Raw genomic sequence first — 288,358 nt, 5'->3', positions numbered from 1 at the left:
TGCCCCTCAAAATGAAAGCTCTCACTGTTGCTATATAGACATGTCTGTGCAAGGTAGAAATCAGGCTAGAGACAAAATCTTGAAGGTATTATATTTCAGTGAAGTCCCACATTAATATTACTGTACTGTAATACATGCCCTCCTATCTATTATTTATCACCATATTCATAACCGCAAACAATGAATAGTTAATGATAGAGACAGAGACCATTTGCATGGCAGATTATGCTATGCAGTAGCTAACGATACCATGATCAGGCATGACTCTGACTTGATTACATCTGAAACCAAGCACATGTATTTATCCAAATCTCTAGATATAAGAGGGTAAGGGGAGGATTTCCCTGCTAATAGAATAAGCAGCTTAATGAATGAGTAAAGTAGGTCAAGCTGTCTACAGGCTTTTCACCAAGCCCTGGTCACTGCATAGTGATTCATAATAGACAGAATGAGAGCAGGTGCGGAATCCTAGGAATGAATTACACAAATAGCTACTTTCACTGTTTACATGTAAAAGCTGATTCAATTGCACAAGCACTCTGCTGGGAAGAAGGTGAACCCAGCAATCTCTAAAATAATTTATATAGCTTTATTGATCCCTGGAGTGTCTATAGTTGACCTGCTTTATTTACAATTGTGATAACCTTCTCATATATAATTCAATACTACTATAGTGTCTGTAATTTATGGGGAGAACAAACATATGTATATTTTATGAGCTCGTGTCCTTATACATGTAAAAATTATGTTACATTATAGATGCAACAGAAGGGGTTTGAACATGTCCCTGGTGAACTCCCGAGCATCAGCCTGTAAAGCTTTATGTCAGAATGCAGTGGGTCAGGAGTTTGTTAGTACTTCCTGCACATAGATACAAGCACCTGGGTCTTCTGGGTGCTTAGCATTGTCTTATGGCAAGTGTGAATGCTGGTGCTATTTAGCTTTGGGGCATCCACTCAGCTGAAGTTTAATATCAGCTAATATCAAGACTATTGTGCTTGATATGAATGACATGAGGCTGAGAGAGTGTTCACAAAGAAACAGTCGCCATTTTGTGTCTGCATTACCTTCACAAAGATGCATATCAAAAAATAAATGCAAAACAATGACTCTGCAGGTGAAACTGTTACAAAGGTGCTGCCTATGTTTTGTTCAGGTTTCAGAAAATGCCCTCATACATGTATAATTCACACAAGAGCCTTCTGAGGCCTATGTAGGGTTGAACACAGTTGCCCCCAAAACACAAGCAGGAAAAGGCATATGCATGAAAAAGCGCATTTACATGAATATGTTCATTTGGACGCATCTCATGATACATCCAGCTCTACAACACTAGCATTTACATCAGGAGAAAAAGTGGTTATAGTTTCGCACAACAATAGCGTAGGCATAGCGTAGAGAAAGAGTAGAGATCTGGCTTGCAAGTAGTAACAGTACATAATAAAGTTGCATTACCCTGTTTGTACACAATATAACAATGTAATGAAGTGTCACATAGACAAGAGGGAATAGTTTAGACAATGATATTAATACATACAAAAGTAATATTTTCCATATAAAATAGAAATTTCCCAATTAAAAATAATTATTTAATAATTAAATATAAACATAAATTTCAAATATACATTTGTAGCACCTCATTTCCTGTAGATCAGGTGGGTGTCTATGTAAAGTGTATTGTGACCTGTTGTGTTTCCTTTACTTCCATTCTCAGCGCAGTGCCTCCTTGGTCTGAGTACAGTAGACTCTTCGTTGTGTAGTGTTCTTGACAAGCAACACCAGAGGGAGACCAAGGAACCCTCTGCCCCCTAATAACAAAACCACAGGCACACAGAAAAAGAGACAGCAATAGGCAAATTGGTCTTTGAAAGCCACGCTAGCACTTTTATTGATTGGGCTCATGCTCTTAAAGGATTTTCATGTCTAATTAGACTTTACATATACCAAAATAGAATATCTCTTATATAAACTGTATTTTTAAAAGTATCCCTTTAAAACAGATGAAATATAGTGAATGTACAAGAATGCAATGCAATACCTTAAACTTTTTTACCCTAGCCATTTAAGGTAGGTACTTCTACTTTAAATGCTTGTTTGCAATTATTCTCCAACTGTAATAATATCTAGCAATAGTACATTCTAAACTCAACACATATCCACTAACTTAACATGTTATACATTAACATATGCATATTTAGCAATAAAAAGTAATTAAGTAGTCTTATGAGGAAATTAATGACCAGCTAATGTCTCTCCAATCTATACCAGAAACAGTAGACTATGGTAGAAATGGCTCCAGAATTTGCTGGTATCAGTTTTCCTTAGCCTTATCAAACATAAATCTCTTTTAATGGTGACACTCTGTAGTATCCATCACTTTTCTAATAAACACAATCTCTGTTTTTATTCCGGCAGAATATGACTTGAAGAAGTTAGGCGTGTACACACTTTCCTCCTTGTCTTGTCCTATTACACAGGCCCAGTCCTGCAGTAAGCCATCGTTCCTCTGTACTTCACTGTAATAAATGCCATTGTCTGAGGTAAATTTTGTTGTTTAGTGCAATCTTCACAATCTTAGTCTCTGATCCCTAACTGCCTTTCCCTATCACTACCCCTGATAGTTTATCACAGTCCTGCAAAGGGGTGTACAAATTATCTTCAGGAGTTCTCACAGAGTCCCTATCTACCTAATATCAAGATTCACAATACACAGTCTCATCAAATAATAAGTAAACAGGGGTTACTTATCCATTTAGATTAGGTTTTCTCTTTGGACATCTCACAGGAAATTTCAGCTGTTTCTCCCACAGGACAGGGTTGACAAGTCTGACAGGGCTCCCCCCCCTGTCAGAGCTGATACTCTTCTGCCCATCCTGGCTGTTTCCTCTTGAGCTGATTTTCTTCAGAGACTCACAGGGCTTCTTCTGCTGACAATATGACAGGGTTCCTCCCTGACAGACTCACAGGTTTCACCGCTGACAGGGACAAACTGCCACACTACAACTGCCAGTTTAAAGTCATTCCCCTCACCTGTCACTTTTCACTTACTCCATTGATATCTGTGATGTCACTGTGAGCTGAGCTTTATCAGTCCCTGACTTTAGTGCACATATGCTAAATATTTTGAAGTATGGATTTATAAAACATCTCAATTTGGTCTGTTAAATATCACTCCATCTGGAACTAAATTTAAATAAAAGATAATAAAGTGGTCTTCCCTTTCCTTGGAGCAATAAGTACAATTAAAAAAATGTAACTGCTGTACCTCCCATATTCCTTTATTTGTACAGAGCCCTCATGATCTTCCTAATGTTGTCCCATATTGCACAGGATATTTCCAAGCCTCCTTTCTGCAAGCAGTAAATAAATAATAAACACTAGGGTGTAAGGTTTCATAAAAACATCAGTTTGGTAGTCAGCACTACCTTCACAAAGCAAACATCTTTATAGCAATAGATAAGCACAAACAAAAATACAGTAATTGTATTTTCCTTCCCTTGCTAGTGGTAGAATTATTTGTTTTATTTTTTTTTTAAAGTTATTTCTACATGAATTCCCTTATTCGCACAGAGGGCCTGAGCCATTAAGTAGAGCAAAACAAAAAAAAGGAGTAACTTTGCACCTTGGCAAATCCATATTGAATTGGAGGGGGAGATACATTTAAAATGGTATGGTAGATTTATAGTTGGGGTAGGGCATTTCCTAGATAAACTTTAAATTTCAGTGTAGAAATAAAGCTATCAAGTATTTGTGTGCTACATGAAAATGCAGCCAATATTTTCCTTAGATGCAAAATAATAAACTAATTTACACCCCTTGAATTGTAACATGGTGTGTCCAGGAGAAAATGTAGTCCTTTTTTTGCCTTACTCTCTTTAATGACTTGGGCCCGGAGATTCCCCAACATTCCCTAACATTGTCTCATATTAGATTAGTAGATATCATTCTGTCTTCTTTTATTTTGGGTTTCTTAACTATGAATATTAGGAGTAGAGGCCGTTTGGCACATTACCATGTAAAATGCTTTCTCTTTAGTGATCCACCTTGTAAATGGTCATGGTGATTTTAACTTGATAGAGATAGGCTCCTTTGAAGCTATTGATGGCTCGAGCAGCTGTAAGTAACCAAGATCCAGCTTTAGTAAAATCTGTTTTGTCTTTTGCTAGGGGTGATAACTGGGGGGACATGTATTGGTTCTGTCCTGCTTGGAAGAATAGCAAACTGCCTGAACTTTTTAACCCTTTGTCCCTAAATGCAGTTGGGACAATTCATTCCTAATGCTTCCTTTTTCAGGTACTTACAATTACGACTTGCAATGTCTGCACATATAGGTCTAGTAAGCATTGTATTAAAAGCCTACATAATTGAAGATATCCTGAAAAAAAAACCAACTTAAAAACCCATAATGCTTTATGCAATGCTTCTGAGCACCTTAGCATTGCCAATGGACAACACACTTACTAAATGAAGTTTAGACATCCCAGACCTTGCTGAAGATGACTGCACATAATATTTGTTAACCACTGTCGCCTGCACAAGAAACTGACTCAAACAAATAAAATGGGTTTATGGAATCTTTTACACACCAGTTAGATATAAGATATATAGATCAATGTCATAGATGTAATGTTGTTCTGGGATCTCTGGGCTATATGGTATGGGAGTGTTCTTACCAATGAGAGAATTCTGGATAGATGCATGACCTTCACAAGTGAGACAGTGAGACTCTTGGAGCCCCTGTCACCATTCTTGTGACTTTTTGAAGTTGTTGAGCTGGTTGTTACCACAGTCATTAACTAACTCTTTTAAGCTGGGGTAATGAGTTTAATACCTCTCTATGTGACGTATGTATGTTCTCTCTGTGTTTCCACCACGTGCTTCAGTTTCCTCTCACATTCCAAAAACATGCTGGTAGATTAATTGGCTGCTTACTAAAGTGGACCCTAAAGTTTGTGTGTTGTAAGCTCCATAGGGACAGGAACTACCATGAATGACTTGGGCACCATGGTGGCTTTGTGGTTAGCACTTCTGCCTCGCAGAACTTGGGTCATGGGTTCAATTCCCAACCTTGGCCTTATCTATGTGGAGTTTGTATGTTCTCCCCGTGTTTGCGTGGGTTTTCTCTAGGTGCTTCGGTTTCCTCCCACACTCCAAAACCATACTAGTAGGTTAATTGGCTGCTATCAAATTAAGCCTAGTCTGTCTGTGTGTGTATGTTAGGAATTAAGACTGTAAGCTCCAATGGGGTTGATGTGAGTGAGTTCTCTGTACAGCGCGGCGGAATAAGTGCAGCTATATAAATAGATGATGATAATGTTGACTAAGTATCCTCTGTACAGCGCTGCAGAATATGATTGATGCTATATAAAAAAGCAATAATAAATAAATAAAATAATAAGGTAATTTTTGGAAAAGGGCAGAAAATTCTCTCTCTAGTATTATTATTATTATCGTTTATTTGTTAGGCGCCACAAGGTATCCGCAGCGCCGTACATGGTACAAACAGTAGACTATACAGGGTAGAACAATACAGAACAATAAACACAAAGTACCAGAACTTCAGAAACTCCATGCAGGCAAATACTGTAAAGACGGAGCGGAAGAACAGGTGTGGAGACAGGAGGGGAGAGGGGCCCTGCTCATACGAGCTTACATCCTAAGGGAGGGTAGACAAAATCAGGCACAAGAGGGAGCCAGTGAAGCAAAGGGGAGAGTAAAAAGGAGCCAGGGGAGAAACAGAAGGGTGAGAGGTTAAGTGGATGGTTGGTAGGCCTTAAGGAACAGGTGAGTTTTAAGAGCCCGCTTGAAGGAGCACAGATTGGGTGAGAGACGGATGGAGCGAGGGAGGTCGTTCCAGTGAAGGAGGGCAGCTCGGGAGAAGTCTTGTACTCTAGAGTGGGAAGAGGTAATCAGAGTAGAGGAGAGGCGGTGATCATTGGCTGAGCGCAGGGAGCGGGCGGGAGTGTGAATGGAGAGGAGGTTAGAGATATAAGGGGCAGTAGACTGGGAGAGAGCCTTGTAAGTGGTGGTGAGGAGTTTGAAAAGGATTCTGTAGGGGAAGGGGAGCCAGTGTAGGGCAAGACAGAGAGGGGAGGCAGAGGAGGAGCGGCGTGAGAGGAAGATGAGTCTCGCAGCCGCATTGAGTATAGAGCGGAGGGGGGTGAGGTGGGAGCAGGGGAGGCCAGTAAGGAGGAGGTTGCAGTAGTCGAGGCGGGAGATGATGAGAGCATGGATCACAGTTTTGGTGGCATCTTGAGAGAGGAAAGGACGGATGCGGGCAATGTTACGGAGTTGGAAGCGACAGGCTTGGGCAAGGGATTGAATGTGGGGGCAAAAGAGAGAGAGGAGTCAAGAGTGACTCCTAGGCAGCGGAGTTGGGTGACAGAGGAGATAGTGGAGTTGTTAACAATTATAGAGAGGTCATGGTGGAAAAGGAGTCTGGGTGGGGGAAAGACAATGAATTCAGTTTTGGAGATGTTAATTTTAAGAAAACGTGAAGACATCCAGGAGGAGATGGCTGAGAGGCAGTCAGTTACACGAGAGAGGAGGGAGGAGGAAAGATCAGGAGAAGAGATGTAGAGTTGAATATCATCAGCATATAGGTGATACTGAAGACCGAACGAAGAGATGAGAGCTCCAAGGGAGGAAGTATAGAGAGAAAAGAGTAAAGGGCCAAGAACAGAGCCCTGAGGGACTCCAACAGGGAGAGGGGAGAGGGTGGAGGAAGAACCAGACATGGATACAGAGAAGGAGCGGTTAGCAAGGTATGAGGTGAACCAGGCATGAACAGGGCCAGAGAGGCCGAGAGAGAGAAGAGTATGCAGCAGGAGGGGGTGGTCCACGGTGTCGAAGGCCGCGGAGAGGTCGAGGAGGATGAGTATGGAGTAGTGACCCTTGGATTTGGCTGATAGGAGATCATTAGTAACTTTAGCCAGGGCTGTTTCGGTGGAGTGGAGGGGGCGGTAGCCGGATTGGAGAGGGTCAAGGAGGGAGTTGTCAGAGAGGTGTCTGGTGAGGCGGCTGCAGACAATCCGCTCAAGTAATTTGGAGGCATAAGGGAGAAGAGAGATAGGGTGGTAGTTAGCAAGAGAGGTGGGGTCAAGATTGGGTTTCTTGAGGATAGGGGAGATAAGAGCGTGTTTGAATGAGGATGGGACAACGCCTGAGGAGAGTGAAAGGTTGAAGAGGTGAGCGAGGTAAGAGCAGGCAGTAGGAGAGAGAGAGCGAAGGAGGTGGGAGGGGATGGGATCAAGAGGACAGGTAGAGGGTGGAGAGGAGAGAATAAGGGAGCGAACTTCTTCACCTGAAGTGGGGATGAAGGATGACCACAGCTGGTTAATGGCGGGAGGTGACGTGGTGAGGGGGGCGGGAGAGCAGTGGGAGGAGGAGATATTCCGTCTGATGGCTTCAGTTTTGGAAGAGAAAAAGGAGGCAAAGTCAGAAGCAGAGAGGTAGGGTGGAACAGTGGGAGGGGGGGAGAGGAGTGAGTTGAATGTGGCAAAGAGGCGGCAGGGATTAGAGGACTGAGAAGAGATAAGAGACTTAAAGAAGGATTGTTTAGCGTGGGACAAGGCAGAGCAGAAAGAGGAGATGATGAATTTGAAGTGAAGGAAGTCAGCCAGGAAGCGAGATTTCCTCCAGAGGCGTTCAGCTGTGCGAGAGCACTTCTGGAGGGAACGGGTGAGTTTGGAGTGCCAGGGTTGGGGAATAAGGTGACAACGGCGGATAGAAGAGGCCGGGGCAACGGTGTCCAGGGCAGTAGTGAGAGATAGGTTGTAGAGAGAGGACGCCTGATCAGGGCAGGCCAGAGAGAGAAGGGGTGATAGGAGAGTATCCGGAGAGGAGTAGAAGGAGATGGGGTCGATGGCGTCAAGGTTGCGCCTGGTGAGGGTGGCTATAGGCGGGGTGGGAGTAGGGGCGGAGGATAGAGTGAAGGAGAGGAGATGGTGGTCAGAGAGTGGGAAGGGAGAGTTGGAGAAGTCAGAGAAATCACAGGGGTGAGAGAAGACGAGGTCGAGGAAGTGACCAAGACAGTGGGTGGGGGAGGAGGTCCACTGAGTGAGGCCAAGGGAGGAGGAAAGAGTGAGAAGTTTGATGGTGGTGGGGTCAGAACGGTTGTCAATAGGGATGTTAAAGTCACCCAGTATGATGGAGGGCAGGTCAGAGGAAAGATAGTGGGGGAGCCAGGCGGCGAAGTTGTCAAGAAAAAGAGAGGTAGGGCCAGGGGGACGGTAGATGACGGAGACACGGAGGTGGATGGGGGAGAAGAGCCGAATGGAGTGGACTTCAAAGGAGGAGAAGGAGAGGGAAGGTAAAGTGGGTATGACCCGAAAGGTGCAGTTAGGGGATAGGAGGAGGCCCACTCCCCCACCTGGCCGCTCGTCTGGCCTGGTGGAGTGGGTGAAAGAGAGGCCGCCATAGGAGAGAACGGCAGGGGAGGCAGTATCAGAAGAAGTGAGCCAGGTTTCGGTTAAGGCAAGAAGATTAAGAGAGTTAGAGATGAAGAGGTCATGAATGGAGGACAGTTTGTTACGGACAGACCTGGAGTTCCAGAGAGCACACGAAAAAGGGAGAGATGGAGAAGGGGAGATATGAATGAGATTGTCAGGGTTGACGGAGCGAGGGGGGGTGAGAGATGGGACTGAGAGATTTGGGCCCTTGGTGGGTGCAAATCTCTCAGTACAGTAGTATTTAAAAAGGGTGTTTATGTATGAGGGTCAACGCAGTTGCACACCCCAAAAAACGCTGTAAATTATAATTTTTTCTATTTTTCAATAGTTGTCAGTTTGTAAAGGGACTTTCAGTGAAATCTGTATTTAAAAAAGGGTGATTGCGTGTGAGGGTCAACGCAGTTGCACACCACAAAAAAACACTATATATATTCTAATCTTCTATTTATCAATACTTGTCAATTTTGAAAGGGTCTTTCAGTGAAATCTATATTTAAAAAAGGGTGTTTACTGAAGGAAGCCCATTAGATAAATTAAACAACAATAAAAATTTAGTGTAAGCTGCAAGAGATAAAAATGTTGAAACGTTATGCACCCTCTAAATTTGGAACATTACTGTCAGGCGCTGTCCCTCCGCTCCTTTGTGATGGCCGCCTTTCGCCTCCTCTGCCACGTCTGGTTGCCAGGCAACCAGACACGTCACTTCCAGCTCTAGTGCCGGCTCCACTGTAAGGATGCATTCCGTTGCTAGGCAACGGGACCCCACTCGGATCACCAGTGGCGGCAGATGACATCACGTCGCCGGCATTCATTGGCTGACAGCTGCATTTAGGGCAGACTCTGGCACCACGCTGGTGCCAGAGTATTAGGTCCACCTCTGTGTTCCTTGACCTGGCTTGTCTGACCACTCTTCTTGGATTGCCCTGCACTACCATTTCCGACCTGGCTTGCCTGACTATTCTATTGGATCCTCCCATGTACCATTCTCTCCTGCATTCCTGAACCAGCTAGATTGATCATTCTTCTGGATCTCCCTAGCTGCATCCGCTGCCAGCATGTTGCCGAACCTGCTTACCTGACTACACTATGTACATTGCTATACGGCTCCGTAAGGGACCACGACCTGTGCGTCTTCAGCAGTGAAACCGATACCTGCTTGAGAGGGTTTCTGGAGAAGACCAGGTGTTAGACTCTGCACCCTCTACCTGAGCTGCGTCAACATTAGCAGGTACTCCTCATCCAGAATTGTAACAATTACACAGCATGCATCATGGAGAATGAAGAAGCAGTATCAATTAAATTGATAGAGGCATCAGTAGACATTTAGACAAGCAGATAAACAATTTAAAAAGCTATGTAATTTGCTATTGCTATATATATAAATGATGATGCTGATAGATGAATGTGGCCTGCACCCATACAAAAAAACTTCAAAGACTGCGTACACAATACATTGCCAGATCATTAATTGGTAGCCAAGAGCAACGCTTTCCTTACCTTTCTGCTATATAAATAAATGATGATGCTGATAGACGAAGGTGGCCTGCACCCATACTAAAAATTTTCAAAGAATACGCAGACAATATATTTCGAATGTTACAGGACATCCATCATAGACAATGAAGCTAAATTAAGAGACAGAGGTCATTGGGTGGACAGTGATATGAATTAATAGAGTTAGAGATTTATAAAAGTAATTATTCGAAGGTGGTCTGCATCCATAATAAAAAAATTCAAAGACTATGCACACAATACATTTTTCGATGGGAAGAACATTTATCAGTATCCAAGAGCAGATGTTTCATACCTTCTTTTACTTATAAGCTCTGTGCCATAATGCTGCCCTTCTGAATCAAACTAGGGTACGGGTATATTTATATTTATGGGGAGAGGGGCTGAAGAATCCTTCCCCTGGAGGGAGTTTCATCAAATCTCTGGGTAAAGGGAACTGCCCAAGACTTGCAGTGGAGGTGGTTCCCAAGACATATGTATATAAATATGGAATGTATATAAAATTTATATGTTCTGTTAGTGACGTGTAAGAATTATGTAAAACAGACAGTTCAGATAGGCCAATAGTTGCCCTTCCTACACAGTGTGTATAACTAACATTGATGCAAATTGGGTTGCCAAAAACATCTGTCTGGACAAGACAATGCAATAGAAAGTCTACATTCTGAGAAATTAAGAGGACAGAATTTAGCACTGGCAAAGAATATATGTATAAATGGAGATATGATGGCTGATAATTTACACTATGTGATGGAGTTAGAGAACCATATAGACTGCTTAACTAATTTTTTTCATTGAATCAGAGAAAACAAATGCACACATGGTAGATTACCAAAATCCTTCATTAAGATGACAGTGGACAACTATAGACAGTAGCATTAGTAGACATTAAAAAGATGATAAAAGGGCACAATGTTAAATGAAGCAAGTCAAGATGGCATTAAAGTGGAATAGATCCCTGCCGTAATGCTGCCCTTCTGAATCAAACCAGGCAATTTGCAAATTTTTATGGGGAAGGCTGAAGAATTTGTCCCCCAAGGGAAGCTTTGTCCAAACCCGACTTGCACAGAGGTGGTCCCCATGAAGTCACTCTCATGCCACCTTTTGGATTAACCAATCATATGTCATGAGCTGCCATACTAGCCGCGATGGCTTGAGTGTATCAACATTGTGACCACGTCCCAGCCATTGCCCTGGCAGCCAAGACATCATTGACGGTCCTTCACATCCCGGCCATTGCCAGAGCAATGGGGGCATATCTCACAGTGCCGCTGCATCCCAGCTAGTAACAGGCAGCCGAGGCACATGGCTGGTATTAAATTAACAAGCAGAGAGCATTGAATGGGCAGTGGTATGAATATATAGAGTTAGAAATTTATGGAAGTAAATAGACGAAGGTGGCCTGCACACATACCACAAAATTTCAAAGACTACATACACAATACATTTTACTTTCATACCTTGTTTTGCTTATATGCTCTGTGCCATAATGCTGCCCTTCTGAATCATTGGTATATCTTTATTTATATCTCATAAATATTTACATCTGATAGGCAGCTGAAATCTTTATATACCTTTCTCAACAGTATTATTATGTCTTTTATATAAAGTAACCTATATTTTAAGTTATGTTGTACTTTAGCATGCTCAAAACACATTCTGCAAGGATCCTTTGTGTAAGCCATTTAAGTTTTGGGTATCTTGGTTCTTAGCATATGGTAAACCCACTAATCCAATTACTGTTTAAAAGCCTGTTAACTAAAACGATTGTAAAACACAAAGTTTGTTCTTATTTATAATATTCTGTTTTAATTTGTTCTAAAGCACATTAAGATTGATTTGCGTGAGTATATATGTTCAAATTATGAAATTTGTCCTATTGTCAAATTTGTATGTTACCTATTTTTATTTACTGGAACAAGGCTCCTGAATATCCTTTTCTGTGAGGTACTTGCCAGAAGACCACAACAGCATGCGTATGTCTGCAAAATTCTGTTGTAAAGGGACACTAACGAAAAAATCCAGAACTCTTACACTGATTTAACTGCTTATACATGCAATAAGTGTATGATTTTTTGGAAAAATAAAAGCATTAAAAATATTCCTTTACCTATGATGAGTGAAACTGGCCACCCACACACATATATAATTATATTACAGTACTAAGCAATCAGAATGATTACATTTCTGAACAGTTTTATGGATTACATTGTATTGTTTTAGGTCGTCTGTGTGCCACACAAATAGTGTAGAGCTTACATAATAAGATTGCATCACAAATAAAGTCATGCCATGTCTTACCACCTTTATAGTTGTATATTTAGGGGGGACACGTCACCTTTTTATTGTCTACCTACAATTGACACTGATTATCACCAAACTGTTTACACATACTTCCCAGAAACCCTTAACACACAAAGCTGAAAAGAAAATGAATCCATGAAGGTCTGACAATAGCCATGCAACTATATGCTATGTTATGTATATACATTGCAGATGTTTTTGCAATGCCCTATAAGAAAAGATCCACACAGATACCCTACATGGTTTATGGAGGATCCCCGATCATCCACGCAGACCCACCCAAGTTTCTCAAGTTTCTCTCCTCTCTCACATAGTCCTTGTCGAGGGGCGGATGACTGGGTCCTACAGGAAGAGATGCTGAATGGAACAGACAGATGGCATAGAAAATAAAACAAACAGCAACAGCATAGAGTGCGGTATCCTACCTGCCATGGCCATCTCACTAATGATCACCAATGTCCACCACCTTAGCTGCATCGCCCATCCTGGGCCATTCGTGTCCGCCGATAGTCAGCTGCTCAGCAGGCCTCCACTCGCTGCCTGAACCTTAGCTGTTAAGCCCGCTTGTCTTGGAGCTCGGGACTTTAGGTGCCCTTCCGGACAGATAGAGGGGCCTTATATGCCACTCTCAGCAACCTAAACACTTACCTACACAGGGCCTAATGCCCTTCTAAACTACCCAGAGTCTAGCTCCCTGCTATACAACTATAAGGGCCTACTGCCCTCTTAGCACCCTGCTATACAACTATAAGGGCCTACTGCCCTGCTATCAACAGGGACCAAATGCCCCCCTAAACACTAGGGCCTAATGCCCTTTAAACATCTGTGAGGTGCCTAGCACCCCACTACACAATGGGTCTAGCGCCCTGCTACTTTATAGATCTGGTGCCCTCTAAAGAACTAATGGCTTTGCGCCCTCTAAGCTAACTAAGGGCCTTGCGCCCACCTATTAAGGGCCTCTAAATAAAGGTCCTTGTGCCCAAACTACCTATGGCCCTTGCACCTACTAACTATCCTAGGGGCCTTGTGACCCAACTAGCTACAGGGGCCTGGTACCCCTACTAAACTACAGGGTCTGTATGGCCCAAGAAGCCTACTTACTTACCGTGATGGTGCCGGGCCTTATGTCCCCTATGTGCTTACTGTGGCAGAGCCTTGTGCTTTTTGGTGGGAAAGGAAGGGGAAAGAGGTGCGGGTGAGCATCTGGGAGAGTGGGGTGTCAACAAGCGCCCTACCCGTCTTCAAAGTTTTCGGGGATCTTATCTAAGGGTTCCACAGTCTGCCACCGCCTCAACGAGCTGCCGCCGCCTTCAGGTTTTGATCCCGCTGGTTCTTCAGGAGGCAGAGAAACTCTTAGCACTGACAAGGGCTCTCTGCCTCCGCTCTCTCTTCTTGTCAGTCTGCCACCTTCTTGCTTCTTTTTATGACCTCGACATCTTGCTCTCTTTCCGTCGTTTTTCTTCTTCTCCTGTTGCTCACGGCGTCTTCTTCTCTTTCTTTTGCGCCGTCTGTCCCCCGATGTCTGTCCCGTCCATTGTCGCAGCCAAATGAACAAGATGGCGGTGCACACGCTAGCTTAAATAGCCGGTGGCAGGCCAACGTCACTTGGCGTTGACATGAAACAGCGTGGTGACGCGGCAGCAGCGTGACGCTGTGTGGTGACGCAGTGAGCCCTGATTAGTTTTCCGCAGTGCCAACTGTCCCAACAGCCAGGAGGTGAGTTCTGAATGGCTCACCGCCCCAACCAATAGCGGCACAGCAGCACCAGACTGTAGGGGCCCACTGGACCTCCAACCACCCAGTAAGCCCCCCATGCTTTCAATGTGAGGTGGTTTTGCCCCGTAGCCCGTGAAGAATTATAGGATTAGCCTGCAGGCACAGTTAGGAGGTAGCTTATCATTGTGAGACCACGAATGTCTGTAAATGTATTGTGTTAAGGCATCCATTGTGTGGTGGCTCCTTTCACTGTACTTTATTGCATCACACTGTATTCAGGTGATCACTGTAGTGTTTTGTGTGTATTTGTTTTACGTATTTTCCTTTCCAGAATTCAGAAGTCAGGCCTATATTAAAGGTAGGCTTTTGGTATTCGTATTCCCTGTGTCTGTATTTTGTGATTTGTGTTTGTGAACTGTGGGCTTTGACTTAGGGCAGTACACGACACCTTGTGGTAGGAGTTTATAGTAGTGAAGCATCTAGTCACATAGTTTGGTTGTTACTACTAGGGCGCTGTTCTGTTGTTATTGTAGCAAACACTAGTGAGACAAGTACATATTAGCCTGGTAGAAAGCATTGTAGGTGGGCTGTCTTGTGTCGAATATCTGTAGTCTCACACCCAGACCCAGATCAAATTGAGGTGGTGGCGATAAGGGTAGAGTGCAGGGTCTCTACTTCTGGCCGTCACTTTGTACACTCCCTTCTTTCCACTATGTGTCAATAACCTTCAGTAATTTTTTGTTGTTTCTTCCTAGACTGAAGAGGTGTGCTGAGGAGTCCATACAAATGGTAGGTGGATCAGTCGTGATGACGGTAAATACTTTGTGTGTCTGTCTATCGCCGCAGGCACTACATTAGAAGCAAACCTGCAGATAGATAATAATGTCCTGTTTTGTTTGGTCCAGAAAGAACAAATGGCCTAATTATTATCACAACCACGATTGCAGTAATAAGTCAGATTGTGTTTGTTGCTGTCAGTTTTTATGAAAAATATATCATCCAGAATTTAGTCGATACTCAGTCACCCAGGAAATAGAGTGGTAAGACTCAATTTATCGTTTTTTCCTGGGGCAGTCTTTGCAGATGTGCATTTGATTATTTAATATATGTAATTCAAATTATTTAGACGTAAAAAATTCACTTATTAAAACATGCTCTATTCTAGGATTTGGTTATGATTTTATTCTGTTATTGTCACCTTTAAATACTCTCTCTCTCTCTCTATGTATATATATATATATATATATATATATATATATATATATATATATATATATATATGGTAGTTCTGGAACTCACTCAACCTACAAATTTCAAATCTGTGTAACAATCAGTACAGGGCTTAGCCTGCAAATCTCAAGAATTTGTAATATGAAACCCCTGCTGGGGTTCATAACCTTGTCTACGCTTCTCAGTCTCCCACTTCGGCAGGGTTACACCTAGTGTCAGGCCAGAGGTCCACGTGTTCTGGGCAGTTAAGCCCATCCTGCCTAGCGGAAGTTCTTGGTGAACACCAGGGAACTCATTAGACACTGCACCCCTGGTCAGCCAGAGCGAATCTAGAGTAGCACTTGGAGTCTGAATAGCTGTGGTCTGTTACAGTTTGCTCTGACCGACAGATTCCGATAATCCCTTACCTCTCCTACAACATCACGTGGGAAGAATAGAGAAACAAGATGAAATTTCTTCAGGGCCTCTCCACCCACATAGACACCCTCCAGAATACTCTGGCTGCATCTGGTCAGTCTGTCACACTATCAGAGCCACATCAGTTGGGAAGAATAGAGAAACAAGATGAAATTTCTTCAGGGCCTCTCCACCCACATAGACACCCTCCAGAACACTCTGGCTGCATCTGGTCAGTCTGTCACAATATCAGAGCCAGCAGCTCCACCACCAGACGCTTCACAGTTGTGCATTCCTAATACCTCTAAATTCGATGGGGATCCCAAATTGTGTAGGGGGTTTCTGAACCAATACGCTATTCAATTCAAATTTCTCCTCCGAGCAAGCTACAGTCGGTTATATTATCTTTCTCCTATCTGAACAAGCTCTTACGTGGGCCTTTCCCTTATGGGAACGGAACGACCCATTACTAAACAATTGTAATACATTCCTGAACTCATTTAAGAAAATGTTCTATTAAAATGGAAGAGCGTCTAATTCTGCCTCCGGAATTCTGCACCTTTGCCAGGGCACTCAATCTGTGGGCCAATATGCAATTCGATTCAGGACTATGGCCACTGAACTTCATGATGAATGATGAAGCACTAGTAGCAACATTCTGGCAATTGCTATCCGATCAGATTAAGGACGAGTTAGTCTCACAAAAAGTTCCCTCTTCGCTAGATGAGTTCCTGTGTAACAAGGTCGATCTTCATTTTAAAGAACAGACACAAGAAAAGGAACAGACCTGTGGCTCTACCTTCCAGACTCCTACTGTCTCCCCTGAGGTTCCCATGCAATTAGTTTGTTCCCGCCTCTCTTGTGAAGAAAGAGAGTGCAGACTCAAAATTAAGTTATACCTTTATTGCGGTGACATTGGTCATCTTCTTGGAAACTGCCCCAAACGCCAAGGAAACTACAAAGCCTAACAGGTTCTGGAGAGGTCAAAGCAATATTGCCGGTGGTTTCATCCAAGTTCTTACTGCTTCCTTGACCCTACAGATTGGGTACCTGCATAAGGAAACCATTCATTTTCCTGTAATTCCCATGGCAATTAATCCTGTCGTATTGGAACTTCCGTGGATCCAACTTTATTCCCCCACTCCTCATTGGAAAACTGCTAAGGTTGTCTCTTTCGAGTTTCACTGCCACTCTTATTGCCTATAGAGAGTGGTCCCTCCGGTTCAGTAACTTAGCTCTAGTCTAGCACCTGACCAGTCTCTCCCTTTCCAGTATCATGACTTCTCCGATATCTTCAGCATACAAAAAGCCAATAAGCTTCCTCCTCAGCAGATTTGGGCTTGTGGAATTGATCTACTTCCCAGTAAATCACTTCCTCGGACTCCCTTATCCATTCCAGAGTACAAACATAAAAATATGAAGCTGGGCTTCATCCTAAAATTGTCATCTTCTACTGGAGCAAGATTCTTCTTCATTAAAATAAGGACAGCGGCCTTCATCCCTGCACAGTATATCCCTGTATCACAGTAAAGAACAGATTCTCGCTGCCCTTAGATACTAAGCTCTGCGACTGTATCAAGGCTGGCCACTATCTTTTCTAGGTTGAATCTTCAGGGAGCATACAACCTTATCCATATCAAGGAGGGGATGAATAGAAAACAGCCGCGACACTCATTACCTTCTTCCGACGTCCCGGCCGTCGCCATGACGACCGGGGGGCGTCACTTCCGGATCCTGGCCGACCGTTGCCAAGGCAACGGTCGGAAGCTCTGTGCCCTGCGCTGCGTCCCGGCAACGGAGGAAGCCGGGCGCGCATGCGGAGAAGGTAAAACTTCCTGTGGCTTGATTTAACAAGCCTGTGGGCTGATTAATGCCTGATACATTAATCAGGCAGGGGGCTGTGTGTGATTCAGAGCTAGGCTCTGATTGGTGGTCACTAGTATTTAAGGCAGTGAGGTCTGCAGCCTCACTGTCGGATATAGTTTCTGTTCCAGTCTGCTGACCTGCTCTGTGTGTTGTTCCTGTCTCCTGGAAATCCTATTGACTACCCGTGTATGACTCCTTGCCTGGATTTGGACCCTGCCTGTGTTTCTCGTGACCTTGACCTCTGGCTTGTATACCGACCATCCTGTCTGCTCGTGACCCCTGACCCCGGCTTGTTTATCGGATCTGCTATCTGCTGCCGGCCCTTGACCTCTGCTTGGACTCCACTCCGCTTGCCTGTGTTCTCCCCAGCCGGTACACACTTCACGACCCTCTGTCAGTCTGCGGCCCAGTCTGTCCCCACCATCAGGGGCTCCAGTGAACACCTGATTGGCAGAGTAGATTCCGGGTTGTGTTGTGCTGGCTGGAGGGGTTCTTAACATTATAACCGGCCTAACGTTTCGGAGACGAAGTTGGTATGGAAGAAAGCGGAACTAAATTGTCTCCTCTTCAAGCCCTGGCGTGTCATATTGAGACTCTCTACCAGATGATCCGGGAACTGTCCCAGCGTTTGTCCTCCCCAGACGGGGTCCCCCGGACTACATTGCTCAGTTCTGGTTCAGTTGATGAACCCAAGTTAAATTTGCCGGACCGGTTCTCCGGAAATAGAGCCCTGTTCCAGAATTTTAAAGAAAGCTGCAAACTCTACTTTCGGCTGAAACCTCGGTCTTCTGGTTCAGATCAGCAGAGAGTGGGAATTGTCATTTCCCTCCTGCAGGGTGACCCCCAGTCCTGGGCCTTCATCCTACCACAGTCGAGCCCTATCATGCAATCGTTGGAAGCCTTCTTTAATGCACTAGGCCTCCTTTATGATGATCCAGATCGAGTTGCTTTTGCTGAGGCTCATCTACGGGTCTTAAAGCAAGCTCAACGTTCTGCAGAAGAATACTGCGCTGAATTCCGCAGATGGTTACCTGACTGTGATTGGAACGACCCAGCATTACGCAGTCAGTTTCGCCTAGGACTATCAGAGGAGGTTAAGGATTCACTTGTGCAGTATCCTTCCCCTGCCTCGTTGGAGAGCCTTATGCAACTTGCTATTAAAATTGACAGAAGAATCAAGGAGAGGAGAACAGAGAAGGAGGCATCTTCTTGCTCATCTGCAATTGTTCCCGCTCTTACGGATGTTGAGAAGCCTATGCCCTCAGGGCCGCTTCACCTATCTCATGACGAAAGAAACAGGAGACGGTCACAAGGACTATGCCTTTATTGTGGGAAGAAAGGCCACTTCTCCTGCTCTTGCCCTTACAAACCTGAGAAAGGAGCATCTCTGGGAAAGATACACTTAGGCCTGCAAGTTGTTTCCCAAAAGAATGCTGTCCTGATTCCCGCACAAGTCACTTTTGGTGCCAGTTCCGTGGCCTTATCGGCCTTCATTGATAGTGGAGCTGCAGGCAATTTCCTTGATATCGGGTTCGCCCGCACCGCTGGGATTCCGCCTGTAAAACTCAAATCCGCTATTACAGTCTGTGGCTTAGATGGGAATCCATTGCCTGGAGGTAAGGTTGAATGGGAGACTCCGCCTTTATACTTAACATCGGAGCACTTCATTCGGAGTCCATAACGTTTCTCCTTATTGATTGCTCATCGATTCCGTTGGTCCTGGGCCATCCCTGGCTTTCTCGTCACAACCCTGTTGTGGATTGGGAGAAAGGAGAAATCGTTCAGTGGAGCTCGTATTGTTCACAGTCTTGCTTGACCCTGCCTCTGCGAATCGTCCAGTCTATTCCGGAGCAACTTCCCTCACAATACCACGACTTCTGGGACGTGTTTTCCAAGAGAGCTGCGGATACTTTGCCACCTCACCGTGACTTCGACTGTGCCATCGAGCTCATACCTGGCTCCAAGTTACCCAAGGGACGCTTGTATTCTCTCTCGGGCCCCGAGACCAAGTCCATGCAGGATTATATTGAGGAGAACTTGGAGAAAGGCTTCATCAGGCCATCCAAATCTCCGGTAGGAGCTGGATGTTTTTTTGTGTCTAAAAAAGACGGAGGACTAAGACCCTGTATTGACTACAGAGGATTGAACCTCATCACAGTCAAAAACACCTACCCACTTCCTCTCATCTCCGTATTATTCGACCAATTAAGAGGTGCAACTGTTTTCACCAAAATCGATCTTCGAGGTGCATATAACCTCATCCGGATCAGAGAAGGAGATGAGTGGAAGACGGCATTCAATACACTTTCGGGCCACTATGAATATCTGGTCATGCCGTTTGGTCTTAGTAACGCGCCTGCGGTGTTCCAAGATCTGATTAATGAGGTGCTACGTGAGTTCCTGGGTCATTTCGTGGTCGTCTATTTGGACGACATCCTCATATACTCCAAATCCTTAACTGTACATCAGGGCCATGTCAGACAAGTTCTTCAGAAATTGTGAGAGCACCACCTCTACGCTAAAATAGAAAAATGTGAATTCGAGGTGCAGAAAGTATCCTTCTTAGGTTATGTATTCTCCTCTGAGGGATTCTCCATGGACCCAACCAAGGTCCAAGCTATCCTGGATTGGGTACAACCGAATAATCTCAAGGCGGTGCAGAGGTTCCTGGGCATCGCCAATTACTATAGAAGATTCATTTGCGATTTTGCTGAGATTGTGGCTCCTATTGTCACCTTGACTCGCAAAGGAATGGATCCAACGAACTGGCCACCCCAGGCAATAACCGCGTTTGAGACTTTAAAGAAAGCGTTTGTATCAGCTCAGGTCCTTAGACATCCAGATTCTGAATTACCGTTTGTTCTTGAAGTTGATGCCTCCGACGTCGGTGCTGGTGCCATCTTGTCTCAAAAAGATTCCCATACTCACCGCCTACATCCGTGTGCCTACTTCTCCCGTCAGTTTAACTCAGCAGAAGCCAACTATGATGTGGGTAACCGGGAGCTTTTGGCAATCAAATGGGCCTTTGAGGAGTGGCGACATTGGCTAGAAGGCGCTACACATCAAATCTCTGTTATAACTGATCACAAGAATCTACAATACATACAGTCGGCCAAGCGCCTGAACCCCAGACAGGCTCGTTGGTCGCTGTTCTTCACCCGTTTTAACTTTGTGATCACCTACCGTCCAGGTTCTAAGAATGTCCGAGCAGATGCTCTGTCCAGAAGCTTCCTGGCACATCATGTTCCGGTTACTAGTCCTGAACCCATCATTCCCACTTCCATGATCCATGCTGGGTTAACCCAAGACCTGAGCTGCACCCTGCAAAGATTTCAAAGGTTAGCTCCTGATAACACTCCGGTAGGATGCTTATTCATTCCTGTTCATTTAAGGAAGGCAGTCCTGGCTGAGGCACATGATAGTAAAACTGCTGGACATCCTGGAATACAGAAGACTTTTGAGATCCTCTCTCGTACTGTCTGGTGGCAGTCCTTAGAACAGTTCCTACGATGTTACACCTCGGAATTTCATGATAACTGGTCTTCTCTGTTACCCTGGGCAGAATTTGCGTATAATAATTCATGTCACTCATCTACCAAAACCTCTCCATTTTACTGCAATTTTGGTTTTCACCCCAGATCTAATTCCTTATACTCTCTCAAGTCCGCTGGTATTCCGGAAATTCGTTCCACGGCCAGGGATCTCAAAGTTATCTGGAAAAAAGTACAGTCATCATTGAGACAAGCATCATTTTTTGCAAAAAAAAATTCGGACCGCCACCGTACCACCTGCTCCCTCAAAGTGGGCCAGAAAGTGTGGCTGTCTACACGCAATATCAGGCTCAGACAGCCTTGCAAAAAACTAGGGCCTAAATTCATCGGTCCTTTCCTCATTATCAAGAAGATTAATGCTGTAGCATTCAGATTGAAAATCCCTGGTTCCTTGAGGATCCCCAACACCTTCCATTGTTCTCTGCTTAAACCTGTGTTATACCCGAATCAGTTCCAGTCTTCGAATTCTTCTGTACGGAACATGAACAAATACATCATTCATAAGATCCTCGATTCTAAGAGAGTGCAGGGGCAGGTGCACTTTCTAGTTCAATGGAGGAATCGTGGGTTGGAAGAGCGGTCGTGGATTCCACAAAGACGGCTTCATGCTGCTAAACATTTAAAGGAATTTTTCAAAAAATTCCCTAAGAAACCTGGGTGTCGGGGCTCTTTGACCCCTCCTCAAGGGGGGGGGGGGTACTGTTAGACAGTCGCGGCGGCCGCGGGCACCGCCGCGACACTCATTACCTTCTTCCGACGTCCCGGCCGTCACCATGACGACCGGGGCGTCACTTCCGGATCCTGGCCGACCGGCAACGGTCGGAAGCTCTGTGCCCTGCGCTGCGTCCCGGCAACGGAGGAAGCCGGGCGCGCATGCGCAGAAGGTAAAACTTCCTGTGGCTTGATTTAACAAGCCTGTGGGCTGATTAATGCCTGATACATTAATCAGGCAGGGGGCTGTGTGTGATTCAGAGTTAGGCTCTGATTGGTGGCCACTAGTATTTAAGGCAGTGAGGTCTGCAGCCTCACTGCCGGTTATAGTTTCTGTTCCAGTCTGCTGACCTGCTCTGTGTCTTGTTCCTGTCTCTTGGAAATCCTATTGACTACCCGTGTATGACCCCTTGCCTGGATTTTGACCCTGCCTGTGTTTCTCGTGACCTTGACCTCTGGCTTGTATACCGACCATCCTGTCTGCTCGTGACCCCTGACCCCGGCTTGTTTTTCGGATCTGCTATCTGCTGCCGGCCCTTGACCTCTGCTTGGATTCCACTCCGCTTGCCTGGGTTCTCCCCAGCCGGTAAACACTTCACGACCCTCTGTCAGTCTGCGGCCCAGTCTGTCCCCACCATCAGGGGCTCCAGTGAACACCTGATTGGCAGAGTAGATTCCGGGTTGTGTTGTGCCGGCTGGAGGGGTTCCTAACATTAACACCCATGTTGGCTACTTGGAATATTTAGTCATTCCGTGCGGTCTAGTAATCCAGCAGTTTCATCAAAGAGATTTTCCGAGACCTTCTTTCTATGTAAACTCCAGTCGGCAGTGAAAAACTATGGGATTGGAGATGAAAAGCTCTTGGCCATCAAATTAACACTCGCAGAATGCAAGCATTTCCTGGAGGAAGCCTAACAATCTCCATTTACACAGACCACAAAAATCTTTTGTATTTACAATCTGCACAATGCTTAAACCCTCACCAGGTATGTTGGTCACTAATTTTGATGCATTTTAATCTCATACTTACCTACTGTCCAGGCTCTAAGAACAATAAGGCTGATGTCCTCTCCCAGTCCTTTGATCTGTCTGACATGGAATCTTCGGAGGAGAACGAATTTGTTTAGGATCCCAAATGTATTATGGCTACAACTCCTTTGGTGGCCACCAATTGTCCCCCAGACAAGACCTTCATCCTTCCCAAAATATGTATCAAATTGTTGCTTAGGGCCCATGCTTCTCATTTGCTGGTCATGCTAGCATCAGAAAAACATGGGAGCTGCTCACTCGGAGTTATCAGTGGCCATCTCTGCGCTGTGATGTTAAGAAGTTCACTACTGCATACTCCTTATGTGCTCAACATAAGGTGCCTCGGCCAAGACCCTATGGGCGACTCATTCCATTACCTGTTCCTGGTTGTCATTGGGCCCATCTGCCGATGGACTTATCACCGACCTGTCTCATTGGTCATCACCAATGGCTTCTCCTGAGCTGCTCATTTCGTGCCTCTTAAAGGCCTTCCCTCGGTTTCAACATTAGCTGATCTCTTCATCAAGGAAGTCTTCCAGTTACATGGATGTTCTCAGGAGACTGTATCCGATCGAGGTTCCCAGTCTATGTACAAATTCTGGAGAGCCTTTGTAGAAATATTGGTATCAAACTCAGCTTTTCATCTGCATATCAATCCCCACAGGCTAACTGAGAGAACCAACCAGGACTTGAAAAATGTATATGGATTTATGTCTCAGCCAACCAAAGTAATTGAGGTGAATTATTCGATTTGGCAGAGTTCACTCACAATAATCACTTTCATGAAACAATTTCCAATTCTTCCTTCTTTGTACTTTATGGCTGTCATCCCAGACTAGCTACTTTCCCTTAAGTTCCATTCTCTGCAGTGCCAGCAGTGAATTCTCTCTTTTACAACTTTTCTATTATTTGAGCTCTAGTAAAGGAGAGCTTGAATAAGACGTCTGCTCATTTTATGGAAACTTCTGATATAAGGAGAAGTGCTGTACCTAATTTGATTTCCGGAGACAGAGTCTGGTTGTCTACCCTGAATCTTCAGCTTTGGGCCCCCAGTATGAAATTAGCACTTAGATTTATTGGTCCATTTAAAATTGCAGAGGTTATCAATCCTGTAGCTTGTAGATTGGACCTGCCTTCCTCTTTATGAATACCTAATGTATTCCATGTTTCCACTTTGAAACCAGTTGTTTCAATACCAGTTGTATTGGTCCAAAATCAGCAGTAGTACAAAGTTAGACAAATTCTGGACTCACGCATCTCCACAGGTGCCTTGCAGTTTTTGGTAGATTGGAAAGGTTATGGTCCCGAGGAACATTTTTTGATTAGAGCCATTGATGTTCACGCTCCTTGGCTTCCCAAACGGTTCCACAAGAGGTTTCTTGATAGATCTTTCTAAGGTTTTCTGGCTCCATCCTAATGGCAGGGAGTACAGTTACTATCAATTACCCTTCCTTGCTCCAGCATTGTCTGCCCCACTGTCAATGCGGGAAACTGGCACTTCTAGGTATCGGTACATCACATGAAAGTAATCCAGCAGTAGCCAATTTAAATGTGCTGCACTACTTAACTGGAGCCTTTATCCCCTTCACTGGGGTAAACTTGTGCCTCACAGCAGCTGCATCCTCCTTCCCGGGTCTCAGGTTCTAAAATGGCTGCCAACTCCTCAAGGGTAGGAAACCAGAGTATTTATATACTCCAGATGCTATCTTACCCACCCCCCATCTTTGGCGCTGTGTTGCTAAGCCCCCTTTGCAATGTGACTGCTTGTGACAATGTGCTCAAACTAGCAAGGACCACACCTGACTTCCTACTACAGTCCACCCGATGACCTCATATGCCATCACCAGCTTTCATTAAAGGGCTGTTTACCATATTTATATCCTTTATTGTTATGACCGAAGGGGATGCTAACCCCCTCAGTTTGTCCTTCTGAAGTACATCAGCATTTGAGTAGTTAATATTAGCCTTTATCTCTGGTCCAGTTCCTCTGGTTTATTTCCTTAAGCCTTGGAGGTTTGGGCTAAAACTCTTCTGTACCAGTACTCAGAAAATCCTAGGAGATTGAGTACCTGTGCATTCTTCTCTAGAAATTAAAGGTCAATTACGATATTTTAAAAGGAGAAATACTAGCTGCCAAGTGGTTGCTGCTGCCTTTCTTAAAAGAAAAGCATGCTAAACGTTAAGTACAACCCTGTAAAATATGTCCAATCACACTGAACTATGGACCCACTTATCTATCTGTTTCATTGTTAATCTATCCCCTCAAATGATTATACAGTAAGTTGTGAGACAGTAGACCATTTTCCAAAATTAGCTATTTTGAACCACTGATTTATTCACATTCTCTTTTCATACCTCCTAGGCTTTTTTTTTTTTTATAATTCTTTATTTTAAATGGTCAAGCAAAACAAGGCATACAAAGTACGAAATCTGAAAGTTACAGTGGGTACATAAAAAGACATTTGCATTGTGACGATATCAAGGAGAGACGTCCACAGGGTACTTAAGATGTAAGCTGACCAGTTTTTTAAATTATTTCTTGCTTTACTTTATGTAGAACCAACAATATAAACGTAGTTTGGGGGGGAGGGTGAAGGGGGGATGAAAGGGGGGAGGGGAGAAGGAAGACCACAAAAGCTAGGCAGCAGTGCGGTCAGAAAGAAGATAATGAGAATGTGTTAGAAGGTCAAGGGCTGGTAGAGCAGGGACAGGGTCCCGCTCGCCACACATGGGTCGCCACAAGGGTATTAAGTGTCAGAGGGGAACGCGCTCGCCGCCATTTGCCATGGAGCCCAAACTTGGCTGAAAGCGTGACCTCTGTCATGTAGGTGGTAAGTAATCTCTTCCATTGCTGCCACATGCCAGATTTGTTTTTTAAGGGCTGAGAAAGATGGAGAGGAACTACGTTTTCCAGTTGAGGGCAATAAGGGATTTGGCGGCTGTGAGGATGTGTGCTGTCAGTTTTTTGGAGAATTTATCAAGATCAGGGGGAGGGTAGCAAAGGAGAAAGATCCAAGGGTCGTTTGCAACGGGAGTCTCAAATAAGGTATTGATAAAGCCGTGGATTGCATCCCAGAAGGGAGCGATAATTGGACAGGTCCACCAGATATGTGTCATAGATCCCCTGTGGCCACATCCCCGCCAGCAGTCAGGCGACGAGGAGGGGAACATTGCATGAAGTCAGGTGGGGGTATAGTACCAGCGATAGTAAATTTTATAGGATGTTTCTTTTAGTCTGGTCGATATGGAGCTTTTGGCTATCCCCAGTCTCATGTCCTCCCAGGCCTCTTCATCCGGCGGAGGGCCAAGATCTCTCTCCCATTCAACCTCATGTGGGAGCTGAGGGTGAAGGGTGGAATCAAGAAAGATACCATAGAGCTGTGATATCATACCTTTAGACATGGGGTGAGATTTGCATAGACTTTCAAATGGAGTGAGGGGGCGCAGTATAAATTTGGGTGGAAGGGATCGCAAAAAATGGCTGATTAGGAAAAACTCGAAGGGGCTAAGCGTCCGGACCTGGGGAGTGAGACTGAAGTTCAGCCAGTGGAAGCCATTGACCTCGTTTCGAGAAGTCTGATGGGAATTTGAGGCCAGCCTGAGTCCAGAGACGGTGCCTCAATCTAGAGAGGCCAGGAGGAAATATAGGATTAAACCAGATGAGGGTCAGGTGAGAGAGGGCAGATGTGAGTTTTAATTTAAAAGAGTAGGAGTCCCAAATCTTAATGTCAAATTTAATGGTGGGAAGGAGTTTAGAGGGCGAGGGGCGATGTAAAGGGGGTAGGCCCCAAAGTGGAGTCAGGTCAGGGAGGGCAGTATGTGCCGCCTCCAGGTCCAGCCATGACATGGAACCTGAAGGGGCATAGGATGCAACAATTTGGGAGAAGTGGGAAGCCAGGTAGTAAATCTTAATATCGGGTAGACCCCTACCGCCGCTGGGGATAGGTTTCTTCAGGACAGCAACCGAAACCCTTGGAGGCCTATGATTCCAGATAAACCGGGTAAGGGCCTTCTGGATATTTGATAGGAAAGTAGCAGGGACAGCAACTGTTAGGGTTTGGAAGAGGTACAGCCACTTGGGTATGATATTCATCTTCACCGCAATGATCCTACCCAGCCACGAGATAATATGGCGGTTCCAAGAAGTCAAATCAGACTGAGTTTTGGAGAAGAGAGGTGGGAAGTTCTCTTGGTAGAGGATATCGTAGCGGGATGTGAGATAGACCCCCAGATATTTTATTTTCTTAGTCTGCCACTTAAATTTGAAAGAGGACCGTAACACATCGGCTTCCTGGGGGGAGACATGGAGCAACAGGGCCTCTGATTTTGTATAATTTATTTTATAGCTAGAAACGTCCCCATAGGCCTGGAGAACATTGTACAGGTTGGGGAGGGAGATCACAGGTTGGGAAAGTGAAAGCAGGACATCGTCCGCAAAGAGCGAAATTTTAGAGTCGATGTCCCCCACCTGTACGCCACAAATATTAGAGTTGTAACGGATTTGAGAGGCCAATGGCTCAATCACCAAAGCAAAAATAAGGGGAGAGAGGGGGCATCCCTGCCTCGTGCGGTTTTGGATGGCTAGCGAGTTTGAGGGTACCCCGTTGATCAAGACTTTAGCTGAAGGCGAGGAGTACAATGCTAGGACGCCAGTGAGAAAGTCGCCAGCGAAGCCAAAGGCCTCAAGAGTGGCTTTCATAAAACCCCAAGAGATCCTATCAAACACTTTTTCAGCGTCCAGAGAGAGGATTATAGTGGGAGATCTCCTGGCGTTTGCAATATGTATAATATCAATGGCCCTTCTGGTGTTGTCTCTCGCCTGGCGCCCCGGAATGAATCCCACCTGGTCGTAATGGATCAATGAGGGAAGGAATGCGTTTAGACGATTTGCCAGAATCTTAGCAAAAATCTTCAGATCCAGATTAAGAAGGGAGATGGGTCTGTAGCTGGCACAGTGAAGTGGGTCCTTCCCTTCTTTTGGGATCACTACTAATTCTAGCTTCGAGCATTTCGGGCGGGAAGGGGGTTCCCTGGAGGACACCATTGTACAGGGAGAGCAGGAGGGGGGAAAGGACACTCGAAAACTTTTTATAATAAGCTGCCGTAAAACCATCTGGGCCCGGAGATTTTCCACTTTTTTGTGATTTAATAGTAAGCAGAATTTCATCTAGTGTAATTGCTTCATTGAGGGATTGGAGGGCCTGCGGGGACAATTTAGGAAGTTTAGATTTAGCAAGGAAGTCTGAGATCAACGAAGGGTTAGATTGCTGCAGGATAGAGATTGGGGGAGATGGGAGATTATAAAGGGCGGAGTAATGTTGCTGGAAAGCCTCTCTGATGGTAGCAGGGTCATGGAGGAGCTGGTTATTAGAATCACGAATCGATATAATGTTTTTGTGGGCCCTTTCTGAGCGAAGCCGCGCAGCGAGGATTTTGTCCGCCTTATCCCCCTTTTCGTAAAAAGATTGTCGGAGCCACTTAAGGCGTTTGGCTACTTGTTTGGAGAGAAGAAGATCTAATTGGGCCTTAGTCTCGCGGAGGGCTAGCAGGATGGAGGGGTCCGGAGTAGCCTTTTGTTGGGCTTCTAGAGATTGTGGTTTAAGAGATAATTCGTTAGTCGTGGTCAGAGTTTATTTTTTCCTCCTGGAAGCAATGTTAAGCAGATGTCCCCTCAGGACCGCCTTGTGTGCGGTCCATAGAGTGGCCCTAGAAATATCTGGGTGGTCGTTAAGCTCGAAATAGTTTTCGAGGCGAGCCCCGAGCTGGGAAATTATATCCGCATTATGGAGCAACGAGTCATTAAGACGCCAGGTCATGGGGCGGGGGTGGTCTGAGAGGCCAGAGAGGTCTATAGATATAGGGGAGTGATCAGACCAAATCATCGGGTGAATTTGGGCCGCCTGGAGGTTTAACGCAAAGTTGTGGCTGAGCAGGATCATATCAATACGTGAGTATGAATGGTGTGGTGGGGAGTAATATGTATAGTCCCGAGAGGTCGGTTCTTTCACTCGCCAGGAATCGTAGAGGAGCTGGGATTTCATGAGACTGAGGAGCGACTTAAAGGATAATGAGTCAGAAGGAGTAGGGGGCGCGGCCACAGGGGGGAACGATCCAAAGCCCGGTTCAAGACAGTATTGAAATCTCCCGCTACTATAAGGTCTCCCTGACGACAACGGGACAACAAAACATCTATTTTTGAAAAAAAAGCGATTCTGATGTTGGTTGGGAGCATAAAGATTAACCAGCGTGCAGAGTTTGTTATTTAGTTTACCTATCAAGATGAGGTATCGGCCCTCTTTGTCTGCAAGGGAGTCAATGAGTTCGAAAGACAAATGGCGGGCAAATAAAATCGCTACCCCTCGTTTTTTGGTTGAGAGATCGCAAGCATGGCATGAAACGGGGTATGCTTTGGAGCGGAGCTCTGGGTGGGAGTTATGTAGAAAATGTGTCTCTTGTAGAAAAATCAAATCGCCCTTATGAAGTTTTAGGGTAGCGAAAAGCTTACCTTTTTTCTGGGGCTATTTAGCCCTTTAACATTAAAAGAAAGTACTCTAAGACGCATGTGCAGCGAGGGGGAGAGATATCAGGAGAAGACCTAACACAGGGTGGTCAAATAAGGAGGGGGGGGGGTTTAGGGGGGAGGTGAGGGAGTTAGGGGGGGAAGTGGTCACTCGGCGAAATAGGCCGGGACCTGTTGTGCCGACAATGGGAAAGAAAACTATGCGCTGGAAAAGCACATAGGTCAGCAAAAGAGCCATGGGCTCTAGGGAGGCGCGGCGAGGCCGCGAGAGGGTACATCACTGGAGGGCAAAGAGCTAGGCTCCAAGTGTGCGCCCCTCTGGGTCACCTGAGACATTGTAAGTATAGCGAAAGCAGCAGAGATACAGGAGTGAAAAAAAACCAAAAACCAAAAAACCGGGTGGGCGAGTATGGGGGGGGGGGGTTTAGGGAGAGTGAGGTAGTCCCAAGGGAGAGTAAAAGGTAGGAGATACGATTCTGAGGACGGGAAGGTATGGCGTCAGGGAGTGGGGGAAGGCCATTGAGAGGCGTATATGAGAGGGGAAAAAGTAGGATGAGTACTTAGTACAACAATAGAGATACCAAATTGGGTGGTGGGAGGTAAACATAGAAAATAATAAAAAAACTAAAATAAAATAAGATAAAAAAATATCAGAACTCAACAATTACCTAGAACAACAAACTCTCAGCTTAAGTGGGGTATCTCCGGTTGCAGTTCCACTGTCACCCCAACGTGGGCATGAAAGGAGTAATGGTCCGGCTAAAACCGGAGGAGTGGCCTAGATGGCCACTGGAGGTGGTGTCCACGAACCAGGGATAGCCAGGAGGAGAGTGAGATAAGTAAAAAAAATATATAAGTTAATATGCAAAGAATGAATAAAGAAATAGTAAAAAATAAGTAAGTAGAAAGGCTTAACATTGTGTATTATAGCCTAACATGGTGTAAACTGGGGATCCCAGACGCCAGATGATGCGCCCCCTAGTAGGGGGAGCCGCCAAAAGGAGCCGGGATCCAACAATACAGTTAAAAAGGAACTCCAAACATCAGGAACAGAACAACAGGTAAGTAATACACACATGATAACCTGTAAAACAGTGCAACTAGGCTCAGTAGGGCTTTCGGGTGACACACCCAAGCAGCGTTAGCATACGGGAGTTTGGAGACAACAACCAATAGGAACTGACAGAAGTTTCACTGGGAGCATGGTCGAGGACCAACTCTCAGCAAAAGAACCATATGGGGGGAGTAATAAAAGTGGAAAAAGATCACCAAATGTAAACCTGGTGTAGCAAGTCAAGTCCCAGAAGGTTCAGTGGATCGCGGAGAGGATGATGACCTCGATGGGATTGTATTCCACTCGGTCCTGGGGGCGTGATGCGTCGACTGTGTAGACGGCCTCTGAGGAAGGGGGGAGGGTTCAGGGAGAACGGGAAAACCTGTAGTAATGCCAAATTTGGGAAGCAGAGTCTGTGCCTCAGAGATGGTTCTGGCAATGATCATAGAGCCTTGGTGCCAGATTAGGAGACGAAAAGGAAAACCCCAGCGATACTTAATTTCCTTTTGGCGGAGAAGTGTAGTAATCGGCTTGAAGTCTCTTCTTTTGGCTAGGGTGAGTGGGGAGAGGTCTTGGAAAATCTGCAGGGTGGCGTTATCGTAGGTGATCGAAGGAAGTCGACGTGCCTCCTGCATGACGGCTTCCTTTGCTGTAAAATAGTGCATTCTAAGGATAATGTCCCTGGGTTGAGTTGGGTCCTGAGAGCGAGGACTGAGTGCACGATGGGCACGATCCAATAAGAGTTGATCCTCCGGGGTCTGGGGGGAAAGCTGGGTGAAAAGCTTCTTAAGGTAGAGTTCCAAGTGGGCAGACTCGACATGTTCCGGTACTCCCCGAATTCTCATGTTGTTGCGTCTGGCTCTATTGTCTTGGTCCTCTTGGCCTTCTTGTAGTTGAAGAATATCCTGGCGGATTTGGTCCAGATCTGTATTATGTGCTTGCTGGTACGTCACCACCTCTTCGACACGTTGCTCGAGATGGTCTGTTCTGTTCCCAATGGTCGCGATATCCGTCTTTAGTGAGTGGAGGGCCTGCACAGAGGCTTTGACGTCTTTCACCTCTTTGAGGAGGGATAGGAAGTCTCGGTGGGTGATGGGGGAGCAGTCCTCTTCCTCAGACCCCGAATCAGAGTGTTCACCGGATCTAGCTTGGTTCTTTTGTTTGGAAAGATAGGGGAGGAGGTCCCCTCCTGTAGATTTTTTTCCCCCTTTAGGCATTTTGGAGTTGTAAGGCAAAAAGGGAACGGGTGGGGAGGCAGGGGATATGGAGAAAACCCGGTTGTTCCACAGGGCACAGCTCAGGGACCAGAGGGGCACAGAGGCATAATTAGAACCCAGTCATTTCAGCCCAGCTCCAAACCTGGTATGCAGGCGGAAAGACAACTTGATGAGAAGGAGCTGTAGTCAGAGCCTGTAGCTATTGAAGAAACACTGTATGATAGGAGCTATATCTTGTAATCAAGCTCAAGATTCTAGTGGAGCGAGCTCAGCACTAGGGAAACGAGACTTTATACACACTTGCAAATGTGATACAGGTTTACTGCTGGCTGGTGCCTCTTACCCTACTCCAGGGTGCGTGTAGCAGGCTTCACTTAAGAGAGAGATGCAGGGGTGTGGAGAAGCGTAGCCGCTGCTTGCGTCTTAGAAATATTGGGAAATTTTGTAGTTAATTCTGCTGGGTAGTACAAGCGGGCACAAGTCTCATGGTAGGAGGTGTAGGGTTAGCCATGTGCCTCTTACAGTGTATGGGCCAGGGAGGCAGAGCTCCAGCCCCACAGGGAATCGAGACAAATCTGCTGGCAGAGTAGACAGCTTCAGACTGGGTGAGAGGAGATGGGGAAGTTTTGCAGTGCTGGTGGTCTGAGGTCTTTGCCCACAACTCCACTAGAAGTCCTAACAGTGAGACAGGGGTGCCCTCCAGGCAGATTTCACGTGTGGCAAGCGGAGGTGGGGAAGGTGCAGCGGGTTCAGCTCTCACCTGGGTCAGAAGTTCTGGCCACCTTCGCCGGAAGCGCCGCGGCGATACCGGAAGTGAGGGGTCCGCGGGCAGGCTGAAACTTTAGTCCGGGGCCTCAACCGGAAGTAGGCCGCCGAGTTCAGCCGATCGAGCCAGCGGGTAGACACAGGAGGCTGGGGGGTCTGGATGCAGAACTGCCAGTGAGAGGGCAGCGGATCCAGCTCTGAAAGGGCCCCCCGGGTCAGGATGTCCAGCTGTCGACAGGAGGGCTCAAAGTTGGTCTCCCGAGGTCCCAGCCGGTATGTCGGGTGTCGGGTGGAAGCTGGCAGGCACCGCAAACAGGGGGCTATGTGGAGAGGGGGTATATGACCTGTGTAGCCCAAAGATTAGCGGGATTAGGGTCTCGGTGAGAGAGGAGCTCGGAGATGTGCGTCCGGTCAGTATGGCGTCCTAGCCACGCCCCAGGCTTTATTTTTTTAAGCAGTATAATGTTAAGAGCATGTACACCATTAATATTATACCCAGTGGTCAAAGAGAAATTTAGAAGTGGCGATATGGAAAATATAAGTGAATGGATTTGATTGCTTTACAATCAAAATAGTAGGAGAAGTGAGGGTATGGCATACCAGCCCACTTCAACCACTGATTGTACCAGATGGAAATCCGATTTTATTTCCACATTTGTAAAAGCCATCTGTCATATGTTAGGAGTTTATTTATCTTTTCCTCTTTATATTGGCGTAGAATAATGATTAAAATGAACATACCAACCAGTAATACTTTCTAAGAGGTTTCAAAGTTTGAGACCTCCAAACAGACTGAGCTCTCTACTTAACTAGGAGGGAATTCACTCACTAGAACACTGACCATTCTTCTATGAGCAGTCAATCCAGATCCTTTTCTTTTAGTATATCTTAATCTTTAGGTGTATCTAAATGATTACTAAATCAACCATTACACGTTTGGAGGAAATCTGGGAAGAAATTTAATCTTCGAGTGTTCAGTTTTGAAACAAATATGTTTTGTAGAACTCACTCATTTGAAATTGGAGAAAAGATGGCTCATTCACAACTTGCAGAACTTTTGCACCACACTTCACAACTCTTGGAACTGCACCCAAAAAATGAATCAGCTCCTAGTTTTGCAGGTTTGCAGATCTACCTGTACATGCAAATGATGGAAATGTCATTCAAACTTCAACCTACTTCTAGTTTAAGACTACTCCCCTTCATTCAATTCACATTTTCTAATTTTCTCTTAAACTTTCCGTTTTACTCTTAGATATTCGGTTTAATTTTTATATTTTAATGAATTATAACAGGGAAATACATTGGGACTCTCTTTATTACATATGCCACTTTTAATTATTATAGTGTTTGTATTACATTGGTTAAGATGCACATAGAAATGCATCCTATGAAACTATAGGAAAAGATCCCATCACTGCCACATCAGTGAAAAACTCATTTATGTTTATGTTTAGAAAAAAGCTGTGTGCGCTCCGTCAACAGCAGGGAATTCGCTTAAATTCTCAACCTTCTTATTTCATTTCAATAATTTTGATTTTGCATATGGAGTATGCACAGTCAGCTAGCTATGCTCCCAATGTGCTTAGGTCCTTCTACAAGATAGTAGAAACTTTTGAATCCCCCAGAGATGTCAACATTTTGTCCTACAAATCCATGCACATACTCTTAATATTGGTGCATTTGTGTAAAAATAGTTGCATCACACTACATTTGCATTGCGGTTTTGCACTTTTATAAATAAGTGCTAATGCCCAGTTATCAAATAAAAATATAAAAGTTCTTCCTTCAGATAAACTTAGTCAAACATTTTTATATAATATACCATATGAAATCATAGAAATTGTCATTCCACTATCATTCACCTTTTTTGTTTAACATCATCACTCAAAATTCCAAATGTTTTTCACATCTTTTTATTAAACATGATATGTCTATGATCTATATGATATGACCAGGGCTAACTAGGCTACAGCCCAGGGGCCTCGGGCATCCAGGGGGCCCTTGAAAGTACTCAGCAGCAGTATTGATCGGTCGGGGGCGCCCCCGGCGTGATCAATGCTGCTGAGCAAGGTGGGGGGGGCCCTCACAGGGGAATAGAGGCCCCCTTAGCCCAGGGGCCTCCATTCCATTAATCTGGCCCTGAATATGACATATATCTATGTGATCGTCAACTTCTCTTTATTGTCCTCTTCCTGTCATGATTGACAGTGAACATAAGTCCATAGTTTCTAATTCTTAGATTACTGCAATGGGTATGAGAAGAGAAGTCTTCTGTTCCTGACACGGTTGTACAAACAAAGTAACTCAAAAATATTTATAAGAAAAGCCCTAAAAACCTTACAGAAAAGGTCCTGGAGCTCTTTTCAAGTTGGAGAAGAGGTATTATAATATTGTTACCTGTTCACCAACTTCTTGGGCTTATACCTAAGAACAGTTCTCAAATTGTTCAAAAAATGTTTTAGCAAGTCTAAAACATAAGGAATAGACTTGTGAGGTTCATTTTGTTGAGAAAAGGAATGAGGAAAGAATCAAAGGCTTCTTCCCTTGTGGCGAATGTAAAGCCTGTTCATATATGTACAAATTACAGGAGATTACCTTACCGATAGATATGGCAACAAACATCAGATTAATGAATGCATCAATTGTGATACCAAAGAGGTAATTTACTCCCTTATCTGCCTGTGTGGAAAGATTTATATCGGTAAGATAGGGAGAACTTTAAAACAACATGTATTGGAACATGTGGGGCGTATCATGAACACACCAAAAGATAGGGAAAGATTTAGGATCTTATCACCAGTTGCCAAACATTACTTAGGAATCCACAAGGGAGATTCCCGAAGCTTGAGAGCCTCTGGCATAGAACTTGTCAGAATAGGACGTTGAAACCCGGAAGTGGGAGCTCCGGCGGCGGCTGGGCCATGTTTGCCGGCTGTCACGTTGTGGGTTTATGTACAAACTTAGGAGGGTGGTGATCCTATATATAATATTAATATTATAACCGCTGAATCACACACATAAGGGGATTCTAATTGCAGTTTCATATCATCATGCCATCAATGTGCTTGCAATAACACCACTCCGGTGCCAGCTGCCTGTCTGTGTAAGATATTATATGTGTACTGAATAATTTGATCAAAAGCAAATAGAGCATTAGAGAGATCTATGCTCGGATTGCTGGATAAGCAAATTAGATATAAGAGTGTGGGGTAGTGAGATGAACCCCGCGGTTAATATATGATGTGATCATGAAGTGACCAAGCAGGCAGGCAACATAGTATGGTGTATCAGACATAAAACAGACATAAAACAGTGGGACTATATATGAGCTATACACTTGTTAAATGATTGAGGTTTTAGGGTGTGAATTTATTATATCTGATTCTGAGAAACCTATCTCTACCAATAAACTATAATTGGTGAACATAATAATTATTATACAGCCATATAAACCTCGGATATACTATCATATTTTTTATATGTCCCTTTACTACCTCTTAAATCCATCTATGTTTACCTCCTACCCATGATGGGATAGACAGCCGTGCTTATACAATTATTATATGGAGTCCTACAGACACTTTAATAATAGTCCCAGATGTGAATTAATCTGGTACATACGATATATAATTCTCGAAGCTTCCACCAAAGTGTATAATCAATTTTTATTCACACATGCCCTTGTGTAAAGGTGATTTTTCACTAAATATGTTTATGTTTATGGTTTTTATATTTCACCTACTTTATGACCTGGAGAATATTTTACTTTTGAGATATAAATAAAAGTTAAGTTTTATAACTGTTATGCATTTGTGGACTGGAGTGGTCTAAAACTTTTCTCTTTGAACCTTGTTCAAAAATTTATTTTCCTAATATACCTATTAGAATAGAGCACACCCTCAAACGATTAATGATATTATCCATACTATATAGATATGAGGATAGTCCGAGTCATTTAGTGTGGAACCAACCTCCAAACACATATTTATCAAGTCTATGCAATTATTTTTTTTTTTTAAATGTTTAAAATTCTCAAATTTCTGCAAGATTGAATGATTCAGCCGTGCTTCCATTATGTTTCAAAATCTTCAAAAAGTCTTAACCTGTTCAACATTTGTTAAAACCACATTGAACATATGTGTACTACATTTGTCGAATGTGTTGGCCCCATGTTTAGCATGTTTGACGCACATTAAAGTTTAAGTTCCCATTTTAAATTACTTTCCAAGAGACAGGGAGATTGACATGGATAGAATAGGTCTGCCAGCAGACACCAAATATATTAAGGGTGTGCACCGGGCACTTTTAGTGTTTTGGGTTTTGGGTTCTGATTAGCTTGAGGTTTTGGGTTCTGATTTGTTTTGCCAAAACACCTGACGAAAGGTTTTGGTTCTGATTTCGGGTTTTGGGTTCTGATTTATATTTAAAAAAGCATAAAAAGCACTAAAATCCAGTTTTTTTGTTTTTTTCCACTCCTACGCTATTATTAACCTCAATAACATTCAATAACAATCATTTCCACTAATTTCCAGTCTATTCTGAACACCTCACACCTCACAATATTGTTTTTAGTCCAAAACGTTGCACCGAGGTAGCTTTCTGGACTGCGTAGTGGAGTGGGCCCGGTACCCAATTTGGTACCAGGGCCACAATACCTCCTCCAACCATGGTACAGAGCATTCATCATTGAGATCCCATCAAGTATGTAAAAGACAGACAGGGTCGAAGTGTTTTTTGTTGACTTTGTGAACAAAAAAACTGTCCCTGTTGCAAATCTTCGTGCAATGAAGAGTGACTTTTTCATTTAAAGGCTCAAGATTTCAAGTGTAGTGTTTATAAGTTATATTATACTTTTGGTTTAATTTGTTTAATTTGTTTTAATTTTGTTTTACTTTGTGCTCATGGCAAACGACTGTTGAACGGTCACATAATGCCAAAAAAAGAGTTGCAAGATGGAATTGTCCTTGGGCCCTCCCACCCACCCTGATGTTGTTGAAATAGGACACTTTAACAAACCAATCATTTCAGCGACAGGGCCTACCAAACAACTGTGGCTAAAATGATTGGTTTGTTTGGGCCCCTACACCAAAAAAGCTATTCATCTCTCCCTGTACAAACTAAACAGGCTTTACTAAGGCAAGATGTCGTCCTCATCCTCATCCTCTGATTCCTCTCCCCCTTCAGTGTGTACTTCCTCCTCCTCACACATTATCAATTCGTCCCCGCTGGACTCCACAACCACATGTCCCTCTGTAGTATCTGGAGGCCAGTGCTGTACTTGATTGAGGAATTGATAATTCATTTTTATGAACATCATTTTTTCAACGTTCTGCAGAAGCAACCTCCTTCGCTGCTCACTGACCAGGTTCCCCGCTGCACTAAAAACTCTTTCCGAGTACACACTGGAGGGGGGACAACTCAGGTAAAATAGAGCTAGTTTGTACAGGGGCTTCCAAACTGCCTTTTTTTCCTGCCAGTAACAATATGGACTGTCTGACATGTCTATTTGGATGGTGTCAGAAAAATAATCCTCCACCATTTTTTCTATTGTGACAGCATCCAATGCAGCGACAGTAGACATGTCTGCAATGGTTGGCAGGTCCTTCAGTCCGGACCAGATGTTGTCTGCATCCCCGCTAGCGGGTCTTTTAGGAAAACTGAGTTTTTTCCTCGCTGCCACAGGTGCGGAAGAATATGAAGGTGGAGCTGTTGACATGTCACGGTCCTCTTCAGAGGACAATTTCCTGACCAGCAGGTCTTTGCACCTCTGTAGACTTGTGTCCGCCGGAAACAGAGACACAATATACGCTTTAAACCGAGGATCGAGCACGGTGGCCAGAATATATTCCTCTGACTTTAAAAGAGTGACCACCCTCGGATCCAGGCAAAGTGTACGAAGGGCTTCATCCACAAGAGCTACATGCTTGGCTGAATCACAATGGTTTACCAGCTCCTCCCTCACTTTCTCTTGTGATATAGATTGCAGTACCTATACTCTGGAACTGCTTAAAGAATGAACGTAGTAAATGTAATATAGATTGCAGTACCTATTCTCTTGCACTGCTTAAAAATTTAACGTATTAAATGTAATATAGATTGCAGTACCTATTTTCTTGCACTGCTTTAAAATTGAATGTATTAAATGTAATATAGATTGCAGTACCTATTCTCTTGCACTGCTTTAAAATTGAACGTAATAAATGTAATATAGATTGCAGTACCTATTCTCTTGCACTGCTTAAAAATTGAACGTATTAAATGTAATATAGATTGCAGTACCTATTCTCTGGAACTGCTTAAAGAATGAACGTAGTAAATGTAATATAGATTGCAGTACCTATTCTCTTGCACTGCTTTAAAATTGAACGTATTAAATGTAATATAGATTGCAGTACCTATTCTCTTGCACTGCTTAAAAATTGAACGTATTAAATGTAATATAGATTGCAGTACCTATTCTCTGGAACTGCTTAAAGAATGAACGTAGTAAATGTAATATAGATTGCAGTACCTATTTTCCTGCACTGCTTTAAAATTGAACATATTAAATGTAATATAGATTGCAGTACCTATTCTCTGGAACTGCTTAAAGAATGAACGTAGTAAATGTAATATAGATTGTAGTTCCTATTTTTTGGACTGCTGAAACAGTGAACGTAGTAATATAGATTGCAGTTCCTATTGTTTGGACTGCTTAAACAGTGAACGTAGAAATATAGATTGCAGTTCCTATTTTTTGGACTGCTGAAACAGTGAACGTAGTAATATAGATTGCAGTTCCTATTTTTTGGACTGCAGAAACAGTGAATGTAGGTATTGCAGTACTAATATTTCAGGACTGCAATAATATATTGCTCTAGAATTTTTTTATGCTTTTTAAATTATTTTTTAATATTTTTTTTTTCCTTTTTTTTGTATATTTTTTTTTTTTTTTGGGAGTTTTTAATAATTAGACAATTACTATGGACTTAGCCCAAAAATGCACAGGACTAAAGCACCACTGGACTCAGCAGGACAGACACTGGCCAAAGCACCACTGGACTCAGCAGGACAGAACACAGGACAAAAGGACCACTGGACTCAGCAAGGACAGAGCACTGGACACAAGCATAAGGCACCACTGGACTCAGCAAGGACAGAGTACTGGACACAAGCATAAAGCACAACTGGACTGATCACGCAGGATTACCACTACCCTACAACCTCCCTCTACCCTGATCACAGCCCAAATGAAAATGTCGGCCGCTAGCGGGGAATTTATGCAATCTGAGTCTCGCGAGATCCGACGCGAGACTTGGCCGTCAGAGCCTCAGTTTCATTTTTTTTGCCGCCGGAAATACTCGAACAGTGCTCGGATCCCGTCGGATCCGCACTGTTCAGGTGGGCTCGGATTAGCGGAATCCGAGCCCGCTCATCCTTAAAATATATGCAAACAAAAAAGAACATACCAAAAGGATTCATATATATTTATTCAGACACATATTGATATATTTGTATTTTTACAGAGAATTTTAAACTATAATTTTCGATTAGATTTGTTTTTTTCTAAACAGGGACTTAGGTGAGAGTGTCACTGTATTGAGGTATATCAAGTTTATTTGCCTACATGGACCATTAGAGAGTATATCCGGATTTAACCATCAGCAACTTTTGCACTCACCAGGTTTTCCTTCAGCCTACCACCCGCCTCCAGTACCATAGACGTAGGTACATATCATCACACTAAGGCAAATATGTTGAATTCTATTGGAATTTATTAGTCCACTAGTTCAGAGCAGAGCTATAGCTATTTTAAAGAACAGTTAACCATCACACAACATTCAGGTAACAGAATACTACAATACATACAACATGTGGCCAGTCCCTATGCCAGAATCCTGGTATTCATCAGACTTCATTTTATTCTCTGCCAATCAGACAGGGTCTAGCCTCACGTCATCCCACTTTTGGTTGGCAAACACTGCAGACAAACATATTTCTACCAGGTGAAGAAGATCCTGCTCGAAATTCCCATTGTCATTCTCTGGAAGTCTGGCACACGATAGTCCAGTGGGAACTGTTATCCCCAGCCAGCTCTGCCATCTGAATCACACTAGGAACTTCAGAAGTCATCTTTTATCCCCTTTTTATTCCCAGATAGGGGGGATTTGAATTTTCTGATGTTCATTTGGTGTCACTTATCTTGCAGGGCTGGGTCAGCACTTGTCCCTCTGTCCCTACACTCCCTAGGACCCACTCTTGGCTGTGACATCAGGCTGTCTGGAGGTAAAGTAACCTGACAATTGTTCCCGAACATTTTGAACAACAGTTACTTAATAACTCCCAAATACATCTTGACACAGTGCCAGCCCTGAATTAACCCCTTGGTGTATTTTAGAGGCTTCATCCATTTCCAGCGTGCCTGTGCTTCTGGTGGTGAATGCCCAACAATCTTAGCTTACAATGCCAGTTACTTGAATTCAAGTATAATGGGGTGCACTCTGATCAGCTTTGGCTGTAACAACATACCCAAGGGACAGCAAGCTCTTTCCATGAGAATGTGTACAGTTTTAATATTTACAATACCTGAGCCACATGGCTCCATTTAAGAAACAGAGAGACCTGCCATTGGCTTACTTCCCATCAAGCGAATCCCAGCAAGGCTTTATCCTTTATTAAAATTGGCTAGTAACCTATTCTAGCCACAGGAAAGGTCACACTTTAATGTAAAGGAAAACACAAGAAACAGTGAAAACAGCTGTGCCACTAGCTGAGTTAACTCCTAAGAACAGCCTTGACCCCCTGGGGTGTCATTTGCTACTCTAAGTGGACTTCCAGATTGTGATGATACCGGGTTTAATGTAACCCTCTGCGCCGCTCAGCTGGCCTACCCGGTGCCTATCCAAGGTTCAAAATCACTCAGGCAAATATCCGAAATAAAATAAATAGATTTAACAAAATGGTAGCACCAAACAGCAATAAATATATTTAAATAATAACCTGCAACAAATAACACTACAGTCTGACACAGACAACATACAGGATATAATGAAAACAGCTCACCAGTATCCTAGCCACTCTCAGGGACTGCTGACTATCCATTCAAGCTCCTCCCCCTCTCCTTCAACGGCTACCAGCAAGGTAGTGGTCCTGAGTCACTGGCACTCCGCTTTTGGCAGACACACAGCTCCCCAAGACCTGGAGAGGTAGATCAGAGTATAGACAGTACTCCAGGGACCAATTGTCCCTTTCCTGTCAGGACAGAGATCTGGATGTCAACGCCAGCCTGACTTCTGCAATCACTGGGTAGTGAATGCCAATTTGCTGTTCTCTGGAGTTGGTATTTAAAGGCAGAAATGACCTTCCTTGGAGTTCCAGGTCCTACCTGATTGGTCCGTTTCTGATTTGCTCTTGATACAATTAGAGACAGCTATTGTTCTGTGGCTATACAGCAGAAGTAAATTAAACAATTAAGGTTACAATCCAGAGATATTCCATTTAAATATATAATGTAGATATCTACACGTATAAATATGACTGACAAATATGGGGAATCAGAGGGCTAGAAAAAGTATATGTTTTTATAGTCCACAGTTTGTGAGAAACAAGGTGCAGACTGGTTGAGGTGATATTAATACCTCGTTTCACCACACACAGACTTAGCGGGAGAAATGTGGGCACAGGTTGATTTTGTGGATAGGTATTGCCTCCTTGAACCTCAGCTCATAGATGTAGTGCTGTCTTAGAGGAAGTACTGCTGAGTAAGGATTTAGCAGAGACTATTGCAGCTCTGATAGAAGATGGTAATGGTCTCCTTTCAGAGTTGGTATAGATTGTGTTACCGCTTTTAGGGACAATGGAGCTGATGTGGAGACTATACAAGCTTGTTGTGGCTTGACTTCTACAATTGAATCTGATGCTAGCATTTCTGCTTCCTTGAGTAGTGAGGCACTTAATGTAGTGAGTGCCCTGCTTTTGGGAATAGTGAAGCACCTAATGTTGTGAATGCCCAAAGAAATGGACTTGTTGATGGTCATTCAGTTCCCATTGACTCTAGCATATGCTCAGGCAATGTACAAGTGGAAGAATTTCATCATGACCATACATGCCTCTTACAGTTGGATGCCAGTGGTTCTCAGGCTGTGCTTTCAGCTTATGTCCTTGATTAATAACATGCAGCTCAACAGTGCAGATGGCGGTCCGACAAGCAGCCAGCTCAGTTACAACTACTGCCATAATGTATCATTTACAAGGAAAGCATCTGAATATTCTAAGAAGGCATTGCAAATGTGCTGCAGAAATTGCTACACCATCCGACTGAGCACTGTCAAGTTAGCAGAATCACCTCCTCCAGCGCCATGCCTCAGTCATAGTAGGACTTGGAGGAAGACAACCCCATTGCCAGGGCTCTAGACTAGTCTCAGGCATAGTTTTGAGACAAGTAAAGCTGTGCTGTCAAGTGGTGACCCTGTATATTCCTCACTTCACACATCACTTCCACCACCCCCAAAACAGCAGTGACAGGGAAGCAGAAGAGCAAAAAAGAGAAGCCAGATGGAGTCAGTTACTACAGATAAAATAATAGATTATGTACTTTCAGCATGTGCATCACCTATTGTGGACCTGATCCTGTTCAGTGGTGAGTGGGATCAGAACATTTGCACCCTAGCTCTCTGCATGCACTTTCACAAGGTACACTTCATCTGTTTCCACAGTTTAGAACAGGGGGTGGCACACCCAAGGCATGTAGGAACTGTTGAGGCACCCTTCCTTGTGCCTCATTTTCCCATATGTTACGATTCATCTGATTTGACTACATCCAAAAATATTGGTTTTGTTGCCATTTGCACGTTTTATTTAATGTCTTGGGCCTACATCCCTCCCTTTACATCCTTGTCTCTGATTGTTAATAGCAGCAGCAGATGCTGCCACCTGCTCAGCTAGATGTATAGCAACGGCAAGCAATGCCCTACACCCCATAGGAGTTGGAAGACTTTGCCTCGTTCTCAGCTGGTTGCCAGGCAACAGCAAATAGCATGTTCTATTCCTGCTGTTGGTGTCTCATTTGTTCAGGTGTTTTATGTTATGGTTCTTTAGGAATCTCCCTCTCATTTGTTCTACAGCCTTTATAATCACTTTCCTGTCAATCACCTGTGCTGGTGATAGTTCAATCTTTGCTAATGTGCTGTGTTTTTCTGAATAGACCTACTGTTGTAACTGCTACTGACCTCTTCCTGCCCTGACCTCAGCCTGATTCCGGATTTTGCTTTGAACTCTGACATCACTAACTGCAGCATGATCAGTATTGCTGTTGAATTCTACCAGCATTGATCTTAGCCTAAATATATAGGCCACTATTGATCCCTGTCTGTCCTGACTAGTGGCCTTGTATTGGATTTCATTTTACTGTTCCTCCTACCTGATGACTTTACCCTGTTTATTTTTATTATCTATTGCCTCCTTCTGTGTCCTGTCCACCCCATTTATCGCTGTTGTGATTTAATTAGTCCCTACTTCCACGAGTTACTATGAGTTAAGGCTTGGGGCAACCGAGTACTCTGGAACATATCGTATTCTTTAGAACGTTAGATGCTATATGGGAAGACCTTGTGAAGAGGTTCTAGGGATTTTATTATGTTGTGTGATATTGCCATAACACCGATTGTCAGTGGTGGAATGTGATAATATAAAAAGGAGTTTACTGTTCTTATCTATAGATGCAGTAGTACCATTAATTTTATTATCCAGTATAGAATAAAAAAAAATGTAATCCACATTGTGTCAGATCCATGATCTCATTACAATCAAAAGGCTGTTAAATGACATTAGATGTGTGTATTTGCCTTTTTTACAACCCCACTGATCTTTCCTTCACAAGTAAACACTAGTCTTTCTTTTTTTTCTTCCTTTTGAGTACTTCTCACTAGAATCATTTTTGAAATTTTACTAATATCTGAAAGGTACAACACCTGCAACAATTTGCAACACCTTTATTAGGTGAGTCCCCTAAATACAACATATTATATGGTAAAATTTGAATAATATACACCTTATTGATTTTATTTTACTTCTGGGGGTCCACATCACTGGATTATCCCAACTCTTGATGTAGTTAAAGTAAAGTTTATCATGATTCCTCTAATTTTATTCATGATAGCATGAAACATATTTTTAGAACAACTGAATTATTGTCAGTTAATTATTTGCATTATGTTCCTGTTCATATAATCATTAACGAACCAAAATGCCATGTCATTTTTATTTCTGAAATGTTTACACTATTCTGCTCAACATACACATATATAATATATAGACTCCACAAACAGGATGTCACACAATTTCTCTGTCACCTCTCATTGTCATCATTGAAGTACTGTCTTTCATATCATCAATGATTCACATAAATGATTATGAAATCCAAATCAGTGTCGTACTGAAGAAAAAGTGCAATAAAAGTAGTGACAAGCCTACAATTTACAATTTACTAGATCATTATGATGCAGTTGCCCATCCTATCATGAATGATTCACATGAATGAGCTGTGAATAAGCTATTCAGGAAGTGGAGAAATGGGACCTCTGAAGCTAGCTGCCCATAAATTGCAGAGGTCTTTCCCACTCTCCCTACTATACTTGCCTTGTCCTAATTCAGGGGAAATTGGTCACAGAGGTGGTATACATTGTTGTAGCTTTTATCCTGGTTTTAGAGCGTTTTCTGCCTTCTAAAACAGTGTCCCCTTACTATATGGGGAAAATCATTGTACTGAGGGTGAGTGTATGTCCTTACATGCTGGCTTCTATATTGATAGAAAGTTGTTACTTCGTGAGAGATAAAGCCATTTTTGGATGTCTAGGGTTAATACTGAGTTGGCTAGATTTTGTACTTGGTGACTATCCAGTGACACAACCCAAACAACAGTCTCCAGTCAGTCTTCTTCCCCTTCCTATGATTGGGGTTATTTTTGGAAAAATATGAGTAGATTTAGTGGTCCTGCTAGAACCCTCTTCTAAAGACTATAAATTCATATATTGGTAGTTGTTGGTTACACAACTAGATACCCGGAGGCATGTCATTGGATCCTGAATGTCAGTTTGGTTAAGACAGCAAACCACTTTTCACAGACTAATGGCCCAGGTTAGCAGTTTAATCATACATTACGGGCAATATTAAGAAACTATTTAAACCAAGCAGAACTAGGAGAAAATCCTCCCCTTTCTCCTCTTTGCTGTCTGTGAGGTGTTTGAGCTGTTATATAGCAGAAAACGTGGTACTACAGCCATTTTAATTTGAGGCTCATCATCATCCAAGATGCCTGGACCTCAATGTAGGTTTTTCATCCACGTCATGAGTTAGAATGCAGGGACTTTAAATCAGTTGGTTTGATTTAAAATACCCTCTAATGTAGGGGGCATGTCACAGGGTGGGACTCTGACATGTGTGAAAAAGTGGTTAACTTCTCCAGAAGCATGTGATAGCTTCCTCACTGGGCAGGCTTATGGCTTCCAAAGACCCAGTAGTCCCACCATGACTATGAAGAGACTTCTAAGAGGAAAAAGTATAGTATGTAAGATACCCTCAGCCAATGTAAATAGTGTTTACATTGTACATTGCACCTTCTTTTTCATCCATTACCTTCTCCACTCCTATGTCTGTGTCTCTGTGTTTGGTGTTCCTATAAATTCTTTTCATAGCAACTGCTAAGCTGTATCCCTGTCTCCAGAGTCCTAGCTTGAACCCTGCCCTTCACACATTGGAAGATAGTCTGATTTATTTTTGTAACTACTAAGATTTGTGTGACTCTAGAGAGTCTGCACATAGAAAAATATCTGTTTTCTTGCTAAATTTTCTCTCTTGTCAGTTAGCTTCCTTGTTAGCTAACCGATAATCTATTTGATCAGCTACTAAACTACTAAACTGAAATCATCAGTAGCATCATGTTATACAGATCAGAAAAGGGGATGAATGGAAATCGGCCTTTAACACTAGAGATCAGAGGAGGGAAGGAGAAAATTTTAACCTGGGGAGCAAGACTCGACTCAGCAGCCTATTAAGAACATTTTAAATGGAAAAAAAGCTGGTGGCCCCGTGACCCAGCCCAAGATATCCCACTAAGGGACTGGTCTGCCCCCAGCCCAGCCTGCCCCTGCTAGTGATGAGCATTATGGGACCTATACTGAGTTGGACCTACGTCCATTTTTTTTTGCATAACATATGAAAATTGATACTGCATATGTTCACAAAACAAAGCATATGCATATATCCATATGCAAATTTTAGAACTGGAGACATAGAACAGGGCAAGGAAGGGAAAGGGCAAACATAGCCCGACTATAGTAAGAGTATGTTTGCATAATTAACACTGAGGCAAACCTGCGAGGAGATGCATACAATGCTGTCAGAAGGAGTAGATCTTGTAGATGCTGGAGGGCTGGTGCAATGAGATGCACTCATGACGAATATGATTGTCACAACTAGCTGGATGCTTCTAATTGAACGATTTTTGATTGATCTGTCCAGTTGTTAGCACTTCATTCATTTGTTGTACCTATAGTATATAATTTGGCTTCTGTATGTTAGCTATTTGTAATCATACCAACACAATAAATAAGATTGCACCAAATAGCAAATGACTGCTTCACATTCATAACAGATGTAAACAATCGGCTTCTGCTTATGACATATGAGAATTGTTTGCATAGGCATATGCAATTGTGTATGTTTAGCATACTGCAATTGATGTGTTTACAATTAGTACTGTAAACACACTACTCTGTCTTGTAATTTTATCAAAACAGTTCTGTCTTTTGATGTTCCAATTGCAAGTCATTTATTTTTATTTTTAATCTTTTTATAAATACAATTTCTATTACAATGTATCAAATGTGTTTTGGGGTGACATACCTATTTAAATGTTTTTATCTAACATTAAACAAGATTAACAATGTATTTTTTTAAATTAATTCTGTTATATTTATAAGTAATGTTTTAAAAGTTTTAATTTTTTTACTGTTGCTGATAACGCAGCAATTTTACTCTATTTCTCAATTTCCACATGTCATAGGGGCAGATAGAGCTACTCATGTAGCCCTGGTACCACGGGAAATAAATTAATCTAAGTTTCAGAACAGGAAACATTTGCATTTCCTAACCATCCGGGCTATTTGTGATGCATCTCTCCTCATCCGTAGTATTCTTGCCCATTACTCCATGAGGCAGTCAGCAATATAGCATTGATCATTAGAGAGGCTTGGTGAACACGCATGCATATTAGGTGATAAATTAGTTAAAATTACTTTGGCCCTCTAAGTATGAGAGCACTATACATAGAGCATTATATTTAAACTTTTTGAAAAATAATGTAGATCATTTTTACCCTTATAAGATACACATTTCGGAGACTAAAGTGTCTGTAGTAAGATACGATTGAACCATACATAGGACGTTCTTTCTAAAATGTCTTTGTTCTACTTGCAGGAGACAGCACCTACTCTTTTCTAACTGTTGTGTCTCACTCCTATTTTGCATACAGCCAAAGAGCAACATACAATTCCACACATACCTCAACCAGATCAGTTATTGAACAACTATTTGGCCTTCTCAACCCCTATTTTCTTTGTTGTGATAAGTCTGGAGGCCCTTGTGCATGCATCAGATGTTTTGTAAAACATTATTGGTTTGTGTGCCATTCTCATAACATCTCAATTAAGAATAGGGTGCTTTTAGAGAGGAAGGAGGAGGTTGCAAAGGAGGAACCAGGAAATCTTGATCTGGAACCTTTACCTACAGAGTTTACAAAATGATGTTATAATTTGAGTCAATTAAGTATGATCATATATCACATACTGCATGAAAACCATGCTAAGATGTGTTATTCAGAATTGTTGATGTATTCGACCCAGATTTTGCCATGAGGCATATAGTTTTAAAGTCAACATATTCTCCTTCAATATATCACATATGTAGGGTGAATTGAAAAAAGCCCTAAGACTTTTGAAGACAAATATATTTTCAAACACCTCTTTTAAAACTTTTCCATACATTTTGAAACTCAACAGAAAAAAATGTTTTTATTTTGTTAAAAAACATTTAGCCTCAGCCCTATGTTTGATATACCCCTAATGATTCCCCGATGCAAGCACAGACAGAGAGGCTTGGGGGGTCCATCCTATTGTACAATGCCAACCTCCCTAGTGTCATTTTTCCTGGAGCATTTGTGCAGGGAATTTGCTGCGTTGTTTTCTCCTGCAACAAAATCCTTCACCATTCTCCAGGAGACGCACCATTGGTGATTGTGCCTGTTCCACAAATGGATAGGAGATTTTTGTCTCTGGTGACACATCCTCGGGGGTCTTCTTCATCCACTGTGGGTGGCTGCTCTGCATCTAGGAAATTTAGTGAGGAAAAAATTTAATTTGAACTTGGCTGCTTATTTTGATTTTCTTAAATACGAAATTAAATGTAATCCAGCTACTTGTTTAGAGTTAACACATCATTATTATAATTTAAAATGATTCAGATGAAAATAAAAACTCTTTAAATCTAGCATGCTATACCTTAACATTATTATCTTTTTTCCTTGCTTCTGACAACACTTTTAGCAACATGTTATACAAGACTTGTTCCATTTGTAGCTAGCTCCTTTTTTTTTATTAAGAGGGAACAAATTGAAACTAGTATAATTATTAAACACCATAGTATAATTTTTATACAATTAAAAAATTACTATAAAAACATAAACAACCTTTTTTAATTATCTGTTATGGAAAAAAGAGATTTGTAAACCACAATTATAATGAGTATATCATTATTTTATTTTATTTTTCTCTCTATTTCTCTCTCTCTCTCTTTACTCCGTGACCAATTTATTCACTTCATTATTTAAATCTGTGCACCTGCTTATTAATGCAAATATCTAATCAGCCAATCATGTGGCAGCGACTCAATGCATAAAAGCTTAATTTTTTCATACATTAGAATGGGGAAGAAATGTTTAATAAGTGACTTTGACTGTGGAACATTTGGTGGAGCCTTGACCTGGACAAGCATGGAGTAGCAACCATACTTGAGAGCCCAGCAGAGTCAATATCTGAATACATTCTGCTGCTGAGGGTTTTGTGCTAAAAATTATATTGTGGGCATAAATTGACTGTCTACATCCTGCTTGATCGGGTACTGCACTTCAAAAGGCTGCTGGATGAGGTTGAGTGATAAAGCTGAGCCTCAGGCCTGTTGTGGGTAGGAGTAACAGAGACTGGCCTGTTGGCTTGCCTGCCATCTTGGTCAATGTGGGCAGTGAAGGGCCAGACGCCAACCCTCTAACACTGTTAACTGCAGATACCGACACCCTACCTTCTGAGCGCTGGTAAGAGTAGCTCGGCGGTGGTAATATTTTTAAGTGCAGGTTGTAAGTGCAAACGTATTGAGTCCCTAAAAAGTGCTGCACGGTTTTACCGATATGGGAGGCAGAAAACACCACAGGTTGATTCTGATTGGCTCTGGTAGTGCTTCCAGATTTGTGAGACAGGCCCTTCCCGGCAGAAAGAAGGGTTAGAGAGTTTCCGCCAGTGCAAATATCTGGCACCATTTTGGACTGAGAATTACATGCTTGCATCTTTTGTAAAGTGAGGTGCAAACAACAGTCGTCCACCAGTACTATGGGAATCAAACAGGCGATAGATTTTAATGACCATGGTAACCTGAAAGCTGTGTGTCTCCTGCAAATCATTTAAAGAAAAGGAAACCAAAAATATTTAGAGTCGCTTCAGTCACATGCAACTACTGCATTTCACTGTAGTGTGTGCGTGACATGCCTCACAGAATTTATCTTTTGGAGTGCTGCGAGCAATGCTTCATTTATAATAAAGGTCGGTTGCAGAAGTGCCATTGTCTTCATCATGGTGGAACATTCCTTACAATCTGCAAGCTGTATGCTGCTGTTCTATAATGTAGTCAAGCTTAGCACCTTAATTAAAAATAATAATAAATAAATTCATCTATGCATATCTATAAGAAAGGTGTAATCCTCATTCTGCTATACCTGAAATCAGACGGTAGTGACAGCTATACTATATATACATTGTTTTAGCTGCTGCTCATTGCATGGACCACACCAGGAGCTTATATAAAGAATAACTTTAAGATATTTTATATTGGGCTACTGTGCCATTGAATGTCCTAACTCTCTTATAGATTGTTTGAACCCAAGGAGTCTTATTACATTCTTGTGTATATCTTTGGCAGCTAAAATATTTAATTCACAGTATGGGAAAGAGTAGCCATACCTCAGCAATTCATAATATACATGGTTCCCCAGCGCAATACAGAGTGAAAAGGATGTATAAAAAATGATGCAAATGTTGAAATATAACTATATAAATGGCAAAACAGGCTTAAAAACCATGCATAGGAAAAGCTGGAAATTTAAGTAGCAATATTTTTATAGACAATAATCAAAGGGGTTTATAATAAAAACAATGGGAGCTAGGGTGTAGGACTGAAATCATAAGTCTTTAGCATCCGGTATAGGCACACTGACCACTGGATTCCAATTCAGGGATAACCACATTCCCTCACAAAATCCTCTGCCTGGAGCGCCACATCAAACCTTCATCCGCTTAAAAATTGCATTATAAAGATAGGGATAAAATGTTGCGCTTCATCTGGTTGAAGGGCCCACTGGAATATCATAAGCAGCGTGTAGGATTATTCCCTGACTTTATCCTGGAGATGCAGAAAATTAGAGCTGGGAGTTCAATACATACAGCTAAAGAGAAGACTCTGAGAGCTCCAAATACCATATGCCATAATCTGTCCTGTACGCTGTGTGTGCGAAGGGAAGGACACCAAGATATACAACAAATTGGATTTATTGTACAGCACCTGGAAAAGCTTAAAAAAAGACACTGATGAGTACATAAATACTGGGGTTAGGTTATGCCCCCCCGAGTACAGTTGTTGAAATTATTTGTGTTAATTTGGAATTAACGTATTTCGTACTTGAGGGCGAAATATACAGGGTGGTGAATTGGGGTTGTTAGTATTCTAGTTTATAATGTTATATTTGTTGCTACATCGCATGCTGCTAGAGTAATTTTGAAACTGCTATGTCTTTTGTTTGATTACTGTAATGTTGACAATTGCTAACAGGTGGAGGGGAGGTTTGTCCCTGGTGTCCTCACAGGGTATTCTATATACGTCCGGTATGATGGTCATTGATAGAATTTCAAAAAGAAACCTCTGTGCAATGTCATGGAATGTTAGGAGGTTAAATAATAAAATAAAATGATCCCTCATGTTGAAACAAAAAAATATAATCCAGATGTAGTTTGCTTATTAGAAGCACATCTAGAAGGCGGTAAAACCCTTTCTCTAAAAAGTCCTGGTTTGGCTGGGCATAGTATGCCATTCACACGTCAACTTCAAGAGGGGTATCTGTTCTCATTTTACAAGCAACTATCCTTTATATTAGACAAAATTCAAACAAACATTAAGCGCAGATATGCATATATATAAGAGCCACAAAAAATATTATCCGCAATAATTGTCCTTGTGGTGCATGTGCAGCCATCTTACAATAGTGAGGTCCTCAAAAGATTGTAGTCGCTCTCTATGGCACTCTCTTCTGATTCTTCTGTTGTTTGAATTGGGAATTTCAATAGCATCATGGATAATAATGTTGACAGAAGGAGGCAGCAACCTGGTGGTGGAAATGGGGCTGGCTGATATGTGGCACCTGAAGCATCCAAATTCCACACAATTCTCCTTGCTTTTTATTTTTGTCACAGTTGTTCACCAGCAGTCTCTCCAGTCATCTGGGATATATTTAAAGCACATCTCAGGGGCACCTTAATTAATTGGGTGACAGCAATTAAGATATTTTCAAAAAAGTAAGAATATGTGTTGTAACAAAAATGTTGGGCCTTGGAATATGACTAAATCCTATTCCACTCAATGAGAACCAATTGGCTTATAGCTAAAAAATGGAGGGGTGCTTATTTATTAGACAAATCTAATAAACATGCCACTTATGGCAGGTTTGTAGCATATATGGCAAGAGCAAAAACTGCCAGTGCAGCTGTTCCGGTAATTATTAATTATGAGGATGAAAGCATTTCCTAGTCCCTTACATAGTGAGGTCTTCCATAATTATTATAAAGAGGTGTACACATCACAGGTGCAATATTGCGATAATGACTTGGTGGTATGTCTAAATAGAATCTCCCACCCCAAAATTTTGATGGATAGTAGCGCATACCTAGACTTCCAAATTCCTCTGGAAGAGATGGATGATGCAGTAATGTCCTTCCCAAATGATAAGGCCCCAGGGGTGGACGTCTCCAGATCAAACCATATAAACAAAATAGTGCATTTTATGTTCCTAAATTGCTGGATTGTATGAGTCTGGTACATTATCCCAATCTATGTCTGAAGCATTGATAGTAGTACTCCTGAAACAGGAAAATATCCCTTGTATCCTGGCTCATAAAGACCAATATCTCTTCTCTCAATTGATATACTATAGTTCATCCAGATCAAATGGGGTTTATGCCGGGAAAGTTCACTTGTTTAAATCTTAGATGTTTGTTTGACCAATCTACAGTGGACACCATTAGTTAAGAAGGAAGAAGTTGTGGTTTCCCTTCATACTGCTAAGTCGAAAGATCTTACTTGGGTGTGGTGATGGAACAGTTTGTTGTGGGTCCCTCATAATAGTGGATTTTGTTTCCATATTCTGGCCTTGCAGCAAGGGTGTGTATAAATGGATATGTATCACATTCCGTCAAGTTGGGTAGTGGTACCAGGTTGGATTTTCCGCCAGTGTCGGACAGGGGCAGGAAGGGACCACCAAGAGAATGCAATTGTAGGAGCCCATGAAATATTTGTGGGGGCACACATCTGAAGGGGCATAACCAGCCATCAGAGGTGGTGTGGCCAGTCACCAGAGTCAAAGCCAGCCAGTAGAGGGGGCGTGGTCAGCATACAAAATACAGTTTCTTTCTTTCTTTCTTTTGGTACTTGTAATTTATGTGGACAACACTGTAACTCCTCAGTACTAACTGCTTTTTCCACTTAAACTGCTTTTTCAAATCCCCATCTGCTGATCTCAAGTCAATGAATTTGCTGGCGCTATATAAATACATGTTGATGATGATGATGATGATGATGATGATGAATAAGTCATCACATCAGCCAGGCAGTGGAAGTGTTGAAAACAGTAACTCAGGTGTAAGTAGCAGCACAGCGTTTGCAAGCTACAGTGACACCCATATAATTAAAAGTACCAAAAGACAAACTTCATTCAATTAAATAAGTTAACAAAAATTATATAAATTAAATATTATCTATATTTTAAATGTTTTCCACCTGAAAGGCTATTTTTAATTCTAAAAAATAAAATAGTAATATATTTATAATAATAGTAATCTATAAAAACATGTACTTACTTTTAATGAAGTTAACGTGTTCTGTTCTTTCTTCCTATCTATCTCTCTTCTGATTATGTCTACAGTTCTGCTATGAAAGCATTGTAGGGATATCAGCCTATAGTCTGTTAGCGAAAACTTTTAACAGGTGAGGTGCCTTGGCGTGGCGGATGGCTTAAACATACATTTGCAAATGTGTGCAACAAAGACTTTTGCATTTTTATCTACAGTAGAAATGGCAGATCTGTTGCTGGCTATAGCAGTGTGCTGGGGGAAAAAATGTTGTGTGTATGTTCCTTGCAGGATAACCCCACCCTTTCAAGCACCTGTTATGGCCTATAAATTGATTTGAGCAGCTTCCACTTCTGTATTTGTCTGAGAGGCATGTTGGTGTCAGTAGCTGAGAGGGGGTACTGGCACTGAATTGCTGTTTGGAGGCTTCTGGGGTACCTCTTTGGTAAGTTGGCTCTCAATTTAAAAACACATATGTATGGCCCAAATATATGGGACTCTCATTGTTTAGAGTAGGACCATCCTATTAGCAAAAGTGCCTTGGCGTGGCGGATGGCTTAAACATACATTTGCAAATGTGTGCAACAAAGACTTTTGCATTTTTATCTACAGTAGAAATGGCAGATCTGTTGCTGGCTATAGCAGTGTGCTGGGGGAAAAAATGTTGTGTGTATGTTCCTTGCAGGATAACCCCACCCTTTCAAGCACCTGTTATGGCCTATAAATTGATTTGAGCAGCTTCCGCTTCTGTATTTGTCTGAGAGGCATGTTGGTGTCAGTAGCTGAGAGGGGGTACTGGCACTAAATTGCTGTTTGGAGGCTTCTGGGGTACCTCTTTGGTAAGTTGGCTCTCAATTTAAAAACACATATGTATGGCCCAAATATATGGGACTCTCATTGTTTAGAGTAGGACCATCCTATTAGCAAAAGTGCCTTGGCGTGGCGGATGGCTTAAACATACATTTGCAAATGTGTGCAACAAAGACTTTTGCATTTTTATCTACAGTAGAAATGGCAGATCTGTTGCTGGCTATAGCAGTGTGCTGGGGGAAAAAATGTTGTGTGTATGTTCCTTGCAGGATAACCCCACCCTTTCAAGCACCTGTTATGGCCTATAAATTGATTTGAGCAGCTTCCGCTTCTGTATTTGTCTGAGAGGCATGTTGGTGTCAGTAGCTGAGAGGGGGTATTGGCACTGAATTGCTGTTTGGAGGCTTCTGGGGTACCTCTTTGGTAAGTTGGCTCTCAATTTAAAAACACATATGTATGGCCCAAATATATGGGACTCTCATTGTTTAGAGTAGGACCATCCTATTAGCAAAAGTGCCTTGGCGTGGCGGATGGCTTAAACATACATTTGCAAATGTGTGCAACAAAGACTTTTGCATTTTTATCTACAGTAGAAATGGCAGATCTGTTGCTGGCTATAGCAGTGTGCTGGGGGAAAAAATGTTGTGTGTATGTTCCTTGCAGGATAACCCCACCCTTTCAAGCACCTGTTATAGCCTATAAATTGATTTGAGCAGCTTCCACTTCTGAACAGGTGAGGTACGGCAGCCGGGGGGTTGCAATGGGGTGGTGTTGCCAGTGACAGATGGTGTGTTTGGAAGCATGGAAGGGGGTGTGACAGATTGGGATGTCTGGCAGCAGGGGTAGTAGTGTGATAGGTGTGCAACATGGAGGGGGAGTGTGCCAGATTGGGGTGTCCGGTAGCAGGGTGGGAGGGTTAATGTGACAAGGAAGGGGGTCTGGCAGCAGTGAGGGGGTAGTGTGACAGATTGGGGTGTATGGCAGTAGGGTGGGGGAGTGTGATAGCTTGGGGTATCTGGCAGCAGGGAGGGGGGATGTGGCAGAGGGGGTTCCTGAGAGCTGGGAGGGGGCTTATCACGGTGGCTAAGTTGTTAGCACTTCTGCCTCACAGCGCTGGGGTCATGAGTTCAATTTCCGACCATGGCCTGATCTGTGTGGAGTTGGTATGTTCTCCCCGTGTTTGAGTGGGTTTCCTCCAGGTGCTCCGGTTTCCTCTCACACTCAAAAAACATACTGGTAGGTTAATTGTCTGCTATCAAAATTGACCCTAGTCTCTCTCTCTCTCTGTCTGTCTGTCTGTGTGTGCGTGTGTATGTTAGGGAATTTGGACTGTAAGCTCCAATGGGGCAGGGACTGATGTGAATGAGTTCTCTGTACAGCGCTGCGGAATCAGTGGCGCTATATAAATAAATGGTGATGATGATGATGATATTATCCATAGCCTGACTCACATACACATGCACACTCCCTCCCTCTCTTATACTTACATAGTTTTCTCATACACACTGAGTGCTAGATTTACTAAAGCACTTTAGCCACAAAAGTGCCACTCCTTGTGGCTGAAGTGCTTGGTTTGTTTGGACCTCAACAAAACAAGGTAACAATGGGCTTAAGGCACCTAAGGTAACAGTGCTGTTAATGAACTCTACTGTGGCAAGATGTTGTTGTCATCATCCTCAGCCTCATCCTGACCCTCATCAGTGTGTACATCATCCTCACACATTATTAATTCATCACTACTGGAATCCACCATTACAGAAGTCTCAGTATTTTGATGTAATTGGCGGAAAAGGCCTTCCTCGTGGAACTTGAAGTTCATTTTTATGAACATCATCTTTTCCACATTTTGAGGAACTAGTCTCCTACACCGGTCGCTGACAAGGTTCCCAGCTGGGCTGAAAACTCTTTCTGAGAACACACTGGAGGATGGGCAGCTTAGGCAGTGCAAAGCGAGTTGGTACATGGGTCTCCAAATTCCCTTTTTTTCCTCCCAATATGTAAAGGGACTGTCAGATGTGTCTATTTCTATGCTGTAGTGAAAATAATCCTCCACCATCCTTTGGATGCTGATAGTAGGGTCAGGTGAAGTTACGCAGAGGTGTCACTTTTTTTGGTCAATTTTTTTATACCAGACCAGATGTCAAAATTTGGTGCTAAGTCATCTGCATCATCCCTGGGTGTCTTGGGTAAGCTAAGTTTTTTCCTAGCAGCAGTTGAGTGAGAAACTGAAGGAGGAGTCGCCATCCTGTCACATAACACTTGAGCTGTCATCCTGCTCACCAAGAGCTCCTTGCATCTCTTAAGATCTGGGTTAGTTGGAAACACAGAGAAGACATAGCTCTTAAACCGAGGATCAAGCACAGTCGCCAAAATGTAGTGATCCGATTTCAAGATTTTGATAACTCTTGGATTCTGGCAAAGCGAATAAAGTACTTGATCTAGAAGTCCGACATACTTAGCGCAACTGCTTTGATTCATCTCCTCCTTTAGTTTCTCAAGCTGCTTTTTAAGTCTAATTAAGGGAATCACTTGACTCAAGCTAGCAAAAATCCAAGATCCGACGACATAAGAATGATGTTTTGCCTCGTTTTCAATTCCGAAAAAGCGCAAAAGATACTCGGATCTGCTAAGTTCGGGTATGTTCGGTTCTCGGGGAACCGAGCCTGAGCATCTCTATTTATAATACACAATACATAGAAACAATCAATACAAACAAAATAATGTGGCAATAGTCAAGTGAAAAAAATAGTTAAAAAATAGTTAATGGGCATGTGCACAATAAATATGCACGGCTAATGTGGCATTATTATATTCATGGAGAATATGCTGTAAGGAGTCATTTATTTTTAGTAATCTTAATTGAGGTATGTGGCAAATTCTGCACTCTAAGTAAAGGCAAAAAAATCAGTAAATGTTCTCCGGGACAAACTATGTTACAATGCAAAGGGTGCAAATGAATTTATTATTTTGCCTGTAAGGAAAATACAGGCTGTTTTTTCATGTAACACACAAATACTTGATAGCTATATTTTTACACTGAAATTTATAGTTGATCTAGGACATGGCCTACCTATCCTAACTATAAATCTGTCCCCACATTTTAAATTTACTTCCCCCTCCAATGCAACATGGTTTTGCCTAGGTGCAAAGTTACTACTTTTTTATGCTTTACTCTCCTTAATGATTGAGGCCCTACATTTTCAAATGGGTGTAATATACATTCAAATAGTGAAGGGCAAACTGATGCACTTTGGAGGTCACATAGTACGGCCGTCTAACCTTAACAATGCCACACATTGCCCCTATTCTTAGTAATAAGTTAAAACAACACATTTAATCAAGAAAGAGACACGTATCTGTAATAACATATCAGCAGTAACTTTAAACAAGTGTTTCAAGCTATAACAAACGTATTTGGCAGTCAAGCAGGAAGGAGCTGGGGGCTGCAGGTGAAGACTTGGAGGGAAAGCTTGAGAAACTGAAGGAGGAGATGAATCAAAGCAGTTGCGCTAAGTATGTCGGGCTTCTAGATCAAGTACTTTATTCGCTTTGCCAGAATCCAAGAGTTATTAAAATCTTGCCCATCACTGCCTTAGACGCACCTGTACATTCTGGGTTGATTTAGATATAAGTATATCTGATGAATGTCTAACTTAACCTGGCACTTATGCTACTTTTACAGAATTGGACACATCTTGTTATACGTCCCACTGAATATACTGTATACATGGAAATACGCTTTTTTACATCTGTCTGTTTTGAGCGTACGTTTGATAATCCATTATACTTTGTAGTTGTCAGGAGTGATATTGGAAATCTGCTAAATGCAGAACACTTAAAAATAATATTCCACAAAAAAAAACAAGAAAACCTAAAGATATAGATGCTTTTCTTCAGAGGCGGGAAGGGGTGTAATAATCTTACAGGTCCAGTATAAATTGTGCTCTACTTATAGGCCTACAGGCCTTACATTTGTACTTTGCCCATTCTACATTCAACTTGTCTAGTGTGGGTGTGTTTCATGTTGCTCCTGACATCTGCAGGGATTTCGACCCTTACTGTCAGCCCTTTGCAGGGGCTGATTGGATAATTTTAACCTGGGGGGACGAGACTCGGTTGAGCAGCCTATTAGAAATATGTAAAAGGAGGATAAAAAATACAGACAGCCCAGTGACCCACCCCAAGGTACCCCACTATAGGACTGGCCAGAGGAGCAGATGCACTACTGCCCAGCTGACCCTTTGACCTCTGCTTTGAAGTTTACTATACCCTGCCTGACAATTTTGTATTGTTTATAGACCACTCTGATTTTTGATTCTGTTTGACTGACTATACTTGATTCATCTCCACTTGTTTGACCACCTAGCTAATGGCAGTAATACGCAGTGAGCATAGTGAGCTCCTAGGGAAAAGGGTTTGCTATATAAGAAAATCATTGCTAACATGAGACTTTGGGGGTAATATAAAAGTTTAGAGGGTCTGAGAATGCATAATATGGCTGTTAGCACATTTCTTTTGTATATTAGCTTTTAAAATGCAAGATATAATATTTATCTAGTATCTATTTACATATAGTAAATGTTTACATCAGCTAGCTGTGTATATTGTTCTAATGTTCTACAGTTTGCATGTAGAATAGCATTTTTGCTTAATAAAGTAGTAGATGTTTGATTAAAATGGGCGAAAATATTATTAAACAAAATTGTGCAAATATGTACTCTGTGAATCCAACTCCAAAGATATTTTTCAAGTAGATTTTCCATTTTGGAAGTTTAAACACATAGCTCATTCTTTTTAGCATTGGTTAACAAAACAGAGTTACTAAACACACCTTGTAAAGAAGGCAGCTCTGTGTGTGTAGGATACTGGAGCTGTTTGGACTGCATCTTCTACTCTCTAATACAGAAGAGTCTTGTACAGGCAGGGTGTGTACTTCTACATAGACAGTGACCTCACCTATAGCAGTGCCGCCCAGTGCAGATCTACAGTCATCACGGAAAAGAAAACAAACCTGGCATTTACATGGAACATTACACCACATACATGTACAAATCAATATTTTGTGGGTATATACCTTAGCAAAGTATCTAATTCAGTGTAGTTTTTTATGTTACTGATGTCTGAGTGTACATTGGTTATTGATATAGTTTTTAACCTATTTTAGTTCTTTAATGAAATGATAAACTCAGAAAATGTATGTATATCCCTTCCTTTAAATATTTATTCGAGCTACTTTACATGTAAGACATTTTTCCAACAGCAGAGTGGAGAAATGCTACTACCCAGACTGAAAATTTGAAAAAGGGAATGTAATAAAACACATATGAATTCCAATATTTTAGCAGGTATGTTGCTGGGCTACTGTGTTTCTTTTATAGCTGTCAAGGAACAACAGAGAGGTAGGTGATGGTCAAAGCCCATCAGGCAAGTTTTGAGTTGTTTTGGGGACTTCATGTGTTTCAAGCCTCAAGTTGTGACAGAGCCTGATACAACTTGTTGATTTCACACTGTCTATTTGCAGTAGAATGGGGAATTTTCCCCAACCACTGACATGATTCAATAACATAGGGCAGGCAGGGGTATGACACTGAATTGACTATAGACATAGCAAGAATTTGAGAAAGGAAAATTGTTTAGAACCAGTTGGGGTTAAAGATGTGGCTCTCAATTGAATAGCCTTTTCTGAGGGTCTGAATCCCACTAAAATCCCAGTCTAATTCAACATAAAAAAGGATAAACTATTGAGGAAGTAATCTGGGGAGATCACATTACCAAACATGTTAAAATTAACCAAATGTAATTATTTAATAGGAAATATGCACGATTCACTTTTCCGTCAATGTTTGATTGGAATGTACAAAATGTGGGAAGCTTGAAAGGGTTCCACAATCTGTTCATTAAATCTAGGCAGTCTTAAAGTAGCTCAAGTGGCTGCAGAATTTCTAATTTTGCTTGATTTGTGAGTAACAGGAGTAAATTATTTGAACTTCATTTTGAGCTTCTTCTGTTGCAGGTATGGATGTTGAGGTCAATTTGAGTTGATGTACCTTCCCTTTTTCCCATTATATTATTATTATTATTATCATTTATTTGTTGGGCGCCACAAGGTTTCCGCAGCGCCTTACATAGTACAAACAGTAGACCATACAGGGTGAAACATTACAGAACAATAAACACAGAGTACCAATGCTTCAGAAACTCCGGGCAGATATATGGAGTAAATACGCAGCAGAAGATTCGGTATAGAGACAGGAGGGGAGAGGGGCCCTGCTCATGCGAGCTTACATCCTAAGGGAAGGTGGACAAAAAGGCATGAAAGGGAGGCAGTGATACGAGGGAGAAAAGGGGCAGGGGAGAGGGGGGAGAACTGCAGAGTAGATGAGGGGTTAAGTGGATGGGTGGAAGGCTTTCAGGAACAGGTGAGTTTTGAAGAAACATAGATTGGGTGCGAGACGGATGGAGCGAGGGAGGTCATTCCAGTGCAGGGGGGCAGCTCGGGAAAAGTCTTGGATTCTGGAGTGGGAAGAGGTAATTAGAGTGGAGGAGAGGCGACGGTCGTTTGCCGAGCGCAGGGAGCGGGCAGGAGTGTGGATGGTGAGGAGGTCAGAGATGTAGGGGGCAGTAGACTGGGAGAGAGCTTTGTAAGTCGTAGTAAGGAGTTTAAAGAGGATTCTGTAGGGGAAAGGGAGCCAGTGTAAGGCATGGTAGAGAGGGGAGGCAGAGGAGGAGCGGCGTGAGAGAAAGATGAGTCTAGCAGTCGCATTGAGTACAGTTCGGAGGGGGGCAAGATGGGAGAGGGGGAGGCCAGTGAGGAGAAGGTTGCAGTAGTCAAGTGATCCTGAATCTGCTTTAAAGGCTAGCACAGTAGTACTGTCAACCTGCTACCATTTATTTATATATACAAGTATTTATTAAATAGTTACTGTGAGAATCATAATAAGAGAACATTATCTATATTAGATGTAGGTTCATTGATGTTAATACAATATGCAGAAAATTACAATGCACTAAATGATGTAGCTTTGATTATAATGTGTGCTAGTGAATATGAAGAAGTCACTGGCCAGCCTATACTTTGCCATTGTAATGCATTATGCCAGCTCCATCTGCTTCAAATAAATACAATAAATAGTAATACTAATAATAATAATATATTGGATTTCATAGACATTTCCAGGGCTTCCTCTGATTGGTACCTTCTTTAGTCTGTCACTGCCTGTTGATCCAATCCAGTGAATAAAACCGATGTAAACCCCGCACTTCTCCCAATGCCTGGCGTTGATTGGTTGCTTCCCCTGTCGGTCACTAGCGTGTTTCTGTCTTATTGGATCCCCTATTATATACAGATAGGGGACTATGTTCAACCTTTTTTTTTTTTTTACAAGATAAAACTGTGCTCCTGATGCAAGGGACCCAGTGATACTGTCAGATTATGTGTTTTTACAATAGTGTAATCACAGGCTTTGACTTCATCATAGTCCAATACATGTTCCACCCATGTTCCAGTCGTGATAACAAATAGAAATCGGTATCCTGATGCTTGCTAGCAGGATCTCAATGTCTGATAGCTGACTCCGCACACTGGTCACAAGGTACAATAGGTGTGATGACTTTGAGTCCAGGAATAGTAATTGAGGAGACACACAAGATAAAAGTTGAAGTCAGGCTGCAGGGGTTACCTGCGAGCTGGGGCAGGCTGGGCTGGGGGGCATCTACCTTGGGCTGGGTCACTGAGCCACCTGCATTTTTTTCCTTTAAAATAGGCTGCTGAAACGAGTCTTGCCCCCCGAGCTGAAATTTGCTGGCCCTCCCCTGTCTGCAAGAGCTGTCAGAAGTCAAGTGATGGACCAGTACACAGGGAAACTGAAAGCAGCAATCAGGTAGCCAAAGGGTCAATAAAGGAATGTGTTCAGTAGTAAGCAGTGGATCTTGTTGATGTCAAATAATTGGATGAAGTTGATCTAAATTAATAAATACCGATTGTAATGTTTTTTTGTATGACTGCTATTAGTATTCAACAGCATACTGTCGCTAATTGCGCAATCGCATAGGAAAATATACCAAATACACTTACATTCACACACACCTACCTTTGTAAATAGTTAACTTTTAATAAAGTTTCCAACTCACATTCTTCTATTATTAAGACATAGAGATTTTATTACACAAAGGTAAACCTACATTAAAGATATTTATGGTTCAGGTCATAGGAAATGTATTGTGTTTGGTCTTATATTAATTCACATTTCACCAGCAGGAATCCAGTATTCTCAGATAAGCGATAGCAGATTGCAATCGCTAGTATAAGATTAAACCTCTGTTAATGGGTTAGTTCAATACAAAAGTGGAAGCTGCTCAAATCAATTTATAGGCCATAACAGGTGCTTGAAAGGGTGGGGTTATCCTGCAAGGAACATACACACAACATTTTTTCCCCCAGCACACTGCTATAGCCAGCAACAGATCTGCCATTTCTACTGTAGATAAAAATGCAAAAGTCTTTGTTGCACACATTTGCAAATGTATGTTTAAGCCATCCTGCCATGCCAAGGCGCTTTTGCTAATAGGATGGTCCTATTCTAAACAATGAGATTCCCATATATTTGGGCCATACATATGTGTTTTTAAATTGAGAGCCAACTTACCAAAGAGGTACCCCAGAAGCCTCCAAACAGCAATTCAGTGCCAGTACCCCCTCTCAGCTATTGACACCAACATGCCTCTCAGACAAATACAAAAGTGGAAGCTGCTCAAATCAATTTATAGGCCATAACAGGTGCTTGAAAGGGTGGGGTTATCCTGCAAGGAACATACACACAACATTTTTTCCCCCAGCACACTGCTATAGCCAGCAACAGATCTGCCATTTCTACTGTAGATAAAAATGCAAAAGTCTTTGTTGCACACATTTGCAAATGTATGTTTAAGCCATCCTGCCATGCCAAGGCGCTTTTGCTAATAGGATGGTCCTACTCTAAACAATGAGATTCCCATATATTTGGGCCATACATATGTGTTTTTAAATTGAGAGCCAACTTACCAAAGAGGTACCCCAGAAGCCTCCAAACAGCAATTCAGTGCCAGTACCCCCTCTCAGCTATTGACACCAACATGCCTCTCAGACAAATACAAAAGTGGAAGCTGCTCAAATCAATTTATAGGCCATAACAGGTGCTTGAAAGGGTGGGGTTATCCTGCAAGGAACATACACACAACATTTTTTCCCCCAGCACACTGCCATAGCCAGCAACAGATCTGCCATTTCTACTGTAGATAAAAATGCAAAAGTCTTTGTTGCACACATTTGCAAATGTATGTTTAAGCCATCCTGCCATGCCAAGGCGCTTTTGCTAATAGGATGGTCCTACTCTAAACAATGAGAGTCCCATATATTTGGGCCATACATATGTGTTTTTAAATTGAGAGCCAACTTACCAAAGAGGTACCCCAGAAGCCTCCAAACAGCAATTCAGTGCCAGTACCCCCTCTCAGCTACTGACACCAACATGCCTCTCAGACAAATACAAAAGTGGAAGCTGCTCAAATCAATTTATAGGCCATAACAGGTGCTTGAAAGGGTGGGGTTATCCTGCAAGAAACATACACACAACATTTTTTTCCCCCAGCACACTGCTATAGCCAGCAACAGATCTGCCATTTCTACTGTAGATAAAAATGCAAAAGTCTTTGTTGCACACATTTGCAAATGTATGTTTAAGCCATCCTGCCACGCCAAGGCGCTTTTGCTAATAGGATGGTCCTACTCTTAACAATGAGAGTCCCATATATTTGGGCCATACATATGTGTTTTTAAATTGAGAGCCAACTTACCAAAGAGGTACCCCAGAAGCCTCCAAACAGCAATTCAGTGCCAGTACCCCCTCTCAGCTACTGACACCAACATGCCTCTCAGACAAATACAAAAGTGGAAGCTGCTCAAATCAATTTATAGGCCATAACAGGTGCTTGAAAGGGTGGGGTTATCCTGCAAGGAACATACACACAACAATGGGTTAGTTCAAACCAGATTTTCGGCAGTTTCCTGAGGCAAGAGACTTACACAGCTGTTGGAGTGAGTTACCCCCACCTCTGGTAAAGCATCGTTTGAAATAACCTATAACCTGCATTGTACTGGACTAGTTTAAACCCTGAACCAATGAAGAACTATCTTAGTGTTATCTTTGTGTACATTGTGTCGAAGTCATATAATTGGATGAACGAAAGTATATTGGTTAATATTGTTTTATCGTGCGATTGCACTCAGTTTGCCACGCTTCACGTGGCATGGCGCGATCACGCGGTAAAATACGCACGCACACACTCGCACTACAACATTTAGTTATTTATATATTTCATATTTATATTGATTCCATTCCACAGTGATTTGTGAGCAGATAGTATTTAGTTTATTATCAGTTTATATATTATGATTATATGTACACTTTAGTGTTATTTAATAATCAGGTTACAGGAAAACGTGTCATGTCTGGTATCATTTTAATCCCCTATTTATCAGCAGTTGTCCGGTTGCTTCGCCGAAGAGATCGCACATTGCATACTCTAGTTAGCGATGTTAGGGAATAAATGTTTAAAGAAATACTGACTATAAAATGCTAATAGACTAGTTGTAACTGGATTATTGGCGGGAAAGTCAGAGCACAAGCCCTGGAGAGATGACCCCCACCTTTGGATATTTTGGTTTGAACTGGCCTATGACCTGCAGCACTCTGGACCTTCCTGATACCTGGACCAATAGAAGCAAGCCACACCATCTGCATTGTTCTCACTGTAAAACTGAGTGTATATAATAACAGCTCTCAATGGCAGTGGCCTCAGTCTACTCTGATCACAGTATTCTGGAGTGAAGTACTGTCCGATGGTACCGGTGGGAGCGCAGAAGCGCAAGCGAGCGCAGCGGTATGTATTTATCTTTTGGTATTGGCTGTACTGTATTATAATTATGTATTGAACTGTTAAATTTTACATCTGCTAAAATAAATTATTTTGTGCTTTGGAAACACAATTATTATTATGATTATTATCATTTATTTGTTAGGCGCCACAAGGTTTCCGCAGCGCCGTACATAATACAAACAGGAGACCATACAGGGTGACATAGTACAGAGCAATAAACACAAAGTACCAATACTTCAGAACTCCGGGCAGACATATGAGCGAAGATGGAGTAGAAGAACAGGTATGGAGACAGGAGGGGAGAGGGGCCCTGCTCATACGAGCTCACATCCTAAGGGAGGGTGGACAAACAGGCACAGGAGGGAGCCATTAAAGTAAGGGAGAGAAAAGCGGGGCTGGTGGAGAGAGGGGAGAACGAGAGAAGGATGTTTGCGAAGGTGCAACAAGGTAAGGGTTAAGTGGATTGTTGGTAGGCTTTGAGGAACAGGTAAGTTTTGAGGGCCCGTTTGAAGGAGCACAGACTGGGTGAGAGACGGATGGAGCGAGGGAGGTCGTTCCAGTGGAGGGGAGCAGCTCGGGAGAAGTCTTGGATTCTGGAGTGGGAAGACGTGATCAGAGTGGAGGAGAAGCGACGGTCATTGGCCGAGCGCAGGGAGCGGGCAGGGGTGTGAATGGTGAGGAGGTTGGAGATATAGGGGGCAGTAGACTGGGAGAGGGCTTTGTAAGTGGTGGTGAGGAGCTTGAAAAGGATCCTGTAGGGGAAGAGGAGCCAGTGTAAGGCAAGGCAGAGAGGGTAGGCGGAGGAGGAGCGGCGTGAGAGAAAGATGAGTCGGGCGGCCGCATTGAGAACAGAGCGAAGAGGGGCGAGGTGGGAGAGGGGGAGGCCAGTAAGGAGAAGGTTGCAGTAGTCGAGGCGGGAGATGATGAGAGCGTGTATGATGGTTTTGGTGGCATCTTGTGAGAGGAAGGGCCGGATGCTGGCAATGTTACGCAGCTGGAAGCGGCAGGTTTGGGCTAGAGATTGGATGTGGGGGACAAAGGAGAGAGAGGAGTCAAGGGTGACACCCAGGCAGCGGAGCTGGGTGACAGAGTAGATGGTTGAATTATTAACCACGATGGAGAGGTTGTGGTGAGAGGGGATCCTGGGGGGAGGGAAGACAATTAGTTCAGTTTTAGAGATATTAATTTTGAGAAAGCGCGAGGACATCCAGGAAGAGATGGCAGAGAGGCAGTCAGATACACGAGAGAGGAGAGAGGGAGAGAGATCAGGAGAAGATACGTAGAGCTGAATGTCGTCAGCATAGAGGTGATACTGAAGACCGTAGGAGGAGATGAGAGTCCCGAGTGAGGAAGTGTAGAGCGAGAATAGTAGGGGGCCGAGAACAGAGCCCTGGGGGACACAAACCGGGAGAGGGGAGGGGGTGGAGGCAGAGCCAGATGTGGAGACAGAGAAGGTGCGGTTGGCGAGATAAGAGCAGAACCAGGCGTGGACAGAACCAGAGAGGCCAAGAGAGAGAAGAGTTTGCAGAAGGAGGGGGTGATCCACAGTGTCAAAGGCCGCAGAGAGGTCGAGGAGGATGAGTATGGAGAAGTGACCCCTGGATTTGGCTGAGAGGAGGTCGTTGGTGACTTTGGCCAGGGCGGTTTCGGTAGAGTGGAGGGGGCGGTAGCCAGATTGGAGAGGGTCGAGGAGGGAATTGTCTGAGAGGTAATTGGTGAGACGACAGCAGACTATCCGCTCAAGTAATTTGGAGGCGTAGGGGAGAAGTGAGATGGGGCGATAGTTGGCGAGGGAGGTGGGTTCAAGGTTGGGTTTTTTGAGGATAGGAGAGATGAGAGCATGTTTGAATGAGGAGGGTACAACACCTGAGGCGATTGATAAGTTGAGTAGGTGTGCAAGGTAGGAGCAGGCAGTAGGAGAGAGAGAACGAAGGAGGTTAGAGGGGATGGGATCAAGCGGACAGGTGGAGGGTGGAGAGGAAAGAATAAGGGAGCGAACTTCATCACCAGATGTGGGGTGGAAGGAGCACCAGAGTTGCGTGTTGGATGGGGGTGGAGCAATAAGGGCAGGGGGAGAGGGGGAGGAAGAAGAGATGTTAAGTCTGATGGCCTCAATTTTGGAAGAGAAAAAAGTGGCGAAGTCAGCAGCGGTGAGGGAAAGTGGGACTGGAGGAGGGGGGGAGAAAGGAGGGAGTTGAAGGTTGCGAAGAGGCGGCGGGGATTAGAGGACTGAGAAGAGATGAGGGATTTAAAGAAGGTTTGTTAAGCAAGGGAGAGGGCAGAGCAGAAAGAGGAGAGGATGAATTTGAAGTGAAGGAAGTCAGCGAGGGAGCGAGATTTCCTCCAGAGGCGTTCGGCAGTGCGGGAGCACTTTTGGAGGAAGCGAGTGAGTTTGGAGTGCCACGGTTGAGGAATAAGGCGGCGGATAGGAGCGGCGGGGGCGACAGCATCCAGGGCAGTAGTGAGTGAATGGTTGTAGAGAGAGGACGCTTGGTCTGGACAGGCCAGGGAAGGGAGGGGAGAGAGGAGAGAATCAAGAGAGGAGGAGAAAGAGGTAAGGTCAATCGCTTCAAGGTTGCGTCTGGTGAGGGTGACTTTCGGCGGGGGGGGGGGGGAGCAGGGGAGGAGGACAGAGTAAAGGAGAGGAGATGGTGGTCCGAGAGTGGGAAGGGAGAGTTTGAGAAATCAGAGAGATCGCAGAGGTGAGAGAAGACTAGGTCAAGGGAGTGGCCAAGACAGTGGGTGGGGGAGGAGGTCCATTGGGTGAGGCCAAGGGAGGTGGAGAGGGTGAGAAGTTTGATGGATGCAGGGTCAGAGCAGTTATCAATAGGGATGTTGAAGTCGCCGAGTATGATGGAAGGAAGGTCAGAGGAAAGGTAGTGGGGGAGCCAGGCAGCGAAGTTATTCAGGAAAAGGCAGGTAGGGCCAGGGGGACGATAGATGACGGAGACGCAGAGGTGGATAGGAGAGAAGAGACGGATGGAGTGAACTTCAAAGGAGGAGAAAGAGAGGGAAGGTACGGTGGGAATGACCCGGTAAGTGCAGCAGGGGGATAGGAGGAGGCCCACTCCACCTCCTGGACGCTCGTCCGGTCTGGTGGAGTGGGTGAAGGAGAGGCCCCCATAGGAGAGGGCAGCAGGTGAGGTGGTGTCAGAGGGAGTGAGCCAGGTTTCAGTGATGGCAAGAAGGTTGAGAGAGTTTGAGATGAAGAGGTCATGGATGGAGGTCAGTTTGTTACGAATGGACATAGAGTTCCAGAGGGCACATGAGAAGGGGAGGGAAGGATGAGGAGAGATGCGGATAAGGTTGTCGAGGTTGATGGAGCGAGGGGGGGTGAGAGTTGGACCAGTGGGGGGGAGTGGGGGAGAGGTTATTGGAGCCCGGGACAGAGAAGGGACCATGAGAGGAGGACCGGTAAGGGTGACTCGGGGAGAGGATGGGAATGGGAAAGGAGCGGGGCGGCATAGTGAGAGATGTGTGGCAGGAGTGAGAGTGAAGAGGCAATGGGGGCAGGAGGAGAGTACTCAAGTAAAGTTAGGTGACACTAACGGAGCGTGGAGAGACGGGAGGTGAGTTGCACAGAACCAGACGGAGTGAAACAGAGGGGCAGTGGTATAGCAGTGTAACCAGTGTAGACAATGTAAACAATGTAGATGGAGAAGAGGAGTGGCAAAGCAGAACAATGTACAGTAAACAGTAAAATAAGGTGGGGTAATTAAATAAATAGATAAAATTAAGTTAAATAAGTGGATTAGTGGTGGGGTGAAATAAAACACAAGAAAAAAATATTAAAACACAAGAAATAAACACAAATAAAATAAAAATAAATAAAAATAAATAAAATAAAACACAAGAAATAAAACACAAGAAAAAATGGGGAGTCCTCCGTACCAGGAGAGACGAAGGACACGGGACAAGGAGTTCCAGGTAATCGCAGGAGTAGTTCGTGGGGACCAGAACCAGGAGAGGTCCAGGGAGCAGGAGAGGTCCAGGGGTCAGCGATTAGGGGGATCAGAGTTCGGAGGGTCGAGGCAAACGGACCAGAGTTCAGGTGGACCCGGAGGGTAATTCAGGCGGTATGAACGGTCCAGAATGGGTTCAGATGGACCCGGAGGCGGGTCAGGACATTGGGTGAGGTCAGTAGGCCTCAGTAAGGGCTGTAGGTGGGGGAGGGCAGGGGCACGTGGGGTAGCCTACGGAGGCAGGAGGCAGAGACTGGGGCACTAAGGCCAACAAAGATGGAGGCCAGTATTGATGAGGCACGAGGCCGTGGATGCCTCCAGGCACAGGGGCACAGCCAGGGAGAGGCAACAGCCGGAGCAGCGAGGGCGCCTCAGGAATCGAGTAGCAAAGTCCAGGACGTAGCAGCTGGAGGTCTGGACACTGACCTGGATGAGATCCGCAGGACTGGAGGCAAACAGCAGCGTCGGGACCGGAACGAAGAGGCCACAGGAACAGAGCAGCGGGAGACCAGCAGAAGATCGGCAGCCAGAGGACCCGTTACAGAGTGGCAGCAGGAGGATCCAAAGCCCAAGGACCAGTAACGGAGCAGCAGCAGCTGGAGACCACAGGCCAGGAGGAACAGCGACTAGACTTGAAGGAGAGCCGCGGCACAGGTCTGTGACGTGGAGGCAGGAAGCATCGTCGCAGAGGTCGGGAAGGCTGCAGGCGAGTAGAGCAGAGACGGAGCGGAGGCTGGAAGCGGCGTCGTGGAGGTCAGGAAGACTGCAGGCATCATCCACGGTGAGTACAATCACTTATGCAATGCTTATTTGAAAACGATAGAATTACTTTAATAATTGTGACATCATCACTGTTTTTTTTCATACCAAACTGTATATAAATAAGCCACTGGTACAGTAACAGTCTCTTTCATAATAAAGACTTTAGGATTAATGAGCTGTTACTGGATCCAGTGAGCAGCGTATGTATTGGTTATACTTTGTTATATTTTGCTATTAAATGTGTTTGTCCGTTGGAACCACATTGATCACATTGGACCATCTTTATTGGTAACAATAGTTATGGACATAACAATCTCTACTCAGAGATGTTGAAAGCAACTAAGGTGTCAAATTCAAGCAGTAAATAGTATGTTGGGTAGCCGAAAAGTGAGGATGCCAAAGGGTTAGTCTTGGGTTAGTGTTGTCTGGGAAGAGAGAGCAGCAAGCTTGGTGCACAGCAAAGCAGAAGTCTGGTCAAATAGCCAAAGAGCAGGGAGCAAGAATGTGTATGAGAACACAATTACCTGGCAAAGTTGGACTTAATGAAAGTTCCTTTTATGGTCCCTGTGAGTTGTCAGGCAAGAGAAACTATTAAGGAGGATCCAGAGCTGTGCACATGTACTCAGAAGGAGGAAGAGCTCCAGGGGATTGAGACATGAATAAGTCTTCTGTTTTAGGTGCCAGGCTATAGCAGAAAAGCATTGTGATCCATTGCAAAGGGCAAGTTGTGAGAAGAGGATTCCCCTAAATGAGGAAAATAAACATGCCACTGCCTCCTGAGAGTTAGGACTGTTTCCTGAACATATGTGGCATGCAGTTTTTATCTTCCAACAGAGCAACTGCACGCCACATGTGTTCCAACTGTTTTCCTTCATCTCTTAAGATACCTGTACATGGCTGCTACCTATTTGGCTAACTTATTTTACCATTGCACCTTCCATCTTTTCTTTTTACCCTGTAAGCCTGCCACTGCACATTATGATTTCAAATACTGCTCACCAGCACTTCCGTGACTTATGCTTCTATGTTATTGTGGCTGTTATTATTTATTCTATAACTGGGACTGTTTGCTGTGCACTAATATTTGTTACTCTCCAGCCTAAAGGCTCTGCTATACTGCCATCACGTGTGTTAATCTAATTTTGACACACTGTGATTCATAACACCGAGACATTGTGCCCCTGTTCTTACGCTTACGTACAGGAACGGACCGTCTGCCTCCGATGACGTAGTCACGTCTGGTTGTCAAACATCGGTGGCAGACTGAAGAACTTTTATAGCTACGGCTGACTGGGGAACTTCTCGACGCATGTGTGTCCTGTTGCTAGGAAACGGGAAGCTATTTCAAGGCCCGGTGGTGGCGGTTGATGTCACCGTCACAAGTAATTATGTCTGCCTTCTTCTCTATTTAAAGACTGCTCTGGCACCATTAGGGTGCCAGAGTATTGGGTCCCCATGCTCCAGCGTTGTCTGTCTTGCTTCCGCATCCAGTGTATGATCTCGGCTATCTCCTGATTTGCTTCTGTTTATCCCATATGGCTTATTTGTTTGATTCCTATGTCTGACTTTGGCTGCTGATTACTCCTCCGGACCTACCTTTGGTACCTACTTTTCTGTTTGGTTCTGACTCGGCTTGCCTAACCACCCTTTGGATCTCCTTTGTGCTAATTACCTGCACGCACGGTTTGAGCCGGATCGTCTGATCATCCTTACCACCTATTGCTTCTCTGTTTACTCTCTTTGAGGACCGCGACCTGTGTGTCTCCCACACCTAAGTCCAAACTCCCTTGTGGAGGTCCCTGGCGAAAACCAGAGGCACGTTAGACTCCGTACATCTCTGTTGAGTTAAGCCAAAATCAGCAAGCAGTCCTCCAGCTCCATAAGTAATGTGACACATTGCTATTGACTATGACAGTACTCCCTTCTTCAATGTATGACCTCTGGACACCTCACCTTGGGAATAAGAAATCCATACAAGAATTTGGCATGAAAATTCTTGGCTGGTTCCTATGAATGCTTCAGGCTAGAGCAACTGCAGCTAACCATGTAAAAAGTGAGAGTCTAATATATTTTCAACTATGTATACTTCTTGTCCCAGAACTTTCATGGGTGGTCAGGTAAATGCTTGTGAAGTAGAGGATGTTGGAGACTTGATTTGAGAGACAAGAAAAATAGGATGCATAGTAGAGAGTAATTTAAACTTGACTAAAGAAGGTTAAGGTTTATCTAGAATGACAAATGGACCAATATATTGTTCTGCTAGTTTATGTGATGGACGTCCTAAGCAATCTTAGCGGATAGTCTAACTATGTCTACTACAGAGAGACCGGAAGCAGGTCACCTTTGTTTATCTGCATGAATATTATGTATTCTGTTGGTTAATGAATAATCATGTGACATTTCATGAAAGTCTTTAACCATTGGTACACCAATACTTTTGTGAAGAATGGGCTTAATAGGGGTGAAGAATGAATTGCATTACCATAGACAAATTTTGACATTGGTAACAGTTTGACCCAATCATCTTGTTGAAAACTGATGTAAATCTGAAGGTATTGCTCTAGGCTTTGGTTAACTCTCACTGTCTGGTCACTGGATTGTGAATGTTATGCAGAAAATAAATCTAGATGCATGTGTAAAGAATTACAAAAAGCTTTCCAAAAGCCAGCTTTCTATTGCGTTTCCCTATCGGAAACTATAGATTCCAGAAATCCATGTGATTTGCAGATATGTAAATGTATATATCGGGTTTACTGTGGTGCAGAAGACAATTTTATGAGAGGTATAAAATGCACCATATTAGTAAACTGATCTACAACAACAAAGATAGTATTGAAACCCTGTGAAGTGGGTAATTTACTAATGAAATCCATGTAAGTCTTTTTCCACAGAGCTTCTGGTATAGCTAAAGCCTGAAATAATCCTGCATGTGAAAAATGGGAAGTGTTGTTTTTATCACATAGGTTGGACACACTGAGACATAGGGGTAAATGTATCAAACCCCGGTTTTGTTTCCCTTTACAAGGCAGCGCCGCTTTAAATTTAAGCTGCAAAGACGCTGAACTCGCGGGAGTTGACAAAACCGGGGTATGATACATTTACCCCATAATATTAAACTTCTTTTGCAAGCTGTCGCCATCAAAAGTATTGAGAGATAAGGTCTATGGTCTTGTGAATTCCTGATTTATCTGCTATCTTGGAATCATGATATAGCTGTAAAAATTCTCATCATAGAACAGGAGTTGGAAAATAAAAACAAGATAATTGAATAAAGCAGCCATCACAGTGTTCCTTTAATTTTGGGTGTAAAAATTAGAATCTTGAGAAACTCTGCAACTTTTTATTTGCCATATCTATTTTGCTTTGGGGTTTAATTGTGGGTAGAATCATATTAGCTGGTAAAATTAGTAAATCCTTTTAGGAGTTCTTCATGTGACCCATCAAACTGTCTAGAGAGAGCGTTCACATTGCCATTCCAAGAACCAGGTGTCATAGAACTAGGCAGGACCAGTGCTGCCATCAGGGGGGTACGGCGGGTACTCTTGTACCGGGCCCGGGGTCACCAGGGGGCCCGGCAGCTCTCTTATACTTTCATTTTCATTCATTCGGTTTTTTTTAGGTTTTTTTTATGCATGTTGTTTTTACTCCGACCACAAGGGGGCGCCCCGACGGCCGACAGTGAAGCAGTCCTGGAAGTAAATCACCAGGCTGCTTTTCACTGAGGGTGGGCTGCAGCACAAGCAGGAGGGAGAGAGATCCCAGGTAGCTTAACGTCCTAAAGCTCAGATAGGCTGCTCACAGCTCTTCTATTACCAATGAGGAACGGACAACATCAGTGTGAGAGGTGAGTTGACTCACATATAGGACTATAGAGCAGTTTTTAGTGTTTGTAGTGTGTGTCACAATTTGAATTGGGGCACTACTGTGTGGCATAATATTATCTGGGGACACTACTGTGTGGCATATTATTATCTGGGGTGCACTACTTGGCATAATACTATCTGGGGACACTACTGTGTGGCATATTATTATCTGGGTACACTGCTGTGTGGCATATTATTATCTGTGGGCACTATTGTGTGGCATATTATTATCTAGGGACACTACTGTGTGGCATATTATTATCTGTGGGCACTACTGTGTGGCATATTATTATCTGGAGACACTACTGTGTGGCATATTATCATCTGGGGTGCACTACTTGGCATAATATTATCTGGGGACACTACAGTGTGGCATATTATCATCTGGGTGCAGTATTGTTTGGCATAATATGTTCCGGGGGCACTTGTTTGGTGTAATGTGATTGACTTGGGGGCAGTATTGTTTGGTGTTTGGTGTTATATGAACTGAAGGCGCTATTGTTTGGCGTTATATGAACTGGGAGCATTACTAGGCACCCTCCCCCTAAACGTTGCTGTACACGCCCTTCCGGCAGCGAGCTGCGGCACAGAGTATCCCTCGCTCGGTGTCCCGGGGTGCACACCCTAATGAAGTGTTCTGCGCACTCCTATGGGTAAGTGACCTGAACTGAACACTCTGAGAGAGTACTGAGCTAATATCAGATCATCATTGGCAACAGTATTTCCTTGTGGAGTAAATCTGCTTACCAGCCTACTGCGTCATCTTTCTATGTCTTATAACATCCAAAATTATATTTCATCCTCATTATTTGGTAGTATTTAAGGATTTTATTCTTGTTATGAGACCATGTTACACGTTTATGATCTGATTCTACTGCAGAACAGTGGTACTCTCACATCTGACAGTGCTGCTGTCCCTGCAATATTCCAGCACTGGCATCTTCCATTTATTTCTCTACCTGGTCACTTTTATTTTAACTTTATCATCATCATTTATTTATGTCGCGTCAACATATTCCATAGCGCTTTCCAATTGGGGGCAAACACAGTAATAAACAAACTTAAAAAAGACAGAGGTGAGAAGGCGCTGCTTGCAAGTTTACAATATATGGAAGGCCGTGCTCGCAAGCTTACAATATATGTTGCTGGCTATAGCAGTGTGCTGGGGGAAAAAATGTTGTGTGTATGTTCCTTGCAGGATAACCCCACCCTTTCAAGCACCTGTTATGGCCTATAAATTGATTTGAGCAGCTTCCACTTTTGTATTTGTCTGAGAGGCATGTTGGTGTCAGTAGCTGAGAGGGGGTACTGGCACTAAATTGCTGTTTGGAGGCTTCTGGGGTACCTCTTTGGTAAGTTGGCTCTCAATTTAAAAACACATATGTATGGCCCAAATATATGGGACTCTCATTGTTTAGAGTAGGACCATCCTATTAGCAAAAGCGCCTTGGCGTGGCAGGATGGCTTAAACATACATTTGCAAATGTGTGCAACAAAGACTTTTGCATTTTTATCTACAGTAGAAATGGCAGATCTGTTGCTGGCTATAGCAGTGTGCTGGGGGAAAAAATGTTGTGTGTATGTTCCTTGCAGGATAACCCCACCCTTTCAAGCACCTGTTATGGCCTATAAATTGATTTGAGCAGCTTCCACTTTTGTAATATATGGAAGGCCCTGCTCGCAAGCTTACAATATATGGTTTAAATATTATGAACATGTTGCACATCTGTATGGAACACCAGCATTTTATTGATGCATATCAGTCCCTGTGTAAATTACAATATAATTTACCTACCACATACTCGCACACGTGAGGAGCAATTTAGTCAGAATTCAATGCTTGATGGTATAGGAAGGGGAGAGGGACCTCTGAATGAATGACTTTCTTATAGATAGGAGGCTGGCATGGCCTGTCTGTGCGGTGTGTCAAATGTCTTTTTATTTACACAATATAGTCACACTCCTCTTACATGGCAGTTTTCAGTTCTACATTAATAAATACTTGGGGTGTAGCACAATACTTTATAACCTTTCTTTGTGTCTGCTTACTGTGACTCCGCCTACCACTGCATGTTCCGTTAGCCTCACCTGCCACTGATAACTGATGTGCTTATGGATAATCGAGTTAACCCTGAATTTTGTAGGAGACTAGGCTTCCAAGTATGATAATGGGTTAAGCTGTATTTCTTGAGGGATAATAGTTATTTTCTCCTTTAATGTCATAAATTAAGTTTTTGTTGTTTTTTTTGGGGGGGGGGGGAATTCACCAAAAGGGGTGGGAGTGTTCATCGGGGGGGCCCTGCCTGTTTCATTTGTACTGGGCCCCATGATTTCAGATGGCAGCCCTGGGCAGGACTATTGAATTCTTTGCGGTTTGCATGGTTTGACTCCACCCACCATGGAGGCGCCAAGTCTAAGGAGGTGAAGGTGTTCACCATCGACCCCTGGAAGTTTGGGCTTCACTGCTTCCCTCCACAGATCAAGGTTTTCCAGTGGATACCAAGCGAGACCAACAGGAGAGGATGATTCGACAACAAAGAAAGTGAAGCTGGGCTATGGATACCAGGATCTATAGAAGAGGTTCAGATATAGGATACCAGGATACCAGAATTAGCTCAGAAGCATATGGGAACAGTTGAAGAGATTCGGATACAGGAAACAGCATTAGCTCAGAAGCATGAGACGCTGGTTACCAGGATCAGTAAAAGAGATTCAGCTATAGGATACTGTAATTTCAAGATGCTGAAACACCAGAATACCAGGATAGTAGAATCCCAGGGAGCCAAACCATCCAGGAACTAGTCATGTTAAAGAACATGAAGATCTGGCACTTACTGGCCTGTCTAGGTGTCTTAAATAGTTAGGAGTAATGATGGGTAGTGATGTCTAACCAGCCTATGGCTTATTCCAAGAGATAATAAAAGATGGATCTGTGCACGCCCAGACCCGAATCTAAGATGGCACTAGCCATTAGAGAAGCCGAGGCTCATCAGCACTTTGAGACCCGTCAGAGGAGGCCTGGTAAGCACTATGGATACCGGTAGGCAAGCCAGGGGTTCCAGTGTTAGACACCAGGTCTGTATGTGACCAAAAAGTGAACCTGGTAAAAGTCTCAACTTAATATTATTATTATTATCGTCGATTTTTAAGGTGCCACAGTGTTCCGCAGCACCATACAGTAGGGAAAACAGTACATACATAAAACAAGGACATACACGGTAAACAAAATAAACACAGACATGAAAACAAAGGGTATGAAGGACCTTGCACATTAGAGAGCTTACATTCTAAATGGACAAGGGCACAGCTGAAACAGATGAGCAAATGTGTTTCAGAATGGAGATTGGTACAGTTGTGAGGATGCATTAGTGTGAATAGTGTTATCGGGGATAAGGTCAACTCTAAAAAAGAGATGGGTTTTCAAAGACCGTCTAAAGATTTCAAGGCTGTGTGAAAGTTTGATTGGGCGTGGAAAGGAATTCCTTAAGTGGGGAGCAGAATGGGAGCAGTCTTGTAGGCGCGAGTGAGAGGTGGTTACCAGAGACGAGACAAGGCATAGGTCAGAGGTAGTTATAAGAGTGCAGGTGTCATAGAATTTTGATATGAGATTTGAGATGTACGCAGCGGTAGTGTTGTTAAGGGTTTTGAAGGTAAGGGTGAGTAATTTGAATTAGATTCTGGAGGACACAGGGAGCATGTGTAGGGATTTGCAATGTGGTGCAGCAGATGTGGAGCGATGATAGAGGAAGATTAGTCTTGCAGCAGCATTTAAGATGGATTGAAGTGTCAATATATGGGTGTCAGGAATGCCAGATAGCAGGAAGTTGCAATAATCAAGACGGGAAATGATGAGAGAATGGATAAAAGTTTTGGTAGCATGTTGAGTAAGAAAAGGGCATATTCTGGCAATGTTTTTAAGGTGGACTGGGAGGGAGTCTGGATGTGAGGAATAAAGCAGAGGGCGGAGTCACGTGTGACACCAAGGCACCGGGCTTGAGAGACTGAGGAAATTTTGGTGATATTAACAGTAAGGGAGATTTGAGTGCAAGTGGTGAAGATAATAAGCTCTGTTTTGGACATGTTGAACTTTAGTGGGCTACACGAGATAGTACAGAAGGAGAGAGGTCAAGGGAAGAGATATAGATTTGGGTGTCATTAGCGCAGAGGCGGTATTGAGCTAATGAGCGAATTAGTGCCCCAAGAGAAGAGGTGTATAATGAAAAAACTATAGGGTCAAGAACAGAGCCTTGTGGGACCCCAAAAGATCGTGGGAGGGGAGGGGAGGATGTGCCAGAGATAGAAACACTAAAGGAGCGATTCAATAAGTAGGAAGTGAACCAGGAAAGAACTGTGTCATGAAGGCCAATGAGTGAAGGGTATGTTAGAGAAAAGAGTGATCAACAGTGTCAAACGAAGCAGACAGGTCCAGAAGAATGAGTATGAGGACTTTGCGGAAAGTAGATCACTGATCACTTTTGTGAGAGTAGTGTCAGTGCAATGTTGGGGACCGAAGCCTGATTACAGAGACTCGAGAATGGAATAAGATGAGAGAAAGTGAGACAGGCATTTGTACACTAATCAATAAATATAGATCAAAATGGTTCACTGTATCTACTAGCTAAAATGTTGTCTAAAATTGACTCAAAAGTTAAAGCTCTAATAGAGCCCAATTATAAATAAATAATAATAAGGTATTAACGACACCCAATTCTTGATCTGAAATGCAGCTGTCTAGGGTTGTGTAACCCTACTGCTAAAGGCAAACAAGAAATGGAAATAAAGACAGCGCTGGATCTGATAAAAAAAAACACACAAGATTTCTGAAAAGTAAAATACAAATATAACAATATATTTAATGCACGCAATATAGATTATTATTATTATTATCATTTATTTGTTAGGCGCCACAAGGTGTCCGCAGCGCCATACATAGTACAAACAGTAAACCATACAGGGTTAAACAGTACAGAACAGTAAACACAAAGTACCAGTGCTTCAGAAACTCCGGGACAGACAAATGGAGTAAGGACGGAGCAGAAGAACAGGTGGGGAGACACGAGGGAAGAAGTGCCCTTCTCAAACGAGCTTACATCCTAAGGGAGGGTGGACGAAACAGACACAAGCGGGAGCGGTGATACCAGGGGAGAGAGGGAAGAGCGAGCAGAGTAGGTGAGGGGTTAGGTGGATGATTGGTAGACTTTAAGGAACAGGTGAGTTTTAAGTGCTCGTTTGAAGGAGTACAGCTTGGGAGCGAGACGGATGGAGCGAGGGAGGTCATTCCAGTGTAGGGGGGCAGCTCGGGAGAAGTCTTGGATTCTGGAGTGGGAAGTGGTAATGAGAGTGGAAGAGAGGCGACGGTCAGTGGCAGAGCGCAGGGATCGGGCAGGAGTGTGAATGGTGAGGAGGTCGGAGATGTAGGGGGCAGTAGACTGAGAGAGAGCTTTGTAAGTGGTGGTAAGGAGTTTGAAGAGGATTATGTAGGGGATGGGGAGCCAGTGTAGGGCAAGGCAGAGAGGGGAAGCAGAGGAGGAGCGGCGTGAGAGAAAGATGAGTCGCGCAGCCGCATTGAGTACAGAGCGGAGGGGGGCGAGATGAGAGAGGGGGGGGCCAGTGAGGAGAAGGTTGCAGTAGTCGAGGCGGGAGATGATGAGTGCATGGATGATGGTTTTGGTGGCGTCTTGTGAGAGGAAGGGTCGGATGCGGGCTATGTTGCGAAGTTGGAGTCTACAGGCTTGGGCAAGGGATTGGACATGGGGGGCAAAAGAGAGAGAGGAGTCAAGGGTGACACCCAGTCAACAGAGTTGGATATTTCAGTGTAGATTTTTTAAACAGTTATATCTCATGACAATAAAAATTGAAAACTAGGTCTTATAAAATAAAATAAGATAAAATAAAATATAATCAGCACAAAATACCATGTGCCTTAATCAGATAGTTGTTATGATATCAACCAAATCAGCTATTATCAATATATAATATATTAACAGCTCATTAGAAAATCTCTGCACAGAATTGATGGTAATAGAAGCCCAAAGAAAGCAGTACCGTTGTGTCAGAAATCTGTATACCAGGTTCTGGAGCATAAATGATAATCATATAATTGGAACAAACTTACAGTTTTTGATGTAAAGGAAACAGCTATGGTCACATATTGATCTGACACTGAGGGATTATCCCGTTGAACTGTTGATGGATTTAGTAATCCCCGTTGTGATTGAAGCTCCTCCTGCGGAATCTTGATCAGCAGCTCCGTGCTGGGACACGGTAGTATATGAGGGGATCCAATCCAGAGATATACCGTAGTCAGGGCCGGATTTACCACTAGGCAACCTAGGCAATTGCCTAGGGCCCAGCGGTCCCCAGAGGGCCCTCTCAGGGCCGGTAGTGAGACCAACCTTTAAAAATGGGCCGCTACTTATGGGCCAGTGCTATGTGCTTGCCCCCCTGGGCTAAAGTCTGCCAGCCAGCCCCTGAATAGGGGTATATGTTATGCTAAAAACTATAGTGCTATGGATTTTTTCAGGGAGGGGGCCCCAAACCAGTATCTTGCCTAGGGCCCCATGAGGTCTAAATCTGTCTCTGACCGTAGTCTTTCCACTAGCGTAGTTCACTACATGAACACTTGCCACTGATGTTCCTTCAATCTGTTATAGCTCTATTACCAGTCTTATAGCCCATGATTTTACCACCTATTTCAAAGACAAAATTAACAACATTCGACAACATATTTCCTCATGCCAAATTCCACTCACTCCACCCACTCTATCCACCTTTACCTATACTCCCCAATCTATCCGTAATTAATTTTCTCCAGTAACTAAATACATAGGGTCATTAAGTATTTAGATACTGGAGAAAACAAATGGTGTAAATTTTGACTTTGAAATAAGTGGTAAAATCATGGGCTATGAGGGAGGAAGGGGGAGGAGTTGCAGGGGCAGAGAAGTGAGTTGAAGGTGGCAAAGAGATGACGCATGTTAGAAGACTGGTTGGATATTGGAGATTTGAAGAATGCTTGCATGGCAATTACTTTTGCAGGTAGCGGGTCTGTTTGGTGTGCCATGGTTGGGGTTTGGATCATCGGAGACTATATGTAGTAGCTGGAGCTGCATTATCTAGGGCTGAATTTAGGGTTTTGTTATATAAAGAGGCAGCCTTATTAGGACAGAACAATGCAGTCATTGGAGAAAATATTTGTTTTAGTGAAAATGAGAAGTGGATTGGGTTAAGAATACTCAGGTTTCGCTGTGTACATGTGGATTTGGGTATAGGGGGAGGGCATGAGGTAAGGTGAAGCTGAGGTAAAGTAGGTTGTGGTCGGAGAATGGGAAGGATAAAGTTGGAGAAACTAGAAATGGAGCAGTAGCAGGAGAAGACAAGGTCAAGGGAGTGGGTGGAAGATGAGGTCCATTGGGAAAGACCAAAGGAGGAAGTAAGTGAAAGAACTTTAGTGGCAAAAGAGATAGTGGGATTTTCAATAGGAATGTTGACATCGCCTAGTATGAGAGTAGGCTGGTCAAAAGATAGGAAGTAAGTGAGCAAAGCTGCAAAGTTGTCAAGGAATAGGAAAATTGGACCTGGAGGGTGATAATCAGGGCCTGATCAACCACTAGGCTGACCAGGCTGCAGCCTGGGGCGCTGGGTCCCGGGGGGGCGCGGCGCTGCAGGTATTTTATTTTTTTTACATTTTTTTTTTCTTCATTCATTTTTTTTTTCGGGTTGGGGGGGTCGTCGCAGGGGGGGTGGAGGGCTCGACGATCAAAAGCATTGGTGGTCAGTGGTTAGCAACACACAGCCAATCGCCAGGCTGCCTGTTGCTATGCAGCAGACAGGAAGCAGGATGTCTTCACTTCCTATCTGCTGATCTGAGGAGAGGAGCGACGCTGGCACAACTACAGGTAAGTGAAGGGGGGAACTGCCCTGCATATCTATAGGGAGGGGGGGAACTGCCCTGCACATCTATAGGGAGGGGGGGAACTGCCCTGCATATCTATAGGGAGGGGGGGAGAACTGCCCTGCATATCTATAGGGAGGGGGGAGAACTGCCCTGCATATCTATAGGGAGGGGGGGGAACTGCCCTGCATATCTATAGGGGGGGGGGAACTGCCCTGCATATCTATAGGGAGGGGGGGGGGGAACTGCCCTGCATATCTATAGGGAGGGGGGGAACTGCCCTGCATATCTATAGGGAGGGGGGAGAACTGCCCTGCATATCTATAGGGAGGGGGGGAGAACTGCCCTGCATATCTATAGGGAGGGGGGGGAACTGCCCTGCATATCTATAGGGAGGGGGGGGAACTGCCCTGCATATCTATAGGGAGGAGGGGAACTGCCCTGCATATCTATAGGGAGGGGGGGGAACTGCCCTGCATATCTATAGGGAGGGGGGGGAACTGCCCTGCATATCTATAGGAAGGGGGGGACTGCCCTGCATATCTATAGGGAAGGGGGGAACTGCCCTGCATATCTATAGGGAAGGGGGGAACTGCCCTGCATATCTATAGGGAGGGGGGATCTGCCCTGCATATCTATAGGGAGGGGGGGAACTGCCCTGTATATCTATAGAGAGGGGGGGGAACTGCCCTGCATATCTATAGGGAGGGGGGGAACTGCCCTGCATATCTATAGGGAGGGGGGGAACTGCCCTGCATATCTATAGGGAGGGGGAGGAACTGTCCTGCATATCTATAGGGAGGGGGGGAAACTGCCCTGCATATCTATAGGGAGGGGGGGGGAACTGTCATGCATATGTATAGGGAGGGAGAGAGGTTGATATGTATGAAGGAGGGCAGAGGAGGGGGGCTGATATATGTGACTGGGGGAGTTTTGATGTGATGGGGGGGGATAGCTACAGAGTGGAAGTAAGGAAAATAGCTGCAAGGGGGATGGAAGCAGGGTGGGAGGTAAAGAAAATGGCTGTGGGGGGGTTGTGGTTAAGGAAAATGGCTGCAGGGGGTATTTAAAAAATAGAGCAGCTTTGGGGGGCAGAATCTCATGATTGTGTGGTGGTCACATGGGTGGTCTCAGCAGTCACTAGAATACTAAATATTAGTGAGATGGGGCTGGTAGAGGTTTGTATTTGATTGACAACAAATATTCAGATATTGCTTATATATGCCTGTCCAATGGGGTACTTTTAGCTGGCCATAATGGAGTGTTTTGTTTTAACTAAAGGGCCTAATCATTCAGGGTTTGCATTATAATACATTTTTGCATTTTCAAAACAGGATGCCAACTTTCCAAAAGCCAGCGAGAGGATAACAAAGTTGCAAGAGAGAAGAGCAAGAACAGGTAAGAGACAATGGCACAATCTGTCTAAATTTGAATGCTGGAGAATACACCTGAACATTCATATTCAGGAGTGTTCCTATACACCTATATATTCAGAGGAGGGGGGGAGGGGGGGAGCGCTGCGGCCCTATTAGCCTAGGGCGGCCAGAACCCTTAATCAGGCCCTGGTGATAATTGACAGCAACATGAAAGTGGAGAGGATAAAATAGACAGATAATGTGGACTTCAAAGGAAGAGAATGAGAGTGAGGGTTCAGAGGGTATAACTTTGAAGGTTCCGCTTGGAGAAAGTAGAATGTATACTCCACAAGCCTTGTCTTTTTCCAGGTCTGGGAGTGTGGCTGATGGAGATTCCCCCATAGGAGAGAGCTGCATGGGTTGTAGTGTCAGAGAAGAGCCAAGTTTCTGTAATGGCAAGGAGGTTTAGGGATTTAGAAATGAATAGCTCATGGATGAATGTAAGTTTGTTAAGAGAGGGTAGTAAAGATATGTAAATAAAGTTGCCAGAATTGCTTTTTTTATCAAACACATCAACATAATCCTGATATGGCCAGGGAATAACTGTAAGATGAGTTGGAGCAGGAATCCTAAGCATGATGCAAACTTGTGTGGTCAGTAATTTGGAGTTTGCAATTCTGACGAAACGAGTTTGATATCGCCTTAACTAGCATGTCCCTCATTTCTTACAAAATGTGGAGCATAAGACCATATACTTTTTATAGCCCTGTTAATGTTTTCCAGTTCACCAGAGTGCAAATACAGTGTCTAATTATATGTGGATAAGTGGACATTGTAGCCATAACTATATATAAGAGTTTTCTTCATTCTAGGTTACTCATTGCAAAAATGTGCTTGTTGTAATTGCATTGGAGCCTGGTGGGTTATGGGTAAGGATCGAGTGTGGTCCAGTTCCAGGCTACAGGTAAGGGGCGGTAGCTGCATTTATTCTCCCCCCTGCTTTCTCGAGTCCTGAAGTCTTGATTAGCTATAAGCTAGTTCTGGCTGAAAAAGTTTGTAACGGTTTAATACTGGGAGTGTCAGTGATTCATTTTGGTCATGCCCCTTGCATTCCGCCAGACTCCTGGGAGTCATCCCAAAAGGAGACCAAGCAAAATAGTGAGATGAGAAGAGACAGCCCTGTAACAGCCCCTTTTAAAAGATAGTCACTGTCAGGGGATCCCACTATATAAGACCATCCCTGACCCAGCTCCTGGAGCAGGGCTACAACTACAGGGAAGATAGAATAGAATGAGACACTGGGTGGTTGTTTCTGTTGTAAATTTGATCCCATTAAGAAACCCAGCGTTGAGATCTAGGCTTTTGCTGGACTGAGCTGGTACATCTGCAGCTCAGAAGAACTCCATGGGTCTTTGATTCTGCAAATCAGGAAATCCAGGTGACTGAAGCTCCTTAAGCTAATGGGGTAAGGGACAAATAATGTGGTGAACCTGCCTGGCATTTATTTACTGTTTGTATTTAGTATTCTAGCGTTCTTTTTATGACAATAAATATACTGTTGTACTTTTCTAACTGCATTTGCATGAGTGACTTTAAGAACCCTAGAAGGTACTGTGCAGGCTTCTTGACATAGTAAGGCACCAATCGGTGGCCAGCCAGTGTGAAGTGGGTATAATTGGGCCAGATAAACCTGGTATCTTCACAGCAATATTCTGAGCTAAACACCTTAGTGAGCCAATTTATCCTGGGGTTGTGTTTCGCAAGCAACAAAATCCCTGTCACAGAATGTTTCAGGCTGAAGATCACCTGTAGGTATTAGAGCCACTACACAGGGAGGCGCGGAGTCCAACACATCACTGGTCTTCACCGGGGACCCCCGCAAGGGAGTTTGGGTTTCGCCGCAAGTGACGTGCAGGTTGCGGCCCTCCCAGGAAGCTACCAGCGAGGTGAGTTGGTCAACAATCATAGACGTACAGGCAGAAGTCTTGTCCGTGTGGGCAAGCGAGGTACCAGGGAGCAGGCAAAGCAGAGTCAGAAGGCCAGGAGTCAAAACCAGGAAGCACGAAACAGACCAGAGGAGAATCCAAAGCGAAGTCAGAACAAGCCAGTTCGGTACACAGGGAGTCAGTCAGGATGCAGAAAGAACCACAAAAGTGCTGGAGCATTAGGAGACCTAGTTACTCTGGCACCCTAATGGTGCCAGAGTCTCCCTAATATAGTGGCAAGTGTGTAATCATTGGTGGACAGAGGATCGGCGGTCAGCGCCCAGCCGGAGGAGGCGTCCCATTGCCGTAGCACCGGCTGCGCATGCGCCCAGAGCCTGGTCGGAGGAGGCGTCCCGTTGCCTAGCAACGGGGCCTATACGAAGTGGAGAAGGGCAGTAGAGGAGAAGCGGAGACGTCGCCTGACAGTACCCACTCACTTCTCTACTGGAAGAATCAATGGCCAAAGAATGCTTCTTTTGGAAGGTAGCCAAAAGATGAGGAGCATGTAGATCTTCTTCAAACACCCAAGACCTCTAGCTCCAATGGGGCAGGGACTGATGTGAGTGACAAATATTCTCTGTACAGCATTGCGGAATTGGTAAAGCTATATAATTGATGATGATGATGATGATGAAGGAGCAACTGTAAAAATTGATTTTATGTTCAGAAGGAGTTAATAAAATCATGATAAATGTATTTATCTACTACTATTATCTTAATTTTTTTTTTATTAATAACTATATTATTAACAAGTGAAAATAATTGAATACTTTTTGCTGTGCCTTCTGCTGAGACTTTATATTCCACATATATATTGTACGTATCCTGCAGTGTATTGTGTCTGTCTCAATATAACAATTTCTATAAATGCAGAGTGTACCTAGACTCTGTTATGTGCGTATTGTCGCTAACCAATAACGATTGACGAACCTCGATTTGTGTTTCCAAAGCACAAAGATTTATTCGCAATAAGTAGAATAAATATGCTCAAGCAAAGTAATAGTAAATACAGCCGTTACTTATCGCAGGCGCTCTGGATCCAGTGCAGTCATTCAATCCTGAAGTCTGGGGACAAGATGTCTGCACTCTGGATCACAAGCTGCTGCTTATATACACAATCAAATACAGTAATACAATGAAGATGGTATAGCTTGCATCTATTGGTCCAGGTCTCAGGAATGTCCAAGGGGTTGTCAATCATTGGCTGGTTCATCCTAAGGAATCCAAAGGAGGGGGTCATCTCTGCAGGGGGTATGCTCTGCTCTTCCCGCCAAGATTCCTTAGTCTTAAGTAGTTCATAATTCTCTATCATTCATAACTTGTGTATGCACTCTGCGATTCCCTCGCAGAGTGAACCAAACAGTAGGATATGTAACAAGGTTCATTATGATACCACTCATGATGTTATTCCTTCAACCCGTTCCGTGTATTTCACTAATATGCATGTAACTCTGATATAACATATAAATACTACTATATTTCGACATAACTGACTATGTGTTGCAACTACCATTAATGTGTACTATTTTATAAGTATGCGTGTTTGTGCGAATGTATGGTAAAAGACCAATTACTGTTGCTGCCACGTGTAGTGGATGCGTACGCCCTTTCACGCCGTAGCATGCCCTTGTACGTCGATGCGTACCGTACGCATCTTTTCAGACAAAGACAATCAAGTTTGCTAGACTTTAATTGAAATGACTTTTTATCCAATTTGCTGACTTCGACAACTCATATTCAACAAGGGATATTTCTTCAGATCCGCTTGTAGCTAAATACAGATGTGCATATGTCCAAGTTACACATGTTTTTAAAGAAAACACACACAATAAATTTGTTTTAATGAATTAGGCCCATAGAGAGTAATATTACAATTAAATGTCCAATGAACCCAGTGTGCTGCTAGCTAAATATATAGAAGAATAAGACTGCACTCATGGTATATCAGGCACTCACATTTAATAAATAACAAAATTATATATAAGGAAATAAAAATAGAAATCCGCGGCTGCTGTTCAATGAGGTTTTGCCAAATTCCTGAAACAAAAACGAAACACTAAATAGCGCTAGATTATATCTTAATAAGGGATCACAATAGTATTGTCATAATGATCGGGTTGTACTGTCTCTTGGAGTTAGACAGCTGCACTTCACATCCTTCAGCCAGATAAATCACAACAATCCAATGTTTTCGGTTGAACTAGCCTGAGCCAGATTTATTTTCCAGGCATAAAAATAAACAAACAGAAACAAAAATCAGGCTTGTGTCCCACACATATACAAAATACAGACCTCATCCCCAGGTCTGAGAAAGAGTGAGGAAACTGCCTAGTAGCTTTATATCACCACCATGCAGGTGCAACTCCTGTTTACCAGCAACTTGCTAGCTGGATAGAAAACCCAAAATGGGCCTTATAAATGGAGCCCACCCTTCTCTCTCCATTTATACCCCAGGAACCCTTGTACCGGCTCTTCCTATAGCCGAATACACTCTTTGGGAAGCTTTTCCCAACACAGAGACAATCTCCCTAGGGTTTAAAAGCATATAAGACAGATAGTCTGGGATATATATACCTGCCATTTGCCACCTTCCCAGTGCTTCTGTGACAGTATCTTATTACTTTTCTTATAAAACAATAGAGAGTGAAAGAGATTACTGTAAAAAAATATTACAAAATATTAATGTCACAAACTATGTCAGCTGCGAGGGCATTTGAGGCTCAGAGGCTAGGGGGTAAATGTATTAACCAGCGATCGAATCTAGCATTATGAAATGTCACTTTTGTGTGGTATACCTCCACAGCAATATCTGGTTATGAACGGTGTACATACAGTCCTTATATTATAAAAGTCATCAATGTGTTGAACAAGTATCTCTTTTGTTACTTTAAAATGTAACTTTTATTTTACATTTATTAAAAAAAAAAATCCCTTATTAAAAAATTATTTTTGGTTAACATAGTGAAATGTTTGTGCAGTAATGTGAGTAAAGTGATATAAAATAGCTGTGTATGCTAATGTTAATTATTCCAGCAAAGTTTATTAGTGTATACTTTAGTATGTGGTAGCAATATGCCCTCTGAGATTTCTAATAAACAGATTCTGACTTTCCTGGTGTATAACATTTAACTTATATAGTCATGGGCGCCTCAATTTATTGTTGATACGGCATCCCTCTATTGTTCGTATAATACATTATCTGCTCCTCAAAGTTTCCCTACCTCGGAAACAGAGGTTGTAACTGTATATCCATACACAGCTCTCTGCATCAGTAATGGTGCGGGAAGTGAGTTGCTAACTGCCTATTCAGTCACTAATGCTTTGTGTTTGGGCACACTAATATTGTCTGGATTGCAGTTTGATGCCCACAATATCAGATTCCCGATCTGCAGTATTCAGGAGGAATATTATTGTACATAGGATCTAGACCATGCACAGCAGAACGCAGACGTGCATTTTGCTGGGGTTGCATATTCTAGGCAAATCAATTTCTGTCAAGAGTGGGGGTTTTAAATTCACAAGAACCAATCAGTAATTTTCAGTTCAAAATTCCAAATTGGATGGGGCCACATATACAACTAACTTTTCACGGTCTGAATGTTTTCAGGGTATATACAATTTTAAAGACGGGGGATCCTTATACTTTGCTATATACCATTCAATCTAGTCCAGATTTCATTATGAGTTCGGAGCAATTTCAGAACAATGTTTAGTAGTCTTCTCAATGTCATTGATACTTTTATAGAAGTTATATATATCTAGTTATTCTCAGCAAGACTGCCCTCTTTTGCAATTGATCATTGTAATCAAAGTTTAGTAAAGGTCAAAGGTATCTGACATACTGGTTAATTGTATTATTTTAAATTATTAGAGAAATTTTCGGTAGTCACATAATATATTAATTCCTATAGAGGTTCTTCCGAATATTGTCATGTATGGGGTTGTCATGTCCAGAGATTAAATATATTGGTACAATCATCACAGTCTGCACCTTATACATGATTTAGTTATCACAATTCATTAATGTCATCTAAATTATTATTATTATTATGCTGATTCATCTCCACTAACCTCATCAAGTTGTCCTGTTTTAGTCACATCATGTGATTTCCAATTTGTCAATAAAGTATCATAACTCCAATAGAGACAAATGTTGAGGAATATCTGATGACAAGTTTAATATGCAGAGCTATATCTGGAGAAAAATATAATATGCAGTGCCACATCTGATGCCAAGTTTAATAGGCAGAACTATGTCTGTTGCCAAGTCTAATGCACAGAGCCATATCTGATGTGAAGTCTAATATTCAGAGCCATATCTGGTGTAAGTATAATATGCAGACCACATCTGGTGCTAAGTTTAATATATAGCACAATGTCTGGTTCCTGGTGTAATACACAAAGCCATGTCTATCACATTTGGTAGTGACATAGGTCATTCTCCTTATACTTCTACTAGGATGCCTTTTGCACACTTTATAGGGGAAAGTACATTTATAGGTGCACATGCTGACTGAAGGGCAAGGCAACTGAGGCAGTTTCCTTAGGCTACAAGTTGTTAAACGCCCCCAGTTGACATATTAAGGTGTTAAAAATATGACCTCACAACTTTTTGTTTATGAGATAGCAAGTCCCGTGTCATTTAACATTTTTTCCTAGTCACCGTATTAGCAAGAATTGGCAGCTTGTCACCATGATTTAAAATTAATGACAACTAATTTCAAAGTGTTTCTATTCAACAGAAACCAAGTGATAAGTCTAATATGTAGGGTCACATATTAGTGCTGTGGCCATACATTTTCTAGCATCTTAAATAACTCATAGGGGGGGTATTCAATTGTTAGCGAGTTCGCTAAAATACTCGCGCTCGAAAAATATTACCGTTAATACGGTAATTACTTACTGGATTTCAGCTCGCAGCTCCCTGAGCGAGTAAATTATCGTATTAACGGTATTTACGCGCAGATTACCATATTAACGGTAGTATTTTAGTGAACACGCTAACAATTGAATACCCCCCCCATAATGTGTTAAAAAAATACATTGGCGCCCAGAAAGCATTATATGTTTTCTTTCACTTACAGACTTATTCTACAGGTATTCCTCACTTAACGACCGAGTTCCGTTCCAACGACTAGGTCGTTAAGCGAATTGGTCGCTAAGTGAGTACAGTACTGTAATATACACCTACATGTATTGTAATCATTTATATTGATTCTGAATAAAGAAATGGACAAAAGAAAATTGTATTTTGAAGTTTGCTTTACTTTGCATAACTGCATAACATAAAAGAAACATTGGTACAGTAAAGCTGTACAAACAGCAACAATTACAGTACAGTACTGTATAACAAAGAGGGCCCAGGGAGATCACAGCAAGGATATCTAAGGACCTGTAGATGTATGAGTGGAGGTTCTAGGTGTAGGTTTCGGGAAGTATTCTTTTAGTGTTGTTTGTTTAGTAATTTTTTTCTTTTCTTCATAAATTCCACGATAGCATAGTAAAACATTATTTATTTTCCGCTCCACTTTCATGAACCGTTCCACATTTGGGTCCATGGCCTCTAGTTGTAACATAGCCGCATTCACTTTTGAAAACACACCAGCTAACTTTTTTTAAATTGAACTTCTTTTGTACTTCTTCCATTGTTTCCTCTTCGTCATCATTTTCCAAGTGTTGCTGAGCTTCCAACTCCATTAAGTCTTCGTTGCTCAGCTCTCCCTCAACATATTCCACTAGTTCTTCAATATCTTCTACTTCAACCTCTAAATTAAGATTGCTAGCTAGTTGCACAGATGTTTGATTTATGACATCGACCTGTGTGTCTACATCAAATACTTCAAAATTATTTGCAAATCTTTTTAGGCATTTTTTCCATATGCCTTGCATACATTTTTCTGACACTTCCTTCCAAGATGAATCAACATTCTGTATGCAGTGATAAATATTGTACGACTTCCAAAAATCTCGAAGGGTTACCTCATTACTTTCAGTTTCTGCTACAGCTTTGGAAAAAGTTGTGCGCAAATAGTGCGCTTTGAACGTGGCTATAGCCCCCTGATCCATTGGCTGAAGAATGGCAGTTGTGTTTTTAGGCAGATACACCACCTTTACATCCGGGTGTAGATCATCAAGATGTTGTGGATGGCCTGGGGCATTATCAAGGAGGAGCATAATTTTAAAGACAACTCCCTTCCCCTGACAATATTGCTTGACTTGGGGTATGAAGCAGTTGAGGAACCAATCCTCAAACAAAGCTTGTGTCATCCATGCCTTCTTATTTGAACGGTAGTAAACGGGCAATGTTTGCTTATTAATCTGCTTAAATGCACGTGGGTTCTCTGAGCGATAGATGAGGAAAGGCTTTAACTTGAACCCGGCGATATTTCCTCCCAACAACAGGGTGATCCTATCTTTAAAAGCCTTGAAACCGGGCATTGTCTTTGCTTCCTTGTGAATGTAAGACCTTTCCGGCATTTTTTTCCAAAAAAGTCCGGTCTCATCCACATTAAATATCTGTTCCATACAGTAGCCACCTTTCTCAATGATTTCATCAAATTCGTGAACAAATTTTTTAGCTGCTTCAAAGTCAGCGCTTGCTGCCTCACCACAGGTACTACGATTATGCAAATTGAATCTTCGACAAAACCGTTGAAACCATCCATGGCTTGCCATAAATGTTTCTATTGATTCCTCCTCTCCTTCACGCTCCTTCAAAGTATCAAAGATACTGCGTGCCTTAGCTTGAATTATGAAAAGGCTCATCGGCATTCTTTTTTGTAGCTGGTCGTCAAACCAGATTGCCAGTAACTTCTCCATTTCATGAATGAGGCCTTTCCGCTGCCTTGTTATGATGGCTTTAAATCCCGTTGAGGCTTTCACTGCCTCTTTCACTCTACCTTTGTCCTTCAGAATTGTTGAAATGGTCGAATGTGCCAGCTCCAAATCTTCTGCTATCACTTTCACTTTTTTACCAGCTTCATAGTCTTTAATAATCTTCATTTTCATCTCAAGGTCAATAGCCTTTCTTTTTTTGGACATTTTTTATCTATGGGTGCACACAAGGGTTCAAATTTAGAAACCAAATACTGTATGTACAGCTGTATGTTGTATGTACTAATTGAGTGTGAATGAGAGCTAACTTACACATGCACATACACATGCTTTAATAGCGAGGACATGTATGGCAAATTATTGCAAGTCTTGTTTGGGGGACCTACATAATGGGGATGTGGGGCACTCGTATAAATAGTGTCCTATGTATCTGGTTACTAAAATAATAAAAATTCTTTTCATTTTAAAATAGTTTCAGCAGCTTAGTTGAATGATGAAAATACTGTACAAGTTTCAAGTACTGTAGAGCTAACTTACCGCACAATGGAGACTGCAAGGGTATCAGGTGCGTCTTGTCTTGTCTTCTTCAGCTCAGAAAGAAACTATGCGGGTACTAAGGGCGTGGTTACTTCCCGTCGCAAGGGCACAGGTCATTAATTTCCCCTATTGCTGAGCGGCGGAGCCGGACGTAACAACGGGTCGTAAGTCCGAATGGTCGCTAAATAGGTTGGTCGTTAAGTGAGGAATACCTGTACTTATAAAAAAATTTATTGTTATTTTAGGGATTCATTTCTTATTAGTATTCATTTTTGGAAAATGTATTTTTGAAAGGAATACATTTTGAACATAAGCTCTCATGAGCAGGTTCCTCTCTACACTTTGCCTCCTGTCTGTAAATCTTGCCTGTCAGAAGAACATTCCAAAAGTGAATCCTCTTTTAAAAAAAATTATATAACAAGACAAATAGCTTGGATTTGTGGATTATACCCATGAAAGAAAATAACAATAATTATGTATTTTGTCACATTTAAAAATATTTAAAATCTACACTATGCTCAGCTATGCTTCCTTGTATGTGTTGGTGCAGGGTGGCAACCCAACCTACAAGCAAACATCTTAGTGTGCTCCTTAAATGCAGAGTTGACATAAATTTCATATGTTCTTTTACTGTGTGCTTCCTGAATGAAAATGCTCATGTACGGGTTGTACAGTGTATGTATATAACAGTGTGTGTGAGCATGGAAGTTTTATCCCAATCACTGTGTTCATATTACAGTGTATTACTGTTAGTGGCGTTATTGTCATCCACATTGTAGAAATCACTTTGCACAAATGCTATCTTGAACCACATACTCAGACCCCATTGGACAGACCCTATTGTCATCCACTTAAAATATTTCCTTGCAATTTTTTCCTTCATCTGAACCTACGGGTGCATGACGGTGATTCTGCTTAAAATGAAAAATGTTTTGACAGTTTCCTCTTCTATACTTTATTGCCACAATGCTTTACAAAATATGGTGATATATATATATATATATATATATATATATTATTGATATGCACGTTTTGTCGCTATCCAATAACGATTGTCGGAATCTCGATTTGTGTTTCCCCCGCACAAAGTAATTTAATATCCAAAAGTAGCAGAATAATTATGCGAAATAAAATAAGTACAGCCGTTACTTATCGCAGGCGCTCTGGATCCAGTGAACAGTCATTCAGGTCTGTGGTCAAAGAAGACTGGTCACTAAGCACAGAGCCCCTGCTTATATGCAGTCAGTGAATACAGTAAAACAATGCAGATGATGTGGCTTGCTTCTATTGGTCCAGGCTTTAGGAAGGTCCAGTGTACTGCAGGTCATAGGCCAGTTCAAACCAAAATATCCAAAGGTGGGGGTCATCTCTCCAGGGGATGTGCTGTGACTTTCCCGCCAAGAATCCAGTTTCAACTAGTCTATTAGCATTTTACAGTCTGTATCACTTTAAACATTTATTCCCTAACATCGCTAACTAGAGTATGCAATGTGCGATTCCTTAGGCAAATGAACCAGACAACTGCTGATGAAAAGGGGATTAAAATTATACTAAACATGACATAGTTACTGCAACCTAAACCTTTGATTTCACTAACATGTATATAACTTATAATATTAAACATAAATACTACTATATTTCGACATAAATAACTATGTGTTGCAACTACAATTAATGAGTACTAATTACAAATGTGTGTGTTTGTGTGAATGTGTGTAAAAGTGTAAAACCTGTTATTGCCAAGTGTTGCAGCTGGAGACGCCCTTCCACGCTGTAGCGTGCTCTACGCATAATTTTAGACAAAGACAACCAAATCTGCTCGATAGTAATTGAAATGACTTTATCCAATTTGCTGACTTTGACTATATATATATATATATATATATATATATATATATATACACATATTTACACATATATCTATGACACGTCGGCAGTTCTCCGTCCCACTTCTTCTGCCTTGCCAGCAGTAAGAGGGACAGGCAAGGAAGGGGAGCGCCATGCCAGAGAGGCTCTATGCTCTGCCTGCCTTTCCCGCTTGTGCTGCATCCAGCTACCCTTCTGGCTGCTCTCTGCTGAATTCTGACTATAGGGACGTGATGACGTCACGTCCGACAATCAGTGAAACAAGCAGAGAGCAGAGAGGAGCCAGAAGAGCAGCCAGATGCAGCACAAAAGAAAAGAACACAGAAAGCAGAGAAGAAAACAAGGAGAAGACGACAGAAGAAAGAAAGCCATAGAAAGGTAAGTATAGATTGGAGATGGACAGTATGATTAATGGGGGCACAGGGAGTGACATGGAGAGGGCACAGGGAGTGACATGAAGGGGGCACAGGGAGTGACATGGAGGGGGCACAGGGAGAGATATGGAGGGGGTACAGTGATATGGAAGGGCACAGGGAGTGATAGGGCAGGGGGCACAGGGAGTGATATGGCGGGGGCACAGAGAGAAATATGGAAGGGGCACAGTGAGAGATATGGAGGGGGGGACAGTGTGACGAATGACGGCACAGTGCGATGGAGGAGGGTGCAGTGTGATGAAGGTGGCCGTGTCACGGCTAGCAGGTAACTAAGGCCTACTTACTGGTATTTGCACCACTAAACAAGGAGGCACGGAGTCTAAACAAGCCCCTGGTCTTCGCCAGGGACCTCCGCAAGGGAGTTTGGAGTTAGCTGCAGAGACACGCAGGTTGCGGCTCTTTTGGTTAGCCACCAGTGAAGTAATAGGTGAATAAGCGAGGTCAAGCAATCCGAGGTCAGGCCGTGCGGGCAGAGAGGTACAACAGGGTCAGGCAGAGGCGTAGTCAGAAACCCGTAGGTCAAAACAGGGAAACTGTTAGTGCCAAAAGGAAATTCAAAAGGAGGTCAGGGGTGTCAGAATCACTAGGTGGTATTGATGATACCTGCCTGCAGTTGGCGCTACTGAGTACTGAGGCGCGGAGTCTAACACACCCCTGGTTTTCACCACGAACCCCCGCAAGGAGGTATGGACTTTGCTGCAAGGGACGTACAGGTCGCTGCCCTCAGTATCAGTCAGCTGGCGAGGTAACAATTGAGGCAGCGGTGAGAGCCCACCAGGATGCAGGATGGAAGAGTAGTCAGCAAGCCGGGTCAAAACCAGAGGAACGGATATAGCCAAATCAGAAGCAGGAGAATGGTCAGGAAGCCGGGTCAATACCAAATATCAGTCTAAGCCAGAATCAGGAACCAAGGAGAAGTCAGGAACAAGCCGGGGTCAGAATCCAAATCACAGCAACACAGGAAGAAACGCTGGAGCAAGGCTGAAGACCAAATACTCTGGCACTAAACATGTGTCAGAGGCTGCCTTATATACCCTAAGGTGCCTCCTGATAGGGTTAGGGAGATTTTGGCGGTAAGACATGCTGGCTACATACAGGTGAGCAGAGATAGCGTCCTGCTGCTAGGCAACAGGACGTGGTTGCTTGGAAGGTGCAGGCGTCCGTCTCCTGCACCAAGTGTCAGTGCAGAGACGGCGCCTGACAAGGGGAAGCCAAGTCTGGAGCCAAGGAGTCAGTCAGAATGCTTGGGAGCAAACAGGAACGCAGGAGCATGAGGAGACCTTGGTAATCTGGCACCAGAATGGCGCCAGAGTCTCCTTTAAATAAACAGAGCTGCATTCCCATTGGTGAAAGTGAATTAGGCGGAACAGATGATGCCGACAGTCAGCATCCCGTTGCCTAGCAACGAGGACGAGCGCCCACCATGTATGCACCCGCTGGCCGGAACCAGGAAGAAGTGGGACGCGTCAAGGCTGTCAGAGGAGAAGGCATCCGTCCCTGGCACCGAGTGAATGTGCGGGCCTGATAGGCCGTAGTGTCATTTTGGACGAGCAAAGGTGTGAATTAATTAGTAAAAGGGAATAATAGGAGCAGGAACAGGGATAGATAGACAGGGTGAAGGAGTAAAGCTGGGTACACACTACAGGGTTTTTGTCCAATAATCGGCTCAACCTGCCAACATACGACCGTTCATTCGAAAGTCGGGTCAGTGTGTGCAGTGACACGGTGGTCGAAAGTCTGCCCAAATGAACGATTGTCACCTCATTTGGTTGGTCGTACCGTTCAATATTATCGTTCCAATCTCTTTTCCGTTGTGTAGTGTGCATAGATTTCCGACCGATCCACGACAATCCTCTGATACTTCCTCGACCTGGGGGGCGTGTGTATGTAAATTTGTGATGCCTGTACCAGTCCTACGTGGTTCGGTATCCGCACATTGACTTGTGTTTTGTATAGATGTGTATTGCACCTGTCTGGCGGCAGACCATTACACTTGTGTAAAGCATGTGTGTTATTACCCTTTGCATCTATGTTGGGAACCTATTCATATTTACCCTTTATAAACTTATACCTTTATAAACTATTAAACTTATAAAGTCATATTAACCTTTATTAACTAATATTTGTAAAATACCCAGAAAAAAACACACAGTGTTCATACAACAGTTTTATTGCAAGAAAAAATAAGTACACAAATTTTTATTGCAGAACATGACAAGTGAAAAAAATAATATTACACTTTAAAGGTGCTAGTGGCTTGTGGCAGAACAGTACCAAACAGCATACACATTTAAACAAAATTTTTTTCAAGGTTTTTCATTTTTTTTCTTCTTGTCGCTTGGGTTTCTATTTGCTTTGATTTCTTTACCTACGAAAAAAGGAAATAAAAATTGTTTACCATTAAACTTCTATATCTGTTATTCATATCCAACACCAGAAATATTCTCACTTGCTCACCTTGCACACCACTCGATATCAGTTTATGTAGTGATCCCTGTGGTGCAATCGCAATAATAGCGGGCTCAACCTCCATATATTCTGGAAAACAGGCGCCATTTTGGTTAATTATAACGGTACAGGTATGTGCCCAAAGCATTTAGTTGTCTATACATGTTCACTGAAACACCTTTGTGTATAACTTCTTTCATATCTTGGGATTCATCTTCAATTTTTTCTTGTTTGATAACAGGTGTTACATTAGTGGTATCGGTGGTAAAAAAAATCATCTATGTTACAAATTAGGCGTTTACATTGCTTTGTGTGAAACTAAAATGAAATAAAGTCCTTCAAACAGGTACACGACACGTGCTACTCACCTTTTTTTTAATATCGTAGTCGTACTGGTCCAGTGCTTTTACCATCATCTCCCCCTCTCTTGGGCTCATTGGGTTTGCTCTTCTTGAACATCTCCATCCCCCACCTTAACTTTTCAACATTTTTTTGGCCCTTCCAGCACCCTCTCTGACTCTGTCACCGTCTCCATAGCTGCAACCCCCACTGACACCTTCTCCTCACCCGCAACCGCCACCTTTTCCACACTCACAACCGGCACTGACACCTTTTCCTCACTCGCAACCACCACTGACACCTTCTCCTCACTCGTCATCTTCTCACACTCCTCGGCGCCAGACAGGCTCCTGTCATTTTATACACTCAGACATGTGCGTTCACTTCTGCTGTGGACCAATCATTGAGGATGCCCGCAAAGAATGGAGCATTCCATTACATACGAAGGGATTTTATTATTAGGGAATAATTATTGAATTACACTTTACAAGTTAAATGTTTTTTCTAAATTTTATGTATGGTAATACATTTCTATTTTATAGGAATGAATGAAAAGACAGTGTTGCCTTCTCTTTTTATGTGGCTTTGTGTGTAAACTATAGTGAAAGCTCTGCTCCTTTATGCTAATGTCTTTGGTGTATCGTTACATGCCCCGCAAATGTTACTTCAGTGTGTACGAAATTAAAATCATTGCTCACGACAACATGGCAGTAAAAAGTCGCTAACAGGATGGCCGCTCTACCCTTTATCATCTAAAACAAGGCTAGTGTGTATGCAGTCCATGGACAGAGCGATCGAACCATCGATCAGATGTAAAATCGATGGGCATAAAAAGTTGGTGGAAAATTCTGTAGTGTGTACCCAGCTTAAGAAAGGAGTAAAAGAAGCAGAATGTGAGGCACAGGGGAGAGCAGGTAGGGAAGGAGAGTGGGGAATACCTGCAATGAAGATAGAGACACAAAGAACAGAGAAAGGACACAGATAAGGGAAATATAATGGGTAACAGAGAAGACATAAGGGATAGATTTTGGAAAGTTTTATTATAATATTATGGAGATTTGAGGGGCAAAAATGTAAGTACACAAAGGAGTCATAAGGGAGAGGTGAAGGGACACAGAGGAAAGGTAACTGGACACAGGAGAGGTGGTGGACACAGAGAAGATAGCCTTAGATCATTTAATATGTTTTATATTACAATACATAGTGTTAAAATGTATCTAAAATTAATTTCACTTTATCAAAATCCCTAAACCTTCAGAAAGTCTAGGCTGACCCCAGCTGTTCATTTCAAACTTCCATACCAGCACTTCTAAGTTTCTACTACGACCACTGTGTAATATATATATATATATATATATATATATATATATATATATATATATATATATATTCTAACAGTGGCAAGTTTGGTAGCTGGGTAAAATCTCTTTTTATAAAAGTGCAATCAGTACAGTATTACTGTTATGTGCACTCAGAGAGATAATTATATGACAATACATGCCTTTTTAACACTTACTTGTAAAATGTGAATTGTAGATAGCAGAGCCTGGCAATTAGTGATGACATTTGGCCGAGTCTGACATGGTGTTGGCATGTCATTAGCAAAGAACTTTCCTGCAGTCCCCACTTAACAACCTCTTTGGAGAGATGACCCAGCGACCTGGCTTCCTTTCTGCGTATTTCCCTATATTTCTAGTTCACACCAACTACCACTGCACCAAGTGCTGTAAGGAAGGAGATACTGTAAGGAAGGAGATACTTATCCAAGTTAGACTATTGTGCTCAGATGTCCCTGCACCTCTGCTAAACCAATAAGCTTGAACTCACCTAAAGCATCAGTGAAACAAACAGCAGGCAAATGTGTGAATAGCTATAAAATGTAAATGTGATCATTAGTATTTTGATTTAATCCTGGTGATACCAGGTGATACAGCTCTGATAAAATACTTTTGAGAGCTTACAGGTGAATACAGAAGGGACATGTTACATTTATTCTAAATTTCCAACTGATATTTTGTTCACCTCATCTTGATTTTGTGGAGATGTGTAACCATGTCAGACTTTATAGTTTGGCTGTATAGACATCAGACAAAAACATTTCTCAGTTCCCTGGTTGTCACTTTATATCCCCCTAACTGTTCTTGAACTGTTGGTGACCTTTAGAAATAAATCTATTTCCAACCTGAGTATCTAAATTAAAAAGATTCTTTTGTAACCTGGAAAATAACTTTTACCCCTACCACCTACCTATCTCTTCGGAGGCCCCTCTCATATGTTATGTCTACACTCATCATCATAGTGAAGCTGTCACCTACATACAGTGGAGACTTTGACCTATCACCCAGACAAAATAGAGGCATCAGTTATGAGGACTGAACCAATATTTATGCAAATGTAGCCTGTTAATTAACTAGGTAGTTAACTATTAACCAGCACCTCATGAATATAAGCCAGGTCTCATGAATATTAGTAGTGTCCCTGTTGTCTAATGTCTAAGGCTACATACTAGTCCTACAAAATGGATGCCTCAATTGTGTGTGACAGATCCCTTTTAGACAATGACCGATGGATAAACAAGGATTTTTGAAGGTTTAACTACACAAAGTAAATTGTACACTGTGACTGGATTACGTATAAATAACTTATGGTATAAATTTATTGAAAGGAAATAGTGCATGCACTTATGTTTGATATTGTGTATATTTTGGTAAGGGAAATCTTTAATTTCTGAGACCAGGGGAAAAAAGTTGTTTCTTTTTTTTAGCCTTGCTAGAGGAAATGTATTATTTCTTAAGGTATATATATCTAATATAATAAGCCTTTGTGGATGGAAGCCTTTAGTGTATTGTGAAGAGGCTTGTTTGGGTTCTGTGACCATTTGTGAATGTGTATTCTGAACTGTCTGAAGAAAGGCCCATATGTTAATCAGGCCTTTTGATGTGTGAGGCCTTTTCAAGACAGGAAGGGTTAATTAAGACCTTGCTACTAGATTTCCTGTGTCTAAAAACAAGATGCAGGAGATCACAGAGTTTCTAGAATTTCACAGATAAGTGTAAATATTGTTAGCCTTGCAATGCATGTAAATCTATGTTTTGGTAAACAGGTTACATCCTGATTCTAAAAATAGCCTGTGTCCAAATCTGTATAAAAAGCACTGTCCTGCACACTGAAATGTATCATTCTAATGTTCCATCTGACCTGACCACTTTAATCAGTGGAACTGTCCTTGTCAGGGCACCTGAGCGAAATAAAACATCACTCTTTGCTTCAAGACCCTGCTTGACAACTTCTTCAATATTGCTGTAATCATGTGACCTGCAGATTAGAGCCTAACTCTAATCTGTTCACTGGCTGTTTCTGAGGTTGGACCCAGCTCTCCAGTACCACCGCTCTGCCGCTACCCTGCAGCTCTGGTCAGTGTGATAGGCCAGGGGGGATCCAACCACAGTAACCCTTATCCATAGTAAGAGGTCCGGAGTTACCAGCGCAAGTGTACCAGCATCGGAGTACACTAGCAGTGACAGTTACCCAGAAGGAAAGTGGTTCTGAGTGCCATAAAGGAGCTCAGTGGTGGCAGCATTGTAAGCCCCTCCTACTGCTGCAAGAGGGCGCATTTGGGATAACGTAAGGGAACGGTGGCAAAGTAAGCCCAGCCTGTTCCCAGCAACAACAGACAGGGTGGCATAGGCGGTCCATCCTGTCACATACATTCTTAGATAGCAATGGGAGTTACTCCTGATCATGCAGGAGGACTAATCAGAAGTCCCAATTTCTGTAATACTGCTCATATTCCCCTCAGTAGTATCGCAAAGCCCATTATTTTGCTGGGGTTGTGAGATGAATTACAGAGCCAAGAAAAATGATTGCACAGAGCTGCACCAGGGACTCGGGATACCCTGGGAAGGTTGAATTTTTACACTACCTGGGAATGCTGCTTTAAACAGCTGCTGTTTCTTTTGTTTTCAATGCTTTATATTTTGCTTTGACTATCCTCAATCATTCATATCTATAACAACTTATATACACCCATTCACTAAGTGACAAACTGATCATGATTCCCCAATGGGCTGAGATCAGAAGAGATGAACCGCTGTAATTACTAAATTGAGACAGGCCTTACTATGGATTTGAATTGGCTGATGGGCAATTATACCAACAACCAACATTTTCTCAAACTCATCAAAATAATAATGACTCCAGTACTGACATCTCTATATAGACAGTAAAGAACTATAGTGATATGTTAATTTGATAGGTGAGTACTGGATTTTCCATATAAAAGTAAATTCTTTGTTAACAAAGAAAAAACAAATAATCAAGCAATTTGTGTTCTACCCTGATAGGAGCAATATCAATCACCTAGTCCATCAAAAAGTGGTAACTTCTTTTAAAAATTTCCAAAACCTCAAAACTCTGGGACAGGTCCACATCATTTGGAAAATGTACCTCTAGCAAATTGGCATTTACAGCATAGATTCAAAATAATTACATTTACTTTGTGTAGCTTAGTTGGAATTGTTCTTTAGGGGAGTTAAAACAGTGGTAGTGTTTACTATGCAACCGTTTACTGTGAAAACTTAAGCATAAAATGACATTATTGAGTGTGACCATTTACCTCTGTTATTAAAATGCATAGTGTTGATTACCCTTCAAATGCATTCCCCTCTTTGTTTAAAAACATCCCCACATATACAACCATAAAATAAAGACACGGACACCGACTTAAGTTTGGAATAAAAAAGGTCCTTTTATTACATTAATATTTTTTAAATTATTTGTTTATTTTTATTTTATTTTATTTATCTTTATTTTATTTTATCTATCAATACTATCAAAATGCTATAAACAATTTGGACCTTTTTCTTTATAGAGGTGGCGAAGAGCAAGGGCAGCCAGCTAAAACCAACATGAACCAATACGGTGGAAGATCGCCTCCTTTCCACCAACCCAGGTTAACGCCTTAACTATTGGCCGGTACTATACACTATAAATTAACTCAATACCCTCTGACTCAAACTGGTCAAGCCCTTTCTAGGCAAAAACCTGATACTCCTTACAAGAGTACCAACGAGTCTAATAACATTGAGGGAACCAAGGCTATATTGCCAACACATTAAGTACCGTATGTTTAACAACCTTATGACTGCCATGCTCTCCTGCCATTCAAAAACCTCGCTCCTCGTGACGAGGGAACATAATCAATAACCTGGAACCGGGGCGGGTGGGTGGGTCTCCGGATCCAGGAAACAGGAAGCTCTCTCCTTCTCACACTGCTTGATATTCTTTCCACGACACTCCCACTTCCTTCCTAATTGGCTGATTACACTACAGCCTTAAAACCCCCCAGTGGTGAGTAACATTATCAGCTTCACACCACATGATTTTAAACTCCTTCGGCTAATGGCCTCACTCATAATTCTATTTTCATATCGCAAAGTTCTCCGGACTCTATCTATAACTTACAGCTTTCATTACTGTAATAGATTGATTGCAATATTCCACTACTTCATAAGTCAGATATCTCTCAATCGATATAGTATATTTTTTTCCTCACTTCACCCCAATGTACAAATTGTCACTTCCCACTTTACTTATGATCTAAAGAATGACCAATGCTACAACATTCTTACTGCTCTATACACTCCTTGTGTTGCTTACCTCCCAACGGAATAGTAATTCCTAACCCTTTTCTTGATTATCATAAACAATTGTTACAAATAAAACTGGAATAATTTATCTATTTGACAACCCCAGCTAAATATTGGATATTTATTTTTAATTTCCATTTTAAATATGTTTTCCATTGCATACCTTTACTTTGTTTACGACTATTGCACTATCATGCCTACATTCCTGTGACACATTCAGTCTAGTACCATGGTACACAAATGGGTCTGGACACAGTTGTTGATTTGGTGCTCTAGAACAGGCCTGGCCAATCTGTGACTCTCCAGGTGTTGTGAAACTACAAATCCCAGCATGCCTTACCAGCTATCTCCTGACAAAGCATGCTGGGACTTGTAGTTTCACAACACCTGTAGAGGCACAGATTGGCCAGGCCTGCTCTAGAATGTAAACCACTGTGAAAAGGGTACAATTTAGTTTTCAATAGCCATCTTATTGATCTAAAGAGAAATATCAATGTTTTACTGAGACAGAATAACTAACTTGAATTCAATTATTCAAAACACTAGTAAAAATACCATATTAGTGATTTAAACAAATATTTCCTTTTTTGGCTTTGTATGAAAACAGCCAAAAAGGGGGATTCTAAAAGTTGACAGCAATTATAAAGTTTACCTAAATCCTTTTGAGTAAACTATAAGGCAAATTAAATTTTGACCATAACACCAGAGATGTAATACAAAACCCTTAGTGTACTCAGGTATGTTTGTATTGTGTATACACATACTTTGCACTTCCCAAATGTATAGAAATTAAAGTTAAAGCATAGTATGGATGTATTATAATATTAAATAATATGCATTTGACAATGAAAATTGGAAATTAATGGGCTACAGTGAGGAGGGGTTATATATGAGGAATCATTGTTGGTATTAACAGCATTGAAAGAAAAATCATGAGCTTCTTTGCAATGAATACTTAGGGGAATTTGAATGTCAAGATAGTGGAATCAAAGGAGAAATGGAACTGTTGACGATAAGGAAGGACGTTGTGATAATTAGATATAAGTTAACATCTGAATAGGGAAAGATACAGTATAAGAAGAAATAATGAGTTTACTAAATTAAAAAGTAAGTCATTGAGAGGATATAAAGTTGACAGAAAGTCGAGGGTGGGTCCAATAAAAAACGTATACCTAATATGAGGTAACGGTGAGGATTTAATTACAAGGTAGGGCAGAGCTGTATAAGAATGGGTGGTGTAAGGACATCACCTGGATGGTAGAAGGGGCAAGATACTGTAAAAAGAAAGTGACAAGATAATGCCAAAGACAGTGAGTAGATAAAACTGAGAGCAGAACGGGAGGAGGCAATAGAGGAGGGAGAGATAGGGAAAATGAAGCAGGAAAGGAAGCGACACCAGGGATAATCGAGACAGTCACACCCAGCAAGGGAGGATCCCATGGAGAAGGGAGGCAAAGGCCCTGCCTGTGGTAAGGTAGATACAACGATGGATTCGACACTGTGGAGATAGGGCTGTAGGATGAGCCCACTATCGGAGAGGACGTAGAGGCCGTTTGTTACATAACATTAGGTAAAGGGTGAAGCAGAGGCAGACACCGGTATTCTCTGCCAGAGAAGGAGCAATTGTGGAGGTAGCCGTGAGGAAGCAAGGGCCTCCCCTATCCACTCCTCCCTCTCCCATCCTCCTTTCCCCCTCCCTCCCGGTGCCGCCGTCACTCTCAAGCCGGGAGCTGAGGGGAGGTTAGAGGCCGCCGACTGTCCGCGTTGTGCCCAGGAGCCGCACAGGGAATTCACCGTAGGAACTCCGTGATTGTCTATATTCCGTTGCCAAGGTAAGAGCGTAGTAATGGACATTAGAAGCCGGGAGATGTCAACCCGATAGCAGGGGGCCTGGAATGATGAGGGTCGGGATGTGCTGTATTGATATATCACAGGGTGTGGGATAGCACATGGATATATACATGTTATAGTGTGACCTGGTATGTTTCTAATTTCGTAAATCAATATTATTGGGAATTATATTGGTCTTTATTACATCAATATATGTGCAATACATTCTCTACTGTCATTTTTATGCATTTGTGGTGCTGAAAATTCTAATATGGATGTGAGTATGCGCAATTATATGATCAATGTGTGTTACAGGGTGTTGCTTATTGGTGGTCATTCTACACACATTTTGTACTGTATGTGCTACGTAATCTTAAACATGTGGCTTGCAGTGTTAATATTGGTGTATGTTACCTGGCCTTTTGAGTGTGTGTTGCCTATGGGGGAGATAATGATCGAGCATCCGGCGTGGGAACTAATTCTACATGGTTGCATTTATTGGATAGTATGTATCTGTGTCTAGGCTGCAGAGATGCCATTACTTAAATCTATGCTATCGAGGCTATTGTATCTTATTAATACTGACGGTGTGTTATGTGTGTGTGTAAATAATATATCTATCTATCACATTATGTAAAATTTAAGTTTTATCATTTGCATTAATATATATGAAATTTCCACTTGAATATCTTAATTAGCTGCCTAGTGTACCTGGGACATCTAGTTCACACCACAATGTAATTTGGTTTTGATATTACTTTTGTGATTTGTTTATATTATTCGGAGAGGACCTTTTAATTTTGTGTATCTGGTCCTTTATGGGCAAAGTTTCCTCTGTTTTGCAATCTGGATATTAAAGAGTTAAAAATAGAAGTATATTCTGTAGTGTTTCAGCAAATAATCTTGTTGAAGCATGCTATATGGGTTTGTTTCTAGAGAAAGTGTGAACATTGGATATAAGCAGTTCTACAATAATGTGATTGTAAAATTAGAAGAGTAAGGTAAATGGACAGTTTACCATGGTATTCATGGAATACATATTCTGTAGTGCTGTACAACTAGGGAGATTATAGGTAGTGACATATGAATAGACTTAAATTTACAAAGTTGCACAAATAGAGAACAGCATGCTCATGCCAGATTAATCTTTGTTAAAAAATCTCTTGAATGTCCAAATTTGATCTTTCACGAAGGTCACTAGTACTTTGCAATGTGTATATATAGTTAAAATATAGAATGTGGTACAGCCAAAATCCTGTAATGCGGATTTAATGCCGTGGCCCAGATCCTCTCTTTAGTTGTTATAGTGACTATATTTTGCATGAGATATATTTCACTTTTTTTGGTGTAATATGTATATGACTTGCTTAAAAGAAAGCAACTCATATCATGTAAAGTCTATATCTCTGGTATGTTGGTTCAGTGTTCTATGAGTAACATACTATATTTTAGTTTTGTGTCTTACACTGTGCCTATTATGTTGCTACATGGTATCTACACTGCTTTTGTTTTCCTGATCCTTGTGGTGTGTTAAAAATATAAAAGGTGTCATTGTTCTGATGATCGCCTGGATTTTCAGCTGACCTACTATTTATTTTATATTATTTAAACAATTGGCACTCGTTTTGCCTGAAGGATTGTGGGCTTTTTACTCAACTTGATGCTTTTTTCCCCTCACATGGGAGTCTCTTAATTAATTTTCAATATTAATACTGGCCCTTTAGGGCAGGCCTGTCCAACCTGCGGCCTTCCAGATGTTTTGAAACTACAAGTCCCAGTATGCCCTTTCAGCGATCAACTGGTTGTCTACCAGCAAAGCATGCTGGGGCTTGTAGTTTCACAACACCTGGAGGGCCGCAGGTTGGACAGGCCTGCTTTAGGGCAAACATTGGAAAACAGTTTGAAGGCTATATATATTTTAAATTAAGCAACCCCTATTATGACAAACTAGTTAAGAATATGCATAATGTTTAGTGTTTTGTTCAACTTTTTTTCTTTAATTATGCCACTTGTTGCAACACGATTGGTTTCTGTGTAGGTTACATGTTCTAGGATTCACATTCATCACAGCTTTTTTCTTTTGAATAATACTACAATGTAAATTTTTATGATTGTACTTGTCATTTTTCAAAGTGCATGGAACAGAGCATTGTAAAATATGCAGGTTAGTTTTTGTAATATGTGAGCTAATATTAAAACATAAAATGAGCTAGCAACAGCCCTGTCTGGGTCCTCTCTTTCCTTTTCTAGCCCATAAGAGGTCAATTGTAGGATCCTGCTGAGTCAGAGGAAAAGCAATTGCTCACAAAATCTTATCTTCTGGATTCAATCAATATCTCTCCAGTCCTCAATTATTAATTGTCTCTAGTCCAATGTTGGGCAGAATTCTTGTTTAGTGCTTCCCACAATATTAAGGCTTGGAGTGATTTTACATTCTAGAGTAGCTGATGTAGATTTTTGAAAACTATTTTATGTATACCAACCCAACTACACTGTTTTAATATTGCTTTGTTTAGTTGTTTTTTGTGGCTTTTAGGCACTTTATCCACTGGTATTAAAAATCCTACTGTTACTAATGTGTTTTAAAGCTAGTAAAAGCATGTAAACTGGTATGGGGATGGAAACTATTGCTTGCAATAACTCCATATGCAAGGGATTTGTCCAGAAGGCATCAAAGTAGAAGAAATCTGTCTGCAGACCTCTATACTATCCTTGAATTAGCAGATTGTTTGGAAGTAGGCTGAAAGCCACATAGGCAAGGCAACAGGAAGCTGTTTTGGAGCTATCTAGAAATTACAAGCTCTACCTTGTTACAGAGGTTTAGCACTTTGATTGAAGCTAGGAAGCAGAAGCTAAGCATTTAATAACACTGGTGGAAAAATGGAGATCCAAATTCAAATGCCAGTTTTGGCTCCTTGTGACATTGATTTATTCTCCCAAACATAACCATGTAGATTGTAAACTCAGGTAAGGAAACTGTGACTAATTATTGGTGTACAACACTGCCTAAAATTGCAGGTACTATATCATAATCAGTGAAAGTAAGCTACATAGCATGAATTTTGCAACGCTTTAATCAATTGACATGGTCATCTGCAATTTTGTGGGTGTTCCGATCACTTCGAAAGTGCTAGGCTTCCTTCAATAGCCCTCCCTTAAAAACACCTTTCAATTACTGTGCAGGCCAGAGGCAGTCTCCACGGTGATGTTCCTGCTTTCCACAGTGAACTTTGACATATTTCCCAACGGGACTAATCTGCAGATATTGGGATATTTGAGAGGCGTCATTTGAACCATGGCACTTGGCAAGAGGTTAATTCATATTGCTCTGATTTTTGGAAAAATGTACTTGCACCAAAACTATGTGTGAGTTTCTTACTTGTAAGGCAGGTAGTGATTAATGTCTCTACTCTGGGCTTGTTCACACACGCTCTGGGAAAGTAAGTAAAAATATAAGACTAATGAATGTTTTACTGATTGATAGCTGCATAGCAAATTCTGTCAATATATGGGATCTATTTTTGAATGCTATTAGTAATTTTATGTAAGGCAAAGTGTTTTAGATTTAGTGGCTCTTTAAATGTACTATATGCAGACCGCATGTTAAAACATACTTAATCCATTCATCCATGTGTACGTTTTCTAAAAGAGTAACTCATGCTGCCTATCTTCTTTCTGCAGTCTTAGTTTACTAGTACTCTAATGGATAAACAGCCTAGCAGAACATACTAAAACATTTATATACTTTTCCATTTATCTGAATGGAAATGGTCTCCCATTGATTTTTTTTTTTTCTACAGTCTGAACTTCCTGTCTGTCTATCAGAGCCATTAAAGTTACAGTAATGCAGACATTATCTGGATATCCACAATTTGTCTGTTGAAGTATGGAATGCTGTTTGCTGAAATCGTTCATTACTGGAACTTCTATTCAATGCTTTTTGGTCACAAGTAGACCACATATAAAGACACATGATCATTGGTGTACTTAAAGGTCAACATTTAAATACTTAGTTTTACGGCATGTATGTCCACTTAAATGACCAGTGTCTTGTTGTTGTGGTTTAGAATAAAAATAATCAAATTCATTTTTGTAGCTATAGAATAGATAAAACGGTTACAGCAGTCTTCTGGATCCATTTTAGCAGAAACCAATAAAAGTGTAATATTGTCCCTGAACCTGAAGAAGGCTCAGTGCTGTCAAATATCTTTCCCAGTAGTCTAACATGTCTATTAACTCCATTGTTTCTGTACCTCTTGTGAAATTTATTTTTAATGGCATATGTATGCAATAAGGCCAGGGCCGGATTAAGGGAATGGAGGCCCCTGGGCTAAGGGGGCCTCCATTCCCCCGTGAAGGCCCCCCCAACCCCCGTGATCCGAGCTGCCCGCGTCCCCGTCCCCCCCCCCCGGCACTTACCTCCTTCTCTGGCGCGCTGTATGCTCTTTACTGAGGAGATCTACAGCGCGCCGGAGAAGGACCGCAGTGAAAGTGCTCAGCAGCACTGATCGCGCCGGGGGCGCCCCCAACCGGTCAATACTGCTGCTGAGCACTTTCAAGGGCCCCCTGGATGCCATAGGCCCCTGGGCTGTAGCCCAGTTAGCCCTATGGTTAATCCGGCCCTGAATAAGGCTCATTCCATGACAAAGTTCGGCTCCACTGCTAAGTAACAGGATCACTTGCAATGTGGCCACATGTCATTGTGGCCAAACTGTAGAGTCCCATATATTTGGCACTTAGGATGAGCCACCAGTTCACATGACATTATTGTTTGTGCTGTAGAGGGCGGTTATCTTCTTATTGGATTTACAAGCATACCCGAAAGTAACTTCGGTACTTATTTTTTTTTTGTTCTACGTTATTTGGTACTTGACAAGGAGGATGAGGTTCGCACCCCAGCCCAGAACAGTAAGCTGTATCTCTGACATTTCTTCCTGTCCAGTGTCTGCCATCAGGGTTTGGTTATCTATGCCAGGATCCTACCCCTGTTTATTTTACCTCTGCCCACATGCTGCACACATCATTCACAATGTCCTTAAACAGTTTGCAGGCAGCACAGTGGAGGGGAGGATTATTAATTTCAGGGGGTACCAGAGAGTAGTCAGAACAGGAGGAGAAAGCACGGTGTTCCGTTGGTTCGGGCATAGTGCTCGTTTTGGGGACATACACACAAAACATTGGACTTTTTTGCCAGCATTAGTAATTTTTTTAGTCTTAACCACTTTTATGTAGTAAACACATGAAGCATCTTTAAATTAAGTTGGCCACTGACATATATGTACTGTATTATTTGTTACTGCTGATTAAATAATTAACTCATTAACACTTGTATGATGCATCAGTGTCTTTTCTTCCTCTGTTCAGTAAGAAAACTAAAATACTATTTCTGATTCTAATAAAACATGATCTTACTGCTGCTATCTGTTCCTGAGCACTTAGCATTGTAATGAGGCAGCAGCCCCAGAGATGCCTTAGGGAAAAAGAACACCATTATTTTTACCATTACATATTACCCAATTACAAGAGTAGCAAAAAGGGATTTGATCTCCATAATCCAGCTCATGTTGATGTTTTCCTCAAGTGTTACTTCCATAGACACTGTTTTATAGCAGTGTAATAAATATGTAATATGGGCTAGTTATACACAGACACAATAGTGTAGGCTGTCAATGGCTGGTGCTTCTTGCTTTGAATTGGTGAGTCCTTAATGCAGTGTGCAGAATTAGATTATGTCTCTATGTCTCTATGAAAGCTTCCTATTGTTGTATTTTTTCTTTAACTTAACACGATTATTTTATTTTCAGCTAAGTCTCGGTAAGGAGGAGGGCGCCTCTTAAAATAGCAATGGGCCCTTGTTTGGGGCCTCCAGTTTCTGCTTTCTGTTTTCCTACGAAGAATACTAATAAGTCCATCTTTTGTATGGCTACTTTACAGTACTTCCTGACTGCACAGCTTTGATGTGTTTCTGTGAGATCTTTGTCCTCTATATACTTTTTTGCAACTTCACTGTCAATGTAAATGCCAATTTCCAGCTGTCAACCATACATTTTATTACAGATGTTTGTCATAGACCTGATAGTGCTGGACATTTCCTTTAACTAAAAAAGAAAATATTGATATATTGGTTATACCTTATGTGTGTGTATGTATATGTGTATGCAAGTGTGTGTGTGTATGTGTATGTGTATGTGTATGTATGTATATATGTATGTATATATATATATATATATATATATATATATATATATATATATATATATATATATATATAGAGCATTATATAATTTTTTTTCATTGTATGTCCTGCATAGGGACATACAATAATAATAATGTATAGGGAGACCTCTAAGGCCACTGTTTGCATACACAGTCTTGTAGCAAAGTTAATGTGACTGAAATTTTTATTGCTCACATTCCTTTTCCATTCATAAAGTTATTTAACTAACACATGCATTTCTGCTCATCTTTTTCACTTCCTGTGTAAATGTTGTAAATACACTGAAAGGAAAGATTGTATCAATGAATGTTATATATTCCAGTTGAAGCGTTTGCAAAAAGCTTTGGAAATTGTTCTTTCTTCAAATGAACCAGATTTAATTGATACTTCAAAGCATACAACACCTTCTAAAGAAAAAGTCTCTGATTGTCAGACAATTGTGGCCTCAATGCTGCAACATATGTGTTTCAGACCAGAGAAGGGTGCTTGCTTGATAGAATGTGGGAATAGAGAGCTAATGTGATCTCACTGTTGCTGTCAGTAGAATTCTGATTCCCCTGCAGCTGCTGGTTGTATGAAACTAGACCCATCTGTGGATCCCAAAATGAGAGAGAAATAGTTTTTTTTTATATTGTGTCACTACATAATCATCATCATCATCACCATTTATTTATATAGTGTTTGATATTAGTACTAAATTGCAATATTTTTGCTTTCATTAAATTTCTAGTTTAAAAAGATTTTGGTGAGAACTGTTATTCTATATACCCATTATGAAATGTAACTTCAAGAGGATGTATTCCTGACTGTACATCTGTATGAATATTTCATACCTTTTTTATTATTATTTATTAAGAAGTCTAACATGCATTCAGTATATGAATTTGTTTTTAGATCTTTGTACATAAAATAGGCAGGTAAAAATGTATCTGTTTAGGAGTAAGTCCAGTGGTTCCTAAACATTTGCAGCACCATTAGAGTCTCCATAATTTTTTCAAGGCACCCCTCCAAAATAATTACCGAGCAGTCCCGTTTTTTAAGTATTTGAGTCAAAATAATGTAATAAGTATTTAGGTCAGGACATAAATACTTAGTAAGTTGTTTGCAAAAATAATGTACATAAATCCAAGGGAAAAGAATATTTTTATATATTTTTTTCAATTATATTTCTGTCAAAGAATAATTTACAGCTAATAAGAGGAATAAGATCAAACAAAATAAAACATGTACAAAAATCATCACACTGTGCCCCTTCACCTTTTATACTGCGCCTCTTCATCCACGCGCACTGTCTGCCCCTCTTCATCCACGCGCACTGTCTGCCCCTCTTCATCCACGCGCACTGTCTGCCCCTCTTCATCCACGCGCACTGTCTGCCCCTCTTCATCCACGCGCACTGTCTGCCCCTCTTCATCCACGCGCACTGTCTGCCCCTCTTCATCCACGCGCACTGTCTGCCCCTCTTCATCCACGCGCACTGTCTGCCCCTCTTCATCCACGCGCACTGTCTGCCCCTCTTCATCCACGCGCACTGTCTGCCCCTCTTCATCCACGCGCACTGTCTGCCCCTCTTCATCCACGCGCACTGTCTGCCCCTCTTCATCCACGCGCACTGTCTGCCCCTCTTCATCCACGCGCACTGTCTGCCCCTCTTCATCCACGCGCACTGTCTGCCCCTCTTCATCCACGCGCACTGTCTGCCCCTCTTCATCCACGCGCACTGTCTGCCCCTCTTCATCCACGCGCACTGTCTGCCCCTCTTCATCCACGCGCACTGTCTGCCCCTCTTCATCCACGCGCACTGTCTGCCCCTCTATTGCTGCTTCCTATCACCTTTCCCTCCCCCGTTTCTTTACTTGCCACACTTGGCCTTTCTTCTATTTTTTCTGTCTTCTCTTTTATCTTCTTATCAATGTGGTGGCACCCGGGACCCAGCATCCTCCTATCACCTACCGCTTCTCACTGAATGTGTCAGGCGTGATGATGTCACACCTGATGTTCAGTGAGAAGCGAGGATGGAGGAGAATGCTGGGTACCGGGCGCCGCCGGATTGGTAAGTTGTGGCACCCCTGGGAGCTGCGGCGCATACTTTGGGAACCGCTGAGGTAGTCTAACCTACCGAATGTAGAATATCACGTAAACAGAAGTTAGTAATGTAGTGACACATCTATAATCGCCTCATTTTAGTATTTCGGGTTAGTCTTCCATGTACAAATCACAGTAGAGAGGTGTTTTTCACATTTTTTTTTTTTTTTTTTCATATTGCCAGTTTTGCAATAATTGTTTTCTAAGCATCTCATTGAAATAGTTTTTTAATGTGCACAGATTAACCACTTTACATAGATGTGCACATAAGTTTTGATCTTGAGATGTCGCTAATTTGTCTTTTTTTCCAAATTAATACTTTTGAGAATTGTTCAGCAGTCCATTAGATTTTGGGAGCCTCAAATGTGGCCCTGCATATTAAAAGGGCTGCACATTGCATTCTTTTAAACTTTAATTTAGCTTAAAAAAACAAAACAAAGTTGACTGTTTAATGTACCAGTAGTAGTAGTAGCGCCACTACTAGGCCACCAGTACTATACCTATACTCACTCCACCTCTTCTGCTACTACTGCTATCTCACTATATTGTTATAAGTGATGTGGAACAGGCAGCAACAACTCTTATCCTGACCCTCTTTCCCTGAAATTAGGCTGTCGATCAACAGATATCCTAACCTCCCACATTTGGCAGGTAAATTGAAGGGGAAAAACAGCTTCTGATGCTGTGCTAGTTGGGAATCTGTGCATTTGAGTGCACCTTTTTGGAGAAGGACCACTAGATGCAAATTGTGCAAAATAAAAATGTTTATTGAAATTTAACAACTCGTTAAATTACCTTTTGGCCAGGGAGCAGTAGTAAAATTAAATTCTCTGTGGACGAGTCAACAGTTTACCAAGGTAGCCAACTTACTTCCCAGCCAAATTGTGAAATCATTCTCTCCTGGATGAGTGTATTTTTCTTTTTTTTTTTCCATCTTTAAATGAGTAGATTTTAAAATTGCTCTGAACTTTTCAATTTCATGTGAAGATATTTATCGTTCTTTGTATTGATTTAACTTTAATAGTTTATTTAGTAAATGATGGTGACAAAAAATAAAATAAAACTGTTTTGGAGCTAATTCAGAAAGACAATTCAGTGCAGATTAAGAAAAACTGGAAGACAATTAGGAAGTGCAACTCGTGTAGTGTGATGCACTGGTATTATGCTGATCATTTGGGAAGTACAATATATAAAATAATTATATGTTGGTCATTGTTATGTTACTAATGTACATACCCACACCTATTAAAAAAAAAAAAAAATACACACTTACAAATTGTTTGTTACAAAATTTCAGGCTGCAGATGTTTGGATGCATTTGCCAGGTCTGGTTTATGATCTTTAATGAATTAAGTAATCTAATATTAGTAAAGCAATATTCATCCCAACAGATTTTCAGTTGTTGTCTCTATCTGTTCCCAATATTTTCTAAATTTTACTTCCCATCCACCTCCACCCCAAAAAAAAATTCCATGGCCACATGTCGTGTTCTTACTGCAGTTTATAGAAGAGAATGTAAAGTATTGAAAAGGGCAAACTTCTCTTTTGGTCTAGTTATTTTCAAATTATGTGGTTAGCACTTCTGCCTCACAGCACTGGGGTCATGAGCAGGGCCCTCTTAACAACATTATGGGCCGCTGGGCAAAGCAGTGCATCGGGGCCCATATATATATATATATATATATAACATTTTTTTATGCACTGGTCAGCCGTCAGCGTCCCTTGAAATAATTAAAAAAACAAAACCTTAGCTTACCTTTTAATCGGCTTATTCTCCGATCCTATCCTCTTCACTTTTCTTCCAAGTCACTGCTGCTGCCTGCTGATTAAAGTGTTTTCGCGCAGGGGACTCCTCCATTGCTGCGCTCCGCAATGGATGTCGGGTGGGCGTGATGACATCACGCCTGACATGCACTGCGAGCGCCGCACAGAGGAGACCAGGGAGGGAGGCGGATCACCAGCTCACCGCAAGGTAAGTATTTTCTTTTTTTTTTTTTTTTGCAGGATTTTTTTTAGCACTGCCTCTGACGAGCCCCCTGGCCCGCAGGGCCCCGGGCACCTGCCCATTGTGCCCAATGGAAGAGATGGCCCTGGTCATGAGTTCAATTCCCGACCATGGCCTTATCTGTGAGGAGTTTGTATGTTCTCCCTGTGTTTGTGTGGGTTTCCTCTGGGTCTCCGGTTTCCTCCCACACTCCAAAAACATACTGGTAGGTTAATTGGCTGCTATCAAATTGACCCTAGTCTGTGTGACTGTGTGTGTGTGTTAGGGAATTTAGACTGTAAGCTCCAATGGGGCAGGGACTGATGTGAGGTGAGTTCTCCGTATAGCGCTGAGGAATTAGTGGCGCTATATAAATAAATGATGATGATGTCTTTCATTGTGACTGAGTGACTGTCCAAAAGCCCTGAGGGAGGATTGTAATGTAATTTGCTTTCAACCAAAGCAGAAAGTTGGCAATAATAACTGGTGTGCAAAAGGGGGTGATGGCAAAATCATTTTAAATGTATCTATATCCCAAACCATGGATTAGAGGTATTTTGTTGCCCACATACCCAACCATTAATACACACCAAACACAACACACAGTTTATCTCCAAATACACATCCAAAGAGGAACATATATACCTATGTAACCAAATTACTTTACCACAGCTGTCTTCCACGCTGTTCTACTCATCCAAACATATAGTACATTCATACTCCTAAACATCAGATTAAACCAGCTCAGTGTGCAAAGACCACTTCCTGCAGTTTTATCCCAGCAACACCTTCCTCTGCCAGCATCTCAAACACCAGGATTGCTAAGGTTTAGGGGCTGACATTGTAAAGAGACTTAATCTGCAGCACTAACCCCTAGACCTCATTGTTTAGTGCTGAATGTTTAGCTGCATTGTTACAGTAGGAGATAAGTTGGTAGGAAGAGCTGCTACTAATTTACAAACCACCCCTTCTATGCTGTTAGGAGATGACATTTTTTTGCGGCTTGGTGCACACCTGTATACACTACTTACATTTACAGTCTGCCTGTCCTATGTGCCATGGGTACTTGAGAGCGAAGTTGGTTTCTTAAAGGAGTAATTATGTCTCTACAGCCACAAGCAAATTGTATACCATGCTATCCATCTTCTCTCCCTTCCTGTAGATCCCCTCTACTCTGGCAGTGGAGGCAAAAGTTACTGTATTGGCATATGGGCATAGGTAAGTTTGGGGTAATAGAACATAAGCATTATTATTGCTACTGTATACTTTGTTAGGGTATTTGTTATCAGAAAAGCTAAAGTCAAACAGCAACAGTTTAAAACTGGCATCTAGCTAGATCAACATCCTATAAATTCTTGTCCTTTACCCAGGCTTGCAGCTGCCATTCCCTCTGTGATCAGACTTCCGGGGCATAGTGCAAGGCTGTTTGTGTTTCAGCAGCAGAGGAGAGATAAGGTGTGGTAGAAATGATGGCTCTTTCTCTTAGCTTGTTGTTGCACTGGTAGCTGGATTACCACCGTGTTCACAGTTACTTCTGAATTGCTCTTGCTTACAGTTGGAAGTTTTGCATCAGGAATGTGCGATCAATTCACATACTGTGAATTTGTACCTCAGCATTACAGTTACTGTAATTTGTTATATGTGTATGCTGCCCTTTTTTGTTAAAAGAAAAAAAAACTAGGTATAACAACCCTTGTGCCCTAACCTAGGTCACATTTTTATTTACAGTTGACAGCAATATAACCGAGGCGCAAAATTCAATCATGAAGATTGCATTTTATTTGATGAGTAGGTAAAGGTCATTTTCACATTAATGCAGTGTTTCCCAAACCCAGTCCTCAAGTACTTCTAACAGTGCAGGTTTTTCAGGTCACAAGTGAAATGATTAGTACTACCTGTGGATCTTACAAAATGTCAGTCAGTAAAGAATACACCTGTGCTCCAGCAAAGAGATATGGAAAACATGCACTGTTAGGGGTCCTTGAGGACTGGTTTTGGGGAAAAACTGCATTAATTATTATTATTTATTATTATTATTATTATTATTATTATTATTATTATTATTATTATTATTAATATTGTTTATTTGTTAGGCGCCACAAGGTTTCCGCAGCGCCGTACACAGCACAAACAGTACACTATACAGGGTAAAACAATACAGAACAATAAACACAAAGTACTAGAACTTAAGAAACTCCAGGCAGGCAAATACTGTAAAGACGGAGTGGAAGAACAGGTGTGGAGACAGGAGGGGAGAGAGGCACTGCTCGTACAAGCTTACATCCTAAGGGAGGGTAAACAAAATTGGACACAAGAGGGAGCCAGTGAAGCAAAGGGGAGAGTAAAAAGGAGCCAGGGGAGAAACAGAAGGGTGAGAGGTTAAGTGGATGGTTGGTAGGCCTTAAGGAACTGGTGAGTTTTAAGTGCCCGCTTGAAGGAGCACAGATTGGGTGAGAGACGGATGGAGCAAGTGAGGTCATTCCAGTGAAGGGGGGCAGCTCGGGAGAAGTCTTGTATTCTAGAGTGGGAAGAGGTGATCAGAGTGGAGGAGAGGCGGCGATCATTTGCCGAGCGCAGGGAGCGGGCGGGAGTGTGAATGGAGAGGAGGTTAGAGATATAAGGGGCAGTAGACTGGGAGAGAGCCTTGTAAGTGGTGGTGAGAAGTTTGAAATTAATGCATACAAGAGCCTGTGTATTAGTGAACTAGTTATTATTCCTGAGAGAACTGATTTATACTAATGCATTTATATAGGGGCAGCACGGTGGCTAAGTGGTTAGCACTTCTGCCTTACAGCACTGGAGTCATGAGTTCAATTCCCGACCCTGGTTTCCTCCAGGTGCTCCGGTTTCCTTCCACACTCCAAAAACATACTAGTAGGTTAATTGTCTGCTAACAAATTGACCCTAGTCTGTGTGTCTGTCTACGTGTGTGTTCGAGAATTTAGACTGTAAGCCCCAATGGGGCAGGGACTGATGTGAGTGTGTTCTCTGTACAGCACTGCTGAATTAGTGGCGCTATATAAATAAATGGTAATAAAAATAATTTATACTTGACTTAATATGGACAGCAAGTTTTCTGTTCTGTCCTCTGGTAAAGCTGCTACTGTGAGGTGGGTAGTGCTTCTCTATTTCAATGCTGCAATGCCAAAGCTTGTCAAATTGGCAGAAGTGCTAACCACTAAGCCACCATGCTCCATGTCAGTAAAAAGGCAAAAAAGGCCTGCCAATAAACTATTAAACTTAATAATTGTTGCTGCAGGGAAAGAAATTGCCAGGAATTCAATGAACGTTTCTTGCTCAGAATAGAACTTTAAATATGTAATAAGTTTACATTTTTGCATGAAAGATCTTTATAGAACATATTAAGGCAGCGCTGTAAAAATTATGGCTGAAAAATGCGACCAGGCCATTTTCTGGGAAGTGCTACAACTGGTGCTCAGTGATTAGAACTCATAGACAGTCTTGTGACATAACAGTCATGTATTTGTTATTTAAGAGAGTGTCTCTGCCCTCTGTAATAACAATGCTGTACTTGGGAGTTGTAGTGGTTCGCGGCAAATGCACTGTAGGAAAGGGAGGACCTGGGGGTAATTTCAGTGCCACAGGCTGGTATGGTTTGCTGTTGCACACAAGCTTTTGCAGTGTGCTAAACAGGGGGCACTGGCTAGTGAAGTGTGCTTAGGTTGGGGGGGTGGGGTACAGATTGGTATGAGTGTTGAGGCAGTATGTCAAATGTATTGGGTAATTTTATGCTGGCACTCATTAGGTATGATGCTGTGGCTTCTTTCAGTGTGCTTTAGACATGGCTTGCCAATTGTTCATTACAAAATTTCTGTCTCCTAGCTTTCGACCCCGTCTTATAATGTTTGGACCAATTTTTCCTGTTCTGTGTGAAGGTAATACTGTATTTAAACACATATATCATGGAAATAAGATATGCAATATGGACTATTTGTAATGCTGATAGTAAACATCAGTGCAAGAATGAACACATATGACAAATAACATTTTTAGTTGTACTTCTATAGATTCTGCACAAATACTTTCCAAAGAAACACTGTCACAATATACGTAACTCTAACATTTTCCTATGACCATTTCATTGGAACCTGTCTCGTATTGCTGTCTACAGATTGACTATTTTCATGTGGAAACTAGTAATTCTCTTTTTTTTTTTTTTTTTTAACATGTAATCTTGATAGACATTTCGGTGTGTGATTCTTTTATCAGTAGAAGGTTACTGAGTATTGAGAATGTTGTGTTTTGTTTAGTGGGAACAATGTTTCTTGTAAACAGCTCACTGTTTTTTAGTGGGGGTTTTTTGTTTTATTCTGATTTTCTTTACTTGCCATGTCAGGCATTAAGCTTTTCCCCTTATTTGTCGATCAGCAACAAACTAACTGATATCCAGTAAGTATAGGCAACATTGTCAAATATGCTGTGCTGAGAGACACTATGGGGCATATTCAATTAGCTTTCCGGTTCGCGGTAACGGGTCCCATCGGCTTACCAGGGGCTGGGTGGTACGCCAGTCCCTGGTAAACCTGCTTCAGCTAGGGATTTAATCATTCACAGAGCTAACATCTGCAGAGAAAGTACCAGAAAATAGAAAATAATGTAAGTGTGTGTGTTAAGGAGGGTAATCTGTCTCAATGCTGCCTAGAGCCACTAAACTCCATAGGAGGCCAAGCATTGCTGGACATCTACATGAAAGCTCACATGTACCATGTTGTATTGGCAAATAGACTGTATATAATTTGGCCTAATATATTCAATGGAAGCCACTTGCTGAAAGTGGAGGTATTATTTAAGCCAACTTAATTGAATGTCTCACTCAATTGAGGATGGGCGTATTCAGGACATGGGTCCAATTGCTAAATAAACCATAAAATATATACGTATTTTAATATATCAGTGTTTTAATTCAAAATATCAAAGCATATCAAGAACAAAAACTTCTATTAATTACTGAATAAGTTAATCTAGTATGCAGCCACAGCATTAGGGAGTGAGATGGCTGCCTCATCTGCTCTGTGATCAACCTGCTCTCATTCAGTTTTCATCCCAGTATCCATTTCTTTCTTGGATGAGTATATATTGGCTCTTACCTGGTGTGCATTACCAGCTGTTTTCAGGCATATCTTTCTTTTCATTATTTATTACACCTGTAAGGTTATTTAACATGAATTCTATATACCTAAGAAACTCAATTGAGATGCATTGAAGGTATATTTACATTATGTGGACATTTAAAAAACAAAACAAAACACTTTACGTGTCTGCAGGTTTAGTGTGCCTTATATGCATAAAGTGACCAGTGTTGAAGCTGCTGGCTATAGTTGCGTCCAAGTTGTTTGTCACTGGACTTTGAGCCTAGGTACAATAGGAAACAAGGTGCTTGACAGCAAATCTGATATCAACTAAAACATCGCCCCTATAATCAAACAATACCATGTGAAAGGGTTGGGCAAGATTTGCCTTTTTATTTTTTTTGAAGGGTGTACCCAACAGCAAATGAAAGACTCACTTGTCAGTGACATTGATGTTCAAATGCGCCTTTTCACCAAAATACGTATTTGTATTTAAATGATTATTGCATCAATAATGCCTAGGCCACTAGCTTCTTCTGCATATTAGGTCATGTGGTACTATGAAAGTTATCTTTTGTAGAAAACTTGGACATTATACTTTTTGTGCTTGCAAAACTTGAATAGAAAATAGTGATATTCAGATTATTTCTGTGATGAATTTTCATTTGCACATTATATTATGGTGTTAATGAATCTTGTTCCTCTCAAAACTCCAGTCAACTATTAATAGTTGACTGTACTGTAATAGTTGTACTTGACTGTATTATTAAAATTAATAATGTTCAAATCCCTTAGCTACAAGCTGTGAGTTATAACATAAATCTATTTTACAGCTGTTGCTTTGCTTTCATACTGTTTTAACACACTGTTGGGTCTATTTATTCTTATGCAGGGCCGGATTAATGGAATGAGGCCCCTGGGCTAAGGGGACCTCCATTCCCCTGTGAGGGCCCCCCACCCCCCCACCGTGCTCAGCAGCATTGATCGCGCCGGGGGCGCCCCCGACCGATCAATACTGCTGCTGAGTACTTTCAAGGCCCCCTGGATTCCCGAAGCCCCTGGGCTGTAGCCCAGTTAGCCCTATGGTTAATCCGGCCCTGCTCTTATGTGGCGATTAAAGCTGATAGTTTGTTTCTCTTTTTCAATATGGCCACTTATCACAGTAATAATAAAAAAAAAAAAATCACTTAACTCCACAATTTCTAAATAAAATATTGCTGAGCTATACTCAGCTGCCTTGGTGATACTGGCCTGGAGTGGTAAGGGATAACTTATCACTTTGCCAGGCTACTCTGAAGGAATAGGTAGCTGACCAAGCTAGCCGGTTCATGAGTGCGCTAAATGTCCAGACTAAGAAACAAAACTAATTGTAGAAAATAGGTTAAAATATTAAAAAGGAAAATATGTACATGATTTTCTACTGCAAGGCACTGAGAAATATACATGAATTCAGTTTTGCACATAAGAGGCTGAGCCACAGATATAAGCGGGAGTCTGTGATGTAATAGACAAAGATCCTGCTTAATAAATCGTACTTTAATGTTATATATAGTAGTCATACTTGAAAACTCTCTCGGAAAATCGATTACTCTGAATTCCCTGTAGCTCTCCCGGGATAACAAGCCATACTCCTGTATCCTTACAACTTCCTAGTAAAATGAGCGGGGACCTCGATGATTTGATTTAACTGTTAATAGCATAATTTAGCCCCCCCTCCCATGCAATTGATACTCGCCTTGGTTGGCTAGTATATGTGCTGTTTTGGCCAATAAAATCACGTTTGCTCCATCAGATATAATTTTCTTATTACTGCTCAAATAGAAATTTGCTCTTTTAGTAAAAAGTCCTAATTGTGAGTTCTATATGAGATATGTTATTTGCTGCACTTCCTAGTACTTGCACAAACATCAGCAGTATGGGTAGGCAACATGTGACTCCAAAGCTAAAATTGTAGTATAACTCCCAGATTTGTCACCCACCTGTTGGGATTCTAGGGGCTTTAGTTTGTCAGCTGGCATGCCACTCAGAACAGATAATGTATGGGCCCAAGCACAAAAGATGGCTGACGAGTGCACAGATGCAGATTGTAGGTATCAACTGACCACATTAATCCTCCCCGCCAATCAAAATTTGATTGCTCCAAAATTTTTGGCACAGTTAAAGTTTTAGACCAACAGGCAGTGTCGGAAAGGTTTATCTAATAATGACAAAATTGACCAACAGAATATGGGGCATTCGTGTGGGCAGCTTGCTGTTGCTGTATATATACGTGATATGGTTTAGTGGCTAAAATCAGTCTTCAGTTAAATAGGAGCTGAGCCATCTCTGTATGAGAGTAGTGTGTATTTTGGAATGGAGCAATCACTTGCTTTTGTGGGATGTATGCATTACAGTTTTTGTAGTAACATTTGATTGATTTGTGAATCTCCTAACATTTTTATTGCTGTTGAGACCTGCAAGATGCAACTTGTCATTTCTCAGCTATGTGTAAGATTCATTTTCAGTGTAACACAATTCTTTTGGTTTGAATCTTAATGTCAGAAATGCTGGATACCACAGTTTATGTATTTAATCTTGGTATTTTAATTCCATCAAATAACCATGTATATAAGAGACGAACAGTTTTTCTTTCACATGTCTTTTGAGATTACTGTTTCTGGACCTTCCTTCAGCTGATATATTACTTGCAGTTAGCTTATATTATGTATGAGCCTTTTTTCTGTAGGTGCTAATGCCTCTCCAAGCAGTAAACCAGTGTGAAAGAATTGTTGGCAATGGTTTGCTTGTTGACATGAAGGTGTCTGATAACTACAGATTAAAACTACTAATATTAACATATGCACATATTTATACTAGCATATGTGACTGTTCATTGCTGGGCTGCCCTCTGTGCCTCTGGCATGTGCTCAGTCTGGATAAGAGAACAACTCATGCTGACTACTTCTGTCTATATAGAAATGCAAAACATAAGGCTATAAGCACGGATTTAGTTTGTTCACTAACCACTGCCAAATGAAAATTGTTTTACACCACTCTTCCTGGCAGGGAGTTTGGATCCATCATAATATAGTGATATGCTTTTATAGTATTGGTTTATAAAATTACTACTGCTACAGTACTGTAAATATTGGTAGGTGCAGCTGTACAAAACTTAATACTGTATTTTTGTTTTGTCTAACTTGCATGAATGTTCATTCATGTATTGCACAGCCAAGCATATACCAGCAGTTCCAATACATTACACACCAGCACATACCACATTATACTTACTAGTGACAAACATATGCCTGTACTCAACATATACCAACAGTGTCCAAGAGCTCTGTGAGTATATACAAGAACAAGTTACTGTTGTCAAATAGTACACCTGTTATATTCAAGATTTGACACATATATTGGCTAAATAGTTACGTATTTGATATTACTGGGGAAAAAATTGAAAGTATGTTTGCATTTTGTCCCTGAATCAGATATGTACTTGCATTAACAGGTTTTTTTTTTTTTTTTTTTTTTTTTATATAGAAGAGCCCAGTTCATAGTTTGTGCTGGATCCAGATAGTGCTGTCATAGTTGTGCTCTGTGCTTCACAATTTGCCCACACAGTACAGATAACTGTGTGTGTATATATATATATATATATATATATATATATATATATATATATATATATAACAGGCCTTTCATCCAACTATCTAGCCGATCACACAATAAACGACAGTTTGGTAAGTTATCGCAATAGTGTGTACGCTCACACAATCGTGTTTTATCATAACAAAGCACTTAGTATCCTTTGATTTGATTTTATAAACTTCCTAAAAATCAGGATCCATGATGAAACGATGTCCGGCAAATATGGAAGTGTGTATGCACTCCCGACCAGCAGTGTAGGTAGACCTCTCTAGAGTGTGCTGAGCCACGATCTTTCCATCTGAGGGTTAAGACATATGGGACCTCAATTAGAGTCGGACGCGAAGTCCGTTTAAGAAGTGTAGGAGTGGGAGTGTGCCGCAGCTTGGTAGGGTATTACGAGTGGCAAGCAACCCCAGTTGCATCCCACTCTTAATACCCTGTGGAGCTGCGAGCAGTTCCTGCAGCTAGCTAACCGATTGTGCCACCTAATTCCTGCTGCACAGCTTTAGCCCTGTTTTGACATGTGTTGCTTGCGTCTGCGCCTCACTGTAACTAGGATTTACTTACATGGCCACGCCTTCACAATTTTGCATTCCTCCCATTTCTCTGAATGAAGAGCATAGATCTGAAGGTAAATTGTGTAGATGTATACACACAAATCTGTATGCTCATCTGGACTTTCAGTTATTTGTAAAGTTGTAACATAAATCGCATCTGTTGTAATTTTTTGTAGTTTCTACCCAGTTTAAGGAATTTATAATCTACTTGCCACCTCTTGAAAGGTGGCTCTTTTAAACATAATTGTGTTGGGTACTGTCATGTTTTAATTTCTGTAGTCACTAGCTATACATAGATTTGTCACATTATGAAGTGAGGAGAGTAACAATCATTTATGGGTTTTGTGATAAGATTATACTTATGGTCTTCAGTAATGCGAAGTATACAGCCTTTCACTGAAAGAATACTGAGGATGCCTTTCTACCTTATATCCAAACATCAGACTTCAGTTACATCTGAAGTCTTGTGCTCCCTGTAATTTAAACTTAGGAACACTCAATTGAATCTTTTAGGATGCTTACACTTAATAAAAGGTACTTTGAATATGACTTACCCCTGTATCATGCATTTTAAGTCTAGTAGGCCTCTCCTTAACTTTTGACGGCACCTATCTGCAATGGAGGGTCTCTGATGAAATATGGCCTCCACAAAATATTGTTTCTTCAGTCTTCTTATAGCACTGGGACATTTAAATGTTATTATACATTTGAAAGTCCCAGTGCTGTAAGTGTTGGGGTTGGTACCTGGTCGGGGGCAGCCACCACTGCGGTGGTCCAAGGGAGACATCACTACTCGGGTACAGGATGGAGATGTACGTAAAGGAGAATAAAATGTAAATGTATGTGTGCACTTTTGAATGTCTCGCACAACATAATTCTTATATAGACCATTAAATAGAGAGATTTTTTTTTTCTCTTTCCTCTTTATTGTGGACCAGATTTCCTACCTGAAAAACTATTGAAGGATAGTATTCGGCTAAAATATTGTCAAAATTTGAAGTCCGTTTTAGCGTGTGTTTAAAATATATGGTTATTATGCAAAGGGTAGTATGAAGATTAAAAATAAAATGATTACTTTGTCTTAAATTTAGTCGGGTTGTGTGTTATCACAATCCAATTAAACACTTTTGCAATTAAACAGTGTATCACAATCTCTACAGTTATAATGCACGGGCAGCTCTAATCAGCGGTTTTAGTAACTTTTACTTTTCTTTTTTGTTTTTTACAGACTAGGGTACGAATTCAGTGTCTGATAGGCTGCAGTGACTACATGGCACAAAAAATGTGTTCTGCAAGACGCAGCTGGCCCTTACAAGCCTAGCTATGGGTTCTGTAAAGCCCCCATTTCCCTTTTTCTTTTTTTTTTCTTTTTTTTTTACAGTGAGTGTTGTGAGAGATTAGAGGAGGGGAGTTGCCTCTTATACAAGCAGCAGCTGCTGTTTTGTAGCTGAAAGTGATTGGGGCAACCCCAGATGCTGCTCTCTTCTTCTGGTTCAACAGCTGTGTGCAGTTATGATGAACATATCAAATGCTGCAACTGAGTACAGTATAAAACATCAGCCAGCTAAGGTGGGGTTGTTTTAATGGTAGAATTGTACGCAGCTGATCGGAAGCCTGTTTTTCTCTTGCATCTACTAATGGCCAATTTTCCTTGCAAATATTTTCATTATTATTTGGGTTGTATTACTTTATGCAAAAAAATTAAATAAAAACCATCAATTTAACTTAATCAGCCCAAGTAACTATAATAGCAGGCTTTACTTCCTCTTTTAAATAATGTGAAAGCCCCCTTTTTTACAGGTGAGCAAACCATAACATATTTTGTGCAAAACAATACAAAATGTTTAAGAAGGTCTGTCACTGTGGACTTTTTAAACATCTGTAAAATATAAATAAATATTGGCTAATTCACATATCCTAACTGCAAAACTGTTGTATCAGCTAATGCTTAAAAATAAGAAAACATTGTGACTGCTGGTGCATTAAGCCCACAACATTTGTGTATTGCTGTCATGAGTATTTCCACGTGGCAAGCTGTACTGATTTAGTTACCTGTCGCACCCCTTCCTGGCACACTGCCAGTACAGAACAAGAATCTGACTGACATGTCTGCAGTCTTATAGATGACAGAAATGCTCTGTGTAAACTAGTGCATTCACACACTGGGACCTGGGTAGTGACACAGCAAAAATAATGCTTCACTGTTGGCACTTTTCTCCCCCTCTAAGCTATCTAAAGCTGGGTACACACTACACCGTTTTCATCCAATAATCGGCTAAATCAGCCGACATACGACCGCTCGTTCAAAAGTCGGGTCAGTGTGCGCAGTGACACGATGGTCGAAAGTCTGCCCAAATGGACGATTGTCGCCTCATTTGGTTGGTCGTGCCGTTTAATATTTTCGTTCCAATCTCGTTTCCGCTGTGTAGTGTGTATAAACTTCCGACCGATCCACAACAGTGAGTATGAAATTACACTCATTGCTCACAACAACATGGCTGTAAAAAGTCGCTGAAGGGACGTCCGATCTTCCCTTTATCGTTCTAAACAAGGCTAGTGTGTATGCAGTCCATGGACCGAGCGATCGGAACATCGATCGCATGTAAAATCGCTCTGCATAAAAAGTTGGTTGAAATTTCTGTAGTGTGTACCCAGCTGAAGGGCTATGGTTTTAGCAAGGTGCTGGAGGAATAATAATGTTTTCCTAGATAGTCATGCAACCCCCTGCAGAGTGCTTATTTCAGTTTATAATGATAGTTCATCCAGGAAGAGTCAGAGAATTGCAACTCAAAACATTTTACAAGTACCTACTAACATTCCTGTTTTTGAGCCAACAATAATACTAGGCTGTCCAATTCTGTTTTACTCTAGTAGCTATTTAGAATGCAACAGTCTTCAATCACTGTTTAATTCATGTTTCATTTTGGCTACTCTGCAAAATAACAATCCTGTTTCTTTGCAGACCAAATTGATTGCATTTGTTTGTAGTACCCCTCTGTTTATTTTCATTGTATAGTAGTTATCCAGGACTTTTGTGTAGCCCTTGACGTGCAGGTGATTCAAACATAGGTTTAACAAATTTTACGCTTTGTCACTGCAGCAAGAATCAATGAAATAGATGGTTTTTTCCCCCAAATATATAGTTTTAATACTTTGAGTAAAATTAATTATAATTGAACTTTGCAATTTCATTGGCATGCAGTATGTTTTTAGTTACCAAACCACAACATGCATTTTTACTTTATTATCTTAACTCAAATATATAAAACTTTTAATTTGAGATGGCAATGCAATATTAGAGTATTATCAAGGAGTGTTATCACATCATGGACAGGGTTGTTTCGAAGATGTACAGGAATTCCATCTCTATTCAGCTGCTGGACTCGGTGAGTTCAACTGTCATGTTTATGCCATCTCGGTTCCTGGTGAATTCTGCAGCCTGCAACTGTTGCAAGTTTTGTGAACATGGGGAGCAAGTGTTCAGCTGCTAGTATGATACCAAATAAAAATGCACAGGAACTCCGAGCTGGCAGATGACAACAAGAGTGCCCACTTAATGCAAAAAAATAATTCAGAAGCGAGCAATTTCAGTTAAGATAAATGAAGGATAGTCAGTGGTGCCAGCAGTGGGCTGTCTTTAAATTTCTGTAAAGACTACTTAAGTTTTCATGTCTCCACCTTCCTCTGTCTCTCATTCCAATCATACCTCACCATTGGTAGCTGCAAAAAAATGCCAATTGTGAGTGGCAGCTTTAGCACCCTTTTTAATGTGTGTTCATGAGGTAAAATTACCTCACGAAAATGAGTTTGACCCCTCAACTCGTAAATTTAGCCTTTACTACCCCTCCCACGGGGGGAAGGGGGGATGATGGAAGTTAACTGACTTCACTATTCTAATTTTTTTGTCAAATTATGTCAGTATACCAAATTTCAGGTCAATTGGATGAGCCCTTTCTGAGAAAATAGTTTTTTACACACACACACACTAACATACGTCGCTAGGCTTTTACTTTTATATATATTTGATAATGCTAAGAATTTAGTAGGTCAGTGTATAACTCCGCCCAGCAGGTGGCACTGCAGCTTGTTTTTTTTTTTCCACACACAGACTAACACACGCCACTAGGCTTATATATATTAGATATCACAGGGAAGCTTTAATAATGTATGGTAAGGTTATTGCAGGCTTAGTTATCCACATTTATATTGCTCAACTGTAATGTTTTAAAAAAAAAAAAAAAAAAAAAAAAGTTACTATTATTTTAAGCAGACCTTCTGTAAAAGATATAGCAGCTATTAAGTGGAATTTCATTGGTTTACGACTGCCCTCCTTGTTAATTCTGATGCAGCCAATTAACACATCAAGGAAGGTTCTACCAGATAAAACTATGCTAATAAAATGTCAGCACTGCCAGCAGGAGATGAGAGACAGCCAAATCTGCAAAGATCACTTCACTTGTATTGACATTTGACACTTCTCGAGATCATACACTTCCCGTTTTATTTTGGCTATTTGTGCCCATGAAGGTCTAAATAAGATGTTACAAGATGGAAGGTTGTAAGATTGTTTGTATGGTCATTTAGTTTACTCAGGTGCTAAAAGTCACAGCATAATGTGGAAAGTGCTGTGTTTTCTGCCTTTTGTATTTTTTTCTGCTTGTCAAGCATCCTAGTTGTTTCCTTAGCAAACACGATTTGGCTTTGATGTGTATACAAATCCCTTGTATTTAGAGAAAGTACATTGTATACATTGTTTATTGGTCTCTGTTTGGAGTTGTGCATTGTATTGTATTTCTCACATAAGAAGCTATGCTTTGTAATGTAATTCCGAATTGCTGAGACAACAATAATGATTTGTATGTATCGCCAATATGCTCAATAACTTTGCAATGGGTAAACAAGGCAAATTGTCAGATTCAAGTGAAAATTGGTTTACAAATTTAAGGTCTTTGCGGAACGAAGAATGTTCTGTTATCTAATAATGTGACATAGTACATTAGTGTGTAGATGAGACTATGGGATATAGGTGTAAATTGATGATTGCTTTGTACATGCAGAGTGAATACTGGTTAAATGGAGTAGCAGTCTGAAAGAACAATTAGTGTGAAATATTCTAAGTGCAGGATGGAATTATGTGGAGACAGCCTTTCAACATTACTGTAGCCTTAATTGTAGTTTGCATTGATAAGGATTATGTGTCTGATGTGAGATTTGGACATGTGTGACTGATATTTCTTAGTTGAAAGTGGCAGAATATATATGCCGACTGAATGGGCAGCAAAGGGCAGGTTTGTGCTGGTATTTATTATGGAGATAGATCTATAAAGAATTAGTTTAATATTGAAATTTCATCCATAAACAGATGAGCAAGGTAGAGCATCACAGTCCATGAGAGATAATGGCAGATTAGGATAACAAATGGGCTAGAATTTTCTATTAAGGTAAACCAACTCATTAAGGACGTGGGTATGACGTGATTTCAGAAAAGCAGATACTAAGGGAACCGTCTGGTTGATAAACACTGTACTAATGTGGGCCTTTACATCCAGCAAATAAAAATTAATTGTGTGAATCCCACATAACACATAACATTTTGAATTTTGCAGAGATGAGTCCATTTACAACTTTGTGTAATTTTAGCTTTATTGGAATTAGGAGAATAAAATCCATGTGGGAAAATATAATTTGGAGCTAAAGGTTTACTACATTACAAAGCTGAACTTTTCAGCTATGTAAAAAAAAAAATACTTTAACATTGTTCAGCGTTAACCTAATATTTAAAAACAATGATCAAAACCCTTTCTAATAGCAAAAATATGGAAATACGTTAAAAGTAAATCTGTAAATAATGCCAAAATCGGGGTGAGGCATAAATATGTCAAAAAGCTTTACTTGGAAATTCAAATTCCCAAAAGAAAAGAAAACTGCAACAAGTAAACAGTTATTTTATTTGTATTTTCAGATCATTATTATTGACTTTGAGTAGAGGTGTAGTGGGTACTTCAGCGCTGTACAGTTGTTGGTTTGTTGCGGTTTTAAATTAATATTCTACTACAGCTTTCCACCTATTTCAGACAGCTGAAACTCCTCCCACATCTTTAGGACATTGTTGTGTCTTGATCAGATGCAGATGTAAAAGCAGAGTCCTATAACATCACTGGCCCTGCCCATGTGTATGTATACACTAATCTGTGGTGTGTTTCTGCTAAGCAACCCTGCCTAGCTGTCAGTTACTGCTTAGTGAAGCACCTTCCACCACCCAGCCTGCTGCAGAACAGTGAAAGAACATTGTGGACATATTCAATATGAACAGGAGAGGGCTGGCAAATTTTAGCCCGGGGGTGGGGGGGGCAAGACTCTACTTGTCAGCCTATTAGGAACATTTTAACGGAAAAGAAGCAGGTGACCCAGCCTAAGATGGCACACTATGGTACATTGGGGGGCAGATGCCCCCCTGCCCAGTCTGCCCCTGAATATGAGCATTCCAGTTGTTTCATATTATTCAGCTCCGTAATACACCGCTATATGACTTCCCCTCTAAGAGAAAGGTAGTGCAGAAGTAGAGAAAGTTGTAGAATATGTACAATTTTGACTTTCGTTACCCACATACTTTGGTTATTTGGCACCACCGTCATACCAAAAGTTCTTTTCCCAGTTTGGCTCTCGTTTAGATGGCCAAATCATAGAGATTTTGTTTTGTTGGCTATCCAAACAAACGGATCACGAAGGCTCAATGTTTTCTGATACCCGATTATTTCCAACACAGTCCAAAGTGGTCAAATAACAGAATTGACTGACCAAAACAATCCCTTTGTTTATTAAAATGCAAACATAAAATGTCTTTGGAGTCGCACTGTTTTGTTTTGTTTTTTGTTTTGTTTTAATTGCATACATGAACAGGAGAGCAGTAAGTGGGTGATGAAAATGGTTTGATTCACAGGAGAAGAATAGAAACCAATAGCAATTTTTATAACTGTGAAAGCTATAATGTAGATTTTGAAAATATAGTGCTCTCTGATGCCACTGTATAATATAGTAAAAGGTGACATACTGTGAAATTAAGTGCTTGTTCACAGCTAATTTTCTGAGACAGGTATATTCTCTTGGATGACAGACCTTCCATCTGTTGTGTGGATACAGTGAGTACTAATGAAGACAATGGAGACTGTCATTTGCTGTGAGCTTAGTGATCAAAAGAGTACAGAGTTATTGCAGTTTCTGCCATGTGATCATTGACAGTTTAGTTTTTTACTAGATTCCAACATGAAGATCCATGTGACTGTAAATGTATATTAGTATGTATCGCATTGGATGCATTCTGTGGAATGTTGGAGCAGTGCCTGTAATACATTTGCTCTCTGCATGTGGCATATGGACAGTTAGTTATTTGGCTGACAATATGCCTTTCATACATATATCTGCTTCTGTGATAACATCACTGTAGAATCAAAGCAGACAGCTCATGGTGGAGTATTACACATTTAGATTTGTCTGCAAACAGTTTTCCCATTTCTGCCTCCAATATTATTTGTCAATCCCAAGTATGTTACATTTGCTTATTTTACATAAAACTACTGTTCCATGTCTATATGGCTGTGAAGTAAGCAACTGAAAGCTAAAAAATTTATTTATGGAACTATGACATTGAACTTTACTATGAACATTAGCAAATACGTTTCCTTGCATCTTAAATGTGTTAAAATGTATTTCTCTTTGCTCCCCCACCCATCTTATTGCCTCATATGCCGTCTACTCCCTGCCACTCCTTCCATTACCTCCCCTCCATCTATCGTCTTGTCCCTGTCTCACTGTTTCCTCGCTCCAGTCCTATACCCATCCTCATCCCAAACCCCCTTCCCCACCCTTATCACAACCAACCCCCCACGCTCCAACTACCCCTCTAATCTCATCCATAATTTCCCCTTTCTCCTGTGCCCTCTGGAATTCCATATCCAACTGCAATACCCTACAATCCATGACCTCTTCATCTCTAACTCTCTTAACCTCCTTGGCATCACTGAAACTTAGCTTTTTTTCTACTGACACTGCTTCCCCCGCAGCTGTCTCCCATTGGGGCCTCTTTCACCCACTCTACCAGACTGTATGACCATCCAGGAGGTGGTGTGGGTATCCTCCTATCCCCCAAGTGTACTTTATGTGTCATACCCACTGTGCCCTCCCTCTTTCTCCTCCTTTTGTAGGCCACTCTATCCGTCTCTTCTCCCCTATCCACCTCCATATCTCTGTCATATATCGCTCCCCTGGCCCAACCTCCCTTTTTCTAGACAACTTTTCAGCCTGGCTTCATCACTACCTCTCCTCTGACCTCCCCTCCATCATACTAAATGATTTTATTATCCCTATTGACAACCATACTGACCCAACCTCCACCAGACTTCTCGCCCTTTCTTTCTCCTTTGGATCACTCAGTGGACCTCACCCCCACCCACTGTCTTGGTCACTCCCTTAACTTCATCTTCTCCCACTAATGTGCACTCTCAGACTCTAATATACAAAGTTATCTTTCTCTCTCGTGCCGTTCTTCTTCTGCCACCACTCCTTGCCTTGCCCTACACTGGCTCCCCTTCCCCTACAGAATCCTCTTCAAACTCATCACTCTCACCTATTAGGCTCTCTCTCACTCCCTCGCTCCTCAATCTCTAACCTCTTCTCCATACACACTCCCTCTCGTCGCTTCTCTTCCACTCTGATCACCACATCCCACTGCTGAATCCAAGACTTCTCCTGGGCTTCCCCCTTCCACTGGAATACCTTCTTCATCATGTCTGACTCTCCCCTAGTCTGTGCATCTTCAAATGGACACTGAAAACTCACCTGTTCTTAAAAGCCTAACAACCATCTGCCTAACCCTCTCCCCATACTTTCTCAGCTCACTCTCCTAGGCGCTTCCACTGACTTTCCCTTGTGCCTGTTGTCTGTTTTCCCTTCTTTTAGGTTGTAAACTCTTACGAGCAGGGTCCTCTTCCCTTCTGCACCAGTTACACAAGTACTGGCTTTGCTTGGAGCTTTTGATGTCTTAGTAGTGTTTTGTTTATTGTATACCTTGTATGGTCTACAGTCATGGCCAAAAGTTTTGAGAATGGCACAAATATTATTTTTCACAAAGTCTGCTGTTTCAGTTTTTATGATGGCAATTTGCATATACTCCAGAATGTCATGAAGAGTGATCAAATGAATTGTAATTAATTTCAAAGTCCCTCTTTGCCATGACAATGAACTTTATCCCAAAAAACATTTCCACTGCATTTCAGCCCTGCTACAAAAGGACCGGCTGAAGCAAAAGTGATAACTAAGTGGCTTGGGGATCAAAACATCAACATTTTCGGTCCATGGCCGGGAAACTCCCCAGACCTTAATTCCATTGAGAACATGTGGTGAATCCTCAAGAGGCGGGTGGACAAACAAAAACCCACACAATTTGACAAACTCCAAGCATTGATTGGGCAAGAATGGGCGGCCATCAGTCAGTATGTGGCCCAGAAGTTGATTGACAGCATGCCAGGGCGAATTGCATAGGTCTTCAAAAAGAAGGGTCAACACTGCAAATATTGACTCTTTGCATAAACTTAATGTAATTGTCAATAAAAGCCTTTGACACTTATGAAATGCTTGTAATTTTATTTTGGTATACAATAGCAACATCTGACAAAAAAGTCTAAAAACACTGAAGCAGCAAACTTTGTGAAAATCAATACTTGTGTCATTCTCAAAACTTTTGGCCATGACTGTACTTTCTGTTTGTAATGTGTACGATGCTGTGGAAATCTTGTGGTGCCTTAAAAATTAAATAAAAAGTAATAATAAAATAATATTTTCAATTATAGGCACCTTAAATTCCACTAAATTGTTACATTGCTTCCATTTTGTGTGCTGAACTAATATTGATGTGTATATTTTCAGCTCACAGAGAACCATAAAAAAAAACTGGTGGATAAAACCAGCTGAAAAAGCAGCCTGTGTAGCCGCAGAAATCAACAAGACCCTTGTCAGTGGGCTTACGGACAGTCGTTGTTTTTTGTGTTGTTTTTTTTTTATATTTGAGGCAATTTACATTTTCAGTGCATTGGTTCTTAAACCAGTGATTGTAAATGTATTGTATTGCACACTGTTACTGCATGTTCCATAGGGTAGCAATGAATAGTGATGGAGATTGTTTGCTATGCCATGAAAATTGAGTTACCAAAATGAAAGTATTTTATCCAAGTCACATTCTAGATCAGACCTGTCCAACCTGCGGCCCTCCAGGTGTTGTGAAACTACAAGCCCCAGCATGCTTTGCCAGTAGACAACCTGTTGATAGCTGGAAGTGCATGCTGGGACTTGTAGTTTCACAAACATCTGGAGGGCCGCAGGTTGGACAGGCCTGTTCTAGATTAATTATATTATGTCTCCCAAGTAACCATAAATAATGGATCATGACCTGTATCAGTTAGTACTACATTAGCACTGTGACGTAAGTTATACAGCGATAAAGCTGCCTTTATAGTGCCTGTTTTTATTTATTTGTTTAATTTTAGTTTTATCGGTTCCCAATCCACCATTGTTATGTTATTTTTAAGCAGGCGTTGGATACTTTTTGGTTATTTTTTTTTTCCCTTAAAGTATTTCTATTTCAGTTGATTATAAAAAAAAAGCTGTGCTTAGATACAAGATATTTGCTCATTTAAAAAAGTTTAACAAGATTACAAGCATGTTCAGCCAGATTTATAATTTACTTTGTTTAAAATATTAGCACAGTAATAGGCAAGGCTAGTTGGCTGTGATTTCTTTGCTTTTACTTGATTTTCACTATGTGACATAACAGGGATTTTATTTTAATAATATTTTTATTAACCGGTTACTCTGATCCGTTGTAAACCGAATTGTAGAAAACAGACAGACAAGTAAGTCTTTATGTAGCTTTGATAACTGCCAACAGAATTTGTGGTGTTATCTCATCAAACTGCTTTCTGTAACACAAGTCACAAGCAGCGTACTCACATCCTGAAGCTTTACAAAGGTCCATTAGTGGCAGGGGAATAAAGACATTGTCTATCTTTTTACAGTCATCACATAGTGTACAAATATATTGGCTGTGAACACTGCTAAAATGTTCCAATATATGTCTAAAAAAGATTTGAAATAAAGAAACCTACAAGACCACTTTGTGCTGTAACATTTACAGATATATTCTAGTTATTTCTCCGAACTCTCCTGCTAGACAGGACTCTTGTACCGACTGTTGGAAATGCTGGGAGATTACGTGAACTAGTGCACGCAGCAATTTCATAGTTCTAACAGTCAGCAAGTGCTATGCACTCCCCTTGGGGGACTTGGCACACACTCACACATGGTACGACAATGCCATCTTTTGTGTTTGCACCATAATTTTGTGGCGATTTATACATGGTGTTATCGTGAATTGCTCCATATTATGCATAATAATGCAAGTACAAACAACACCAGGAGCTGAAGATATCTGTGATAGTTGTATGTCAGGGAATGTCATTAACTTTAGTTAGCTGATTTTCTTCTTTTACCACAAACTGTGAATTTGGTTAGTAATTTTGAACATTCTATCACATGTGGGCTCTCTGTATCCAATCAAAATGAATGATGGGAAAATGGGTAAAATGGTTTAAGGCCCTTTCTCTATACTTATTGATACATGTGTATGGTCATCTTTCAACACTGAAGTACTCTAACCAATCCCTGACCAATCTGTGGCTATCCAGGTGTTGTGAAAATAGAAGTCCCAGCATACCTTACCAGCTATCTGTTGGCAAAGCATGCTGGGACTTTTTGTTTCACGATACCTGGAGAGCCACAGGTTGGGCAAGCCTGCTTTAACCCATGTTTTTGCCAAATTGTCAGGTGAACTGGTTGTTCATTTGTCATGTTGAATAACCTGCTCTCAAGGCATGTGAGAGCTTTTAGTCCGAGAATTGTGGATACCAGAGAACAATGGCATGTACTCAACTGTACAAAAATGTAAATACAGAGTGAAATATCTCTGATCTTCTGATCACTCTTAGTAGCCCTTTTATCTAGGGCATCTTGCACTCTATGTTTAGTGGTCTACAGTTGCAATGTAATAACTTAATGGATCTGCAGTTTATTTCGGCATATTTTGTACTTTAAATTATTTAACACACTCAGTACTTAACCACAAAAAATAAAGGCTATCCCAAAGTAATGACCACAACCATCAGCACTTGTCCTATAATAAAGCTGTTGGAGAGAAAAAAAACAGCTGTTGCTGGTCTCTGAGAAGCAGAACAGTCCTTTGCTATCTTAACAAAATCATAGAGTAAGGCAGAAGAGTGTCTAACAAGAATGAGGGATTCTGCTGCAGGAATTTTTCTCCATAAATTAGGTATACATGGAGTTGGTTGAATGAAGTCTTTATACTCTGCAGTGCCATTGTTTATGAAAGTTATACATGTGTATGCCAAATTCTGAATAACTTGGTGACCAGAGATTTTAATAAACACGTAGTGTGCTCCACAAGGATATTCTCTGTACTCGTACCCTGCGTTTCACAGAAGTGGGAAGAATTGCTTCAAAAGGATCGTTTCCTTTTTTTTTTTTTTTTGTTATACAGCAAGTAAGATAAGTGGGACTACTGCCAGAATGTTGTACAGCTGTTGCAATATGACATAATGGTTGTGTTTAACCAAGGAGTAATTATGTGCTTCCTGTGCCCCCCCAGTCATGGTTAGTCACTGTACAGTCAGTGATATATCCTTCATGACTAGCACCACTCCTGTTCCCACAGAATGAAGGGTAGCCTCAGAAATCTGCTGCTTAATAAAATATATATATATATATATATATATAATATATATATATATATATATATATATATATATATATATATATATATATAACCATAATCCCTCTACAGTGTTGCTGAAGCCATCTCTCGCATGTTTGAAAGAGTATCCTACAGGGATGTGATATAATAGAAACACAGACTGCAGTTGATTAAGCTACTTGGACATCACTGGCCCTATTCCTTAGTATAAATCTACCAACCCATCACGCTTGTATAACAAGTTTTTTAGCCGGCCACTCTCTCTGCCTGCTCGGTTAGAGAAGCATCTCCCTGCTAACATGGTAGAATGCTGAGAGGGAAATAGATCATGTTGGACATATTTGGTTTAATTTTAAACATTTAAGTTATTTCATTTGTATTGTTCAGCTCATTAATAAGTAAACTTAAGATAATTTATTGCCAAATAGTAGCATTAATAATTTTTGAATGGAAAGTTTATAAGTTGCTATAAAGTTTATAAAATATACATATAAACTGCATTTTAATGATTTCTTAGAACTAGTGGTATACCAAGCATATTGTGGTATACCAAGCATATTGTATCACAGCAAAAACTTCAGCAACCATCGTGCACAATGGTGAGGGACTTGTTTTTAAGCCACAGGATCTGGATGCCTCCCATCACCGAGTCCATCATGAACTCCACCAGGGGCGGGTTGGCCCGGGGGGGCAGGGGGCCAGCGCCCCCCCCGGGCCGCTCGTTCAGACCGATATTAGGGCCGGGGGGTAGGCCGGCCGGCCGCCCCCCCCCCCCCCCCCGGGTGCAATATAGCACATTTTCACCGGGGGCCGCATACATCAGATGCGGCCGCGTCAGCGCACAGGCAGCTGCATCACATGACAGAGGATGCGGCCGCGCCATCAATGATGCGGCCGCATCCCGTTTCATGCGATGTGGCTGTCTGTGTGCCCCCCGGCCATCCCTCTCCCAGCCCGCGCCTGAACTCCACTATATACCAGTGTATACTTGGTGGAAAATGTGAGGTCTCCTGTCTGACAACTGAAGACTGGCTGAAGTTGGATGATACAACTTGACAATGATCCAAGCATACTAGTAAAGCTACTAAATAATGGACCGAAAAGAAGTTTGAGTGCAGACCTCATTCTCATTGGCATGTTGTGGCTGGACTTTAAGGAAACTATTAGAGATGCTCACTGACACCACCCCCCCCATGTTTTTGTTTTGTTTTTGGGTCTGGATTAACTTTGTGTCTTGGTTTTGGATCCCTATTTTTTTTTTTTCTAAAATCACATAATTTGGCTCTTTTTCTTTCCTACATTATTATTAACCTCGATAACATTAATTTCCAGTCATTTATTTGTCAAGTGACAACACTGCTACCCCTCCTGTTTCTGTATGAGCAATGGCACTGGAAAGTCTGGAGAGTGACAAGAACACTGCTACCCCTGTTTCTGTGTGAGCAATGGCGCTGGCTCTCCTGGGGAAGGAGGTACTTATGGAATCCAAAACCCGTGACATTCGACAACGCAACAATGACGTTTTACCTCGATTCAGATCCGGGGACACGCAAAAGTACCGAGCTGGCTCGCGAGCCTACTCGGATCCCATTAGTTCTTGTGGGCTCGGTTTTCTGAAAACCGAGCCCGAGCATTTCTAGGAAGTATGCATAAACAAATGCCCTCAAACATTGAGGAACTAAAACAGTGTTGTAAGGTGTAGTGGGCAAAATTTCTGCAAATACATTGTAAGACACTAACAGACATGCCATAAATGATGGTACAAGTGACTGATGCTAAAGTTAATATTACAAATTCCGATCTATAGGGTGTAGTTCTCAGACATGGCTTCTTCATGGCTAAATGAAATATGTTGTGGTTAAATACTCACTGGGGTCTACAATCTGCTAAAATAAAGAGGTATAACTTTTCCTTTTTGCATGCATTGTGTAGTTATAGATGTATATATCTATACCCCCTTTTGTAATATAATTTGGATTGTGCTGAGAGTTCTATGATTTCTATTGCCATTTATATAATAAGAAGAGTGGGTAAATATATTTCATCTAGATTAGCAATAATATACTTAGTGCATTTACTTGTATTGATGACGTTGCAAGGTTGGAGAAATTATAGTTCTCATGATGATTCAACATTTTTTGCATTTTGTCTGTTATTATTTTTCAATTAAGTCAACTTGACAGACTTATCCATATTTCACCTCTCCATCAAAATAAGAATCATCTCTGTTCTGTGCAAAGTTAGAATTCGTCTCATATCTGGAGTTCTCTAGGGACACTTAGAGACAGAAAGAGAGAACATTATTTTAAGTAAGGTACAATGCTTTTTGCATATTCACTGCTAAAAAGGGTAAGAGCTTACTCCGTTGTTTTGTAGAATATTAATGCATGTTTTGTTTTTAAAATGTCTCTCCATTTTTAATATTTTGTGGTATTTTGATATGTAAATAAAAAAGCGGCAGAATATAAAAGATATAGTGCATTGCTCTTTAGGTTGTAAAAAAGAAAACAGACAATGGTACTGTGGAACCTTGTGCATGTAGCATTTTCATAAGAATGCAAGGAAAATACTTTTGCCCTGTATTACTGATTTTTAATGGATTGCATCTTTTTGTGAGTAAAACACAGATAAAAATGCAGCAAGAAATCAAAAGCCAATGACCTAAATTTCTTTCTTTTTTACTTAAAATTTTTAAGCCAATTGGAAAATTTATTTTTAATATGTATTTTTAATATACATTTACAAATGTAGTAGTTGACAGCAGTCATTGGGCCTGATTCAATAAGGAAAGTAAAGCAAAAAAAGTAGTAAGTTTGTACCTTGGACAAACTATGGTGCATTGGAGGGGAAGGTAAAATTAAACCGTGGGGCTGATTTATAGTTGGGTAGGGCATATACTAGATCAACTTTAACTTTCAGTGTTAAAAATAAAGCTATCAGATATTTTGTGTGCTACATGAAAAAAACGGTATTTAACTTATGAGCAAAATAATAAACTGATTTGCACCCTTTTCATTGTAACATAGTTTGTCTAGGAGAAAACTTACTCCTTTTTTCCCTCTTACTTTCCTTAATGAATCGGGCCCATTATGTTTGTGTGAGTCAGCAATTTCACTGAATGATCAGGCAGAATTTCAGATGTTGCTCATATCTAACAGATTATGACAAGGGAAGCCATAAGGTAACCGGCCATAAACGCAGAGGAGAGAGTTAATGTTTGACGGTGACACAGTCTCGGTTAAGCCCACTGTTTATTTCAGCCAATGGGTGGTCTGTGGGAGTGTCCTGGTTTCGTGTATAGGCTCTCTCAGCATTTGATTAAGCCTCTTTCTGGCTGGAAAATCCAGCTTGCCCGCTACGGTGTAAGGGTGAAGTCAGTGTTTAATAAGCGTGTTTTCCTCCTATGCAGAGTTTGCAGAAAGGCATTTGTGAGTCAGCAACCAGTAATACGGTGCTATCGCTGCTTGGCCACAGGTCACTGCCCTCCTTGAAGTACCTTGGTTCTTGTTCCCCCGGCTGGGGGATCCCTTGATAGGCGTTGTACGGGCACAGCATTGTGAGTTCATACACTGTTTTGGTTATGTATATTGATTGTGCCATCTTGCAACTTGCCTCATCCACCAACATTTAATTTATTTTCGCTAAACTGTGACCTATTATTGCCAAAACTCTTGTCTGGTGTTGTAATTTTAAGGTTTAGCAAGTAGGTCTTAAGTTTGTGTAAGGTGTAGCATCAATAAATGACACCTTTTTCCATGTGTAGTTTATAATTTGAATGTTGTATCTCTCATAACTATGTGCATGAATTTAATTTTCATTAACATCTTATGGTCCACTAGCTCTATGCACAAATACATGTATATTTTTGTGGTTTTAAGATAGCACCATTGAGATAACCTCTGCAAATTAAAATAGAGGGTATGGTAAAAAGCCTATTAGCAAACAGTCCATTTCTATCCATCAGCATACTTGTAAATAGAGTCAACGGCAATTGTTTCAGAACTTCAAGACTTAAGGTGGAAGATGAAGCAATGAATCAGTTTTAACTTGACCGCACAGGGTCATGTCCAGTAGTTCACCTTGAATATCAAACAACTAGATCTATGTGTAATAAAATCACATTTTGGCTGATCAAATTCATCAGATCCTAGATCCTGTTGTTTGAAGTAGTGTTTAATGCAGCATTTCCATGAATAAAATGTGGCAGGCTATAAGATGAAGTTTGTTAATTGCCATCTAACTTGGTTTGTTTCTGCTATTAATGAAGTATAATTCTGCAGAATTTCCACAGTGTCATGCTACTACCATGGGAACCACAATCACAAGGAAGATGATATAGTGACCACAGATGCTTTGGAATGCCTCTCTGAGCTTTGTTTGTACTGTAAAACCCTCCCTCCATCCTTCTCTCTCCCCCCCCCCACACACACACACCTTCCTATAATTTGCTGAGTGTGAATTTGTGTGTGTCTGGCAGCCACACTTGTCTGCTTTCCAGAGAGATTTTGAAAATAATATAATGATGTGTAGGAGCACAGCTAATTAAGATTGCTGCTTTAAATAAAAGGATCTTATGGCAGCAGTTTTGACTATGTAACCTAATAAACAGTGGTCTGATTTTCACTGAAAATGTGGCCAAACTCCAAATGACCAAATGACAACGCTTAGTGTATAGACAGCTTTAGGCTGCAGTTCCAGTAGCTTGATGCCTGCTACTTGGATTGGAGCTTAGTTACCGTACTTTGTGGCCTTTGATGACCTGCTGGACCATTTTCTCTTTCCATATGCTAGATGATTGACGGACTTTGAAAATGAATGGCTTCAAGGCAAAGGGAAACTAATTGTTATTGAGGGTTGAACAGACCTGCTAAAACTAGGGATGTTCACATTCCTATAGTTCCTCTATAAACAGGCCTGTGAACAACATATCTATCAAATGAGAGAAATGCAATATTTTTTAGCAGTGGCAGATTTCATTGCTTCCTACACTTTGTGAATGGATGTTTATGTTTATCAGTTGTCCATTTGTTAAATAAAAATAAAATACCACCATCTGACTAATCTGTAAAATATCTGTATTAGGAAAACTTTTTTTTTTATTTCTTTTAGATGGTTGTAGGTTTTTGTTATATGAAGTAAAATATAATTTCTACAAAATACATTTCACATTCAAGTCTGCTAAACTTGCCTTAACGCAGAGTGGAAAAATAATGTAAGTGGATGGACCTGCACACGTTTTCTGACATGCTCTTTTGCTTTGCTTATGTCCGTTTCTACAGAATGTCTGCTCTGCATAATATAATGGTTTTCAATAGAAGAGCTAAGTACACAGTACTAGGCTGCTGAGAGGTTTTGCATATAGACTTTGAATGCTCTGTTAAAATCAACGACAAAGTACAACGTTTTGCCTCCAATTTTAACAAATATTGCTTTTCAACGCCCTTAAGTACCAGGCCATACATGGCAACCTGCAGAAGACAGCATGGTGAAAATGCTTACTTAAGTATAAACAATCCAGTTTTTTATGTATAAAGTTTAGTTAAGTAATACACAGCATTTCATATAGGTTTCCTCCGGGTGCTCCGGTTTCCTCCCACACTCCAAAAACATACTAGTAGATTAATTGGCTGCTATCAAAATCGACCCTCTCTCTCTCTCTCTCATGGGGCAGGGACTGATGTGAATGAGTTCTCTGTACAGCGCTGCGGAATCAGTGTCGCTATATAAATAAATGGTGATGATGATGAAATGAGTACATAAATAAACCAAAAAAAAACCAAAACCCTGCAACTTCACCATGATCACAGCCTTCAAATATGTTCTGTTCTGGAGTATATGAAACCTATATATATTTTGTTAAGAGATTATTATAGTTAAGGGCCATTTTAATATTCTGTATAATGGCTGCTACTTGCAATGAATATATTTTAAAAGTACCGGTAGTTTTTTTTTCCTTTTTAAATAATTACATAAAATCTTTATACTATACATTTGCTTGAAGAGCACACAATGCTGCTGTTAGTCTGACTCCTGCATTGGGCCTAAGCCCCTTCCAAATCTGTCTGGCATGCAGAATTGAATACATCAGCCTACACTGAATTAATGAATACAGGATCTTTACATTGAGGATTATCAGGGGAATTATTTTAAATCATTTTGATAGTTTCCATTTTTGCACTGAATTCGCAGTTTGATTATAATTGCAGCTAGGAATTATGCAATATGCCATGGAAGCCAAAGAAAGGGAACTATTTATAACTTTGTCCTGCTTAGAGACAAATATTACTCCTGGCAATCCTGCTTGGGGATGTGGCCGTACTAGCTAAAGTATTGCTAATAATATGATGTGCAGATGACCTATTCAAAGAGCATACCATCCAAATCCTTACTGAACTTAGCAGGAAATGATTAAATAGAGATCTGACTACCCTTGGTCAAACCTTGTGCATATTTCTTTTTTAACCTGTGGAATTAAAACAGCTAAATGTAAGCTCACTTTTTCCAGACATGTAATTTTTTCCTTAGTCCAGTTTTTGTTGTGAATGTGACAGTGTAACCAAGTAAATATAATACCTTAGTGTTCCATTGACCCTCAGTGGTCACTTGGTCTGTGTTCATCTGTCTGTCTAGGCTGTAATGTGAGGCAGACAGTTCATGAAATAAAGGGCATGTCTCCAGGAGACTGGGTGGGTGATATATATATTTTTTTATTATTTTTTTTTCCCCTTAAGTGCTCTCCTGCTCTTGGATGGAAGTTTCCAGACAGGTGTGTAATTGGCAGACTTGTACCTGCCTACACATTTGTGAGTTGCGGTGAGACAGTTGCTTCATAGTTACATTTTAATGACAGATGACAGACATTTTAGGCTTAACTGTGGCCTTTCTGGCAGAAATATAGTTAATGAAAAAATATTTTTTTAAATTGTTTTTATATAAGAAATGTTTGTCTATACTGTATAATTAGAATAAATGTTATAAATATGGTGATATTTTGTAATCTTTTTTTTCTGTTTAACACAGTGGATTATTATTTGGGCCATACCACATTTTACTGCATGGTGATGACCAAAATTGGTAACGGCCCAGCTATTGTGGTTCACGTGTATGATTTGATGATGATGGCTTTTACCTTGAACTCAAAAATCTTGTTTCTTATCTCTCCTATGCAAGAATTAAAGAAAACATTTTTGCAGTTTTGCTAGGCAAATATTTTGACTACAGACTAGAAGCAGTGGTTCATGTCTGCATGTGTAGACACATAGAGAATGTGGCTCTGCCGGTATAGCTGCTGTCTCTCACTAACTGTGCCCTGGGGCTGTGTAATTTGTGTTTCATATTATCATTGCCTTCATCCATATTTCAGTTAGGCTTGCATTGCTGTAAGGGTTGTTTTATTCATCTTTTACTGTTAACAGTTTCAGTGTTAGCTGAGAGAATCTTACTGCAAATCAGTTACAACTTTTCTTGTCTGTCATTCCTTTGTTTACAGTTTGTTTTAATTGTTTGTTTTCTTGTGAGCTCTGTGTGCTTTTTCATCCAGGAACTATGAAAATTTATTTACACCAATTTACACCTGTGGTGCTGCCCTGTCAAGTTAATTCCTGTCACTTCCTTTAAGTAACAGTGCTCTATCTGTAAATTAGCCTTTAGAAATGCATGTTGTGTGGGTTTCATTTAATGGAAGGTTCCGGATGCATACCTGCAGTATATATTTAATAGTGATTTTTCTTCAATTGTTTGTATGTCCTCCGCATATAACTTAAACAGCACCAGTCACCTCTGTGACAGTGCCTCATTTATTTAGTACAGGCTGTTTTAAAGCATGTACCAAAAAAGCAGAGTTTCCCTACCTCACCCTGGTGAGGGAATGATAGTGTACTCAGTATGCTAATTGCATACAGTACAAACATTGTCCCATGCTGCACTTCTCACTGGTGTAGAAGTGTGAATGTAGAGCAGGGGGATAGCAAGGGCTGGGCTGTTTAGGATGCTAACTAGGTAGATTTAACATGTTTACAAGCCTGATTAGTTTGCTTTTCACCTCTCTCAATTCTTAACAAGGGATGATGGGTCTGCTTTTTAAAATGTACATTGTTTTGCAGTGTTCAAGGGTATAACTCTTAGTAAAATATAATGGACTTCTATGGGAATGCTCATTGAGTACATAATACCCTATGCTCCTTAGAAGCATGTCCATAAATGTGTCTTACAGTTTCAAACACTCTATTTAAAGAGAGGACAGTGTACAAATGTGTTTTCCCCAGACTTTCACCATTTTATTTTTTCATCACCTTTGTTTGAATCCTAAAGTGGTTTTGTACAAACTTAAGGTGTCTTGTTTTTTTCCACATGAGCAAAAATAATTTGCTCAATATTGTACATTTTACTTGAACTGATACTTGGTGTATGTATTAATCCGTAAAAATAAGCTATTAACCATTTCAAAATTTGTATGGCAAATAATATGTTGTAAAACTATGGTGGTATACCTATTATGACATAATTAGAAAGCTATATCTTCTATTTTTTTTTAATTAAGTTTACCTTTCATTGTAATGCTTTTGATAAATGGGCAGCAGTAACCCCTGGGCTTACTATAGAGAACTGGACCACTCTTTAGGCCTCAGAACCAGTTCACTAGTGCATTCTAACATTTTACTTGCCAATTGTTAGCAGAAGCTACTATTCTTTTCAATACCCATTTGAATTTGACATATTAGGTGAATTGATTTTTATCCCCCAAACCCTCCCACTTGTGCGCACTCTATTTGTTACTTACCTGTTACAATTTAAAATCAAGGTGACCCTGAAAAATTGTTATTAAATTTACTAAATACTCCCCGCTAAAGGTTCACACCCCTGTTCTTTAAGATGTCTTTCAACTTTTTATATGTGAGTGTAAACATTGCTCTTGCAGATTAAATTCTATACATTAAATGCAGAGACAGGCATTTCTTTGAATCTAATGGCTCCCATTCTTCAGCTGTTGTTACAAAAGCCCTTGATCTTTAATGGTTTGAAGTAAACATGTAGCATGACCTATATGTAACTGTAGTGTAGTTTTATTTCAGAAGTGTATATCATGAACTAGAACTCTGGATGTTCCTCAAAGTATTACAGTAGTGAATTGTGCTTTATTTTCCATTATGTGATAATTGTAACTATACCTTTTTTACAATTTTAATTAAAAGTTGTTTAGATCGGCAAGACTTGGATATAGATTTGGACATGTGTTTGGGACCTCTTTATGTACACTTCCCATATCTAGAGTAGTGATAAGAAAAATATTGATAAAGGATCCTTATGCTTAAACTCTGTTCCTTTATTGTGATGCAAATGTAAAGTTTCAGAAATACAAAAATAGTTTCTTTAAGAAGCATTCAAACCTTGGACTGTGTATTTAAGCATTGTAGTCCGTTTGTGTCATCAAGAATTCCTAGTTTAAAAAATGTCTAAAAATGCATAGACAGTTATTTGAAAATGTGGGGGTCTTGAACATATCGACTTTCTATGCAATTTTATGATTTCTCACCTAAAATTTAAATTGCATTTACATTTTGTTTCAGTTTTGGGCCTACATTTTATGGACATAGTTGTTCCTACAGATATTGGACCTTTCTCTACAATTAGTTGTGAAAACAGCTGGTTGCACCAAACATTAAGGTTTATATAACCTTTATTGGCAGCATTATTTTTTTTTACAGATTTCAGTTGCCATTATTTTCAAGTCTATTTTTAAACAATTTGAGCCAAGTATGTAGTTTTGCATAAAATTCCCTAAAACACCTTCTAGGTGTTCATGTAAATAAAAGACCTTTGACAAAAAAAATTATCATGGATGTTTGCTGATTCAATATTTCAAGCTGCTTGCTTTGTGCTGATACAACTGACTGCCATAGAAAAACTGTCTGCCATGGTATAGGTAACCTTAACTGATTTTCTCCCTTTGACCTAGTGGAATAGTCACCCGGCTTTTTAAATTGGGAAAACCTCCCATCTGCATGTTCATTGCTTCAGGTCAGGCATTTCTTTGTGTTTTTAGTGATTGATCTTGCAGAGACTATCGGCGAGAGATATCTTTCTGGAGGGCTCGGCAAAGGGACAGGTTTATGTTTCGTAACTCCACAAGAGCCCCAAGAAGTTTGTTTTGTTTGTTTTTTTTCCTGCTTGCATGTTTATTAATGTGGCTGGTATTCTTTTATTTTGAAAATATTCTTCTGTAACCTGCACTGCATGATACCAAGTTCTCCTGTAGACTAGAATGAAGTCCTAACAACTCACAGGGATTGGTTAGGGGCGATGTACATGTATACAATGACAGTTAACAAGCACTATTGGACACAGTGTTTATAGAATTTCTATTTATGAACGTGCTGTACAACATTACACAACCCTATAAGGAGAGGTGAAGTAGATTCTTTAGCAACCTGGGAAATGCAACACTAAGTAGGTTCATGGTCACATTAACAACCTTTTTTTAAAGTTGATTCCGCTCATAGTCCTTTTATCGTTCTTTACTCTGTACACTATTCTATTAATTCTGAGGGTAGTGGAGTAAATGCTTAACAGTGGGCTCATGGCCAATACGTAGAAATACTAAAAGGAAGGGGATATGGGAAAAGAGAATTTTCACATGACTGCACCACGATTGACTGACAGGAACCATTGCTGAATAGGTAAAAGGTGTTTATGAGGAGTCTACAGATATCCATTCACTGCAGACTCTGCAACTACATATTGTCTTGTGAGAAGCCTATATAACTCTTACGCTACTAAATTAGAAGTGTTTACTCAGTAGCTGGAGATAACGGGACAGGGTTAGAGTAATGCTCTATTATCTGGTTATCATAGTATCAGAAAACACAAATTACCTGGGTGCTCCACAAAAAAGGATAGTGCGAAAATTCTTTCCATGTAAAGCAGAGAAAGGAATAAGGGAGGTGGCAGGATGATGTAGTATAATAAAAATCAGGTAAACATGGAAATTAACTTTCTATTATAAATACATGTCAGTATAGTACCAAATACCAAAATACCAGATGACTTCCAGTATATGAATGTACAGATATATTATAAAATTGGCAGAATTCATAGGCATAGATCTGGCTTAGTAATAACAAACAAGACCTCTACACTTTTTCCTTTTATCTGTTGCATAGTACCAGTCATTTTATGATCTAGCTATTGGCTCCATGTCACACACAGCAGGAATGGTTTAGCTCTGTGGGAAGTTATTGAAGACCTTCCCTCAAAACCCTGAAGGAAATGTTGACTGTTCGTATCATAGAGCTCCTTTTGGTGGTAGGTATTTTGTGGACCAATACTCATGAGAATTTCAAGTCATTAGGATCACTGGATCAGATGAAGTAAGCAAATCATACTATATGCAATTATGTGAATTTATTTTATAAAAAGGAGTGACTGATATACACATAATTTCCATGGGATAACTACATATTTTATCTAATTCCTTATTGTTTTTTGTTTGTGTATGAGCTCCCAAATGGAGCTTGTAGACAAGACATTTTGTCCTGCAGCTATGGTATGTGCATCTGAGCTACGTTCACTGCAGCTCCCCCAGACAACTTCATTGCAGATTGTCAACATTTTGCATATACTTGTAGATTCTTGATGGTGATTGTGACTGGATCAATATTAAATAACTTTTGGTAAAAATTTATTTAAAGCAAATGGCGCAGGGCACTTATTTATGTAATTGCATGTGCACTTATTTTTGGTATTGTGTATATTGTGAGATAGGAAATCGTTATCTCTGAGACCAGGGTAGAAAAGTTGTTTTTTCTGTTTAACCTTGCTATAGGATATGCCTATTTCTGATGTGTATATATCTGATACAATGAGCCTGTGTTTACCAAGCCTTTGGTGTATTGTGATGTGGGGAAGTGGCTTTTTTTTTTTGTTTTGTTTTTTTGTTCTGTGGATATGTGTATTCGGCGACTGTCTGAAGTATTCATGCCAGTCAGACCTTTTGTCTTGCTAGTGAGTCTCCTGCCTCTGAAATAAGATCCAGGAAATCACAGCAAGGTTTTTAAGAATTTCATAGCCAAGTATAAATATTAGTGGCTTTGCAATGCATGTAAATCCATGTTTGTGTAAATAGAGTACCTCCTGATTCTAAAAATAGACGATTTTGGAACTGTATAAAAGATGAGCTGTGTGAACATGTAATGTATCATTCTGATGTTTCATATGACCTGACCACTGATACCTTAAATCAGTGGAACTGTCCTCGTCAGGACACTTGAGCAATAAACATCACTCTGCTTCAAAGACCTGCTTGACAACTTCTTCAATATTGCTGTAATTCTGTGACCTGCTGATTAGACTCTAAATCCAATCCGTACTCCGGCTGTCTGTCTGTCACAGGAATACACTAGCAGTGACAGTTACCCAGAAGGAACGTGGTTCTGAGCGCCGTAAAGAAGCTCAGTGGTGGCAGCATATTAAGCCCCTCCTACTGCGACCAGAAGGTGCTTTTTGGATAACGAAAGGAAACTGCGGCAAAGTAAGCCCTGCCGGTTCCCAGCAACAACAGACGGTGGCATAGGCGGTCCATCCTGTCACAGCGATGGTTATTATTGATATTTATTTAAAGAAGTGTTATTCTTCAGGGAACTATGTCTGGATATAGCTCTGTCTCCTACCAAATGACCATAGCCTCAATTGTAAGACAATATTTCATAAACTGGATCCTCGCTGCTTAAAGTAAATGTTGGTCGGCTTTGGGATCACAGTTTTGAAAAGGTTTTGTTTTAAAGTGCTTAATTACAGTCTACCATATATACCAGTAGTAAACTCAGTATTTGCCTAAGCACATCCAAGAATGGACCCTACTTACATTTATTAGTGTGTGCTGTTTTAAGCTCTCATAAACAGGGCTGTCGTTTCACCCTGTCTTCTCATCCGTTTCCCAACTCCTCTAACTTCTATCTTTTGTTTTATGTTTGGTTTCTCCACCATCCGGTACAGCCCGGAACTAATACCCTATTCATACTGCACTAAAATCCCAGGCTTTTGCCGGGGCGAGCTCAAACGACCCGGGTCTTGGTGCAGTATGAATGGTACAAGTCAAAAATCCCGGGTCTAAAAACCCGGGTCTTCAACCCGGGATTTATCAAGGGGTAATTTTTCAACCCGGGTTGCACAGAAAACAATCTGATTGGCTGTCTGCCTGTCTCTGGAGGATGATGTCTTCGGTGGGAGCCCATGGAAGATTCGAACAATCGCCACCCACTTTTGCATCATCTTTATGCGTCAAAAAAACAGTCACCTTTCAATGACATCACCATTTTTCAGCCAATGAAAACTGCTCTGGTAATGACTCCCACAAATTGCCAGGGCACAGACTTGTGCAGTATGAATGGGGTCAACCCAGGAAATTCCCGGGTCCGAGGTGCAGTATGAATGGTGTCTCTGAGCTGGGACGCCCTGAGCCCCGGCAAAAACCCGGCTTGAAAAACCCGGGATATTGCCGGGGCGGCAGTATGAAAGCGGTATAAGAAGCATGCTAAACCACCCTTATCCCACTGCCCGCCCCCTAGTGAGCAGGAAAAATGTCCTGACTGCCAGATCAGTGGAGCTGTTTCCCCAGTCCTCTCGAATTGGGACTGTCCCTCCTGAAACAGGGCGCTTGTGATATATGGTAGAGGATCAACTCCCTCTTCTGTGTTTTTGAATTTGAACAACTCTGGAGAAATACTTGCTTGTTCTCAGATTGATGTAATTATAGGTTTATGTACAAGTCTAGCATTGCTACATCTCTTAGTCAGCGCTTTCCCTCTAATCATATGTTCACCGACACTTGGAGAATATGCTTCAGATTATTATTTTTAGCTAAGAGTTTCTTGCTGTGGTTGTGGAAAGAATGGTAACATTTTTCTTCTCTTTAACACTTTGTGCTGTCTGTTGTGGTACTGCACAGTTAAAGCACAGTTAGTGCTTGCAAGATCACTTCTGTCTTGATGCACTGACACAATGGATTTCACATTAAACTAAAAATGGATCTGAAAGCTAAAAATAATTTGCAGAGTGTGTGCCAGTAATAGAAAAGAATTGGTGAATGGAGCAGAGGAAGGAAAATGCATAGTCACACAATATTGTTATTAGGAAGCTTTGTTCCCCTGTTGTGTTCTTTAATTTAGTACCTGGAGCTGTGTTTTTCTGCCTTTTTTTATTTACTAAACTGAGTTGAACTGCCATATAATTTGTACTGCCAAATTACTCATCAATCATGCACTCCAAAGGAACTGTGCTGTTAGTGACACTATTTTCATGGAAAAATAGAATCTTTTGGCTTCATTATGCACTGAATGAAACATCTTCCATAAAGAGAAGCATGAGGGACTCTATAAAACAAACTCTCAGACATTTGACAAGGGTGTCCATAACACTGTTTTTAGTTTTGTTTTGTTTTTATTATTATACGGCTTTTTAAAGTGGACTTTTCATGAGGGCAGCAGGTGAATTGTTGTGTTTTTTTTAAACTAAGAATAAATAAAATAGGTCACAATATCTATTAAAATGCTTTACTCGCCTTCCCTCCATTATTTAATTTGGAGAACCCTCTCAAACGAGCAAGCCCAATATCATGATCTCTCCACTCCATACCTCTAAACGGCTGAGCAATGCTCTTCTCTCTCTATAACCATCACCCCCGTCCTCTATGTTGTAGCTCCCAGCACTCTCCATATTTGTAAGCATAAGCAACGTGCACTATGGATGCTGGTGATAGAGAGTAGACCACTATCCATTTAAACTATAAAAAGCATTGACTAAAGTTATTAACATAATAAGTGTTATTTCACGAACCGTGGGGACAGCAAAAACATAAACTAAAAAGTCAGGGCCTATTGTGAACCATTTCCTTTATTTTTAAATGAGGGGACTTTCCGCTTGACTGATCCTATGTCATGTTTTATGATCTGGTTTTACCTTTTTAAGTGTCATCTGATATAACTCCAATATCTTTTTAAGTAAAAAGTGTGTTTTGAAATTTGACCTCCCAATATTAATAAGTTTTAAATAATCTACTAGTACAGTTCATTCATATTATGTACCCTCTCCACCCCTTTAACACTAATTTATTGACCTATGTCATAAATGATGGAAATAGCCAGACTGTGTTTATCCAACTGAATGGCTCGGAAAGAATTTTGTTCAGCGTAGGAAAATCTAGATCTCATGCTATACAAGCAGCTACTATAAGTAGTGGGGAGGATCTAGGTACTGAGCTGTTCTGTCTTTAGGTATGTCAAAAAAGGGAAAAAAATCATTTAAAAAAACAAAACATTAATCCTTCCCATTTGTAAACTTTTGCATTTGGTATATTGCAGATGTAAACAGGAAAGTGTAACTGTAATAAATGATCTCATGCAGTGTCCTCATTATTTACACAATGTAGAGATTCTGACTGACTTCCTGTTGTGTTTTTCTGATGGGCTATTAGATGCTTCTGTGCCCTAAGGATGGAATTTTAGCACATGGGATTGATAGTTGCCTTGTAAAGTTTTATTGTCCCTAGGATTTTCTTTTTGTGATATTCCCTCAAGAGTATATTTAGTTTTCCTTTGTCATTCTTTATACTGTGATTTTTTTTTTTTGTTGTTGCTGTGATTTATGTTTTTGCTTTTATTTTTTTTGTTCTTTTGTAACAAAATAAAGACATTTGTATTGGGTTCATCAATAGTTCAGATGAGGAAGGTGATCGTCATAACTGTTTGTTGTGTATTATGGACCACTAAAGTTGATGATACAATTGTGTGGTTTTACTCTTGATTACCATAGTGACCTATAAGTTGCTATGTCCTGCACAGTTTTAATACACATCATTTCTGCTGAACAGGTGGAGAATCATGGCAGTGATAAGCGATTACTGAAAAATTACAATTTATAGGAGCACATTGAAACATTTGCACATATATAAAGGTTTCCATATTGTAACAATTCTTGAAATTGCGGATAGCATATTCGTTTTTGCTCTCCATGCATCTTTTTAGCCTATCCATAAAGATGTTGCTTTCTTGAGTTTTCTCAAAGGATGAAAAACCTCATTACTCTCACTCTATCAAGATCTGTCTGTCAATATATACTCCATAAACAAGCAGGGCCCCTCTCCACACATAGCAAGTGAAGGAATGTGTGCCGCAAGTGAAGGGGGAGTGGCCACATAGTTAATGGGGCATGTCCAACATGGACTGTGGTTGAGACTCTTTACACATGATATCATGAGGGGGGGGGGGGATTAAAATAGCCATGAAGTGTATCTGGAACGCCTGTGAGACACTCTGCGGCGGAGATTTTGACAGAAATTTGTACGTTAATTGCCAGAAATGTGTGTGACGCAATGTCCCCATGCCACATCGTCGGTAATTTAATCCCCTCCCCCTCCCCCCGTTATGTATTAAAATGGTGGTGTTCTCACCTACCTGTTATTGCAGTTTTCACAACTTGGTACTGCATTCTTGTATGGATACTGGAATGTTGGGACCTGTTTGGAAAATTTATAGGTACATGACATATGGAAAATAATTGGGGAACACGGGACATATCACATAGTATGTAATTATATAACAAGCAAAATACCTAATAAAAATTATCACAGATATCTATATGTTTGGAAATGGTCAGATTAAACATAATTATACCTGTATAAGATAAATGACTGCATCTAAATTCCCTAACACGCACACACAGACAGACCGAGAGAGACTAAGGCCAAATTGATTGCAGCCAATTGGCCTACTAGTATGTTTTTGGAGTGTGGCAGTAAATCTGAATGCATGGAGGAAAACCACGCAAACACGGAGAGAACATACAAACTCCACACAGATAGGGCCGTGGTCAGGAATCGAACTCATGACCCCAGTGAGGAGGAAGTGCTAACCACAATGTCACCACACCATGATGCGCTATATATATATATATATATATATATATATTAAAAGATGTGCACACCTTCAACAATATGCATATATTTAAGGGTTTTTAAGCGCCACTTAATTTTCAGCATGCAATATATCATAATAAAACATTACATTTAATGTCCCCCCCCCTCCTGCCCAGTATACTTGCCTAAGTTGAACTGGTGCAGAGCTGGAACTCCTCCTCCTTCCTCTCCAGGCTGCCTGGACAGTATGTGATGTCACTGTTCGGGGACTGGGAGCTGCTGACAGCTGTCAACTCGCTCACTGCCTCCACCTTTTATATGGTGAAAATAAATAAATGAATTGCCTGACTGTGCGGGCAGTCCAGGCCGGCCTCAGTAATTTGTACCCCAATCCCTCCCCTCTCGGCACCTCTGCAAGCAAGTACATTGCATCACTTGGAAATGGTCTGCCAGGAATGTCAAACTAAATGAAAATATAAAGGCTGTAGATTTATGGATCGCCTAATAATAAAACATTTAATTTCATCCTAGCAATACACAGATGACATACTTATCACATTGGAGGGTGGACCTCCACAAACCATCATTACAGCTTTGCTGCATCCTGGCATGGAATCTACAAGTGTCTGACTTCTGCAGCGATACAACAGAATTCTTTTATGAGAAATTCAGTTGCTGTTTTGTTTTCAACATCTGTGTGAAAGCTCCTTCATTCAGTATACTTTGTATCTTTCATTTATTCAAGTGTTTTGGTAGTTACGCTATTTAAGAGTAACTACCAAAAGTAATTAAGAAAAACAGAGCTATTCAGAAATCAAAATTAAAACAATCTCTCCACAAAATGCATTTTCATTCTAACTTTCCAGATATAGAAAACCTTACAACGGAGGGTAGAATATATTATTTCATGCTATAAAAGCTACATTTATTAATATTGGCCCAGAAATGTCATATACAAATAACTTCAATGCCAATGTAAATGGGTACTGACTGCAACATAGTATGTACATCCAGAATCACACACTGTTATGATTTAAAGCAGTGGTTCCCAAACTTTTGCAGTTCGCGGCACCCTTAGAGTCTCCAAATTTTTTCAAGGCACCCCTCCAAAATAATTACTGAGCAGTCCTGTTTTAGAAGTATTTAGGTCACGACAGAAATACTTATTTAGTTGTATGCAAAAATGCCCCTCTGCAACCAGGCACACTGCCCCCCCTCCTCTACCCCCTGTCTTCTGTCCCCTCTCCTCTGCCCTCTGTCCCCCCTCCTCTGTCCCCCCTCCTCTGTCCCCTCTCCTCTGCCCTCTGTCCCCCCTCCTCTGCCACGATCCCTCTCACTCTGCCCCGCGCCAGCCATTAAAAAAAAGAAGGAACACAGAAACTTACCAATCCGCTCGGCGCCGGGACCCAGCAGACTCCTCTCTCCCGCAGCAGCTGTCACTGACGTCGATATTCAGTGACAGCTGCGGGGGAGAGGAGGCTACTGGGTCCCGGCGCCACGCAGATTGGTAAGTTTCTGTGTTCCTTCTTTTTTATATGTCTGGCCCGCGGCACCCCAGTGACAGCGCCGCGGCACCCCTGGGAGCCGCCGATTTTAAAGTAATATTTTTTTTTTGTTACATTTTGCAAAAGACTCAACTCGTGCAATATTATTCTCTGGTCTTTGGTGCAAAAGTCTCAACTCTGGAGTCAACTTCATGTTCATAGGCAATATTAATGAACTCCTGAAGCCTCAAGAGTAATGTAAAACAGATGCTAAGTTCAGAGTCTGCACTTTAAGAAAAATGCAGAACTGAGTTTTGGCCAGCAGATGTACATCTTGATTTGAAGTTGTGTTTTTTTTTTTTTTTTTTGTCTTCAACTTTTCTAGATTTCTTTTGGTTTTGTGGTCCCTTAAGAAAGGCAGAGCATAAGATGCACAGAATTGATGTAAATCAACAGCCTATCTTGGATACGAACCATATGATTATTTTTTGTCTTTGGCAACGGATGCAGCTGCACCAGAATGTTTTCTCGCTTCCAAATAGCACTTGCTGTAATGCCTATAGTTTAGACCACTTCCTCCCAATACAATATAAATAGCACAAACATACTTGCAAATATGCACAGTCAAACAGATTCACATTTCCTGCTGCTGTGGTAGCTGGACAGAAGATTGAAATGCTTGCTTCTACAGAGGATTACTCCACAGGGCACTGATCCTTGGGATACTAATAGGAAACACATCCTGTTGTAAATTTCGCACTGCTCCTCCTCTGTTTTTTTTTTTCCCCATATGGGAATTTAGGTAAATACTAAATCCTGTCTGTTGTCAGAAAAGTACTTGTACATGTATTCTATACCATTCTACTCAAAGTGGGAAAACAGTCATACTTCTCTCTGCTTCCCATTGAAATGCTTGCTATAGAATTAATATTATATTATCAGTAGTAGTCTTATATTGTATAGTTTTTTTTAATATATATATTTCAAATGTATTCGTGAGAAAAATAGGTTTTTTTTTTAAATCTGATAATGCTTAATCATGCATCTGTATAAAAGTGTCTGCTGGTTTGGTGAATATCCTTAAGATTTCATTTTTTTAGGTACATTTAATTAGAAATGATGACTTGCTCTACTACCTGCTTTTCTAAAGTACTTGCAAGCTTCAGTTAAACTCTTAACATCAGTTACCTTAAAATGAGAAATTGTTCATTGAAAAATTGACTGAAAGCCGCCCCCCCCCCCCCCCCCCTCAAGAAGTGATGCATTCACAATTGCTGATTATTAGTTGAAGATGGCGAGACAAAATTGTTCATGTGATTTAAGGGTTCAAAGTCGATGCTTGACTACTGGTTGTCAATTATGGCTGTGCCTCGCACATGGACCTTTATAATATTTATATGGCTGCATATATTTTTTCCAGCTGAAAGTTAAACTTTAACTAATCTCCTGCTTCTTGGTGGAGCCCCAGAAAGTGCATACTGAATTTTTTTTTTTTCGTGGTGCTTCTCAATTTCTGTAGTATAGCACTGGCTGAAGCTGCTTGATTGCCATTCTGAAATGGCTGCTAAAACTGGGTGTGAGCAGGAGGACCCATAAGAAGTCCACATTTGCAGTTTCTTTTTGGTCTGTGCAGTCACTCTTCCATAAGAACTCTGACCCTTCTTGAAGACCTGTTTCAGCATGCAGTTCCTGAGGCTCCAATAAGGGGTAGGGTGCCTGTTACATTTTGACAGTTAACCAGTAATGCTGATTTGAAGAATAGCAAATTAATCAAATTCTCCACCATTGGTAAATACTTGGTAAATAGTTTGTCAAACCTTTTCACGGTATATGTCTTCTAGCTATGTTTATGTCCTTGTAATAGTGCCTTGAAAACTATCCATGCTATGTTTTAGTTTCAATACTGACATCAGTCACATTACCATTCATCTGTAGTGTACTGCAGGAAGTTCTTTTGATTTTATTTTAATCCTTGCGATTTGGCCCAGACTCTGCAGCTTGTCATTTTTGTTTTTAATGCACACGCGAGGTGTATCAGGGATGAGGCTTTGTATTAATGGTTAGTTGTGTTTATTCAAACAGCTGCAAACCATTTATTTCTTCCTTTTTTGTGTGCCTTGTGCCAAAGTGAATTCTTCTGAGGTCCATAACCCTACGTTTTGGCTACAGAACTCTGAGAATGATGTTATTCAGCAGCAGTAACTTGTTATTCTAAATATGCAGATATGTGGGTAGCCAAGGTCATTGAATGTGATTTGCTGCTGTTTAAAATCTTTTAATTTTCTCCAAGCACCAATTCAGTAAATGTGGAACATTGTACATTTTCTTTTCTTTTTTTTTGTAGCTTGCTTACTACAATTTTTATAGGAAATGCTTCAAAAATAATTGAAAAAATATTTTTTTTTTAAATGATATCTGACAATAATTACAATACTGATTATTCTTGAAAAGCCTTAAAATGGATTATTTCTATACAAAGGAAAATTACTCTGCTATCCAAAGTGCGTTGTATCTCCTATTAATGAGCTTGTGGTTTGTTTGTTTGACAGTTAATCCATATAGAGGGCCTCATTTAGAGCTGGGAGCAAAGTGGAGAAGTACATTTGCTGGTGGACAAACCATGTTGCACCAAGGTGTGCGAGTACAACTTTTTCCATGCAGGAGAAATGCTGGCTGCTTTTCCATGTAGCAGGGCTGTCACTAGCATTAGGCATTCCTTAGCTATTGCCTAGGGCGCCAATGCTTAGGGTGCACATAAAACACTGAAGGAGTGACATAATGTCGCTAATCCAGTGATCTTAATGCCCCCGCAACGCACCCACAATGAGTGCCGGCCGCTGACATGATGGAGAGAAGTAGCTAACAGATTCTTTCATGTTAAACTGCTGCTCTTTCATGTCCGTGTTACACTGGGAGTGGGCAGCTTGGTTATAATGTCAGCCAAGTGCCACACTCCCAGGGCCCTTCTTGCATGTAGCACACAAATACTGGACAGCTTTATATGTACACTGTAATTTAGAATTGTCTGATCATTTTAAATTTACATGTTTTTGTAGCAGGGATGATTTTCAGCATACAGACTTACAGTATAATAGAAAATGGCAACTGCTTTCTTGGTTTAGAAGTTATCACAATCTGTCTTGGGTTTACCCATACTTGCCTACTCTACTGGAATATCTGGGAGACTCCAAACCCATGAGCGAGCAGACATTTCTCCCAGAATGTTGAGAATTGTCATTTTGCTTCCCCCCGGCACAATACCCCCTGCACTTCCCCTTTGTCTAAACATATAATCTATTGCTGTGCCTAGACTTATAGAGTATTCAACACTATAAATACTTTTTTTTTCGGCGGAAGGACTTGATCACAGGGTTTATTTATGTTGTGCATTTAAATAGAAAACGCATGAGTCTGACTAGAAGATTTTGCTGGAAGCATGGGGCTCATTGATATTGTGCTATACTTGCGTAGAAGCCCAGATGTGCAAAACGGTCCACAACCCAAAACCACACAATATAGTGCATGCTTTCTTGTGTATATGTATGTATACATGTATTTGTTTATATGTATGTACAATACTCTACTGTAAAATATAATGAGCCATCAGGAAGTTCTGTGACAGGCCCAATGCATAGAACTCCAAGGTGTCTCCGAGGTTATACTTATTTGCTCTCCCCTCCCCACGCCATCCGGTAAACTATCCCGCGGTACTTCCACTTACATTTTCAAAGGAGCTATAAATATTTTTGTTGTCTTTACATTCTGTTGTCTATACGTTTTTTATTTTTCTTGTTCATTGCGCCCTTTCTTTTTTATATATTGCCGAGGTTATACTTATATCCAGGTGTGTTTTATCTTCACCAATCTATATTCAATTGCAGAATACTTTCAACATTGTCATGTGTCATCACTACTCTACAGATGTAGCTTCTATTTCATGGAACTGAACCACTGTTCGCCAAAATGAAGGATATGTACAGAATATATCCATGTGAATGAAATTGATTATATAAATTAAATGCATATTTAGGGAGTTTCATTTATACAAAGCACATTCTTTACATACCCCTTTTTTTATTTCTCACGCATTTATCCCAGAGGTTGCACAGGGGTCTTGTATCTGACAACAACTTTCCCACAAGATTGGAGGCAGGAAACGCTGTGGTCCTTGAGTAACCTCTCATTATACTAAAATCACTTTCTTGTATAAGCTGAAATGTTGTATTTTCTTCCAATGACTGCAACCCCTATTATAAAATTCTTTAAATAGGTGTATATATCTAGCTCTTATAGTGGATTTTCCTAAAGACTTTTGGTCTTGTTACTAGATTTTATTTAACATTAAGCTAGCATCTCTAGTAATTTCACAAGTGTAAGAGGTCTGTTTAACTAGACCCGTCCATCATGAAGATTTTCTATTGCAGAAAATCTTCTATTGTACAATTTAACTAAAAACAATCTTACTGCCTTTATCATATATGAAGTGCGGATACAACGTCTGGTGTTATTAATGAATTATTTGTTGAAAGCAAATATACAATAAAGTAGCTAAAATAAGAAGCTAATCATTTTCTCAGGTATGGGTTTTTATTCTTGCTGCTGAAATTAGGTTAAAGGAAAGTCTAAATAACCTCAAGTACTATGTTAATTATCTGTAATGTGGCACTAGATAAATGTGCTTCATGCTATAAAAAAGAAAACAAATATCTAAAAATGATGGATATTGATATGTACATGACAGCCCATTTAAATGTAGTGGATCGAAAATGAAGGCCTGCCTCAGTTTACAGAATTGCAATACAATATTTGTTGAAAGCCAACACATCTGCAAGTGGTGTATACCACTTGCAGCCATAAGATCTCATTCCACAAATTGTATTGTCCACTATCTGCAAAATGGCATCAGACCAAAAAATAAATATTACGCAGACAATAGGGTAATGGTTTGTAAAAAGCATACCTTTAGGAATCACCCAGGGTCTCTAATAGCCTTTCCCAATTCCTCTGACGCTCCTTTCAAGCGGGTGTCTTCAATAAGCAGTGGTCTTTTGTTAGACATGTTGGGGGCTGCAGTTGCCAAACTTATGTTGCAATGCATGCTGGGGCATTTCTGTAGTCAAGTGGCCAGGATTTATATCCATGCAGTATTAGGCAAGTTCTATTAGTTAAGTATAAACTCAAGGGAGCAGACGTTTTACTGTTTTTACTATTGCGCATTACAAAGTCAAAGAATGCATTAGGCTTCTCTTAATAAAGACAATTAGGTGCTTTAATTCTCTGGCAGTACACACTTAGAACATCATCGTTTTGATGGGTCACTTCTTCCCAGAAATCTGCAAGAGCCAGAATACATTAGAGAAGGTTTTATAAAATCACACTACAGTATTTTCATTGCCATAGCATGTTGGGATGGGAACAAGGGCTAGAGCACAATAATGTCATTATAACACTTTAACTTAAGATGTCTCACAACATTACAATTACATAAGCGCTACAAATTCTGCAGAAAAGCCATATTTGCAGTAGGCTTTTTAGCTTGTTAATTGCCTTCTTGGTTAGCCTGCTAATTCAGTTGAGAAAGAGAATTTGAGATTTTCCATACAAGTTCCCAGGTTTCTGCTGGTAGAGGATTTGTGATCATCGCTGACTTGTAATGAAAGTGGCAATGTAAAATAAAACTGGGTAGCCTCATTATTAAATAGATGGCAATGGATTTCAGGTTTTACTGCCGGAAAGCCAAACTATTGTGTACCATTGCTGACTCCTTATACAACTAAACTTGTACCTATATTTGTTGGACAGTCTGGTAAAACCATTTCCTAAGATACTCTGTTTGTTCATTTATTGTCTGAAAAAAGGGTAGGGAAGATTTAAAATATGTGCTACCTGGCTTGACGTCACCCTATGTTACACCCCACATCTGTGCATTGACTTTTCAGCAAGATGCAATTTTACCTAGCTAATTATAGTATGTAGATAACTGCTTGCTCTGGAAAAGAGTTTGGGATCACAACTACGTTTTTTAATTGGCCGTGTTCTATCAAGTAGACGGGGATTAATTTAAAATGCACAAAGTATTTGCAGTCTTGAATTAGGCCATAGGTTTCCAATGACATTTATTTTTCACAAGTTTTTTTTTTACATAATTGTGTCACTTTTCTCATCCAAAAGACAAAAATTTGTATGCACTTGTGTACTATGAATACATACATGATATATATTTTCTTTCTCTGGGAATAGGTTTGACTGCGTGTTGATGGTGACAATGTCAAATGTCAGGTATCGGTGATAATGTAACACTGTCAGGTTACTTTTATAGAGTCATCATAAATTGTGATAAACTCATTTTTTGCATTTTTATCTTTGCTGATATCTAATGCATCCTGTGAGCACCCAACACATACGTCATAAGTAAACCGTTCTATTGTATAAGCTTTGAAAAATTTCAGATTCTGAATGACTTTTTCATTTTTAAAACCTCTCCTTTTCATTGCAGAACGTTACTTTATGCAGCAAGCACTCAACTGGCATAACTTGCACATGGTTGCTTTCCTGACAGATTTACATTGATGGAAATAAGTAGTTAATGGCTGTTTAAAATGTTAACAACAAAATACACTATCACTCAAATTTTTAGTGTTCGTTTTGATGTATATATGTTTACATTTTTAGAATAAGAAAGTCATGTTACATGGATAACATCAGTGTCATGCTCATCAAACCTTTGGGCAATCACACTTGGATGGGTGACATTGTCATCCTGGAAGACATCCCTCCTGTCAGGAAAGAAAAGCTGCAGTATTGGGGTGAAGTTCACATAGTACCATTAATATTGCCTTCTAAAGTACTGACTGTACCCAAACCATGTCAGAAAATGCAGCCCACAACATTAACCACCAGAACCCTTCACTGTTGGAGGGCTAAAGATTTTTTGTGTACACTTGTCTGGCTGTATCGCCTTCCCCCACTGCTTGGTTGTCCATTATCCGTGCTCTTTGCCCAACTGAATTCACAAACATGCAATACCAGGAGAGATGAACGGTTTATACACTAAAAACCATAATGATTCATATCCTTCTCTGTGACGTTTTCTTCAGACTGTTTTTGATGACACTGGCTGCTTGTGCCACAGGTTGAATTTTGCAGTAAATTGATCTGCTTTTACTCCCGTTTTTAGCTTGCACTTCACATTAATGCATAGTGCAGTATGTGTGTCCGCCCGTTGCTGTCCTTTGAGTTCTGTTCTCCCATATATAATTATGTGTGTATCGGTATTGGCTTCTGCTAAAATGGATCCGTGTGTGTTAAGGATTTAGAATTTAAGCTCCAAATGGCAACTTCTATGTATACAGCATTGTGTGTGTGTGTATGTATATATGTATATATGTGTGTGTGTGTATATATATATGTATATATATATATATATATATATATATATATATATATATATATATATATATATATATATATATATATATATATTTGTGTGTATATAACTTATATTTTCTTTCACTCACTAGCCTCCTTTTATAAGGTACACTTTTCTAGTTGGTAGGACCACCTTTTTTCTCAGGACAGCCTGAATACTTTATTACATTACATGGATTCAACAAGGATTGTGTTGGAAAAGTTTGTTACAGATTGAGGACAATGTTGATATGATAACATCACGCAGTTGCCGTGGACTTGTCTGCTGCACATCCATGTTGATGATCTCTCATTCCACCACATCCCAGAGGTGTTCTATGAGACTGAGGTCTGGCGAATGTGGAGGCCATTGGAGTACACTGAACTCATTGTCATGTTCATGGAACCAGCCTGAGATTACATGTGCTTTGTAGCATGGCGTGTTATCCTGCTGGAAGTAGCCATTAATGATGAGCTTACTGTGGCCATAAAGGGATGCACATGGTCAGCAACAATACTGAAGGAGGCTGTGGCATTTAAACAATGCTCATTGATATTAAGTGACCTATATATATATATATATATATATATATATATATATATATATATATATATATCATGGCCTTATCTGTGTGGGGTTTGTATGTTCTCCCTGTGTTTGCGTGGGTTTCCTCCGGGTGCTCCGGTTTCCTCCCACACTCAAAAAACATACTAGTAGGTTAATTGGCTGCTATTAAAATTGCCCCTAGTCTCTCTCTCTCTGTCTGAGTGTATATTAGGGAATTTAGACTGTAAGCTCCAGTGGGGCAGGGATTGATGTGAATGAGTTCTCTGTACAGTGCTGCGGAACCTGTGGCGCTATATAAATAAATGGTGATGATGATATATGCTAAGAAAACATTCCACATGTCATTACACCACCACCAGTGTGCACCATTGATACAAGGCTGGATGGAGTCAAGGATTCATATTATTTACACCAAATTCCGACCCCCACCATGTATTGCAGCAGAAATCAAGGCTCGTCAGACAAGGCAACAGTTTTCCAGTGTTCACCTGTACAGTTTTGGCGAGTTCGTGCCCACTGTAGCTTCAGTTTCCTTTTCTTGCCTAACTGGAGTGAAACCCGGTGTGGTCTGCTTCCTTAGCCCACCCACTTTATGGTTTGACGTGCTATATGTTCAGAGATGCTCTTCTGTATACCACTGTTGTAAGACTTGGTTATTTGAGTTACTGCCTCCTTTCTGTCAGCTTGAACCAGTCTGATCATTCTCCTCTGAACTTTCTCATTACCAAGACGCTTTTGCTCACTGAACTGCTGCTCACTGGATATTTTTTTGTGCTGCACACCATTTTCAGTTAACTCTAGAGGCTGTTGTGTGTCTCACCCCTACATTCTATTTTGCACACAGCGACTTGATTGATTTTCTTTGCAAAATGTTCTTTTGCGGAGTCACACTGTCAGTCACTACATTGATTTGCCTATCCAATGTAAAATATTTCTACTAAAATGCAATGCCATCAACAAAACTGCACCTCGCTTGTCTTAAAAGAAAATAATCTCCCAACTCGACACCTCCGTTCTGCACAAGATCTGCATTTCTCTTCCAGTCTCATTGCATCCTCCCATGCCCAGTTACAGGACTCTTTTCGGGCTGCACCCACTCTGTGGAATTCGTTTCTTCGCACAATAAGATTTTCATCTAGTCTTCAAACCTTCAGGCGTTCTCTCAAAACCCACCACATCATGCATTCTTATATTATTCCTCATCCACCCTCTTAACCTCACTAGGTTACCATATTTTTGAAAAGCTGTCATCTGACGGTGTCGACTATATGCTCGATTTTATGCATGCGATGGCAATGGGTGTGGCTGAAATGGGCAAAAACATTAAGAGGTGCCAACATACATTTTTCCATGAGGTATATAAACTGGTTAATAAGGGGAGAAGAGCAGATATTTTTCCAGTGTTCATGGGGTGACACACACACTGTACGTCACAAATGTCTTGTATGTTATGTTTTTTTGGTTGAATCTAAAAGGCTAGCTAGGCATGGCTAATGATGATTCCGAAGTTTTTATCCAGAAAGTTCTTAGGAGATAGTGCCATAAACCGTTTCATGATGACAGGAAAACATCACGTGTCAGGGCTGAGTTAAGAGGACGCACATGTCTTGACATTTAGTACAGGGAATATCCTTACATGGGGAATAACAGTATGGTGGAAACATTTATAAAACAAATACATGAAATTCTGTTACATGTCATAAAGCAGTGACAGGCTGCACATCATTGTTGTCTATAGGGAGGATTATGGCAGAAAGATTCCTGCTCTTTTTCACAGCAGATTCTTTGGTAATAGAGATAATGGTTGTGGGTTGTTTTTTTTTGTCTAAACTACTGCAATGTTTTCATCCATGATATTTAGCAACCTATTGACTTTATATATTAGATTTAGCTTAAACTGACAGTTTATTTAATGCATCGTTTGGAAATCTGTTCATTCAGCACAAATGAGTTTCGTCATCATGTTAAATCAGCTAAAATGAACAAAACACGGAAAAGTCTATTTAACAAGCACTCGGCGTTACAAGTACGGCCACAATACTCGCCACCTCAAGGTAGCGAGAACAGATGAATATCAATGAAAAAAATGCCTTATTCTTTTGCCTTGTAATTCCGGAAGATCTGTAAATGTCTTTCTTTAAATTGTCTCTACCCTCTTACTGGGTGTGAGGGATGCATGTTTAGTCTAGGAAGTGACTGTATCATAGTTTTTCTAGATCAGCATTTTGCATATGTTAAGAATGCCAAGTTAGGGCAACATTTTGCCTCTTCTTGAAACTCTCAGTCTTGGTAAGCTCATCTGTAGGAAAAGTTTTGCAATGACCCTTGCATTGTATGATTTCTTGTTTTATTTTACACCCTTTGTTGGTAGCTTATATTATGTAAATGTTGGCCCCAATGTACATAACTATAGCAAATGTTTGTCTTGTTCACAAGTTTTGTTTTTTGTTTTTATTTAACACCAAGTATGGGATTGTTTTTATATATAAAATATGTAACCTTGGCTATTTTTCTGAGACACTTTCTTTAGGGCAGCCTATGTACTCATCAACACAGCATGTTACATTTTGTTTTGTTTTTGCTACGTTGTGCTCTTCAGTTATTATCCATAATCTCTTAAGATAATAGGCGCTATGGTGCACCTAAGGACAAACCGTATTGTCATTCTTACTGTGTGTGTTTTGAGTGTGAGCCTCCTGACAGCAATTACAACTCTGTCATACATTGACTCCATTAATTTTGTTTGTTTTTTTAACTACTTTTTTATTCTTGGCTTTTGTTTTTTGTTTTTTTTTAATGACTACCTTCTATTTAAGGGCGGATATGTATTGTTTTTGCTGTTTAGCAATGCTGTCAAAGGATAAGAAACCCAGAATGTATTATTTCACAAGACTGTTAGACAAAAGCATTTTCTACCCGCAGTGTGTGCTGTGGTTCCCTTCTTGTTTCATGTGCTTTAATTTACAGAAATAGATTTGCTGGTCACAAAACCTCTGTTTTATCTATGGGGTTTGGGAATGGTGTGTAGCAGAAACCTCAAACAGGAAATGGTGTCTTGGTGGAGAATCTCTACTACTCTCACTAAATACATTTGACTTAAATGTAACTGATGCCCTTCTGCTTTTTCATTTTATGGTTTGTTAAACTTCATGCTTCTTATGTCTTCTATGGGCTTTTCTCATGTCAATGCAGGTAACTGTAGATATGTACATGCTGAATCTTTTCTTTGCCTTATTGTAGATGGAGCAGTTATCAGATGAGGAACTTGACCATGGGGCAGAGGAGGACAGTGATAAGGAAGACCAGGACCTGGACAAGATGTTTGGAGCCTGGCTCGGGGAACTGGACAAACTTACTCAGGTAACCTCATAACCAACTGAAATTTGGTTACTAATCAATCTACATCAAATCTTCTAAAATGGGCTTTGCACTTTCTTGTCCTGATATGTCTATGGAAATGTTTGGTGAAAGGCCAAAAGTTATGTTTCTATCACAAAATGCTGGCTACAAATATGCAGATTTATTCTGATGTGATACAATGATCAGCTTCTTCTAACTTGTGTAGCCAACATATACGTCCTTAATGGATCTTCAGAAGTTCCAGTCAAAGTTACAGTTTGACTGTTCATAACCAGAAACTATATAGCTTGTGATGTTTACTGAACACCTATGAGCAGGAATTTTAAAATATATTAAAACAAATTTTACTACTATGGCCATCTGCTTCACATGAAAAGGGGCACTCACTTGTCCTACCCAAGAAAACAGTGCAGATAAATGTTTTTATATGTTGTGTAGCAGTTTATGTAAATGACATTTGCAACATTTTCATTAAAGAAAATGCTTAGTAGTCATTTCCTTTTATTCTACATCCTTTCTAGTTTTATGTTGCTATGAATGGAGAAATCTTAGTCACGGACAACATGGGTGTGTGTGGAATTAAACAGTTCTTACCAAATATCCCAAGTAAAGAATCAGAAAGCAATATTATTAAGCAATGTACTGTGTTTTGTTCTAATAAAATTACATGGCTAAACTATTTTTCATTTTGCACAGCAAGCTACTAATTAGCACATTGTAACATATCATTCTCCATTGTAATATCATGGGCTGGCTGTTTATTCTCCATAATGTTTCTTGTTTGCCTGGCAAGGCTCTTTCATTTTATGGGATTGTTGGTCTTAAGTCTAAGACACCCCAAGAAAAACACAGGTAGTGCCAAGTCCATGGTCTAGTTGATGAGAAACCTCATGTTTGTACACATTATTGTCACAGTATCATGAGTAAGTCAATATAAGTCAATTCTGGATTAAAATTTTAGCAGAACTTATTGGAAAGGTAATTGAGGCCCTGCTTTGAGGTTCTTTACAGACTGAAAATTTTTCTTCTTTTGTATACCATACATTTGTGTTGATACAAGAATAAGTGAGATTCAAGCTTCATAAATGTGTAAATACATTGCAGTTGACAAAGGAAGAGTAGAAGGTCTGTCTGTTTGACTTGCCTATATATGTGTATATGGCGGTCAAATTGGGTCATTATACATCTCCCACTCCTGTGGCCAACACTCCTGATAGGTGATCAGAGTTTAGAGTGACAGCCAGGGCACTATATTTCCAAACAGCACTGTTGGGGTGGGATACTGCTCTCTGCATGTCACTGTGTCCTCCTGTGCCTTCCCCTCCTGTCTGTCAGAAATGGAGCAGCTGGTGTTTTTCCTCCTGGAGCTGGGGATGCAGGTCAGACCTCTCTCCCGGGTGTCTCTCCTACCTCCCGAGTCTGTGTCAGAAGACATTCGGACCTGTTGCTGACTTCAACCCACACTCATGATCTTGTTTTTTTTTGTTTTTTTTTAGTTGTTTGTTTTTTTTAATTTGTATTCTCCTGGGCTGAGACTGGTGAGACAGTAGTATTTACATCACTGGAAGGGGTACAGTCTTCCAAAACCCACAGTTCTGCTAGGTGGATGGATGAGTTTCTTGATGGAGTTGGACTTTCAGATGTTGCCAATGCAGAGTTCAGCAGATCAGGGTTGTAGGGTGTTGCCTTATAAGATAAAAGAGGACAGAGTAAAACTTTGGGTTACTGATTGTACTAAATGCCATAGCTTAGTGTGAGGATAACATGGCAGATCAGAATTCCTAACAGAAGCAAATGTATGAAGGGACACCCCTATAGGTAGACATTGTAATTTGGGTTGATGGAAGTCTGTCATTTCAAACAGAGTATAGTTTGTAGCAACAAATAACTATGAATTTCTTCTAGTAGTAACCAGCATATATCTGGTACCTCTTTTGTTTTTTTAAATGGTTAGAAACAGTAGTTTCTGTACTTTCTGGTTTAACATGTGGTGTTTGGCCTTGTGTGTGTTGTGTACTTTTATGTATGAGTATGAATAAACAATTTATGAATACAGAATTTATAGTAATTGACTGGAACTCTCACCAATCTTGATTTGGCCAATGTAGTTCAGACTGCAATAACAATGGAGAAGTAAATTGCATTTGTATTGCTGAACAGAAATGTGAATGTTTGTCCACTACAGTTCTTCCTCAACTGCATTCCTATGTAACTTCATGGAAGGTATAGTTCAGCAACAGATGAGATATATCTGTGCTGTGTAATGGTTTGACATCTCACAGTAGTGGTGATTTCATTTTAAGAATTATAAAGGACACTCTTACTACATTGCACTGATCAATGGATACCACTTGTATGAGTCACCAATAACATCTGAGATGCGAGAGGAGCTACAACATCTGTTTCTTTTATTTTAAAGTACTCTCAACAGTTCAAAGCAGACTCTTATACTGTAGATACATTTCAAAATCCAATCATTTTTCTTTACCCCTCCCTCAATTTCAGAGCAGGAAGCACATTTGGATAGTTTCTATACAACTAGTTCGCTAGAAATATGTACATATGTTGATATGTTACATACATGCCTTGAAATAATATTCAGCCTCACATTTTAGTTTCAATTTTCTTGCCACAGATTCTGAACTTGATTGAAGTAGGGTTTATGGCATGTCAAATCAAAATGACACTTGTAATTCAAAATGACACTTGTAATTCGAAGTTCAAATTGGATAAATTAGATATTATAATGGCCCACACAGTGGGGCATATTTAACATAGGGAGCAAAGTCCTATTGGCGGCGAAAATGAGTGTTTTCAACAATGATAGGGCTTCACTCTGTAATTGAAGATGTAAGATAAGTCAGGTTTTGCCGAAGCATGAGGGAAGCCTATCTAATAATCATTGTGGTGGTATATCTAATATATATAAGCCTAGCGGCGTGTGTTAGGGGAAAAAAATATTTTCTCAGAAAGGGCTCATCCAATTGACCTGAAATTTGGTATACTGACATTATTTGACAAAAAAACTTATAATAGTGAAGTCGGTTAACTTCCATCACCCCCCCCCTTCCCCCCGTGGGAGGGGTAGTAAAGGCTAAATTTACGAGTTGAGGGCTCAAACTAAAACAGGACTGCCGTTTAAGCTAAGACGGCGGCAGTTCCCTTTGAAGGCGGCATTTGCTATGACCATTAACAAGTCACAGGGTCAAACACTTGACCGTGTGGGTATTTACCAGAGCCTGTGTTTGGTCATGGAAAATTGTATGTTGCATTTTCACGAGTATGGAGAAGCAGTGATGTGAAAGTGCAGGTTATGAATACTGCCCTTCAAGGAAGACTGATTGAGCACAGCGATAAGGTGTTTAGCAGAAACGTTGTGTATCGAGAGGTTTTAGAACAGTAAGACGATGGAGATTAAGGATGTGGCGATGAAGATGAAGGATGAGGTGATGGAGAAGAATGATGAGGTGGTGACATGTGCACAAAACCATGTTAAAAAAGGGCGCTTATGTCAGGAAGTAACGTTCTTCCCCTGAGGAGGCCTGGCCTAGCCCAATGATCAATATACTTATAACATTTTTTGATTTTATATTTTCTTCTATTATTTTACTAGTCATTTCTTGTTTTTGTTTTTCTAAGCGGAGCTCAAAACTCAAGTATGAGTTTTCAGTTGCACTGCGCATGCGTGAACCGGCCAGCAAGGTTACACATGAACATGTCCTCTCAGAAGGGCTTGGAAAAGTTAATTTTTCTCGCTCCGGGCCAGTATTGCTGATTTAGCAAAGTGATGCCTCATTGTCTCAGTGAGATTTTAATGATGATTTGCAGTGAACACAGGTTTTTTAGGTTTTTTGTTTTTGTTTTTTTTTATTTTATCAATGCGATTAGCGGCGTTAACATCCGTTACCGCAGCGTGTTTTTACATTGTCCACAAAGTCTTTATTACCTACACCAGTGCAAGAATTGAGTGGCTCACCAATTGTTGCATTAAACTGTAAATACTTATCTCTCTATGAGATCCTACAGTATGGTTGGGACTTTTTTTTAAAAAGTTTTAAACTGTAGAGAAAAGAGCATTCCAGATATGAAAAATGTTTATAGAGTGGCACAAATCTAGGGGATCATTGTTAGTCATTGGACATCCTTCATACTGAGTGCAACCATTTTAGAATTGAAACTGCAGCCACGCTGCCTAGATCAGACCTCCTCCTAAAGTTAGTTGCCAGTTCAAAAAGGCAGTGATTGGAGAAGCTACAGCAATGGCAACTGTGACACTGAACAGTTCATTATGTCAGTGGCTGAAATGGAAGTTAATGTACAATACATGCGCTACATGTGTCAACAATCTTTAAGGCATTCTACAAAAAGGGTCACATGGAAGGAGATGTTTTCAAAATACCATTTATAAAATGCAGAGCTTTAGCAGAAAGTCTGTGACTAAAGTGGAACATGTCCAGAATTCTGAGTTATGTGTAACACAAAACAATTGCTGCAAACCAACCACCATGAAGTATGGTGGTGGTAGTATAATGTTATGAGGATGCTATTCAGTGGACATGACAGTCTTGTCAGGATCAAAAGAATGATGACTGGTGTGCATTGCAGACAAATAATGAATGAAAGCCTGCTACCCTCTGCTAAAAGCTTAAACTGGGGGGGAAGTTTGCATTTTAACAGGACAGTGATCCAAAGACCACTGCAAGAGCGACACTGGAGTTGCTTAAAATGAACAAAATAAATGTCTTAAAGTGGTCCAGTAGTCCTGACCTTAATACTATCAAAAATATGTGGCATAACCTTACATTTACTAGAGACATTTTCAATAAGACTACAGGATGCAGAAGCTGAACTACCTTTGGCAGCTAAGTATTGACAAAGGGAATAGAAATGATTATATTTACTATTTTTTTTTTTTATATCTTTATTATATATTTATATATCCTCTTTAATTTTGACTGCAAGGGGTAAATATTTTTATATGCATGTCAGACTTCTTCACTGAAGGACATGGTTGTCATTCTTTTGGCCTCCAACTGTGAACAGAACACCATTAATTCCATTGACTACAGGAAGATTAAAGGGACACTATATTTTTAATACCAATATTAAATGGTATCTCCCCCATTTTTTTTTTTAAACTCTCACCCCTTCCATTCTTTAGCAACACATTGTTATTATTTTTTTTTTTTTTTTTACTTCAATAGTATTTTTATTATTCATTTTTCAGAAATTATGGGGTACAGAAAGTAGATGGGGGTAAGGAAAGGACACAAAAGTAAAAAGGGGAAGGATTGAAGGGGTACATAGTGGGGAGGAACACATTAAACAATTCTGCTGTTAAACCATATTGAACACATGAGGGGGGAACCCAATAGGTTCCCTTCCAATTCGTGAAAGTTACACTGGTCTAATGCTCACCAGGGAACTACTAATAGGAACATTGAGGAACTTCGCTAAGTGTAGGAGATGCAGGTAGTAAATCAGTCTATTCGGTCTGGACGCGCTCCCTCTCCGTCCGTAACATACACATGCCAGCTGAACTACTTCATCATCGGGGACGAGGTGGCTGTGGAGTAGGGCATCCCCTCTGTCTCCATTTCAAAGCTGAATTGCACCTTGGCCACTACTTTTGATATCAAAGGTATCTGTGGTGACTTCCAACCTTGAGCTAAGGAGGCTCTTGCGGCAATCAGAATATGACTAAAGACATATTTAGCATATGATGGAAACTGGGGGTGGGGGGGGGGTAATGTTGCAGTAATGCCACCTCCAGGGTAGGAGAGCGATTTTGTCTAGTAACCTTATTGGCTAACTGGAAGATTTGTACTCAGAACGACTGTATATGGGGACAGTTCCAGAATATATGTATCAAATCCCCCGGAATATTGCATTGCCGCCAGCAAAATTTCGACTGGGAAGGCCACAATTTATGAAGTCTAGTTGGAGTAAGATACAATCTATTAATTAATTTTATCATCATTTCTGTGTGATTTATACATTTGGACATTCGGAACGAGTTTGTGAAAATGGCTTCCCGTTCTTCACTTTCCAACTCTAGTTGAAGGTCAGATTCCCACTGCAATTGTATTTTGGTTTTATTTTCTGATGTAGAGGGGAGGGTATAGTGGTACCAGAAGGTAATGCTGGCTCTATTATCGCCTTTTGTTAATTTAGTGAACAGCAAGGACGGTGGTGTTGTAATAGGTAGACCTAGTCTGGGAAGGGAGTTAAACCAGTGTCTCAGCTGCAGGTATTTATAAAATTCCTGGGAAGGGAGGTGAAATCTTTCCTTTAACAAATTGTATTTTTAATGTACTTTTATTAGTAGTACTTACCATATTCCATTGCTGACCGCTATAGCTGAAACTGTAAATGACTCCTTTTCCTGACTGTCTCTCTGTGCTTGCCATTTGGCAGATACTGATGGATTTTTCACTCTATAATGATTACAGTGCTATATGACACATTTTTACACTATGCAGCATTTTAATGATTATACATATTTATAGATATGTAAAATATTTGAACTAGTGAAGTATGTAGAAATAGATCTGTCTGCAAATGAGGTTCTTGATCACATTTTGGCGATTCCACTTTATCTAGACCTAGTTTGTAATTATGTTTTTCCTATTTCTGCAAATAGAGTTTGGATACTGAGAAGCCAGAGGAGCCGGTTAAAAGATCACCACTGCGTCAAGAGACAAACCTTGCAAACTTCTCATATCGGTTTTCTATGTACAACTTGAATGGTAAGAATTGATATTTACGTGTAACCCTTATTTTAAGAATACCAAATCCATTACAAATTTGTAAGTGTTCCTGCAATCAAATTACGATCAAGTCCAAAAAGTTAAATTCCTAAAGGTTTGTAGATGTATACCATGCTCACTTCCTGCAGCTGGGCAGAGATTCTGTGCTATGTGGGAGGCTCCCCTAGGAATAACACTGTACAAAGTGTAATCTGCCAATGCAAACCTTTTTTATCTTGGTTTCTACCTCAAGGTCAGCATGCAGGAATGACAAGTATTTAATGGATAGAGATGTGTTGAATGGGCTGCAGTAGATAATTTACTGTACGAACAATGCTTAGTTTAAAAATATTGTCATTTAAGATATCCATTCCTCTAATAATTATGTGACGGTACATTATGACACCAAGCCACTGTTACACATTGTGGTCTCTTACTGGTTAAATAAAATATTAAACAGCTATAGGCAATGTGTTCATGGGCTGTCATTGTACCTTTAATAAATAAAAACTAAAGTTAATTGTGACCTGTATACGTGGCAGTGTTTATTTATATGGGTGAAGTCTACTAATATACTTATCACAAAATAGGATATTTTAGTGATACTAGATAGGACACCTACCTACCTCAGCTGATTTGTTGGCTGCCAGTTGGCCCTATTCTAAAAGGTGTAGAGTGTGATTTCACTCCATGAACTGACACCAGTCAGAACAAACAGGCAATGTATTATACGAAAATACTGGTTTTCTTCATTGGCACCAGATGTATAGTAGAATAGATAATGGGAACTTCCTTTTATATGTTATAATGCATATTTGCATTGTGTTTCTTTATAGAAGCTTTAAATCAAGGGGAGACAGTGGATTTAGATGCTCTCATGGCTGATCTCTGCTCCATTGAGCAGGAACTTAGCAGCATTGGTACACAGTCCACCAAGAATACCCTTAAGTCTCATGACCGTAGAGCTTCCCATAAGCCACCTGCTGGCCGGACAAGCTACAAACAGAGCAGTTTAAGAGGATTGCCTTCTTCGTCTGGAAAGATAACCAAACCTTCTCATGCCAATTTTTCCTTGGATGACATCACTGCACAGTTGGAGCAAGCCTCTTTAAGTATGGATGAGGCAGCAAGGCAGACAGTTGTAGAAGATGCCAAGCCAGTCGTAACCATCCATCATAGACGGACAGCATCAGCAGGCACAGTCAGCGATAGTGAAATCCGTTCCGTTAGCAACTCTTCACGTTCCAGCATCACGTCGGCAGCCTCCAGCATGGACTCCCTGGATATTGACAAAATAATGAGACCTCAAGAGCTAGACCTGCTGCAACAAGGCCAACCCATATCTGAGGTAAGGCTTTTTAAAAAATGGAAACCATTAACCCTGCACAATGCTGCTAAGTTAAATTAAGTTTATGAATATTATTATAATAATAGTTACGAATTTTCTATCTCTTTTTAAATGTGGTCTATCATGGATTTTCAGGTGAGCAGTAATACATTTGGACAAGGCTTCTTTTAGGTTTTACAGAGAATAAAGTGTTTACATTTTCATCATAAAATAAAATGCTTGAATAATTGTCTACTGACATTGTAAAACTAATGTATTTCCTCTGAATATATCAAAATACACATATCAAATTTCACAATATAGTAGTATTGTCTTTGAAATTTGACCTGAATTAAGGGAGCTTTGCACCTATTCCCACACACTAGTATTTTGGTGTGAGTTGACCTCTGGGTGTCAATAGTTTCCTCAATGCAGCTGGGTCCCATACTTAATATCAGTGGGGACCTATTCTTCAAGACTTTAGTAATAGTGTATAATTGTAGGTAAAGGTGAAAAAGACAGCAAGTCCTGATTGGTCTTTGGAATGGCCTTGGCACATAACCAGGATCCCCCCCCTCTTCTGACATTTATACATCATTAATGAAGCCTTATTGAATCTAACTAAAAGAAAGTATAGATCCCAGCTGTATTAACTCAGGGAAACCTGCAATATACTATTTTTAATTAGAACACTTGTATAGGGCTAGGGGTGGAAACCCCTTTAAAGAGCTCAGTATTTACTACATGGGTTGAATTAAAAAGTTAGCGACACTAATCTATCCGCAGACTCCTCAAAAATATGGGTACCAGGAGGAAAGATTTCAATGTGTGTTATGCAGGGGTTGGTAACCTTAGGCAACCCTGCTGGCTTTGCATCATGGGATGGGCAGTTCAATTTCTTTTATGGAGCACTCTGTTTACCATCTCTATAGAGAGTTTCTTGTCAGATTAGATCCAATAAAGTATTCTTTCAAATGAGTAGTGGACAACTGGTCACTCCTCAAGGTAAACTTATTTGTAACTCGGTAAAGATTATATTGTGCTAGATACCCATAGATATAACTTTTTGTATATCTCTACCAAAGCATGTAGGTTAAAACTTGGTTGGTGCTTTGTATTGCCAGAGTTGCAGACAGAGCTGTTCTGTCTTTATATTCACATATACTAACATAACTTTAGTTTCTCTTGTTGGTTTGTTTATTTTAATAAAACTCTGAGCTACAGTTACATGCTGCTTTGCTTGTAACCACATTTAGATAAGTCTCTTGGGGTATTCATGCTAACATACTCAACAAGATACTACTTTATCCTCATTTAAATATATTCTTAAATAAAAAAGTAGTCTTGCAGTGTTTGGGTGCTCCTACTTGTCTTGCATTGGTTTGCTTTTCATAGTCTTATACGTCCAGTGACTTTTAAGTGGACAATACATAATCAGGCAGTTCTAATTGTTATTAAATAAAATCTATACATTATTTGTAAACAGTGAATATTTCAATATTATTTCTCTTTAAATTGGTTGTCCATCTTCAAGCACGGTTTCCTTCTATGTGTGTGTAAACACAGCATCTGACTAAATGGCCATGACTCATGTTCAGTGAGGTGCTGTGTTCATTATAATCCTCCTAGATTGGCCGATTCAAATCTCACACCTCCTTCACCACTTCAGAGCTTTAAACTTACTTTTCTGACTAGACGCAAGTAGCAGGCCGCAGCACTAGTTACAATATAATGGTGGAAGTTTAAAATTGCTACATAAGAGGGGCACCTACAATATAGTCTGTATGTTGCACAGTGGACAGCCCTTTAAAATGTTCAGGCAAGCAAATATGTTCATCATTTGCTCTGCATAAGGCTCCTGGTTTGCTGTATATTTACATTTATTGGGGTAACATCTCCTGACTCTGACACAATCATGTGTGTTGTAGGATGTGTATCATATGAATGTGTGTATTCTTAGTGTCAGCGCTCGTCGCCATGTATTAGCTGTAGAATTACCACAGTTATCCAAGGTACGGGTGGAGCGATCAAATGAACCATAACTGATTTCATTATCAAAGGACAAGTCCATCTTGCTCCACTTTTCTTTTTTGCCACTGCTGTGTGGCAATGTTTCCTAGATGTGCTAAGAACTGCCGTGTGTTTGTGTCATTGCTCTGTCGCTTAGCATCCAGCCAGGTCGCTGCAGTCTTTGTTTGAAAGTGTATGAAAACAATATTGTGACCTGTGAGGTGGTCAAAATTGACTGCAAATGACTTGAAATTAGTGTTAATGGGGTTAATAATAATGTAGGGGGAAAAAAAGCAAAAATATGTGATGTTAGCAAAAAAATAGGGATTTAAGAAAAAAAATCTGAAACCAAAACATGGAGGGTCAGTGAACATTTCTACATTATAACACTCATTTCCTCTGCAGCTCTGTAATAAATTATACTGTTGATCGAGACATATTATAATTACTGATGATACAGTCCCAATTAGTCCTTTCTGGTTGATGGCATTGTTGCTCACAGATTCCCAGTTTTTATTGTAACTATGTGACAGTGCTGTACATTCATGGATAGGCACATGCATCTTGGGGCAGTTACAAGTGTTCTTTTTAGAGAAAAGTATTCCCCCCACCACCACTTCTCTACAGCACTAAGATTCCTGCCTTTCTGTGGAAGTGACAGTGTGTTCCCACAGCACTGTATTTTCAAAGGACATCTTGTATTCATCTTTGGCAGTCCTAAACACAAATTGTCTACTACCAGTATAATTGGCTTTCTAAACCCTAGAAAGAAAGTCTATTTGTGTATCCTTGTGAGAAAAAGCAGTTTTTGTTTTTTTGTATTGTTTCCTTTTCACCAAGGCACTGACTGGTGCCCACATTTTGTTTTCCATCAGAATAGTTTGAGTAGTTTATTTTATTGGCACGCTACAATATATTAATATTGCTAATGTTATAAGGAAAAAAATGTAAGTTGTATCATATGAATTCTTAACGAATATAGGATCAACTAATTCCTTTTGAGAGTGGTAAAGGTAGAGCCAGGTTTCCTTCTAGATCAGGGATGCACAACCTTTTTGTAGGTCCAAGGGCCACATTAGGGGAGAGTACTAATTTGATGGGGCTGCAATAAAACACAATTTGAAAAATCTGTAGAATTTGCTACACGAATAAAATGAACCTATTTGCAGTTATGCCATACTTCAATGTCATAGCTCTCAACTTTGTAAAAAAGTCTCCTTGGGGATCAGGATGTATGCAGGGGTGTGGTCAAACCATGTAGCGGATGTGACATGGGGAGCAAGCCATGTCCTTACCCTGTAATATATTTAGTCTCCCTCACCTCCTTACTAACAGATCTCTCACCTATGTAGTAGTAACACATTCTTTAATAATACATCTCCCCTACCCTTCGCCCCCGCCTCCCCACTCTGTATTAACACATTCTCTACTGTCAACCCACTGTAGTCACACATTATCTCAGCTCATCCATTTAGCAACTCATACTCCCCTGAGTCCCAAAAGGCAATGTCGTATCCAATTTGTGTCCAATGTGTGGTTAATTTGGACAATAATTCTGTATGAGCTTTGCCCTGACCAGCTTTAACAGTGTGTGAAGTATGTATGTTGGAATATCAAATTGCAGTAGTCCTTTGTAGTTGGTCTCCTAATAAGGTATGCTCTTTTTTTTTTTTTTTTTTTTTTCTAAACTACATCCATTACATATTAGGCATTGTAGCATTGGCGGTCCTATTGGAAAGATACTATAGGTCATTCAATTTTAAGCGTACGTTGAAGGTGGCAATGCCATCACGTGCAGATTTCCTTGTGTTTGTGGCCCAGCATTATCTTAATCACAACACATAGCTAGCAAGAGCAAGGGGTTAGTGTGGGCACTAGGAAAATGTGGGACATAAAATTGAGAGCCTGCAAATTTAGGAAGTTCAAGGTAGATGACACACAGAATTGTTGAAATTGACTCCTGCAAAATACAATTTGTTCACCACTGTTTCATGCCCTAAATTGTCTGTGCAATGGTTGATGATGCTTATGTATATTTTGTATTCAGTAGGTGACAGGTGATGTCATTAGCAGTAAGGCTTACAGAGGCCATCAAGACCTATGTTCTGCTCTTTAACCATTGGGACCACCTACACAGTGTGGAGGCATAATTTGTGGATTGAACAGTATAAAGCCTATCAATTTGCTAAGAACCAGTGAAATTACTGAACAATATAAATGAGGCCTAACTTAATTTACAAGGGAACAAGTCTGTCATGAATGTGATGGACTGCATTCTCATTCATATTATTTTAGCCCATACAATGGATCCCGCTACTGACTAAAGACAAGGGCTGTACAAATCCTAGGAGCCAGGTTGTCAATGCACCTAAAAATTACTGCTGGTGCCCAAGGTTTTGGGAGCCATTTCTGTTGATGTGAATGAATGTGCCTTTTACCTAGCTCCTTTGACAAATCTAGAAGCCAGCAGGATCTTCTGATTTGCTTCTAAATGCTACACTATTTTATTCACTTCTGGTACTGGGGACATGTCCACTTTAAGTAAAGTTTTAAGTCGCATATCCACGATTACATGTACTTTATATATGTGCTTCATATGCTAATAAAATCTTTAATAAAAACGCACTTCAAATGCAATAGTTTGATAAGTGTTTGTTAATTGCATTTTTGCTAGTGTTTAGAATCTCTGTGAAGCTCAGTAGGCTTTCCCAGGTCATTTACCCATGGTGCTATCTGAAAACTAGAACACAAATGGAATTCTACTGCAATGATTTCAACAGCAGCATGGGTGACTCTAGTGCCTAGGTTCCTAAACTGTGCGCCGCGGCTCCCAGGGGTGCCGCGGCGCTGTCACAGGGGTGCTGTGGACAGGAAGGAAAAAGAAAAACAAATACTTACCAATCCGGCGGCGCCCGGGACCCAGCATCCTCCTCCTTCCTCGTTTCTCACTGAATGCCGGGCGTGACGTCATGCCCGGTATTCAGTGAGAAACGAGGAAGGAGGAGGATGCTGGGTCCCGGGCGCCGCCGGATTGGTGAGTAGTTTGTTTTTTTCTTCCTGTCCACGGCGGGGGCACAGCGAGGGGCAGAGGCTGAGGGGACAGAGCGGGCAGAGGCTGAGGGGACAGAGCGGGCAGAAGCTGAGGACACAGCGAGGGGCAGAAGCTGAGGACACAGCGAGGGGCAGAGGCAGAGGGGACAGAGCGGGCAGAGGCAGAGGGGACAGAGCGGGCAGAGGCAGAGGGGACAGAGCGGGCAGAGGCAGAGGGGACAGAGCGGGCAGAGGCAGAGGGGACAGAGCGGGCAGAGGCAGAGGGGACAGAGCGGGCAGAGGCAGAGGGGACAGAGCGGGCAGAGGCAGAGGGGACAGAGCGGGCAGAGGCAGAGGGGACAGAGCGGGCAGAGGCAGAGGGGACAGAGCGGGCAGAGGCAGAGGGGACAGAGCGGGCAGAGGCAGAGGGGACAGAGCGGGCAGAGGCAGAGGGGACAGAGCGGGCAGAGGCAGAGGGGACAGAGCGGGCAGAGGCAGAGGGGACAGAGCGGGCAGAGGCAGAGGGGACAGGGCGGGCAGAGGCAGAGGGGACAGGGCGGGCAGAGGCAGAGGGGACAGGGCGGGCAGAGGCAGAGGGGACAGGGCGGGCAGAGGCAGAGGGGACAGGGCGGGCAGAGGCAGAGGGGACAGGGCGGGCAGAGGCAGAGGGGACAGGGCGGGCAGAGGCAGAGGGGACAGGGCGGGCAGAGGCAGAGGGGACAGGGCGGGCAGAGGCTGAGGGGACAGGGCGGGCAGAGGCTGAGGGGACAGGGCGGGCAGAGGCTGAGGGGACAGGGCGGGCAGGTGGATGAGTGTGTGGATGCAGAGGGGCACTGAGTGTGTTAGCTGTAAATTATTCTTTAACAGAAATATAATTGAAAAAATATACATAAATAAATTCTTTTCCCTTGGATTTATGTGTATTATTTTTTTTATACAACTAAATAAGTATTTCTATTCTGACCTAAATATTTATTACGTCTTTTTCACTACTTATAAAACGGGACTGCTCGGTAATTATTTTGGAGGGGTGCCTTGAAAATTTTTTGGAGACTCTAAGGGTGCCGCGAACTGCAAAAGTTTGGGAACCACTGCTCTAGTGTCAGACAAATTTGCATACATTTTATTTGTGTTGAAAATGCTAGCAAAGTGCATTCAATAAATGGCAGTTTGTATTTAGCCCCTAATTAAAAGTCACAGCAGGACTGTAAGGGATTACTTGTGCCTTGGAAAACAGGTGTTGCATAGTAAGGCTTGCTGCTCTGAGACTTATCAATAACATTGTCACTTCCCAATAGGATTATTATTATTATTTATTTATAAGGTGCCACAGATTCCATAGCGCCTGATACAGAAGCAAGTAACAAATAGATGAGGTAATACATGTCGGCAGCACAGAGTGTGAGTAAAGCTATGGGGACTCTCTCAGACTGCAGCAAAATTACGTGACAGGATGTACGAGGGACAGGAGACAGACATGGGGCAATAGGTAGAGAGGACCCTGCCCGCGAGGGATTACATTCTAAAGGGAGGGGAGGTGAGAGACAGTAGGACCAACTGCGAGAAAAAATTTAGATGGGAGATGAGGAAGAAAAGGTGATGGATATAATGGTTAGGAGGTGGTAGGATAGGCGATCTTGAAAAGGTGAGTTTTGAGTGAGCGTTTTAAGAACTGAAGGTTGGGGGAAGAGTTGAGTCAGATGGGGTAGGGAGTTCCAAATATTAGGGGCAGCACGGCAGAAGTCTTGGAGGCGAGTATGGGAGGAGGTAATGAGGGGTGAATTGATGCAGAGGTCAGAGGCGGAGTGGATGGGTAGGTATGTACCTCTTGACAAGGTAAGAGATGTAAGGGGAGAAGTGTTGGTTAAGGGCTTTGTAAGTGAGGGTAAGGAGCTTGAACTAAGTTCTGAAATGGGTTGGGAGCCAATAAAGGGATTTACGCAGAGAAGTGGAAGAGGTGTGGTGGAAGATGACCTTAGCCGCAGCATTCTGTATGGATTGAAGGTCAGAAGTGCGTGAGTGAGGAAGACCAGTGAAAAGGAGGTTGCAATAGTCGAGACAAGAAATGATGAGTGAATGGACCAGGGTTTTGGTTGCTTCCTGAGAAAGGAAGGGTCGGATTTTCGTAATGTTACGGAGGCAGAAGTGGCAGGATTTGGTGAGGGACTGGATATGAGGGGTAAAGCTGAGAGCTGAATCAAGGGTGACTCCAAAGCAGCGGGCTTGGTTGACAGGAGAAAGAGTGATGATGAGCCAGAAGCAGACATACTAAAAGAGCGCCCGAGAGGTAGGAGGCAAACCAGGATAGCGCTGTTTCACGAAGACCTATGAAGTGAAGGGTGGTGAGAAGAAGAGAATGACATACTCTCCCCCCGCCCTACCTCTCCCGTTCCTCCCCGCCATCCCCCGCGCGCTGCTCATCTTGCTAACCTCATCCCCATTTCCCCCCTCTCCTCTCCCCCTTTCTTCTGTGCCCTCTGGAATGCCAGATCCGTCCGCAACAAGCTGACTGCTATCCACGACCTCTTTCTATCCAACTCCTTTAACCTTCTTGCCGTTACTGAAACCTGGCTCTCCGATTCTGATACTACTTCCCCCGCTGCCCTCTCCTATGGTGGCCTCTCCTTCACCCACTCCGCCAGGCCTGGTGCCCGCCCTGGCGGTGGAGTTGGCCTCCTCCTCTCCTCCACCTGTACTTTTCGTGTCATTCCCCCTGAACCCTCCCTCTCCTTCTCCTCTTTTGAAGCTCACTCCATCCGCCTCTTCTACCCCATCCATCTCCGCGTCACTGTCATCTACCGCCCCCCTGGCCCCACCTCCCTCTTCCTTGACAACTTTGCTAGCTGGCTTCCTCACTACCTCTCCTCCGATCTCCCCTCGATCATTCTCGGCGACTTTAATATCCCCATCGACAACCCCACCTACCCTGCTTCCAGCAAACTGCTCACCCTCTCTTCCTCCCTTGGTCTCACCCAATGGACCTCCTCCTCTACCCACTGCCTTGGTCACTCCCTTGATCTTGTCTTCTCCTACCTATGTAATCTCTCCGACTTCTCCATCTCTCCCTTTCCTCTATCCGACCACCATCTCCTCTCCTTCTCTCTCTCCTCTTCTCCTGCTCCCCTCCCCCTGCCCAAACCTACTCTGTCCATACGCAACCTCGATGCTCTTGACCCTGCCTCTCTGTCCTCCTCTCTCGATACCCTCCTTTCTCCCCTTTCCTCCCAGGCCTGCCCCAACGAGGCGGTCTCCCTCTACAATCACACCCTCACCTCCGCTCTGGACGCGGTCGCCCCTGCCCACTCCGTCCACCCCCGCTGCTCCAAACCCCAACCCTGGCACTCCAAATTTACCCGCTTCCTCCAAAAATGCTCCCGTTCCGCCGAACGTCACTGGAGAAAATCCCGCTCCCTGGCTGACTTCCTCCACTTTAAATTCATCCTTTCATCCTACAGCTCTGCCCTCTCACTCGCTAAACAATCTTTCTTTAAATCCCTCATCTCTTCCCAGTCCTCTAACCCCCGCCGCCTCTTTGCCACCTTCAGCACTCTCCTGGCCCCCTCCCCTCCCCCCACCCCCTCCTCCCTGACTGCCTCTGATTTTGCCTCCTTCTTCTCCTCTAAAATCGAGGCCATCCGACTTGAAATCTCCTCCTCCACTCTCTCTTCCACCCCTCCCACTCTTCTGTCCTCCCCCCCAACCACCTTCCCCTCCACTCCTTCCGTCCCACCACCGGTGAGGAAGTCCACTCTCTCATTTTATCCTCCCCCCCCACTACCTGCCCCCTGGATCCCATCCCCTCCCACCTTCTTCGCTCCCTTTCCCCCACCACCTGCTCCCACCTCGCTCACCTCTTTAATCTCTCCCTCTCCACTGGCATCTTCCCCTCCTCCTTCAAACATGCTCTCGTATCCCCCATTCTTAAGAAACCTAATCTCGACCCCACTTCTCTCTCGAACTATCGCCCCATATCTCTTCTCCCTTTTGCCTCCAAAATTCTTGAGAGGCTCGTCTGCAGCCGTCTCACCTCCTACCTTTCTGAATACTCCCTCCTTGATCCTCTCCAGTCTGGTTTCCGCCCCCTCCACTCCACTGAAACTGCCCTGGCTAAAGTCACCAATGACCTCCTCTCTGCAAAAGCCAGGGGCCACTTCTCCCTTCTCATCCTCCTTGACCTCTCTGCAGCCTTTGACACCGTTGACCACCCCCTCCTCCTTCACACCCTCCAGTCTTTCGGCCTCTCCGGCCCAGTCCTGTCCTGGTTCACCTCTTACCTTACTCACCGTTCCTTCTCTGTCACCACCTCTGGGTCTCTCTCCCCGCCATCCACCCTTCCAGTCGGGGTCCCTCAGGGCTCTGTTCTGGGACCCTTACTCTTCTCTCTATACACCTCCTCCCTGGGTGAACTCATCAGCTCCTTCGGCTTCAGCTACCACCTTTACGCTGACGACACTCAACTATACCTCTCCTCTCCTGATCTCTCTCCCTCCCTCCTCTCTAGGGTGTCCGCCTGCCTCTCTGCCATCTCCTCCTGGATGTCCTCTCGATTCCTCAAACTTAACCTTGCCAAAACTGAGCTCATAGTTTTTCCTCCCTCTCATACCCCATCCCCTTCTGACCTCTCCATCACTGTCGACAACACCTCTATCTCCCCTGTCCCCCAACTTCGCTGCCTTGGTGTCATCCTCGATTCCTCTCTCTCCTTTGGCCCCCACATCCTCTCTCTTGCTAAATCCTGCCGCTTCCAGCTGCGCAACATCGCTCGCATCCGGCCCTTCCTCTCCCAAGATGCCACCAAATGCCTTATCCACTCTCTGATCATCTCCCGCCTGGACTACTGTAACCTCCTCCTCACTGGCCTCCCCCACTCTCATCTCGATCCCCTTCGATCCGTCCTTAACGCTGCAGCTAGGCTTATTTTCCTCCCTCCCCCCTCTACCTAGCCCTTCACTGGCTCCCATTCCCCTTCAGAATCCTCTTTAAGCTCCTCACACTCACCTACAAGGCCCTCGCCAACTCCACTGCACCCTACATCTCCACCCTCCTCTCTATTCATGCTCCATCCCGCCCTCTCCGTTCTGCCTCTGACCGTCGCCTCTCTTCCCCCCTTATAACCTCCTCCCACGCACGTATCCAAGACTTCGCCCGCGCTGCCCCCCTCCACTGGAACAAGCTCCCTCCCTCCATCAGAACTTCCCCTAATCTGTCCAGCTTCAAACGGGCCCTAAAAACCCACCTTTTTCTTAAAGCCTTTCTGTCTCCCACTTAACTTCCTACCTTATCTTCTGCCTCTGTCCCCCTACTCTCCCTCTCTCCCCTGCGTCTCTCTGTCTGTCCACCCCTCCCCTTAGATTGTACGCTCCTCTGAGCAGGGCCATCTCTCCTCCTGTTTCCACCACTTCTAACTCTGCTCTCCAGCTACTTAGCCCTCCTCCTCAAAGGTCCTCCACCCCACATCCACTTTCGCTCCCTCCTCCCCCCTGGGGGTCTCCCTGTCTTCCGCGCCCCCCTTCTTGGGCCCCGTCGTTTTCGGAACCTCCCTCCCCCTTCCCCGCCCTCTCTAGCTGTGCATTGAGCGTACTGAGTTGCTGTGTTTACTGTACTGTGCTGTCTCCCATTGTATTGTGATTTTGTTTGTCTCTGTACGGCGCTGCGGATGCCTTGTAGCGCCTTATAAATAAATATTAATAATAATAATAATAAAATTGACGGTATCAAAAGCAGCAGAGTACGAGAAGGGAAAAGTGACCATTGGACTTAGCTGAAAGCAAATCATTTGTTTCTTTAGTGAGGGCAGTTTCAGTTGAGTGAAGAGGATGGACGTCAGACTGGAGAGGGTCAAAAAGAGAGTGGGAAGAGGGAAAGTGGGTCAGGCGATTGAAGACAAGTCGTTCGAGAATTTTAGAAGCAAAGGTATGAGAGATATGGGGTGATAATTGAACTGAGAGGATGGGTCAAGGGAAGGTTTATTGAGAATAGGAGAGATGAGAGCATGTTTGAAGGCTGAAGATACCAGTGTAGAGAGAGAGGTTAAAGAGGTGAGCAAGGTGACAACAGGCATTGGAAAAGAGGGAGCGGAGGAACTTGGAGGGTACAGGATCGAGAGGACAGGTTGTAGAGGAAGAGGATTTCAGGCACAATAACAGGTGAGTAGGAGTCAAGGGTGGCAGTGTGTGTGATAGGGAGGACAGATGGGGGAGGCAAGATATCATTGTGTATAGTCAATTTTGTCTTTGAAGTTGGTGGCGAAGTGAAGAGTGGTGATGGACGAGGGGGGAGACGGTTGGGGTAGGATACAGTAGAGAATTAATGGTAGCAAAGAGGCGTCGGGGTTTATTGGACAGGGAGGAGATGAGGGATATGAAATAGATTTGTTTGGCAAGAGAGGGCAGAATAATAGGAAGATGGGATGAATTTATAGTGGGTGACGTCAGCATGTACATTATTATGATGAAAGGGGATAGTGAAAGATTGTGTAAGCAGCAGTAGGGACCCAGAAGGGTGTATCTTACAATTCATGTATGTTTTCTTGGCAAAATATGGATAAAGTTGAGTGATTACAGGCACAATAAGGCATTACATCAGCCTGGCTAGAAAGGTGACAAATTTGCATTTAAACAATTACACCATATACCAAAATCTGGGCTTTCAGTTCCACTGCGCATGCCACGTATGCGCACATCCCCTAATACCAGAGTGGCGAAGGTAAAAGGTGACTCTCGCCTCTCCAGCACAGTATTGTGATATTATGTTAATAGGTAATTAACTGTGCTTTTGTGACTGATGTGAAAAATATAAATAATAAGTGTGAAGTCCCTGCTTAAAGATCACAATCCACATTTAAATATTTATAGGTTTTTTTACAATCTCATTTATCCAAGTTACTTGTACTGTCACGTCTAAGAGAGCAGGCATGTGTCTTTGTGTGCAGTAAATTTAAGACCTGTTTTAAATTAAATATTCTTTTCCATCATAGTAACTGGTGTTTTTCTTTGACAAAGCCTGCTTACATTTGGAAAGTCACATTTTTTAGCTGGTGACAACAGTAAGGAATTTGTGTAGGAATTTTTTCCATCTGCACAAAATGAAAAAACAGAATATGCTAGTTAAATTATTTCACAATATTACTGTCTGACATTTTCTGAGGAAGCTAAAGATGTAAAAATAAGATCAGCTTTTTTTAAAAAAAATAAAAAATATAAGTGTGTTGAAAAATGTTGCTATGAGTTTATCCAGTTTCCAAAATTAGAGACAATGTAGTTTAAATGGCGTTTCACCTTCAGATTACTTTCATTTATTTGCTTGCTTATGCCCTGCTGCAAGTTTTTTTACTAAATACATCACTTATTTCTAGCTTTCTTCTGTGCTTTTAGCAATAATTATTTTAATGTACTGTGATAAGATGCAAAGCTGCACTCTTTTAGTGTCTTTAGTTTTTCTCTCATGCTCTCTCTCGCTGTCTGGCGCTAGTTTCACGTACGTACGATCGAGAGAGCGCGCGCTCTGTCTCTTCCCTTGACATCGCATTACTTTAATATGATATGATGATTTTACCATATCAAAGTAATGTTTCTACATTTACTGATTGTATATTTGATTTTAGGAGGCTTTACTTATGCTGTCCTCATAGACATTGCAGATAGGTTGTGTGATAGAATGCTGGTCTCTGCAGGACACTGACGTCTGGCTCATGGTGGGGTAATTCTTAGAAAATGATTTTTCTTATTCTTAGAAACACATGCCAGGAATTGTGGAAAGGGTTCAAAGTTTCCTTTTATTTATTTTTTTAATGAATTTCCTGTTAAATTATGTAAAATCCTTTGATAATTAAAAGTAATGGAAAACACATGGATGTTTTAAGACAAGTTAAATGCATTCTGCTTAAATTTTAAGATGAACAGTTGTTGGTTGGTCGAGCCTACTCTCCATTTTTAACTTCACATATTCTTGGAAAAGTGTAAAAACATTCAGGGTTCACTAGACTCATTACTTTTTATAGAGTCTTTAAAAGCTCCTGGGGGCAGTAGGGTTTGGACATTTGTCCCCTGAGCTTTTTATCCCAACGGTTTCTTGTGTAGTCACTTTTCTAATTGTTAAATTCTGAAATACAACTGAAATGAATTATGATCACAAATTTTAGTTCTCTAACTGTGTTTATCTGCGGCTTCTGTGTATCCACATGTCATTACCCATCCATGGGGTATCAGTAGCTTGAAGCCTGTGCAACAGCTATATCTCAGGGCTACATGTACAATCCTCGCATCCCTCCCATCTCTATTGTGAAAGATGATGATGATGATGATTGCATGTAAGCCAGAAAACATTGATGAACACAGATAATAGGATTCCAATGTGTGACAGCTGTTTATGAACTGGAATTCAGTTGCTTTGTGAATTTATCATGCATAACAATGCAGAGCGATCCCACCAAGATCAATGATTATAGACCTCTGACATCCCTTTTTTTTTTTTTTACTGCCACTCAGACCGATTACAAAAATGTATAGTCACATGCAGATATATTATTGGGGGGGGGGGGGGGGGGGGGGGGGAGTTATTTATCATGGATATTTATCTTCTTTGTTGAGCAATAAGGAGTGGACCATGGCAACTGATGATTTTTTTAAACTTAGCACATCTTGATTGTTTTAATAAAAGGTTTTGAGATAATTTGATTGGATGCTTACAATACTCTGCCAGTCTTCCTTTTTGGCATTATTGATTATTTATAACTTTATGTTTAGGTTGTGTAATATAAATATTCCTGTTATTTTTTTTTCTTGTAGCAGTAAGACTCTGCTTATCAATTACTGAGTACATTTCGGGAGGTGGCTATGGGACATATACTTTAACATTTCTTTGCTAGCAGAGAGAAAAGTGTTAATAATTGCTTCCCCAATATATTGTAGACCCTTCTTACAGAAATATTAGTTACTTTTATCGTCTTTAAATTATATTAACAGTAGGTCTGGAACATCACATTGCTTGATTTCTTTTTTGCATGGCTATTTGATAATACATTTGTGTGTGTCTTAATTACTTATGTCTAAACTCTCTGTAGCCATGCGCTCAACTCTCTCCTCCATTTGTGTTCCCTGCTCCTATTTAGTAGCTTGTTACAACTTTTCTGAAGTTAGGTGTCGCCTTATCTTTATATGAGGAGAGGCGGAAGCAGGCCCTGTACATGGAAAGACTTGTCTGCATGGCTCCTTTGTTTAATATTAAACCACAGCCAGATTATATCCTCATTGTTCACAACACAGCATGGTAGCTATAAATGTCACATTACTAATTAAAGATAGAAATTATTTTTCATGCTGACCTGTAGTATATCTCAAAGGTAGCAGTTACAGCAAATGTACCAAACATAATGCAGGAGTACTCTGAATTGAATCACCATATTAGGTGTTTTATACAGTAATATATTCAAAATCTTTGTAGCACACAATATAATAGTCTTAATGATGTTATGCCCACAGTCTTTCATTAGATTGTTTCTGACACTAATACTGAACCTTTATTTCCTACATTTCCTCTGCTTTAAGAGCTCGTTTGTACAATGACGAAAATGCTTGAAAACAAACACTCTTTTTTAGACTGATTTTAATGAAGTGTTTTCCTCTTTTTTTTGTTTTTTTTGTTTTATGCATTGAGCTATTCCCAATACAATGTAATATACTTTACGAGAATGTTAATGTGTGAGAAATAGGTTGCGCTGCATTCTATAATTTTAAATGCAGCATTGAAATGTTTGAACACAATGGTGAAAACGAGTGCGTGAGAAGCCGTTTGTCCTATTTTTATAAAGTGATTTCCAGACATTGGTAGGGGACCGAGAATTGCACTAACAGCGTAGGTATGAACGAGCCCTAAATGTTTGACTTATTTGTAAAAAAATTGTTTCTACAAATGTTGCATACATGTAATTTCCATATTTATTGCATTGTTAATGGATTCATTTAGTCATTGTTGGTTTCATCTACGGTACAATGAAACTTACTTTTTTTTACATCACAGTTTTTTTCACCATTGAGAAGAAATAATAAAATCAAGAGAATTGACCTCAAAACCAAATAAGTAACACATACATGAATAGCCATATATTTGTTTTATTTTTTTTAAAAAATGATGGATTAAATAATCGTAGCCTAAGTAATGTAGCTGAAAAGGCCATTGGGTGCCATTCATTAAGTACCGTCACAGAAAATTTCACCAATGCACCCTTGCAGCTAAATTGGTTTTCACTACTCATACTTGCTGTGAATGTCAGCAGCTGAAAACTTGTCTAGATAAAATTGATTTCTGCCTTATTTGCCATTTTGGCGTTATTTGATAAGGAATCTAACATATATAATCAAACTATTTCATATTATCACATATTTACAGGAACAATATTCAACATGCTTTCTTATATATTCTACTTGTTTTCCATTTAAATGACTTTTCATCTAATTTCCTATAGTGCTGCAACCAGCACAACCCACCAAGATTCCCCGCAGTTGTTCCCAAATGCTGTTATAACATAGGCGAAACAGTATGCACCTGCAGTTCTTTATGATTTTCAGATAGTCTCTTGATGGTGCTGTTGATACCCCCTTTTTGTTTTTTGACTGGCTGTGCCAGCTGAGGCAGCCATAATAGTAAGGAATTACCAGTTCATTCAGTTGTACCTTGGAAAGGTTCTCAATGTATAGCTTAGCAGTGAAAATCATTTTTGTTTTTTGATTTCCAGCTATTTTCTCTCCTAAATGTAAGCCAGGCCACGACTTGGAATTTATGTTGATATTGAAAACATACAGCACCACAATCTCACTTAATGCATGGCTAGTAAAATTCTTATGCGTGTTAGAGAGGGATTAATATGGAGAAAATGACCATTGGATATTCTTGTACTTATATTGGTGTCTTATTCATGAGACCCACTGACTGAAAGAGGGAATACTGCTTTTAGTAATAAAAAACAATGTATTCAAAAATATCTTCAACATTAACCTTTTTTTGTACTGGCAGAACTTTTTAAATAAGCCCTTCTTGTAGGGTACAGGTCTAAGTTAGCCCTCATGTTCAGCCAGAATTATGCCAGCCCATTAAGGTCTTCACAGACCGCTGTGCAAGGGATATTTTTAAAGTGCGTTGGCTTAGGGTCTAAGAATTTTTCTTATATCCTTCTTTATTTACTGTATGTCCGTGAGTACCCTCTTTTGATACTGTTGGGGAGACACTATCCTGAGTTGGCACATTAGCACAGTAATGAGAGCTGATTTTGATAGAGTAAATTACTTGTTCCCTTGTGTGATTAAGTTAGGGCAGGGCTGCATGTTCTAGGGGCTGTACCCTATTATATGAAGGGGAGTGATGAAATTTAGTAAGACACAGATTGAGGCTACTGCCAAACAGATGCAGGAAGATTGTGTTGTCTCACATGTTTACATGAAGTTCATACACCTAATTTTATGCACTTTACTGTACAGCTGTAGCAACCGATCAGCAAATCATTATCTGGCCACTGTGCTTGCCCATTTCAAAACATGCCCACAGCATGACTGTTCAAAATAGAATGAGGTAAAAGTATCTACTTTATCCAGCATAACGTGTATATAGAACACATCTTTTTACTTTCTTTTTTAAACAAGTAGTAGATAGAAAGGTAAAAATCTGTGTATTAGGAGCACCAGATATAATTAGATTAAGTATGTATATTAGATAAGCTACCATTTGCCTCTTTAGCTTCTGCAAGAAGAACTACAATGGTTGGCACTATTTTATGGTTTTTGGAGATAATGACCGTAAATGTTCAGATTCAGTTGTACAGCAGAGACATTACATCGTTCTGGACTTCTGATAAAGCCATCGTTACCTGGTCACCTTTCTTAGCACTTCCTCCTCCTATGCTAGCAACCCTTCTCTAAGTAGCTTATCATGCAAAGCTATGACTGGGGATGGATTCAGTTAGCATTCCCTCTCCCAGACCCTCTCAACCTGGCTTGCACTACCATAATGGGACCCATTTTATACACACCCCTCTTAACCATACTTGCCAACTTTTCCTGGTTGGCTTCAGGGAGATCCCGGGGGAGGTGGGCATGCAGGGGCTTGATGAATCACATCATGTTGGTCCCGCCCCTAAATGATTGTCACAATTTTGGTTAATTACAGCAGGGGACGAGGCTAAGATGACGCTATTTTTGCGTCATTAAGCCCCGCCACCCACCACTTATCTATTGCGGGGCGAGAACCGGGAGGTTGCCCTGCTCTCCCGGGAAGGTCTCCCAGAAATGACGGAAAGTCCGGGAGAGTAGGCAACTATGCGTTAAAGAAAAGCAGCTAATGAATCTCTAGAGACTGAAGTGTCTCTTACATTTCTGTCTCCATTACTGAAGTCATGTTTTCTTACCTGTCAGTCTTTGATTAAATCTTGGTCTCCATGAAAATGGCCACCTCCATAGGCATCAATACATGGACATAGGACACAATTTCTGAACTGTGTCATCATGCCACAGATGGCGAAGCCAACTCCACGTTTTGTACTGGCTCAGCATCAGGGAGAATGTCAGACTCTTCAGGGAGTGAGGGAGATCACCTCTATTTCAGGGAGTCTCCCTGACGTTCAGGGAGAGCTGGCAAGTATGATGTTCACCAGACCACATCCATACACCTCCTTAGATCCCAGCCCTCTAGCTATGCCCCACAATGTGTGAACATTTTTAAATATAAGTTAGTTTGTGTTTATATATCTGTAATCTCCCCGGAAGTTTTCTAGCACCATGCATTGTCTGGTGCTTTATAAATACATTATTTATTATAAATTTACACACAGCCTAATGTTGTGTTTGTCACCTATGAAAAAGGGTTAACTTAACTCTTGCACATGCTCATAGAAAAATCATTATCTGTAAACAGCCAGCCAGGTAAATTTGGCTGTTTATAAAGCAGTGAGGAGGCACAAACTGTGAACACTATTCTGAAAGCCTTGCTAATAAGCACATCTTACACTTAGCTGATTCAAAGGTCACACTTAATGGCTTTCACTTCTAAATCCTGGTACAACTTCGTTTCAACTTATTTTCCAACTGTAGTGGGCAAACAGAATTCAATATCATTTAATGTATTGTGTATGTACACCATAAAATATTTGTGGGGTAATTTAGTTAGATTTGTTATATACATCAATACATAAATTAAATGATGTATCATGTCTCTGCTTTCCACTCTCTTTACTCATTCCAACAGTGTTGCACCACCAGTAGCTGCACAGAAATTCCAATTGTCAATGACCGATTTATTATTCATGGCTGATAATGCTGCCGCCCTACAGTAGCCACAATTGTTATTCCACTACCTTATGTGTAATGTACAGTGCTGTGTAATATGACGCTTTGTAAATAAAAGAGAATATAAATTCTATACTTCTATATAATGACACAGCTCTTGCTTGAGGGTAAAATGCATGTAAACATATATTAAGACTTGGATAGTATAAAGCAGGTTGTTATGGTCACCTTAGTGAAGGGCAAAGCATTTAGCAATACAAATGTAGAAAATGATTTCTCCCACAAATTCCTGTTAATTTTGCAGCAATTGTCACAGTATCTATTTTGGTGCATTTTAACTGATAATTATATAGTTGAAATTGTCTATCAGAACTGCTACCCTTTTTGCTGATAAAGTATTTGTACTAGCAGAATATTTCAACAGTTCCCAAAATTTGTGCTAACTCATGCCTTATTTTTATGTGCCACAGGTTCAACATACACATCAGTGGTGTTGTAGAATATTTCTATTTCAAATTGAAATATAACTATGTCTAATACTGTTGTTTTATTTCCAGATCTGAGAGTTCTGCCTATTTATCTATTTATGTATTCTTTTGGATATTGACCTTTCATGCATTAGGGGTATATGTCCTTTTTCTCTGCACGTCTACTGTATTAATCAGAGCACGCAAATGAATATGACTTGCACAAATTTTTCATTTAATTGTATTTTTCACGTTTTCTTTTCCTGTCTTTTTCTGCGCAAGCACTCCTATCTGGACAGGGAGACCTCCCTTTTGCTCAGAAACATTGCAGGGAAGCCCTCTCACTTGCTGACTAAGGTGATGAAGCTTGCTCTTTCCATCTGCATGCTTTCCCTCTCCCCCGCAGCTACACTGTACCAACTGTGAAATGCTACTTGCAAGCATGTGGTCGTTAATTATACATTTTATTTCACTTGGAGGTCTCTGATTTATGGTTATGTTGCATGTTGTTAGACACGTGTGTGTGTATATGTATGTATGTGTATATATGTATAAGTGTAGATATATATGTATATGTATACATATGTGTGTGTGTGTATGTGTGTGTATGTGTATGTGTATATATATATATATATATATATATATATATATATTTTCATATAATCATATAGCAGGCCCTATCTATGTTTCGCCTAGGCAACGAACTGTACACATGTCTACTTTTGTAGCACTCTATTGGACTGGACGGTCAATGAGGTGCATGTGCCCAGACATAATGCAGTGGCTCTTTATGTGCTGGAATCTGCATTACTTGTTAATGATGTTGCAATATCAGGATTCTTGTAAGTGTCACAGCCTTTCCTGTTTCTGGCCATGTGGTGGTCAGATGCCGGTAGGTAACACTGTACAGACCCAGTTATCAAAGAAAATCTGTGCTTTGTTCCACAGGCAGGCATTTATCAGTTTGGAAAGCCTATCAAAGATTTGATGATCATGTTTGAGTCAATGATCCAACGATATCTAGGTCTGCCAGACCATAATCATTCAACAATACCTCAAACTCTTGCATGGTACTTCATTAAAACATATTGGATTTGTTAAGTGTTTGTTTTTTTCAATAGTTTGCTAATAAGAATATTAAGAATATCTTGTTTATCTGGACATATGTCACTCGTACACTTTTAACTCCCTGTGCTGTTTTCCCAGTTGTATGCAGCAATTATACTGCTCTCTAAATTCCAGTCATTATTTACTCTGCGCGGTCTATTAATTGCATGGCTTATACTCTAACATATAGTGCTGACTTATCTCCCTTGTGCTTGTTGCTTCATATTTCTCCATGTCTTGTCTTTTTTTTTTTTGTTCCATTGGCATCATGTAATTGGGGCTAATGTATACATTTAAAGAAGTTTAGTGTCTCTGCTGGATTAAACAGGTTTGTTCTATGGGATGTTTCCTTCTAACGTGCTCTATGCCAATGCAGAGAAAAAAGTGTTTTGTTTTGTTTTGTTTTTTACTTTCTTGACATGTGTTAAATTCTCAAATAACTAGGTAAGTATCAGCAAGTAGTTTTACATTCATTATTGATTATTTAATTTGGCATTGATGTAGCAGATTATATGCTGCTACATAACTGTTAAATTACTATATAGATATGTGCCATTATTTTCTGTGAATATTATTATTTATTCTGTTTTGCATAACAAGAAAACTCTGAGATAATAATCATTCTATCTTATTAAAGACACGTGAACTGATGTTTCTTCATTGCAGCAATGTGTTTTGAGCTTAATATTATATATGTAATTGATTTATTATTTTCACAGACCATAGTTTTTTTTTTTATCTAATCCAGATAAGTTTGTATCATTTTACTTTAGTAGAACATTTTACTCTACAGAACTCTTACATTTTGACCCAGTTCACTTTTTTTCTTTTTTTAAGGAAGTGTCATGGTTTTAAATCATTGATTTCTAGTACGTTATTTACAAGCATTACAATTTGCATTAAGACATGTCTGTGCATATCTCTCCTCTATTGGTAAAATTTGAGTCTGTTTTATTTTAAAACCAAATATAAAATGCAGACTAGAAATGCATAGATAAAGTGCATAGAAAAGTAAATATAAATGCTCTAAAACACAATATAGGTAACAAAATGGACCAGAAAGGAAAGCAACTGCAAAGTGTTTTGTATGTGATTTTAAGATCGTAACAAATATGCAAATGACCTTCCTAAAATTGCCCATGCAAACAAGCTTTAGAGATTTATGATGTCACATGGGCATTTAAATGCTACCTTAATAAAGAGCACAAGCATTCATTCATAGTGCTCAATCAATCCCTTGGTAACAGGTTGAAATGCTGTGGAAATGTTCTCTTCCTGTCACATGGGAATGATTTAAGATTGATGTATTTTCAGAGCTTTATCTCCTTCATTGAAACCTGTCCCCATAGGAGTTTTTGCGTTCTCTGCGCTGTTCTAGCTGGAACTGTACTGGCATTCAAAATGCTCATATGACGCAACCCTTAGGGCTGCATCACATTAGGATTTTCCAGCACCTTACCTGCAGTGCAATCTATTGCTTGTAAAGCACACAGTGGCCCCCCTCATCCATTCACACTATAGCACATGCTTTTTTAAGCATTTTTAACATGGTGTTCTGTAGCGTCCCTAGCTCCGTATGCCATTTACAAGACAAGTAGTCAGCGTGTCTTGACTGCAACACTTGTAAATCACAGGGAGACTCCTAGTGTGACCCCTTACAGTTGTACTTTACTTACGTTGATACAGTTGGCAATTGAATAGCTACTGATTAGTAATTTGGTTTATACATTTGCCTTTTAGAAGTCAAGTGGTACTTTAAAGCAGACTTGTCACCTACCTACAACTACACATTAAACATATCTGAACAGATAACACACACATACCCAAACATATTTTACATTTATGGTGTGTTACTGCTCTATAGATTCTTCTAAAGTCACCTATTTACATGAATATAATTTCATGCTGGCAAGCTCTGGGCAGCTATGAATATTAATGAATATAGATGATGGAATTAACTTTGCAAATAAACGGGAAGCCTAATCTTCACAACATTATTTGGAAACGCTGCACAAATGTATATTCCCCCAAACAGGGTAAAGAAATGCTTAGGCATTAGATTAGGCTTCCTACACTCCCATAGACACTGATGTTACATCAGAGAACTCTGTGTCCTATCGAGCATTACTTTTTGTTGTTCGTCTTCTGACTTACTGCAGCTTATAGCTAATAAACAATTCTTTATTCTAATGTACAAAAGCAAATGGCTACTACCATAGGTAGTTATGTGCATTAGAACATGGTGAATTAGGTAAGAAACCAACAACTGTATCCCATGTTACATATTGCATACATAAATTTAAGACATCCCTTACTGTCAGACTATAATGCAACAATGGCAAACAGACGAGGCCTGGAACCTGAGACTGGAGTTTCGATCCATGAACTAGCTCAAATGGAACAGATAAGAGAACCTGATACATGTTTAATGTAGAGGGCTCTGTGTGTTTGGCACAGGAAGACAGAAGGACACTCTTGCCTTCACTGAATGGGGTGGACCAGATGGCTGGCTGTACTCAAATGTTTCTGGTGCTCGGGAGCCAACTTCATCAAGAGCTGCTGTCTTCTCTTATATTGTATCTCTCTCATGTCACCTTGATGTGTAATCAGGCATGCTATAGGTGTGCCTTATTACTACACCCTTTTTATTTTTTAAACTTTGTTTAACAAATGGATATTGTTGCTGAAAACATATCACATTGTCCATGTTACAAGTGAACAAACCACGTTCCCTTAAGTAATAGCAGGGAAGAGTAAACAAGATGTTTTTTTCATGTTTTAGAAACTTTTTTTTTTCCCTCAGTCATTTTGACTTCATGATCCACACCAGTATACAAAGGGATAATTGAAACCAGCAGCTATTTCATCATGTTTGTTTACATAATTACACAACCCTCAGTAAGCCATTTTTATTGCACAATGTGCCTCACTGTATTGGCACCTCATATTTATATCCTATGGTGATTACTTTTATTGTGTTCATATCCCTCTATTTTAGCTTTACAGTTCATTAAGAGCAGTCAAACGTTTACGGATAGCTGCAGTAGTAACTAAACACATTGGGAGGGAAACTCCTTTTCTTCAATATTAAATGGTGAATACTGCCATGTACATGTGCAATGAACACAATGTGATTTTATTTATCTTTATTTTTAAATCTGTGCTTTCATTTTCCTGTTTGTTATACTGCTGCTGGAATTTTGGTTTAATATAATAATGCATATGCTATATGTATTAGAATATTCTACTGTGAAATATGGTCTCTAAAAAAATGGGCAATGAATTGTCTCCATCTGTAAATTAAGTCTGACCGTATGGCTTATGTTAGTTGATTGATTTTTGAACACTTGTTCTGCAGCCCACTTAGTGTTCTCTTGTCTCGCAACAGTGCTTTACCTCTTAAATTACTGAATAAAACCATTCATGCAGGTAAAGCCCTTTCATCAGCTGTCAATCATCACTGCAAAGCTTGTGGGACAAACTGCAAATTTAAAGCAAGCATATGTAATATGTCAGATTACTTTATTATTTTATGGAGTTTGTGAACCTGCTCTTTTTCTTTTTTTCTCTTTTTTTTTTTTTTTTTTTTTCTATATACCAATTTAATTATTGGAAGGTGACACAGTGGTTAGCATTGCTACCTCACAGCGTTGGGGCCATGGGTTCAGTTCTGAGAAGGGCACTATGTGCAGTTTGTATGTTCTTCCTTGTTTGCCCAGGTGGGTTTGTGTGGTAGGGAATATAGATTGCAACTGGGCAGGGACTGATGTGAATGATTAAATATTCTGTGTACAGTGCTACGTAATATTTAGGTGCTATATAAATGAAGGCTAATAATAATTATAATACTGTCTCTGTCAAAAGATTGTCCAGGTCTGTTTTTTTAGATAAAGGATGACATGTGAGTTTTGAAAGGAATGCTTTTCCCAAAATATGGAATATATGCCCCCCCCCCCCAACCCAGCCTGTCCTTGCTACACATCACTGCAAATCTGCTACAATAATCCACCTCATTAGAACATATTTTTTTATTGCTCTTTTTATATTCACATTCTGTTTTGTTTGTGCACATAGAACTTTATGAAATATTAACATAGCATAAGGTAGTGGGAACGGTAATGTAACGTAAAGTAGAGGTATGGTAAGAATTGAGTAGTTATAATAGACTATTACAAAGCTCATTATCTGTAAAATAATGATCAGTCTCAAGCAATATGGTGAGTTTGAAAATATGCAGGTGTATTAAACTCAATTAAACAAAAATGTATCTCCACTGGGATATCAATGGTAAATCAACAAAGCATTGTTGTTTTCAACATCCCTAAAGACCTACAAATTGGATCATTTAGTTGTAATTTTAAAAATTGAACTATATGATGATCTAAAACACACAGTGGATAGTTGTTAATCAGGCTATGTAAACCTATTAAAAAATTACTGACTGTGTGTTCAAGTTTAGTGACACTATTATAAAAAGAAAACCTATATGGTATAAGTGTATGATAAATCTGATTTCTTGTTATCCTAGTTTTGTGTTTGTGTTCTCCTTCTGTACCCACTGGTCAGCCAATTTGTTAAAAATAAATAAATAAACATCATGTGATGCGGTTCATTTTGTTTTTAATTTGCTGAATAACTATATTCTTCTATGTTTGAACTATTTATAATTTACCTGTGCGTTTCCTGCTTGGCTAATTTTCTAACCTTTGCATCTGGTGGTTGTGGATTTATAAATGCATGAAAATGTTGCTTACTAGGAGGTGTGTAGTTTGTGATGTCAGTGAGTGGCTTGCTGACAGTTAGATTTTCTGCATAATAACACAGGGATGGATACATAAAAGATTTCTTTTTTACAGGCTCTGACCATTTAAATTGATCATATGTCTTTTTTAATTCTTTCCACAGGAGGAACAGGCTGCCATAATTAAGGCCGAGAAGATTCGGGTTGCTCTTGAAAAGATTAAAGAAGCTCAAGTGAAAAAGGTGGGCATAGCCTGGCAGAGCGGAAACTGGCATATTTAAGCACTCCAGGATCACTGGCTATATGTATATCAGCAATAGCAATTCTACCTTATGGTACCAAAGTATAAGTTACAGAGTATAGCCTTTAGTTTGCTTGTTTTGTGTTTCTTAGTCGTTGTATCTTCAGTTTGCTTTTTCTCCGAATTGTGCAGTGTTGCTTATTATGTTGGTGCTATATAAATAAAGGACTAATATGCAGTATATTGATTTGATAGGTAGATTAGGGCATTGTATGACATTTTTGCGATTTACTGTACTCTACTTTAACTGGTTAATTGCTGAAGAGGCAAAACAATCTTCTAATGGACACATTGGAATGGAATTCCCCTAAAATCGAAAGGCATTTGCTCTTAACCTATTTCATTGCTTGAAAGAACTGCTACTGTTGTAGCAAATGTCAATCAAATTCCTGACCTTGTCATACAGTATATGTTTCTCTTTTCTGATAGAATGAGTAGCCTTGAGTCCTAGTCTTTCAGTTCAGTACATGCATCCTTTTATGTTTTTAATTGCGTATTTTTCATTGCAATTCTCTCAATAATGCAGGACAGGTTTAGTAAACAATTTGAATGACAGTCTGTATTCCCAAGAGCTTTAGCTCAGATAGGTTGATTGGAATACTGTGAAGCTATCAAGCCGTGTAATATATAAACAACAATAGGTAGGTTGCTGGATACTTTGAATATTTCTTTAATGATACAGAAAGCCAGCAGTGTATCCTCTTGGACGTTTGTCTTTGTTGGGGCACTACATGGTTGAGTATCTGAGCAATGTTTGGCTTCATTATCCGGTCTTATTTGTGTTCACTGTTATTCATTTCCTCCTCACCGCAGCTGGTGATCCGAGTGCACATGTCAGATGAAAGCTCCAAAACAATGATGGTGGATGAGAGACAAACGGTACGACAGGTGTTGGACAACTTGATGGACAAATCCCACTGCGGATACAGTCTGGATTGGTCACTAGTTGAGACAATTTCCGAGCTACAGATGGGTTAGTAGATCTGTTTCTATATATCTACAAGGCAAATAAAATAAATTGAAGTAAATTCATCCATAGTTAACCTTTACTAAAATATGTAGATTTGAAGAAGAAAAAAAATATGCTATGGCGTTACTTTAATGGGTTGTTTTTGTTTGTTTTTTGAAAGTGTAAAATTAGCAAATATGAGATTTCAATTCCTGAAGATATGTAAGAAAAATAGTGATGCAGGTTTTTTTTTTATCCATCCTTATTATTTTAAAGTAGCCCCCAGCCATTACATTCCAACTGAATTGTGAGGGTCCTAGCCATGCACCCTTATCCTCTGTGCTTTTGAAGGTCATTGATGTGGCCTTACCTCTTAAATCATCATCATACAGCTTCTGGCTGTTTGTTCCAAGTTTCAGCACCAATAGCCACTGGTGCTTAGGGAAGTGTCTGCTCAGGCAGCCTGAAACTGTATATATGGCAGGGCCAACTGAAGCTCTGTTTCAACCTACTCCAGAATTGGGCCCTCCACCCAATATCAAAGACACCAACGGCACAGAGGATCGGGCTTCCAACTGTTGTACCCACATAATTCAGGTAATGTGGTAAATTACTTTACAAAAAAAATTGGAGTTAGTCTTAAATGTGAAATATGAGTATTTAACATATGCAAATAAAAAACACCTATCCTATGTGCCCTTTCGATATAAATAGCAACTGGCAACACCTTGACCCTCTTTTTTCCCATAGGTTTAGATACAGTAAGGGAATAAGCTTTAGCAGATTCTTAAGCATTTCAATAACTATTTGTAACGGTTTCATTTTAAAAAAAGTTGCATTGTAGGTGTATTGGTTCTTAAATACTATTCATGCAAACCATTTCTTAAATCCCAATGAAATTACTCATAGTCCATAAAAGATGCAGTTAACAAAAAAGCAGCAAAAATGTCACCTAGTCACTCCGCACCGCAGATATACTTGCTAATCCACAACAGATTGCAGCCTGCATGCTGAATACGGTGTTAATTGGGCTTTTCTTGAAACAGGCTCCAAAGACTTTGCTTAGTGTGAAGCCTCAATAACTATTAAGTGTATGCTAAATTATCATTGCAGATGTAATTTATTTTACTACAAACCTAATTCTCAATGAATTAATTGCTGTAATAATGGCAATAGCAGAATATAGCACTAGTCTTAGTTGACAGCTTGGTCAATAAGTTGCATGTAGCAGGCTCTCCAGCTATTTGACCAATTCTCTTAAAATGACACACATAGTTTGTGGAACATAGGTTAAATGAAAAAAAACAAAACTGCTGTCCAATTCTTGTTGTTGAAGACATTTGGCAGCGATAAGGTGACAGGCTGTAAAATTCCGACCCACTCATACTGGAGAGGCGCCCAGCACTATGACTTTGTGTTCTCTGTTAGAGCGTATCTTTGAAGACCATGAAAACCTGGTTGAGAACTTACTGAACTGGACCCGGGATAGCCAAAACAAACTCATGTTTGTGGAGCGCATTGAGAAATATGCTTTGTTCAAAAACCCACAAGTAAGGATGATTTTGTTAGTTTTCTTTCTTTTTAGTTTGTAAAAAGAAGTTGTCTTTTGTGTAAAGAAAATTTGGCTCTGATAACCTAGCCTAATCTGATGAGACATAGATGCAACATGCTCTTATTTTTATTTTATTTTAATTTTGTGTGTTTTTTTGTTTACTCTTAACACGATTAATATATAAAATATGCAATCTATTGAAACACATTTTGCAGGGATGTACTCCATATGGAGTAAAGAAGGTACAGTAATTATGCACAGGTACATATGGTATAAACAACAAAGTTTTTGGTATGTTTTAATTATATGTAAAACAAGCAAAACAAGTCCACATTCTTTCATCTGTGATTGTCAGGAATTTACTATCTACCCTATAGAAACATTCAGTGTCAGACTGTATCATAAAGGGTCCACCTGGGAAACAAATGGTTGGGTGCCCAACTAATAATATGTAGCATTGCAAAGCGTTGTCGGATGGAGCGGCCAAACGAAGAATCTAGATTTACTTTATACATTTACAGTGAAATATGCAATTAGTTGTATAAAATGTACTGTTAATCCTACTTGTAAATATCTGTGACCACCTGGTTCTCAGTCGGAGCTGTTACTGGATTCAGGCTGGGCTGGTCCAAAACCTTTGATGCAACTCCTTTCTCGCACTCATGTCTCTGATCACCAGCTTTCCCTATTCATTTGGTTCCTTCCTCAGTTTTGAACTTTATACCTGATGTATTCCCCTTTGTTGCCCTGCTACCTTGCCCTAATGTCGCTCCCCATTGTCTCTCGTTGACCTCCTTCCCCTTACTTCACCCTCCCCCAAAAAGATATTAAGGAAAGTATGTATGTGTGTGTGTGTGTGTGTATATATATATATATATATATATATATATATATATATATATATATATATATATATATATATATATATATATATATATATATATATATATATATATAATCTATCTATCTAATATATAAATGCTTAGTGGCGTCTGTCTGTGTGTGTGTGAAAAAAAAAAACCCAAGTTGCAGCGCCACCTGCTGGGCAGAGTTATACACTGACCTACTAAATTCTTAGTGTGTGTGGGAAAATTTTTTCAAAAAGGGCTGAAATTTGGTAGGGCTCAAACTCATTTTCGTGAGGTAATTTTACCTCATGAACACACATGTGTAGAGGCGTGCGTTAGTGTGTGTGTGTGTCTGTGTGTGTGGAAAAACTATTTTCTCAGAAAGGGCTCATCCAATTGACCTGAAATTTGGTATACTGACATTATTTGACAAAAAAATTAGAATAGTTAAGTCAGTTAACTTCCATCATCCCCCCTTCCCCCCGTGGGAGGGGTAGTAAAGGCTAAATTTACGAGTTGAGGGGGTCAAACTCATTTTCGTGAGGTAATTTTACCTCATGAACACACATTAAAAAGGCCGCTTGCGTCGGGAAGTAACGCTCTTCCACTGAGGAGGCCTGGGCTAGGTCCAAATGCATGACAAGAACCTTTTTAAGACCTTAAGTAGCTTGATTTGACTAGAATGCATGAGTATCATGCACGGGTTAACTTGTGTGTGTGTGTGTATGTATGTATGTATGTGTATGTATGTATGTATATATATATATATATATATATGTGTATATATATATATATATATATATATATATATATGATGGTCACTGACCCCCGTGTTTTGGTTTTGTTTTGCTATTTTGTTGGAAAATCCATGTTTTTGGGCCTAAATTAACCCAATTTAGTGCTCCAACTGTTTTAGAGATAAGTAATCTAATTGTTGAGGTAATAAATCATCCAAAAAAACAGTTTAATTCTTCGTTGGTAGGCCTTCATTTATTCTACGCACAAAACAGATTGTCTTCCTCTCCATCTATGCATATTGGCAATGCAGCCATTGTCTTTGAATGTATATTACACCCTACACTTATAGTTAAATATGTAAAGAAATGGAAAAAGACAGTTTGGTTTCTGTCTCTCTAGGCCCCCCTCCACTTGTATAAAATACCAAAAAATTCAGCCGTTATAGACTGTACAATATTATGAGAAATGGAAAAAGTCAGTTTGGGGTCACTCTGTCTATGACACCCTACCCTTAAGGATAAATTTCTTGACCTGCCTCTGGGATGACGATTCACCCCCAGCAGCAGCAACAGCAGCAGCAGTGGGACTAACGCTTTCTTCAGAGGAATCAATAATAGTGCAGGAGTCATCCAGCCTTAAGTGGGATGCCGGGCTAACTCCGAGCGCTACTGAGGATATTGATGAGGATGGTGTGGTGGGTGTATTTTGTAGCCGTCGGGATGTCAGTGAGCGGAGGGTCTTAGCTGATGATGGAGTGCTTGTATTTTTTTGGGAAGAACTTTCAGCTCTTCCCAACACTTTGCCATGAACTCTCGTTAAATGGCGTAACATAGACGAGGTTCCAAGATGGTTAAGGTCCCTCCCTCGACTGACTGTGGCTTGACATACACTACAAATGGCTATACAATTGTTGTCTGGATTTGGGTAGAAATAATTCTACACATAAGAAGTGGATTTTTTTGTTTTATGCCCAGGCATGACGATGGCCTTTTTCTTGTCACGTGCCAGAACTGCTGCCACTGGTGCAGGACTTACACAAACAACCTCATCCTCATCAACATCCTCATTAGCGCCCTCGTCGCCTACACAAATCTCCCCCTCATCCTCTTCTAATTCCAAAGTGGCATCCTCAATTTGGGTATCACCTGCTACACTCGGGCTATTAAGGCACACATCAGCAGAATGCTCACAATTAGACATCCCACTGTTGGATGGACTCTCCACAGGGATTGTTGTCATTTGTGAATCAGAGCAAACCTTCTCCTCTAATGCCTCACTGTTATCTTGCAGCTCGGCTTTGACGCGTAACAGCAGTTGTGCACCAATTGTAGGCTGGGTAACTTTTTGGGATCTGCCACTAATAGCCAAAGGTGAAGGCCTCATTCTCTCTTTTCCACTGCGTGTGTAGAATTGCATGCTTGCAATTTTTTTTTTATCGTTACTTAACTTTTGCTCAGTTACACTTCTTTTACGCTTCAATACAGTAAATTTTTTGGGGGTTTTTGTTTTTTGCAAACACTCTGTTGTTTGACATCGCCTTGGCCAGATGACGTATTGGGAACACTAACATCAGGACTGGTGACAGAACCTGGTTGCTCATTCTGATCATATGTGGACTGGTTTGAATCCATTCTGAGCGCAAACCACTGGGGAGTGCTAAAAATTATTTGGTAGATACTGTTGACAGATATGACTTTTTGACAGCCAGAAATATTTATGCACAATTATAGGGGACACCCCAAAAGCACTGAGGATTGCTAAAAATTATTTGGTAGATACTGCTGACAGATATGACTTTTTGACAGCCAGAAATATTTATGCACAATTATGGGGGACACCCCAAAAGCACTGGGGGGTGCCAAATATTAACAAAAAATAATAAACCTCTATCCTCTTCTCTTCTCTAGCGATTTTGGTTAGAGCAATTGCAAGAAGAATATTGTATTCTCTGTCCCTGCTCTAATCAGCCTGTGACTACACCCTGCTCTCTCCCTCTGTCAAATGGCGATGGATTACTGTGGAGGCGTGTATTTATAAAGTTGAAGTATCGCGAGAACCGAGCCCCGAGATCTGACGACGTCACGATGACGTTCAGCCTCAATTTGGATTCGGAACGGGCGGGAGAGTACCGAGCTCAGCTCGGTGTTCGGGTGGGTTCGGTTCTTGGGGAACCGGACCCGCCCATCTCTAAAATATATATATATATATATATATATATATATATATATATATATATATATATATATATATATATATATATATATATATATATATATTATAATATAATATATACACATAAATTGAAAGGTGGTGCTGAATTGTCTTCTGGTGTCTTGATTTTATAAATACATTACAGCTGAAAATATCACTGAAGATATTCATAAAGTCACAGTATATTCTGAATAAAGGTCTGCAAAGGTCATTGGAAAAATGCACCATTCTGCCGATATTTGTTTAGTGATCTCTAATTTATTACCCTGCTGTCTTTTAAGAGTTCATTGCAAATGTCTATAGGAATAACATTACATCATCCTCATGACCTGCATGCTTTAAATGTACAAGCTAACACAATTCTTATTAGAATATTGAAATAAAGTATAAATAAGTTTTGTTTTTTTTTACATGTGAAGATACACCCCTTATATTTTTGACTCCCCTTACCTGCACCCCACTCTCTTTAGCTCTTGTCCAGCCCAGTGATTTATATTGTATCCCTGACCTCAGCTTTGTTTTCTACCTCCTTAGTTTTTAAATTTTATGTGTGTTTATCTTGCTTCTCTGCTGCTCTTTTCTCTAATTCGCTGCTCCGTGTCTCTTGACGGCTTTCAGTCCCAATGCGTTGCTTATGCCCGTGACCTCGCGGGTTTAAAGCTCTTATCTCTGTCCTCATGTCTGGCCATTCAGAGGCACAGAGCCAGCACATTATTCTCATTTGGAGGAGTACACGGGGTACATTCCGCACCACACCAATTAGGACTCCTCTCCTTCACTGTAAGTGGCAGTGTACCCACTGCAAAGCATTCAGGGGCCCATTGGAGAATTTCCCTGTGTCCCGGTGGGCCAGTGCGACACTGGAAACATTGATGGACTAATTAGTATTATTAGTATTAGTATTGTATTGCATAATGTTTTGTCTTGACTGATAACATTTAGTGAAGTGCTTTTGCAAATAACAATACCTTCCATTTATATATACTTGTCCTACGCCGTTTTATTATTTTTGCAGGCAATAAATTTGTTGGGTTTACTTTATTACCTTGACACCTGCTTTTTCTGCAGAAATGTAGCTCAATATTTTATTCATGTATGTGTACTTCCACCTATTTTCAAGGTACTTTCTAACTTGTAGCAAATTAGAACAATGACTCCATTTACTGAAGACACATTATGTGAAACAATTCTGCAAGGCCACAGCAATAAAACTGATGTAGTGTAATGTAAAAGTCTTGTTTAAAGCAATACAGCTGCAGCTTTAATTTTTTTTTTTTATGTATACATCCGCTAATACCATTATGAACAAGAAGGCATCTGATATGTTTCTTCAAGTAATATTCTTCTTGAGGGAATTATTCATTCTCTCCATTTTCCATACTATATAGAGCACATTCTAATATTTCTAAAATTTAAAAAAAATAGAACGTCGCTTGTTGATTATGTAGGAAAGAGAGATGTTTATAATGTAATAAAACCTTCTAAAACTTTCCATAAATATTGGTGCTTTACATAGGTACAGGAATCTATCACCTGCAGATTAACAGATTTTGTAAAATGAGACCTGTTATGATATGAGTCTTGTTCAATAGAGTAATGATTACTGTTTCTTTTTGCATTATTCACTACTCATCTCCTTTGCCACTGACACTCTATGCCAGTGGATCCCAAACTTTTTCCGTTCAAGGCACCCTTAGGGTCTCCATAATTATTTTAAGGCACCGCTAAGATAAAATTATTACCAAGAAGTCCCCCGCCTTGCTTACCACTGGTTCTGGCTGAGGCACCCCTGTGAGATCGCCGAGGCACCCCAGGGAGCCTAGGCGCACAGTTTGGGAACCACTGCTCTATGCTAATTAGAATGGAAAGACCTTTGTAAAGTAAGATGTTATCTTCCTTTATAGCTTTTTGGAGAGGAATGAACATGCCGTTATGAAAATCCTTTGTTTCACCACAGAATCTAACACTTACTCATTTGATGTTTTAAGGAAGCATTTTGTTTTATTTGAAAATGACAAGTCCACTTTTTATTGCAGCTTACATGTAGATCAGACAGAGCATCAATGGCATTGTAGTTCCATAAAAATAAATGAACAGGACACAGACAATGGCATGCACAAACCATTTTTCAGAAAAAGCTGTATCACTGATCTACTGAGGGGAACTGTGGTTTATATCACACTGACTTAAAATAGACAAATATGTTTTGTAAATAAGAAGTGTGTCGGTGCTCACACAGAACATACAAATATAATAAAAATATAATATCAAGATGAACACTTATATTTTATAAGCACAAAATGGCATTAAAGGGTCACAATACAAGAGTCACATAGATCCATTGTGAATATTGGAGCCATACAAAAGACAGTCTAAGCAGCTTGCCAAATCTTGTGAAATATTTAGGGGCAAAATTCTTGTACACATGACCTTTAAAGGAACCGTGAAGTTAACACTACATAATAAAGCAACTCATGAAGGAGAGTGGGGGAATGGCTGAGCTATTTAATAAAATCCAGTACACAACTGATGGGTTCTGGTTATGCATATCTGTTTTTGTTTTTTTTTGTGTTGTTTTTTTTTTGCATATTGAAGCAATTAATGAAGTAGTGTAAAGGAAGGCTGAAATGTTTAATAATGCCCTGTATTAAAGCAGATGATATTTAATGTAGCTGGATGACTTTGACTGGGCTGGCCATTAGATCCAATTTCTCAATGACCACACCCACTTCCACGTGCAGCATTGTGGTTTGAGCAGTCTGGTTATTCTGCCCACCAAGGAAATGACTAGACTTGTCCAGTTTGCCCATATTTGACCATCAATCCACTAGATTGCAGCTTTGTACATTAAGAAGTAATTAGAGTGAGTAAATATGAGTCATAATTTCTTTGGTAATAATTTAATGTTCTATTTCAGAACTACCTGTTAGGAAGGAAGGAGACTTCTGAGATGGCAGACCGAAATAAAGAAGTATTGTTAGAGGTGAGCTCAGATGTCATATGAAGTGCAGACCATTCATGGAAGTTAACCCCATCCTCTCAACTATGTGCCTTCCTTTGTTCTATTAGTAATATCCCTAATGTACTAAATAACTACAGCTCTTTTATAGCACATACTGTCACTCCTGCTATTTCACCCTCTCCTAAAGTTTTTTTTTTTACCTGTCTCACAACCAGTTCTCATCACCCCAGTCCTTACTTCACTTTGTCACCCCATCTTTTTTCTTTTTCCACTCCTCCATTCATGCTGTTCACCACTCACTTGTCACCTACCAGTCACCCTCATTATTGCTCGTTCACCTACTTGTCACCGTCATACTTCGCTGTCCTCCCCTTTGCCTCATTGATTTCTCTCCATTCACAATCACATTCCACTCCTAAAATTGTCACATGGATTCTGCCTGTCCCTTTACCTCTCTATCTCAGGTAATATCAGTACGAAGTTATCCCTACCCTATGCTCATAAAGTAACATCCTGTACCGTGCTACTATGATACACTTTCATATAGTCTTAACCCAGTAGATACTTCAAAGGATTTTCATAATCAATTTTTTTTCACTAAATATCCATGCAATTTTCAATCATTTCAGAAGTGACACACATCTGATATGTGTATTTGTATAAATATCCAAATTTTTCGTGTCCTATATCAGGTTGTTCCGTGTAAAGAAAGGATCATAATTTGCACACCTTTGAATTGTCATCATCTCTTTCAGATATCCAAATAACATTGTGCCTTTAACTTTGATTTATAGACTATGCATTCTGTCAGACAAAAGCATGCAGATTTAGTTTAAAACATAGGTACGTTTATATGAAGCCTGTGCTGTTTTTACAAGACTCATTCACTGCATTTGTAGAAAATTTCTAAATACCTTAAAATGACTTCATGTCATAATTGTAAAACTAGCTTTTACCAATCAATAATGTTAATGATCCTTAAAGCAATGCACCAGTTCACTGTGTTGGTTGCTGGGAAGGACTTATACTGGGACACACTGTCCTTCTGCAGAAACATACAGTATATCAGTAAGTTTCTAATTGTTTAAATACGTAAAGGCACATCTGGATAACAGGGGAAGGACGGTGCCTGAGCTAATGTTTCACATAGTACTAGTATATATTTTTTGGGGTTTGCTTTCCAATTGTTCCACGTCTGGCAAGCAGACATTAATTTCTCACTAGTAAAAACTGGGGGGGGAGATTAAAGCTGTAATCTTTGACCGTATGAACGTCAATAATCTGTCAGTGGAAAATGTCCCGAGCAAAAACCGTTTGTTATAATTAAAAGGGTTTTTGTTTTTTAAATATAACAAATATAAATAGCACAAATGTGATGGAACCCAGAGTGTCTATTGATTATAAGCTCTCGGCTACAGATAACTGCAAATGTCTGGTTTGCTACTATATACATAGTTAATTGTTGTGAATAGCCAACCTATACTTATCATGATTTTAAACAAGCCTTTAAATGTTTTATGGTGTTATTTTACATTTGAGAAACAAAAAGGAAATTAATTCACAATTTCTTAGACCTCTTATCAGCTGTTTAGACTGAAAAAACAAAGACAGCCACACACAGGGCCAAAACCCATCATTATTTAATGAAATCAAAGTCTGTTTAGTCACCAGAAGTTGGGGGTCAGAATGACTGGGTATCGGTTACAAAACATGAGTCAGGAATATAGTAATAAAATGTGTCTCAACACTTCTGCGTTATATATTTTACTAATAAGGCGTGAGTATTACAAATTGATGAGAGCATACTGCATTCACACAGCCTATGTACCAGGTTTGTCTTATGATTGCATGGTATGGTCTTGTTACTAGATAAACAGATATAGATTAGTCTATTATTTGGACTGTGTGGATACTTTAAAAAAAAATTAAAAATATATATGTGTGTATATGTATGGTATCCATTAGTCAATGATAGTATTCTTAGAGAGATGGCTTTCATTGGTGTAGGCACTCCTTAATAATGTATCTTATATTTTTTTAGTAGTTTTATTGACGCTTGACTTGCACTCCCTGGGAAGGGAATTTGTGATGCTGCTGCAGACCCTTGGGGGTTGTCTTATTCCCCCTTAATGGGTGAATACAATTTTTCAAGTTGGGGATAAGGTGCTATGTGTAGGCACAGTGATATGGAATGACAGGGAATGTGTAAATAGTTGCCTTAGTGTCTGACCACTGATCCAGTACTGATATTTAAATGTGCTGAATATGCAGTATTAATTGTATGACCACTGATTCGGTGCTAGTATTTATATGTGCTCAAAATGCAGTATCAAAACTCTATCTGTTCCTGAAGTTGCAGTGATGATACAACTCAAATATAACAATTAAATTCAACAGTCTACTGATAACCCAAGCAGTGTATTGGCATGTTCCTAATTGTATATGCAATTTATCCAATCACAATTGAAAACATTCTTATAACCTAGTATTATAGAGGAAAGTAGTTCATGAAATTAATGTGTGCACTTTCAGAAAGTAATGTGCACTGCAGACTATTATCAAATAAATAATATGATAGTTTTATCAGTGGTTGAGTTTCTCTTACATAAAGCGCTCGGCGCGCTCTCCCTCCGGGTAAAGCGCTCGGCGCGCTCTCCCTCCGGGTAAAGCACATTTCTGGAAATATGCCATTTCTTTGAGCTAACCATAGAAACACGTGTTTCCCCAATAACTGTGTAGTACCACATGGTGAACACATGTCAGTGTTTTGGTGTGAGAGGAGACCTACTCTAAGCTGATTTCCAGTCACTCTGCTCACAACACAATCATTTAAATTGGCAATAATTTGGCAATGTGAACATTTCAGTCCTGATAAATAATCTTCTGGATTTGATTGACCTTCGTATCTTGTGTATGCAGGAATGCTTCTGTGGAAGTTCAGTGACGGTCCCTGAAATAGAGGGAGTCCTTTGGCTGAAAGATGATGGGAAAAAATCCTGGAAAAAACGATATTTCTTACTCCGAGCGTCTGGTATTTACTATGTACCCAAAGGAAAGGCAAAGGTGAGACCATGGTGTCTAGCACTTTGCTAGGTAATACATCATATGTAGTGGTATACCACAGGTACATATTTGATGTCATAGCTTCCAATAGCACCATTAGTCAATAGGATATCTTGCATCCTTAGGGTAATATTGCTGTATCTGCATTTGTACTCCAGAAACATGCCCCCACCTACATCACTTATTTTGAACACCTATTATTAGTGTCATATTAATGCTTTCCTTGACATGGCCAAAAAATGTTTTGTAGATTCTGTCCCTGCTGTTCTCTTCACCCATGTGCCCTCTGTGCAGATACTTGAGAGCGGTATTGAAAGATACCATTGAGATTATGTTGTCCTAGTGGTGACCCTTTTTACCAGAGGGATAGAGACTTTTATTTTGATACACGCTCTAAAAGATTACACTTATTTGGTATCTATTTAATTGTTAGAAGTTGCAATGCAAAATTTCTAGATTCCATTAATTGTGTGAATAGTCATATATGAAAAATATAATTACTCAACTGTGGTACCAAAGGAATTTAATTATTCTAATTAATTTCCTACATTGGAGAGTAGCACAACACCTGCTGCCTGACACAGCAGCTGCAATTTGCTGGCTAATAAGTACACACTTTGCTGGAGCACGCTACTGTAGCTACACCTTCTTACATAATCTGTGAGTGCTTCTTGGGTAAAGGGGTATATGAGGGAACAGAGCATATTTAATTTTCTTTGTAAATAGAGTTGTATTGATAACCAAGCAGTTCACTTTGTATAGTATATAACATTTTTGTTTTGTTTTTTAAAGTAGAACTATCATCTAAATAATTTCAAAATGTTGTGGTATACTATTGTTTGATTAAATGTGCCATATTTATTTATTTATTTACAATCCTTTACATAGATGAATTATATTTCATTTTCTGTTCTTTCACTCTCAATGGAGAACTTTAAGTCACACACTAGTAGCAACCGTGACATCTGCTGGTTGTTACTGGAAATGAAATAAACAGCAACATTTACTTTAGTACAACATATTCAATTGTATCTTGCTGATGGTTCCACTTTAAGAACTAAGTTACACAATATTTATTTTGTAAATTCAAAGTGTTTAGAGGACAACAACTTCTACAAGGAGCTTATACATAAAGGCAATAATGAATGCATAATTTGTGTACTTGTTTCTAGCCTGGTAATAGTTCAATTCCTTTTTTTTTTCCCAGGCATCTAGAGATCTCGTCTGCTTCCTTCAACTGGATCATGTCAATGTTTACTATGGTCAGGAGTACCGCAGCAAATACAAAGCACCCACTGACTACTGCCTGGTTTTAAAGGTAAGGCTTTATTGCCAGTGAATTGTAATATTCAATGGGGCAGGGACTGATGTGAATGAGTTCTCTGTACAGCGCTGCAGAATTAGTGGCGCTATATAAATAAATAGTTGATGATGATATCCTCACAGGCTGCAGTGTTTTGTAATACAGCTTTGCAACACATTCCTCTATTCCACTTAGCATAAACAACATGTATTTGGCAAGTGATCAGTCTTTCATTTGCAGCCTCTGGAAATGTATTTGGTCACCCTGGCTTCAGCTTCAGAACAGAATGGGTATTTGTATAAATCATGGCTAGATTAACAGCCTTCACCATTCACCTTCAAATGTGCCTATTCATGATATGTTGCCACCTAGTGGTTCAATGGAGAACTACGATACTGTTAGAGTAATTTCACTTGGGCTTTAAAGATTTTTAGTACTATTACACCAAAATATAAAGTTTAATGCATTTGGGCATTTTCAGGTTATGTAATTTTTTACGTGTGAGACTCCAGGGTTCTGACATATGTTAACAAATCTGTTTATAAAAGATCAATTTAAACTTTTTTGCTGTAACCTATATCATGCACAGGTAGATCAAGCAACTGTTAGAGACCGAGCCATCTTAACGCAGTTGCCCTAAAGGTTTGCCAACTTTTCAGTATATTATTACGGGAGATTTATTCAAAACCTTCAAACCCTCTTTATTAAAATATTTATGTTGACTAATCACCATAGTATCTGCTGTTGTGAATACATATTTTGACCTTGACAAAAGCAACGTACATGTACTAATTGTACATAAGCAAGACAAAATCAACACATCATATTTTAAAGTCGTAGAGCTATAATTAAAGTTCTTCTAATATTTTTAAGAGTCCACATAAGTTGCATCCCCCCCTGCTACCTACTCAGCATAAATAAAGAAAAAGAAATGGAACGGAGTGCAATGAAGTTTGAAGGCTATGACGTGATGGTGGCTTTGTTTCGGTTTCAATTAGGGCCCTAGTGCACTGATATGCCCGGGGGCCTATAATGCTATAAGATGGCCCTGGTTAGAGTGGCTTTTTGTTAGTAGTTTTGGTGTTTGCAATACTTCCAAATAACTCTCCATGTCATGCAAGAAGATGCACAGGATATATGTACAATGCAGTTAAATGTTAGGAAAGTAGACAATGATATATTGTTACTTTGGCTATTTGTAATAATTAAATTAGCATTAGGGCTTAATGGTAGTAGATAGTAGTATTGGGTAAATTGTGAAGAATGCAATATTTGGAGCAGATTTTAATATATTAGGAAACTTTGAGACCCTGATCTAGGAAGTCTTTTTCCATTTTATTGATCTGGAATTTTGGTATGTACAGACTCGCTGTCTCTAGGAGCATGTTCCTAGACAATTTATGATTTACATCATACACAGTGATTCCATGAAGTGACTTATTATTTAAAACTGTAACAAGGACACACACAATGTACTCTATACACTGGTAACAATCAACATATCACAGAAATGTGTTTTAAGCTTTTGTGTTTAATTTTAACAATTAACTTAATTTGGTACTGAATATTTTTACAGTATATTTATGCCATGTACTGTTCCTATGTAGAGAAACACAGTGCATAGAACTACAATAAGTGTGGCTTCACTAGCATGTTTTAATATACTCTGCAATGGAAATGTTATTAAAAAGGAATGTACTTGAGCTGGTTGGGAGATGCACAGTTACAGTTGAAGACCTGTTGATGGGTGTCAAATTGGTGAATGATCCTGTGTATTAAAAGTAATAATCTTCAATGCTGATTGCAGGAAATTTGATGGATGTACAGTTTACAAACATTCATGCAGGGAGTGGCCAATGTCTTCGGGTTCCCAGTTTAATTTAGCCAGGAGTCACATTTGTTTCATGCTAAATAGGAACATTTTAAATGTTGTAATCTATTCACAATTGTATCATCCTTCCTGATCGGCTCAGTAGATGTATTGTATTACGTCATTTTTAATGGGCTCTAGATGGAAAAACAGGCTCTGTTGTAGATTTTAAGGGTATTAGAACTCACTATCAACTTGTGTCTTTATATATCACACAAACTCCACATTGACTTCTTATATGCTTGTAACATACACCAAGGATTACATTATTATATATTGCTGTCCTCTAAAGAGCGTATTTATCACTTGTGGAATATTGATGTGTGTGGATATTACTCTCTCCTTCACAGCATCCACAAATCCAGAAAAAGTCTCAATATATCAAGTATCTGTGCTGTGACGATGTCAGAACATTACACCAGTGGGTTAATGGAATCAGAATAGCAAAGGTAATCTACTTCACATCCTTTTATTTCGTCTATCCAGTATTTTCATATTCAAGGCATTTGCATATTCATCTTACGTGAGGGAAAGGATCAAAGTGTTTAACATATTGTCTACATCTGCTTGCTATGATCTGATCTATTTAGTGATAATGAAAGGAATGGTGATCAGTTTTCTAAAGAAACAATAATATGCAGCTCACATACAAAGAAAGAGCAGCTGTCATAATCCAGAGTAATTCAGAATTGCCCAAGGATTTGATTCTAAGCAAACTTAAAGAGAATATTGTGTTGGATTTGTTTCAAATGTTTGTCATATGATACCTTGGATTGGTATGGAAGCACATTGTGGCAAGATGTTGGAATAAGCCTTCACTTAATTCAAGCTTCACTTATTCACTTAAATGTTGAGTCTGAGGGGTATATTTACTAAACTGCTGGTTTGAAAAAGTGGAGTAGTTGCCTATAGCAACCAATCGGATTCCAGTTATTTATTTAGTACAGGCTACCCAATGACAGCTATAATCTGATAGGTTGTTATAGGCAATAACTCCACCTTTGCAAACCAGCAGTTAAGTAAATATACCCCTGAGTTTCATTATACTCTCAAATGTTTTGTGCAACAATCTCTGTACCAGCCTGCTATATATATATATATATATATATATATATATATATATATATATATATATATATATATATATATATATATATATATATATATATATATATATATATATATGCGCATATACACCAATCAGCCACACCATTAAAGCCACCTACATGTGAAGAAAATAACATTGATTATCTTGTTACAGTGGCACCTGTCAAGGGGTGGGATATATTGGGCAGCATGTCAACAAGTCAGTTCATGAAGTTAATGTGTTGGAAGCAGGATAAATGGGCAAACAGACGGTAGTTGGAGTGAATGGTACACTGGCTCAGCTCTTGCTCCCACTTTTCCTTATTCTCACAAATATAAGGCATTGGATTTTCTATTTAATATATATTGTTAGCAAACTTCAGAGCAGCGCTGAGGATCGACTTCATACTGAAATGAAAACAAGGCCGTTTTAGGATCTGCTGAACTACCATCTCTGTACAGCTGTGGGACCCACAGAGCTCAACTGTCATTGCTGTTTCAACATCTGTTCAGCTGCCCACTGAGCTCAATTGTGATTGCTGTTACCATCTCTGGTGGACCCTCTGCACCCAACTGTCAGTATCCTGGCCTTGGACGTGTCAGAGCTACAGAAACTGCCTACTCCATTAACCCCTGCCAAAAGTATCCTTCACCTCTTCCATTGCCCTACATCATTTGAATCAATTGTCTTTCTACTCTCTCATTACCTACACCAGCTAATACAAATTCGTTCACATCTCTCACATTTTTACATGTACCTGCTCAATTTACACACTCTCCTATTCACTATCACTACACTTCTCTCCTTTCTCCATCATCCTATTTCTCCCTCCCCTATTATGATTTCCATTTCAATATTTCCCTCCTCACTAGTCTGCACACATGAACTGTTTTGTCTCCTGCACGAACTACACTCAGCAGCCTACATAATAGAAATAAGCCTTATACCTACAAATCCTCCTCGCATGTCCTCTTCCTCACCCTGCTTCTCAAGGCTGCTGGTGACATCTCGCCTAACCCTGGACCCCGTACAATACCCAATCTCTGCTCACGGCCCTCTTTCCATCCCAAACCTTTCCGTCCACACCATGCTTGCAATCCTGTCAATTTTATCCACATATCTACCCTCTCTTCCCTTCTCCTGTGCACTATGGAACGCCAGATCTTTTTGTAACACGTGCATCCATTCATGATCTATTTATTTCTAAATATCTTAATCTGCTTGTCACTACAGAAACTTGGCTCACCACCTCTGACACTACATCCCCTGTATCTCTCTCCTATGGGGGACTCTCCCTCAGCCAGCCCCAGAAACAGACAAGGTGGTGGAGTAGGCATTCTACATTCTCTAAGTTGCACCTTCCAAGTCACACCTTCTGAACAATCACTCTCATTCTCATACTTTAAAATCCACACTATACTTCTATTTTATCCTCTTCACCTTCATGTTGCTGTCATTTATCACCTCCTGGGTCCAGTTTTCTAATTTCTTGACAACTTTGCAACCTGGCTCATTTATTTCCTATCCTTTTGACCTGGCTACTCTCATACTAGGCAATTTCAATATTTCCATTGATAATCCCACTGTCTTTTACCCTTAAACTTCTTTCACTTACTTTCTTTTTTGGTCTCTCCCAATAGACCTCATCTCCCACCTACTGTGATGGACACTCTCTTGACTTTCTCTTCTCCATCTCTAATTTCACAAACTCAGCGTCCCCACTCTCCAACCACAACCTCCTTTCCTTCAGCCTCACCTTACCTCATGCCCCCACCTTTCACACCCAAATCCACACGTACACAACAACATCTAAATACACCTAATCCATTCCACTTCTCATCTTCACTAAAACATCTATTTTCTCCATGTCTGCATTGTCCTGCCCTAATCAGGAAGCCTCTTTCTACAACAAAACACTCACTTCAGCCCTAGACAATGCAGCTCTAGCTACGACTTAGTCTCCAGCGATCTAAACCCCAACCATGGCACACCAAAAAGATCCGCTACCTGTAAAAGTGCTCCAGCACTGCAGACTGACACTGGAGGAAATCTCGTTCCTATCCTGATTTTCTCAACTATAAATTCATACTTTCATCTTGCAGCACTGCCTTTCAATTGCCAAACAACCATTCTTCAAATCTCTAATATCCACCCAGTCTTCTAACACACGTCACCTCTTTCCCACTTCTCTGCCCACCTGCTCCTCCTCCCTCACAGCCCATGATTTTTCCACCTGCTTCAAAGAAAAATTCGACACCATTCTACAAGATAATTCCTCATGTCAAATTCAACATACTCCACCTACTCTACCCACATTCACCTACACTCCCTAATCCACCCTTGCTTCATTTTCTCCAGTAACTGAAGACAGTCTCTACTCTCATCTCATCATCTCACCCAACAACCTGTCCCGGAGAGCCTATTCCCTCCCAACTTCTCCACTCCCTCTCCTCCACTGCATGCCCACCACTAACTTACCTCTTCAACCTCTCTCTCTCTAATGGCACATTTCCATCCTCCTTCAAACATGCGCTCATCTAACCAATGCTAAAGAAATCTTCTCTCAATCCAGCATCTCTCTCCAACTACCGCCCCATTTCTCTTCTCCACTTTGCCTCCAAACTACTTGAGCGATTAGTGTACAAATAGCCTGTCTAGCCTTTTCTCCTCACTCCATTCTCGACTCCGTACAATCAGACATCCGTCCCAAACATTCCACTGAAACTGCTCTCACAAAAGTGATCAATGATTTACTTACTGCAAAGTCTAAGTGTCATTTCTTCATACTCATTCTCCTGGACCTCTCTGCTGCTTTTGATACTGTTGATCACCCTCTTCTCCTACACACCCTTCACTCCATTGGTCTTCGTGACACTGGTTCACTTCCTACTTATCGAACCGCTCCCTTACTGTTTCTACTTCTGGCACATCCTTGTAATTTACTGTTTTATGTTTGTCCTTGTTTTATATATGTCCTGTGTTCCCAACTGTATGGTGCTGTAGAGCACTGTGGCGCCTTACAAATCTATGATAATAAGCATAAGGATCTTTAACAAGGGCCAAATTGTGATGGTTAGATGACTGGGTCAGAGTATCTGCAAAACTGCGGGTCTTGTGTGGTGTTTCCGGTATGCATTGGTTAGTACCTACCGAAAGCGGTCCAAGGAAGGACAACCGGTGAAGAACAAGGTCTGGGCTCCCATGGCTCATTGATGCACATGGGGAGCGAAGGCTAGCCCGCCTGGTCCAATTCCACAGATGAGCTTCTGTAGCACAAATTGCTGAAAAAGTTAATGCTGGCAGAACTGAACAATGGAGCAATGAAAGAAGGTGACTTGGTCTGATTTAATCACGTTTTCATTTGCATCTGGGTGCGTGGGTGTCCTTTACCCGTGGAAGAGATGAAGGCAAGCACGCGGATACAGTTTGATGGTCTGGGCATCGCACTGCTTCTGCACACTATTCTTTTGGGAAACCTTGGGTCCTGGCATTCATGTGGATGTTACTTTGATATGTACCACCTACCTGATCGCTGTTGCAGACCAAATACACCCCATCATGGCACCGGTATTCCCTGATGGCAGTGGCCTCTATCAGCAGGATGATGCTCCCTGCCACACTGCAAAATTGTTCAGGAATCATTTGAGGAACATGACAAAGAGTTCAAGGCCTTGACTTGGTCTCCAAATTCCTCAGATCTCAGTCCGATTGCAAATCTGTGGAATGTGCTGGAAAAACAAGTCTGAGCCATGGAGGCCCTACCTCGCAACTTTCAGGACTTAAAGGATCTGTTGCTAACGTCTTGGTCCCAAGCTTTTGCTCTTCTGCTTCACAGGAAGTTTCTGTCCTCCATGAGCTCGTCTTAGGACACCTTTGACAGGTGTACCACCCAAGGACAGGACACCTTCAGAGGTCTTGAGAGGTCCATGCCTCAACATGTCAGAGCTTTTAATCTTTCATCCATCTGGGGGACACTCCTTAACCATGGGGTTGAGTCGGGGGGAGGAGTCTGGCACCCAAAGAGTTAACTTTTTTCAGCTGACAGCATTTCACCCCCGCCAATTCCCACATACCTCAGTTTTGAATTGGGTGCCCTTGGAAGAAGGTTGCACCTGAAGAGCTCCAAGAGAGACAGAGAACAGGATTCACTGGTTATAGGGGTTTTCCTTTTCTTTTGCAGTTTTTTTCTTTTGACAGTGGCGAGAGGCTCCGTGCAAACGGAGCTGACTCGTGGGAGAAGCGCCTGTCGGGGGCGGGGCGGCGCGGCCCTGCTGACAGAGAGGTAAGAAGCGCTTCTCACAGCGGGAAGCAGTCGGCAAGAGACTCTCCCCGCTGATGCAGGACGGGCGCTGCCATTAGGCAGAGAGCGCCTTTACTGCTGAGGTTTCCCGAAAGCCAGCTGGAGTATACAAAGTTCCTCCTCCCATGGGGATGTTAGTGAATTCTTGAGGATGGCGCGCTTTGAGTAGCGCTAACGGGGAACACATTCTAACAGGTTTTCCCCTAATATAAGAGAAAGGGCAAAACTCTGTTAAAGTAAACAACACAGAAGGAGAGCCAGTGGAAGGGGAATGTGTTTGAGGAACACCGCTCCCCTCCCCCCCAACCTTGCTGAGTGAGCACGTGGAAGATCCCTTTTTTGGCACCAAGCTTCAAAAGGAGGACAGTTGTAGCAGTCATTTGAAGAGAAGTGCACTGTTGACACATATCTTCCCCACTGAGTATCACTTTTATTTTCTTCTGTGTGTATGTGTGTGCATGTGTAGACATGTATAGAGAGATGGTCACTGACCCCCGTGTTTTGGTTTTGGATTCGGTTTTGGATCTGGATTACCGTCGTGTTTTGGTTTTGGTTTTGCAAAACCGCCATTGCGTGTTTTGGTTTTGGTTTTGTTTTGCTATTTTTTGGGAAAATCCATGTTTTTGGGCCTAAATTAACCCAATTTAGTGCTCCAACTGTTTTAGAGACAAGTAATCTAATTGTTGAGGTAATCATCCAAAAAAACAGTTTAATTCTTCGTTGGTAGGCCTATTCTACACACAAAACAGATTGTCTTCCTCTCCATCTATGCATATTGGCAATGCAGCCATCGTCTTTGAATGTATATTACACCCTACAATTATAGTTAAATATGTAAAGAAATAGAAAAAGCCAGTTTGGTTTCTGTCTCTCAAGGCCCCCCTCCACTTGTATAAAATACCAAAAAATTCAGCCATTATAGACTGTACAATATTAATTGACATGGAGAAAGCCAGTTTGGTTTCTGTCTCTCTAGGCCCCCCTCCACTTGTATAAAATACCAAAAAATTCAGCCATTATAGACTGTACAATATTAATTGACATGGAGAAAGCCAGTTTGGTTTCTGTCTCTCTAGGCCCCCCTCCACTTGTATAAAATACCCAAAAATTCAGCCATTATAGACTGTACAATATTATGAAAAATGGACAAAGCCAGTTTAGGGTCACTCTGTCTATGACACCCTACCCTTAAGGATAAATTGCCCTAACAGCAGCCTTTCAAGATGGTATGTGATATGGAAATGCCACAAGTCCCTTTCCTCTTTGGGGGTAGATTGCACCCTACACTTAGAAAGTTTTAAAAAGATGTTATCGGCATCATCTTCAGCTTAATCCTCACCCTCATCAGTGTGTACGTCATCATCACAGACTTATCAATTCATCGCCGCTTGAATCCGCCATTAGAGAACAGTCAGTGCTTGGATGTCTTGGATGGTGAAGGCCTTCCTCGTGGAAGATGTAGTTCATTTTTATAAACATCATTTTCTCCACATTTTTGGGAAGTAACCTTCTACGGCGATCACTGACTAAGTTCCCGGCTGTACTATATACTCGTTCAGAGTACACACTGGAGGATGGGCAGCTTAGGTATTGCAAAGCAAGTTTCTACATGGGTTTCCAAATGGCCTGCTTTTCCTCCCAGTAAGGAAAGGGACTGTCTGACATTTCCATATCAACTACCTCTTGAAAGTAATCCTTCACCATCCTTTGCATGTTTATACTCGTATTGGATGGAGTTATGGGCAAAGTGACATATTTTTTTGAAAAATCCTTCAAACCAGCCCAGCTGGTAAATTGTTCTGGTCTGCCCCCTGTGTCTTCCCTGCTTCTTTTTTGGAAATTTAATTTTTTACGAGCAACAGCTTGAGAAAGTGAAGGAGGACACGTCGTCAAGCCGAGGCCCAGTTCAGCGGCCAACTTGCTGAGCAATAGCTCCTTGCAAAAGTTCACATCTTGCTCATTTACAAGTAAAGACTCAATGTAGGTTTTAAACCTTGGATCAAGCACAGTGGCCAAAACGTACTGATCCGAGTTCAAGATCTTAATAACTCGAGGATCATTGTGAAGCTAATTAAGTACTTGATCGACAAGGCCAACATACTTTGCTGAATTGCTTGCTTTCAGCTCCTCCTTCATTTTCTCAAGCTGCTTTTCCAATAGTCTAATTAAAGGAATGACTTGGCTCAAACTAGCAGAGTCTGCACTCACCTCACACGTCACAACTTCAAATGGTTTCAGCACCTTGCACAGCACTGAAAGGATTCCCCACTGTGCAAGAGTAAAATACATCCCCCCTCCTTTCCCAATGTCATGGCTTGTGCAATATGCTTGGATGGCTTTGCGCTGTTCCTCCATCCTCTGAAGCATGTACAGGGTGGAATTCCACCGAGTTACCACCTCTTGCTTAAGTTAGTGGCAGGGCAAGTTAAACTGCTCTTGGAGCTGCTGTAATCTCCTACATGCTGTGGCTGAATGCCTGAAATGGCCTGAAATTTTACGGGCCACCAAAAGCATCTCCTGCACCTCATGGTTATTTCGTAGGAAGCTCTGCACCACCAAGTTGATGGTGTGAGCAAAACAGGGAATATGTTGGAAATCAGCCAGCTGTAATGCTCGCACTATATTGTTGGCGTTATCTGAAATGACATACCCTGGGAAGAGTCCGAGTGGTATAAGCCATGCATCAATCACATCTCTCAGTTTGCATAACAAATTGTCAGCCGTATGCCTGTTAGTGAAGCCGGTGATACAAAGAGTGGCCTGCCTGTGACAAATGTTACGTAGTGGTGTACATGCTGCTGCTGTTCCTGCTGGTGAAGGTGAATGACCAACCCAGTGGGCTGTCACAACCTCAATTAACTGTGAAAAACCAGCTGCGTTTATTGTGGAGATTGGACGCAGATCTAACACTAACATGGCAGCCATGGCGTCTGTGATTCGCTTGGCGACTGGGTGACTGCTGTCATATTTGCTTTCCCTCACAAATGATTGTTTCACAGTTAATTGCTGAAATGTAGGACTGCTCATTTTATTAACCTGCCTCTGGGATGACGATTCACCCCCAGCAGCAGCAGCAGCAACATCAGCAGCAGGACTAACGCTTTCTTCAGAGGAATCAATAATAGTGCCGGAGTCATCCAGCCTTAAGTGGGATGCCGGGCTAACTCCGAGCGCTACTGAGGATATTGATGAGGATGGTGTGGTGGGTGTATTTTGTAGCCGTCGGTATGTCGGTGAGCGGAGGGTCTTAGCTGATGAGGCAGTGCTTGTATTCTTTTGGGAAGAACTTTCAGCTTTTCCCAACACTTTGCCATGAACTCTCGTTAAATGGCGTAACATAGACGAGGTTCCAAGATGGTTAAGGTCCCTCCCTCGACTGACTGTGGCTTGACATACACTACAAATGGCTATACAATTGTTGTCTGGATTTGGGTAGAAATAATTCCACACATAAGAAGTGGATTTTTTTGTTTTATGCCCAGGCATGACAATGGCCTTTTTCTTGTCACGTGCCAGAACTGCTGCCACTGGTGCAGGACTTACACAAACAACCTCATCCTCATCAACATCCTCATTAGCGCCCTCGTCGCCTACACAAATCTCCCCCTCATCCTCTTCTAATTCCAAAGTGGCATCCTCAATTTGGGTATCACCGGCTACACTCGGGCTATTAAGGCACACATCAGCAGAATGCTCACGATTAGACATCCCACTGTTGGATGGACTCTCCACAGGGATTGTTGTCATTTGTGAATCAGAGCAAATATTCTCCTGTAATGCCTCACTGTTATCTTGCAGCTCGGCTTTGACGCGTAACAGTAGTTGTGCACCTATTGTAGACTGGGTAACTTTTTGGGATCTGCCACTAATAGCCAAAGGTGAAGGCCTCATTCTCTCTTTGCCACTGCGTGTGTAGAATGGCATGCTTGCAATTTTTTTTTTATCGTCACTTAACTTTTGCTCAGTTACACTTCTTTTTCGCTTCAATACAGTAAATTTTTTTTGGGTTTTTGTTTTTTGCACTAATTTGAAAACACTCTGTTGTTTGACATCGCCTTGGCCAGATGACGTACTGGGAACACTAACATCAGGACTGGTGACAGAACCTGGTTGCTCATTCAGATCATATGTGGACTGCTTTGAATCCGTTCTGAGCGCAAACCACTGGGGAGTGCTAAAAATTATTTAGTAGATACTGCTGACAGATATGACTTTTGACAGCCAGAAATATTTATGCACAATTAGTGAGGACACCCCAAAAGCACTGAGGAGTGCTAAAAATTATTTAGTAGATACTGCTGACAGATATGACTTTTGACAGCCAGAAATATTTATGCACAATTAGGGAGGACACCCCAAAAGCGCTGGAGAGTGCCAAATATGAAGAAAAAATAATAAACCTCTATCCTCCTCTCTGCACTAGCGATTTTGGTTAGAGCAATTGCAAGAACAAAATTGTATTCTCTGTCCCTGCTCTAATCAGCCTATGACTACACCCTGCTCTCTCCCTCTGTCAAATGGCGATGGATTGCTGTGGAGGCGTGTATTTATAAAGTTGAAGTATCGCGAGAACCGAGCCCCGAGATCCGACGACGTCACAATGACGTTCGGCCTCGATTTGGATTCGGAACGGGCGGGAGAGTACCGAGCTGCTCAGCTCGGTACTCGGATACCCAAAGTTCGGGTGGGTTCGGTTCTCGGAGAACTGGACCCGCCCATCTCTAATTATAAGACTATGATGTGTTGAGAGAACTGTTGTTTATGAGAAAACTTTAAAGTTCTCCAAGCCTGTCTTATTTAAATCAGAAATACTATGATATGTTAATATAACCTAATCTGTATTTTCTGATAAATTGGAGAAGTGTTTGTGAATTTTGAAACGTGATTTAGTTTTTCTTATCTTGTGATGGCAGGTAAAAGCAAAACACGTACCAAACATAATGTCTGTTCAAAATGTAATGTTAAACTAACAAGTGAACGGCTGGATCAGGGGGGGGCTCTGTGCAGCCTGCACTGTGGCTCCTGTGAAACAGCCTATAGACACCTCCACCATAACGGTAGATCCTCCTGAGTGGGCAGCTGCCTTAACACAGGGATTTAATACCCTTGTAAATCTGTTATCTAAACCAGTTGAGATCCCAGCTACATCTGTGGTTTCTCAGGGTATAACAGTAGGAATGACAGATGAGTCATTTTCCCCAGGGGTCGGTGTATTTCCCTCCCCAGCCCTCCCGGGGGTTTCCCAGATGGGAGAGGTGGGTTGCTCAGCGGTGGCTAAAAGCCTGGACCGGCTTACCCATCTACTGGAGAACCCCAGACACAAGTGTAGTGTTAAAAGACGTAGACAAACAGCTAAAGCGCTGTGGTCAGTGTCAGACTCTGAGAGTTCCTCAGAGGAGGAGAGGGAATTCTTGGGACGATTCAGATGTGTCCATTATAGAGTCAGAAGGAAACTCTAGGCACCAGGGTATGTACGATCTGGTAAGAGCAGTTAGTCAGACCCTGGGGTTTGCTGAAGTAGAGGAGATGAAGTCTTTGGACCGCTCCCTCTTTAAGAAGGCTTCTAAGCAGGTGGTCAGGTTCCCTCCCTCAGTTGAGTTGAGGGATATTGTAGAGGCCTCTTGGAAATATCCAGATAAAAGGTTCTCTATGCCATGGAAGTTTGGCGTATTGTATCCCCTTCATGAGGAGGATATGACCCGTTGGGAACAGGTGTCAAAGGTAGATACACCTGTGGCGAGATTGGTTAGTCAGACTACACTACCTGTACCCGGGTCAGCGACCTTACAGGACGCGACTGACAAGAAATTAGAATCCCTGCTGAAGTCGATCTTCTCGGCCGCCGGTATTAGCCTCAGGCCAGCATTGTCCTCTACCTGGGTAGCTAGGGCCATGGAAGTCTGGGCAGGGCAGTCAGAGTCTGCCTTGCAGGATTCAGATTTACTGCCTCTGGCCATGCAGCTAAGGGAGGCAGCAGGCTATGTATATGAAGCGGCCCATAATTCGGCTTCCATAGCTTCGTCTATTTCAGCTACAGCTGTAGTAGCTAGAAGGGCGTTATGGTTAAGGGCTTGGAATGCGGATTCAGAGTCTAAACGATCATTAGAATCCATCCCGTATACGGGTGGGATGTTATTTGGTCCAGAATTAGACTCTTGGATTTTACAGGCTTCAGGGGGCAAGAAGACGTCCTTGCCTGTAAATACTCCAAGACCTAGGGCTAGGCCTAGGTTTAGTTCTTTCAGACAGCCTCCTTACGGGGGCGGGTCTGGCAGAGGCCAGACTACCGATCCAGGGGCCGTGGAATCCAGGAGACAGTCCCGTAGGGGAAGGTCATCCTTTGCCCCTGTGGCGCGGAGAGCTTCATCCGCAAAGCTGCCGGATAGACCAGCAGCATGACTACCACCCACCTCTGGTACCAGAGGGTGGGGTGGGAGGATGGCTGCTTGGGTTTGCCCGGCAGCAGACAGGGTCCTCGGTAGACGAGTAGGTCCAGAATATCGTGATAGAATTCATGGGACCAGCTCACCTCAGGTTTTGGAAAAAATTACCTCGCTGGCTTCTGTCAAATCAGAAAGAGCTCAGGGCTGTCGATTTGCTTCGTTCAGACGAAGCTATACAGGCTTAGAATTTCCAGTAAGGGAAAAGGTTTTAGTCACACCCATTCAGGGTGCTAAGGCTAGACGAGTTGCTCAGTCTATGACCGTACTTCTAGAGTCTGAAAGGGTCACAGAGAATCCCTTGTCTAAGAATGAGTTTCTTGAGACTAGTGAGGGACTTGGTACGCAGCAGAAGGTTGTCTCCACAGGACAAGTTGAGGTCCTAGATGGAGTGGACAGGCAGAATCCTGTCAGACAAGAGGCTGTCAGTAGCCAGGTCTTTGAGGCTGCTGGGAAAGATGGTGACATCTTTCGCGACCTTACCCTGGGCAGGGTCCCATCCCAGCGGAGCATTCCCGTGCTCAAAGTACCAGTAGAGGAGGTTGGTTCTTGTCCAGCAACCACCAGCTGAGGACCTAACAGAAGAACAAAGAGATCTGCAAAGATACGTAAGACAGAGTCTCTGTTTGTGTTGTTTGACTTTTCCAAACGGGGAGGGCCAGCATCTAAGCAAACTATTGCCAGATGGCTTACCCTGACTATCAGGGAGGCTTATGTCCAAAGTATTAATCTCCCTGTGCTGAAACGTATTGTTGCCCATTCTACCCGGTCGGTTGGGGCGTCTTGGGCGGCTCGTAATGGAGCCACGGCGGACCAGCTGTGCAGAGCAGCCACCTGGTCCTCGGTCCATACCTTACGAAATTCTACCAATTTAATATATTTGCGTCTGGGGACGCCTCCTTTGGCCGTAGTGTTCTGCGTGCAAGGAGATCAGAGCGGTCCCACCCTTCAGAGGGATTGCTTTTGTAAGTCCCCATGGTTAAGGAGTGTCCCCCAGATGGATGAAAGAGAAAACGGGATTTATACTTACGATAAATCTTTTTCTCTGAGTCCATCTGGGGGACTCCGATCCCCCCCCGTCTTTTCGTTGTTTTGTCTCCACTCCCCCCTCTGTTGAGTGGGGTGTCTTGGTTGATTGGCCTATCTTCCTAATGGCTTTTGTAATCAAACTGAGGTATGTGGGAATTGGCGGGGGTGATATGCTGTCAGCTGAAAAAAGTTAACTCTTTGGGTGCCAGACTCCTCCCCCCGACTCAACCCCATGGTTAAGGAGTGTCCCCCAGATGGACTCAGAGAAAAAGATTTATCGTAAGTATAAATCCCGTTTTTTGGTGGAACGAGGGGGAACTACATAATAAAAATCAGGTGGTTTTAATGTTGTGGCTGAAAAGTGTATATGCTTCACTCCAGACTGTGTTCTGCAATCTGGTGTATAGATTGCCGTTTTTCTATAATATACATATACACACTAAACCACAGGGAGGAGGGGCACATTTATTGTAGTTTTACTGTATGTTTTTCTGTGATGTACAGTACAGTACATAAATGGGTAAATAAGTGACTTCAAGCATATGTTGAAAGCAATGATTTCCACACAGGTGTGCCTTATGTGTTAATTAAGCAAATACTATTCCAGAGTGATTAGGCTTATGTTTAAAATACTGATTGGCTATAATTATGACTAGCATGATTGAAAGAGGAGACCTCATTGACATTGCAAGAGTGGTGCTTGTTGGGGCACACTTACATAAGCTTTGGTGTCCTAGGCAGCACAAATTGCTAATGTTTCATTAGCAACAGTGCCTAAGGGAAATAAACATCATCAAACGTCAACAGTGGTTGTAAGCACAAAATAGAGGATTGTGATATCAGTGTATTAATTTAAAGCATAAGGCAAAATAAGTGAGCAACTGCATATCAATTGAATTCAATCTTCAACCATTGGCACAAGCAGCCAATTTTATCAAATCTAGCCTCCAAACAAAAACTTTGCAGAGAACATGGTGAAGGAGGATTCATTATGTGTTTCTCTGTGAATGGACAAATGCACCTCTGGTGCAAAACAAAATAAACTACAGCCATGAGTGCTTGTTTCAAACAGCAAAGGGTTCTGTGGTTCCATGATATGGCGGGACACATTTTCCTGGCTTGGTTTAGGTGCGGTCATTCCCTTTGAAGGGAAGATTAATGCTAGTCTCTATTTAATGGACAGATCACCCCATTTTGCAGCATTTCTTTCATGACAGGTGTCTTCCAGTACAACACTACCCCAATCCACAAAGCATATGCAGTTGCCCAATGATTTAATGAGCATGACACTGATGATTTAGATATGTCATGGCCTTCTCATTTATAGGATATTCTGAAGCTGCGCCCAATAGAGTGACTTTCTTCTGAAAGAATTACATAGCCCAATACCCTATTAAGTGACTTTATATTGGTGTTTCCGTCTTTTATCCACTACCTGTATTCATGCATAATGTAAACTGAATAGTCAGTCAGCATGTATCTAACCAGATGACATTACCTTTTCCCTTCTAGTATGGGAAGCAGCTCTACACCAACTATCAGGAAGCCTTGAAGAGGACAGAAGCTGCTTATGACTGGACATCTTTGTCTAGTTCCAGCATGAAATCTGGATCTAGTTCCTCTAGTTTACCAGGTAAATTTGAAGGCTTCTATGTAAAGTTGTGTTTGCTTGTTTTTTTTAATAAGGAGCTTCTTAACAATGTAACATTTATTACACATTTTAGCTTTAGTAATTATGATTTAGGTATTTTCTGTGCCAGCAACTAAATTCTTTTGGCTTCCTCAAAAATAGGTCTCCCATCACACCCCTACTCCCAATTGTAATACAAAGCCTAGTCTTACAACTATTTGCAAAATAGAGTCCGTTCTTGTGGTAGCTGCTATAAAGCAGAGACTGTAATGGATCCTAGTTTGTAAAATCTACTCCTTCCATTTTTCCCAGTCACCCTTCCTTGCGGTTTTTTTATTCCAGTCAAAACCTTATGATCTCTCTCTTTCTTCCAACCTTGTCCCCTCTCTCTGTCTTTTACAACTCCGCCACCACTACCAGCTGTCTTTCTCAGGGTAACTTTTACCTAAACTGGCTTCCTGAAAATATCCTCATTCCCAAAAAACAGTATTCAATGCAATATTAATTCTAGGGATAGCCTGTAACTGAAATTGGAGCAAGTAATCAGTGTGTATGAGAGTCACAGACCTTGGACAGAATGGAGGGGTCAGGCTGCATATGTGAATATATTCTTGAGATGTTCAGAACAGTATTTTAATACAGATCAGGTTCATGGAACAAAGGACAGTTCTGAGTCAAGGATGACACATAAACAATGAGCTTGAGTGGGTAGGGGTTATAGTCATGTTATCAACAGAAATAGAGATGTTAGGTAGGTAGCTTCTGTTGACTGGTGGAAAGACTAGTGTGGATATCAAAGATAAAATGGCAAGACATTCCATAATGTGGACCAACAGTGATGGTGAAATATCCAAAGGGGATATAGATATGTGGGTGTCATCAGTATATAGGCAATACTGAAATATAAAAAAAGATATTTGTTTTCCAAGAGGAGTGGTACAGATAGAGAAGAGCAGAGGGCCTGGACCAAGCCTTGGTGCTCTTCAACTGATAGAAAAGCAGAGAGGATGTAGATCCAGAGGAAAAAAATACATACGTAATGGTATGACAAGTTGCATGTAAACCAGGATAGGACTGTAGCATGAAGACCTGAAGACTTGTGTATATGCAGCTTCTGTATGAGAAGCGAGTATTTGACTTTGTCAAATGCAGCACAAAGGTCCGGTGAAATTACTTTAGTCATTCCAGTCTCTGTGAAATGCTGGGAAGAAAAGCCTTAATGATGAAGGTCCAATAAGTTGGAAGTCTATTTGTGTGGCACTGTCCGTTTTGGTTGGAGTGGTGTACTGCATTATATATCGGGAAGCCATGAGACTATAGCCAACAAAGTTCTGCTTTGCAGGGACATGCTTTCAAAGGCCCTGCATTTCTTTAGTGCATCACAGCTGAGATTCAGGTTAATACTGAGACGGAAAAGTAGCTGGATCCACTTGATCAGAGGCTATTGTTAGGGTGTGATTTAAGATGTACTGCCGGATCAAGCAAACAAATGGGGAAAATAAAAGATAAGTTGTTAAAGCTGCAAAGTTGTTGAAAATTAATAGAACTGAGATTTCTATGGTTATGAAGATTCTTAGTTGAATTAGCGTACACAGAGGATAAAGGAGATGAGGAGTGGTGAATGTCTGAGAGAGGGAAAGGCATGTTAAATAAATCATAAGCTGTCGGGATAAAACAAGGTCAAGGCTGTAGCCATCACAATAAGTAGAAGAACTGGTCCACTGGAAGAGGAGGTTAGAGTGAAATTTTTGAAGCAAAGGGAGAATATGCATCATAAAGCGGGATATTTATAATGCCCATGATGATGTTCAGAGGTTAAGAAATGAGGCAACTAAGCAGGTATTGGGTAATGCAGGTGGACGCTAAAGGTGTTTGACCGGTGACCAGTTCTGTAGGTGTTGGTGAAGTGGATACCACCATAATAAAGGCAGGTGAGGCAGTGTTTAATTTTGTAAACCATTTTTCTGTTATTGCCAGAAGGTTGAGGTTGTTTGAAAGGACAGAGGTTAGTCTGTTACAGACAGAGCAAACATTCTATAGGGCACTTAAAGCATGTTCAACATGAGGGAGTATAGGTGATTTGTCTGATGTTTGCTGGCTTTCTAACATACAGGATCACAATAAAGATGAGGATGGGTGATTTTATGGGTATTTCACTAGCTGCTAGAAACGGAATGTTTCAGAGGTAGAAAGATTATTATAAGATGTATAAGGTCTTATTTTGTGCCCAGAGGTAGAGGATATTACAGTTAAAGAATGAAAATAAGGAAGACGTCGTTGACAATTAGAAAGGAGTGTACTAATGAGGGGCAATATAGTTAAAGGAGTAAGAAAACCATGCAGTTAGAAAAACAGTTTGGTAAATATTGTGGAGTTTGATGGTGATTTGAGAATGAGTGACAAGGGAACTAAGCAAATAAAAGAAAAAGGTGAGAAATTAAATCAGAAAGTTACATTGTCCAGGGTCGTAAGTTGAGAAATGCAGTTTCAGGATGTAGCAGATGAAGATTGCTGGTTGTCCTCAAATGTTGTTCAGTTTGTTGAACTGTGTTGCATAACTGAAACTATAGCATTCTAGTGACCTACACCTCCCTCTAGCATTGAGCAAGGATATTGGGGCCAAATGGTAAACATTTACAGAGATCAGGTCCCCATGTCTGATCCTATACATCCTTGAGTACGGCCCTGGGTATTTTGAAAAATGAGAATTAGACCGAAATTGGCTAATATAACATAACCCTTCCAAAGTTATCCTGTGACTTTAAACCCTGTGTGGCTAAAGGGCAGCTAAATGAAAGTAATATATGTATAACGTTCATTATCACTATAAATTATTGGAATCCTTTTGAATGTCTAGTCATGTAATTAGCTCATTTAGTAACAAGTGGCTATTGGGCCTTACAATTCTAGCTTTGGACGTAAACATTCCTGTATGTTTAAAACGGAAGATAAATGTTTTGTGTGCAGACTTCAAGAAAACCTGGCCATGAATTGATTTGTTTTGTTTTTTACTGATGGAATCGTATCACTGTATATGTGGAAGTATCTTAGTATCTGTGTTCTTTATACAGAATCCCAGTCAAACCATTCAAACCAATCAGACAGCGGACTTTCTGACTCGCTTGCCACTTGCCATGTACGTTCCCAGAGCATCGTGAGCTCAATCTTCTCTGAAGCCTGGAAAAGAGGGACCCAGCTGGAGGAGTCCAGCAAGGTAGCAGCACCTGCAAATGATGCCCATTTAAAGACCTAAGGCATGAGCAGCTTGGCTGCACAATTAACAGGATGCTGAGTTCTTAAACTACCTTTTCTGTGCCCTATACCTGATTTCCTATTCCATAATGTAAACCAATGTATAGTGTCCATCACTTCTACATAAAATCATTCCCCATTGTTATGTTATGTGGCCATCCCACTGGGTAAGTTTTTGTAGTACATTTCTAAAATCTGTGTCAATAAAAAAAATTGTATTTGACTTAATCTAATTAACAAATTGCCATCATTTAAGTATGAAATAAATTTGTAACATGGTGAATCCTATTGAATGAAGTCAGCATATACACATTTGCATCATGTTGCTATTCTGTCGCCACGCATTTTGTTTCACTGCTCCTGTTTCTCCTGTTGCCTCATTGTCCCAGGTTCCAAATGTGAAGCCCACGTCTGCTAAGGCCATCAAGCCCACAGTGATTTGTACGGGGCAGTATTAAGGTCAGGGGTCATCTGAAAAAAAAACAAAACATTTAACCTGGATGTTGTTAACTGGAATCCTCCAGACTAACTTTCTAAAGAATCCTTAATCCTTTCTTAAAAATATTGAACATACCTTAACACAAAATCCCCTTGCTTCTGGTTAATTTTTTTCTTGTCCAGTAAATTAATTCTGTTTCAGTCTAAAGGTGGCCACACATGTGGCAACCTCCTTGGCAAATTTGGACGATTAAGACCAACTTGGCCTGAAATTTAAGCATAGGTGAGGCTTCAAAGAAATCTAAAGGGGGACAACAATAGTTGAATTTCAAAGATATCTGGATTTCAATGTTTTTAGGCTGAAACACAAGTCTGCCACTTACTGCTATCTCTATGTTTTAGCTGTCATTGGCTGATCCATGCTTTCCGGTGATCAACCAGAATGTCCTGATCTTAACATGTATGGATATTTTAAGATTGCCATAACCCTTTCCGAATGAGGAACATATAAATTATTACACTGCAAGCCTCTGTATGTTTGCTAAGTCTGCATGTCACACTGACGAAACAATTTATGGAAAGAACATAGAGAAACATATTTTCCACTACTTAACGGCATTGATGCTTCTCTGTACAATGTGAAGCTTTAACAAAAGGGTGTGTGAAACTAATGTTCTTTTATGTTTTGTACAATTACTTATGCCTCCATGGAATTCATTGTACAATGTTCTATTTGTTTCAGTAGGTCTGATACTTACCTAGAGCTATTTGCCATCCATTCATTCTGTTTCATTTCACAAATTACTTGTTACATTTAACATTTTATTCCCAATGGGTTCTATATAGATATATACACTCCATTAGCAACACAAGGCACAGAATGACACAGTTTCAGCATCCAGGCAAGAAATAAACTATTACATGTCTGTATTGTATAGATATGAAATAACCTGAATACATCGGGATTACGTCTCAGGAGGCAAATATATGTAGAGAGAAAGTTAAGTTATACCGGGACACAAGGGGCTACTCTTCTCCTTATAACTGGCGAAAGAACTGCTGTATCTTTCTCTAGGACTTTCTTTAGTAATATCGGAACTGAAGCTATGTCCTGCTTAACTTGCTTCTTCTTACCACTCTCCAACTCACTTCATGGTTGTCCTTTTAATGTTGTCTGTCGCCAGCAGATGTCTTTTGTGTAATGTTTACTGACGCCCATTCACATTCCCATATCCTTTGTTAATTTTCTGTTTTATTGTATCTTTTATACTGAAAAATTGTCCAACAGTTGTTATGATTAAGTACTGGAAATTGGTCCTGTTTAGTAACTGTTTATATACTGCACATTGTTATAGCTATTTCTTAAAGCAATATATCTCCCTTCAAACTGTATATATTCACAAATATTTCTATTCTCCTGCGTCCCTCTGTTTTCTCTATCAGTTTTAACCAATTGGTATGTTATGTCTCCTTGTGGTGTTTGTATAACCACTATATATTTATATATATATATATATATATATATATATGTATATCCAGTTATATTCATGTCTGTTTTTATTGTTGTTCTAGGCTCGGATTGAGACCTTAACTCGTCCCTTAACTTCACTGACTCCTCAATCACAGGTCCAGATAAGAGCTGTCTCTCCACATGCTGCATCTCAAACTTCACCACTTACACCACCACCTCCTCTACCACCACCACCTCCACCACCACCTCCCCCACCACCTCCTCCACTTCCCACTCAATCCAAATCCACCCCAATACTATTTGCTAAGTACAGTACAATCACCAGGTTGCAAAATGCTGCCCAGTACCCAGGGCCTTCCTTTAAGGCACCATCAGCAAGTCAAATGACTCAACACACCACAGTGGGTGCAAAGCCGCAAATGGTTGTCACCCCAAATGGAGCTATTCCTCCTCCACCGCCACCTCCTCCCCCTCCACCGCCACCTCCTCCAGGCTCTGCCATGGCAATGCTAAAACCTAACCCATGTACACCATCCATACCTCAGTATACACCACCGCCACCACCAGCTCTAAAGATTAATCAAGTCCCACAGAATAATGTCCAAATTGCTCAGCCTCCTCCACCTCCACCATTGCCACCACCCCCTCCCCCTCCTCCTCCACCTCCTCCACCACCTCCATTCCAAGCTCCAACTAAACAATTTGTATCTGTTGGTAAAATTACAGCCCCGGTTACTAATCCACCAACAACTGTAGCTTTGGGACCTCCTACAGCACCCAAAAAGCAGTTACACTTCTCGCTTTCCCACCCTCAACAGCCTCTAGCACCACCATTGATCCCAACAGGTCCAACACCACCTCCAACATTACCAAAACAGCAAAGCTTTTCTGCCAAGCCGCTCTCCTCCCCACAGTCTCCCATGCCCTCGGTTAAGCAAATTGCCAGTCAGTTCCCACCCCCATCTCATTCAGATACTCAGCCCCCCAAGCCAGCAACACCAAGCACTGCTCCTCAATCTCCCCCAGCTGTGAAAGCCAAACCAAAATGGCAGCCATTTTCTGTTCCATCACCTGAATTTCCTCCTCCTCCACCTGAGAGTAGCTTAGCACTACTTCCGCCTCCACCACCACCACCTCCACCTCCTCCTCCAACATCTCCTGTTCCACCACCTTCTCCAACACCAGACAAAACTGGTTCTCCTGTTAAAAAAGCAAGCAAGACGTCAAGCCCAGGAGGCAAAAAACCTCCACCTACGCCTCAGCGCAACTCGAGTATTAAATCCAACAGCTCTGCTGAATACCATGAATCTAAGAAGTCCTCTGTCGACAGCCTTGTCAGCAAATTTGCAGAATCTCCTGGATCTCCATCTAAAGAGTCAATACCCCCACCAGCAGCCCCACCAAAACCGGTTAAACTTAATCTTTCAGGGGTAAACTTGCCCATGGTTTTTCAGCAGGGAAACCTCTCTGCCCAGATGATGCCTTCAGCAAAAGAGCCCACTACAGAGTTTCCATCTCCACCATTTGATTCTGAATCTGATTTTCCACCTCCACCGGCTGATCTTGAGCTTCTACCCCCTCCACCTCCACCTGCAGATGGCCTGCCAGTTTTATTTTCTGGGAATACCTCTCCAAAGGTGGCAGTAGTGAACCCACAGCCACAAACATGGTCCAAATCATCTGTAAAGAAAGCACCACCCCCTACTAGGCCGAAACGGAATGATAGCATGAAGCTAATGCAAGCTGAAATGACGGAACCTCCTCCCGTTATTCCTCAAGCACCAACTTCGCCTAAACCAGGCCTTAGTGTACAGCCTGGGTTCCTTGCTGACCTAAACAAGACTCTGCAGCGAAAATCTATTACTCGACATAGTTCTTTGTCATCTGCGCGATTATCTAGGCCAGAACCCACTGCCACTATGGATGACATGGTACTGCCTCCACCACCACCAGAACTATTAGGTGACCATCAGAAAGCTAATTGCTATGGAAGCAGCCATTTATCAGGCTATGCAACATTACGAAGGGGACCACCTCCAGCCCCACCTAAAAGAGACCAGAATACCAAACTTTCTAGAGACTGGTAACCCATGTCATAAACTTTTTTTTTGACTAGTTTCAGACTTTGCTGACTAATGTACTATGAATTTAGGATCCTTGTATCATAATGTCCAAACAAACAATGCCGTATCGGGAGAAGGGTCATTGTGCACTTCCTTTGGTGAGCAGAAACAATTCCTGGTGATCTATAGCTAGTCCCCAGTATGGACAGGACCAAAATATAATTCATATTCTACATATAAAGAAACCTTTTTGTAGTGTATGTTGGTGTGCAGTGTGTTTCTGCATGTATTCCTACAATAGGCATATAATTCTGTAATTAATATTATAGCTGCTGTACAATAAAAGATGACAAGAATGTTTTATTTCACTATGTCTGTTTCCAGTGAAAAGTAAAGAATAGTATACTAAAACTTGATACTTGGTGCAGTAGATTTTCAAGTCCTCGCTCTTAAAAACACTTGACATTTCCTTATTTTTATCAGCTTGTAACCTGGTGCAGCCAAAGGGGCCAGTAAGTAAGTTATGTACTGAGGTATGCCTTAACAGCAAAGGGGTGCTATTGTAATATGTGCATTGTGGTTTTTCATCAGAAGTGTTTTAATCTGCAACTAATATTTTCCTCATCACACAATAGTCTACTTATCTCTGTAGTTACTCCTTCCTCTTTATGTTAAATTCTCCTTTTACAGCTGGTGCCTGCAAATATGTAACAACAATTTATAATATATACACTGTAATTGTTCACCTGGGCAACAACTAAAAAGCGTGGATCTTACCGGAGCATGTGCAAATACATGCTGGTGCATAACATTCTTGATGGGTAAAGTGATGCTTTCTATTTATGGGTATATTCAGAGAGCAATTTAAGTTAGCTTCCTATAAAAGCATCAGCATTTATTTTGGTTAGTCTTTACTAGTTTGTAGCTTTGTTTTTAATATGTTTTGAACTCTTTACTTTCGTTGTGGTTTGAGTGCTTAGCTGAAGTCCCAGGGCCTGATTCATTAAGGAAACATGCCGTATTTTAAGTAAAATTGTTCTGTACTTGTCCAGAACTGGACTGTACACCAGTGAACTCTTCAACATCCAATTAATTTTTAACTGCAAAGGACCCTTACGACAGCCTACAATTTCAAGGGCAGAAGGGGAATTGGCGTATTCACGTAGTCAATGTGCAGTAAGAGCGTGCTCAGCTTGAGCACACAAAGCAGCACCCAATTCAAGCTCTGGGCATCTCAAAGGTACATGTTTTTCTGTCTACTCACTTGCACTAGATACCAGGGGTAAGTGCCGATTGGTAGTGAGGACGGTCACATATGCATGCTAGAATATGTGCTTGCAATCAGGAGCAACTGTAAAAATGCATTTTATGCACAGTAGACATTAATAACATCATGATAGATGTATTGCATGGGGAAAAAAAAACTTCTTACTTCTTATGAACTGGTTACAATGATTGAATACTTTTCTTTTTCTTTTCTTTTATCTGTGCGTTCTGCTGGGAGTTTATATTCCACATATGTATTGGAAGTATCCTGTAGTGTATTGTGTTTGTCAAAGCAGAGTTTACCTAGAACCATATTCAACAAAAGAAGTTTCTTCAGATCCGATTGTAATTACCGTCGTGTGTATGCCTAATTAATTTACGTTCGCTTTGCATGCCTTAATGAATCAGGCCCCCAATTCGTAAATATACTAAAGTGATTCCATAATAGAATGGGCTACACATAGCAATAACATATTTCCTTATAAGCATGATGCAGACCTAACTTATTTAGTGAACACACCAGATTTCTAGAGCTTGGTTATCCCCAGATGTCCACAAATAAAAACTGCTTGAGAAGGGTCCTTTGGTTCAAGTAGGTGAAGGAAAGTAATGTTAATGTATGTTGAGTCCATTATGTAATTATATGGAGTATTGGTGGTCAGCTTGGAGCAATTACAAATTTCACTTTTGTCCTAAGCAGAAATAAGTCCCCAAATGCAGGTGCCATAGCTCCACCACAATGAATTTACACAGCTTACATAGCAAGTAAAGGACTGCATGAATAGCCATGACCAGACATTAATATATACCTGTAGTTTGAGTTGTATGAACATATGTGTTATGTAATGCAGTCTTTGCTTTCCAGTGTTTTATTACAAATATGTTTCTTACAGGCCACATCTGGGACTTATGAATTATATATTATGTTGCCCTCCACTGGTTTACAGCATTTTAAATCAGAAATGACTTGAGGTCATTGTTTTTAAGGTGTTGTTTTTTTCCCCCCTACTAAGTACTTTGTAAGTATGTACTTCAGTTACCAAAGCTGCTGTCTGAATGATGATATATGAGATTTTCTATTTTGGTGTCATTAGTACTTGTTTCACTTTAGTGAACCCCTTGTTATAGATCCCATCCTTCCATCCATTCAACACAAGTGGCCTAAATATCAAGATTACAGACACAGTGCGCTATTTAATATATACAGAAATATATTTACTGCTTGAGTTACAAGTAAAGAAACATTGCCCTACAAAAGTGTTCATAAATGTGATATTTAATTAAGAAGTAATCGGATTGATACAAATAAGGGTCAAGTTGTCTTTATGTATATTTTGCTTAGTTTTTAAGTAAAAATAGATGTAGTTTATATTTAGAGAACGTGGCAACCCTGAATGTTTGAATACATAAGTATGCATTGATATTGCCATATTGAGCTACATTTATTTTTTAATTTCTTTTGAATAAAAACTTTAGCTAACATAAAAGTGACCGCTGTATGAGAATATCTTTGTGGTGTTTAATGTATTGTTAAAGTTTTCAGAGAGCAAATTATTTCATTTACTTTGTTATCCTGATTAGCCGAAGTGATATTTTACTGTAGGTGAACATGGTGTAAAAGCGGCATCTGAATATTGATTCCACCACGAAACAAATCACATTTTTAATATCTGAAATGAAAAGTCAAACATAGGAAACTTTTCATATGTACTGTATTAGAGAATGTTAAATGCAACTTTTTCTCGACAGCGCATCGCATTACTATATTATAACCATGGGGATTGAAAAGTCCACGGTTTCTTGATCAACATTTAAGTATGAACATAAATAACAGTTGGGGTTATTTACTAATAAAGCGGAAAACTTTAATTAGCTTAATTATGCTGATTGATGGCTATGGCCCTTTTACACTGTTGGTAAATAACCACGAACACTGTATTAGATAAATCATTTTCCAAAGAACTTTACAGAAGTATGTTTTACTGTAGATTACACTTTGTCATTCCTAATGTTTTAGGAACAATTTATAGATAAAAGGGGATTTAGGTAATATCTGTAATATTCATTGGTACGTTACACGTACAAGGTTAGTCATGCATATTTGGGTTCTGCGTAAATAAACGAACATAATAAAGATAAGTCTTGAAACTGCAACTGAATTGATATATTAAGATATTTTTGAAAGTGAATTATTTTTATTGTATGTAATTTTAAGTAAAAATATTGGACATAGTGATATTGTGGAAAATGTTAATTCTATGTTCACTGTTATACAGTTTAATCTCTCTGACCTATTGCCCTGCATATCCATTTAATATTGCTATAATTATCTGCAAGACATATACAATAAATGGACACGATGACAAAATGGTAGGCGTATTCTTGTAAGGTTTCACACTCACATTCTGATATCGATAACAAATATTATTTACCCTGAAGATTTAGCAAGTGGTGTGAAAAATTAAAAATGTAACACTGCTATGCTATAGCTATAAATTATGTGGGCTGTATAAAAATCATGGTTTAAAACAGCATAAAGAGATAAATGGTATAATGCTCTTTTTTTCAATATTGCAATAAAGGGGTCCAAGTCACAACTATTCATTTAGAGTAAACCACGGGCATTACATACAGCCTGAGACCATTTGACAAAGTTGGATGTGTGTACTTCATTTTGCCTTTGACACCACATTCATTCTGTTTCCATTTTGACATTTTGACAGCTTCATATAACTACTTATTGCTGTTTGAGACCTTTCCATTATCCCACTTTGTTTGTGGCTTGCCTCCATACCCCTCAAACATCAGGACACTGCCTCTGTCATGTGTAGCCCTGTCCTTGTACAAGTGGACAGGTCACTGCCTTTCACAAGAATCAGCATGCTAATCACGAAAAATATTCTGTGAATTGGGAAGCAGTCTATCTGATAAACTGTAGACTGCTGATTCCCTCAGCTTTACACCATCCATTAATAATGTTAATCTTAACACTCTAAAACTTAACTATAATAAAGACACGACAACTTTGTAGTGGCAAATAAAATAATCTTTTTATTTATTTTATTTATTCTTACCTATAAAGGGTGGCGGCGAGAGCGATTCAATCAGCTAACAACTAATATCTAAAACTAAACAGTGTATGGCCCATAGGCACTCACCACTGGTCCCAGGCATCACAGTCCTTTACGATCGGCCGCTGCTAAATCTGGCGTTATCGTGACCACTCCCCTTTAGGCTCCCCAAGACGTACGCGCACAGTGCAGGTCAAGGGGTCCTCGCACAGAGGTACCAAGAGCCAGGGTGCTTCGAAAGGAGCAGTGACGTGCGGCCAATCAGCGGTAGCACCGTGTGAATTAGTCACTGATTGAAAAAGCTCTCCTGCCTGCCCAACCTTTATTTGTACATCCCTAACTTAAACCTAACTTAATCCTAACTTAATAAAATTGGGCGGGTGGGCGGGAAATCCTGATGCAAAAGGAAGTTGCAATGCCTAGCCAGGGATATATATGAAAACCTCCTTTCACTCCTCCCCCTAACATCCGGGAGCAGCAACTTCCTGGCACATTAACCCCTAATGTCCATGTCCTGTTTCGTGACAAGCAGCTATGTTTATCTCCATTCAGCTTAAGGGCTTCATTCTTAATTACATGTGTGTGGCCAAATTTGACAGATCTAGCAGTTCAGGGCTTGCACCAAAAAGCCTGATTTAGGCAAGGCTTCATTACGCAGTTGATGCCAGCATATAGATGTACAGTTAAATGGAAGCATTGTTCAACCACATTTGTCATCCATCCTGTCCAACATCTCATAGTTCCTGATCTGTGTTTTGACTTGTTTGGTACATACAAACTGATTTGCAGCCAATTTAACAGCCTGATTGCCCATCATAATTGTAGCATGTATGGTCACATTTTACTAACAGAATGCACATTACCAAAGCCTATAATCTTTTTGCACAGCCCACTATCATCTCCCCCCAGAATACAGCACACTAATCCAATAGCAACTACTCCAAGAAAACAACCAAACAGCCACTGCTATTTCCTCCCATAAAACAGTCCACCACTGCCATCTCCCAGAACATGGCCCGCCAACCACTGTTATCTCCTTCCAGAACTCAGCCCTCCAGCCCCGATTTGTGGACATTTCAAGTAGGTCTGCCAAGGTGGCACACTGACCTCAGTTTGACCATTTTACCTCATTATGTGCAATTTTCTGTATTCTATGATTATTTTTAATGGTAAATACATTTTGTTGTTGAAAATTTAGAATTTGAGGAACTTGAGACTTTGCAGTTCTGCAGTATGGAGATCAGTAGAGCAAAAACTGCCAAGCAGGCAATGTGCATCTCTGACACATCATCTCCACTATCTCTTCGTGTCATGAACTCTGTTCTGTGTCCTCTGCTCTGATTTTCTCACTACACCTCTTCTGTTGGTGAACAAATTCACTCATTTGACCTCCAGTACCACTGCTGTAACCAAATCTACCTCTACTTCTCTGAACTCTTCCCTTCTCTATCTTGTGTGACCTACTGCATCTCTGCTATTTTGAGATGAATTTGCCACCACTACTAGTATCCATTTTCACATCCTCTCCTGCCTCAACTGCTGCTCCTTCCACCTATCAGGCATTCCTCTTATCCATATGTCTCTAGCTTTGGCCTATGGGACAAACATAAATAGAGTGATTTTGTTCTTGCGCCACACCTCTCTGCTAATAACCACACCGGCTCCCAATATCTTACAGAATCCAAATAAAGTTACCTAACCAACAGAGTCCAACATCACCACCCCTTCAAAAATCTGAAACCTCCTTTGTCAAAGAAGATGTGCAGGGAGTGAAGAATATTTTCAATCACCTCTCACTGCCACTTACAAGACTTCTCCTATGCTACCCAAGTATGGAATTCTAAAAAAGCACTCTGAAAAGCACCTTTTTATTAGAACCTACTCTCTCCTATACTATTTATTTACACTAGAACACCCTCACAACTGGCCTAGTTTTCACTCCAGTGTCTGATCAATGGTAGCAGTACACAAAGTTGGAGAGTGGTGGTCTAGAGGTAGTGCAAGATATCTATGTATTCAGTCGCAAGGCATTTCTGCTCCTCTCGGACTGGGAGTCTGTTGTATAGCAACAGTAGGGTTGTACCAGCTGATCACAGCAGAAGCATTTTATTATAGCAGTGGAAATAGGCAGTTGAGCAAAGGGGGAAAGAGAAGCTTTTGAGGAGAACAGGAAATTGAAGTTGTCAACGGAGAGATAAAGAGTTGATAGGAGAGTGACTGCGGGAACAAGGGAACTGAGGGATATTTGACAGGACTGATGCCGGGTGTCCTAGAGAACTGAACCCAGTATTAAGGTAGTGTGAATAAACACTGCTGACAGTGCATTTCTTGGCAGCGCACAAATAATTCTGAGGAACAATATTAAAGGTAAACACTGCTGAGGAAAATAACTACTGAGGTGCCATTTTAGAAGTAAACAGAGTTAATAATGTGCACTGAGGAACAATTTTAAAAGTAATGTGCAAGAGGAGTAAGGAGTGCGAACTGTTATATTGGCAACTGAACAGTTTAAGATTTGTGCAGGAGTTGTATATATGGTCTTAATTATTTGCAGCACGTATTGTGCTGGATTGGAGAAGCCAAATAAACAATTCTATTTTGTGATTGTGATGGTCTGACGCCCAACTTATTGTGGAGTCTATTGCACTGCACCACCATGCAAGAACAGCATTATCTAGGTATGGACCCCCTCCCCCACCATACACAGTGAGAGGGTTACACAGGTTATCAAAGTAAAAAAAAAAACTTCAAATGACATTGTAGCTTTAAATTAAAATTATATTAATCCTCATTAAGCAGGGCAAGTATGTATGTACCGGTTGGGTAACCAGTGGACTGAATGTCAGAAAGCCAGACAGTGAGCCTGCACATCTTTCTGTGAAGAGTGCATACTGTGTTGTTGCACCATGAGGGGTTTTGACCATTTGCGGTGTTTAAAAACACAGTTAGGCTTCTCAACTTTAGTTTTAAAGTTACAGGTTTTTTTAATTGATAGAGTATATTTGCATCAAATATACACTATATGGGTTACTATCGGTGCTAACCCTCCAACTGTAAATTTCACCAATGAAGACTTCAAACCTTTTCGTGAGGGAGTATATTTATCAAACGTGGCGTAGGAACTTGTACTGCCTCAATACCTATTCAGTTAATGCCATCTAATGTTGGCCACTATTTTGTAGCCCCTGCATGGGTGGGGATTGTATGGTGTTATCCTCAATTCATTACATGTAATACTCTTCGGTAAACTACTTTGCTTCAGTTCTGTATCTCTCCCCACCTCTGGGTCAAATAAGAAAATAGGTGTACTGGCACATGCATGTTTCCCAACAGTTAAGCAACTGCGGTATAGATGCAGCTACCATAGCGATGTACAGATACCAGTGATAGATTGATTGTGTTAGGATATAGGGTTCTTCAGTCACTCTCACACACACACACAACAGATTAATACATAACCTTCCACTCACCTGTTCCTATTCCTCACGGCTCGCCCACTCACCTGGTCCTATTCCTCCCCGCTCTCCCACTCACCTGTTCCTATTCCTCCCCGCTCTTCCACTCACCTGGTCCTAATCCTCCTCACTCTCCCACTCACCTGTTCCTATTCCTCCCCGCTCTCCCACTCACCTGTTCCTATTCCTCCCCGCTCTCCCACTCACCTGTTCTTATTCCTCCCCGCTCTCCCACTCACCTGTTCTTATTCCTCCCCGCTCTCCCACTCACCTGTTCTTAAACCTCCCCGCTCTTCCACTCACCTGGTCCTAATCCTCCCCGCTCTTCCACTCACCTGTTCCTATTCCTCCCCGCTCTCCCACTCACCTGTTTCTATTCCTCCCCGCTCTCCCACTCACCTATTCCTCCCCGCTCTCCCACTCACCTGTTCTTATTCCTCCCCGCTCTCCCACTCACCTGGTCCTAATCCTCCCCGCTCTCCCACTCACCTATTCCTATTCCTCCCCGCCATCCCACTCACCTGGTCCTAATCCTCCTCGCTCTCCCACTCACCTGGTCCTAATCCTCCCCGCTCTCCCACTCATCTGTTCCTATTCCTCCCCGCTCTCCCACTCACCTGTTCCTATCCCTCCCTGTTCCCACAATCACCTGTTCCCGTTCCTGCCTCCACCCCCACTCGCCAGTTCCTGTTCCTTCCTAAACTTAGTTTCAGGCGGCCTTATTAGGGCACCGGTCTACCGGGAAAATTTGTGGTAAGGCATACGTGCCTATCCGCCTCTCTGCTTATTAGATGGCTGTATAGTTCAGTTTATTCAAGTTTAAATGCTTCATAGTAACTGTGTTCACAACATATAAAATAAAAAGGGTTTTATACATGTTAGCAAGTTGGACATACGTATCTGAGGGTCGTGTCTTGTCAAGTGGATATATCTTCAACTCTGAATACGTCATAAATACGTGAGAGTTTTTCAGATGCAAATTAAGCTTGCACTTGCATTCCACTCTGAAACAGCTCCCATATACAAATTATTTGTAACATTGGACTTCCTGATCTAACAATACACCCACCCCTGCCATACTGAAAGATGAATCCTTTGCAAGTACTTTGCTGTATTACTTGTACCAGGTGCCAGTCAATGCAATAATTTCTAATCCATTAGGACATGGCAAATTTTAAATAAATTGACATCTTCATAAGGCCCTCGCTCAGTGCATTAACTCAGAGGTGGCCAAACAGTGGATTGCAATCTAGCTGTTTATCGCCATCTGTAAACTGGTAGATCGCACAACTAGTTCCCAAGTTGCACCCCTCCCACCTTTGTAGAGGAACAGGAACAGTGTAATAAGCATTTGTATCACAGGAGACTAATCATCTCTGCTGTGTAATAGTAACCAGCACTGCCTACTCTCACCACCTGCACACTGTGCCAGACTGCCCAAGCTAGAGACAGTGGGAGCTGGCGTCTCTGCCCAGTCCTGATGCTACTTAATCCGCCCCCAACCACCAAGAAGACAGCCTCAGAGAAGCCTGGAGGAAGCAGGGAGCGTAGTCTGAATCCTGCAGCGGCACCGCACACAGAGAGTGCTCCTTCTGCATCATCCTCAGGGGCCCACACACCTCGAGCCAGCAGCACATGGAAGAAAGCTGCACAAATGTTGGTCCTAGAGGAGTAAAGATAGCGGAAGAGATGTATAGTAGGCACAGCATGGTGCCAGCTGGGCACCTTACATACATCCCAACTGTCCCAATTTTGGCAGGACATCTCGATTCACAAACAACAGAAGGACAGGAGTTAATGGAAACGTGTGCATTTTTAACCAAATATGGCAATTTGAGTGCAGGGATTGGGTGTTTGCTTTGTCCCGCTTTCAGGATTGTGAATGTTGAGAGGTATGCCCTTAAAACCCTCATGCATGGGTACCACAGTCCATGCATTCCTAATATTAGCCCCACTGGGCACAAGTTGGTTGTGTTCATACATTGTTTGCCCATACATAACCCATTTCCTTGCCAGAAAAGTCATTAAAAAGATTAACTATAAAATAGAGTGATCCTGGTGATGCTAAATGCAGGGAGTCCCTGGTCTGCGCATACACAGCACTGAGAGGTTTAGACAGTGTGGCCTAGCACTATTTATTACACAGCAGCTCTGATGCTGTGTCATCTTGGAAGATTCTCTTGTGCCTTGATCGAGTTTTATATTCAGTACGAGGGCACAAAATAAACTCTTGGCTACAGCACGAGTGGTTTATGCATTGCACTACAGACACCTGTATGACGGACCTGTCCGCTTAATATCACACTGCTGAAGACTGCCACGTTAAGTGTAACACGGGCTGTTTAAAAGGTATTATTTAATAAATGTTGCATGTTATGATCAGCATCCGCCTGGACATTTTCATATAGATGAGTGGGCTGTTTGTTGGGCAGTGACAGCTATTTGACATATGAATTGCATCAAATACTGGATTGGAGGTCTGTTAAAATTAGTTTTTTTGTTGTGTTATTTTAAATCTGAACAAAGAAGTTGGTCTGGCAGTCACACAGACTCCACAATGTGATGAAGGCAGAGAGAAGGGGGTTTACAGCTCAAAGCAAAGGCTTTGTAATTGTTTGACTGAGCCCCCCCGTGCCCCAGCACCCAGGAAGTACCAACCAACCTAGTGGAGTGAACCGTGATGCCCCAGGAACTGGAGACCCCTGAGAAACATAGGCCTGCTAATAATAGCTGTTATCCATCTGGCTATAGTTTGGTTTGTGGCTGGCCAGCCATGTTTTTGAGCATCATACAGGATCAAGATCTGTCTTGCGAACTGAAGATAAGCGATCCACATAGATCCATAAGGCTCAGACCACATCCAATTCCGTCAGAGAGCACTGACTGTTGGACGAAGAAACACTAGACAACGTCGGGCTAACTATATCCTGGTTTATATGAAATTTGGATATAGCTTTTGGTTGAAAGGAAGGCAGAGTCTTCAAGTTAGCCCTGTCGTCATGAAAAACCAAGAAGGGAGCTCTGCAGGAGAGTGCTGCCAACTCTGAAACACGTCTTGCTGAAGAAATTACCAACAAAAAAGCAACTTTCCAAGTGAGAAGCTTGAAGGAAATAAATTCCAGCGGTTCATAAACTGTGGTTTCTGTAACACAGTTAGGATCAAGTTTAGGTCCTAAGGAGCCAACAGAGGAACAAAGGGTAGCTGAAAATGTAAGACCCCCTGGAGAAAAGTCTGTACCTCTGGTAGCAGAGCCAGATGCCTTTGAAAATAAATTGACAGGGCCGACAACTGTACCTAAAGGGATGCCAGCCGCAAGCCCTTATCCAGCCCGTCTTGAAGGAATGCTAAACGGAAGGAAGAGGTTGACACACTTTTCTGCTAACAGCAACCTATATATATCTTTCAGACACAATGGTTATTTCTGGAAGATGTTGTTGGTTTTCTAGTCTTTATCATTGTTTGAATGACCCTATCTGAGAGACCGTTAAGTCAGAGAATTAAGGTTTCAACCTCCACACCATCAAAGCCAACTGCGCTAGGTCCTGATGAAAAAACAAACCCTGACTGAGCAGATCTTTCCTGAGAGGAAGCTTCCAAAAAAAGTCCTTTGTCATGGCGAGAATATCCGTGTACCATGGTCTTCTTGGCAAATCGGGTACCAGAAGAATGACCTTGACTCCTTCATGTCTGATCTTCTTCAATACCGGGGTAACATCAAAATTGGGGGGAAATTGTAAACCAACCAGAACCTCCAAGGAACGGCCATGGCATCCACTAGGTACGCTTGGGGATCCCGTGACATGGCACAATACTTGGTGATCTTCCAATTCAACCAAGAGGCTTCCGGTTGACCCCACCTTTGCACAATCAGTGAGAAAACTTCCGGGTGGAGGGACCACTCTCCCGAGTGAATGGCAAGGCTACTCGGGTAATCTGCTTCCCAGTTGTTCACTCCTGGTATGAATACCGCTGAGATGGCAGGAACCCACTGTTCCGCCCACACAATGATCTTGGTCGTCTCCTTCATGGCCAGAAGACTTCTGGTTTCCCCCTGGTGGTTGATATATTCCACCACCGTGGCATTGTCAGATTGAATCCGAATGGATCTGTTTTTCAATCAGGACTGTGCTTGGACCACCGCTTTGAAGACCACCCTTAACTCTAGTACATTGATGGGCAACTTCTTCTCTTCTGTGGACCAGAGGCCCTGCAGTCGGAGATTCAAAGTCACCGCTCCCCAATTTGACAGGTTGGCATCCGTAGTCACAATTGTCCAATCCCATACTGAAAACGGTCTTTCCTAATTGAGATTTCCTGCTCGCGTCTATTGCAACAAGGAAAGGCGGGTTCTCGGTGATAGGTGAAGAAACTGGGCTTCTAAATGGGGATTTGAGCTGTTCCACTTGGAAAGAAACTCTTGCTGGAAGAGGCGGGAATGGAATCTCGCAAATTGCACCACCTCAAAGCACAACACCACGCCTCCCATCATCTTCATACACTGAAAGATGGATACACGCTTCGGGGACAACAAAGCTTTTGCCTGTTGTTGCATGGTTCGGATTTTTTTTCCTCTGGCAACTGGTGTCAAACAAAAGGCCCAGGAAATTCATGCGCTGAGTGTGCACTAGACTGGATTTTTTGAAGTTTACAATACAGCAGTGAGACTGCAAGGTCTGTGCAGTCAGATGCAGATGGGAACTCAGCCAAGACACCAAATCTGTATTGATCAGGAGATCGTCCAAGTACGGAAGGACTGTTACTCCTTGCTGATGTAAGACTGCAGCCATCACTGCCTTGACTTTCATAGACATCTTGGCACCTTTGCCGGAACAAAGGGCAGAGCCTGGAATTGAAAATGAGATTGGTCCACCGCAAACCTGAGGAGGTTGTGATGTCCCTGCCATATTGGTATATGAAAGTAAGCTTCCTTGATGTCCAAGGATGCTAAAAACTTGTTTGGTTCCTTTATTACCAAACAAATTGATTGCATGTGGAAACTGGGAACCCTCAAGGGAGCATTGAGGGACTTTATGTTTAGAATGGGAAGGTATAATAGTTCTGGTTTTTGTACCAGGAAGAGATGTGAGTAAAACACCAACCGCCATTGTTCTTTTGGGACCTGTACAATCACCCCTAACCCCAACAGGGAGAGATTAGCTTTTAGAAAGGCCACCCTCCTGGCTCATTCTTGTGGAGAGGGATTCCAAAAAATCTATGATATGACCCCTGCGAACTATTCCTTTTACCCAGGCGTCTGTGGTAGAACTGTACTATTGGTCCGTACATCAGCAGACAGGCTTCACCACCGTACTTCCGGAAGGGGGGGGGGGGGAAGGAGTCATGCAGATTGCTTGCCTGTTGGCTTTGGGCGCCACCCTGTTCAAGCCTGCCTACCTTGCTGCGCCTCTCTCCGAGGTGCTAAAGAATGACCTCTGGTGGGGTTGCCTCTGGATCTGCCTGCAAAACAAAAGGAGTGAAAATGCCTACCTTTTGTTTTGGGAGCAACCACTGGCAGAAACGCACTTCGTCCCCCAGTGACCTGAGAGATTAAATTTTCTAAGGGTGGACCGAATAATGCTGAGCCATCATATGATAATGCCTCCAAAGCCTTTTTGGATTCCACCTCCCAGGATCTCAACCACAGTGTGTGTCTAGCCCCACTGACGGGGAGGAAGTCCAGGATAATCCCTGACCTGCGTCAAGTACTGCGTCTCCCAAATATTCGGCTGCCTCCTTAATGTGGTCGGCCAAGGATGACAGTTCAGCACTAGGAACTCCCGACTGAAGGCCATCACTGAGGGAAGAGGCCCACTTTTCCACCACTTTAATCACCCAAGCTGCTGCCATCACGGGACGGAGGGAAGAGCCTGAAGCTAAATATATGGATTTTAGAATGCCCTCACATTTTCTATCAGTGACATCTTTTAAGTTAGCAGCACTGGGTAGTGGAATAATGGTGGATTTTGCTAAATGCGCAATGGGAGCATCCACGCTGGTGTGATTGTGATTTTCCCATGACACCACTGTAGAGTCTGGAAACGGATAATTGAGGCGAATCCTTCTGGGAATCGGATATCTACTATCAGGTTTCATTCTGGCCTCTTGCCAAATCTCTGACAATTGTGGGGAGGATGGAAAAAAAATAGTTTCTTTTTCCTTTTAAACATGGATACCTGAAAGGTCACCTGTTTTTTCTTAGAGATGTCTAGCACCTGTCTTACCGCTAGAATGAGGTCCCCCACTCCTTGCCTGTTCGTGGTATTATCCTTCCATGCAGAAAACTGAGTCTTCCACAAGTTCACCATCCTCCATAAGAGGGAGGTCAGTGTCTGAAGACTCTAATTCCAGGGATGAAGAAACTCTGACCAGACCTTGTATAGATCTTTCCAGGTTTTGCATCCAGGAAGGTGCAATGGCCATCACTGATATTCCCTCGGGACAGGTCGTCTGAGCAACTCCAGGAAAGTGTGTCCGCAGACTGAGTCCCTAGGACAAGAGAGTTAGGATTGTCAACACCTACCATCCCAGAACATATGGTGTCTCTGTTTAGCTCTGCAATAGAGAATGCCAGTTTCCTCCCCCAGATGAGCGCTGGCCCAGGTCCTCAGCCTCGCAAGTCACGCATAGAGCACCTGGGTCTGGCTGTCCACAAGGTAATTGTGTTTGGCTCTTTCAACAAGAAAAATATGATACCAAAGTGGTACCGGCAGCCTTGGACTTGGAACTAGTCCCTCTTCTGACATGATGACAATGCAGAAAGGAGAGAGAAATACAAGACACACTCTGTATAATACAGTCTGGTAGTATTTCACACACACACACACTGATTTTTGTGTCAGAAAAATCAGTAACACAGATTATTATATATCAGTACATAGGAATATTAGTATATATATATATATATATATATATATATATATATATATATATATATATATATATATATATATATATATACATATATATATATTGTAACAAAAGGAGGCATTTAGCTGAAAATATGCAGAGAAGGCAGGGAAGTAGAGTAAAACATTGGCACAGTTATGTACCTAGGTGGAGATTAAGCCAGGTAAAAACATGTGTGTAGTTTAAAATTGGTTTACTTACATGATTTAAAAGCTGCTTCCTCTCAGCAAACAGACAGGGTGAGTCTGATAGTCTAAACAGAGCCAGGGATGGGCGTTTCCTTTTAAAGAGAAGGTGGGTATGTCACCTGTCCATCAAGCTAGGCCTGTGGGAGGAGTGTCAGATATAAAACCCTGCTTGTTTCATTGTTCAGGGAGATCAACGTTGGGCTAGCAGGCTGATCTGGACAGAGAGCTGGACTAAGTATAGTAAGCGTTGAGGGTCTCCATAATTGCTGTGCAAGTATACGGTGTCAAAACATTATTACCATCCTGACAGTAAAGAACCATAAAAAGGAAGAAGTTGTACGCGTGTGCTTCTGCAGTAGCGGGCTCTAGCTATCCAATCATACCGATATTCTATCACTTACCTAAGATACATAAGGGTTTGATAGATCCACCTGGGAGACCGATCATAGCGGGGATAAATTCCCTGACCTCTAATGTGTCTAAGTATGTTGACGTATTTCTAAATAAATACGTTCTTAAATTGGAATCTTATATAAAAGACACCACATCGGTATTACAAATTTTTGAGAGTTTCAAGTGGAATAAAGACTTTTTATGGGTGACGATTGACGTCCAATCACTATACACGTCGATTGTACATAAAAAATGTATTGAATCAGTCAACAAATTTCTCAATTTAGATGACTCTTTATCTAATGAGCACAAAATCTTTATCGGCCAACTTATTGAATTTACATTAACCCATAATTATTTTAAATTTCTCAATGATTTTTATCTCCAGTTGTGTGGAACAGCTATGGGTACAACTTTTGCGCCCAGTTTTGCAAATTTATTTATGGGCGCATGGGAAGATCAGTACATCTATAGCCAGAACGCATATTCAGACAACATTATTTTGTTTAAGAGATATATCGATGATATTATCATAGTATGGAAGGGAGATTTTCAAACTTTGAATGATTTTATGTGTTACATTGGAGACAATAATTTTAATCTTAAATTCACGATGAAATGTGATCCAATGAGGATAGAATACCTTGACCTTGTTCTCATAGCTCAAGACGAAAATGTAATCACTCAGAATTTTGTAAAACAGGTAGATACTAACAGCTACCTTCACTTTAAGAGCTCACACGCAAAGAAATGGAAGACTAACATTCCGTACTCTCAATTTTATCGTATAAAACAGAATTGTAGTGAAGCGATTCACTACAAAGAGCAACTTAATGTTTATTCTGAGAGATTTTATAAGAGAGGGTATCCCAGAGAGCTGTTAGATGATGCTATAGCAAGAGCAGAGTGTCTTAATAGGCAAGATCTTTTATCTTATTCAAAGAAAGACACTAAGAATGATGATGTGTCATTCATTACCACGTATTGTAGTGGAGATCAGTTAATTAGATCAACATTGTCAAAACATTGGAATGTGTTAAGGAAAGACCCCATTTTATATGACATCCTTCCAAAAACGCCTAAAGTCATATTTAGGAAAAATCTTAATTTGAAGGATGTATTAGCACCTAGTCGTCTGAAATGTATTGCTTCTAGCAAGAATTCTGGTACTTTCCTAGACATGAAGGGAAGTATTAGATGTAACCAGTCTAATATCTGTAAGTATACGGCTCCAATAAACAAATCATTTTCTAATTATAATAACACTAAGGACTTCAAAGTTAAACAGTTGATGAATTGTCTATCCATGTCTGTCATCTACCTCCTGGAATGCTCTTGCGGCTACAAGTATGTAGGTAAGACAAAAAGAGCTCTAAAAACTAGAATCCAGGAGCATGTAAGAAATATTAAGAATAAAGTGACAAGTCATGCTGTATCACAATATTTTAAGGAAATTCATCAATCAGATCCCCAATTTTTAAAATTCATGGCGTTAGAGCATGTTCAACTGGGAGATAGGGGTGGAGATCTCCAAAAGCTCCTCTCCCAACGAGAGATGTTTTGGATTTACACATTGGGAACTCTAGTGCCCAATGGGTTTAATGATAATTATGAAATAGCCCCCTTTCTATAGGTTTTATAGGTTTTTTTGGGCCTATTTAATACAGGAGATTATTTCAACTTGATGAGTCTTGAATACATGGCATTCTGATTACTGATATGTTGGGTCATTTTTATGTTTTTGTACATATTTTTAGTATATGATGTTTACTATTTGGTCATATCTAATGTTATTGGGATCACGCCATTAGATATATTTTACATATTTTACATACTTTACATATTGTTCATATTTTTATATGGCATGTTAATTAATTTTATCTTTTAATTTTTAAGGTGTATTAACGATGTTATTGTCTATTTTTAGAATTATTCATGTTATAATCTTGGTACAAAGTATTCATATGTATTTCTATCCCGTTAGCGGTCGCTTAGCGACGCATGAATACAATAGTCTGTCAGTTTGTGCGTTCAGTAAAGTTTTTTGAACACCAGGACATGTGATCAACGCCCCATAGAGGTCGGGTGACGTAGAACGTCACAGTACGCCACTTGTGAGCATGCGCAAGTTGGCGGGATGCATACTATTTAAGTCCGTGACCGGGAGAGTCACATAATACTTTACCTCCTGAGGAAGTCTTTTGCAAGAAGATAAAAACGCGTAGAGGACATTGCGGTAAAGAGGGAATCTGTGACTGCACATTTCATCAGCGGTGATGTATACCGGAGCAGTTGGAAATAGCTGATGTGCTTATATGAAGCTCCTTTGTGATGGTCTCATCCCCCCCTTTTAAAAGATACCCAGATAAGCATGTATTGTTTTTATTCATGTAAGTGCAATTCTGCATTTTGTATGTAATAAAATTGGTGCTATACAGTATTATACTATATGATTCTTTTTCCGTCTACATAATCTGGCTACCACTGAGTATCAATTCTGGACTCCAGAAGCACTGTATATGACTCCTGCCCAGTGTACATCTGAGGGGTGATAACGGAGTGGATTCTATGTGAAAAATCATCATCTATTATACAGATAAGCTTTAAAGAACTTTTATCTGGTACGCACATTTTATATTGGTGAGGTGCAGGAGTTCCAGTGTCTATTCCATCTACTTACATTCACCCTTGCTGTTTGAGTGTTATAGAAACTATCTCTTTCTTTCACTCATATGGATGACTGAGCTTCTTATTTATGGCACACCTTCTGTATATCTCCTAGTATATACAGTTTTATACTATGTGGCTCCCCTCCCTATTTGTTTTATTATAGATTATTCCAGGTCACCATCTGGCTTTGTGGGAACTGTGGCTGCCTCCTGTACATAGGAAATCCAATGTCCAACTTGGACTGTTATTAAACTTTCTTGGTCAAATTGGAGTTACGCGCTGTACTATGTAATATTTTTTATTTTATATATATATATATATCAGTACTATATGCGATTCTGTGTGTGTGTATGAGGTAGTGCCCGCTATATAAATACTATACCTATATCGGAAAATATTACATACAATCAATTGCAGGCAAAAAGTATGATATAGAAATTCACTCAGCCTAAGAATTGAAAAGTTTTTCCTTCAGGAGAACTGTGACAGGCACCGCAGTGGCTGTGAGCAGCGTGAAATGGCTGCTGCTGTGAGAAAAGCCCAGGAAGGAGTGTCACCCCCCCCACTAAAAAACACCTCCTCCCGTTCACAAAATGGCGCCTGTATCAGTCACAGAAAAACTGGTTGGAGCTGTATGCCCAGAGCTCCCTGCCAGTGAACTCCCCACAACTTGGTACCTGGCATCCTCTGCTGTCTGTCCTCAACATTGCTGTGGTGCGCAGGTGTAGGCAGAGTCTGCCGTCAGCTCCATCTCATCCCACCTGGAAATGGGAGACTTGAGCTGCTGCCGAGGCTCCTGGTGCGGTCTGACATGCTGTCCTGGTCCAGCGTTTGTGTCCCTGGTCACTGTCTAAGTGACCGAGTGATCACTTCTGCCCGGCAGCCTATTTTAGTGTTCAGCGTAAGTTGGAGGGGAAACTATGGCTTTAAGCTCTGTCTTTGCTCTCCCTCCCTGCTGCAGTGTTCACGAACACTGCTGTTAGATTTAATTTTATTTAATTATTTTTTTTTCTAAGTGAAAGCAATATGTGCCTACTCCAGTGGCACTAAAAAAAAACGGATATCTCTGGTGAGAGGGGGCATAAAGGGGAAAGGAGCAGGCCAAAGAGGTCTTTTTAGTGCCTAACTCCACACAGCTCCCTCTATACCCCATGGTGAGCAGTGTCCCCTAACTGTATGTGCAAGAGAAATATTGTGTATTTCACCATATTCCGGGCTTCTTAGCTGTGATTTTCTGCATTGAAATGTGACAATAGGATGAGGAAGGGCATACCATATGTAATAATGCTATGTCTTGCAGGGAATGACAGAAAATGAGTATCAACTCAACTAATACACTTAACCTTTGTTTGGTATCCGTAGATTAATAAATCCAATACAAATTTACCAATCATAAGAATAGGTCTATGTGACACTCCCCAGGAAAGTGTTACATTTTAGCATTGGAGATTAAACAGGGAAGATATAAATTGTGGTTGTAAAACTGTCACAGGCCTCCCCTAGAGACAACATCCCAGTAGAAGGGAAAAGGGGGAAAGTGTCTTTAAAAAAGTAAATCATACCACCTATGAGTCCCTGTACCAGGAGAATTACCCGGCTCTATTCCTCAAACTTATATCTGACATCTTCTCCTGGAGACCCCTAATTATCTTGTGGCTGGGCAGGAACATCGCCGTTAAAATGTCTGTTCTCCCCCCACTCCTCTATCTATTCCAGACACTCCCCGTTAGGGTCCTCATCTCTGAATTAATTGCTATGCAGCGACACTTAGTTAAATTTGTCTGGCGGGGTAGGGCTCCCAGGGTCCGACTAACCCAGCTTAAGAAACCTACAAAATGCGGAGGTAGGAGCTTTCCGGATCTGAAAGCATATTGCTGGGCAGCCCACCTCCGTTCCATTGTCACCTCCTTTGCTCCTCCGGCCTCTCACGCATGGGCGGATATAGAAGCAGCTTACCTCTCCCTACCAAACCTATCTAGTATCTGGGGCCTGCCTTAGCAGTCTAGGCTTGCAAGGATCAAGAGATTCCCTACCCTTCTATATGCTGCCCGGACCTGGGAGACCCGTAAAAACCATCTCTCTGTGTCCTCAACTTCATTGAATATCATGCCATTATGGCTCAACCCTGCCTTCCCCCCAGGTGGAATTCAGTCCTTCTTTCTATCATGGACCGGCGCGGGTATTCGATTTGCCGGGGACCTCCTAGATCAAGGAGGTATTATAACCTTTGATGCTCTCCGCTCCAAATTTCCCACACTAAACCCACCATTCTACCAATACTTTCAAATCAGGCATTTCGTTCTCTCTCTACTGTCGGGCAACTCACCTCCATTTATATCCTCCTTTGAGTCCCTCTGTCTCTCCTCACCGCTTCGGAGAGGCATGATCTCCTCAATCTATAATCTGCTTCTAGACAAATTGTTGGTCTCCGGGAGTAGCCAAGAGAGAGAGAGTGGAAGAGCGATTTGGGTCCCCCCCGGAGGAGGACTGCTGGGAGACCATCAGATCGAATGTAGCCTCTAGTTCCATCTCCACTCTAATTAAGGAGAATGCATACAAGATTCTCTACAGATGGTACCTTACGCCTGACAGACTAGTTAAAATGTACCCAACAACCTCCCCGGCCTGTTGGCGGGATTGCGCCCATAGGGGTACCTTCTTTCACATCTGGTGGTCTTGCCCTGTCATCTCCTCCTTCTGGGATAGAGTAGCTTCTCTCCTTTCCTCCCTTCTTCAATTCCCTATCCAGAAGGATCCTTGGTCCTTCCTCCTTTTCTACCCTATACAAGATGCTGATGTCCCCTCTGCAAAATTGACTTTGCACGTTTTGGCGGCCGCTAGGTGCCTGATAGCCAAAGGCTGGAAAAGTGCAGCACCTCCCCGCGTCTCTTCTCTAAAGTCCTATGTCTGGTTCATTGCTATCATGGAAAAAATCACTTTCCACCTCCGCGATAAAGACGATAAGTTTTATCAAATCTGGGCCCCTTGGTTACACCATTGATATCCCCTATACCTCCCCTCGTGTAGGTTGACTCGTTCGTATCAGATACTTCTGTTTATGATAATCCCTTTGATAAAGCTACTCCTCCTGAGGTCTGAGACACCGTCCTGTTTTTTCTTACCAGCACAGACGACCACCCCCTCCCTCCCGCCCACCCACTTCCCTTTATAATAATAAGGACATTGTCTGTGTCATTACGTTTTTCAGTTTTTGTGCCACATGTTGCTAGGAACAGCAATTACTAATATTTGCTGTGACAGTGATTGCCTTTTTTTTTCTATTTAGTTTTTTTCTTGTATTATGTCTCTGTTATCTATTTGTATGCTGGCTGTCACCCAGTTTGTTTGAATAAAAATTTGAGTTATAAAAAAAAAAAAGGAAACCACTTAGAAGATATGGTCAAACTTTTGGGAAATCAACATTGACAAGCTGTCCATTTTCCAAACCAATTTCCCTTGGGGCAGATTATACAACTCATATGCAAGTTTATACTCAAACTATCCTTTTATTTTACATGTTTTGCTTATGGTATATAATCTTTTATTAATTGTTTTTATAACCTGTAAGCATTGTACCTATTTTATATGTTAAATTTAAGTACTGTCCTTATTGCTCTAAACAAATTCCCTGCCTGTTTAGAAGAGGTTGACTGCATGGCTGTGTTAACCATTTAAATTCCAATGTGGGGAATGTAAACTCTTACCTATAAGAGCGCAGAGTGTGTGCAATTGGGTAATTAAGTCAGAGGTTTGTTATGAGCCTTATACATACATGGTGGCAGTTGGGAAGAGGTGTGGGAGTGTGCGCCTGTTTTGGGGAAGGCACTAGTTAATTTTAAACTAAGGGATTCGTGAGCGCAAGATTTAGGCTGGAATCCTGGGTGTCCATTACAGTAAACTACTGTTTGCCGGTTTGATTATTTGATAAGTTGTCAGATCTGGAAGATAGCAGAGGCTGCTCTCCGACACATTACATAATACCATTTGCAGCCTATTTTATGTATCACTCTGAGAACATGGAAAGTCATTACCAGACAAAAATTTAAAGGAGTTGAATGAAAAGTTTAAAAAAAACAAACAAAACTGACTAATTAAGAGCATAAAAAGAACTTTTATTTTTTCCTTATCTAATACGTTCAATGACGTCTATTGAAGATTCTCATGATGAGGACAAGGCAGCGTTGCATCCAGGAGTTACTTACTCTCTCTCATTTGCGGGCGCCCGGTAAAGTTTTTTAATGTCAAAATCCTCCAGGTTCAGCTCCAGCTTCTCCTTACACAATTCGCATGTAGTTATAGTTTCTAGACTAGAACCTGAAATAGATCAAACAAAAACCAGATAGTCACTCACACGTTATTTGTCAGTAATAACCTGGGCTAAAGAGCATACTGCTCATTAGTCAAGCCATCTGGCTAATTTCCTCCTTCCAATATTCTATACTAAATTGGCAATTTCAGTGAATGCAGAGGAATAAACCAGATTTACACTTTACATCCAAGCAGGACACATTTGTAAGAAACACAGGGCTTCTAGCAAACCTAGTCCACAGCCACCAAGTCCTTCAACTCCCACACTCTCAGCCCTGGACTGGCTTGTGTTAGGAACTGGCCATGTCTAACATTTGTGACAGACCCAACATTGGGGCTTAAGCTTTTATCATTTAAGATAAATAGATGTCATCTGGAGTCTGGATCTTGGCTGAGAAGTCGGCCCTGACATTTTTACATTAGATAGAACATATAGTATAGTATGGCACATGCTAATCTGAATGATTTATTGCTCAGAAGTAGACATTTAGATTAAATCAGAAGAAACAGTTTAGTTTTTCCAAGCCATTTAGAAACCACATCTGACAATTGTTCAGTGTCTTACTTAAGAAAGGGGCATATGGGTAGAATATATTTTGGACGATACAGAAGACATAAAACTATCAATATCTTTAATCTGGGGGGGATCAATTCCAGATTTTAGTGTATGCAAGCAAGTCAGAGGCAACAATCCAGCACTTACCAGAACTGATCTTAGTATGTAACCATTTCTTCATACAGTCTTGGTGTATATATTGCAGACTCCCAGAGCATTTACATGGCTCAAGAAAGGGATCTGTTGGAGTGGACATTCCAGTCAGGCAGAATTTACACAAGTCACTTTCCTCCTCTTCCAAATCCTTCAGATGGAGGCTAAAAAAAAAAATATCAAATCTATCTATGTTGTAATACACAACTTGCCAATATTTATGCAAACACATACATAAACCACCCCACCACCAGGACCTAATCAGAGAAATACATTAAGCTCTCAAATAGTGTTTTTGACATTTTACACTAGTGTGTTAGGCTCTTGCTTTTACTTTTAGTCTGGTAGTGTACGAGTCTCCTGGTTTTTGAGCAGCACATGGACAAAGGACCATACAGAGTTAGGAACAAATGTCTAAAAAGGGCAACAGAGGCATGCAACATTTTTATAGGAAACAAAGCTTAAATATCCTCTTAAATCAGTATATAGTCAAGGTTTAACATGTGAGGCTTTTGGGAATTTAAGAGTAAACATTAGTCTAATTGTTTGCAGTCTCCTAGATCACCATTACTGGAGAACATGGCCAGGCATCATAAAGACTAAATGACAAGTGTGGGCAAAGAGGTAGACAACTGTGCTTATAGCCACCACATGCAGATAGCATAACACTGACTAAGATACATTCCCCTGTGCAAGAACACAGATAAGAACATTTAAGGTTATAGGGCCTGATTCATTAAGGATCCTAAATGAAGAGGATTCTCATTTCAGTCTCCTGGACAAAATCATGTTACATTGCAAGGGGTGCAAATTAGTATTCTGTTTTGCACATAAGTTAAATACTGACTGTTTTTTCATGTAGCACACACATATCAACTTTAAATTTCAGTGTACAAATAAGCTATCAAGTATTTGTGTGCTACATGAAAAAACAGTCAGTATTTAACTTATGTGCAAAACAGAACACTCATTTGCACCCCTTGCAATGTAATATGGTTTTGTCCAGGAGACTGAAATAAGAATCCTCTTCATTTAAGATCCTTAATGAATCAGACCCATAGTCCATGGCCTGGAGAAACTTTTCTTAAACTGTATGGTGCTGGCCAGGACCTATTCGTCCTGTCTAACTTAAGAGAAAGTCCTTTAATCACCACAACCACAAATAAAAACTTGCCTTTCTTGAATTCTCTTAAGTTTTTCAGGGTCCCATGAGTTTACAGACTTTTCACTTTCTTGTCCATCACTTGTCCTACCTGAGGGAACAAGGTCTACAGTTACCATGACATTATCCGATAAGGAGTTCCCTAGAGCAGCCGGCACTGAGAAGTGTAAGAAGGAGCTGGGAAGCATGTCTGAAATTCCTGAATTTCTCCTGCTGAAGATGGCATCTGCTATAGAAGCAGTATTTGCAGCGCCACTAGGGGAGTCTGCAGACAATGGTGTAAAGTTGGCATCAGCTGCAGCTAGTTGAGGAACAGTTTGTGCTTCACCTAATGTTGAGTTTTGAGTTGTCCTCCTTAAAGGACTGTGTATCCTACCTGAGTCAGAGGTAGATGCTCTGGCAGTTTCATGTCTTCCCTCCCGTCTTCTCCTAGAAAAGAGAGGTGTCCACCTATTCCTAAGAGATGAAGGTAACCATGATGCCGGAGTCCTCATTTCAGAGTCTTCTGACCTGTAGCTTTCAGCTTGTGATTCAGAACTTTGATTTAGAGACACCGTTGACAGACCCCTTCTCCGCCTCCTAAGAAATGTAAATCCCCGAGATTGTTCAGAAGGCCTATTTTCTGGTGTATCCATGTTACCAGGTGTGGCAGGGCTTGGCTGAGGAGAAGCTTTACATAGACTTGAGTGTGCTTCTTCTGCATCTGGTGACCTTCCGTTTATGGAATCCTGGCTGGATCGCCTGGAGAAAAAGGCTGAAGACATGCTAGATGCAAGGCGAGACAGTAAATGCCTTGTTGTACGTTTGCCTTCAGTATTGGTTGTATTGTCACTAGCAGGTCTTTGCTGAACAGGCGATATTCTTCCTGATGTTATCCTTGTAACCGCTTCATTTCTACTTGTGGCACTGCGAAAGTCTAATGAGTTGTCCCTTTGTGGAGAACGTAAATCTGTAGAAGCTACTGGTCTTAAACTCCTGCTTGAATCTCTGAATGAGGAACCCTGAGAAGGCAACTGGTGGTTGATAGATGTGTTAAGTTGAACTGTGCTTAGAGAGTTTTCTTTTGGTCGTGCGCCCTGTGCACATGAAGAAACTCTGTCCTGAAGATCTGCATTTTAAAAAAATATATTTTACAGTTAAGTATATTAAGTTACAAGCAGAACTTTAGCATACAAATTTGAAACAAATGCTAACAACAGGAAGGTTTAAGATTGGTCAGGTCCAGATGACCAGGTAAACTAAAAACTTAAATGCTAAACACATACAAAATGTATATGGTAAACAGGTAATGAACCCTACGACCATGCTTGTTGTGCTGGCCAAGTGGTGAACATAGCACAAAACATATTGAGGTACAGACCGTGTGCCAGCTCAAAAACATTGCTAAACACTGACAGTTCCTACAACTCAACACAAACAACAGGACCCATCAAGTTTAGCCTCAAATGTAGGTGGCCACAACTGATATCAACATTTCATCATCATTTATATAGCGACACCAATTCCACAGCGCTATACAGAAAATATTTGTCCCACATCAGTCTCCGCCTCATTGGGTTAATTTTGTCAGCAGCCAATTAGCCTACTAGTATGTTTTTGGAAGTGCGAAGAAACAGAGCACCCGTTGTAAATAAGCCCTGGATCATCCACATCGCATATGACAAAAATGATTTGGTTAAACTCAAAACAAGTGGCAGGCACATTGGATTACACTTTTTGGGCAACGACTCATTAAGGTGACCCAGATGCACAAAAAAAACACAAAGCTTTCGAATCCTGAGTGTCTGGGATGCGGACACAGAAGGAAACAGTTTCTGATTAATGTACAGGCCAAGAATACCTTAGACAAAAGGAATTGCAGAGGGCATCCTTATTGGCAACTGAGTCTACCCATGAGAACAAAGGGTTTAGCCTAACCACCTTCATTCCTGACTACATAAGAGGGTTGTGTTTTAGGGTAAAGGAGAACCTCAAAGAATTGCTGCAATGATAACCTAGTAAAATATGTACCAGCTTCTCATCTGATCCCTGGCAAGTAATAAACAAGGCAAGCCAGAGGACACACTTGTTTGGGTCAAAAAGGAGTAGTGTGAGCAATATACTGTGGTGTATTTTGACTCAACTCCTTTTCACCTAGGTTACAGCATTAAATGCTTGCAGTTCTACATGTCATTAATGGAACGAAAGGGCAACTATATTAAATATCTCTGGCAAACAGGAGGTATAAACCTGCACAGAAAGTGATACATACAATGGGTGTGTCACAATAGGTGCAAATTCACAGCTTGTATAAAGAGGGAGCGTGTTACTTATCGCACCTTATGTACTTCACATTAAGTTGAGCAGTAAAATAGATTTGGGAACATTAGCATGTAATCAGATACAGGACATACATGCAGTGAATTTATATTATGTGCAGAAGGTTATTACAAGATTTCTGAGGATCTATTCATACACATGCATTCCCTGACCTTACACTGAAAAAGAAACCCTGAAATAAGCCGACCACAGAGGCATGAGATACTGTTCTAGTGGAAGCCACAGGCTCCCATTAGGCAAGGTTAGGCACTTGCCTAGGGCGCCGGGCTCTGGAGGGCACCTTAGAAATAAAATTCCTTTAAAACTGTGCGGCGACCGCTGACAATACCTTCCACGGCCGTCGCACAGCATTCAGATAAATCCACGGGGAGGGGGGAAGGGGTTATTGATCAACACTGCCGCCTCTCAGCTCTGTCTCCTCTCCTCCGCTCACTGACTGTCGGGCGTGACATCATCATCATGGCCCGACAGTGTCACGGCGCCGATTTTGACAGTGCGCCTAGGGCGCCAATGACCCTAGCACCGGCCCTGGGAAGCCAGCTAGCTATAGTAAGACTCTGTGGCCACAAATGCATTGCTGTCCTAGGACAAGAATAGCTTCTATTTTAACACTTTTTAGAGTAAGGGAAATTTATATAAAGCAGAGTCAGGATGTGAAAGGTGCAATGTCACCACAATTGTGTTACAATCGCAAAATCCCAAGAGATAATATGTATAGTAATTAGTTACCAATGGGACTGGTACAAAAGGAAGGTTTCTCTGACTGGGAAAGTTGAACCAACATGCACTTCTCAGAGACCTTTAAGACAGGATATCCCAATGGCTTCCTTTATTAAGTCATCATGTTAAACACAAGTTGTTACTGCAGTTATGCTGCGTTACTCCACAGAACAAGTGTTGTTCATAGTCCCCATAGTTTACCAGCAGCATGGCAAGGATAAAAAAATATATATATATATTCAGTGAATTAATGTTTGTTTAATAGTGTTAAACTGATTATGCTGTGCTTATTGTACTACATGTCACCACTTTAAGCACAGCTAATAGCTGCATTTTCTATAGAAGATAATTTTCCAGGAAAGATGCATCAATGACTTATGACTTAGAAAACTGATCCCATAAACCTCTACACTTGTCCTGGGCCTCCGTGATGACTTAGCCCTTTTAATAATCTAGCCATGCAAGTGCAGGAGCTTGACTGTCAACTGGAGACAAGTGGATATTGCTTAGACAACCAAAAGCCAACACAGAACAGCTGCCATGACTTATGAAGACCTTAAGAGTAGCCAAAACTGCCAAGCTTCCTGGAAAGAAAAGCTGAGAACTGCACATGGACTCCCAATATGGGGATGTTAGGATCCTGACAGAGGAGACTGCCATAGCTTCAGGCAGCCATTGAATGTTCAAGACCAAAGTATTTTTGTGCTTAAGAGACGAAAAATCTTTCAGAAGAAGCACCACAAAGGATTAGGCAGCCTTGATTTAGGAAGATAAACATGAAGGGGGTCAGACAGTGTAACTCAATCCTCCCTGCTTAGGACACTAGTGACTGACAGGAGGATCAGTGATGGGGCACAGCAGTGTGAAGCCCCTCCTCACCCTAGATAGCCAAAAGGTCCACTTGACCCACAGTCAAGAGCCTGGTGAAAGACTTCTGCAATGGAAGCAGACAGACTGAAGATGTGTGATGGTGGGGGTAAGATACAGAAATCTGTGCACACATTCTGTGGACTGAATATTCATGTCATTACACCCCCATCAATTGACCAGGAGTCACCGCTGACTGGCTCACAGCTATGGTGATGTGGGATCTATTGTTTTTTTTTAAAAGATTTTATTTTTGCAAAGGTCAACAATAAGCATCAGTCCAAGACATGTTATGATACAGTCAAGTTATGTGTATTCAGGGACTAATACATTCAGTATATATCATAAAGAGACGAATCAAGGCATTGACCAAATTTTACTTTGAAGATAGAAAGAAGAAGAAACAGAAAAGAGAAGTTAGTCCACAGAAGGTGGGCAGGATAGAATAGGGGGCGGTGCGGCAAGCCACCAAAAGAAGAAAAGAAGGAGAAAGCAGGGTAAAAGATCGAAGAGGGAAGGTAGAGGTAGGGGGAAAAGAGGTAAAGGGTTAAGAAGGGGTATCAAGTGGATTGTTGTAGAGAAATCATAGGAGAAAAGGAGTTTGAATTTGAAAAAATTATATCCACGGCGCCCAGACTTTATCAAATGAATTAGAAGTATTACGCAATATGCATGTCATACACTCCATTTTGTATGAGTCCCATACCCTATTAATAATTGTCTGCATAGTAGGCGCGGTGGGTTGTTTCCAATTAGTGGCAATTTGACACAATGCAGCAGAAACTATGTGACGGAACATTTTCTTTTGGTGTTTGGTAGCGGATGAATTCCAAGTGGGAGAAGGAAAAATCTGGGAGAGATTGGGATGTCAACCTGTAGAATCTGATATGCAAAGTTCCGTAGTTCCAACCAAAATGGGACAAGCTTGAGGCATTGCCACCAGATATGGAGGAAGGACCCTTTCAATGAACATCCTCTCCAACATGAGTTGGATGAGTCCGGATATATTTTTTGTAATTTGGTTGGGACCAAGTACCATCGATAAAGAAGCTTATAGGCGTTTTCTTTCAGTTTCACACAGACTGAGCTAGAGGCCATGTTGGATTTTATTTCATCCCAATCCTCTCTATCTAAGGGATCTCCCAGATCCTCCGCCCAGGCTCGCTCATGGGAATCTTGGGTGTCTGAGTCAGGGACCCTCATCTCCCCGTATAGCAAAGATATAAGGCCATTGGTAGAAAATCGCCGGAGGAAAAGTGACTCGAAAGAGTTCAAACGGCCTGATTGTTAAAGATAATTTTGTGGTGGAGTGAAAATTTCTTAGTTGTAAATATTGGGGGAAAAAAGTGTTGGGGATATTGAACTTAGTTTTTAGGTCTTCGAATGAGGGAAAAGAAGTATCTTTTGTGATATCATTAAGATAGTAAACATCGCTCTTTTTCAAATAATCAAAGAACGAGATTATACGACCTGGTGGAAAATCAGTGTTATCAAAGAGAGGAACAATTGGACTAGGAGCTGGGGCGAGATTAAATTTTGTGTTTGCTCGGTCCCAGAGAGAGAGCGAATGTGACACAACTGGGTGACAAAGAGCGAACCAAGGGCATTTAGTGTGAGGGAGCCACAGGAGAGAGGAAGCGGAACAAATACCCAAGCTTTCGGCTTCAATAGAGACCCAAACTCTGGAGGAACCCAAAGAATTCCATAAAATACATTGGGCTAGTTGTGCTGCCAAGAAATAGTTTTTAAAATTGGGGACCCCCAAAACCCCCATCCCGCGTTGATCTCTGTAGGTTGAAAACATAAGGGGGGATGCGTATGGGAAGGGCTTAAAAAAGATATAGTAATCTAGGCAAAATGTTCATTTTAACTGAATTAATACGTCCTATCCAGGAGATGAGATTTTTACTCCAGGTCTCTAAATCAGATTTAATTTGAGATAGTAGTATTGGGTAGTTAGCTTGAAAAAGCTGACTATATTGTTTAGATATGTAAATACCTAAATATTTTATCTTATTTTGGTGCCATTTGAAGGGGAATTGTTGAGTTAAAGAAAATCTAATATTATCTGTGAGATAGAAATCAAGAATGATGTGGGATCTATTTTTATTACAACAATTTAAAACAAAAACATAAATGTACGTGTACACAAACTTTGCAATAATATATTACATATCATTCAAAATACTTACATGAAGGTGTATTATCACTATTTCCATGTTCATAATCTAGAATTCCATGTATAGAGGAGTCAGTTCTCCTTTCTCTCTCATGCTCCATTGTCAGATCAGAATGAAACACCACTGAAGAGGTCCTAGGAAACCGCCCATACCTGCTTGATGCATCTGGAGACAGCAATTAAGTGTTAGTAGATTATGGAGATCAGGCTTTTCCATGTCAATATGTAAAGTACACACTAGATCTCCAGAATGTTAGAAACCTGTAAAAGTTCCATTAACATATTAGTTCTCCAGTTATGCCCCTGCCGAGTAGCTTAAACTGAAAATTATCGCTATCTTTGACTAGTGATGTCAGTGAAAGGAAAATAAAATATTTCCCTATAGTATCCAGTTTAGGACATACCTCAGCCATCCTAAAAACTGAATTGTGCATTTCACAGTTCATATAATCACACCTCCATCTTAGCCAAATATTATACTCTAGCTGCTCTATCAATCCTTATGGGCCTAGAGTTATTAATTGTGTTGATCAAGAGAAATCCAACTGTTAACAATTAACCACCTCATGGAAATATATAATAAACTTACTTCCTGACCCTAGAGTCATTGTTTAACAATGCAGATAAAAATGGAAGTTAAAACATGTTATACTTAAGATACATAAGGATTAATAGTATATTAGTTAATAAATCAAATTTTTTATTTGGCAGAAGTTACTCAATACTTAATATGCTGACATATGATATGGTATTATATCTCAACTTATCTAATAAAATGTATCCCCCATGATGGGAGAAAAGTGAGGTTGTGGTAAGGCCTATTTTGCTATAGGCAATGGGGTGATATTATTGGTAAAAAAAAAAAAAAGCCTATATGACGCAGTTATCAACATAATTATATTGTAGTTTTAGGCTATAAAAGGTGTATAATTAATAGCCATTGCTCATTTTTATTTTAATGGTCTGTACTGTGTGTATAAAATAAATCAGTATATTCTGATATGACTTTGTCCTTGTATTTTTCCATAACAGAAGTGGAAGAGAAATCCTTGAACAAGTTCCCCACATTTCACTGGAACATATAGAAAAAAAAGGATTGGAGCTTTGGGCTGACCCACATACTTCCAGGCCCCTTGTCAAGATACATAAAACTCTCATTAACATATATTCTCGTAGTCTGGTCAAGCACAGTAATATCTACACATACCTAACCAGGGACTTTCCAAACAGTGGCATAATTTGGTAGGGTCATCTTAGTTTTCACCGCATGATCCGGAACATGGTGTTTATTCTTATTTAAAGGCTACCCAAACATCTTCTGCACATTGGGGTTAGGAGTAGTAGTCAAGTAATAGGGAGTTCTAGCCAAACATTAGTCAATGGACTAATGTTTGGCTAGGTAAGATGTACCTTCCATCACAACCAAGTCCAAAGTTCTCTACACCAGACCCAGAAGTGAATTTTAGATCTAGGGAGGAACAAGCGGGAAGGGGTCAGCATACCTGTAGTAGCACTGCAGCTGGAACTGGTACTTTTTACACCAGGCAGAGGAGTACAACCAGAATAAGACAGCTTTGGCCTCTTGGAATCCCAATCTTGTTGCTGACTCTGCAATCCAGAATAAGTGCTTTGAGATCTCTCCAATGGATCTTACCAAGATGGTTGAGAAGACGATGATGAGGTGGACTGGAGAAGATAGATAAACTGTGAATATGTGTCTTTAGAAAAAGTTAAATTTTACACAGAAAATAAATGGCTGCTGCATGTACACCTTTAGCTGTGTGAACTATGACCGAGCAGCTAGCCCAGCCAGCATTGTTGTAGTCCGTGCATTGTGACATCATCCAGTGTGCTCCTGAATGTAAGGTTACATCAGTTCACTTGCAGGGGCAGGATACAGGACAAGAGACAACAAATAGATGATAAATGGGTATATAAAACACACTAGAGAAAACACATTAGACAGCCAGTAAGCGCTGCACTATTTTTTAAATAAACATTTCTTGTGTGGATTCCAAAGATTTCACAGTGATTATTAAACTATTTTATAATGTTAAGTTTGTTTTTAATCCATGTTTAGCATTTACTGGATTCATTAGAATTGAAGTGATCCTAGTAGAATACTTACAATCCTGCTCCTGTTTGCCAAGAAGCTCCCAGATATAGGGCGCGCATATGTTCCTGAGCTGCGCTGATAAATGGGTGAAGGTGTCTTCCAGGAATGCTCAAGGCTATCTCTGTCTCTAAGAGTCCAATCTCTACTTGAAGGCCGCAATGGGCTGGAGTCCTAGGTAACAAGAACCACAATTTATACAGTGAAACAGAAGCTGGTAACTTGTGCCACTCCCCAAGGTGTACAAGCCTGGACACAGAAGGGAAAGACCTGGAAAATGTTATTGAAGGTACAAAGGTAAACTTGATCTACAGAACTATTCATTGCATAATTTCAGTTATTTGTAGACCTGATAAAAATAAAATGTTCTTGTCAGGAATTATAAGCAGGACACTCAGCTCCTGTCCCTATGGGTGGTTATGCAACTATTTAGACTAGAGATGGTCACTGACCCCCGTGTTTTTGTTTTGTATTCGGTTTTGGATCTGGATTACCGTCGTGTTTTGGTTTTGGTTTTGGTTTTGCAAAACCGCCATTGCGTGTTTTGGTTTTGGTTTTGTTTGGTTGTTGCAAAATCAATGTTTTTGGGGCTAAAATAATGAAATTTAGTGCTCCACCTGTTTCTTGGATAAGTAATCTAATTGTTAAGCTAAAAAATGATCAAAAAAACAGTTTAATTCCTGGTAGGTAGGCCTTAATTCTACACACACAAAACAAATTGTCTTCCTCTCTATCTATGCATATTGGCAATGCAGCCATCGTCTTTGGATGTATATTACACCCTACACTTGTAGTTAAATATGTAAAGAAATGGAAAAAGGCAGTTTGCTTTCTGTCTCTCTAGGCCCCCCTCCACTTGTCGAAAATACAAAAAAATTCAGCCGTTATAGACTGTACAATATTAATTGAAATGGAGAAAGCCAGTTTGGTTTCTGTCTCTATAGGCCCCCCTCCACTTGTGGAAAATACAAAAAAATTCAGCCGTTATAGACTGTACAATATTAATTGAAATGGAGAAAGCCATTTTGGGGTCACTGTGTGTATGACACCCTACCCTTAAGGATAAATTGGCCATTCAGCAGCCTTTCAAGACGGTACGTGATATGGAAATGCCTCAAGTCCTTTTCCTCTTTGGGGGTAGATTGCACCCTAGACTTAAATAGAAAGTTTTAAAAAGATGTTATCGTCATCATCTGGATCTTCTTCCTCACCCTCATCAGTGTGTACGTCATCATCACAGACTATCAATTCATCGCCGCTTAAATCCGCCATTAGAGAACAGTCAGTGCTTGGATGTCTTGGATGGTGAAGACCTTCCTCGTGGAAGATGTAGTTCATTTTTATAAACATCATTTTCTCCACATTTTTGGGAAGTAACCTTCTACGGCGATCACTGACTAAGTTCCCGGCTGTACTATATACTCGTTCAGAGTACACACTGGAGGATGGGCAGCTTAGGTATTGCAAAGCAAGTTTCTACATGGGTTTCCAAATGGCCTGCTTTTCCTCCCAGTAAGGAAAGGGACTGTCTGACATTTCCATATCAATTACCTCTTGAAAATAATCCTCCACCATCCTTTGCATGTTTATACTCGTATTGGATGGAGTTATGGGCAAGGTGACACATTTTTTTGAAAAATCCTTCAAACCAGCCCAGATGTTAAATTGTTCTGGTCTGCCCCCTGCGTCTTCCCTGCTTCTTTTTGGGAAATTTTAATTTTTTACAAGCAGCAGCAGCTTGAGAAAGTGAAGGAGGACACGTCGTCAAGCCGAGGTCCAGTTCAGCGGCCAACTTGCTGAGCAATAGCTCCTTGCAAAAGTTAACATCTCGCTCATTTACAAGTAAAGACTCAATGTAGGTCTTAAACCTTGGATCACGCACAGTGTCTGAGAGGCATGTTGGTGTCAGTAGCTGAGGGGGAGTGCTGACATTGGATTGCTATTTGGAGGCTTCTGGGGTACCTCTTTGGTAAGTTAGCTCTCAATTTATAAACACATATGTATGGCCCAAATATATGGGACTCTCATTGTTTAGAGTTAGGACCACCCTATTAGCAAAAGTGCCGTGGAGTGGCGGGTGGCTTTAACATACATTTGCAAATGTGTGCAACTAAGACTTTTGCATTTTTATCTACAGTAGAAATGGCAGATCTGTTGCTGGCTATAGCAGTGTGCTGGGGGATCTCTCTGTGTGTTTGTTTCTTTCAGGAAACCAGTGTCACACAGCTGCCAGTGGCTCTTTCCATCTAGCAATAAACAGAGCAGGGAACAGCCAGTGCTGCTCACCATTCCCTACTCTGTTACTTGCACAGTACGTGATAGGGTTCAGATCTGCTCTACACTAGCCACCAGAATGGACTAGTTTGTGATAGAGGCCCTGGTGGAATAGCTTCCCTGTGTTACACTGGGTTGACCTGAACCAGAGATACTGAGCAGAAGAAAGAGGCAGGTCTTAGCTGAGGTGACAGCTGCGGATATCATGGGGCATCCTCTTGGGCACATCCGAGGCTTCTTTCTGGGCACAGTACTGGGCAACTTACATTTTATTGAGTATATTATATCATGTGTATATTGCTTGGCATATATACTCTCATACATATTATTTTACATGTTGGATGCTGTTTGGCTAATTACTTGGCATACTAATATTAAATAATGTGGTAGTTATTACTAGAGATGGTCACTGACCCCCGTGTTTTGGTTTTGGATTCGGTTTTGGATCTGGATTACCGTCGTGTTTTGGTTTTGGTTTTGGTTTTGCAAAACCGCCATTGCGTGTTTTGGTTTTAGTTTTGGTTTTGTTTGGTTTTGTTTTGCTATTTTTTTGGAAAATCCATGTTTTTGGGTCTAAATTAACCCAATTTAGTGCTCCAACTGTTTTAGAGACAAGTAATCTAATTGTTGAGGTAATAAATCATCCAAAAAAACAGTTTAATTCTTCGTTGGTAGGCCTTCATTTATTCTACACACAAAACAGATTGTCTTCCTCTCCATCTATGCATATTGGCAATGCAGCCATCTTCTTTGAATGTATATTACACCCTACACTTTTCTTGTAACGTGCCAGAACTGCTGCCACTGGTGCAGGACTTACACAAACAACCTCATCCTCATTAGCGCCCTCGTCGCCTACACAAATCTCCCCCTCATCCTCTTCTAATTCCAAAGTGGCATCCTCAATTTGGGTATCACCGGCTACACTCGGGCTATTAAGGCCCACATCAGCAGAATGCTCACGATTAGACATCCCACTGTTGGATGGACTCTCCACAGGGATTGTTGTCATTTGTGAATCAGAGCAAACATTCTCCTGTAATGCCTCACTGTTATCTTGCAGCTCGGCTTTGACGCGTAACAGTAGTTGTGCACCAATTGTAGGCTGGGTAACTTTTTGGGATCTGCTACTAATAGCCAAAGGTGAAGGCCTCATTCTCTCTTTGCCACTGCGTGTGTAGAATGGCATGCTTGCAATTTTTTTTTTATCGTCACTTAACTTTTGCTCAGTTACACTTCTTTTTCGCTTCAATACAGTAAATTTTTTTTGGGTTTTTGTTTTTTGCACTAATTTGGAAACACTCTGTTGTTTGACATCGCCTTGGCCAGGTGACGTACTGGGAACACTAACATCAGGACTGGTGACAGAACCTGGTTGCTCATTCTGATCATATGTGGACTGCTTTGAATCCATTCTGAGCGCAAACCACTGGGGAGTGCTAAAAATTATTTGGTAGATACTGCTGACAGATATGACTTTTGACAGCCAGAAATATTAATGCACAATTAGGGAGGACACCCCAAAAGCTTTGAGGAGTGCTAAAAATTATTTAGTAGATACTGCTGACAGATATGACTTTTGACAGCCAGAAATATTAATGCACAATTGGGGAGGACACCCCAAAAGCACTGAGGAGTGCTAAAAATTATTTAGTAGATACTGCTGACAGATATGACTTTTGACAGCCAGAAATATTAATGCACAATTAGGGAGGACACCCCAAAAGCTTTGAGGAGTGCTAAAAATTATTTAGTAGATACTGCTGACAGATATGACTTTTGACAGCCAGAAATATTAATGCACAATTAGGGAGGACACCCAAAAAGCACTGAGGAGTGCTAAAAATTAGTTGGTAAATACTGCTGACAGATATGACTTTTGACAGCCAGAAATATTTATGCACAATTATGGGGGACACCCCAAAAGCGCTGGGGAGTGCCAAATATTAAGAAAAAATAATAAACCTCTAATCTCCTCTCTGCACTAGCGATTTTGGTTAGAGGAATTGCAAGAACAAAATTGTATTCTCTGTCCCTGCTCTAATCAGCCTATGACTACACCCTGCTCTCTCCCTCTGTCAAATGGCGATGGATTGCTGTGGAGGCGTGTATTTATAAAGTTGAAGTATTGCAAGAACTGAGCCCCGAGATCCGACGACGTCACGATGACGTTCGGCCTCGATTTGGATTCGGAACGGGCGGGAGAGTACCGAGCTGCTCAGCTCGGTACTCGGATACCCAAAGTTCGGGTGGGTTCGGTTTTTTTTTAGGGAACCGGACCCGCCCATCTCTAGTTATTACTAACAAAATGGAATGGATCAAGTAATAATATTACTGGCCTATGGCCAGTAATTATTGTTGGCACAGAACTGAATATGGCGAGCATTGGGATTGTATGTAGAGTATTTTTCTATACTGTGCATGCTAAATGTTTATTCTCTCAAACAAAATTATTGCACCACACGTCATGCGCCACTCTAAGCCCCTCCCACCCTTATACGTCTTGTCTCCCAATCATTGTGTCCGTCTCAGTCTGTGCCTTTTTACAATGTAGCGATCAGTGCAATCCACGGATTGTAAGCTTGCGAGCAGGGCCCTCGTACCTCTCTGTCTGTATTATCCAGTATTGCTTTATTATTGTGTTTATTTCCAATTGTAAAGCGCTGCAGAATTTGCTGGGGCTATATAAATAAATGTTGATGATCAGTGATGCCCATCCGTACTCATGCACCACTATCCAGAACCCTTCCTCCATTACTGGATACAATAAGTGACTGATAAAGACTATAATAAATCTAAAAAAATTATAAAAACCTCAATCCATTCCTATGCTGTCCACTGAACAGTGCCTGAACCACAGAGCATTGTAAATAAATATCTAAATATAATATTAAGAATAGCAATAGAAATGTATCTACTTTCTCCTTTTAGAAATCCAGCTCATGGACCACAAATGGTAACATAATTACATTAGAGATCTTTGCTCAGGTCTGGGCTCACTGTGAATATTTCTCTTGGCGTTGAGCTATTGCTTTTATTATATATACTTATTTGCTTGATGCATTCTTGTCTCTTAGATATTGGTACAGACATAAGCATCAATACCCAGGAGGAGAACGCATTCCTGCTGAAAATGTTTCAAACACAATGGAAAGGCCCCAAAGAGATCTTGCTGGGCATGTTCTATGATAGCGATGGTAGGATTATATTCACGCAAAACATTGTTATTTATGACCAATATACTCCTAAAACATTTTATTAAAAAATATTCAAATTATTTTATTATTTATTTTCAATCCTTTTATATTGGTGTTTGGAATTCTGCAAACAAATCTCTTATGTTATTGCAATCTAGTTATGGTTCCAGCATAACCTGGAAAAGATATAAACTACATGGAATAAAACCACCTTGTATCTTTACTGACAGATGACTCACTCAAATGGTTCGACAAGTCTGAAGTGACATTCTCAAACTGGAGACCGGGGCAAATAGCCAATGAGAACTTAAATACCTGCGTGAAAAGGAATATGCTGAGTGGACTGTGGGACATCACTGACTGTGATAACTTTGCTGAATCCGCAGTATTGTGTAAAACATTATGTATGTATATACGAATGGATGGATATTTGTACATGTGTATGAGAATCATTCTTGCATGACCAGTACACTTACACAGTGTATGTGGAATGATTTCAATATGGAATAGGCAGCAACTGTGACCTAACTACTGCCCTCACAAAGGTCCCAACCATGGTGTATTTAGTGTTCCATATGATATTCATATCAGCTGTGCAAAATAGCGCTCCCACCTGCACCATTGACAGCCGGGATGTACAGCATTGGTAATGTATCACTAATTGGTCCCTGGCCATTTAGCACAGTGTTCCCAGCAGACACTGGGGCTCAGTTAGAGTTGGACATATGTTCGTTTTTATTTTTTCTTAAGATGCGCATTTTCACACTAAGAAAACAACAACGTATGCATACATCCATATGAAGATGTTTGCTTAGCTTCGATTTGAAACACCTTATGACTGAAAAGGCAGTACAGTGGAGAGATGGGCCAGGCAAAGGGTAGGTAGAGTACACTAAGGATGCGTTCATGTAATCGCGACTCAATTGGACATAGACGCAGATAGGATTGGGAGTTGGAGGTATGGTTATAATGATGACTATCAGCAAATTTCTAATTGACCTCTCCAGCTGATACAAATGAAAACAGTGTTGCGGCTACTTTATATAAAGTCACAGCCACCTGTTAACATTACCATGTGGACTGCTGCAGGAAAGAATATTCACATTAATTTTAAAAGGTATATTAAAATGATTTATTTAACGTTTTTTGTTTTTTTTTAAATATGAATAATGCGACTTTTGCTTTTATTAAAAAGACATTATCTGTATCTGACCACATTACCCAATTTATATACAATATAATTATTTATTAAAACATGTTTTTATTACAGTATTAGGTTGTGAACAAATAGTATGCAATGCAGACGTGGCATTACACTGACACTTGCATATCCATGCATAGTACTCTCCTGGAGTTGTTCATAAAATGCCGACTCTACAGACATAAGTGCATTTTCTTATGTATGTCTTTCCTACATGAGCCCATAGTGTGCGAAGTGTAGGGATGGTGAGCGTGGAGATTACATTATAGAACATTGCTGGACTGCTGCTGCTATCTTGCAGAAGCTGTACTATCCAGGGGTCATATTTGGTTGGTGCCGTGCTTAATGGTTGTATAGAATGTTCCATACACAATGTGTCACTTACAATTCTAATGTGACCCACCAGAGTCCTGTATGTGAGTTTATATCTTTACTTTAGATATTTGGAGGGCTGCTAAACAATTGTGTTGGGGTAGTTTTTTTTTTGTTTGTTTTTAAATCTTCACTTAAGGAAGTGATAATTCCTCCTGAAATTGATAAATTGTGATGAAATAAATTAACTTTGATATATTTTTTTTATTTCAGATATTCCAAAGAAAAATAGGCAAAATGGTAAGTTTACTGTTAGTCTTGTGCTTAGATGACAGACATGATTTGTTAATGGCCTTTTTGTAGTTTATAGTCTGTCTGGGAAGGAGAAAGTTCCCTGTCAGCCGGCTCTCAGTGGTACAGTAATAGGTCCTGGCCACAAATATAATGACCCCCCACAAGCGGACATACATTGTATCCTATTGGCACCTGTACCGCAGCCATACTGACTCTAGAATCTAGCACCTGTGTGATCTGTAGGTATAGACAACCTTCCAATGTTTCACTTTGTGTATGCAGGGAAGTAGGATATAGAGGCATGCAGTATGTTCTTATAGATCTTTGTATAAAGACCACTCTGTGACAGACACTGAGTTTGTTTATACACACAGGGCCTGATGCACTAAGCAATCTAATGCAGATACATGCTGTATTTTGTGCATTGAGCACGCCCAGACACAGACTATATGCCATTGAACACAAGTGAATGCCATTTATATCATACTTGCCAACTCTCCCGAAATGTCCGGGAGACTCCCGCATTTTGCGAGAGTCTCCCGGACTCGCGGGCGAGTGTGGCAATCTCCCGAATTCTGCCCACTTCACTAGGAAGTGCCCCACTTCCTAGTGAAGTGGGCAGAATTAGATCCCAAACGCCGCGATTCCTGGTGAATCGCGGTATTTGGCCCCGCCCCCCGCGGTCAAATGATGCGGTTGTGTCATGACATCACAGGGGGCGGGGCCAAAATGACACGATTTTGGCCGTCCCACTTCCCTCACGCCCCCTCCACTGTCTGGCTCCCAGAAGAGAGCTGAAGAAAGTCGGTAGGTATGATTTATATTCGAGCGCATAGGACACTTCTGTCAGCCTATAATTTAATGGGTGGAACGGGGAGGGGAATTGGCGTATGCCCATAGTCAATGTACAGTAAGGGCATGCCAAGCGAGAGCACACGCAGCAGCATCCAATTTAAGCTTTGGGTATCTCTAAGGTACATGATTTTCTACCATATCATTTGCACCAGCTACAGAGTAAAGTAAAAAATAATTTTATGTACAGTAGACATTAATGACATCCTGATAAATGTATTTTCAAAGGGTTGATGTAAATGTTATTACCTGACTATTAAAATATTCTCTTTCAGATCAGAAAGCCATAATGATTACATTGATCACTGCATTTACTGTAATTGTACTAGCAGTACCCATAGTCTTATTAGTACTACACAAGAGGAACATGTTGCCCTACGGATTTACATCAAGACACCTGCAGGGGGCAGCACAGATCCGTCCATACAGCGATGATGCTATACTGGTGGACACAATGGAGAGAGAGGACTATGCGTAAAGTGGATAATTAGTGCACAGGTGAAAAGTGTAGGACATTGGACATCATATCTTCTTGGATGCACTGAACAGACCTGAGATTCATGCTGAAAAACAACCAATAGCAACCACTGTGGGAACTGTCATATCTTTGGTATTTGGACAATAAAAAATATATAATTTTTATCTCTATATTAAGATTTAGATCAATATAAGCATATGTCTTCTGAACACCAGTAGAAACGCCAGAACTGTTCTGCAAAGGAGCAACATCCTGTCCACAACACAGCCCCTGCACAGACTGATAAACAGTGTGACAACATTCCTTATACCCCATATATAGCTCTCCACTAATTTCTAGATTCTAAAGTAATACCGCTTTCATACTGCCGCCTCGGCAATATCCCGGGTTTTTCAAGCCGGGTTTTTGCCGGGGCTCGGAGCGTCCCAGCTCAGAAAAACCATCCATACTGCCCCTCGGACCCGGGAATTTCCCATGTTGACCCCATTCATACTGCACAAGTCTGTGCCCTGGCAATTTGTGGGAGTCATCACCAGAGCAGTTTTCATTGGCTGAAAAATGGTGATGTCATTGAAAGGTGACTGTTTTTTTGACGCATAAAGATGATGCAAAAGTGGGTGGTGACTGTTCGAATCTTCCACGGGCTCCCACCGATGACATCATCCTCCAGAGACAGGCAGAGAGCCAATCGGCTTGTTTTCTGTGCAACCCGGGTTGAAAAACCCGGGTTGCACCATTCATAGTGCAGGCAACCCGGGTCCGACCCGGGAATTACCCCTCGATAAATCCCGGGTTGAAGACCCGGGTATTTAGACCCGGGATTTTTGACTTGTACCATTCATACTGCACCAAGACCCGGGTCGTTTGAGCTCACCCCGGCAAAAACCCGGGATTTTGGTGCAGTATGAATGGGGTATTATTCTACACTTTCTATTCCACAGCCACCACAATAATCAATGACACACAGAGAGGATAAAATAGCATGGAGTGTGGTTTGTTATGCAGGTGTGGTTCAGGCATGTCAATCCTTTTTAGGGTGTGGCCTATCAGAAATGGGGTGTGGTTCAGGCATGTCAATCATTGTTAGGGTGTGGTCTATCAGAAATGGGGTGTGGTTTGTTATGCAGGTGTGATTCAGACATATCAATCATTGTTAGGGTTGGGCCTATTTTGACCTAAATTTTACATTTAAAATTTTTTGGAGATCTGCATACGTACAGTCATAGTTGAAAACATTTTAGAATAGTTTGTAGGGGCACGTCCTGTACAAGTGTCTTGGTGGACCTTAAAGCTGTACAATCTCCTCAATGTCACTGAATCTGCTAACATATTACTAATATCCATCCATATTAACTTCTAAACCTAAGATAATGAAAAATACGACAATTCCTATCATGCAACATGCAGAGAATAGGGATGTTATTGTGCAAATGATTAATATTAAAAAACAAGGACATTTTCAGGGACAGATATTTAAAACCTAGGACTGGAAATTAGGGACAGTTGGCAGAGAAAATATTCCATTGTTGAAGAAAAAGTCTGATAAATCAAACAATTCAGTCTTTTATGTAAACCCAGAATGGAGTGGTTCATTATGGGATTTTAAAACACAATTTAATTATCTGGTAAACGATTAACTTTGATTCACCTGTTCCTCCCCACTCTCCCACTCACCTGGTCCTATTCCTCCCCGCTCTCCCACTCACCTATTCCTATTCCTCCCCGCTCTCCCACTCACCTATTCCTATTCCTCCCCGCTCTACCACTCACCTGTTCTTATTCCTCCCCGCTCTCCCACTCACCTGGTCCTAATCCTCCCCACTCTCCCACTCACCTATTCCTATTCCTCCCTGCTCTTCCGCTCACCTATTCCTATTCCTCCCCGCTCTCCCACTCACCTGTTCTTATTCCTCCCCGCTCTCCCATTCACCTGGTCCTAATCCTCCCCGCTCTTCCACTCACCTGTTCCTATTCCTCCCCGCTCTCCCACTCACCTATTCCTATTCCTCCCTGCTCTCCCACTCACCTATTCTTATTCCTCCCCGCTCTCCCACTCACCTGGTCCTAATCCTCCCCGCTCTTCCACTCACCTGTTCCTATTCCTTCCCGCTCTCCCACTCACCTGTTCTTATTCCTCCCCACACTCCCACTCACCTATTCCTATTCCTCCCCGCTCTCCCACTCACTTGTACTTATTCCTCCCAGCTCTCCCACTCACCTGGTCCTAATACTCCCCGCTCTACCATTCACCTGTTCCTATTCCTCCCCACTCTCCCACTCACCTGTTCCTATTCCTCCCCGCTCTCCCACTCACCTGGTCCTAATCCTCCTCGCTCTCCCACTCACCTGTTCCTATTCCTCCCCGCTTTCCCACTCACCTGTTCCTATTCCTCCCCGCTCTCCCACTCACCTGTTCCTATCCCTCCATGTTCCCACAATCACCTGTTCCAGTTCCTGCCTCCACCCCCACTCGCCAGTTCCTATTCCTTCCTAAACTTAGATTCAGGCGGCCTTATTAGGGCACCGGTCTACCTGGAAAATTTGTGGTAAGGCGTATGTGCCTATCAGCCTCTCTGCTTATTAGATGGCTGTATAGTTCAGTTTATTCAAGTTTAAATGCTTCATGGTAACTGTGTTCGCAACATATAAAATAAAAAGGGTTTTATACATGTTAGCAAGTTGGACATACGTATCTGAGGGTCGTGTCTTGTCAAGTGGACATATCTTCAACTCTGAATACGTCATATATACGTGAGACTTTTTCAGATGCAAATTAAGCTTGCACTTGCATTCCACTCTGAAACAGCTCCCATACACAAATTATTTGTAACATTGGACTTCCTGATCTAACAATACACCCACCCCTGCCATACTGAAAGATGAATCTTTTGCAAGTACTTTGCTGTATTACTCGTACCAGCTGCCAGTCAATGCAATAATTTCTATTCCAATAGGACATGGCAAATGTTAAACAAATTGACATCTTCACAAGGCCCTCGCTCAGTGCATTAACTAAGAGGTGGCCAAACAGTGGATTGCAATCTAGCTGTTTATCGCCATCTGTAAACTGGTAGATCGCACAACTAGTTCCCAAGTTGCACCCCTCCCACCTTTGAAGAGGAACAGGGACAGTGTAATAAGTGTTTGTATCACAGGAGACTAATCATCTCTGCTGTGTAATAGTAACCAGCACTGCCCACTCTCACCACCTGCACACTGTGCCAGACTGCCCAAGCTAGAGACAGTGGGGGCTGGTGTTTTTCTGCCCAGCCCTGATGCGACTGAACCCACCCCCAACCAATAAGAAGACAGCCTCAGAGAAGCCTGGAGGAAGCAGGAAGCGTAGTCTGAATCCTGCAGCGGCACCGCGCACACAGAGAGTGCTCCTTCTGCATCATCCTCAGGGGCTCACACACCTCGAGCCAGCAGCACATGGAAGATGCGCAAATGTTGGTCCTAGAGGAGTAAAGATAGCGGAAGAGATGTATAGTAGGCACAGCATGGTGCCAGCTGGGCACTTAACCTTACATACATCCCAACTGTCCCAATTTTGGCAGGACATCTCGATTCACAGCCAACAGAAGGACAGGAGTTAATGGAAACGTGTGCATTTTTAACCAAATATGGCAATTTGAGTGCAGGGATTGGGTGTTTGCTTTCTCCCGCTTTTAGGATTGTGAATGTTGAGAGGTATGCCCTTAAAACCCTCATGCATGGGTACCACAGTCCATGCATTCCTAATATTAGCCCCACTGGGCACAAGTTGGTTGTGTGCATACATTGTTTGCCCATACATAACCCATTTCCGTGCCAGAAAAGTCATTAAAAAGATTAACTATAAAATAGAGTGATCCTGGTGATGCTAAATGCAGGGAGTCCCTGGGCTGCGCATACACAGCACTGGGAGGTTTAGACAGTGTGGCCTAGCACTATTTATTACACAGCAGCTCTGATGCTGTGTCATCTTGGAAGATTCTCTTGTGCCTTGATCGAGTTTTATATTCAGTACGAGGGCACAAAATAAACACTTGACTACAGCACGAGTGGTTTATGCATTGCACTACAGACACCTGTATGACGGACCTGTCCGCTTAATATCACACTGCTGAAGACTGCCACGTTAAGTGTAACACAGGCTGTTTAAAAGGTATTATTTAATAAATGTTGCATGTTATGTATCAGCATTCGCCTGGACATTTTCATATAGATGAGTGGGCTGTTTGTTGGGCAGTGACCGCTATTTGACATATGAATTGCATCAAATACTGGATTGGAGGTCTGTTAAAAAAAAATTTTTTGTTGTGTTTTTTTAAATCTGAACAAAGAAGTTGGTCTGGCAGTCACACAGACTCCACAATGTGATGAAGGCAGAGAGAAGGGGGTTTACAGCTCAAAGCAAAGGCTTTGCAATTGTTTGACTGAGCCCCCGTGCCCCACCACCCAGGAAGTATAAACCAACCTAGAAGTGTGAACCGTGATGCCCCAGGAACTGGAGACCCCTGAGAAACATAGGCCTGCTAATAATAGCTGTTATCCATCTGGCTATAGTTTGCTTTGTGGCTGGCCAGCCACGTTTTTAGGCATCATACAGGATCAAGAGACTGCCTGTCTTGCGAACTGAAGATGAGCGATCCACATAGATCCGTAAGGCTCTGACCACATCCAATTCCATCAGAGAGCACTGACTGTTGGATGAAGGAACTCTAGACAACGTCGGGCTAACTATATCCTGGTTTATATGAAATTTGGATATAGCTTTTGGTTGAAAGGAAGGCAGAGTCCTCAAGTCAGCCCTGTCGTCATGAAAAACCAAGAAGGGAGCTCTGCAGGAGAGTGCTGCCAACTCTGAAACACGTCTTGCTGAAGAAATTACCAACAAAAAAGCAACTTACCAAGTGAGAAGCTTGAAGGAAATAAATTCCAGCAGTTCATAAACTGTGGTTTCTGTAACGTAGTTATTATCAAGTTTAGGTCCAAAGGAGCCAACAGAAGAACAAAGGGTAGCTGAAAATGTAAGACTCCCTGGAGAAAAGTCTGTACCTCTGGTAGCAGCGCCAGATGCCTTTGAAAACAAATTGACAGGGCCAACAACTGTACCTAATGGGATGCCAGCCGAAAGCTCTTAACCAGCCCGTCTTGAAGGAATGCTAATACTGTGGCTAAACGGAAGGAAGAGGTTGACACACTTTTCTGCTCACAGCAACCTATATATGTCTTTCAGACACAATTGTTATTTCTGGAAGATGTTGGTTTTCTAGTCTTTATCATTGTTTGAATGACCCTATCTGAGAGACCGTTAAGTCAGAGAATTAAGGTTTTAACCTCCACACCATCAAAGCCAACTGTGCTAGGTCCTGATGAAAAAACAAACCCTGACTGAGCAGATCTTTCCTGAGAGGAAGCTTCCAAAATAAGTCCTTTGTCATGGCGAGAATATCCGTGTACCATGGTCTTCTTGGCAAATCGGGTACCAGAAGAATGACCTTGACTCCTTTGTGTCTGATCTTCTTCAATACCGGGGTAACATCGAAATTGGGGGGAAAATGTAAACCAACCAGAACCTCCAAGGAACGGCCATGGCATCTACTAGGTACGCTTAGGGATCCCGTGACCTAGCACAATACTTGGTGACCTTCCAATTCAACCAAGAGGCTTCCGGTTGACCCCACCTTTGCACAATCAGTGAGAAAACCTCCGGGTGGAGGGACCACTCTCCCGAGTGAATGGCAAGGCTACTCGGGTAATCTGCTTCCCAGTTGTTCACTCCTGGTATGAATATCGCTGAGATGGCAGGAACCCACTGTTCCGCCCACACAATGATCTTGGTCGCCTCCTTCATGGCCAGAAGACTTCTGGTTCCCCCTTGGTGGTTGATATATTCCACCACCGTGGCATTGTCAGATTGAATCCGAATGGATCTGTTTTTCAATCAGGACTGTGCTTGGACCACCAGCTTTGAAGACCACCCTTAACTCTAGTACATTGATTGGCAACTTCTTCTCTTCTGTGGACCAGAGGCCCTGCAGTCGGAGATTCAAAGTCACCGCTCCCCAATTTGACAGGTTGGCATCCGTAGTCACAATTGTCCAATCCCATACTGAGAACGGTCTTTCCTAATTGAGATTTCCTGCTCGCGTCCATCGCAACAAGGAAAGGCGGGTTCTCGGTGATAGGTGAAGAAACTGGGCTTCTAAATGGGGATTCGAGCTGTTCCACTTGGAAAGGAACTCTTGCTGGAAGAGGCGGGAATGGAATCTCGCAAATTGCACCACCTCAAAGCACAACACCATGCGTCCCATCATCTTCATACACTGAAAGATGGATACACGCTTCGGGGACAACAGAGGTTTTACCTGTTGTTGCATGGTTCGGATTTTTCTTCCTCTGGCAACTGGTGTCGAACAAAAGGCCCAGGAAATTCATGCGCTGAGTGTGCACTAGACTGGATTTTTTGAAGTTTACAATACAGCAGTGAGACTGCAAGGTCTGTGCAGTCAGATGCAGATGGGAACTAATCCGAGACACCAAATCTGTATTGATCAGGAGATCGTCCAAGTACGGAAGGACCGTTACTCTTTGCTGATGTAAGACTGCAGCCATCACTGCCTTGACTTTTATAAACATCTTGGCACCTTTGCCGGAACAAAGGGCAGAGCCTGGAATTGAAAATGAGATTGGTCCACCGCAAACCTGAGGAGGTTGTGATGTCCCTGCCATATTGGTATATGAAAGTAAGCTTCCTTGATATCCAAAGATGCTAAAAACTTGTTTGGTTCCTTTATTACCAAACAAATTGATTGCATGTGGAAACTGGGAACCCTCAAGGGAGCATTGAGGGACTATATGTTTAGAATGGGAAGGTATAATAGTTCTGGTTTTTGTACCAGGAAGAGATGTAAGTAAAACACCAACCTCCATTGTTCTTTTGGGACCTGTACAATCACCCCTAACCCCAACAGGGAGAGATTAGCTTTCAGAAAGGCCACCCTCCTGGCTCATTCTTGTGGATGGGGATTCCAAAAAATCTATGATATAACCCCTGCGAACTATTCCTTTTACCCAGGCGTCTGTGGTAGAACTGTACCATTGGTCCCGGACATCAGCAGACAGGTTTCACCACCGTACTTCCGGAAGGGGGGGAGGAGTCATGCAGATTGCTTGCCTGTTGGCTTTGGGCACCACCCTGTTCAAGCCTGGCTACCTTGCTGCGCCTCTCTCTGAGGTGCTGAGGAATGACCTCTGGTGGGGGTGCCTGCAAAACAAAAGGAGTGAAAATGCCTACCTTTTGTTTTGGGAGCAACCACTTGCAGAAACGCACTTCGTCCCCCAGTGGCCTGAGAGATTAAATTTTCTAAGGGTGGACCGAATAATGCTGAGCCATCATATGATAATGCCTCCAAAGCCTTTTTGGATTCGGCATCCACCTCCCAGGATCTCAACCACAGTGTGTGTCTAGCCCCACTGCCAGGGAGGAAGTCCAGGATAATCCCTGACCTGCGTCAAGTACTGCATCTCCCAAATATTCGGCCACCTCCTTAATGTGGTCGGGCAAGGATGACAGTTCAGCTCTAGGAACTCCCGACTGAAGGCCATCACTGAGGGAAGAGGCCCACTTTTCCACTGCTTTAATCACCCATGCTGCTGCCATCACGGGACGGAGGGAAGACCCTGAAGCTAAATATATGGATTTCAGAATGCCCTCACATTTTCTATCAGTGACATCTTTTAAGTTAGCAGCATTGGGTAGTAGAATATTGGTGGATTTTGCTAAATGCGCAATGGCAGCATCCACGCTGGTGTGATTGTGATTTTCCCATGACACCACTGTAGAGTCTGGAAACGGATAATTGAGGCGAATCCTTCTGGGATACAGATATTTACTATCAGGTTTCATTCTGGCCTCTTGCCAAATCTCTGACAATTATGGGGAGGATGGAAAAAAAATAGTTTCTTTTTCCTTTTAAACATGGATACCTGAGAGGTCACCTGTTTTTTCTTAGAGATGCCTAGCAAATGTCTTACCGCTAGAATGAGGTCCTCCACTCCTTGCCTGTTGGTGGTATTATCCTCCCATGCAGAAAACTCCTCAGTGTCTGAGTCTTCAACAAGTTCACCATCTTCCATAAGAGGGAGGTCAGTGTCTGAAGACTCTAATTCCAGGGATGAAGAAACTCTGACCAGACCTTGTATAGATCTTTCCAGGTTTTGCATCCAGGAAGGTGCAATGGCCATCGCTGATATTTCCTGGAGTTGCTCAGACGACCTGTCCCGAGGGAATTTGTCCACAGACTGAGTCCTTAGGACAAGAGAGTTAGGATTGTCAACACCTATCATCTCAGAACATATGGGGGTAAATGTATCAAACTGCGAGTTTGCCAGCGTGTTGAAATTGCGGCAAATCGCGGGTTTACCCGCGATTTTTTAAAAAAAACTCGAAATGTATCAAGCTGCGATTTTGACACTCATGTTCAAAATCGCTGGTCATCTCTGGCGATTTTGAGCGATGTAAACACTCCCGAGTTTAGCTAACTCTCCTGTGTTTGGCAAACTCTCCTGTGTTGTAACAGTGAGTTGTAAATCACATCACTGTTACACTGACCTGTCATACAGCTGCCAGAGCTCCGGCAGCTGTTAAAATGTTAAAGAACAGATAAAAGTTTAAAAAAAAAAAAAGCGTGAGGTCCCCCCACTATTCATGCTTGACCCTAGTGCTGCCTGACTAGTGCTGGTCCCGTGAACCTGTATTTACTGTATTACTGGTTATGCAAGTAGCGTAGTGCATGCGCAATGCGCTACGGTAATTGCGTAAGCGCTAGATACTGTAATATGTGATTTCCCCACTAGTGTGGGAAAATACCATAATACAGTAGTTAGCTCTTACGCAAACAGCGTAAGAGCATTGCGAAACGGACCTCCTACTAGGTAGGAGGTGTTTGCGGCGGCTCCTGTTTTTTTTTTTTTTTATCTTCAAGCAAGACTAAAGATTCGGGATGTACAAATATGTGCCCCTTCTGGGCGAAGAGTTCCTGTTGGAAAAGATTCCCTTATGGAGGTATAAATGGCTGGGACTGGGGCAAGCCGGCAAGATGGATTTACAAATAATAAGTGACATTGGATCAAGAAAGAAGACATCATTGGTAAGTATTTGTTTTTTTTTATTTTTAATAAATACTTGTGGTTTAAAAGAGGGTGGTTAGTGTCTTTATTGTGGGTTTTATTATTTTTAATAAATATGTGTGGTTTATAAGAGGGTGTTGTGGCTTTGTAAACTTTTTTCTTTGTGGAACTACAGGGCCCAGCAAGCCAGGGATGTCAGGGCATGTTGGCACTTGTGGTTCTCCAAGTGCCAACATGTCCTGGCTGCTGTGGGTATGCTGGTGCTTGTAGTTATACAGGCACCAGCATGGCCACACTGTTTTTGGCAACCTGGCTGGCTGAGACTTGTAGTTCCACAAACAAAATTGGTGTCAGTTTGTTTTTTTTACTACTTTACGCCGTATTACCCTACTACCCACAGCCCAGGGGTAGTAGGAAGAGCCCTAGTGCTATCAGCACTGGGCTGGTTCTTTCTAGGGGGGAGGCCCGCTCGTTTTTTTCAGCGGACTCCACTCCCTAGGGAATCCAGCCCAGCGCTGAACAATCTAGAGTTGGTTAGTCATTATGGCAGGGGGACCCCTGCCGCGCGTCCCACTGCTATAGTGCCGCTAACCCTGGCTGGTTTGCCTAGTGCTGGTAAAGTGAAAATCGGGGGAACCCCACGCAAAAATTTTCCACGATTTTCACGGGACCAGCACTAGTCAGGCAGCACTAGGGTTAAGCATAAATAGCGGGGGGACCTCACGCTTTTTTTTAAAAAAAAACTTTTATCTGTTCTTTAACATTTTAACACTG

General features: G+C 41.2%; 2 protein-coding genes, 1 long non-coding RNA gene and 1 pseudogene across 5 annotated transcripts; 2 read left to right on the top strand and 2 right to left on the bottom strand.

Moving 5' to 3' along the window:
* Positions 1 to 97,207: 97,207 nt before the first annotated feature.
* LOC142096989 (uncharacterized) lies at positions 97,208 to 99,379 on the bottom strand. The gene is made up of 3 exons (XR_012678080.1): positions 99,257 to 99,379; positions 97,411 to 97,491; positions 97,208 to 97,321 (listed from the first exon to the last, which is right to left on the bottom strand). It is a non-coding gene; the product is annotated as an uncharacterized LOC142096989 (long non-coding RNA).
* A 5,345-nt stretch (positions 99,380 to 104,724) lies between these two features.
* Positions 104,725 to 241,166, top strand: RAPH1 (Ras association (RalGDS/AF-6) and pleckstrin homology domains 1). 3 transcript variants are annotated; one of them, XM_075180187.1, is made up of 16 exons: positions 104,725 to 105,220; positions 167,204 to 167,323; positions 173,967 to 174,072; positions 174,909 to 175,420; positions 194,460 to 194,534; positions 200,190 to 200,267; positions 201,140 to 201,299; positions 202,704 to 202,825; positions 209,542 to 209,607; positions 212,506 to 212,649; positions 213,857 to 213,967; positions 216,173 to 216,271; positions 230,191 to 230,311; positions 233,380 to 233,522; positions 233,950 to 234,019; positions 235,571 to 235,753. In XM_075180187.1, exons 2-15 carry the CDS (start codon positions 167,204 to 167,206, stop codon positions 234,016 to 234,018), a joined length of 1,926 nt encoding a protein of 641 aa, XP_075036288.1. In that variant the 5' UTR covers positions 104,725 to 105,220; the 3' UTR covers position 234,019; positions 235,571 to 235,753. The 3 variants fall into 3 exon arrangements, with proteins under 3 accessions (XP_075036288.1, XP_075036286.1, XP_075036287.1); XM_075180185.1 differs by lacking the exon at positions 233,950 to 234,019 and having other exon boundaries at positions 104,732 to 105,220; positions 235,571 to 241,166; XM_075180186.1 differs by lacking the exons at positions 194,460 to 194,534; positions 233,950 to 234,019 and having other exon boundaries at positions 104,733 to 105,220; positions 235,571 to 241,166.
* Positions 241,167 to 261,642: 20,476 nt separating this feature from the next.
* On the bottom strand, positions 261,643 to 272,340 carry LOC142098529 (E3 ubiquitin-protein ligase MARCHF7-like; annotated as a pseudogene).
* Positions 272,341 to 275,191: 2,851 nt separating this feature from the next.
* Positions 275,192 to 278,816, top strand: LOC142098528 (CD302 antigen-like). The gene is made up of 4 exons (XM_075181367.1): positions 275,192 to 275,330; positions 275,561 to 275,734; positions 277,117 to 277,143; positions 278,265 to 278,816. Exons 1-4 carry the CDS (start codon positions 275,192 to 275,194, stop codon positions 278,465 to 278,467), a joined length of 543 nt encoding a protein of 180 aa, XP_075037468.1. The 3' UTR covers positions 278,468 to 278,816.
* The last annotated feature ends 9,542 nt before the right edge of the window (positions 278,817 to 288,358 follow it).

The sequence above is a fragment of the Mixophyes fleayi genome, chromosome 7 (genome assembly GCF_038048845.1).
Source record: "Mixophyes fleayi isolate aMixFle1 chromosome 7, aMixFle1.hap1, whole genome shotgun sequence".
NCBI classification, from domain to species: Eukaryota; Metazoa; Chordata; class Amphibia; order Anura; family Limnodynastidae; genus Mixophyes; species Mixophyes fleayi.
Note: the sequence above shows the minus strand (reverse complement) of the source record. Positions and strands in the feature narration are given on the sequence as shown.

Excerpts from the sequence above, each read along its gene's own strand:
- RAPH1 (XM_075180185.1), top strand. The coding sequence starts at position 167,204 with ATGGAGCAGTTATCAGATGAGGAACTTGACCATGGGGCAGAGGAGGAC. Across the intron at positions 167,324-173,966 it reads AACTGGACAAACTTACTCAG|AGTTTGGATACTGAGAAGCC; the intron begins GTAACCTCATAA and ends TTCTGCAAATAG. Across the intron at positions 200,268-201,139 it reads AAGAAGCTCAAGTGAAAAAG|CTGGTGATCCGAGTGCACAT; the intron begins GTGGGCATAGCC and ends TCCTCACCGCAG.
- LOC142098528 (XM_075181367.1), top strand. The coding sequence starts at position 275,192 with ATGCATTCTTGTCTCTTAGATATTGGTACAGACATAAGCATCAATACC. Across the intron at positions 275,735-277,116 it reads AGTATTGTGTAAAACATTAT|ATATTCCAAAGAAAAATAGG; the intron begins GTATGTATATAC and ends TTTTTATTTCAG. Across the intron at positions 277,144-278,264 it reads AAAGAAAAATAGGCAAAATG|ATCAGAAAGCCATAATGATT; the intron begins GTAAGTTTACTG and ends ATTCTCTTTCAG.